The sequence below is a fragment of the Bicyclus anynana genome, chromosome 7, assembly GCF_947172395.1.
Source record: "Bicyclus anynana chromosome 7, ilBicAnyn1.1, whole genome shotgun sequence".
Classification (NCBI taxonomy): Eukaryota; Metazoa; Arthropoda; class Insecta; order Lepidoptera; family Nymphalidae; genus Bicyclus; species Bicyclus anynana.
In genome coordinates, this window is record NC_069089.1 from 14,463,008 (window position 1) to 14,726,061 (window position 263,054).

Genomic DNA, 263,054 nt, shown 5'->3' on the forward strand with positions numbered 1-263,054 from the left:
AATTCATGATTTCACATTGGCGTCAAAGGTGCTTCAGTTGTTTGACAGCTATATACAGTCTGCCTATTTTGTAAGTGTACCTATGCGTACCTACTATATATATATGTATAGTGAGTAAGGTACATATTAACTAAATAGGTAATATGTTAATTACGTGGTATCTGAATCCGATTGACATCATCAAAGATTGAACTTTAGATTAGTATGGCATGACAAGGGCATAGTCTGACTGGTCTGACAGATTGAAGTTGAGAAGGGGCAAATCAATTATTATCGGTAACGACCACCTTAATGCATATTTTAGGTAGGCAACGAAGTTGGCAATTAAGCTTTCAATAGGTTACGGTTAGGTTAGGTTAGGTTGTAGAAAGATACCTACCTGCCTCTAGACTCTACCTATTATATATCGCTAACTTTTAATATACCTATACGTTATAGATACAAACGCGATCTTGAGTATTAAAACTGAGCTAAGTAAGTAGGTAGATAGTTGTTTGTCTAGTCTCTACCTACTCGTAGATACCAACGCAGGACAGCTTCGAAAGTTATTAACTATAGGTACAAGAAAAGAGGCTCATCAAAGCGAACTGTAACAGAAGTGCTTATATAATATTTTTTGGGAATTATGAAATTACTCTGCCAGGCGTATGGGTGACCCAATTTTTTGGGAAGTTTCATAAAGTCCAAAAGGGTCGGTTTATTGTGTTCAAGACATTTGTGGGTCATTTAACTTTATTCGCAAGAAGGGTCTGTTGCAAAAATCGAAAGATTTTTTTATCGACTTGCGAATTTATGTATACTTACTAATGAAAACGGTAAACCATTCTTTATAATATCTGCTTGAAGGGTTTTTGCGAAGCTAACGTTTAGATACGTCTAACGGTGATCATGACTGGCGACTGAGGACATGACTTCTCACCAGTAGCGTAGCGTGTCTTGGAGGGGCCCTGTTTGAAAAGTAGTTGGGGGCCCAAATGAAGGGTAAACATTTCTCACAAAAGAAACATAAATTCTTGCAAATAAATATGTCAGTGACTTAACCTATGTACATAATGTTGTAAGTGGAAATGTGGATTCATCATCATCATTATCAGCCGATGGACGTTTACTGCTGGATATAGGCCTCTTGCATGGAAACTTCCAAACAAAACGGTCTCGAGCCGCAAGCATCCAGCGGCTCCCTGCAAACCCGCTTGATGTCTTCGGTCTACCTACTGGGGTTAGACCAACACTGCGTTTTCCGTTGCGGGGTCGCCATTCCAGCACCTTGGGACCCCAACGTCCATCGACTCTTCGAACTATGTGGCCTGCCCATTGCCACTTCAGCTTCGCGACTCGCTGAGCTATGTCAGTGACTTTGGTTCGTCTGCCGATCTCCTCATTTCTGATTCGATCACGCAGAGATACTCCATGCATAGCTCGCGCCATCGCCCGCTGAGTGACTTTGAGCCTTCTAATAAGGCCCATAGTTATCGACCAAGTCTCGGATCCGTAAGTCATCACTGGCTACACGCACTGTTCGAAGATTTTCGCCTTCAGGCACTGAGGAATTTCGGACGAAAAGATAACACGGAGTTTCCCAAATGCTGCCCAGCAGCTGCTGCTAGTGTATATACGATACGCTACGATTTCGAGCGAAGAGTCCTCAACAATAACTGGGTGAAGCGGTAGGTACATGAGCATTAGACATGATCTTCGCCTTACTCCTGTTCATTTTAAGGACCACACGTTGAGAAACTCTGCTAAGGTCGTTGAGCATGGTACTAAGGTCATCCAGTCTCTGCCATAATGGCCACATCGTCGGCAAACCGTAGTTGAGTGATGTACTCACCATTGATGTTGGTGCCAAATCCGTTCCAGTCCAGATGGTTAAAGAAGTCTTCCAAAGCGGAATTGTGGATTACATTTTACTAATTTTTGTTTACACATTTTCCCTGTAGTCTAGAGACCCCGTATCATTGATACGGCGGTAGTCACGCTTCTGCTTCTCACAACATGTAAAGAAAAATAAAAAAAAACGCTCTATCCTTACACAGTTTTTCTGGAAGAAACCTTTACCTTCCAAAGTCACCGCGCGGTCAAAAATCCATAATTGGCTACCGTACTTATCGTATAGATTGACGAACTCTCAGTCTTTATAAAATAAGGTATATCGGGCTATCGCAGGCCCATGATTATTATTTGTAGAAGATAGATTTCTTGACAGGGATTTAACAGAATTATAGGATTTTGTGGGATACTCTAAGTAAGACTTACAATAGAATTTAGAGAGTTGAGGTATCGTGGGACCCCTGAAAGAAAAGCTGTGCAAAATTAAATTCTAGTTAAACAATGGTGTAGCTGACAAGATTAAATTACTTAGTACATTAAAATATGGAGGTAAGGAAGTTAAAATATAAAATAGGTACCTACGTACCTACTCACCTTACCTACCAAATACGTTTGTATAATTAATGTACTTAGGTCAATGATATTATATTTATATAAAATTATCATTGGCTGACAAGATTAAATTAGTTCATTAGTTGCAGCGTTATAGAGTAGGTAATAAACATCCAAACATCTATATAAACTTTAGCATTTATAATATTAGTAGCATTTGTAATATTAGTATGATTTTTCGGAGGTGCCAGATGTATCTTAGTAGAATTTAATTTTGTTTATGAGTTAGTATTCCTGAATCTTCAGATTTTGACATTGAAATGGGGATGATGACTAGGTTGGAATATACATATTAATTTTTATGAGACATTCGGGTAAATAAGGTGAATGTTAACTAATTTATACGTAAAAAGCAAAGATTTTCTGGATTTTTGCAAAATAAATACGATTATAAAATTTCAAATTCTATTAAAAATGTTTAAGCGAAATTAAATGAAAATTCGTTCAGTTTTAGCTTCCTTACATTAAACGTAACATTTTTCAATATGTGAACTATAAACATAAACGCACAAATAACAAGGATATTAGTAATTTTGTTTGAACGCCCATACAAATCTAACAAACATTATGATCAACGACGTCATTAATTCGTGCCATTTTGTATTGGGCGTTTTTCAGGGATCCGTGGCAGCGCCGCAAATATGACCCTTTAAATCCCTGTAGCTCCAAAAGTAATGATCGCAGATACCCTGTTACTTTTATTAAATTGGATTACTATTCGCATACTCTTAATTTATGTTCAATTTAAAAAACTGTCATCATCCCTGTGTAGATAAGCTCACGAGTCAATTTCTGTTAGCTTATCCGGTCTTTCACTACAATAAAACAAATCCAACGCAACATCAAAGAAAAAAAATCCAAAATAACGAGTCTGAATCCGTATTATTGCCAGCCTAAGTAGACGTAGTACAGTGGGATTAGCCTAATACTTTTTGGCGACCGACATTATACGAAATTGGGGATTTGCAATCCATGATAAGGGTAGGTGTGGGCTTTATATGTATACATAATACTTCCATGTAACTTATTGGTCGCCAATATGAATATTAGAGCAGCATGGCGGGTTTAAGCTCTACATCAGAGATGACTGATGAGATCATCCTAAAGAAGCCTGGATCCTCAGAATGAAAAGAAGATAAGGCTGTGTACGGCTTAATTATAAACTAAGAACATACTTACACTTGTAAGTACATACTTACACTTAATATATGTGTATCTTTACTAATACTATAAAAGCTCATTATTCGCGAAGGATACGTTCTCTGAATGTGTCGCGAATACAGAAACCATGAATAGGGAACGGTATTTTTTATATGGGATTCTATGGGATACGTTCTTTGGTGACAATATAAAAAACAAATATATTAAGAAAAAACAATTAATTGAAGTTATTGATTATTAACTATTATATTCAGTGTTAGACAATGGTTTGAATTTTGATTTTTTTGCAAGTTTCTATTTAGAGTGATTTTAACCAGTAGCATTCTTAAACCATCCATCATCATTCGCAATTTCGGCAATAGGTATTTCAAAGTTAAAGTTTAAATTTGCAGATTTTATGTTAGTTTCGTCAGTCAGATCCGCGAATAACGAAATATTTAGCCGCGATTTAGGAATTGGGAATTGAAAACGTGATTAAAGGAAGCGTGAATAAGGAGCTTTTACTGTATAATAAAGAAGTAAGGTATGTGGTGTTGTAGACCGCCAACTTGGCTTGGAACAGCGTAGTGAGCCTGAGCTTTGAGGAAAGGTAGAGTCAGTGGCAGTGGGATAAAATTGTGAAGACGTTACTGCTTATAACATTCTCCAGTAAATGGACTATCTAACACTAAACAAATCAACACTGCAGTGTGCGTACTTGATATAAGCACGTTCACACAAACAAACAAACTCATCAGCTTTCTGATATTAGTCGTTATCAACCCATTCATTCGGCTCACTGCTGAGCTCGAGTATCCTCCCAGAATCAGATGGGTTAGGCCAATTAGTCCACCACGCTGTCCCAAAGCGGATTGGCAGACTTCACACACGCAGAGAACTAAGAAAATTCTCTGGTATGCAGGTTTCCTCACGATGTTTTCCTTCACCTTTTGAGACACGTGATATTTAATTTCTTACACACACAACTGAAAAGTTGGAGTTGAATGCCCCGGACGGGATTCGAACCCACCACCTTCTGGAATCGGAGGCAGGGGTCATATCCACTGGGCTATCACGTATCTAGATATTAGTATAGATAGGTAACACGTGTTCATCCTTCGACATGCAAGTCATTGAAATTCACCAGCAGCTCCTAGCGCATAACTGCGTTACGTATTCCGCTTGCACATTCTCTAATACAAGTCAATGAATGCCAACGATGCAATCTACTGAAATTTTCATATTAATTGCTTTTCCATCAAAACAAGTTGCTTTAGAATTATTCCTATACTAGTTCATTGAGGAATTATACTTATTCGGACCAGTGGCGTAGCGTGTCTTGGCCCTGTAACAAAATTGTGCCTTGGAGGGGAAAGACTCTCACAAAAGAAACAATAATGCTTGCATATAATAAAATTTATAGTGACAACCAATTAGGTTTGCCAACAATTCCTAAGAAAAATATAGTATTTTTCAGATTTAGCCATAAAAAATAGAGTTCGCTTAAGTAAAATATAGTATTTTACGAAATAAGCGAAAAGCACGTTTGTTTTTATAAAAACTATATTTTTCAATAATTTTTGTCATAACTAGAGATATTTTAAGCATTTTTGCTATATTTAGAAAACCTATAGTTAATTTTTTATCGTTAATTTTAAGATCGGATTCGATAATAATGTTCATAAAGTTACAAATAAAAGGATGTAGGTAGGTTTTTTCCATTGTTTGGCTACAGGTTTTACCTACATAATAAAAAAATATTGCTTTTTGACGTGACAACGTCTTATAATTCCATGGAGCTGCAAACTCGAAAAAAGATGACGTCATGCGTCGTTCCCTCGCTTTAGGGTTGCCAACTTTTTTTACTAGAAATAAAAATAAAATTTTATAAGACTTTAACTCCAAACATGAACGATTTGTATTATTAAAAACGTTTCAACCCCTTTTTAACCCTTTTAATTTTAAAAATCTTACATGACATTTTCAAGTAGTTTTCCGATAATACATATACCAATTTTTACAAATGTAATTTGAATAATGAAGGATACAAACAAACTTTCAACACTCGTTTCACTTATCCTATAACCTTGTACGTATTATGTTCTCAAATCGCGCCAAGTTTGATTTGAATCTATTCAGTAGTTTCAGCGTGATGCTCGGTCAACAAAAATATGGCCTGTTACAGTTTTAATACAAGTATAGATGTATAACAAAGATAGCATAGTACCTACTTACTGAGCTTGTAGTGTGTCTATGAAAGGAAAGACGTGACGTCGATAATAAAAGTGGCTGAAAATGAAATCTTGTGTTCATTCATAAACAACAGCGTATATTACCTCATTCACCCTTTGATATAAGTACTCCAGGTCCCAGCTACTAATAATTTAGATATAAGACACCGTTTCATGCAAATATAATGTTACCGAATTAGATCTTGCAAATTCGAGAGAAAAATATGAACGCTTTAACACCCAAGAGGCTATAAATTCTAACGTAACGGGCCCTAAAATAATACCACATTTACATACCACACGTAGTATTCTGAATCCTATATCACTAGACGGTTAGGTAACCTTATGACTAAATGCTTGTGAGGGCCACACCTTCCTTGTTTTTTATAAGGCGAAGTTTTCCAGCCAATTAACCTGATATAGGTAAATATGGTGTTCAGTCCTCTGTGCAGAGCCTGCATGGAGGAGGACGAGACACCGCTACACGTTATGCTCAGTTGCAGAGGCGTAACGGAACAACGAGCAACCTACATTGGCTCCTCAGCGACACTCCATGAGGCTATCGGCGACCTGGGCGGCCTGCTAAACTTCTGGAGAGAGCTCGGCTGGATGGAATAAATCCAGCGGGAACCTACGCCGAGGGACCCACGCACAACGGCCAATCACATGGCTAAGTGCGTAAACGGCCCAGAAGAAAGAAGAAGAAGAAGAAGCAGAAGATGGTGTCCAACTATGGAGTGTGGACCATAATGGCTTTAGCATGTAGCAGATATCAAGGGTCCAAGACCCTCAATCGTCTAACTAGAAAGCGTAGTATATATATTTTTTCCTGGATATCATAAAACGTCCTATCCCTCGCTTGAACGGTTACTATGAAGCTAAATGACTGGTGAGAAGGGATTTCATTTGACATCCACGAAGCTAAATGAGGCAAGTATGATATATTATGCGATTTCATTTGTCATATTATTATGCCGAGGAGGGTAATTTAACATTTTACTTGGATAGTTGACTGTCTGGACTCTTGAAATTTGGTATCTACCAAAGCCACCATAGTTGCCTAGCTTAGTTATCTACGGGAGTATCGGCTGACAAACTTGCAACTTTTATAAAATAAGGTAGGTCTGGTCATCACTGGCTCTTATTACTTTAAATAAATCGTCCTTCCCCTCAAAATGACACCTCATTTAGTTTTCGGCAAAAAAATCTCGAAAATAAATTAGATTTACCAAATCCTACTCCGATTGTCTGAACCTAAAATAATATTCTTGTAATTTCTCATTTTATTTCACTTTCCTTTTCTTTATTTAGCTTAGGTAAACTGTGGAATATCTGCGTGTGTTTATTCTGTGGAAACAAAATATTGTTCTTAAGACTTGAGACAGTTTCTGAAAATGAATTAATGGAATCAAAAATGCGACAATAACGGCCGCTATCTTTTGAATTTGTTGACTTATGAGATATGACTTTTTCTCAGCTCCAAGGGGCTACCAACATTATTAATTGATATTAATTTCATCTTGATTCTTGGGGGTAAAAAGGGCCTTCACTGACAGACACACAGATACGAGGATGGACGACTAATTGATTCCATAAAAATTCTGCTTTTTACTTTTCATCTAACGTAAGTCTACGCTGTTTCTAAAAAAAGTCAGGCATTTTTAGACAAGCCTAACCTAAAACTATCTGTCCAGTCGACATATCTTAGGGATGCTCTGGATGACGTCTTAGTGGAATTTCCTGTTTGATTCGTCAATTTTTATGGCAAAATAAACCATGCAGTTATTATTATTCTCTGACAAATTCATCATGAATAAACAACCAAAAATACGTTTAATCGTTTATACTTTTGCTTTCCGACAGACTTTGTTTTTAACAGTTCTAGTAACCCGAGTAACTCAATCTTTCAAGTAGGTGAGCATTTTTTATTCTAGCAAAATCTTAATCTTATTATTGAAAAGGTAAAAATAGTATTTTAAGGTTTGGAATAGTCTTCATTCATTCACATAATTTTACAAAAGGACGTTTAATGAATCTTTATTGTCGCTGTAACAAATTTAGTATCTCGTAATTTTTACATTGGAAAAGGGAACCTTGTGAAATACTATAAATTCGTTAAAACATAAGTTCTATCTAAATCTAAGATTTTCTTTTATTTTAGGTATTATCTTACACAATATGTTACTCGTAGGTATACTTACAAATATTTGTGATAAGTTTATGTTTACTTAATTAGGTATTATATAGCTTTTAAAAACTTTTCGGGTCTCATGGATTCCCCTAAAAATATTCTATATCTCTATCATAGCACTGTTGTGCCATGAGTTTACAGTCTTAAAATCTTTATTGTGTCATGGGAGACTAACATTCCGAAGGACCACAGTATAAAGTGAATAAATATTATGACCTAACAAATGAACTAACTAAAAATGGCTATGTAGTTAGTCTGTACGCCGTAGAAGTAGGTGCGAGAGGATTACCAGCAAAATCTCTCTATAACTTGCTTAAAGACCTTGGCCTCTCTAGAAGTGCAGCTAGTTCTATATTAGAACGAGTATCCAAAGCTGCTCTAATAGGATCTTACCAAATTTGGATAGGCAGGGAGAACAACACGAGCAGAGAAGGGGAGTGTTGATCGATCGTCAAGGAATTCCTTAACTCTACATCCAGTAGTCACAAGTCCTGGACTTTACTTGGTGTTTCTCTCTCTACCACGCGATGAACCCGGCACCTGCACGGTGAATCCATGGAATGCTAAGATATTCGTCTTCTTCAATAACGAATGAACGAAACCACACATTGTGGTTATTGTGTAGGATTTGTAGAGATCTTAAGGCTGCGGATTCTAGTTAAGCTAGTGTTCTACTAGGTTAAGATAGAGTTAAAGAATATTGTGTAAGGGCGTGTCTAGAATTGGCTTTCCATGAGATCTGGTAACTCTTTTTCAGACCAAAGTATGATTATACTTTACATGAAAATGTTTCTAGTGGTAGTTTATTTTATAAAAAAATATATAGCTACCAGTGAATGTATGCCTTTATCCACTTTGACAGTTACTGTTGGATTTCGTAAAAGTTATATTTGACAATGGTGCCAATATGGTTACTTTTCTGCAGAGAAACTAACTTGATATGGACCAAAACTTCGATCGTCTGTCCCCTGTGCCAACTTTATCATAGTTTATTTTAAACTGTAAAAAGTTGGCACTGGTTTCTGTCATGTCAATTTAGTTTTTCCCATTTTCGGACGAGTTGTGCTTGGGTATAAATAAAAAGTTTTTCGAAAACTAATTTTCTTTTCTGGTTAAAAATTGTTGATTATAATCCCTTAATAGTCAATTGCTCATATTTTTTAGTAGGAGCTTAAGGCCTGATCACAAAAATTTCGTCAGATACAATGAGATAAGAAATACGACGACCTCAAGACGGAGGTCCTAGGTTCGATCCCCGGCTGGAGCGATTGATGTTTTCGTAATTGGTCCAAGTCTGGCTGTTGCGAGGCTTCAGCCGTGGCTAGTTACCACCCTACCGACAAAGACGTACAGCCAAGCGATTTAGCGTTCCGGTACGATGTCGTGTAGAAACCGAAAGGAGTGTGGATTTTCATCCTCCTCCTAACAAGTTAGATTGTACCATCACTTACCATCAGGTGAGATTGTATTTCAAGGGCTAACTTGTAGAGAATAAAAAAAAAAAACACTTTCAGCATTCGAAGTCTGTCCATAGATAACAATAGGTACTAAAGTTACTGGGAATATGATATACTGCCCTTACTATGTCGTGTGGTGTAGAGTTCAAACACCTCGTTATACGTTTCCAAGCCAATGGAGGGGTGTGATGTTTCCCGTTCTAAGGTTTATAAATGGAATAAATGGTTATTCAGTTTTCGGTATCAATAACGGTTATTGCCAGAGTGCATATTCGATCTTCCCACGAGGGAGACGTTTATACTATGCTGTAACGAACTGACTTTTAAACATACTGTGGCAGTATAAAGTTACAGTAGATTATATAATTTCTATTTGAGTATCTCTGCGTGATCGAATCAGAAATGAGGAGATCCGCAGAAGGACCAAAGTCACCGACATTGCTCAACGAGTCGCGAAGCTGAAGTGGCAATGGACGGGGCACATAGTTCGAAGAGCCGATGGACGTTGGGGTCCCAAGGTGCTGGAATGGCGACCGCGCACTACAAAGCGCAGTGTTGGTCGACCCCCCACCAGGTGGACTGACGACATCAAGCGAGTCGCAGGTATTCGCTGGATGCAGATGGCTCAGTATCGTGATGTTTGGAAGTCCCTACTAAAGGCCTATGTCCTGCAGTGGCCATCGGCTGATATGATGATGATGATGATATAATTTCTATTAATTTTAGCTTTTACCGCGGCGTTGCTCTTTTTAATGTGTGTTTCTAAATCAATTTTGATTGACGGTCAGTAACCCAAGTTGTTATGAAGATATGGATCATTTCTTTAGTATCAAAACAGTTTATATTACGACAAGTATGTATAAACAGACTAGGTACTAACTAGTATAATAAATACGTATAGTGTTTGTATAATAAGTACTATACCTACAAATACATATCTTCGGTTTCTATGCTGCCCCTGTAGCCAAGCGGCATGTAAATTCTCTTTCTACGATCGCAAACGCTTCGAAAATTAGAAAAATGTATGGGAATGAAATTTCTAAGCAATGTAAGTTTTTTCCAAAAAACTGGACTAATTATTGTTTTTACGTTTAACGTTTTTTTTTGTATGTACTTTTAACGGTCACATTGAAAAAAAAAGTACTAGATCAAGTTGTACATCTAGCATAAAAACATGTTCATTTAATAAGGATTCCAAAAATGTACAACAATAGCTACACTATTTTCTAGAACTTCCTTACAATTGCTTTTATCGTTCCGAAAGGGGTTGATTATGTAAAAATCGTTGTTTATTACAATTTATTTCTGTCACACAAATAACAAAAAAAAATACATTGAATCATAAGATAAACAGTTGAAATAAACAGTTGGAAGGGTTGAATAGGGTATGGTAGGGTAGGTGGTGGGTGGGAGTATGGTAGGGTAGGTGTAGGAAAGGGGTATGCTGGGAGTAGAATACGATAGGGGTAGGGATAAGTCAAAACGAAGCTTGACCGGTTCCGCTAGTTAGTAATTAAATAATCATCTTTTAAATCGTAATCGTGTCGTGTACTAAAAAAATTATGCCCTTTATAGTTCGAAGCATTTGAGCACGGACCACGGTATTCATCGTATGACTCACAGGGATTGATCTTCAGGTTATCGATAACAAGCGTAACTCAGGATTTATACCTACGTGTAAAACAGTCATTCCCGAGATCCGTGTTTCAATGAATGGCTTTTGATTAATCCTGCCATTGAAATGATACTCTAATAGTTGAGGTCGTACTTGCGTTACTGTATTTATTGAGTCTATGTACGAATTTAATATGCAATTTTGAAAATGGAACCATCTGAAAATTTAAAATGTCCAGGAATTAAAAAAAAAGCTTATTATTTTCCAAACCAGTATAGAATTACTAAAAGTAAGTATTGTGTTACATTTTGGTGTTAATTAGCCTTCGAAAATTACTTACTAAAATTATTTATTTTATAAAATCACTATGTTGGCACCGCCTCCAAAGTGATCAGAAGGTAGCACATACGATGTTATTTTTCGTTTTTTAGTTTATTTTTGTGATTTTAAAAAGTTTTTTTTGTTGTTAAAAAGGTTTTATTCTTTTGTTTTTAGTGTGTCCTTGCATAGTGAATGAAAGCGCCACAATACGGGCAATTTCGTTATTTTCATATTAACACAAAATTACTGAATTTTCTTAAGAAGCGTGTGTGAAGAAGAAGAAGTATTGGCCTAACCCCTCTCATTATGAGAGGAGACTCGTGCTCAGCAGTGAACCGAATATGGGTTGATAATGATGCTGATGATGATTGTCCAATGGTGGCAGAGTCATCACATCTCTTTCGTCCCAACTCAATTAAAGAGATAGCGATATTTCCGGTTGCACCGCCATTGGTTGAATTTTGTCAATTTCTCTTAACGAGATTATCTCGTTGGTTAGATTAAGTTAAGGGCTAACTTGTCATTCAATAAAAAAAAGATATGCCATCTTAATCAACATACTATACCTATTTTTAATGGCCAAACACCCAAAAGAGGGGGAGGGGTTGATTAGTTTGCTCTCAAAGGCATGGGTTAATACCACCTCTGGATTGAAATGAGAATTCCATGTAAAGAAGAAAATGCGAATAATATTTTCATAGCCCCCTGTTGACTAAAACTACCTCCAGCATGACTTTCGACTCGAACTTAGGAGATCAAGGACCACAGAATACATCGACTACTTTGTTGTAGTAAAAGTTGGTTTTAAAAGTTAAAAAAAAATTAAACCTCATTTTCAACGTTAGGTGCATCATATTACCTAATCTCTTTTATTTTTATTTGATTTTAAAACATAAGTAGGTATTGTCAGTCTACTTGTTTAGAGGACCTAAACCTTAAAAGCCTTTTTTTATATTTGACAGCCAATATAAACGTGAAAGGGTAAAGACACGTAATGCGAAAAAGAATCGAATTCGTAAGAAAACTCTATTATTCTATAATAGTGAAAAATACGTTCGAATAAAAAGTCGTTCACACGAAGACAGGTGCACAGATTAGTAATCGTACAGTATTGAACAGAAGAATTAATTTGATGAATGAGTAGGTAAATTCGAGTAGTAGTTACTTACATAATTTAAGTACCTACTACTCGTAATTTATTTTTGCTAGTATGTCACTTTGGCTTTGCTGGTATGTATTCCAGTGGCTAATCAATTTAAGTAATTTCAGATGATAAGGTCCTGATATCCTAATTTTGAGTCTGGGCAACACCACTCAGATCTAACAAAAAAGGTGTGCGTCTCGGGACGCTTGACATAACTGATAACTTAACCTGCTGCTGAATGCGTGAGAGAAAGGGAAGCAAGAGTGGCGCCGTAACGCGTTATGATGTTATCATTTAAAAACCTCAGAGGAGATATTGATTCCACAATATTCAATTCACCTTGAAAATCAAAGCTTTCTTTTCGTCTCGTAGTATATATATATATATAGTCATAGTCACGCTCTTTTTCTAACGTAGGTAAGGTTGAAAGAATTAGCCGAGCTCTGAAGTGAATGGTTAATTTAAGCCATTGTTTATACTGCTTTACAGTTATCACAGCATGCGAGCAAGACGTCTTACAATACAATACTGTACTGGTTGTACTGTGTCCGTCAACATATCAGATTATATTAACCTGAGGTCAACAGAAAGTGCCAGTTAAGCCTCATAAACACTAATGAATAAAATGTATTTTCTTTCTTTATTTTTAATATTTTCTAGGGGCTAGTACTAGTACTAGTATTAAAAATAACTTAACTGTACGATTGCTAAAGACCAAGAATTTGAAAGGAACACCATTTGTTTTGTGTTCCCGGGACGGTGTTCTCACGGAAAGGGCGCCGGGGGACATGCGACGTGTTGTGGATGTACGCGAATTTGTAAACCAATTTCGGCTCAAAAAATAATGTGACTAAGCAAAAAATGTTATCTGTACCACTTAGCACTTGATGTTCTGTGGGTCACAAAAGTATTTTAAAACAAAATGTTATTTTTTCCATTTCATATGTGTAAGATTACGTAAAAGAATTTGCATGATAAAAAGTTATACGAAGTTAATAATACCTATTTGATTCGATAAGATATATTTCTGTGAGTGTGCTCAGTAGTTTTATCTCATAAAGCGAAATAGACAAATTTCAATCGATGGCAACCAGAACACCGCTATCTCTTTTATTGCGTTGGAACGAAAGACTGAGACAACTGTCGTCATTGGACGACATTTTGTCTACTTCTTCTCTTTACTCTGTCGCATGCTTTGTAGCCCACAGGTACTACTAACGGACTGCGGAATATTGAGTTTTACTTTCTACTTTGATATTTTCAGTAAAAATTCTGATCCCGGAATTCGGAACTGGGCTTACACTCTGTGCCTTAGATTGGTGTTGGTCATTATAATTAGCACCTAATATCATTATTAGATATCGCTCTAAGCCCACAACACCGCACTGCAACAGGGCGGTGGGTCTAGGCTACATATCCCGTCACCTATAAGATAGAATGGCCTGGTTTAATAATTAAAATAGGCTGTCAATTGTTTCATGAATGCACATTTTTTACGACTGAAAAATTTCGTGTGTAAAGGCTCTACATAACTCCGTATCAAGCAAGTAACATAATATGTATGAAACTTCGTTATCGCAGATAGTACCATATCAGTGAGTTACATTATTAAGTTTGCCAATCTAATTTATTATGTATGGAATTCGGAAGGAGTTCCCTGAAGCAAACAAAATTTTGGCATTGCTACAGTTCAAGCTATATATTAAATTGACATCCTTATCATGTGAGAAAATTAATCATATCTATTTCTGCTTCTCTCGAAAATACTAAAGTAGTTTGCTTTTAAGTCCAGAGTTTTAAATCCAAAATATAAAAATTTGTATCATGCACTATAATAACATAATACCGCTCTAGAAAGTGCAGTGTTGGTTGATCCCCCACCAGGTGGACTGACGAGGTCAAGCGAGTCGCAGGGGTTCGCTGGATGCAGGCGGCTCTGGATCGTGATGTTTGGAAGTCCCTACAAAAGGCCTATGTCCTGCAGTGGACGTCCATCGGCTGATATGATGATGATGATGACTAAAATATATTGCTTATTTTATTTCTTATTATAAAACTAGCGGACACCTGCGACTTCTTCCGCGTGGAATTCAGTTTTTCGCTAATCACGCAAAAACCATAGATTTTTCGGGATAAAGGAAGCCTTTAAGCTAATCCCGGATTTTTCTATCTTAGTTTTAAATTTCAGCCAAATCAGTTCAGTAGTTGCAGCGACTTCACACTCGCAGAGAATTAAGAAAATTCTGGTTTCCGCACGATGTTTTGACACGTGATATTTAATTTCTTAAAATGCACACTACTGAAAAGTTGGAGGTGCATGCCCCGGACCGGATTCGAACCCACGCCCTCCGAAATTGGAGGCAGAGGTCATATCCACAGGGCTAAGGTGCTCTTTAACGCTTTGCTTTTGAGGTTTCAAATTGACGTGTTTAATAAAACACGTGAAAGTCCATAAAATAACAGCAATATGAGAAAAGCATTCATTACATTTTCTCATAAATATCCAATAACCAGTTCGGTAAACTTATGTAATACCTACTCATACGTACAACAAAGGTAAGATAAAGGAAATATAAAAAACAAAAGTTTTCCAAAGTGGCTCGACCAAATGAATAAAAGTTTCAAAAGTTTTCCTTCCTCATTTCTTTGAAACACTCCTAATTAATCTCAAGGGACTCCTACGTCTCCGCGAATTGCGTGTAGCAAATTGCAGAACCTTTTTTACTTTCATGCAAGACTGATGACCCGCCCCGGTTTTATGTAAGTGCAATAATTATTTATTCGCATAATTGCACATAACTTTTTATAATATTATTTTTAGATAGAAAGAAAATAATTAGAATATTAGCCATTTAAATAATTTAATAGAATTTCTTTAATACAAAAGTAAGTAAAGAGTGACCTGACGATCTTTAAGCTTTACTAAAATGAGGTATATTAGCTATTAGGTTCTAGCTATTAATTTCTAGTGAGCCTTCTGAGCCGTGATAGCCCAGTGGATATGACCTCTGCCTCCGATTCCGGAGGGTGTGGGTTCGAATCCGGTCCGGGGCTTGCACCTCCAACTATTCAGTTGTGTGCAATTTATGAAATTAATCGTGGTGGACCATTGGCTTAACCCCTTTCATTCTGAGAGGAGACTCGAGCACAGCAGTGAGCCTAATATGGGTAGAACCTTCTAGATATTTACAAATACGTAGTACGTTGTGTTAATATCTACTTGTATGAGATACAGCCAAAATGTACATTTATCTCATATATGTAGGTAGGTACTATTACCTATTCAGTATCTATGTATGCGGTGACAGCATCTGAAGATGCTTTGTGTTCAGAATGGAACGTGTGTTGAATGTTTAGGATGTGTTTAAGATCTTGTAGCGTACCTAAGGCACAATGATATGGATATCGTAGAATACGTTTAAATGCTGGTGTTACCCTATGCCTTGGAAACACCGACAACAACATTGTCACCCTAAGCCTGGCAACCCGTATTAGAGCAGCGTGGTGGGTCTAAGCTCCATATCCCTCCTATAAGCAGTGGGGTGCACTTCATAAATGCTGAAATGCTATGCCTACCCTGAGAACCCATTACGAATCTGCTTTAGAAGAGAAGTTTTCCATTTTGTACAAATTGTACATATGGTGCATACCCTAGCCAAACACCTTGTGCACCTAAAAGGAGGGAGACTTGGCCCTGTGGGCCGTTAAAATAGGCTGATAATGTTGGCATACATAGAATGGAAAATGAAAAATACATATCACAATTTTCTCTATACAGAATTGACTTAACCGTCTTCCAGAAAGGAGGAGCTTGTGCTTTTTAGGATTTCAAACCGTAAAAGGAAACCAGTCTTACAAAATCACTCAATCACCATGTCTGTATGTACCACCCTAAGGGGAAAAGACGTACCGCCAAGTGACGTAGCTGATACGATGTCGGATAGAAACCGAAAGGGGTGTGGATTTTCATCCTACTCCTAACAAGTTAGCCCGCTTCCATCTTAGATCGCATCATCATTTATAATCAGGTGAGATTGTGTCTAGGGCTAACTTGTAAAGAATAAAAAGAAAAAAAAATGCGTAAGAATTTAGGTCAGCGAATTGTGAAGAATTAAACTTCTCTTCATGGACTGCCTGGGGATTTTGATTGATTTGTGAGACTAGATTTAGAATTGTAGATTCTTGATTTTATTTAACATACAAACCATTTAAGTATTTAATCATATAAGTAAAATCTTTAATTCCCTTCTAAATGTAACAGGAATTTGGATGAATAATTTGATTCCATTAATGAAAATTTGTCATTGATTCGGCGAAATGTTTGGCCATTATACAGAGGATAACCATATAGCGGGCCGTTTAATTTGTGTTCAATTGAGAATCTATTGCGTCAAACATGTCAAAGGACTGGTAACCATTATCTGGTGACTGGTATAATTGTCCTTTGTGTGTGCCAAAATTATTTTGGTTCGAAGCCATTAAATATTTGGTTTTTTAAAATATTACTTATATTATATATTTTTTTAAAATATTTAATCAAGTTTGTACACAGATTGTTCAGAAATAAAAAGTGGTTTATCTCTATAAAAGGGTGAAACTATACCATAAACCTGTATACACAAGAAAGTATATGGAACAAAAATATATGGATTGTTGCGATTTACCACAGTGTTTGTATTTTTTTCATTCTTTTTAAGTTAGCCCTTGACTACAGTGTCACCTGATGGTAAGTGATGCTGCATTCTAAGATGGAAGAGGGCTAACATGTTAGGAGTGGGATGAAATCGATATCCCTTTCGGTTTCTACACGGCATCGTACTGTAACGCTAAATCGCTTGGCGGTACGTCTTTCCCGGTCTGGGTGGGAGCCAGCCAGATCTAGACCAATTAAAAAAACCTCAATCGGCCTGGTCGGGAATCGAACCCAGGACCTCTGTCTTGTAAATCCACCGCGCATACCACTGCGCCACGAAGTAGCCACCGGCTAGATAATATAAGACCAGACCTGAGCCAATTTATAGATTTTTTTTTTTTTTTTTTTCTGTCTGAGTAGGTGCCGATAGCTCCCTGCGGAACCACTACGGCGTCACCGGGGGGGTTGGGCGAGCGCAGAAGCATCGCCTGATGTGACCCGAAGGCTGAAAGAAAGATAGAGGACGGAACGGCTCTCTAAGGGCGTCTCCTATGAGACTCGGACCTCGGCTTAGAAGGCCATTCTGGAGGAGGTAACCGTGACCTGAGTGAATCAGTCCGGACGCCCCCAAGATCGTGAGTTAGAAAACCCACGTCCGGGTGACGTTAGATATCGGGGACCTCGTCTTCGCCGGCGAAGACGCTGTGTAGCTTGTGATTGTGTTACCTGGGAAGCATTGTCGGTTGTTATGTCATCGTCTGGATCGTAAAGGACGTTCTTGGGACGCCTCTGCTTGCAGTTAGCGTTTAGGTTGGGAGTGTAATTGCAGGCCTCAACCACTAGTTGGTTGGGATGGATGGCAGCTCTGTCAAAATAGTTTTGAGAGAGCTGTTTCATGTACTTAGCTATTGTCGGTAATTCTAGATCTCTATGGAGGTCATTATTGCGTAAAAACCACGGCGCGCCCGTGATTTGACGCAGAAAACGATTCTGTAGGGTTTGAAGCGGCCTAAGGGTCGCTTTGGGACGGTGGGCAAACACTACACTAGCGTAGGTTAAGATCGGACGGATCGTAGTTTTATAAAGCGTTAGCTTTGAGCGGAGGGACAATTTACTTTTCTTATTTATCATAGCGTAAAGGCGGTGCATTACGTATGCGGCCTTTTTTCTCGCTTTGTTAACGTGCATGGAGAAGCTCATGCGGTTATCGAAGGTAACGCCTAGGTACTTGGCAGTACGTTGCCAGGGGATGGGTGCTCCGTAAAGGGAGACTTCTTTGAGTCCGGACTTGCCAATTTATAGAACATAATAAGTTACTAACCTTAATTGACCTGAGTTAGGTATCGAACCCAGAACTTGACTATTGGTACATTACCAACTGCACCAGCTGAGAGGTCGTTAAATACAGTAGGTTCTTAGCTATGGATCACACATGCGGAAAAAGATAAGTAAACACATTGGCGCCCGGCGGCTACGAGGCAGAAAATTGAGACCTTCACGCTAATAAAGTTGTGGGGAAAACGAGAAACACGCTCATATATCTTATATGTCACTGTAAGACGTGGGCAACGGGAGATTATTAAAATATGACTGCACAACACTGAACCCTTGTAATTACAATTAAGCCTCTTATATCTCGAGAACACTTGTAATTACAATTAAGCCTCTCATTTCTCGAAAGTTTATAAAAAGCCTCATAAAAGAGTATTTGCCGTGATAGCCCAGTGGATATGACCTCTGCCTCCGATTTCGGAGGGTGTGGGTTCGAATCCGGTCCGGGGCATGCACCTCCAACTTTTCAGTTGTGTGCATTTTAAGAAATTAAATATCACGTGTCTCAATTGGTGAAGGAAAACATCCTGAGGAAACCTGTATACCAGAGAATTTCTTAATTCTCTGCGTGTGTGAAGTCTGCCAATCCGCATTGGGCCAGCGTGGTGGACTATTGGCCTAACCCCTCTCATTCTGAGAGGTGACTCGAGCTCAGCAGTGAGCCGTATATGGGTTGATAACGACGATAAAAAAATAAAAATTCATTCAACGGGCGGTGGAGCGAGCAATGCTCGTAGTATCTCTGCGTGATCGAATCAGACAACAGTAGAAGAACCAAAGTCATCGAAAAAGCTCAACAAATTGCGAAGCTTAAGTGAGAATGGGTGAGGCACATAGCTAGAAGAATCGATGGTCATTGGGGTCCTAATGTGCTGGAATACGACCAGACCAAAGCGTCGGTCGACCTATCTACTAGTGGACAGATATCAATCGGGTAAAAGGGAGCCGTTGGGTGCTTGCGTTGCGTTGCAAAGGTCAGTGTTGACACGCGTAGTCAAGGATTATCTGGATTTTTTTATTCTCTACAATCTCACCTGATGGTAAGAGATGATGCAATTTAAGATGGAAGCGGACTAACAGTTAAGTACAAGTTCGGGATATGGAAGTCAAAAATAAAAAGTCAAAATTCATTTATTTCAATTAGGCTTAGTTTACAAGCACTTTTAAAAGGTCAAGATTATGTCATAATTTAATTCAATCTAATGGTGGTAATAATAGTCGAAAACTTAAAACTAAAGTTACGAGGGTTCCAAACGCGCTTTATGCTCCAAGTTTTATCTCTGCCACACGTTAGACTCACGTACGTATAATATTTTTATATTCGTTCGCTGGTACCGAAGCAGCATAGACCGTATTGTGTCCGAATTCCTCTCATTTTGCTTCATCAATGGCGATGCGTTGTCTAGCAAAATTCTATTACCGCAGAAAATTGAATGCCAGAATACGGTCAACCTAGTGCGAAGACTGCTGCCAAAGTAATATTCAAACTGTGTATTACATTAGCACGACTAACCTTAAATTGTGGGATGAATAATATCTTTAGACTCCAAGCAAAATGAATGACAAACTTTTAAAAGCCAACACCGAGTACTCACGTAATAAAGTTTTGAAAGCTAGTCACGTTCCTTCTGTCGAATAGACAGCTCTCTCAATGAAATATACGGGTTTGTCAGTACAGTGAATGGTTTCATTGTTTTTTTTTTTTTTTTTATTCTTGACAAGTAGCCCTTGACTACAGTATCACCTGATGGTAAGTGATGATGCAGTCTAAGGTGGAAGCGGGCTAACTTGTTAGGAGGAGGATGAAAATCCACACTCCTTTTGGTTTCTACACGACATCGTACCGGAACGCTAATTCGCTTGGCGGAACGTCTTTGCCGGTAGGGTGGTAACTAGCCACGGCCGAAGCCTCCCACCAGCCAGACCTGGACCAATTAAGAAAATCTCAATCTGCCCAGCTGGGGACCACCGCGCATACCACTGCGCCACGGAGGCCGTGAACGAAAGTGTCGCACTTCGCGCTTTCGGAGTTCATGTATGTAATTCATAACAACAACTAACAATATTTCTAACTATTAGCTCCAATTCTCCAAACTGTACATCTTGGTATACTTGGTATAATAGAGTATGGTTAAACTTTGTTCAGTACCGGGAAATAATGCAAGTTCATGCGTATTGCTTTGACAACTTGAAAAATGTTGTACAACGTGGAATTCGAAGTTTTTTTTTTCGAATATTTCTACATTTCGTCATTAGATACATATAAAGATGAAATATCTGTCTGTGATTTCAAAAGAACTGTGTTGTCTCAAGTGCTTACAGTTATTGAAACGATATGGAAACATATAACCTTTATAAAAATAGAAAGAAAAGAAAGAAAAAAAGAAAGAAAAGATCTTTATTTTTAAGTAATGCCACATAACACATTAAATTATAACATTATGGCTTATAGTCCACTCAAACAGTGGAACACTAAAGAATGCCCTGTAATATGTGGCACAACCTAGAAAAAGGCCCCAACTCAGCATTTTGCCGCATACTTTCAATAAAAAAAGTATGCAGCACTGATTTTCAGTTAGGACCCAGTTCAGGTGCCGCCACGCACACAGTTCAACACTTTACGTAAGCTATTAAATACTATTATTAAGAAATAGTGTCTGTGTCTATCTATTTGACCGGTCTAATCTTCAGAACGGCTGAATTGAGTTTAATGGCCCTTTCACTGAAAGATAGAGGGAGGTTATTGAGTAACAAACACTTTCTGTCCCAAAAAATACATCGTTTCCGCTGGATTTGTGAAAAATTTAATCTGAACGCAGACGAAGTCCGCCAGTTAGAGAATAATAAAAAAAAAATACTGACTAATTCAGAACCTCCTCCTTTTTGAAGTCGGTTAAAAATAATAAAGTTAGCAGTAGTAGGTACATAAAGTTTTGGAACAAAGTTCCTTATTGCACGTTGCGAAAGGGTAAACGGAAAAAATTGAGACCAAAAGTTGAACCGACACTTTTTACCTGACTGCGTAAGAAGGAGGATAATGTTTTTGCTATAGTTGTAATCCGTGACCTGATGACAGCTGATGAGCTTCAGCGATAGCGATTGCGATAGCGCTTGCGATAACGATTGCGATAATGATAGCCTTTGTGAGAAAACCTCAATCGGCCCAGCCGGGGATCGAACCCAGGTTCGCCGTCTTGTAAAACCACCGCGCACACTACTGCGCCACGGAGGCCGTCAAAATGCGATTGCGATAGAGATTACGTTTGCGCCAGCGATTGCGATAGCAAACTTCGTTCCATCCGGGTGTCCTTTGACACCTCTCAAGTTTTTTTTAAATCTTTTTCCGCTGCCATCTTAGGGATTGTGAACCTCCCAATGGCCAATGAAGGCATTTTAGTGGAAAAATTCCCCAAAACCCGTCTACTCCCCTAGTTAGTCGAGTTTCTTTAAAAGACATTTCCCAATGCAGTCAACATCCATGAACTGATGATCCACATTCAACTCGCTTGTTCGCTCGTGAAACACGTAGGATGGAAAATGCAATATTGCGTTTAGTGTGAAGTATATAAATTGCTGACATGGTACGAATTTCCGAGAACCTCTATTCAATTTTCATATAACAGTTACGTAGGTGTTTTATTTTTAGATATTCAAAACAGAACAATAGTTAGGGATGATGACAGTTTTTTAAATTGTAAAAAAAAAATTGCTTTACTATTAGCATACTCTTAATTTATAATTAAGAGTATGCTAATAGTAAAGCAATTTTTTAAAAGTAACAGGGTATCTGCGATCATTACTTTCGGAGCTACAGGGATTTAAAGTGTCAGATTTGCGGCGTTGCCGCGGATCCCTGAAAAATGCCCCATACAAAATGGTACGAATTAATGAAATCGTAGGTACATAATGATCGCTTGATTTGTATGGGCGTCCAAAAATAATTACTAATATCTTTGTTATTTGTGCGTTTATGTTTATAGTTCAAATATTAAAAAATGTCACATTTAATGTAAGGAAGCTAAAACTGTATGGACCTTCATCTAATTACGATATAAGATTGTTAATAGATTTTGAAATATTAATATCTTATTTATTTTGCAAATATCCAGACAATCTTTACTTTTTATGTATAAATTAGTTAACATTGACCTTATTTACCGAATGTATTATAAAAATCAATATATTCAAACCTAGTCATCATCCCCATTGCCGTAAAATAACCAGAGCTTAAGAATTTTTAAGCATTTTTTCAGAAATCAACGCAAGTCGAACTTGATGGATACAAATCCAATAAAACTAAAAGCTTGACAAGCTTTCAGTTCACGACATCGGTCTGGGCCTATAAAACAATATTTGTCGAAGTTTTCACAGCGTAATAAAATGCTACGTAATAAGTTAACCACCGAAACAGATTTTTCTTATTTACCTCAAGCAACTTTGACGTCGAATCAATTTTTGTCAGTAAACTTTGCTTTTAATCTTCGTCCACGTTTATGTCAAATACATGTGCGTTACGTAATTCTAATATCATACGGTGGTTATACGTAATTATTATATTTTGTTCTAAAGGAAACCCGCGTCTTCGTGTGAGTCCCGCGAGAGCTTTTATGTTGCTCAATGATCTCCTCTATCTTTCAGTGAAAGTCACATTAACATTAGTTCCGCTCAATACATTGGTTCAGGTATTGAGCACGAGTTTCTCAGAATGAAAGGAGTTTGGCCATAAGTCCACCACGCTGACTCACTGCCGATTGGCAGACTTCACACACGTAGAGAATTAAGAAAATTCGCAGGTATGCAGGTTTCCTTACGATGTTTTCCATCACCAATTGAGACGTGATATTTAAAATCTTAAAATGCACTTAACTGATAAGTTGGTCCGGGCATACACCTCATGCCCGGACCGGATCCGAACCTATGCCCTCTGAGTCGAAGGCAGAGGTCATATCCACTGGCCTGGCCCTATATTGGGTCGTTATTATATGATTATGATGAATTCCAGAATAAACGAGTCCCAGCTTCTGGCAAATAGTTTATAAATGAGCTGGTAGTATTATGTTTAAATTTAAATTTTCTTTGCTATGATCATTAGAATTATTTCTTGTTCACTGGGCAGTAAGCAGATTTCTCTTGTGAAACTTACAACAAATGAATATAAAGCAATATTATAATTTGAAACTACGTTAGTCTAAGTAGGTATTATTAGACTTTAAAATGACAGATCTACGTAAAAGAGCGAATTAAATTGGAGTGGATTTCGGTAGTTAGGTATATAAAAAATATAATATTATAAACAAAATTGTTTCATAGATTTTTATGAGTCGACATTAATTATCTGTGTATAACAGTCTCATAAGATTAATTACTTAATTCAGGGTTATTTTTCAAATCAGTAGCCTGGATTTAAGTAATTAAACATTTTGAAAAAGATTCTTTTATTTTTTAAAATCTTATAGGAACCTAAAATAAACATCTAGGTACATTAAATTATTTATAAGTTAAAATAATTAATTTAATTATAGGGGTAGGCAGAAATAACGTCCTTGGTGAAATTCTTGCGTTTCTCCCTTCCATTCTCATTAATGCTTTCATACAAGTTCTAAAGTTCAACTATAGTTAACTCTTAAGGGTTATTATAAATGACTACGGATCTCTAAAAATAAATCTAGCGATTTGCCTTAAATGGAGGTTGAAAATTTATTCATGGGTACGTAATTCTATTACGCGAATTTTGTCTGTCAAATATGAACTCTTCATTTGAAATGAAATGAGCTTATTCCAGGTTCGGGTTCTGACCATTATAATGCTGATTTATTATTTGTACACTTGGGTTATCTCTACGTAATTACATAGAATTGATGGAGTTCTCACAAAGATAAGGTATAGGTACTTTTAAAGCAATAAATTACAAATGCCGTGATAGCCCAGTAGATACGACCTCTGCCTTACGATTCCGGAAGGTGTGGGTTCGAATCCGTTTCAGGGCATACATCTCCAACTTTTCAATTAAATGTCACGTGTCTCAATTTTCAACCAGAGAATTTTCTTAATTCTCTGCGTGTGTGAAGTCTGCCAATCTAGCTAGAGGAGTTAGGCCATCGTGGTGGACTATTGGCCTAACCCCTCTTATTCTGAGAGGAGACTCGAGTTCAGCAGTGAGCCGAGTATGGATTGATAATGATAATGAAATTACAAAAGTAATGTTAAATTGGACAGAACATTAATGTTTTCTGTTAAGTACGTCGAGGTACTTATCGAGGCCTTAGTGGCTTAGTGGGATCATGGTCCAGGGTTCGAGTCTTGGGTTCATTTATAATATGAACTTTTTAACCTTGCAAAATTTTTTGGTAGTTGATAAGTTGGTGGTGTTAAGCCCTGTGGTTCGACAGTACTTACTATATGCAGTGGGTGGTGGGTTCAAATACATGCCCCTAATTTGATCATAACCTACCCTAACTGTCTCAGTAGCGCAGTGGTGTGTGTGCGGCGGATTTCCAACTCGGAGGTCCTGGGTTCGATCCCCGGCTGGGTCGATTGAGGTTTTTTTAATTGGTCCAGGTCTAGCTGGTGAGATGCTTCAGCCGTGGCTAGTTACCACACTACCGGCAAAGACGTACCGACAAGCGATTACGCTTTTCGATACGATGTCGTTTAGAAATCGAAAGGGATGTGGATTTTCATTCTAATCCAACAAGTTAGCTCGCTTTCATCTTATTTTGCATCATCACTTACCATCAGGTGAGATAGTAGTCAAGGGCTAACTTGTAGAGAATAAAAATCACATTGCCTGATAATAATGATCCGGACTGATGGGAGAGAGAGGTATAGTGTTAATTAACTACAACTGAAGCGTATAACCAAGCAAAACGTAATTGTAATATGATTTGAACGTAATAATATTTTAGCTTTACATACAATATGATGAGAATGCGGATAATTCGATTATATAAACACATTTTGTCGCACAAACTTTTGATTACAAATATGAAAATTAGATAAACAGTTTAAGCGGATTCAGGAACTGATGAAAATTTATCTCTAATTTATTCCTCGGGACGCGCAACCGACATTCGTTATGTGTTCGCAGTTTGTTTAAATATGCGAAATGAGTCTTTTATTAATGTTTGAAGATATGTGAGAAATATGTTCATTTAAAAAGGAAGATTATTTTGATAAAACTAGATAACACGAAACGATTAACTGCTTGTTAACTGCACGTCTATTAATGGCATACTACAGGACCAGACTTCCCTCCTTCCCTTTATAATCGCGAAAGTTTGTATGGATGTTTGTTACTCTTTATCATCACTAAACAACTACGAAACCGATTGGGCTGAAATTAGGAATAGAAATAGATTTTAGTTTTCAACCCGGAAAAATCTACGGTTCCCGAAGGATCTGTGAATAAACTAAGTTTCTCGCGGACGAAGTCGCGAGCGTCCGCCAGTTTAACTTATGATATCATCATCATTATCAGCCGACAGACGTCCACTGCTGAACATAGACATCCTCTATAGACTCCCAAAGATCACGGCCAGTAGACTCCCCGTAACCCACTTGATATCGTCGCTTCATCCAGTGGGGGCGCATCAATACTGCGCTTTCCAGTGCGGGGTTGCCATTCCAGCACCTTGGGACCCCAACATAAACATTATTACGTACTTATATGTAGTATATAAATATTTGATGAAACAACAATATTGGCACCCATAACACAAGCTACGCTTACTTTGGGGCTAGTAGTGATTTTTTATTTTTTATACTTTACAAGTTAGCCCTTGACCTCCCCTGATGGTAAGTGATGATGCAAATTAAGATGGAAGCGGGCTAACTTGTTAGGAGGAGGATGAAAATCCACACACCTTTCGGTTTTTACACGACATAGTACCGGAACGCTAAATCGCTTGGCGGTCTTTGCCGGTAGTAACTAGCCACGGCTGAAGCCTCTTACCAGCCAGACCTGGATCAATTAAGAAAACCTCAAGCGGCCCAGCCGGCGATCGAATCCAGGACTTCCGTCTTGTAAATCCACCACGCATACCACTGCGCCATGAAGGCCGTCAACACTTTCCAAGTGTAGCAGAGAGAGGTTTCAACTAAATACCCTACCCTATCCTTCGACAAACACTATAGGTAGTACTTAGTGATACTCCAAGTTCAGAGACGTCAGGAAAATTGTGAGACCTTTACCTACCCACTATGCTAATGAGAGGGCTTTAGTATGAAAATAATGGTAATTACGGGTTCGTTTTGAACTTTTGTCGTTATCTACTTTTTTTTGAAAGCAATGACGATTTTTCTCTTAAAACTTTTCTCATTGCCATTATAAAATAGTTCAATTATTTTTTATATTCTGGCAGATGTTGATAAAGTTTAATGAATTGTCTTACGTAAATATGCTAGGAAAGAGTTTTTCTACTGGGAGGGAAATAAAATAAATAAACTAAAATTGTTATTTCAGTTTCTAAAATGACGTATGTATTTACGTCATTTTAGAAACTGAAATAACAACGAGTTTCTAACCTTCTTTTAGGAGTATTTAATTCACTTGGCAATGATAAATTTTACAATTATTTACGCTAACTAAATACAATAATATTTAAATTACTAGTAGCTAACCTTTTTTTTTTAAGTGGGGTGGGAATCCTCATGGATACCTTCTCGCCACGGGGAGGCAAGAAGGTTATGTCGGACTTCAACCGACTAAAGCCCCACGGTGTTTCGACTCGCCGCCTGATGACTGAGCCACGGGAACATTTCGTAAACTACCGCAACCCTGCCAACGACACTCGTAAATCGAGCTCTCCTGTTGTTTTATTAAGATCGCTTAGGAAACACTTAAAGCGTTAATAACTCGAGGACTTATTTCCGGTGGGTGACAGATTCCCCGTATCTATCACCCGGAGTTCCTTGTCAAGGAGGCAAATGACGGCCCTGAACGAGCCGCCTGCGTGCGGCTCTCTTACAGCGGATAGGATGAGAACCATGTCGACCTCTCTCAAACTTTCCGCTGCATCTTTCTGTGATATCACAATCTCACAGAAGGAGACCACAGTTCCCAACTAGTAGCTAACCTAACCTTAACTTATTATAAAAATAAAATAAAAGGAGATATAAAATTATATCTACAGACTTAGGCGTCGTAGAATTTATCCATATATATATAACATAATTAGTGTGAAGATGGGATAAGTTACTATAAATAATTATTGATTACAGTATATTTATTTTGCTATTCTCTAATAATGAACTTCTACAAGTAATAGGTAGTGCATTTATTTATTAAGATTTATTTAAGTATATAATACCTAGTATAAATACAGCAAAATGTAGATATATCTTGATTCATACATATTAGCTTTAACATTGTAGTAAATTCGTATTTTAACTCGAATGTGGTAATTAAAGTTGCGGTTCCCAAGCCGCTCTGCCGCGTTAAGCTTTAATCTAGGATTTAGTTTGAGCAAAGTTATTAAGTAGGTTAAAATAAGTTTGGTTTCAATGCCGAAAATGGCCGATGTACTTACATAAGTTCAAATTATATGTCCTACATTTAAGGATTTCGTGATAACCCTCCTAGAGGAGGAGGAGGTGAGGATATGACCTCTCCCTCCGATTCCGAAGCTTGTAGGTCCGAATCCGGTCGGGACATGCACCTCTAACTTTTCAGTTATGTGCATTTTAAGAAATTAAATATCACATGTCTCAAACGGTGTAGGAAAACATCGTGAGGAAACTTGCATACCTGAGAGTTTTCTTAATTCTCTGCGTGTGTGAAGTCTGCCAATCCAGCCAGGCCAGCGTGGTGGACTATTTGGCCTAACACCTCTCATTCTGAGAGGAGACTCGAGCTCAGCAGTGAACCGATTAAGGGTTGATAATGATAATATTTAACGATTTAATATAACTTTTGTTGTAAAAGTTGAGAGACTACTTAAGAATAAGTACTTATCAACTAAAAGAAGCTTGGAGGCCATTGGATCAACTTCCATATTCACACAGGGAATAAATGTAAAAGAAATTGTAATGATTTTATATTATTGTTAACTGTAATAATGTGTGATTCAAACAGCAACTTTTGAGCTTATTGTCGGTTCTTCTTTGTAGATCCTGCCTACCGAACCGGTGGTAGAGTCACTACAATTGAACATACCTGACGTTTTAAAAGTGCTAGTAAACTTTGCCAACTTAAAATATAAGAATTTTTTATTTAATTTGTATTTTAAATAAATACATAATATTCCAGTAAGTTGGGTTTTCTCTTTAGGTGTTAATTAGTACAAAAAGCCACGACAACTCTACTACTACTAAGAAAGCATTTAAAATGCTATTTTACTGCCATCTAGCGAATATCCTAATTTCTCTTGTCTTACCAAAACAATTGAAAAGACAGAACTCCAAAGAAATCGTTGTTATCAACCCATATTCGGCTCACTGCTGAGCTCGAGTCTCCTCCCAGAATGAGAGGGATTAAGCCTTAGTCCATCACGCTGGCTCAATGCGGATTGGCAGACATCACACTCGGAGAGAATTAAGAAAATTCTCTGGTATGCAGGTTTCCTCACGATGTTTTCCTTCACCGTTTGAGACACGTGATATTAAATTTCTTAAAATGCACACAACTGAAAAGTTGGAGGTGCATGCCCGGGACCGGATTCGAACCCACACCCTCCGAATCGGAGGCAGAGGTCATATCCACTGGGCTATCACGGCTGTCCAAAGAAATAACAACCTTTAAATAAAACTTTATTAAAAAAATCGAATAGGGAAACGATTGCCGGGTCAAGTCGTTGTAAATAATATTTTATGCAATGTCAATTTAATATCATTGGTTTCTTAATTAAAAAATTACATTTTGTTAATTTTTAGTTACGACCGCAAGGTGAACGATAAAAAAATTAAACACCACCTTTATACTTTTAGCAAAATGACATTAAAAACTTAATAACAAGTGAACGGTGCTTAACTTTAATATGGTTCAACTTAACGGTCATGTTCTACAGCAATTACGTTTATTTTAAACCAGTCTTACCGCGAAATTTAAGAAAAAGTACCTACTTGTAATCGGCGCAGGTCTATTCAAAATTTCAAGGTGGCTCAATCTTGTTCTTGCCCCTTACATTAATTTATACAGTTATTTTGTTTGGGCCTTTTGATTTACGAGTGTTAACCGCATGTTTTGCTGCCAAACTTGTTTGAGGAGATAGCAAGCCTTCGTTTTTTAGGGTTCCGTAGTTAGTAAAAGTCTTTATCAACCGCAGTTAAATCAAGTTCTATTATTGTATCTACTAGATTTAGTATCTACTAGAAAAGTGTTAAAATAACACTAGATTTTTTTGTTTTTGTCTATCTTATGGTGTTGCATAAAATATTGTAGGAATATTAAAGTAAAATTACTTTCGATACAAGTTCTACTTTTTTTAAGCGTTGAAGTCTATAAAGAGTATTTTAAGTGCTCCTGTGCATTGCATATTAAATGATTGTTTTACTATATGTAAGGTCGCGATATATAGGCAGTAAAAAATAGTATAAAAGTATAAAGCAATAATACGAAAATCCATCACATTTCAGTAAGCTTTATTATTGTAAGATTTAAGTTCACATTACATTAATAATTTGAACTAATCGTGGGATTAACCCCTATTTCACCACTTTAGGGGTTTCATTTTAAAAAATCTTGAATATCATTGTATTAAGTGTTTTTTTAATAGTTCATAAATATAATTTTAAAACTGTAACTCTAAAAATGAATGACTTTCCATACAAACTTTCAACCTCTACTTCATCCCTTTCTATTTTTATTTTAGGGTCAAAAAATACCCTTTGTTTTGTTCCAAAGTCCCATTTACCATGATATCAAAATTTATTTTGATCGGTTTATCCGTGAAAAGGTAACAGACAGACAGACTTACTTTCGCATTTATAATATTAAGCTTAGATTAATATAAGTATATTTAAGAGATTTTTTGAAGAAGAGCAATTATAAGTAACCTTGAGTTTAATACCATCTGAACACAATTCCCTTTAATACATAACGAGTAGATAATTAAGTCGATCAAGTAACTAACAAGGCGGAACCTAAACTGAGTGACGCGACTCGCGCTTGTTAGTTTCTTGTTTACTATAAATCGGAAACAAAAATACGCCCAAATGTACGAGTACAAGTAGATATTCAAGGAGTAAGTCCAAAACTGAAGTACGACCACAAATAGATATCCGTTTAATCCGTACAAATAGGTACTTCGAAGCTATGTGAGACTGAAATACAATATTGACAATGAGGATAGAAGACCAAATAGTCAGCATTGCTTCCTGTATACTAACGTTTATTTAACCCAGTTCCGAGTGAATTCACATTGTGTGTTTTTACGCTTTGAAGATTTTTATTTGGTTAAGTAATAAGATGAGGGTATTACTTATACTAAAGGTACTATACTGCTCCGTCGATACTTAGTCAATGCGGTTTCGCAATACGAGTCTTGGGTTTGAGTCCATGTTCGGGCTATGAAATATTTAGTTTGAAGGGTTCCGTAGTCAAGGAACCCTTAGTTATGTATGTACGTCTGTCTGTCAGTCTTTCCATCTATCCGCAGTTTAGTTCAGAGGCTATTATTTCTAGAAAGCTGTAATTTAGCATGAGTACATTAAACATGTCGATAAAGTCGTAAAAGAATATCTTGAAAAATATTTTTTTAGGATACATGCAAAAATGGGGATAATCTCGAGCAAGTCAATCTATTTATTTAAAATATAAAAGATTTTTAATATTGATATGGTCACTTTACGAAGTTGTTAGGTTAGCTAATTACGTAATAACTTGAAACAGAAGATCCCTCAATTACTGTCAGAATAAAGTAATCAACTTGGTATTACATGGATCTCACAACTTTTTGCGGTAGAATAACTGATTGCGAGAATTGCTACATTACAAGTGTTGTTTTTTATGGCATTTTATTTTACTCCTCTATCTTATAGTGTGAGATACTCGTAAGCGAGAACGGAAAAATTTCTGTGAAAGACCTATATTTCTTTCATACAAAGTAACAGAGAAAGTTTAAATAAAAGCTTGTGAAATATTTCGTCGTAGCGCTGTTATTATTATTCTGATTTCGGTTTCTACCTTTCTGGCGAAATTTCGGCCATATTGTCAAAGGTCTGGTCATAATTTCAGAGCACCCATGTTCGACGCGATAAAATTGGGTGAGCTTGATTGAATGACGAACACACATGGAAGCAAGTGACTCCGCTTTTATCTCTTTGAATCAGATAAAAAAATATTATCTATATTGAAGAGGTTCGTGGAGGTTTTTTTGAGTGTATTTTTTGTTTTTAAAATAACTCACTCGCCGACAAGTTAATTCTATAAAATCAAAAACATATACACCACCAATCATTAAATGGGTTACTATAGATGAAATATAAACGTTTACGTAAGAATTATCAACAGATTTTTAAAGGCATAAATAAGATCCGGCTGTCCTCACAATTTAAACCGAAACTGAGCTGGCGCCGGAGATAAATCTTCAAAAGTCTGTCTTTTGTTGTCAGTATTTTTGCAATGCAGTTTCTGCCTTTGTATATTAATGTGTATGAAGCAACGCCTGAGTTAACATGACATATCTTTTTTTAACCCATTGCATAATGGACTGAGTGCCTGCGATAGTCAGACGTACCTCATTTTATTAAAGCCAAAATGTTTGGCAGCCATCATCATCATTATCAACCCACATTCGGCTCACTGTTGAGCTTGAGTCTCATTTCAGAATGAGAGGGGTTAGGTCAATAGTCTACCACGCTGGCCCAATGCGGATTAGCAGACTTCACACACGCAGAGAATTTAGAAAATTCTCTGGTATGCAGGTTTTCTCACGAAGTTTTTCTTCACCGTTTGAGACACGTGATACTGCAGCACCACTGTCAGCCTACTAATATTATAAACGCGAAAGTTTGTCAGGATTGTTGTTCCTCTTTAACGCCGCTACTACTGAAGCGATTTGGCTGAAATTTGGAATGGAAATAGATTTTACTCTGGATTAACACATAGGCTACTTTGATCCCATGAAATTTGAAAAATCTATAGTTTCCGCTGAATTTGTGAAAAACTGAATTCCACACGGACGAAATCGCGGGCATCCGCTAGTATACCTACTATACCATAGGTAAGTACAAAGCTTTGACCGTGGCAACTTTGTAAGGTAGCAGGTTTCAAACGCCCAGTTCCATAATTTGTCCAAGTATAAAACGTATTTTTTTAACTTTTGGCTATCGCACTTATGGGAGGAGAATTTTCATTTTTTTTACTTAATAAAATGTTAGCCCTTTTCTGATAGGAGTAAACTTACTTGTAAGGGGTACAATGCATGAGCTGATACTGACAAATTGAGGCATGTCTGGCTCTCGCACGTTCTCGTTCTATAAGGAAGACACGTTTATTCGTAAAAAGCTTTTATTCTGCGCTTCGTTGAGTATCGCGGTTTGCGACCAAAATAAACTCTGTTTAATACAAAATTTATTTTACCGTGAATCATTTCGAACCATGTGAACGGTGTTCAATAAAGCGTAGCTATTAGTACCGTAAAATGGAATTGTATTAAAATATGGATTTCCTGTTTCCTGTCATACCTTCCAGCATTGTCATCAGGTGGTTTAAGGTTGATTTGAATGAAGCTAGGTTTATTGGGACTATTATTTCATTGTGAACTGACTTGTTCTAAGTAGTAGTCTTTTAATTTTATTCTATATAAGGCGGGCTATTACCGATTACCTATACTATCTGCTTAAACTCGCAAAATTGTAAATATCATCTGTGGCATATTGAACACAGTGTCATTATCGGCTTAGTCATCTTGCCTAACATTTTGGTGCTAGGTAAAAATAGTCTTTTAATTCCAGGTTGCACTAAGTGAGCTATTAACTATATACCTACTACCTACTCATACTCGCAAATTGGAATTACATTTGCGACAATTATTGAACACAGATTTGGGCTTAGTTGTCATTCTGGTACTAGGTTAAAATAGTCTTTTAATTCCGGGCTATCTATAGTGTGTTTTTTCTCTACAGAGACAAAAATGACGTTTCATGTGTTGCCTGATTTTTATATGATGTAAATAGGGACGTCACAAAATCGATATTCAGGAATTGAATGATTGCATAATATCGATTTATCAGATATGGACCAAAAAATTTAATAAAATAATTTTCATTTAATTGAAATAATTATTATCGACGGAAATATTTAACTAATCACGATTTTATCAATGTATTCAACAAAATGTATTTGTAATTCAATTACAATGAACAGTATTTTTCGCAAAATATTAATCATTAGATAGTATAAAGTAAATTGTTAATTTATAATATTATATAAATAACGTATAATTCGATTTTTGTTATTGTACTTTTTAATTTCTTTTAGTGTCATTTGAGTTAAGTTTACATTTTTTGTAACAAATAGATGACCATGGGCAATGGGGCATTTGGGAAATTGGGCATTCAAGGTAATGAAAAAATTCAAATTTTAATATTATATTTATTCAGAGTCTGAACTTTCAATGTACGAACTGGTATCAGAGTCATTACCAACTTCAATTAAAAATCTAAATCCACTTCTTCTATTATAGAGCTCAGACGGTACATCTCATTTTCCATTTTGATAACGTGTGATAGGTATACAGCTAATCCATCGCTACGGGGATACCAGCCTAAGTCCTTCTTCAAATAGTTTTAAGACATCATTAATTTTTCAAGTTTTTTCCTTGGAGAAAGAACTTCTTCACGGCGCCTATGCGAAGAAGTAGATGGTTGATCATCAGTCATCTTATTGAGTATTAAATAATAAAAACAGGAAAAAAAACAAAACTCAACTAACAACAAAAAAAATAAACGTAACAGAAACTTAACGTAACAAATAACAAAAACAACACTTTAAAAAACTTCCGTACGCAGAACACATCCGATCACGAGAACACAAACGTATCGAAAGTCAACAGACACAAAATGACATCATGTCATTAGCTATCATAATGTAACAGAACTGTCATTATTTTAAGAAAGGAATAATTGAATCTCTTTGGTTAATTTTGTCTTAATTTTTAATAATGTTAATAAAATACAATACAAAATACTAAGTATTAATAATTTACAAAAAGAATATTATTATATGATTTATGCAACTTTTGATATCATAATTACACATTTTAAAAAAATATTTTACTTCTTATGTATCATTGTATATTTTTTATCGATTTCAATTGAATCAGAATCGTTAGGACAACCTTATCCTTTATATGCTGGTCACATTATTTTTATGTTTGACGTTTCTAATTGACATTTCAGTCTCTGCTTTAAAAAAATACACTATAAGGTGGGTTATTAACTGAGTACCTACTACCTATCCATACTCGCAAAATTGGAAATATCATTTGCGACAATTACCTATTGAACACAGATTTGGGCTTAGTTGTCTTGGCTAACATTCTGGTTCTAGGTTAAAATAGTCTTTTAATTCCGGGCTAAGGTGGGTAATTAGCTGAGTACCTACTACCTATTCATACTCGCAAAATCGAAAAATCATTTGCGGCAAATTTAACACAATGTTTGGGCTTAGTTGTCTTGGTTAACATTTCGATGCCAGGTTAAAATAGTCTTTTAATTCCAGGTTGTACTAAGTGGACTATTAACTGTATACCTACTCATGCAACATTGGCAACACGTGCAACATATGCGTTCGGAAACGTTCCAAAATCACATTACTGCGCCTCGATATCGTTGAATTACTGCAGATGTCTGTACCCACTCAATGTACCTAATCTTATAGTGCAGATTTACGTCTTGTTATCTGAGATAGATTGCACTGAGATGTTATTACCCTAGAGGGTACAAAATGTTAAAACGATTTGTTATCGCCGCGTTGCAACGACTTGCGGTACGGACGGCTTCAGCCTTCAGTGTGCTCGTGGCGTTCGAGCAGTCCACATCTCTTGGTCCACATTCTTTATGCGTTACTTGGGATAGGCGGGGAGAGTGACTTAGTGGAAAAGGGGAGTGTTTGTTAACAGTCAAAGGTACCTTTAACCCTACACACATTTCTCTGTCATTCTAGGGTCTTATTTTGGTTACAGTTTGCTTATTTTTGTAATCACTTGACATTTGTTTTCGTTGATTTTGTGTTAAACGTGGCTACAGCGTTTTTCTTTGGAAAATATTCCTGGAGTTGGAGATGAAATCGACAGTATAACACCTCGTACTTCGGGGGCTATGTGAAGCTGTCGGGAACAATCAATATCGCATTGTAGCAGCGTCCAAAAAGAAAAAAAATATATGCGGTCAAATTGAGAAACATCCACCTTTTGTGAAGCCGGTTAAAAAAGGGGTCACTCTATATTATAGTAAATCTTTTAACATATCCAGGAGATGATAATGGTTATTATAAACGTTAAACAAAGACGTCAGGGTCTATGCTAATACCGTATAATATTTACAAACTAGCGGACGCCCGCGACTTCGTCCGCGTGGAATTCAGTTTTCACAAATCCAGCGGGAAACGTGGATTTTTCCGAGATGAAAAGTATTGTGTTAATCAAGAGTAAAATCTAAATCTTTCCATTAAAAATTTCAGCCAAATCGCTTCGGTAGCCGCAGCGTAAAAGAGGAACAAACATACTTACACACTTACACACTTTCACACTTACACACAAACTTTCGCCTTTATAATATTAGTAGAATAGGATGTTGAAAGGATGAATGAATAAAATATGTTCAATATGGTGTGTGGAGAAATGTTACAGGAAATACAAACAAAAACACAACTAACATAATTTGGTGGTCTTATCGCTGCCAGGCATCAGAGGGCGTTTATATTTATGATCTCCTGACCGCATTTTGGCCACTGCGGTCATTTTTATCGGGATTAGTCAGCTTAGAATGGCCTAGTATAATGCACAATTGTAAGCACAACCACAGGTGCACTTCTTACCGCCTAACAATCGTTTGGTAATGGTTATTTAAAAATCAGTAACTGGAAACTCTAAACTTATAACATCTCGCTGGCTCGGGTAATAAAACGTGGTATTATAAACTCATATTTTACGGATATTAATTTACTGAAAGTGCGAAGCAAACAAAGCTTTGTATGGACTAAAGTGCTTATTATTTTTATTGGTATCAAAGCTAAGATGGAAACTTGAAACCTGAAATGGAGCTTCAGCTAAAAATCTGAGCGATATACATGACCTATGACTTTTGTATTTATGTAAAGTTCATCAGCCCTAATGCCGGATTAGGTAGGTAGGATAAGGTATCTTGATGTCCTAAGCAATGTCAACTAATAGTTTTTACTCAATACAATAACTTTAGTCAGTGAATAATCCATGGTGCCCGCGAGATTTATGAAAAAATGTACTTTACGCGGACGAAGTTGCGAGCGTCCGCTTGTCATTTACATGTAAGCGTAATAGTTTTGTTTATCCATACCAATATTATATCTACTGATTAGACTTTTATTATTTTTGTTCTCATAACAATTTTATTACAAACGAGGACTTTTTATTAGGTTCCCAAATAACCTGTACAGAAAAAATATCTATTTTCTATACGTTCATTTCTTCTGAAATAAAATGTTATTTATAGTCATCATCATCATCAACCCATACTCGGGTCACTGCTGAGCTCAAGTCTCCTCTCAGAATGAGAGGGGTTATTCCAAATAGTCCACCATGCTGGCCCAATGCGGATTGGCAGACTTCACACACGCAGAGAATAAAGAAAATTCTCTGGTATGCAGGTTTCCTCACGATGTTTTTCCATACATACCTACATGTGACATATTTAATAGCATAAAATTTTTGGCTTAAGCCCACCAACCTACCTAAACCACCATTAGAGTGATGGGTCTAAGCTCCAGCTCCCCACTACTTTTAGGAAGGAGGTCTGGCGTTATAGTGGTCTTCTTACTCAATTTAAATAAAAATGTGAACCACTAAACAACAACCATTAAAACTTTCTTTCCTGTTTTTACATTGAACTAGTTCGCATGTAGAACTAGGCAGGTTAAATGGGGTCTAGTACATTACGCAATAGGTTTTCATTTTTAGGGTTCCTTAGGCGATTGTATATGGAACTCAAGAATTACAAAATACAAATACAAAAGCTATAGATTCGGGACTAGAAACTTTGCGAGAATAATATAGGAAACTATCGCAGACAAAGTCAGCGGGCGATAGAGAGTTATGCCTGGAGTTTCTCTGCGTGATCGAATGAAATAAGGAGATCCGAAGCTGAAGTGGCAATGGGCAGGCCACATTGACGGCCTCCGTGGCGCAGTGGTGTGCGCGGTGGATTTACAAGACGGAGGTCCTGGATTCGATCCCCAGCTCGGATTGAGGTTTTCTTAATTGGTCCAGGTCTGGCTGGTGGGAGGCTTTGGCCGTGGCCAGTTACCACCCTACCGACAAAGACGTACCGCCAAGCGATTTAGCGTACAGTACGATGTCGTGTAGAAACCGAAAGGAGTGTGGATTTTCGTCCTCCTCCTAACAACTTAGCCCGCTTTCATCTTAGGTTGCATCATCACTTACCACCAGGTGAGATTGTGATCAAGGGCTAACTTGTAAAGAATAAAAAAAAAACATAGTTCGAAGAGCCGATGTACGTTGGAGGTCCCAAGGTGCTGGAATGGCGACCCCGCACTGGTGGACAAGTCCTACTTATACCTTGTTGGTCAAACGTTAGGATGTGGCTTTGGATCGTGAAGTCTTGGGTTTTCAAACTACGACTGCACATAATAATAGGTATGTATGTGGTAGTAGTTTTCGATATTAACCCGACAAAAACAACAAACAAACTCATATAATAAGTATTTGTATAGATTGAATTAATATCATTAACTAAAGGTTTTTATCGTCTGTCTCTTATTTTCTTCATAATATGTAGGGAGTGAATTCGGTTTAGCACTGGCTGGTACGGGAACATAAATGCTTGAAGGCTAAGGGTCTTTTTGTGAAACTGGTTTATTTAATTTCCTATTTCGTGTATAAATCATGGTAATGAATGGATCCTGGTGAAATTGAATTTATGTTTGTTTACCTGTTAAATGATTTATTGAATACTAGCGTACACACGCGAATTCACCTGCGTGGACCCTTTTAGAACTTTTCATCATTCATCATCATCATCATCATCATATCAGCCAATGGACGTCCACTGCAGGACATAGGCCTTTTGTATTGACTTCCAATCATCACGATATAGGAAACTACCTACCTACAGCCTATTTTTTTCATCATTATCAGCCTATTTTAAGGGCCCACAATAGGGCCTGGCCTCCCTCTAAATGAGAGGGGATATGGATATTAAACCCACCACGCTACTTCAATGTGGGTTGGCGGGCTTAGAGTGAATGTTCAATTTATTAACGACCACTCATGTTTGTGATAAAGACCAGGATTGACAGCTTAACGTGCTCTCCGTGGCACAAGGGGATAAAACTGCCAACTCCGGGCTGAGAATTTTGACTTATAAAAAAATATTAGATTAAAGAAACACTTCCGAATCCGAAATCCGAACCCAGGTCCTCGTCGTCTGAAACCACATAATTTAACCACTAGACCAACGAGACAGCTTAGAACTTATAAAAGGGAACAATTCCGTTATACAAAATAATTGCGTAACTAAAGCCGTTAACGAACAAAAGCTCTCAAAAGGATTTTTTCCTTGTTTTAGAACATTTTTATTGATGAATCTCACCTCTCTCTCTCTCTGTAGATCGTAGTGTGATATTATAGCCTAATAGCTTTTCTCATTAAACGGACTATTCAAAGAATTTTCCAATTTGAAACAGCTATTTCTGAGATTAGCGCATTAGACCAAACAAACTTTTCCGCTTTGTAATATTAGAAAAGATCTACTGTTTGCGGCCGGCCAATGGCCGCAAAGGCCTCCGTGGTATGTGCGGTGGGTTTTCAAGACGGAGGTCCTGGGTTCGACCCCGGCTGGTCCGATTGAGGTTTTCTTAATTGGTCCAGGTCTGGCTGGTGGGAGGCTTCGGCCGTGGGCAAAACAAAATATTTTTTAACATACTTTAGAAAAAAAAGAGGGGATTCTAAATTCGACGTATTAGTTTTTTTTATGTTTGTTACCGCTTAACTTCGTCATTTCTTCATCAATTTTAAGAATTCTTTTTTTGTTCGAAAGAGTATACTTCCAGATAGGTCGTATTTAATTTTCATGAAAATTCTTTTTCACGCCTTCAAAGTGATCAGAAGGTAGCACATACGATATTATTTTCACTTATTAGTTTATTTTTGTGATTTTGAAGTCGGTTAAATTTTTTTGTTAAAAGGTTTTTATTAGCGTGACTTGGATCAAACTCAGGACCTCATGTTATAGCTACATAGGCTACTCGATGAACGAGGCAGCACTAACCTCATCCTAAGAAAATTAGCAATTCAGGAGAGGTTGATATCATCGCCAATGTCATTTAGTTCGACTAGCTTACAGAAATGCGGGCGCTAAAGGCAGAGTTTCGGTTAATCCGGCCTGTGTCGGTATGTCTGAGTAATCGCTAGTCTTATCTTGAGGAAATTCTGCCGCAAAAACTTACTTTTTTACTAAAACTAGGGGTGCCAGAACGATTAATAACATATTACACTAAGCCCTTATTCGCACGAGAGTTTTTTAAACGGACGTTAAAAAAAACTAAGGACTAAGGAAGTTCTGTAGCTGTTCAACTCTGATCAAGTTAGCCTTTTTAACAATTATATGGATTGAATTAATGATTTAAACGTGGAAATATACTCGTAATATGAATATATACGACGCTTTTTTGTTCGACTTTGGTTTTTTTATTATTATTACCTTACAGTTCGTTTCATGTAGGATGGTGCGGGTGACAGTTCGTTTCACTCTTGAAAGTTTGTCGCGATTTACGATAATAGTACCTACTGAACATCATACAGGCGACTGTCACCCATTCTATCTGAAAAACACTTTAGCTGACCAAAACCTGTTCTACCATATAAGTTTCTTTTTTGTACAAAATACTTAAACTGCGAATAGAAATGGGTGTAGGAGAGTAAAAAAAACTTTACGATCTATTCACATACTTACCTACCGATGATTTACAAAATCATTAAAATCGGTCAAGCCGTTTCCGAGACGTGCGACGACAAACACCGTGACACAAAATTTTTAGATGAACCTTTTATTCATCTATAAATATAGGGGCCTACTAGTTAGGTGAAATTTTCGAAGCAAAATTTTGGCTATTCAAAGCAAAAAAAAAAATTATGTAGTTTAATTAAAGTACGCTTAGTCCTAATTTACAAGCACTTTGAACTTTGACTGTTGTCGTGACTCTAATTCTTAACGTAGATTAATATTCTAATTAGACCCACACCTAGCAAAAATAAAAATAAAAATTGATTAGAAAATTAGACACTATAGAGGATGTCAACAGAATTCGAAGACGTCGTGGATGATATTATAGTATAAGATTATTAAAGAATAGACAGACATTCACACCCACCTCTCCTCGTATACATTAATCAAGGTAAGTAATTAGTACACAGTTCGCTCGCATAGAATCCTTTTGTGAATACAAATAAACGGGTAGAAGATGATATAATTACTTTGTTTTAGTTTGCAATAAACCTACTATAATACATCATTTAATAATAGTTATAATACGTTTTACAATTAAAATTAGCTCTCATAATATTATGCATCGTAAATTTATCTATAACAAGAGAATAGAAGTTGATTACAGATTGCTATGTTCGATTTGTCGGTTCAGACTATACAAGCGGATGCCCGCGACTTCGCGTCAAAATCGATGTAAACTTTCAACCCCTATTTTACCTATATTACATTTACAATGTCGCATGTTTTCTGTATCAATTAATAGTCTACCTCAGACCAATTATATTATAGAAGGACCTCTATCGCACTTATAGTCACGAACGGAATTATCTGTCATTTTCTGAAGAAAACGAGCTTAGATTTGGTATATGTCTTATACTAAACTAGAAGATTTTGCCCGTTTTTTACACAATTCAATTACACAAAAAGGTATTTTTACGGAGCTCTTTAACCGTCGAACACGATTACAACTATTTAACACCGATAGTATAGAGACAGTTTCTATAATCGCATTAGATCGTTGATCATATACTTTGACAGAAAAGTAACGTCTAGCGAGGCAGGTCCTATACAATAATTGATCTGAGTAGTCTACATTTTAATAAATTTATCACAAAATATTAAGAAAAATCTTTAATATTTAACAAACGAAATATTTATCTTATCTTTAATATTTATCGAACTATATAAAACAAAGGTATGGTTCATCGTCATCATTATCAACCTATATTAGGCTCACTGCTGAGCTCGAGCCTCCTCTCAGATTATGAGGGGTTAGGTCAATAGTCCACCACGTCGGCCCAATGCGGATTGGCAGACTTCACACACCCATAGAATTAAGAAAATTCTCTGGTATGCAGGTTTCCTCACGATGTTTTTCCTTCACCTTTTGACACACGTGATAGTTAATAACTTAAAATACACTGAAACTAAAAATTTAGAGGTGCATATCACGGACCGGATTCGAACCCACACCCTTCGAAATCGGAGGCAGGGGTCATAGCCACTGGGCTGTCACGGTTCTTGGAAAAAAAAAGAAAAACGTTTCCTCATATAAAGTAGTATGGAATAGCTTTTTTGATTATAACTCGAGAATTTTATTTAATTGAAGTCAACATTTTTGTATGTCGGGTCCGCCAGTGCTATTTTAGAATAGTAATGCAATACGGCTTCCTGTATGCAATTGAGATTTTCCTGAATTTTCCTGCTTCTTTCATGTTCTTTATTTTTATTTTAGTATAGCCTGACAAAAGTTAAATTTATTTATTCTCTATTGCTCTTCTATATGCAACTGATATTATAAACGCGAAAGTTTGTATGGATGTTTTGATGTATGTTTGTTTGGATATTTGTTACTCATTAACGCCGCGACTACTTTTGGAATGGAAATTCTGGATTAACACATAGGCTACTTTTTATCTCCAAAAAATTCATGGTTCCCCGAGATTTGCGAAAACTGATGATTTTGATGATAAGAATGTTTGTTACTCTTTCACGCCTCGACTACTGAACCGAATTAGCTGAAAATGGGCATTAAGATATATTATAGCTTGGATTAACGCATAGGCTACTTTTCATCGCGGAAAAATCCATGGTTCCCAAGGGATTTGTGAAGATCCCTCGGGAACGTTCGCTAGTTAAAATTATAAAGAGATAAAGTTTGTGAGGTTGTCGGGGGTAATATCTGGATCTACTGAACCGACTTTGAAAATTCTTTTACAACTAGAATGCCACGTTATTTGTGAGTGTCACTGGAACTACGCGGGTGAATCGCGGGCGTCTGATAGTCTACAGTATTTAAAAACGAAAGTCTATTTTAAAAACGAATAAACTAAAAAACTACTGGACTTACTTTGTGTTATCGGAGAGTAACATGATAATGGGACCTACGTAGTGCATATGAAAATGAAAATCGCGAAGCTATTTCTACCTTTAGAACTGTAATTTGAACCAGGAATTGTAATGCCAAAACGAGTAGTGATATGTTAAGTTCTATTTTCATTACTAGTTTATCCTTACTGTCAATTCAACCGTCAAAAAAAAAAATAGATTTTTTTAAATTTAGCTGTTGAATGAACTATTTAAGTAAAATATTTAGATATGGACAGGAATTCATGTTTGTATTGTGGAAAATGATCTAACTGAAAATTAAACCTGGAACTTTCTGCGAGAGAAAGGTATTATCACTGAGCCAGAGAGGTCGCCATTTCGCCAATTTCGACTCTGACAACTCTAAATTGGCCAATGTTCAATTTCAGCATAATCTTCCCTAATTGACTGACACGGATCGCATTGTCGCAAAAACAAAACTGGATCGGGACGTTCAAATTGCGGGACGTGCGGGACATAATATGCGGGACCACGGAACATGCAAGACCGCTCCTTGCTCTTTTCACTTGCCGACTGAACTCGGATGCGGGCGCTCGCGTTCGCGCCATTTCTAGTCCCGCGAAAAGTTTGAAAATCGAACGCATCAATCGAGAAAAGTTACGATGTTTTTCGGGAGTGATGTGACTTAGGATTTTGATTAAAAAAAAAAATTTCGTTTGTAAATATTGAATATTTTTCTTAAAAATTTTTATATTAACTAGATAACTATTTATTTTTTTGCGCGTTTATTTTTTTTTTTGTTATGTGTATTCGAATGTGCCAATGACTGTATGAGCTGATAAGTGGATTGGCGGTCACCAAATTTTCAAGTCAAGGAGAATAGATCGAGTTGTAAGTAATTATCTGCATTTAATGGTAGTTAAGTGTCAACGCATAGTAATTCACCTAATTATTATGAATAATTTATGGCCTGTACTCCTTGGAACAAATTGCCGGTGTAAATAGTTTGCAGGTAAACTATGTTATAAAATGGTTTAATAGATTAACAATCATAGTAATAGCTTATGAATAGATAATTTTACTTATTTAATATGCAAATGGAGTTTAGCCCGAATAGTTTACATGATAATGTTATTAAAGAAATTGTTTTCATTTATAAGGGATTTATTATTTTTTTTTTCGTTAATATCTTTTATGTAAAATTTAACACAAATAATTTAAATTAATTCAATTTTGATCAATTAACTTAAGTGATTATAGCAGGTATGCAGAATACTTATAGCGTAGGCAATTTAAGATATATGAATGAATATTCATTAGTTCATAATTAGAACCAAAGGATTTAACTAGTAAAAGGAGAGACTGTATTCTGAAAGAGAGTGTACTTACTGCATTATGCACATTATGTAAACATAAATTTCCTCAAATTTAAGCAATGATATATATATATATATATATATATATCATTATTATATATATATATATATATTATATTGAAATGCACATTTTTCAGGGAAATACTCGTAGTTTGAAGGAAATTTATCATTGAAAAAAAAAATTTGCTTTATTGTTATTAAGTGAAATTAGTGCAAAATATGCTCCATTTTTTTGTATAAATAATAATAACTATTTTTGCACAAATGTGCAAAATGAGATATACTCGTATTACTACTATGCGATATACCTGTTTACAATTTACAAAAAGATATATTCCGACTCCCAAAAAATTATAAATTAGGATAAAAGAATGATAATTGCATTCTCTGATAAAATGTTTTATTCCAACCGGTAAAAACCAAAATAACTAGGTATTTCGCACATGGTGATTTAATAATTTTATCGCATCCTGAGATTTTTCTATCACATTTTTTATGTTTTTAAGTATGAAGCGATAACCTGCCGAAGTCAGACCTTCGTTCGTCGATTATATAAAAGCTTTGAGTTAATCAGTTCATCAATCAATCAATCAATCGACGACTACCATGGCGCAGTAGTATGCGCGGTGGATTTACAAGACGGAGGTCCTGGGTTCGATCCCCAGCTGGGCCGATTGAGGTTTTCTTAACTGGTCCAGGACTGGCTGCGGCTTCTTCCGTGGCTAGTTACCACCCTAACGGGAAAGACGTACCGCCAAGCGATTTAGCGTTCCGGTACGATGTCGTGTAGAAACCGAAAGTGTGTGGATTTTCATCCTCGTCTGAACAAGTTAGCCCGCTTCCATCTTAGATTGCATCATCACTTACCATCAGGTGAGCTTGTAGTCAAGGGCTAACTTGTAAAGAATCAATAAAAAATAATAACAAAACCTTTCAGTTTGCTTTTTGAGAAATTAATCGCATATACTATATGGACAAATTCATCTTCTATACCTAACAGAACATTACCACGCATACCTACGCATAGGCTTAGGTACCATCCCTTAGAACATGTCCTAATACGGTAAGGTGCATACCCCAGACCGGATTCGAACCCACATCCTTCGGAATCGGAAGCAGAAATGGGCTATTATGACTCTCTTTTTATTAAATCGAAACGAAAGTAAATCGAACGTAAATTTAAGGATTCCATTTTGCACAAAAAAGATTCCATGTTGAAACGAGACTACATTATCACAGCACGGTAAATATGTCTCTCAAGCGAAATAAACAAAGATGTACTCTTTGGATAAGCGAATCCGAAAACAATTCGCCACTCAATAAAACGTAGGTTTAATTTACATTCCACATCGACACTTTGCCGAAGCAAAAACGAAATGAGCAAAGCACACAACGTGTAAAGTTTACTCGATAAACTTTCGAGTAATTAAAAGTTCACTTAATTTGGTATGTAATTTTAAATAACACAAGGAACAAACAGTAGATAATGTATCTTCGTTTTATGTATCAACTAGCTGACGCCACGCGGTTTCACTCGCGTGGTTCCCGTTCCCGTAGGAATGCGGGGATATTATATAGCCTATAGCCTTCCTCGATAAATGACCCATCTAACACTGAAAGAATTTTTCAAATCGGACCAGTAGTTCCTGAGATTAGCGCTTTCAATCAAACAAACTATTTAGCTTTATAATATTAGTATAGATTGACATCTGATAGAGATCGTTTTTGTTTTGTTCTTTACAATTCCTTGCTTAGCCCTTGTTAGATGATGTGTGATGATGCAATCTAAGATGGCAGCGGGCTAACTTGTTAGGAGGATGAAAAAATCCACACCCTTTCGGTTTCTACACGACATCGTACCGGAACGCTTAATCGCATCGCATCGCAACGGTGGTAATTAGCCACGACCGAAGCCTCCCACCAGCCAGACCTTGACCAGTCCTAGCTGGGATCAAACCCAGGATCTCCGTCTTGTAAATCCACCGCGCATACCACGGCGCCGAGGAGGTCGTCAATCGATTGATTGAATGATGAACTGATTGATTTTTAGCTTTTATAAAACCACGAAGGTTATCGCTTCAAAAAACAAAAATGTGATAGAAAAAGCTCAGGATGTGCGATATATCTAGTAATTTTGGTTTATCCCACTTAGGGTAAAAAAAATATTAGAGAATGCTATTATATCATATAGGTACCGACTCAGTGTAATAGTTATTCATATTAATATTTTAAAGAATAAAGATTTGATTGTTGTTTGTTCATTTGTTTGCATTGTTTGGCTCTAAAACTACTGAACCAATTTGAAAAAATGCTATATTTTATCCTGGTATTCCTACCGGAACGGGAACCACGCGGGTAAACTGTGCGGCGTCTGCTAGTTTTTTAGAAGAAACCAACAACCAACCAAAATGGCTTGCTCCTCATAATTTTTCCGACTTTACTATATTGACTACACTGTCTGTCTTAAAATTACATTACCTTATCAGCCGATAGACGTCCACTGCTGGGCATAGGCCTCTTGCATGGACCTCCAAGCACAACGATCTCGAGCATCCAGCAACTCAAGATCGTTGTCGAAAATATCATTATTATCTGTAATAATGATGATGATGATGATGCCTCACAGCCGATTTCGGCTACACTGACGCTTCTGGCTCCTCAGGTCTGGGTAAGGAACTTGGATGGAAAGTTCTCTGGTGTGATTTCAAGTGACTAATGTACCCTATTTTGGCTTTAAGTGCGACTACATAGGGCACAAGTTAGCGCACCGACACAGTAATTGTATGTGTCTGTAATAATATATAATATCTATGTATATAAATATATGCCATACACATGTATAATTCGTAATTACCATATCCTTCCGTAGATCTTTAATTAAACGTTTCGGACGATCCAGTCTTTAATTAAATACCCCTATACAAAGACACATATACTCGCAGTCTATTAATTAGAGTTTGTGTCTTTCTGACATAATTATATGTTTAATATAATAATGGTTTGTCAATTAGATATATTCATTATTATCGCCCTATTTGAAAAGCCCACAACAAAAGCCATCCTCGTTATATATGAAAGTACCTATTAATTGGAGTTAATATCCATATAATAATTCCCCATGCTGCTCAAAAGCGAGTTTTACTGTTCAATGGTGTTACTCTCCATTAGCCGTGATTGCCCAGTGCATATGACCTCTGCCTCCGATTCCGGAGGGTGTGGGTTCGAATCCGGTCCCGGGCATGCACCTCCAACTTTTCAGTTGTGTGCATTTTAAGAAATTAAATATCACGTGTCTCAAACGGTGAAGGAAAACATCGTGAGGAAACCTGCATACCAGAGAATTTTCTTAATTCTCTGCGTGTGTGAAGTCTGCCATTGGGCCAGCGTGGTGGACTAAGGCCTAATCCCTCTCATTCTGAGAGGAGACTCGAGCTCAGCAGTGATCCGAATATGGGTTGATAACGATGAATAAGGAGCCCTGTAAGGAGACCCTAGGGCTGCGTGTGTAGTTTATCACTGCCTGTAATTAATTCATAATAACCATATGGAAACGGTGAAGGAGGAAACGCGAGGAAATCTCTATACGTAACAATTCTCTTAATTCTCTACGTGTGTGAAGTTAGCCAATCCGCCGTGGTGGACTATTAGCCCAAACCCTCTCATTCTGAGAGGAGACTCGTGCTCAACAGTGAGCCGAATAAGGATTATTAATGTTGATGATCTATGTCTGTAGGTGAAATTGCCGTTCCGTAGTCTTATAGTTTATCTCGAATAAACTTTTATAATATGTAGATACGATTATATTTATATATGCACAAACCCTGGTGCGCTAACTATTTTTGTTCACAGTCTAATGTAGGTACTTAAATCTCAAAGCTCTGTTACATTATAAAATCTGAAAAGTTAAAGGTGCGTGCCCCGGACCAGATTCGAACCTACGCCCCCTAAATCGAAGGCACAGGTCAGGTCCATTGGACTATCATGTAGCTTAGCTTAGTACAGTTATTAATATAAGTACAGTTCCGTAATCTATATATATAAAAGAAAGTCGGGTTTGTTACAACACTTATAACTCGAGATCTGCTGGACCGATTTTCATGGTTTTTGATTCGTTGCATTTGTCTCCGCCAAGAATAGCAGAATAAATCATAAAAACAATGAAAACTCGACGAATAAATAATTATAAAAGATGAATAATTTTCCATAAATGTTACTTTGTTTAGTATCTGTCAAACATTCGTTGTCGATCCTGTCAAATACTGTTTATGTAATGATTGACATATAAACGTGCGTTCAGAAATACTGACAAATGATTAACATTAACGCGTGCGTTTTTAAATTTATTTTGTGTAAATTAAAGTTTCTATTTCCGAAAACAATTTCTAAGATTTATGCTATAGGTTAACGAATGCGTAAATGTCTTTTTATGTTATCTATGATTTTTCCAAGATAAATAATTTACATAGGTATAAAAATCAATGCCAGGGTATCAATGTAGGGTAGGGGCAGGGTAGGAGTAGGGTAGGGGTAGAGTAGGGGTATGGAAGGGGTAGGGGTAAGAGTAGAGTAGTATAGGGTAGGGACAGGGACGAAGTGCACTTAAGTCAAAGCGAAGCTTGCCGGGTCCGCTAGTAGTATATATTATGCTTAAAATTTTAGCCACAAGGGAATACAGAAACTACACGAAAATGCGAGTAGATGCCAGTAATCATGGTAAAATGCTTTGATTCAAATTTATGATGCATGATCCTATAAGATCCAATACATGGTCTAAATAACCCCGTAAGTAATTCTCGTATATAGGTGTTAGTATTATTTCCATTTGGTTTGGTACTGAAAGGACTAATTATGCTATTAAGCCAAATGTGCTATTAAGCTAGTTGCATGGTACACCTATCTTAATACGTGGTCGTTTGACCTGATAGTCATCATCATCATCGTCATCACTATCAACACTTATTGAATGATAGGGGTAGGCCAATAGTCACCCACGCTGGCCCTATGGATTGGCAGACTTAACACACGCAGAGAATTATGAAAATTCTCTGGTATGCATTTTCCTTCACCGTTTGAGACACGTGATATTTAATTTTTTAAAATATATTTATAACTGCAAAGTTAGAGGTGCATGCCCCGGACCGGATTCGAACCCACACCCTCCGGAATCAGAGGCAGAGGTCACGGCTATTATCCACTGGGCTATTACGGCTATTATTTACTGGGCTATCATGGCTATCGATTATTATAGCCCAGTGGACCTGATAGTACACTGAAATAATAGTTTATTGGTAGTGTAAAAGGGACAAAAAGACCCCGTGTTGCAACAATAAAAATTGGTACAAAGCCTAAAACACCCTGTACCGCCTGAAAGGTCAATTAATCATCAATCAGTGTCCCTGTGAACGTGTTAAAATAGAGCAATGCAAATATTGTTTGGTAAATAAACTAACTGAACCGTGGAAAAATCACAAAATTAATTCAGTCGTAAAATCAACACAGCATAGTCTATGTTTTTACGTGAATTCAGTCGGTTACGTTTTGTCATATTTCCTCGTTTGTTTATACAATTATGTAGATTTCTACTAACGAATCAAGAAAAAGTTCATGAATTTTCATGTATTTTGCTTTACTGGATAAACTTTAAACGTGTGGCACAGGTAATAAAATTCTAAAAAAGTTTTTGAATTAAACCGTAAGCTGTTAAATGACAAAGTCACATAATCACCTGCTATGGAAATTTTCTCGTGTTTCAATATGCGAAAATTGCAATAGGAATTCGCTCTGGACTGCGTTGACTAAAAAGATTTATTTTTTCACAGTTTCAAAGGAGTGTAGAGTAATTTTGTCATTAATTTCAAACTTGCTTTTTTAAAGTAGGAGGAAATTCTATTTTTATTTTTATTTTTTACAAGTTAGCCCTTGACTACAATCTTACCTGACGGTAAGTGATGATGCAATCTAAGATGGAAGCGGGCTAACTTGTTAGGATGAAAATCCACACCCTTATCGGTTTCTACACGACATCGTACCGGAATGCTAAATTGCTTAGCGTTACGTCTTTGCCGGTAGGGTGATAACTAGCCACGGCCGAAGTCTCCCACCAGCCAATATCTTCATTAGTTTCGAACTCTCACTGGATAGAAACCTCTCCTGTTTGTAAAACGCTGTTGTAACCTTCTGACCTACCACTAGCGCTCATATCCGTATCTTTCTGTTTTACTCCTTTCGACCTTCTCTTTGCTCTTCTATATTACTTCTAAACATTTTCTTATATCTTCACATTACTTCTCAGTTTTATTTTAAACGCAATTTTCAACATATTTAAATACATTTTAACAGCCCACTACAGGGCCTCGCTTTCATCTTATAGGTGATATGGAGTATAGATCCATTAGGCTACTCCAATGTGGGCACAAGATCTCAGGAAACTTTTTTTTTCTCTTTTACGATCACTATCAGATGGTAATAATAATAATAAAATCCTTTATTCAGCTAAAAAAACAAATTAAAAAAATCAAGAAGAAATTACAAACTAATACTAACAGAGCTTACAAACTACTTAAAGATACCTACTTAAATTACAAAGTTCCTCTGTCTGTACTTAGTATAATAATAACGATAATGACTGAGACTGGGGCTAAATTTTCAATACTCCCAGCTGAGAATGTTTAACTTCAACTTCATATCTTGACTCGTTTTGCGTCTTCCCAAGAACAAGTACCTACAATAAAGTTTTAAAAAAAAAACACTAATTTCTGGTCCGTGTACTTTTCTGTTTGTTCAGTCTATTTTTCTCAATGACGTAGAGATACAAGGTTGAATAAAGGTTCGTTTTTTTCCTTTGAGCACAAAAAACTAACAGGACTTTTTTATCCTCCTTTTCTGACCTTAACAGTACGAATGGTTAGCTTTGTCCACTCATAATGCGTTATTGGAATCGAGCACACAACAAACCCATTGAACACATACAGGAAAATACGACTTGATCCTACTTTACGAACCATTGGGCGGGATAACGACATAACCTGAAACTTATTATAATCATTTATTACTAGCTTCCCGTAACTTTCTCTAATCTATATATAAAGAAAAAACAATTGCCAAAAGTTTTGAGGTAATTATCTAGAAATGTACGGTTTTTCTTTTTTCTTTTTCTTTACTTTTGTATGGACGTTTCTATAGAACAATAACTCCGATAAATGTGGGGACGGGATTCATTTAATGAGAGTTTATCCATTGTTGCGTTGTTTAAAAGATAACTTATTAAAAAAGGAACTTTGTTTTGAAAATATTAACTAAAATATTTAATAAGGAAAATTATTAGTGTGCTGTTTTCGTAATACATTTGTACTCTTATTTTCATTATTATATTTTTAACTGAAAGTAAGTGCCCTATAGGTTTTGGTTTTCCTTTGATGTGGATTGGCAGACTTCACAAACGTAGAGACTTAAGATAATTCTCTGGTATGCTGATTTACCTACTCACGATGTTGTTACTTCACCGTTTGAGACACGTGATATTTAACTTCTTAAAATGGACACAACTCTAAGTTGGAGGTGAATATTCTTTAACGATGTTTTGTATAACTCGCAAGTGCTAGTTTCGAATTCACCGCTATCTTTCTCATTCTATAGTATCGTGTTAAACAGAGAGAGATAGAAGTGAATTCGACTCGCACTTGCGAGTTATAAAAATATCCTTACAGAATAGCCTAGCTGATTCGGACCTACACCCTCCGAATCGAAGGCAGAGGTCATTTCACTCTACTGGTCCACTGGGTCTAAATTCAGGCTCTAATAAAGGGTATCACGGCTCTAAATTAAAGAATGTTGGGTGAGAAAGATTAGTTGAATTGTTCACACAAATAAAGTGATCCTACAACTGTCCACTGTTGCTATCGTTGGAATGATTTATACGTACCATCTGCTCCGGACATTTCCATTTGGATAATTGTCTTCCTCTGGCAACTTTCTAAATTAGCATTTGTATTACATCAGTGAAGGCTCCGGCCAGTGGCGGATTTACTAAGCTAAGTAGGCTGCAGCCCTTGAAGATTTTAGGGGATAGCATATTTGGTCTAAAAAACATTATTTTACAGAGATAAAGAAAACTAGTCTTGCTAAGGAGACCGACCATTTTGGGCCCAGCACGTTACAGAAAAAAGTAAATGACGGAAAAATTTTCATTTAATAATAAATCAAAATCGCCAAAAATAATTAGAATTGATAGTTGTTAATATTCATTGTTAGTTCAATAAAATTTAAATTAAATTAGTCTAAAACTGATTTTAAGACAGAGACATTTTAACGGTTCATTAATTTTTTGCCCATTAATGTATGAAAAATGGTCGATCTCCTTTAACGAAAATTTTAATATTGTAGTCCTACTCTGCTGAAGTGGCAAAAGGCAGGGCACATAGTTAGAAGAGTCGATGGACGTTGGGGTCCCAAGGTGCTGGAATGGCAACCCCGTACCAGAAAGCACAGTGCTAGTCAAACCCTCACTAGGTGGACCAAGGACATCTATAACAAGTGGGTTGCAGGGAGCCGCTGAATGCTGCGGCTCGAGACCGTTTGTTTTGTTTGGAAGTCCATGCAAGAGGACTATGTCCAAGAGTGGATGTCCATCGGCTGATAATGATAATGAGTCCTACACTATGTAATTTACAGTAACAAAATATATTAATGGCCATTAAATTGCTTTAAGTTCAGAAGTCAGTAGGGGCGCCAAACATTTAACAGCCTACTGGTGGCAGTTTGTTTTTTTGATTTGTAAATCCGCCACTGGCTCCAGCGCATATCGCCTTAAGGCGCTGCTGTTAAAAGCCGGGCGGCGTTTTGTTGGCACGTGATTTTCTTGTTAAATGATTGGACGTGACAACATCGCTGTTCTTTAGGGCTATTGATGGACGCCAAGCCGAGCTAATGGTCTAAGGGCCTGCATTAGCCAGACATACTTTATTTTATTTATGCTGTAGTTTATAGGTAGGTAGATAGGAACAGAAGGTACTGTAGTAATATATAGGTAGGTAGATACGGTAGGTACGGTTAATTTCATTTCATTTATGAAAGCTACATCTGGTACATCTTCTTTTCGAAAGAGGGTTTGAGAGGAAGAGGTGGTATTGTGTTTGATGCTATAGGACCATTAGCAAAGCAGACACCCTTCTGAGAGTGGTTGCTAAGCAACGGTTTTTGGTAAACGGGTTTCTATGTCACACGCTTTTTCTAGTATTACTTTAATTTTAACAAACTCGCGTGATACAACGTCGGAGTATGGATTGTGTTGCGTTGCAAGAACCAGCTCATGACTAAGGGTCCCTGGTAAAGGTTTGAAACTAGTCGGGCATACTTCGACATTATATTGCGTGAGTTTTAGCCGTGTTTCCGAATAAGTTAATATAAATAATACTCACGATAGTTTAATTTTTAAAATCTATATTATCTAGTAAGGAACCAGTTCTTTTACTAATCCATTGATGAAAAAAGAAACAGTAACTTTAGACGCAAAAAATGTTTTAAAAATAAGCTTTAAAAACATCTAGCTTCGTTGGTTCTACACACAACTTCAAAACACAAACAACCTTGATTTTTCGATAGATTTTTCCAACTAGAATGTTTACATGAAAATAGATCTGGTAAACTTTGATCTCAACGAATATGTCTGACTGAATTCCGATAAATTTATTTATACTCATTCACAGTATCGCAGAGTAGCGAATTAAAATAGGAAAATTTTACTACGGAATGAACTTGAGCCTAAAAATAACTGTTTTTTATATTTTTTGTGATTGAATATTTATATATCTCAAAACAAACTCCTGAATATTATGACGTGATACTTGCTGATTCGATAAACTTCGTAACACGAGTGCGATTCTGAGAAAATTGATTTTGAAAGTTATCCTTAAAAGATACAAGTAGATATCGCTAACTTTTTTGTAGATAATCCATATTTGGCTCACTATTGAGAAGGAGTCTCCTCTCAAAATAGTCCACCATGCTAGCCCAATGCGGCTTGGCTGACTTTACGCACGTAGATAATTAAGAATATTCTCAGATATGCTAATTTTACCTCACTTTGTTTTACCTTCACCGTTTGAGACACGTAATATTTAATTTCTTAAAATGCACATAGCTGAAAAGTTAGAGTTGCATGCCCTAGGCCGAATTCGAAGCTACGTCTAAGGAATCGAAGGCAGAGTCATATCCACTGGGCTATCACGGCTCCCTATCTTGGCTATCTCGGCTATATTTTGGCTATTTTGTAGATCAATAAAAGAAAAAAGTTTGCTATGAAAGTTTCCGACTCTTCCCACAATTATCTCCATATATTTAATATTTAATTACACAAAATTTTTACAAATATATGCCAAAAGCTTTCTCGTAAATCATTCTATCTATAAGTGAAAACTGTATGAAAATCCATTCAGTTGTCTTTGAGTTTATCGCTGTTTTGTAATATGTACGTATAGATTTTAAATATATTCATGGTTTATTATTGAAAGAAATATTTTCAACATTAAACGCCTTAAGACAATCCTTTCTTGTAAGACAATCTCCTCTTGCTTTTAGAAGTCGTTTAAAATAAATATTCTTCTTTGTACAATGAAATAGATATGATTTTGGGTTTATATTTAGTGATACACAAAATATGTTATTAGTAAAGATTTTTAATGTTCTGTTTACATTGAAGCATTTCCGCGAGTCTTTCAATATCTAAAGGCCAGTCCAGGTGATTTATCAACGTAACAATGTCAGTTAGTCTTGATCGATGCCTCGCCCATTCTCAAAGCATAAAGCTTTCTGAATTCAAAGCCTTTATTTCCCTATATTCAAACTTTGTTTGGTTTACCATTAAAAAAGGTCCTGAGAGATAGAGGTCCTCTATTGTTGATACACCACACCGGCTAAGGAAATCCTCTTTCTATCTCTTCTTTTTATAAAATTTCTTTCGATTTATCTTTTTCTATTGAATCGCCAAGTTATGTCACGAGGGTTCCAAACGGGCCTCGGACTAAGAAGAGCCCACAACAAATTCAGCTAAGGTTCTTTTTGTTTGTTTACAAACGTATCTAGAAATAATTACACAATCCTGTAGTATAGAGTGTCATATAGCCTGACATACAAATTTCCTAGACTATGCATCTTGTATAGTTCAGGAAAATATTGTTGTGATCATGAATACATATCAATGACAAGTAAATTCTGTCCTTAATTCAAATAACATGCATATCCCTTGTTATAAATATTGTTTCCCGATCCCAAGGCGTATGTATGGTACGATTTCGCATCGCCTATCATACAAATAGTATGTATCTGACAAGTCGAGAATTAATTTGATCGGTGTTGGATCCCAGCCATCTCTCTGGATTCAATTAACTGTATGTGCTCCTGTTAACTTGAACGAACACCTTAATCGTTAGTAAGTAAATATTAAATAAATAAAATCTTTTAATTTCTTAATCAAAAGAAATTAAAAAAAAAATGACCTGGAAAAAAGGAAACCTGCATACCAGAGAATTTTCTTAGTACCTATTATGCGTGTGTGAAGTCTGCCAATTCGCATTGGGCCAGCGTGGTGGACTATTGGCCTAACCCCTCTCATTCTGAGGGGAGACTCGAGCTCAGCAGTGAGCCGAATATGGGTTGATGACGTACGACAGTTGCACTTGTCATTTTACTGATTGAAATTAATGCCCCGACTATTCACTTATTTAAAACCACCCCAGACATTTCTGTTGTAGAAATTCTGTAATGCAGTTTATTCCATGCAAATAGAAGATAAATAACTATCGTTAGCTGCCAATAAATGAAAGTTTCTTGAAATAGAACAGCTAATTATAAACCTTTCTTGTTATACAGGGCTTTCTTCGACATTTTACGTGGAAATACAGAGAGTAAGGCCAAAGTGTTCATTCAAACACAACGATTAATTAAATTCTGGACTAGACGTAGTAATTTACGAAAAATTAAAAGTTAATTTTGTAATATTAAAAAAATAAAGCGTTCTACATCAGTTGTTATATTTTAAGCAACCTTAAAATATAATTAATAATTAACAAATCTACAATAGCGTCACGGAAATGTAGTACGAGATCCGGCACAAATATTAGATATTTTTTTGGGACACGAAATAAATTATAGAAAATATTTACATTGACACATTGCAAATAGGTTACCTAGTTAAAGTTAGTCACAGTATTTTTGACTTATTGGAGGGAAACGCAAATACTTGCGAATTAAAAAAATAATGCATATGTAACACTATATCTAATCTAAGAGCCAGTGTTCCGCAGACTTACAGTATAGTAGAAAACTCTAACTAGGTACAGTAAAAGCTCATTATTCGCGGGGGATACGTTCTCTAAATGTGTCGCTAATACAGAAACCGTGAATATGGAATGGTATTTTACATGGGATTTTATGGAATACGTTCTTGGATGACAAAATAAAAATATATAAAGAAAAAACAATTAATATTAAAGTTATTGATTAACTAAGAAAAATATAAATTCATTAAGAAAAATATAAGTTAAATGCGTATTGGCAAGAGATTTATAAGAGTCTATTTACTTAATTACTTGTCACTAATTAAAGAACAGACGCCGCTATATAAATATAATAGAAAGCACTCAAAGCTTAGGTCCGAAACAAATTGCAGAAATCATTTATTTGCATGATAAATGGAAACATTCGAGATTGCAAACAAATCTAAAGTTCAGGAACCTCAAGTTCAAGAAACGAATAAGTTATATTCGATGGTTTAAAATTGACGAGGTGGATGACATCTCCTTTTAAAATAACTCTGAAGGAGGAATAAATCTCAACTCATTCACTGTCCATACTATTTGGTTTTTTCAATAAACGAAAAAAATACTTTAGCTATTCGACTAAAGGACTGTGATGGCCAGATTGTCCTCATTTTATAATAATTTTTAAAAACATTTCTTGCCTCATGTTTCTAATATATGGTAAAGAAGTAAAAAGTATGGAAATAAATGAAGTCATTGGTTATTTATGAATGAACTTCGAATGATGAGACTTGGTCGCTAACTATGTGCCTCATAAGAAGGCTCAGAGTCTTACAGCGGGTGATGATCGAATCAGAAATTAGGAGTTTCGAAGAAGAACCTAAGGTCACCGACATAGCTCAACGAGTCGCGAAGCTGTGCGAAGTGGCAATGAGCAGGGCACATAGTTCAAAGAGTCGATAGACGCTTGGGTCTCAAGGTGCTGGAATGGCGACCCCGCACTAGAAAGCGTAAGGATAGTCAACCCCCACCTGGTGGACTGACAACAACAAGCGAGTCGCAAGTATTCCCTAGTTGCAGGCGGCTCAAGATCGTGATGTTTTTAAGTCCCTACAAAAGGCCTATGTCCTGCAGTGGACGTCCATTGGCTGATATGACGATGATGATGATGATGACGAACTTCAAATGAACGCCATAGAATGAGCTACTAATTGGAAAATCTAGTGAAAGGTGAAACAATAATGAGACATTCTAAAGCCTAACGTCTTCAAGGCACGTACAGAAGAGGGCCTAAAGTGATGACAAAATGGAGATTACAAGTAAAAAAATTAAAAGGAAGTCCTAAAAAATAGATGGCTAGATTTTGTGAATGAAGACTTGCAAAAAGTAAGAAAATTAGCAGTGTGGAAAAATTCGTGTATAACAAATTAATGGAGAAAAGTGCTAGAGGAGGCCAAGACTCACAAAAGGTTGTAGCGCCAAAGGAAATAATAAAAATAATTAATATTAGTCATTTAAGCGCCTTTAGAATCCAAATTTTAATTTGATAACAAGTAGCTTTGTAGTTTAATAATTTCTAATTTTAAGTTTCCGACTTCATTTCATCATAATCATCATTAACAGCTGATGGACGTCCACTGCTGGACATAGGCCTCTTGCATGGATTTCCAAACAAAAAGGTCTCAAGCCGCGAGCATCCAGCGACCCGCTTGATATCGTCGGCCCACCTAGTAGGGGGTCGACCAACACTGCGCTTTCCGGTGCGGGGTCGCCATTCGATTTTATTTACCACCAAAATAACATAACATAACCTGACGTTTCAAAAGTGCTCGTAAAGTAATTCGCGCTCCACACGGCAAAGATAAAACTGTACAAAAGGACTGTGCAGTCAGTTTGTGCAGTTTTTCGAATGCCACTTTATGTCCGAATCTGCGCCAATTTTCGAACACTCGTTCGATAAAACTGCGGTAACAGACTGCGCAGTCGATTTGTGTAGAATGTTGACTACTACTGTCAATAATAAGTCAATAATAGCTGAAAAGGCAAAACTATCAAAATACTTGCACTTTGTTCAGGAGATTACCGCCATATTGAATTCCGTCAGCTATTGTTCTGATAGTCGTTTCAGTCAATGGTGTAATAGCGAAAAGCTTCGACCAAAACATTATAAAGCTTTCGCTTAACTGCTTGATCAAGGGTCAGATACAGAAGGTATGTTATTCTTGAGACGGCGCGTATTGTTAGGGGGTTCCTTACCAACCCTGAGTACCAGTTGCTACGGCCATCAAATGTTCTGCAGCGGAAAGGTTGATTTTTTTTATAAATTTTGAATAGTGTATATTTTGTATTTAATTAATATTGTCAAATGAATAATTAAGAGATTTCTTAATAGTGGCAGCGCAAATCGATAGATACTTTGTGCCAGACAATAATGAGATGTGTTTTATGTATACTCAGAGGCACAATTATCTGCCCACTTTAATGACGTGAGTATAGTAAAGTGGGCGAATAATTGTGCCTCTGAGTGTATTTCATTATTAACTCAGTACACGGTTACTTCACAGTAATGTATAAGTCCAGGGTCGTAATGTGCGAGCACTTTTATGACACCTTTTATCGCTATAATTAAAAACTTTTGAACAGACGACTTTATGATGAATTTTATCTCGAAAATTTTCTTTCACTTTTTTGATAGATGCTTCGTAGTATTTCTGCTTTAAAAGGATAGTATAGTTACTTTTTCACAGTAAATTTTACCGATAGATACAACAAGTTATCTATTAAAAATATATAAATAACCGTGTTATCATCTGATAATAAAGACTTATGGTTTCATTTTTGTGAAAATAAGCTGTGTCAGATTGCTCTGGGATCTTCTGGGACCTTGGACTATTAATTGTGGACAAGCCGTGATATGACCTCTGCCTGCGGTTCAGGAGGGTGTAGGTTCGAATCCGGTCCGGGGCATGCACCTCCAACTTTTCAGTTGTGTGCACATTAAGACATTAAATATTACGTGTCTCAAACGGTGAAGGAAGAACATCGTGAGGAAACCTGTATACCAAAGATTTTTTTTTAATTCTCTGCGTGTGTGAAGTCTGCCAATTCGCCCCCTCTCGTTCTGAGAGGAGACTCGAGCTCAGCAGTGAGCCGAATATGGGTTGATAATGATGACAGGCTGTTTTTTTCAGCTCTCCCATAGGTCTCCCAGTTTCTACGTGGTATCATATTGCAAAACTAAATCGCTCGTTGGTTCGACCAGAGTCAAAAGAAACAAATATTATTTTCGACCCGATTGACCCGAACTTGAAATGACCAGTTGCCTCGACTTGTGACAGAAGGGCTGGCTCATTTTTTGCGCAAAGGATCAGTCTGGCTGTCCAGCGTGGAAATGCAGCCAGTATTCTTGCCACCATTCCACGTGGGCATGATTTGTATAGTTATTAGGATAAGTTAGCTTAAGTTCCTTATTGTTTATTTGAAACTGGTGGACCTGGTCAAGCTTTGCTTTGACTTATGTGCACTTCTTCCCTATCCCTACCCTACACTACGCTATTCCTACCCCTACTTTGCCCCTACCCTACCCCTACCCTACTCTACCCCTACTCTACGCTACCCATACCCTACCCCTACCCTACTTCTGAATCTATAGATTAACTCTTAGATTTTTTTGGAAATAGAAACTTTAACTTTATACAAAATAAATTTATGAACGCACGCGTAAATGTCAGTCATTATGAACTGTATTTGACAGGATGGACATTAGACAAAAAATGTTAGATAGGTACTAAACAAAGGAAACATTTATGGAAAATTATTCATCTTTCATAATTATTTATTGGTGGAGTTTTCATTGTTTTTAAGATGTATTCTGCTATTCTTGGCGGAAACAAATTCAACGAATCAAAAACCATGAAAATCGGTCCAGCAGATCTCGAGTTATAAGTGTTGTAACCAACCCGACTTTCTTTTATATAATATATAGATTAAATTGAACTTCATTTCTGACAACTAAAGTATCAGAATCTGTGAAATCACAAGATTTCGTGTTTCTAGAGAACATGAGTGCAATATAAAGGGTGGGGCTATTTGAAGAAAGGAAATATCCTTACAAATAAAACCATGTTATACGAGTATTAGAATTCCGCGAAACGTGCCTGGAGCCTCAACTACGATCCTCGCATATTAGAACCGCTAGATTAATGTTTGACATGTGCAGTTAGGTATAACTTATATTCTAGTTCAGAATAATATTATTGTATTAGAAATATAATATAATATTGAGTATGTAATGATGTTATGAGATTTGCTAAATTTTTAAACGACTTAAAAAAGGAGTATTTTGTCTTTTTTTTATAGTTAGTTACTTCATAACTTCATCATTTATTAACCAGTTTTTAAAATTCTTTATTTGTTTGAAAGATTATATTTCTAGATTGGTCCCATTTCATTTTCACGTAAATCGGTTGAGTAATCGGTTGAATAATTAAATTTTTGAATAAAAAAAAATTGTGTTCAAATCAAAATAACTGAAATTCGCCTTTCAAGTCGGTTTCATTTTTATGTTAAAAATATTATATTCAATAGAAACAGGAGTTATTTTGCGGAAGCTTGCTATGAACAAAGACTAATTGTTTTTTTTTAATTATTAAAGAGAAGCTTAGAGCTTTTTGATACTTCTATGAATACCCGTTCGCACCATGCTTATTTCTATAGTGAAAATTGTTCCGGCAAAAATACTGAAAGGGCTCATTTGGGACGGTAGGATGTTTTTCTTACACGTCCTGTGGTACTCATATAATTCTCTGTTGTTGTAATTCAATATGTAGTGTATAATTATATATCTTCGTATTACCTACGAAGTTATTGGTATTGCAGGGAGTAATCTCTGGATCTACTAAACCGATTTTGAAATTTCTTTTATCACTAGAAAGCCACGTTTTATATTTTATCCCCATATTCTCATGGGAACGGAATCTACGCGAGAGAAACCGCGGGGTGTCAGCTAGTTAGAAAATAAAAAGTTAACTAATGTCACATACATACATAATGCAAATACTAGAATTTACTTGTCTCTTATGCTTCCAACTGAGTCCCAATTCGATAATCCAGTTTCTTGTTTAACTCTCTTTTTATTTATTTTATTTATTACGAAATCTATTTTTTTTTAATTTTATTTTAATTACATCAGCCTCGTCACACGCCAACCCATCACAAACTCAATAAGCTGATCGCCTTCAACTGTCAGTAAAAGGAAATTAATTTACCAGATGTTTACCAGATATAGAGTTTGTTAAATAAAATTCCCATTTCCTACATAAAACGGTTACCTAATGCATATATTATAACTACTTGGATCGTTCGTTATCAACCCATATTCCTCTCACTGCTGAGCTTGAGTCTCCTCTCAGAATGAGAGGGGTAATAATAATCCTTCACGCTGGCCCAATGCGTATTAGCAGACTTCACACACACAGAGAGTTAAGAAAACTCTCAGGTATGCAGGTTTCCTCAAGACGTTTTTCTTCACCGTTTGAGACACGTGATAATTTCTTAAAATGCACACAATTGAAAAGTTCGAGATGCATGAACCGGACTGGATTCGAACCCACACTCAGATAAACACAAATCATCATATCACAGCTCTTGGTAAAATAACTGCTTGGTAAAATAAATAAATAAGTACATACATGCAACAGAAGAAGTTGATATTGAAATTGTACAAAGAAAATTCTTAGTATGACAATAAAGACTCGATATTTCAGGAATCGCTATATTTGTAAAAGTAAAGTATTTAAATTGAATCTAGACAAAACAAAGGTCTATATTGTAAACAAAATATTCTCTAAACACAGTTTCGTCGATCTGGCACAAGTTCTAATACTTCTTATCTTAATCCAGAATAATCATAACTTCAATATTTTTACTACAAAAAGGGCAAATTCAGCGTAACTTTCAGAAGCCTAGAATCTTAATTAAGCACATTAATTTAAGCCAAAGTTTTACTTTAACTTATTTTTAAGGATTAGAACAATTAGTTATACGTTTAATATACTCAGGGGCACAATTATCCGCCCACTTTAATATATTCGCGTCATATTAAAGTGGCCGGATAATTATGCCTTTGTGTATATTACGAGCAACTTATTGCAATTTACGTAATGCATGCGTGAAAAACGACATTGTAATAAGTGAGTTTTAACCGTGTTTTAGAATAAATTAATATGAATAACACGCACGATAGCTTGATTTCTAATATAACTAAGTGAAGATACTAAGTTGATATTGAATTTTACATGTTGCCGTTAGGTACAATCGGGCAAGTCGAAAGAGAAAGTTTTTTTTTTAATTTTGACGCCATTTGTTTTGTCAAGGGACTAAGGTAATTATTGTAGGTCTAACTAGTTAGGTAGTTCAACAGTTGAAGTAAGATAAATTGTATTTCCAGGGCCTAAAGTAAGGCAGTCAGTGAGCGACAAAATTAGCAAAATTAGGAAACTTTGACTAGTTATAATTTTTAAACTACTTGTTCAAATCTAATAAAATTTGAAATATACCGTGTCTATACAAAGCCTGCCTGGGTACTCAAAATTCAGGCTTTCGATTTCATCCACAACGAAGTTACAGGGGGTCGAAATAATGGCTTGAATGGCTTGATTTGTTTCGAGAAAAGTATAGTTTTTAGTTTTGCTCGACTTGCGAAGGCACTGCTGTGCCCCCAGATATATTAGATAGCTGAACTGCTAAAGTCTGGTAGACAGTAGTTATCTCTTGTGACAAGAAACTCACTAAGGAAGTATTTGGAAATTTCGTTAGTGAAATAGAAAATAGAAAAATCAAATTTAAATGTTGGAAGATGGAGTTTTGTATGAAATACTTTGATTACGGAATGTATGGAATATGGAACATCTTTCTGATATCTGTCAGGTAAACCTTTATTGTTTTAATACAGGTTTTATGTGCAAATCATTTAATTTACTTAATTAAGCAATTATGTTCTTAAGTACTTTGTATTCGCCATTACAGGTCATTCAGGTTGTGAACTTGACTGTACACTGTGTTGATTATGTAGCATTAACAGCCTGATATAACGATTTAAATTTAATCCATTACAACGATACAAACCAGAAACGACTAATACAAATCTAGATAAACAACGACGAATTAGTTACACTATGCATACAGCGTTTTGTAAAACGGATGAAATGATGAAAATTGGCACAGAAATAGATTAAAGATTGGGATAGCATATAGTTGCACTGTCTATTCTCTTATTTATTTTTTATTGATTCTAATAACCCACAAATTTTGAGATTATTTTGAGTAAATGTAAAGTTGCTAAAGGTCGATAAGTTACAAGATACATATTCTGTGGTTTCGGAGCCGATTCAATTCAAACAAACATACAAACAATAAAATCATACCTCTTTATAATATTAGTATAGACAAACTATTTACACTTTTATCATGAATCAATCACTCTATCTTTTGGTAAAAACTACATGAAAATCATGCCATTGACTTCGACTTTATTGCAAGCAAACCAACTGACGGATAGACAAGGTCTTTATTTCGTAATACGAATATGTACCTACATAATAATAATCTGAATAAAAATTGATACAGAAATACATTATAGAACTGGATTAGCATACAGGTGTATTCTCCATTCCCTCTCATTGTTCCTCAGAATACACTTCTGAGCATCGTTCTATGGACGGAAATAATCCGACACTAAAGGAGAGCCTAGCCTAGATTTATAGCTTGGCGTTGGTATTATCTGAAGCATGAGGGCGTAACATCTCAAGCTACCAAACACCAAGCTGATTTTCACAAGCTTTTGATTTTCTTGAAAGAGTAACCCAATATTTTCTTTTTGATTTTTTGGATATCTATCCCCATGTTACTGTATGTTAATAAAGCTCGTTGTAATAGAGAATAGCAGAATACAAACAACCAATTTGTTTAATTACTTATAGTCTGTTTGCCTGTCTGTCCGTTCGCGTTTTCGGGAACTATTTTTATATGCTTTTTCAAAGATAGTTAAAACCTTGATTGAGCCAAAGATTGGTAAATTCCACGGAAAGGAAGTTTGTAATATTTTAATTTTGATAACATTTTCTTGTAAAAAAAAAAATATTGCATTGACATTCGTACCTATTTCATTGAACATCAATAAAGATGATGTATTTGTTTTAGCCTTCTAAGCCGTAGTCCTCTGGACAAAAGGCAACTAACACAAAAGCCTAGCAGGACATAAAAGAGATAACCTGAAATGAACTCGTAATTTCAATCAAGGTATATCATTTGTTTCAGTTTGAAGGCAGACAGTCGTAGAGTTAGAATATTAAGTTTAACTTGTTAAAGTTTCTAAACTAACTTCAATCTGAGCCTTTGTAGAGCGACAGCGGCACTTAGTTAGGTATTCTTAACTTAAATACATAGTTTTAATACTTATCTCTCTGAGAGTAAAAATAATTTAATAGGTATAATGGTGTAATAATAGGGTAGACAGTGACCGTAAATGACCACTCTGGGCGTTGAGGATTTGTCATTCGTAGGACTCGATTTCCCCCTCATACACGCATATGCCGCTAACACCCATGTCTCTTAGCCAGTGGCGTGCACAAGGTGTTTTATTGGAGTAGGCACTATACGTACATGTTATTCAAAATAAAAAATTAATTGTTCAATATTGCATTTTTGCATGTATGAAATGCTGCAGAGCAGTAGACAGCATATATTTTGTAAATAGTAAAGACGAAAATCCATGTGAAATGTTTTTCGTCAAACAAATTAAAAATGAAGGTAGAAAACGCATTCAATTCGTTTCCACGTCGAGTTGGGTTTAGTATAGACAACTTTTTACTGCCAAAAATATTGCATACATTTCATAGTAGAGGAGTCCGGGATAGTAGAGGAAAGCGTCATGGGGACCGATTAGATTTGGTAGATTAGATGATAGGAAATGAATAAATGATTATATACTTCTTTTTCTTTCAGCGGTGGGAAAAAATAATGCATATTTCAAAGGCAATTTTGATTACTCCGGCTTACTGTAATTATCAGAAAATATTCGCGATTATTTTCGAGATTATTTCCTACAAAATAAGTAAAAAATTAACCGCTCTTGTGGCTCGGATACTGAAATATAAGGATTAAGGGTGTTATTTTTTAACTTTGGAACCCTCATATTCCATTACGTTACGGTCAAATCGTTAGATTTTTGAAATGTACATCTTTTAGCTTTCTAATCCACCTTAGGTATCTTTATTTGACTTGTTGGATGAGTATTTTTGAAGCTACTTTAGTAAATTAAGTAGCCAATGTTAAGAACTCATAAGGTGAAGGTACTCAACAACGTGCAAGGTATAGTCTCTTATGTTCAACTGCCGCGCTCGAGTAACTGCATAAATTCCCTCTTCGGCTCCTCTACTATTAGTTACAATATTCACTAGGCTTGTAGTTAACGATATAACAAAATTTTAGTAACGGCTAATTCACCGGCAGGAGGTAGTTAGAGTTATTTTAAAACATTCCGAAGTTCCCCAGCACGGACCCTTTTGATCAAATATCAATCAGATGGTATTCAAACTCACTGATAACCGCACAAACTTTGAGAACGCACTGAATAAATAGATCAAGTTCCAAAAGGTCGTGAATTAACAAGGTCTCTTACGCCTCGGAATCAGATAGAGATTCTTTCAGTGCTTACATTTTTAGCAAGCTCAAGCCAATTCTAAAAGATAATCTGGAGTTATATACTACGTAGATTCAAAAAAGTAAGAGTATGATACAGTAAATAAAGTTTTATTCACTAGGTTTTGATTAGTTTATATTAAACTTGTTCAGGAGAGTGCAAATGCTGATTCGCAAAAGTATGTTAACTTAAAAAAAATATTATGTTAGACTAATATAAACTAAACTAAACGTAATATTTTAAAATATCTTAAAAGACATTGAAAATAAACATTATAAAGCTTCAGTTTTTAAAGAACAAATTAAAATGCCAATTTATATTTTTGTATTGGCTTATCACGTTTTGGATTTTTGCTCGGCTTGAGCTTTTAAACTAAAAATACAATAGGTTACAATTTTTGTCACAAAGTTACTGTTTGTTTTTTGAATAAGTTACATAACTTACGAGAGATTAGTAATACCACGAAAGTTAAGAAACTCGCATTCAACGATGCCTCTCAAAATGGGTGGAAAGGAGATGGTCCAAAATTGTATGAAGCCCAGGATCAGTCATTGTACCGTAGCGGAAATAAAAGAAACTAACTTTTTTAACTATTCTTAAATTCTTTCAAAATAATATTCATTCTCTCCCAAGAAATGCAACACTAGTGTGGGTAATAATGGCGGATTGATGACGTTTTCAACGCAGTAGTCGCTATGACGTTTGCTGTCAACTGTCATGTCACAGTTATTCTAAGGGCGCCAACTTGATACAACTTAAAAACTTGGGTTTTAGTTTTATTTATTTCTCATTATTTAGTTTGACTTATTCACTTATTTAAATGTTAATAAAATCCTTGTATTTTGTAAATTTTAATGATACGGGGTACAAGAGTGGATTTGAAATGGACCATCTCTTTATTGTTGAAGTTTGCAATAGCATCCTTAACTACACAAAGTATTGACAAAATGTGTGGTAGATGCTGAGCCTTCATGTGGCACAACGATTTATGGCCTCGCGTGCCACGAGCGGTGGCGTGAGGTAGTGACAAATAATCCTACTGTATGATTATTTGCCCATGATTCATACAATATTTATAATATGTTACTAACGGACGACCATAACTTTGAACGCGTGAAATTTAGAAAATTTTCACAAATCCCGCAACAACCATTGAATTTTCCGGGATATAAGGTAGCCTATATCATTATTTTTTCACCATTAATATACTTAGCGATAGTCAGGTAGTACTAAAAGCACTGGCAAAACACTCGACCACGTCTAAACTACTGCTAGATTGCTACAAGGCCCTAACCAAACTTGCAACAAAAAACACGGTCACCTTAAGCTGGATAAAGGGACACAGCGGAATTTTAGCGTACAACGGCCAATCACATGGCCAATTGCGGCCCAGAAGAAAGAAGAAGATCATCATCATCATCATTATCAGCCGATGAATGTCCACTGGCCTCTTGCATGGATTTCCGAACACAACGATTTCGAGCCGGCAGCATCCAGCGGCTCCTTGCAATCCGCTTGATGTCCTCGGACCGCCGAGTGGGGGGGTCAAACATCACTGCGCTTTCCCAACGTCCATCGGATCTTCGAACTATGTGGACTGCCCATTTCCACTTCAGCTTCGCGACTTGCTGAGCTATGTCAGTGACTTTGGTTTGTCTGCAGATCTCCTCATTTGTGATTCGGCTGACTGACATTGGCTCTTTCTAATAAGGCTATAGTTAGCGACCAAGTCTCAGACGTGTCTATAGGTAGCACAATAACCTCCTCTGTCTTCCAATAAAAGTCCCATTAAAATCTGTGTAACCGTTCCAGATAGACAGAGTAAAATTATAAAAAGGTTTGATTGTGTTTTAGTACCGTACATTTTGAAATCAAAGACAGATACTACAATTTTTAACCGACTTCAATAAAGGAGGAGGTTCTTAATTGCAGTCTATGTTTTTTTTTGTGTGTGTTAGTTACTCCATTACTCGAAGACGCCTAGACCGATTTGAATAATTCTGTTTTGTTAGTGTGTCCAGTTTTGTGTTAATTTAAGTCGTTTCTGAAAGACCTGCATCAAAAGAACTGTCTGAAAAACCTTAATCTTTATGATATCCTTACATGGCTTGAATTAATACATCACCGGGTTAGCACCGCCTTCAAAATGATCAGCAGGTAGAACGTAATATGATGTTATTTTTCGCTTTTTAGTTTGGTTGTTACGTTTTATGTTTTGAAGTCGGTTGTATTTTTTTTATTAATTTTTTTTATATTTATATGTTTAAATGATCTAGAAGTTTCATTAAAATACTACGTACTACATGATACTACGAGTACGAGTAGTTCAGTATTTATGCCGTTACTCTGGCATAAATTTTGAACTACGCGACCAACTTTTGTGATATAAAGTCAAAGTGACATCGTATCAAATATTTTACAAGAGAGCATTTTTCACGCAGGTTTTACTAAAGCAAAAATTGCACGTATCCAATTTTTTTTCAGATCTGCAATATTCGTTTTGTCATGCCGTTATTTGACCTATGATAAATCAAACGATGTCCTATTTATTACTGCAACTGTCTACAAAGCGGGTGTACTCGTATTGTTTACTTTATTATGTGTCTGCATAATAAAAAAAAACAAAATTATTTTTTTTCAATTAGGCTAAATTTACAGTCACTTTTAAAACGTCTAGCCTTGGGCCGAGAAGAGCCCACAACAAACTCAGCCAAGGTTTATTTTTTTTTGTTTACCCCCATTTTACAAACTTATCTAGAACTAAGTACACACTTGTATAGTGCAGTTCAACAGCAAGCTTTTTTATCATTTATATAATCATAAACATTTATAACTTTCCTATAAGTTTGCGTTTAATAAACAATTTGAAGCTTTTGAGAGACATGCCAGTGGTTTCATATAGCTGTATATTATAAAAACGTATGCAATTACCCATAATATAATTACATTTGTTTTTGTAATCTAGTGTGGTGTGTAATCTATTTATTTTAATTTCTGACATTAAATTATAGCATAAAATTGTATATTTCTACCATATTTTCAAAATACCTGAACATTTACATCTGATTTTAACAAAAAATAGCAACCCTTCATATTTTAAAAACAGATCCATACAAACAGTAAAATGGTGTTGGTATACTCACAATATTTTTAAAGAGCTATTCAAAGACATCCCTACATTATGTAAACGAGTAAAAAAGCTTACGTGTTGGCACGCTTAATTTACAAACTACTGCTAAATTAAACTTTTCTAGTGCTAATTAGACAGAGAGACGGAATGATAGACAAACGGATAAGGCGAAACTATATATATAAATATATTTGTCTACTGTTTAATACTATCAACCAACTTCAAAAAAAGGAGGACGTTCTCATACTCATTCGACACATACTCGTATGTTTTTTTTATATACTTCATAACTTCATCATTTAAAAACCAATTTTGAAAATTGTTTTTTGTTTGAAAGAGACGGAAGAAGATACTTCCAGATTGGTCCCATTACATTTTCATAAAAATCGGTTTAGTAGCGCTACGTGCGTAATTCAAATGGTCACGTAGCACTGTGCTGAGCTGGGTCATTTTCTGGGTTATGCCAAACATCACAGGGTATTGTCCTGGATGTCCTGGTGTACTGGAGATATTGTCATGTGTGGCATAGTTTCTAAATAAACGCATTTTTCTTTCTTTCTAATTTTGTGTTAAAATCAAAACACCTGAAATATGTCTTTGAAGTCGGTTCCATTTTTGTGTTTAATAAAAGGTATTTTTTCTATTTATTCTTTGCCGAACCATCTGTTTCCCATAAAAGGATAAATAAATGAAAAATATCCTTCGCTTGCACACATAAAAGCTTTGGGAAAAAAAATAAAATATCCTATTTGCGCTTATTAAAATGACAAGCGCTTTAATAAAGTCTGTCTGTTCTGTCGGTTGTCGTGAGTAAACGTTTGTGAAATATTGTTTTCATTATGCGAGCATAAAATACCACTTTATCAGGCGGCTATTTTCCCTAATGAATTGCAAATTAAGTTATAGCCGATATTTTTGCTTAGTAATTTAAATTTATTATGCAGTAAAGAAAAGCATTTCTTAAGCCTCCACGCGGGGATTAATGTTTTTTTTTATTCTCTACAAGTTAGCACTTGACTACAATCTCACGTGATGGTAAGTGATGATGCAATCTAAGATGGAAGCGGGCTAACTTGTTAGGAGTAGGATGAAATCCACACCCCTTTCAGTTTCACCACGACTTCACCATCAACCACGGCCGAAGCCTCCCACCAGCCAGACCTGGACCAATTAAGAAATTCTCATACGGCCCAGCAGGGGGTCGAAAGTAGGACCTCCGTCTAGTAAATTATATTGTTTGATTATTGGAATTATACTCAGAATTCTTTTAATTTGATGATTATTAAAATTGAAATAGGATTTTAAAATTACTATATAACCTACACGGTATGTTCTAGCCACAATGAAAGCCTCATGTTCTAGCCACAACATCCAGATAGGATGGTGGGAGGCTTTGGCTGTTGCTATAGTTACCACCCTACCGGCAAAGCGATAAAAGAGGTACGCTGTCGTGTAGAAATCTAAAGATGTGTGGATTTTCATCCTACTCCTAACAAGTTAGTTCGATTCCATCTTAGATTGCATCACTTATCATCAGGTGAGATTGTAGTTCAGGATTATCTTGTAGAGAATAAAAAAAACTATGGGACAACTGAGCCGATTTTAATGGGATTTTCACTGGAAGATTTTTAGGAAGAAGGCTATTGAGTACTTATACATACACTTTACACATTACTTTTTATCCCAGAAAAATTCATGGTTCTCCCAGGATTCATAAAAAACTGAATTACAAAGCTCTATGTAATTAATTGCTGTCACTTAGTTTTGCTAAACCTATAAACATGATCATGATGAGTTTTAAAGTTGGCATTTAAGTTGATTGATTTATGTGCAGCAGAATTTGATTGATATAGTCATCGTAAACGATTGTAAATCGGCATTGAAAAGTCATAGATTTTTTTTTCCGTGTTGAGTAAGTGCCGATGGCTCCATGTGGGAACACTACGGCGTCACCGTACCTACCAATATGTAAAATTCAAAATTTATTTGCAGTCTGAAACCAAGCATCACCCGATGTCATCATAACATGTATAACACTGAAAAAAATTGAAAATTTTAAAAAGTTCCCGAATGTCATGAAATTGTTAATTACACGCGCTTTTATTTGAGACCGCACTCGAGTATATTAGCAGAAATTCGGTTCTTCTTCCTCACTTTCACTTCCCACAACTTTTAATCGGCTCAACCGATTTTCATCAAACATATCTAAGAACACTCGCCCGTAAATCACCTTTAATACAAAAAAAAAACTAAATCGAAATCGCTTCATCCGCTCGGGAGCTATGGAAACACAGACAGACAGACACTTATAACACTACTCTTTTTGCGTCGGGGGTTAAAAACAAGGAGGAATTTAAAGCAAATTGCATTTTAAGTGTATAAATCGTCCACGGTGTTCCTCCGAAGTATTTTCAGGGCTATCTACATTAACTCCACCATGAAATTATGGTGAAGGCATGCGAGACGTTACGTTGATGGTCCCACCGTGAGTGCGCCCATAAATGTGGTTATTATACGGAGAATAAAGGAAATGGGCCTTAGGAGGTTTCTTTTTAAGTGGGTTGAATCTCGATGGCAGGGAAAATATGCTCTTGTTGCTTTTCATATGGCTAATGGAAATCCGTAATTAAGTTGAGTTTTCATTGGGCGGTAGATTAGTTGAGTTGTAGAATAAAACTGCGTTATAGAGAAATATTGCATAAAAGCGGTAGTTTCTTTTTAATCGACTACGTCAGAAGGGGTAATGTTTTCGCGTATTTTATTATGTGAATAGACAAAGAACCATAAAAATGTTGTTATTGTGATATTCTTCAGATCTAAATCTAATTTAATTTTAACCGGACTATGCATGTTATGCTTGTTAAAGTTGAAGTTGACTTGTAAAAATACTTGTATAATAATCTTTCTGCTACCATCGTTGGCATATTTAATTTAATAAATAAATAAAAATATAGTATACGAATCGGATAAAATTATAAACGTAGCGAAGCATAGTGAGGCGTTGTTCTTCCAAGCCATTTTCCGGATTTTGGTGAGTCAGTCACAAATACTCGTATTCACTGAAAGGATTAGGTTGTATTTTTTATTAAAACTTTGGCGGACAATTTTCCGGGGATATACTCTTATGTATCTAATTTGGTTGAAATTTGTAACGAAGACATTAGCCTGAATACATAGGCTACTTTTTATCCCGAAATTCATGTTTTTTGTGAGAATCTAATTAGAGAAAATACAAATCCTAAATTGACCCGAACTGGGTGTCAAAGCTCATCTCTGTTGATAGACAGACCAGCATAATAAACTGCGCCACAGCAATCATCTTTTTGTATTATTAAAGAAAAAAAAGACGAATATATTCTCTTGTTTTATTGAAAACAATTAATCTGGAAGGAAAGGGAATAAATATTGTATCCAATAAAGTACGCCCAAGGACATTTCCTCGTTCCTATGAGGGTGCTAATAGAAAACTTTTGTTTGCTTCTGGACCAATATCTATCAAACAGATTCATTCCAATAAAACTTTGTGTGCTGTGATGAAGGTCCCATTCATAACGATGATTTTTTATTAAAAGTTCATTATACATATTTATTGCTTTTTTATTTATATCAGCCGTATGTACGTCCCTGGCTTCAAAGTACTGTTGTAATAAAAATAACTTACAATAAAGTTTTCGAATTAACCGCTCTAAATGATACACTAAATATCTGTAAAGCATCCGGAAGAAGACCACATTAAATAGTCCACGCCATTAACGCGAAGTTATTCTAAATGCTGAACAACAAACTCGAATTACATCCAATTCGTACAAATGGCGGCCCGTAGCATTAAGGTTATTATTATAACTGATAGTAAATCTTGATTTGTCATGCAACTATCTTAACTACTCAACTTTTAGTGCTTTAACTGCTAAACTTTTTATTAACTTCGATTTTATTGACACAAGGATGTTGATTAACAAAATTTTGATTACAAGCGTCAACACAATTTTGACGTTTCCTTTACCGTGGGAGTACGAGGACAAAATATAGCAGATAATTTAGTTTTCTATTAGTAAAAGAATTTTAAAAGTTGGTCTAGTAATTTCGGAGCCTATTCGCTACAGTAAAAAACAAAAAATCATTGTAGTAGATAATACTTTGTGATATTCTCTCTGTAATAGAACGAAAACCTATGAAGATCAGACAATTTTGATTTTTTATTTGTCTAGTAAGCTCATACTACTAATAAAGTAGGTATCTTAGATTTTAAGCTATCGTGAGTGTTATCCGACCAGTTTCGAACTCATGCGGGATCCTTAGCCATGAACTCGTTCCTGCAACGCGACGTGTACTATCAAAGTATAAAAAAATTGTGTAATTTAAATTATAATGTAATGTAAAAAGGTTTCTTTGATTAAAAATAATGTTTTCTATTGAAAAGTTTGTTCCTCAATGCATTCTGGTGAATCGAATAATTTCATGGGGTCATTCGTCAAAGTGTCAACGGTTGACTCACTTTTAATGGTGTTGGGTACGACGTTGAGGGAATTTCAACATGAGAATACAGTTTTTTTGCTTCGTCAATGTACCCTTCTAATTACTCCCAAAACTAAGCATCGTAACACGGATATAGAAAAATGAAAAGGGTTATGTAAAATAGGGTCTCATTTTGTAAACAATATAAACCTTACTTTTTTTCGTCATCATTTTTCATTATTAGCCTATTATACCTATTGCAAAGCTCCTACCACAGAGCGGATACATAGCTTAGACCCATCACGCTGCTCTAATGAGAGTTAGTGGTTGTTTTTTAAAGTATCCACATGAAATTTAAAACCAAGAAAACAAGGAAATAACAAATCCAACATAAGAGTCACAGAAAGGTATATAGGAACTCTAAAACTCCTCTTAAACTCCTCCTGATTTGCACATTAAAGTAATAACTCTAAATTAAATTCTATGAAACATAAAGTCCGATTACTATTACTAATTACTAACACTACTATTGCTTTAATACTACACAAACGTCTTTAGAATATCAAGATACCTTTTCAGTGTCAATTTTGAATCCTAAGTGTCGCCGCACACGGCCGACAGCCACGTATGCCGCCACAAGAAGCAAGAAGGGGCCACAAAAGTAGCTGAAGCGCGCAACAGCCACTTGTAACCGGTGATCGACACCTGTGGTCGGTGGCTGCTACTTTTTTAACCCATACATGCAGTATTATAATCGCGTGAGTGGCGTGTTGCGGCGTTGTGTCGGCGTTTAGTTGCGGGCCACAAGAAGCGAGCAGCGACGATTGTAGCGTGTGGCGGCTACCGGCGTCAACCGTGTGCGGCGAGTATTATATATAAAATGTATGAAAACTACAGGAAATATGCCGGTAGCGGCGTTTTGTGGTTGTGGCCCGTGGCCCGTGTGAGGGAGCCCTAAGACGCTTACGTGACAATATCCGGTCGGATTTAACGTTTTCAATTTGTGTCGCAAAGTCCGCACAATAAAACGCCACCTCTTTCTGAGTCCAATAAATTCGCTTGTATCTTTATTTTAGAGGAGATAATGCCTTTTGTCCGGAATTACCGTTCCTTCAATTTAAAGCTGTCTTTATCGAGACCAAATTAAGTTATGTACGTACATGTTATATAAAACGTCCACATCTAAATCTATAAATCTAATATAAATAAGAGAGAAGTGATAGCCCTGGATATGACTTCTGCCTCCAATTCCGGAGGGCGTAGGGTCGAATCCGGCCCGGGGCATGCACCTCCAACTTTTCAGTTGTGTGCATTTTAAGAAATTGAATATCACGTGTCTCAAATGGTGAAGGAAAACATCGTGAGGAAACCTGCACATCAGATAATTTTCTTAATTCTCTGCGTGTGTGTCTCTGAAGTCTGCCAATCCGCATTGGGCCAGCGTGGTGGACTATTGGCCTAACCCTTCTCATTCTGAGAGGAGACTCGAGCTCAGCAGTGAGCCGAATATGGGTTGATAATGATGATGATGATGAATATAAATAGGAAAGTAGTTTATATTTAGTAGACGTCATTTGCTAAAAACGGATTTTGGGAGAGGGCCGGATTAAGGAGGTAAGGATAAGGGCGGACGAAGTCACGGGCGCCTGCCTGTAACTATAAAGAACGAGTTTATCTTACAACGAAATTTGGACCATGGAGGCTTTAGAAGGTAGCACGTTTCAGGGGTCCATTATCATCATCATATCAGCCAATGGAAGTCCACTGCAGGACATAGGCCTTTTGTAGGGACTTCCAAATGTCATAATCCTGAGCATCCTGCATCCAGCAATCCCTGCGACTCGCTTGATGTCGTTAGTCCACCTGGTGGGGGGTCGACCAATGCTGCGCTTTCTAATGGTCTTTCAGGGGTCCTTAACTTAACCTAAATATCACCACAGAGCCACGTAGATAAATAAATTCTGTTTGAATCCAATATGTTAATTTGAAAAAATACTTGTTTTAAAAGAAAAACATTTTAATTTACTATTTTAGTTTCAGTAAATGACATTTTATTTTATATCAAACTATTTACTTACTATTTGAGTTAATAACTACATTAAAAGTTTTATCTTTAAGAGACACTCGACTAAGAAATTAATTCCCTTCTCTTATTGTCTCCACCAATTATAAAGCAATTCTATTAAATGTAACAATGTGTTTGTCTTCGTAACTAACACTCACTGCATTTTTGTCTTGGAAATTTTTAGTCAGGTAGTTATATAGTTCTCTTTGATGCTGAAAAATCTTTACGAAATATCTTCAATTTGTTGCGCTGAAAACTGAAAGAGATAAATTGATGCTAACTTGTATTGCTAGCTTCTTTGTATTGATAATAATTAACGATGCAAGTAATTTGTGCTTGGTGAACTTTCGTTCTAAACTTGTATAGCTGGATTTTTAACCAACTTTGAAGCCAGTTCACTTACATATTTGTCTTTTCAATTAGTCGCGCTGAAAACTCTGAAATGCAAAGGTGGGTGTAATGTTGAGACGTATAAATAGTTTAATAGTTTTAGTGACAATGATTTTCGTCTAGAGACTGTCTCTCCCGTTTGTAATCGTATAAAATTAAAAGACAGGTGTGTCGTTCAGGTCATTGAACTCGCCATTTGCGAACGCTATCATTGACTGCCACACGTGGCTGTGTTATTTTGGATCTAAATTGCAAATTTAGATTTGATTCCGCAAAATCAAATACGTAAATGTGATGGATTGAACAACGAGGGTTTATTAGGTACATTCATTCAAGTGGCTAACCTATAAGCTTCAAATTACGAGGATCAAGAGTTCAGACCGGAGCTGGAAAGCTGGTATTACACCCCCCTGCTTCAGAGAGTACGTTTAGCCATATCTAATTTCAATTACATCTAATCGTGGTCGTTAAAGAATTTAACATTATCACCTTTATATGTCTGCCAAACTGCATTGGAGTTGCGTGGTGGGCCTGGGCTCCATATTATCAATAGTTCATTTCATCAAAAGTGCCCTTTTACTCAGGTTATATTTATTCAGGCCACAACTCCACTTTTGGCTCACTATAATTTATAATATTACGAGTATGTGTGTAAAATCGCGAACATCACACGATCAGATATTGGATGTAGCACTTAGCTCGCTAAAGGTTACTCATTTGTCAAAAATATAATGATTATGATAAATAAATAAATAAATAAATAAATATACTTAAACAATACACATCACTATCTAGCCCCAAAGTAAGGATACAGAGTAGCTTGTGTTATGGGTACTAAGATAGTTGATATTATAATATTCATATACATTTATATACTACACATAAATACTTATATAATGTATAAATATGATCAAACGATATTAAAAATCAAATCGTGCTATCATTACTGTATAAGAGATAAAACTCTTTAACTCTTATACAGTATCGTCAGCTTTGTTAACATGCATTGCTTTGCATGCATTTTTTGACGTATGACGACGACGACGTACTTGACGTACCGCCAAGCGATTTAGCGTTCCGGTACGAGGTTGTGTAGAAACCAAAAGGGGTGTGGATTTTCATCCTCCTCCGAACATCATCTTACATCTTAGATTGCATCATCACTTACCAAGTGACATTGTAGTCAAGGGCTAACTTGTAAAGAATAAAAAAAAAAAATTTTTAATACACTCAAAAACTAAGTGACATGTTACTCTATAACACCTCATGAATAACGGGCGGAGGCCAGATGGCAATCGCTCTGTGTAAAAACTGGTAGCCTGTCAAATACGGGCTAGAATAATAAGCAGGCCCTTTTGAATCGCCCGGAAGATATACGGGGTCGATGTCTTTGTCAAATATGGAAAAGGGATTTTTTGTTACTTTGTTATTGATAGCATTTTCCAGGGACATTCTGTGTGATGCAAATGTTGGGAAAAATGAGACCTCTGTGGTTCAGTAGACCGTGAAGCTTGTGATGTATTTTACTTGTAACTTTAATTTTAAGTTTTCGACTTTACTCGCCACCATTAATTAAATCATGACATAACTTGACGTATCAAAAATCCTTGTAAATTAAGCCTAATTGAAATAAATTAATTTTGAATATATTCATATATTGGCAACATAATATAAACCTTATTATCACTATCAGCCTATTCTAGTATTTCTTTTTTATAGGAGAGCGAATATGGAGCGGAGACCCACCATACTGCTCCAACGTCAACAACTTCTAATTTAGTATATGTATGATATATATATCTAATCTACGTTTATTTTCCTCAAAAAATGACAGACAGAATCTTGAAGATACTGATCTTTAATTTCTTAAACGTTTAAGAAAAGCCGTGTTAGGAAACCTGCATATTTGAGAATTTTTTTAATTCTCTAGTAAAGTCTGCTAATCAGCGTTGGGCCAGTGTGGTGGAGTAAGGCCCAAACCCCTTTAATTCTGAGAAGAGACTCGTGCTCAACAATGAGCCGAATATGGGTTGTTAATGATGATGATGATAATGACTGGTCTTTATGTAATTAGTCTGAGATTCATAACAACGGACACCGGATGTTTAAGTAGCCTCTCAGAGAACGCTTACAATTTCTACTAAAAAAATTCTTAGAAGAATGAAAATCTCTGCGTCTCGACCTAAGACTTGATCCCAGGACTTTGTGACCCAAAGACACATACACTACTAGACCAACGAGCAAGAAAATTTATTTGACGTATGGCAGATTCAATAATGTAAAAAGACATATTACTAGCGGACCCTTTTAAGCTTCACTTTGACTTATGTGCACTTCTTTTCTATCCCTACCGTACCCCTACCTAGGGTTTAGGGGTTTGAAAAATAGATGTTGGCCTATTCTCATAGATACCGGAACACCGCACAAAAAATTTCATCAAAATCGGTCAAGCCGTTTCGGAGGAGTATGGCAACGAAAACTATGACACGAGAATTTTATATATTAGATTATATATAGGTCAAGGACTTCGTTCCATGGTACGTACTTAACTAGACTATGATTTAAACCACTGTCCCACAGCAATAAACGAACAGCTATGACATTAATTACGTTATTGATTCTTATTAATCGTTTTATCGTCGATAAATTCACGCGTCCGATTTCAATAAATTCAGATTTATCTGCAGATTTTATTTATTACGGATCCAGTGCCAAAACACCGCGCGCCAGTAAATCAGTTTAAACGGAAAAGACAGGCGCGTAAAGGCGCCAACCGAAGTACCTACAAATCAAGTGAACCAACAACACTTTAATACATTCCTAGACTTCTAGCTCAGATGCTATAATTATACTAACGCCAGCCACACACGGTCAAATTTATCGTCAAGTCAAGGATGTGGGAAGTGAAAAAAATATCAAAACCTATAACCAAAGATTTTATATTATAGCAAGTCGAAACTAAGGCGAATAAATTAAAGTTATTTAAACTAATAATGATAAACTAATAACGAGCTATGTTAGGAGTATCTCTACGTGAACGAATCAGAAATGAGGAGATCCGCAGAAGAACCAAAGTCACCGACATAGGCAATGAAGAGGCAATGGGCGGGGCACATAGTTCGAAGAGCCGATGGACGTTGGGGTCTCAAAGTGCTAGAATGGCGACCCTGCACTAGTAAGTGCAATGTTGGCCGACCCCCCACCAGGTGGACTGACGACATCAAGTGAGTCGCAGGGATTCGATGGATGCAGGCGGCTCAGTATCGTGATGTTTGGAAGTCCATACAAAAGGCCTATGTCCTGCATTGGACGTCCATCGGCTGATATGATAATGATGATGATGATGAAACTAATAATACCTGTCAATGTAATGTCGAGTTGTATATTCAGGAAGTGTAAAAACTACATGTATATGTTTATGTAAACTCAAAATTGTGCGTGTGTGCACGCAGTGGAGTAGCTATATTCGGATCGATTTTTGCGGTGATTTTGTAGGCACGTAGAACTTATAAGTAGTTTAAAATCGTTGCCTATAATCATATTTTGATATGTTTTACTGCCCAAATCTCTAAGCACGCTGCAGATTTAGTAGTAATATTGACCGTGTGTGGCTGACTTAAAATTTTTCTCTTTCGTTCAAGCAACACTGTTGTATTATAAAATAAATGGTTAATAAAAAAAAATAAGAACGTTAAGGCGATTCCGCTGTCACTCACAACGTAGTTGTCATGGAACCGAACGATGTCACAGAGGCTGTAAAATAGATTTTTATTTTTTTAATCATTACAAGTTAGTCCTTGACTACAATCTGACCTGATGGTTAGTGATGATGTAATCTAAGATGGAAGCGGGCTAACTTATTAGGAGGAGATATAACTCATAAAAATCCACACTCCTTTCGGTTTCTACACGGACCGGAACGCTAAATCGCTTGGCGGTACGTTTTTGTCGGTAGGGTGGTAACTAGCCACGGCTGAAGCCTTCCACCAGCTAAAAATATATCTATCCGTTGTCTTTATGGTGTCAAATTAAGCGTTAGGTATCAGTTTTCTATTAACAATTACCCATTAGCTCATCATTATACTACCCACCAGTGTGATCGATTCTCTTGTTGACAATTAAACATGAAAGCTTACCATAGTATGCTCGTTAATTGAAATTCAATTATCTATTGGAACGAACCTATTAAACGGAACGTTAAATTGTTTGATTCTCTAAAATTGTTTGATCTACATTAGTCTATCGAGTCGTAAACTGCTAAACTTAACAGAATATTAGTTTTTAAAGTAACCTTATTTTTTGTGTTACTACAAAAATGTGTGTGGATTTCATTAAGATAATCAACCGGCACGCTAACGCAGATTTATTCCGGACTTTATTTAATAGAGGTGAATTGAGACCATTTGACTCCTAAATGGAAGACCGGTCGTCCATCGTGTCCGTTACGTGACATGTAAAAAAATATAAAGTAAACACACTAAGGGCAATAGGCGAGCACAGTATCATGCTCCGCGCGATAGAGGAATATAAAGATTTTTTAAATGGCTCACAACGGTAGATTAACACCGCATTCCCTGACTGTCGGCTTCTTCAACGCAGACGGGCTCACCGATAAAATACTCATGTGCTGCGAATGGTTAAACCCACCACGCTGATCTAATGTAGGAGGACGGCCTTAGGGTGAAATTTATTGCTTCTGAATTAACTTTAACAAGAACACTCTTCGTAATTTCACAATTTCGAACTGGGAATTTTTCTTGGAAGAAAAGCTCACTGTTTCATAGCCGTCCAGAACTAGCATTCAGAATCTTGTGATCTGAAGGTCCAAACTGAAGCAACGAAACAAAACTATTTCAGTGAGTCAACAAATTATCAGTATTATTTTATGTAGATTCTTCGCCTGATTTTCCTTAAAGCTTCTTGCGAATCATCGGAAACATTAATGGAGTTTACTAATAAAATTACTCTAGTTCCAATAATATTCAGTTTTAAATCTACAAACAACAGTGCGCTTATTCATCTTGTTAGTTTTTAGTTTTTAATGTTCATATAAAAACTATTTTCGGAGAGCTCGCCCAAAGTGTTTTTCACGCATGTAATTTCTCTTCGTGTACGAATATGTATTATTTATTGCGGCAATACAAAACAACAGTTTCTAGAAGAAAAAAATAAATGCATTGATTTCAACAAAAAAAAAACTTTGTCGTTGGGTAATCAATGACAAGTGAATGAGGACAGGTTATTAGGTATCGTACTGGAACGCTGAATCGCTTGGAGGTACGTCTTTGCCGGTGGTTTGAAATGATATGTAGCTATTTAATAAGACGCCATGGTTTTCAGTTTCTCTTAATTTAATTATTGTATTTTCGCTTTGTGCTTATTTTAATTATTATCTATAATAAATCTATAATTCTATATTTTGATATTGTAAAGGGAAATCTACTAAACCGATTGTCGAAACTCTTTCGCCACGTTGTTTGTGAGTGTGATTGGCTATATTTTATCCCTGTATTCTTACGGAAAAAAAATCTACGCGGGTAAAACCACGGGGCATCGGCTTGTACTTAATAAGTTAAATAATTTACCTAATAAGACAGATTGTTATTTATATTATGTCATGTAATGTTGTGGTTTGTAGTTAAGATCAAGTGATAATTATCTAAGTAGGTATGTGTGTTCGTTTTGACGTGACAACGTCTTATAATTCGATGAAGCAGCACACTCGAAAAAAGATGACGTCATGCGTCGTTCCCTCGCTCTAGGGTTGCCAGCTTTTTTTACAAGAAATAAAGTATAGTCTGATCTATAAAGATTATTAAAGAGCATTTTAGAAAAACTAAATACTAACTAATATTCTTCTAAAAAATGCAACAATTCCATCAGTATTTCCTTATGATGTTGTCACGTTCAACTATCGTCAGTAAACCGATTTGATTGTATACATACGAATGTCTGAATATTTTCAATTTCCTATAATATTACCGAAAACATCGCCTAACAAACAACAACAAAACCATCCACGGTAATACAAATACATGTGGGTTTTTGTGTCAAAGTATTATTTACACAATATTTTCGTTACCATTGCCAGAAATTACTCTTCCCATGAATGGGCCCGTCAAGGCCGCTCGCCTGCAAATTACCAAGACCTGGTTCACACGCTATTGTACAGCGGCAATGTCACAGTTTTATCGTATTGTTTCATTTTAGCACTCTACTATCTTAATAATACTTTGTTTCCATTATTTTTTTATTCTTTGACGAGTTAACGCGTGACTTTGATCTCACTCAATGTTAAATGGTTCTGCAGTCTTAAATATTATTTAAGACTGCGCATTCCGCTTACTTTACGAAGATTAGCCCTCATTCACACGAGAGTTTTTTAACGGACGTTAAAAAAGGGTTAAAATACAACACATTTCCAAGTATATGTTCACAAGACAGCGTTTTCAAAACACATCGCTTTTTTTTGAGCATTGTTGCATTTTCAATTTTGGGCGTTGGAAATAGACCTATATATAACTTCATAACGTTAATTTTTAACGTTCGTTAAAGAAACTCTCGTGCTAAATGTCGTCAATCAAAAATGAAAATATTCGTTACGACTTGGTTAAAAAGCTCACAGTCATTCATTCATTAGTTAACGGCAGTTACGTAGAGAGATGGAATAAAAAATGAGGAGATTTGTATCTAAAACAACTAATTTACTAGTAGCACGACGAATAATTAAGTTGAAGCTCCAAATGGTTTTTATTATTTTAATAGGTGCCAATATATAATAATAAATAGGTTAAATAGCAATGCCTGATGACAATGACGATAATTTGTTCCTTATGTATTTTTGTTGAACTTAAACCCTCATTCGCACGAAAGTATTTTAAACGGACGTTAAAAAAGTGTTCAAACACAACAAATGCATTCCCAAGTATTTGTTCACACGACAACGTTTTTAAAATACGACGCTTTTTTTCGAGCAGTGTTCCATTTTCAAATTTGGGCGTTGGAAATAGAATTTTATTTAACTTCATGCTATATTTGAACACTTTTTTAACGTCTGTTTTTCAACTCTCGTGTGAATGAGGGTTAAAAGTCTATTGACGTCTGTTGCATAGTTGCAACTAAAATGAGCTTACTTTGCTCTCTACATAAAAAGGTACTATTAAAAATATAAAGTGCCACTAAACCTTTCACTTTATAAAGAGCTCCTTTAGAATCATTTAATTGATTGAGCATTTAGATGTCTCTTGCTGATAATATTCATTGCAACTCTGTATTTTATAAATGAATTGGATTGTTTTGTTTTGAGATATTTTTAAAACTAATCTATCTAATCTATACATATAATAAATCTGTAGAGATGTCAATTCTTTACATGAAATATATTTCCAAAATAACTATCATAGGGTTATTAGTGATCGATACTGATGCCAAAAATGTCATCAGTACAATTTTCGTCTGTCTGTCTGTATGTATGTTACAGAAACAAAAACTACTCGACGGATTTAAACGAAACTTGGTACAATTATTCATCATTCTCCTGGGCAGGTTATAATATACTTTTCATCGCGCTACGATCAATACGAGCAGAACAGTGAAAGGAAATGTTGGAAAAACGGGTGAAGTCACTCCATTTTTACAGCGATACTACTGTAAGGGCTGGATGTTAATGAGCAATATTTAGTCTACTTTTACCTCAAAAAAAATCATGGTTCCTGCGGGATATTAAAAAAACCGAATTTCACGCAGACAATGACGGTCGCGGGCGTTTACTAGTTTCATATAATACATAGTTATATTCTTGGAAAGTAAATTTTTTGCTTATACCACTTAGCAACCATTACACAGCTTTATTATTTAACTTCTAATTCTTCATAATGATTAGGCTAGTTTAAAACCATAAAATAAAAAAATGATGAGTGGGAGAGCCGTGGTAGCCCAGTGGATCTGACCTCTGCCTCCGATTCCGGAGGGTGTGGGTTCGAATCCGGTCCAGAGCATGCACCTCTAACTTTTCAGTTGTGAGTATTTTTAGAAATTAAATATCACGTGTCTCAAACTGTGAAGGAAAACATCGTGAGGAAACCTGCATACCAGAGAATTTGTTTAATTATCTGGTATGCAGAGTGTGTGAAGTCTGACAATCAGCATTGGGCCAGATTGCGGACTATTGGCCTAACCCCTCTCATTCTGAAAGGAGACTCGATCTCAGCAGTGAGCCGATGATGATGATATTCTTGGAAAGTTAATTTTTTGCTTAAACCACTTAGCAATCATTACATAGCTTTATTACGTTAGTAACTCCTAATTCTTTATAATGATTAGGATAGCTTATAAACCACAAAATAAAAAATAAAACTTTATTACGCCGATAATGACGATGGCAAACCGTGTACCCTATTATTTTTTATTGCGTAGGTACATTATTCTTACTCGAATATACAGCCTAGTTTTACTACCGTGCTAAAAAGAATCTAGCTCTTTCAAGACCTTTGTCCTAAAATAAAAAGCGTTAGGTGTCGTTTTTATTATTTTTCGCGACGTTTTGCCCTTTATAAAATATTTGTAGCAGGTGGGTTGCTGACCGATGGAAAATAATTGAGGAAATAATGTATGTTTTAATTTACGTGTGATAGCAATTTATGTTTAATTGACGACGACTATAAAATAGTAATAAAACATATTCATTTTTTACTATTGAATTTATATTGTTCGTTATTTATACGTAATCCGATACAACATAATATTACGGTCGTGTTACACCCCATTTCATGAAAATTCAATATTTTCTTGTTTGCAGCACAAATGGCTCAAGCATACATTGTTCCAGTCATTTATTCATCATCATCATCATCATTATCAACCCATATACGGCTCACTGCTGAGCTCGAGTCTCCTCTCAGAATGAGAGGGGTTACGCCAATAGTCCACCACGCTGGCCCAATGCGGATTGGTAGACTTAACACACGCAGAGAATTAAGAAATTATCTGGTGTGCAGGTTTCCTCACGATGTTTTCCTTCACCGATTGAGACACGTGATATTTAATTTCTTTAAATGCATACAACTGAAAAGTTGGAGGTGCATGACCGGATTTTACCCACACCCTCCGAAATCGGAGGCAGAGGTCATATCCACTGGGCTATCACGGCTCTCAGTCATCATTTATTATGATGTTTTAATTAATTTTCTTCATAATTGAACGAGCATTTAGAGGAAGTGGTTCAAAAGGTTATTATGGAATTTTAGCCATACTCGTATCTGGAAAAAGCAATAGAAACAATAATTTGATTTACTTTTTACTGGCAACATTCCATCTAAGCTATTCTGTTTTATCATACTCATATTTTGTAATTTTTGACGCGCTCATCGTAGTCCAGTAATTTTAGGCATTTTATACTCCAATCTGGGGAAAAATTCCTAGTGAGCTGAATTTTTGTATACACCTTTATTACGGCGTTATTATGAAGTTGTGAAAAATCGACATCGATATCGTGCCGGCTAAAAAAATTACAGAGGTCAAAAGGTCACGAAAATCAGTTTTTTGCAAATATTTCGCGACCTATTGCTCGGACGTCAATAGAGGTCATTATAAAAATTGTTCCTCATAAAATTGTCTACAAAAAATGTCTCTTATAGTTTTTCTGTAAAATTAACGGTTTTCCGATCATAGCGCTGAGAAAGCGGCAAGAATGCACTCACATACGGTATTGTATACCGTACACCAAGGCGTAAACTCTATTGCTTTTTAGTAATGTTTGTAAATGTCTCTAAATCTTTTATTTTACATTTAGATGTTTCCAGAAAGATATATTTATCGTATAGGGGTTTAGGTTTTTAGTAAGACGTACTATATCTCATTCTAATGACCTTCAATGGCAGATGTTTCGTATTTCATTGTTCCGAGACCCGTCCCTTTATACCTGCTACTGCCAGTTAGACTGAGTATACTCATAGCACGCACTTACAAATACTTGATCAATCTACATCATTTTTTTTCAAAAAACCAGGAAAAAACAATGCTGAAACAAAAATATACTCGACTGATAGCCTCAACAAGTATCCACATTGCAAAAAAAATATTCTGTTTCTGCATGCCATGACCGGATGCGATACAACTTCAGCACTTTTTGGGAAAGGAAAATTGAAAGTCATGAAGATGTTTGAAAAAAGACCCGATTTAAACAATTGTACAGAAATATTCCAACAAGAAAATTGCTCTCGAGATGTCATTGTCAATACTGGAATACATTTTCTACTAGCTGTATACGGTGCTCCAAAATCAGAAAATTCAATTGATAATTACAGATAAAAGCTACAGCTTTGCTAAATTAACAAGACAAAGTACAGCTGTAAAATTTCCTTCATTACCACCTACTTCTTCAGCTCAACAGAATATTTTTCGAGCATATTACCAAATACAAACCTGGCTAGGAAGAGACATCGATCCAGAACAGTGGGGTTGGGAGTTAAAAAATGATATGCTGCATCCAATAATGACTTTATTACCACCAGCACCCGATGAACTACTGAATACAATCTTTTGTAATTGTACAAAAGGTTGTGGCGGCAAATGTGGATGCAAAAAAATTGGATTGAGATGCTCAAAAGTTTGTGGGCCAGCGGTGCCGCGGCCAGTCATGCTTAAACGCCGAGTCAACGAATGATGAAAATGATGAAGATGTAGATTTAAATCAAGAAATAACTCCACTTGACATTTTGTCAGTAGCCAATAACGATAGTGAAGCTGAAAATATTGACAATGAATAAAAAAAAAATTATTCGCAAAAATTTATTTTTTTCGGTATTTTTCAAAATTTTGATAAAAAAATATTAATTGTTAATTAAAATAAACTTTCATTATATATCATGGATTATGCCTACGGGGGAAACCATGTAAAAAACGCGCCTTGCATTCTACCTCGAAGGTGGTGAGGAAACGAGTGCATCGTCACAATATAGTCGCTTTCTCAGCGCTATGATCGGAAAACCGTTAATTTTACAGAAAAACTATAAGAGACATTTTTTGTAGACAATTTTATGAGGAACAATTTTTATAATGACCTCTATTGACGTCCGAGCAATAGGTCGCGAAATATTTGCAAAAAACTGATTTTCGTGACCTTTTGACCTCTGTAATTTTTTTAGCCGGCACGATATCGATGTCGATTTTTCACAACTTCATAATAACGCCGTAATAAAGGTGTATACAAAAATTCAGCTCACTAGGAATTTTTCCCCAGATGAAACCTAAAATAACTGGACTATCGCTTTTATCCGACAAAAAGGTGGTGCCATACTATTATTAGCTTTTCTGAAAGATCTGCCTAAAAATAAATTTTATTAATGTTAGGTATAGAAACGGATTTCATTAATTACTATTATTAGCCCGTTGGGTCGTAAAAATCCACAACTAAAGCAGAGCAGTGAAAATTTAGAAAATATAATTTCCTAAAGTTACCCGAACTGGGAATCGAATCCAGGACCTTTCTGTTGAGAACCACAACACTGTCAACTGCGCCAGAGAGTCCGTTTATAATATGTCCTCCAAACAAGTTAGCCCGTTTCCATCTTAGATTGCATCATCACTTGCCATCAGGTGATAGTGTACACTTGTAAAAAATTAAAAAAAAATATATAAATATATAGGCTACTCGTATATCTTACATAGAGTACCCTGTGCCTCGGAGTGTAATGTAAAGCCGTCCTGCGCCTGATCTCTCACTGATCGTGTCGGTCTGCCGTCCCATCGAACTATGACAGTAATGGAGTAGACAGTGCACTTTTGCTTGCACACACACTTGTGCATTATAATATCTCCTGCATATATGGTTAATCTCAACATATGATTGACCTCGAAAAATTTGGTCGTCAGCAAATATCTAAGTTGACGTTCGATACACAGTTCACCAACTCGGAAAACTTTCCGTAAGCCGAGCTTTCAGCTTTCACGTTTATTTGCGTCCATCATTAAGCGAATTCGGTTATGGCGGGGGCAGTGGGGAGTACACGAGTGTTTGTTATCAGCAGCGTATCGTGTAAGCGGCGCTCGCGTGAGTGGCTATTGACCCTGATTCCGTTAAGAGCCGCTTTACCGGACGCGAATTTGCGCGAGAAAATGTGATACCAAGCTTTTCCTGCGCCGCGCTTTTATGAAAACTATTTTATAGCTGGTCATATACAAGGATTCACTAGTATTTGTTTGTATATGCCTTTAATATAAAGAGAACAACTGTCTTATATATTTTTTGGACCGATTTTGGTGAAAAGATGTATTATTTTTAGCAGACTTAAAGTGATTACAGAAATAAGAAAACATAATTACAACATTTGTCACTACAACTTAATTAACAAAATAACCAAAATAAGACCCTAGAATGGCAGAGAATGACCTTGAGTGAAGTCACGCACTTGTGAACATTGTGTGTAGGGTTAAATGATCCTTTGACGGTTACCCTTTTCCACTTAAGTCACTCTCCCCGCTTATCCCAATTCATTGTTAACGCGGGATTTGAGAAAAACGTTCATGAAGTTGCGGGCGTCCAGTAGTTTTTTATATTTCTAAATAAATTGTGATGTGTTAGATATAGTCAGTTATAGCGAGAGCGTAGGTTTGAATCTGGTCCGGGGCATGCACCTCCAACTTTTCAGTAGTGTGCATTTTAAGAAATTGAATATCGAGTGTCTCAAACGGTAAAGGAAAACACTGTGAGGAAATCTGCCTACCAGAGAATTTTATTAACTCTCTGCGTGTGTGTCTGCCAATTCGCATTGGGCCAGCGTGGTAGACTATTGGCTTAAACCCTCTCATTCTGCGAGACTCGAGCTCGAAGTGGTTGATAATGAATGAATGTTAGGTATATATTATTATATAAGTATAATATATGAACCGTTAAGAGCCGTTTACCGGACGCGAATTTATGACACGAGAAAATGTGATAAAATAACACACTTTTCCTGCACCCTTGCTTTTATGGAGAGTATTTTTTATAGCTGGGTAAAGATTTTCGTTTTATTTTCATAAAAGAATAGTGCGAAAACCCGCTACTCCGTACGCGTGAAAATCAGTTTTTACATATACTGAGGGGACCATGGATTTTTTATTTTAAAGATTTTTTTTTAAATAATATTTACCATATCTTGTTAAATATGATCAATATTCCCATTCCCCTCCAACTAGTCGGGAAAGACTGTGCTAGGAGTGGGTACGACAATAGACCAATCGGGCGGGGATGGAACAACCCCTCGGTGATGAGTCCGACCGCTCTAACCATTGAGCTATTGAGGCTAGACCGAACCATCCAACAGACAGACGAAAATTCACCTCGCGTCGGGACGCGTTAACGGCTCGTAGTCCGCGAGCTTACAGCTTGGTGAGGCGATACGATTACGATACCTTTCCGAGTTTATGTGTCCTATGACCCTTATAAATAGTAATGCAGTTTAAAGCGCGCACGCTTAGTACATGCATATTTACTATTTCCTTGAACGTGTTAAATTGTAGGTGACAGGGGAAATACGTAGGCGTCAGACGGGCATTGTACACTTTTGCTGTGCGAATTTAAAACGTGGATGCAAAGCTTTTATTTAATAGAACTCTACCTGACAGGTTCAGTGGTTTGCCAGGTTGCTACTGATCATAAGGTCCTGGATTAGACTCCTGTATTCGAGTCCTCGTCCGGGTACAAATCGATGACTTTTGATTTCTTCCAACAAATTTTCGGTAGTTGGGAAGATAGTGAATTCCCATCCCTTAGAAGGCATGTTAGGCCTACGATTACAGACATCTGATAGCGATCGTTACAGGTACACATAATATCGTCAATCTGAACCCACCAACTAGCTTTAGAGGAACCTGGTGGGTTGGCTGTGATTCACCAGTTTCCTCTAATACTAGTTGCGAGTCTAATGCCAGGGTTGACTTTGAGTGTAAATAAATAAGATAAATAATTCACAAACAATAACTATTACAATGATTGTAATGTTTTTAGTGGTCAAAATTGTATAAGTATGATTTTTTTCTCATTCTTTACAAGTTGAATATAATTTCACCTGATAACTTTGTCATTCATTCGTTTTGTAGACCTACAACAAAGAAAATCTATAGTGGCATTACAATAAAGTTTATAATGTAATAAAATGTAAGTAGGTCATAAAAGACCCATAAAAGTTGAAGGTTACCACAAAATATCTTCATCCACTATCTAATCGGTGTATTATGTAGAGTAGGGTTATGTTACGTACTCGTGCAAGAACTTTGTCGGCAGCAGATTAGCCTGTAATCACCGCATAAATTTTCCCGATCTTTTGAGGCTCCGGTATCGGAGGCAAAGGTCATATCCACTGGGCTATCATGGTTATTATTTATTCTGACTCAATGTAAGTATTATATAAAAATTTTAATAAAAAAAAGTCTACCGACTTCCAACTCAAAAAATAACTTTAACTAAAAAGCAAAAAATAACATCCTACCTATGTGCTACCTTCTGATCAGTTTGAAGGCGGTGCCAAACCAGTGATGTTTTAATTAAATACGTTTAAACTACAAAATTTCTGTGGTTATTGCCTTCAAACTGATCAGAAGGTAGCACATAGGTAGAATGTTATTTTTTGCTTTTTAGTTAAAGTTATTTTTTGAGTTGGAAGTCGGTTGAATTTTTTTTATTAAAATTTTTATTTTTTTATTTTTAGTGTTAGCATACCCACTGCGTGTGAACAGTCACAACCTATCTAAGTTCTTATCAATAAAAAATTATCAAGTCCAAACACAAGGTAGCTACTGTGAGTCGTCGAGGAGTTCTCTTCACTGTGCTTCGTCTTCATCACCAGACCCTTAATACAGTCGCAATCCATCTAGGTGGAAAGTTCTCATCAATACAAATTTATCAAGTCCAAACACAAGGTAGCTACTGTGAACCGTCGAGGAGTTCTCTTCACTGTCCCTCGTCTTCATCATCAGACCCTTAATACGGTCACAATCCATCTAGGTGGAAAGTTCTCATCAATACAAATTGATCAAGTCCAAACACAAGGTGGCTACTGTGAACCGTCGAGGAGTTCTCTTCACTGTCCCTCGTCTTCATCACCAGACCCTTAATACAGTCTCAACCCATATAGGTGGAAAGTACTCATTAATACAAATTAATCAAGCCCAAACAAAAGGTGACTGCTGTAAATCCTTGACGAGTTCCATCGTCTGTGTTTCGGCTCCATCATCAAACCAACTCCAAACCTTCATAAAATTGTAGTGGTCTAAAATACCTTATGGAAACACTAACAAACGTACTAGCCGTCTCTACAACTTTCGAAAGTTCCCCTCAATTTCTCCAGGATGCCATCATCAGATCCTGACATGAAAAAAATGGAACCACCCTGGAGGTAAACCCTACAAAACAAAAAAAGAATTTTCAAAATCGGTCCATAATTGACGGAATTATCGCTGGACATACATAAAAAAAAAAAAAAAAAACATACATACAGCCGAACGTAGAACCTCCTCCTTTTTGGAAGTCGGTTAACAAAAATAAACTTAAAGAAAGAAAGAAAGAAAGAAAGAAAAGATCTTTATTTTTAAGTAATGCCACATATCACATTAAATCTAAATTATAACATTATGGCTTAACGTCCACTCAAACAGTGGAGCACTAAAGAATGCCCTGTAATATGTGGCACAACCTAGAAAAAGGCCCCAACTCAGCATTTTGCCGCATACTTTCAATAAAAAAAAAAATAAAGCATATAAGAATAAGTGACGAAAGCCTTAATAATAACCGTACTACAAATAAATAAAAATTAAATAAAGAAACAAGCCTCTATAGCTAAAACCTCAATATAAACTATTCTAAAAACGTCAATAAAATGTGGATTTTATTGACGTTTACAGAATAGTTTATATTGAACTGTGTATGGAGCAGCTGAACATAAGAGCTTTTATACAAAATACATACAAACATACAGTATGCAGTGGGCACACTGTTGATGGGGAAATATTTTTATTTCTTTTTGTTGACTCTCCGCTACAGTCGAATAAGAAACGTAATCTCTCTCTTAGATGTCGATTTATCTTTCCGGCTACAACAGTTTTTTGGTGATTCATCTTTCTCGGTTTTCTTTTTAATGATGACAAAAAAAATTATTGCATGTTTGAGAAAAGGAATATTTTATTTAGATTGTTGTTACGTAACTGTTTCGTTGTGTATTTTGCATTTAGGTTTGCAATCAGTATAAATCACAGTAATTCATTTTTATCTGCCTATTTTTAACGACCTCCGTGATAGTCGCCGTGGCATAGTGGTATGGATACAGAGGTCCTGGATTCGATCCCCGGCTGGCCCGATGGAGGTTTTCTAAATTGGCCCAGGTCTGGCTGGTGGAAGACTTTGGCCGTGGCTTACCACCCTACCGACAAAGACGTACCGCCATGCGATTTAGCGTCCCAGTACGATATCGTGTAGAAACCGAAAGGGGTGTGGATTTCATCCTACTCCTAACAAATTAGCCCGCTTCCATCTTTGATTGCATCAACACTTACCATGAGGTGAAATTGTAGTCAAGGGCTAATAGAATAAAAAAAAAACGACCGTTACATGGCTTAGCATCCCTTAGGATTAGAGGGATATGGAGCTTAGACCCACCACGCACCCCCTGATAGTTAATCTTTTATTAACGACCACTCTCAGATTATAATGACAGCTAACAGACGCTTCGTAGATTCACCCGCGTGGTTCCCGTTCCCGTAGGAATACGGGAATAATATAGCCTGTAGCAGTCAGGGGATTCAATGCAAACAAACAATCCAATATTCAATCTAAAAATCAAACCAACTCTGGGAATTTAACTGAAAATTTCTTAGAAAAAATAATCAGGAATTGAAGTCAAGACCTCGTGACCGTGCCAACTGGACCATCGGTGCATTTATTTAATGCTAAATATTTTTATACTTTACGATGACCGACTTTATTTTTCGTTTAAAAAGAGAGACTTTAGTAAGTTTATTTCAGAACATATTCTGAGAGGCGGAATCCCCACAGGCTCTTTCATTTTCCACAGGCTCTTTCATTCCCCACAGCCTCTTTCATTCCCCACAGCCTCTTTCATTCATTCAAAATTGTATGACAAAATTAATGCAGCATTTAGCGATAACACTGTCTCAGTGCTATTACAAGAGCAGTAGCCATATTTTTGGCCACATATCGCGAGCTTTCGTCTAAATAATATTTGTGCTAGTAGAAGGTACAATAATAATATGGTACCGGCTTGAATTGTACTTAAGTAACACAATCTTCAGTATACTCGTTCACTTTTTTAAATGCAATCTATTTTAAAATTGCCAAATGTACGAAGTAAAGTATCGCAGGACGGTAGTACATACATACACTGGAATCAAGTGAGAACTGGGACCTAAAAGAAGTTTTCTGGAAAGCATAATGAAAATAAAGGAGAAAGATGAAAAGATACTAGGAAAGTGAGAAAAGACTGCGACGTTGGTGGTAGGCCGAATGGCAGGTACACCAGCGTTCTGAAGGTAGGAGGGGTTTTTAGCCGGTAGGAGTCCGGCACTACCCAAACGGGTGTCCATGAGGATTTTCCCCCCTACAGGAAAAAAAAAGGAAGGTAGTTCATAGTTAGTAGACATCCAATAGACTTTATTAAAAGGCTCAAAGTCACTCAGTAGGCGATAGAGCGAGTTGATGCTTGGAGTTTATCTGCGTGATCGAATCAGGAACGAGGAGGTCCGCAGACGAACCAAAGTCAGTGACATAGCTCAGTGGATCGCGAAGACGAAAAGTATAGATATACTTTACATGCATTTCCTTGGTGTCGCCTGGATCAAGGTCTTCAGTTGAAAATCAGCGCTGTGTGTCCTACATTTGCTTAGTAGATGCAGCACAATGCTGAGCTGAATCGTTTTTCAAGGTGGTGCCAAAGTTGTTAAGTTTGTCACTATTTTTGGAATACTATAATTAAATTTTTGGAATGGTTTTTTTTCTTACTTACTTTCTTTCTTTCTTTCTTTACATGTGAACTTATTATTACAGTACAATGAACTCATTCTACTGTATATTTTCACACATTGTCACCGGCTGCAGTGATCCGTGCGGTGTTATTTTTGATCTCGTATTAATAGGCCTGGCATTCGGATCTGCAAAGCGAATAATATTAATCGACGCAATTTAATTGTATTGCGCGTTCAACGTCGTGTATGTTATGCAAGGTCTTCTTAAATTTGGTATGTAATGTAATCCTAAGCTATTTTTTAAGATGAACGTAGTTGTGATTAATAGATCTTTAATTAGGTGAACCCGAAAGGAAGACTTTCTTATATACCAAACTCAGATTCATTCGTGAAGTTATACTTCTGAGGAATCATCACACATCGTGAGAAAACCATACCTGAGAATTTTCTTAATTCTCAACGTGTGGGCTAGGATTTAATGAATTTGTCTGTCTGTCTTTTATTTTTTTGATTGAGTCCCTTCTTCACCCTTTTACCCTTGAACTATTAGGCATTGTAGTAATCGGTATCCTCAAGTCACATCCTACGCCAGATTTTTAGTTTCTTTTCTATTCTTTGCTAGAGAGACTTTAGGATTGACCTTTGGTGTTTTTCGAAAGGTTGCCGTGAAACTTTGTCAATCCGATTGACGATTTGAGTTCTCACAATAATGCCGAGGAAAATATTTTTTATTTTAAAGATACGCTTTATACTTATGCGGTTGAGGTTCTGGACCCTTAAAGCCCAACTCCAACACTCAAAGCTAGGATTATACTTAGTAAGAACATCACATTAAATTATAAAAGCGAAAGCTTGTGTGTAAGTGTGTATGTTTGTTCTCCTTTACGCTGCGGCTACTGAAGCGAGTTGGCTAGAATTTGGAACGAAAATTGATTTTACTCTGGATTAATACATAGGCATATACATACTTTCATCCCGGAAAAATCCATGATTCCCGCGGAATTTGTGAAAAACTGAATTCGTCGCTAGTAAGAAGGTAAATCTTTAAAATTTCGTACAATGAGGTATGTGTGGCTTTTGCAGGCTTATGAACTTAGTTCAAATGTTTTTTCTGTTAATTAACTTATAAACAGAACTTATTCCTACAATTCCAACTACATAAAAGGCTGTCAAAGTCGGAGAAATATTAATGAGTACTTTTTAAGTGGTTCTTCACTGAACGATTTTCAAGAATGCTCTAGGAAAATGCATTAAATTGAAAATCTTTCAAGTCAAATCAATTTAAAAGGCAAGTAGTTCTATTATATCGATATCTTGTGCTTTAACAGTCAAATGGTATATTTTTAATCCCCGACACAAAATGAGGGGTGTTATAAGTTTGACGTGTCTGTCTGTCTGTCTGTTTGTCTGTCTGTCTCTCAGTCTGTCTGTGTCACCATAACCCCTGAACGAATGAAGCGATTTAATTTGGTTTGTTTTGTATGAACGAACCAAATTAAATCTGGCCTGGCCTTATAGTGGGTCTTTTGAATAGATTGATTGATAGTGATAACGAGGTCGCTAACTATAGGCCTTATTAGAAGGTACAAAATCACTCAGCAGACGATGGAGCGAGTTATGCTATGAGTTTTTCTGCGTGGTCGAATGAAAAATGGAGAGATCCGCAGACGAACCAAAGTCACTGACATAGCTCAGCAAGTCGCGAAGCTGAAGTGGCAATGGGCAGGACACATAGTTCGAAGAGCCCGATGGACATTGGGGTCCCAAGGTGCTGGAATGGCGATCCCGCACCGGAAAGCGTAGTGTTGGTTGACCCCCCAGTAGATGGACCGAAGACATCAAGTGGGTTGCAGGGAGCCGATGGATGCTGGCGGCTCGAGACCGTTGTGCTTGGAAGTCCAGCACTGGACATCCATCGGCTGATAATGTCAAGTGGGATGATGATGACAAGTGGGTTAAATTCGTAGATTTGAAGACTTCCAGCGAACTCACGAACACGGTGGTTTATTTCGAATAAGCTCTGTAGTCTTTTGCATAATCATTCATCTTGTTCGAGTATATCTGATTTAGTTTCGTAGGTATAGTTTTTTTAAATAACCTTATTGACACGTTCACGTGCGTAATGCAAGATGATATAATCGAAAACATACCTACTACGTCACTATATAGCTAAGTCCTTGATCATGGCAATGTATGCCGGCAGTAAATGTAGCACTACTCGAGGCGCCTACGAGGCGTAGGAATCTCAAGAATTTGCGCGCCAAAATGTTTTTATACATCTAGGCATCTAATATTAGTTCTGAATCTCTTCCGACCTGCCCAAACTTTATACATAATATTATATACCTACCTACGGTTTCATTGTTAGTTTGTTTGCATTTATTGAGTGAAACTACCTACTGAAACAATTTAAATAAATCACCAATGGAAGGCTACATTATCAGAGAGTAACATAGTTATAAACTACGTCCAGCTAGTCGTCATGGAGCATGGTCTGACGAAGGTCTGGCGGTAACAGGCTCTAGTTTTATCTGTACATAGAATAAAGTAGCATTTACATTATACAAAGGAATGCTCATTCTATTCACACTCTCTCGACAATTTTAGTGCACACATTCTCTCGGCGTTATTTTTGCTTTTGCAATGCTTGTATGTAAAAAAGAGACTACTTTTTATCTAGAATAAAATCATGGCTCTCGGATATGTACTAAATTTTGTTAGCTACAGTTTTGAAGCATTAGTGACATCCTACTAGTATTATAAATGCGAAAGTTTGTATGGATGTTTGGATGCATGTTTGTTTGGATGTTTGTTACTCTTTAAAGTCGCTATTACTGAAGCGATTTGGCTGGAATTTGGAATGGAAATAGATTTTACTCTGGATTAACACATAGGCTACTTTTTATCCCGGAAAATCCATGGTTTCCCGAAATTTGCCAAAATTGATGATTTTGATGATGATGATGATGATATGAATGTTTGTTACTCTTTCACGCCTAACTGCTAAACCGAATTTGCTGAAATTTGGTATTAAGATATATTATAGCCTGGATTAACACATAGGCTACTTTTTATCCCGGAAAAATCCATGGTTCCCGAGGGATTTGTGAAAAACTAAACTCCACGCGGACGAAGTTGCGGGCGTCCGCTGGTATCTAATAGTATAATATCTTTGCGTGGGTAGGTACTGATTGTCTCTATAAAATTATTATTCTAAGAAAATCAATATCATGCGTAAGTTTATTGAGAGCCCTTACTCAGATTTACCTCAGACCTGTGGTTTTCAATTTAATATGTAATTTCGGCCCTTGTTTGACCAGGTTTCCCTAATAAATTTTCTACGGATTTCGATTAACACCTAACCAGATATTTTAATGTACTTGTGGGCGTTATGTAGATGTTCTATTTACGGAAGACGGACTTTGGATGTAGTAGTAATTGGACATCACAAAGCGTTTGAGTAAACATAAGGAACAGTGGTAAGCCTATCTTGCTACGGATCTCGAGGTCTTGTCTACGAGGCATTTACGATAATTTAACGATTTTATACTACAAGATATGTCACGTGCCTACAAAATCACTGCAAAAAGTGATCCGCATTTAGCTACTCTACTGAGCACACACATGCACAAATTTGAGTTTACTTACAAATATATTTATGTATACATAGTTTTTACACTTCTTGAATACTTACACAACTCGACGTCGTTCTTTGTTTGACGGCCTCCGTGGCGCAGTGGTACTCGTAAGCGCGGTGGATTTACAAGACGGAGGTCCTGGGTTCGATCCCCAGCTGAGTCGACTGAAATTATCTTGAATCGTCCAGGTCTGGCTGGCTGAGGCTTCGGCCGTGGCTAGTTACCACCCTACCGCCAAAGAAGTAAAAGCGATTTGGCGGTCCGGTACGATGTCGTGTAGAAACCGAAACGGGTGTGGATTTTCATCGTCCTCCTAAATAGTTAGCCCGTTTCCATCTTAGATTGCATCATCAGGTGAGATTGCAGCTAAGGGCTAACTTGTACCTAAAGAATCAAAAAAAAATTCATTTGTTATTTACTAAATTAAATTAAGACAATTATCCACCTTTTTTGCCTCAGTTTCGACGCGTGACATATCTACCAAATAATATAAAAATCTTTGGATTTACCCTGTTATAAGTGAATAATTGTTACCTAAAAGAGAAACAATACATTTGGACACGAGGATATCAACAAGGTAGTTACTTAATAATACGAGTAGCTAAGTACATCAAAGTATTGTTTCTGAGAAGAACAAGAAACTTGCTTGTTTTACAAGAAAAATAATAATTAGCCAAGTTAGTTTGTCTGTTGTTATTCCTTAGTCTCTTTTATATAAGTCGTTTTATCTAATACAGCTATGAGTGATGTTGCAAAGATTTTTTTGTCTTCTATTGGAATTATTATGTAATTAAAATCCAATAGTAAAGATAATGTGTATGTGTAACTGTACAAACAACATAAAAGATTTTGAAAATCTTCAAAAATTTCCTTTATCCAAAGATTGTCTGGCAGATATTGCTATAAGCAATAAGACCGCCTTTGCACATATGTTGTATTAACACCAGTATATATCCCAAAAATGAAATAATACTAAAACACGCGCAATGGCAATTGACATTTTATTCTCCGGGAACGGCGACTTGTTTACTGTGTGTTCTTTGTTATAGTTTTTCTTTTGTGCAATAAAGTAAAGTATATAAATAAATAAATAAAGCGCAGTGTTGGTCGATCCCCCACCAGGTGGACTGGCGACATCAAGCGAGTTGCAGGGATTCGCTGAATGCGGTGGCTCAGTATCGTGATGTTTGGAAGTCCCAACAAAAGGCCAATGCCCTGCAGTGGACGTCCATCGGCTGATGATGATAATGAAATAAATAAATATTTTTTTTTTGTCTCAACCGTTAATGTGAATATTTTTCCTCTGTTTTTCTCATTTTCTAACATTTTTTTTTTATTCTGTCCAAGTTAGCCCTTGACTACAATCTCACCTGATGATAAGTGATGATGCAATCTAAGATGGAAGCGGGCTAACTTGTTAGGAGTAGGATGACAATCCACACCCCTTTCGGTTTCTACACGACATCGTACCGGAACGCTAAATCGCATGGCGGTACGTCTTTGTCGGTAGGGTGGTAACTAGCCACGGCCGAAGCCTCCCACCAGCCAACGTAACGTAACGTAACGTGTCTAGGCGTCTACCAACTCACTGTGCATGCCTAAAAGTTAAGCTAAGATTTAGTAGAGTGTGTTAAACTTTTATGTTTCGTTTAGGATATCCCGAGAATATTCGAATAAAGGTCAACTGCTTACTTCAAAAAAAAAATATACAATATAATTTACCTAACGATATAGCTTACCTTGGAACGAAGATAGGCAAGCTGTCTAAGTATTATATGTAAAATACTTAACAATATAGTTTATTAACAATGTAGCTTACCTTTGAAGGAAGATTCTCAACGTTTGAACTCCTCCACAAACTGTTTAAATATTTAAAGAATTTCTTCAAAGTTTGTTATTGTTAATAAAACAAAAAAAATCTTTAAAAACAAATTGTTGCTTATTAATCCAAGAAGTTAGGTAACCCTTGGCTCTATATTAGTTTAGGACTTTTTGGAAACTTTGTCTACGGAAAATTTCTATTGTCTACGGAAAATTTCTATTGTCGAAGTCATATTTCAACTCTGCCTAAGAAATAAAGGCATGTTGATTAAGAATTTTTTGTTAAATTGACAATAATAAACATATTTTCTACTAAAAATATTATCACGTAAATGTATAGATAGTTTGGTAAATATTATTTTTTATAGTATTACTAACCAACGCCTTGCGGTTTCACCCTCGTAGTTCCCGTTCCGGTGAGAATTCAGGGATCAAAAATTGCCTATAATTCTCATATATAACGTGGTTTACTGGTGAATCAATCAAATTAGGTTTTAGTAAATTCAGAGAAAAACCCCTACAATACGTCAAACTTTACCTCTTTATAATATTAAGTACCTATAAAAGTAATAAGTAAATTCGTAAACTTAAATTAAAACTACTTTAATCGTATTAGGATTTATGAGACTTTTAAATTAATCAATTATTCCCACGCGACGAGGTGTCCTACAACCATTAAAAAAATTAATTGAAAATTTAGAAAACTATCTTTTCTATCCTTGGGGGAAATTGATTTCGTACCAAAGCGATACCTTCAAAGTGACCTTCTACCCTCGGCCGATAAAACAGGACATTGGTCAGTAATAGAACATTAACGTGCCCATTAAATGAACGATTATTGTTATTTATGGGGCAAAGGTAATGGTTTGATTTATTTTGATGGGAATCAATTTCGGATTAGCAATTCTACGATAAAGGAAACCTATAATTTTTATCGTCACCTTGTTTTGATGAAAAATATTCTTTGCTGGGCTTCCTTATACATAAAAATTAAAAACCAGTGGCGTAGTGTGGGATTTTACGGCCCGGGGCGGGCTGTAAAATTGCCATCCGGGGTTGACTATAAGTTTACCGGCCCCCTATTTAATTAATATATATTATTTCATGTTTATATTTTATTCAATAGTCTTGACAGCAGTTGTACAGTTTATTGAAAATCAAGATAGGAAGGAACACACATTTATAAGAGGCCAACCCTACAATACTGAAGACTTTAAACAAGCATATTTTTGCCAGAGTTTTTCTAATGAGTTTTATGAGGTTTTTTTTTTTTATTTTTTACAAATTAGCCCTTGACTACAATCTCACCTGATGGTAAGTGATGATGCAATCTAAGATGGAAGCGGGCTAACTTGTTAGGAGGAGGATGAAAATCCACACTCCTTTCGGTTTCTACACGGCATCATACCGGAACGCTAAATCGCTTGGCGGTACGTCTTTGCCGCTAGGGTGGTAACTAGCCACGGCCGAAGCCTCCCACCAGTCAGACCTGGACCCAGGACCTCCGTCTTGTAAATCCACCGCGCATACCACTGCGCCACGGAGGCCGTTCAGGTGTGTACATTTAAATTTTTCTGATTCTTTATTAAAGAAAAAGTGGTGCTCGCAGCCGCCCCCTTTCGTTTGCTGTCCAGGGCAATTGCCCCCTAACCCCCTACATTGCTACGCCACTGTTGAACACATAATAAGGTAAACAATTCAAGGAAACATACGGAAAGGATCCGTCCTTTACAACCAGAACGGTTCTATTCAGAATTATTTCAACCCAATATAATATGGGAGCCATTAATCATGGTGAAGGAGTAAACGTCCACTAAACGTTTAGTGCAGCCATGGATAATAGCTTCGGAATGGGTTTCGGGTACGACGTGGGACATCTATCATAACATTACTTTTGTAGAACGTAGGTGTAATAATTTCATTTTATTTTTTTGTTACAGTTATGTAACGGAATTTTTCTGTTTCTATTCACTTTTATTTACCGACTTCAAAAAAAAAAGGATGTTATCAATTCGAGTCTACGTTTTTTTTATTGCCGTAGGTAGGCATTGTTACATCCACAACGTCCTAGTTTGACAAGCTTGGGTCTATTGAGGGCTTTTTTTCTGTGTGGGGACGAAATCCATGCATCCTTGTTTTTCGGATAACAATTAGGGGTTTGCAAGGTACCTAAACTAAAAATAATGTCCTCCTTGGTCCAGTGGTTAGCAACATGGCTTCTGTCTACGAGATCGTGGTGTCTCTTAAGGAGAGACACGGGGATGGGGTTTTAAACCTACCCACCCACTTATTATCATTAATATTTGATAATGATAAAATAATGTTTTTGACGTGACAACGTCTTATAATTCGATGGAGCCGGCTGCACACTCGAAAAAAGATGACGTCATGCGTCGTAATCTCACTCTAGGGTTGCCAACTTTTTGTACAAGAAATAAAGTATATTCTGGTCTATGAAGATTATTAAACAGTATTTTAGAAAAACGAACATTTTCATTTTGAAAAATGCAACCATCCCATCAGTATTTTCTTATGACGTTGTCACGTTCAACTATCGTCAGTAAACCGACTTTACAGACAACCGATTTATTTTTCTTGGTTTGATCTACTAGTGGGTATAGTCGACAGACTATAAGTATCCGCTTATAGGCTGTCGACTAACTATACTATACCTGCCACTAATCCTAGTGGTAGGCAAAAAAATGGCGGTGGCAGACCTGGGTACCACTAACCTCATCTGCATAGAGACGAGCACATCTGACCGTTGTAACCTTATGACTCAGCAGTCAGTTGTCTAAAAGCCAGTGGGTTTGGATGTTTCAGCAAACGTTCCGAATATTGCGTTTTGTACTTCTTTAACTCGATAAAATAACAGACTAAAATAATTAGACCATCAGTCAGTTTCCCTTTCGCTAGAATAAGATTTTTCTTTCATTGTCTCTTCAAGAAAAAAAAAAGTTAATATTAGAAGAAAAAATAAATAGACAAACTTCGAAATTGTAAGAGGTACGTACCGAAACTTTCTCATCTAAATGTTTCTCTCCAATTTAATAAAGTCCATTAATCTTTATTAATGAATTATAAAGGCATTTGTGTATTTAATTTAAAATACGACCCCTGGTTTTATCCGATAAATCATTTTCAAGTAGGAGTGCCTAGTCATGTTCGAGTAATCACTAGTATCAGCTAAATGACATAATAACTCAGGTGAAAAATTATACGTTATATTTAATATATTAATAGTAAATTATATTAAATATTTTTGTCTGCAATTTTCTAAAAAAAAAAACTTATTTGGTCAAAAGTCAAATCCATAGTATTTTTTTAGCGAACATTTTAAAATAAACAAACAAAAGGCGGATAGCTTTTTCTTAAAAAAATATTTTCATGTAGTTTCTCACTTGCTATTTCACTAAAAAATAAAGTTCTATGTGGTTTACGCTAATTGGTTGATGTATAAAAATATTTTTTTTAAAATTTTGCCATTTCGCTTCGGTCCAGTTGACCCTTTCGACTTGAGGGTCATTTTATGTATATTTATATTAGGCTATCAGCGTATGAGGGTTGGTAGGTAAGTGTCACAGAGTACTTTGGATGTAGGCAACGTTTTCACACGTTGTTAGGCAGAAGCGTGACCGGCCCTTTGATACCGGCCTCTAATGGGATTGAATTTAACCGTTTCTTTTCTGTCTTCATAACGTTTGGGATACTGCTGTGAATTTATTTATAAAGGTTTTATTCTATTTGTATTTACGACTCAGTAGCGTGCATCGGTTTATTGACAAAAGAGCCTGCGGAAGTCAGACATACCGCAGTTTCAGAAGGCTGTAAGTTGGTCAGTCTACACATCTATCACAAGTGAGTATTAAAGCCAATTATGGAGTTTGGTCTGTGGTGGTAGGTTACATAACATAAGTTTATGTCCCAAATCGCCGGTCACTCAACTTCATGGAAACCCTTCGAAAAACATCGTAATTTTTTTTTTAAATTAAACTTTAAGAGTCTCTAGCGAAGGATTGCCATCAATGACTAAGGTCCTCCAATCATTGATTTCTCATGATATCACGAAGAAAATATCTAAAAATTATGTTTTATACTTGGAAAATTCAGGATCCTAGGATGGACCTATTACTATACTACCGAACTTATCTAGAATCCGCAGCTCAAAAATGCGGTTTACATTAGGAAGGCTTTTCACCTGAAATGGTTCGAGGATCACACACGATTATGATGACTTATTTAGTAGGACCGTAGGCTGACAAACTATCAGCCATCCTAAAAGTATGTCTGGCTATTACAGGTCGATCCACACTATTGTCAACATAATTTTGATCAATACTAATATTATAAAGAGGTAAAGTTTGTGGTAATGTAGCGATTTTGAAAATTCTTTTACCAATAGGGGGCCACGTTATTTGTGAGTGGGGGCCGATTTTGAAAATTATTTGACCACTAGGTCACGTATATATGAGTGTCATAGGCTATATTTTATCTCCGCATTCTCATGGGAACGGGAACTACGCGGGTGAAACCGCAGTTCGTCGGCTAGTTTACAATATTATGATAAAACGTCTTTTTAGTTGGTTGTGTTTTCAACTCCAACAATGATTCTTAACATTATAATAAACTTCCCGCGTACATACATACCTAGGAAGAAATCCTCAGTATTTTATTGCTTTCTATTCAGCTGGGAGTCACTCGCAAACTTCTATTTGTTCCGTTCTTGGCAGTGTTTACTGCACACAATCTTTTACCTCAGACGCAGTGGTTCTTTCCATTTCAAAAAGCTTCCAACTTTAGCATTATCTAGTTATTTTTTTAAATAAAAAAGAGAAAATATAAAACGTTAAAGTTTTTTTAAGTATCTATTATCTAATCCGCTATTCAAAGGTCTGTTAAGTCAGCCACTGACCATCCAATAAATTCATGAGTTTGCAGCGCTAACGGCAGGACATGCAATAAAACTATTATTAAACAAACATTGGATGGTCAGTGGCTGACATTAGATGTTTTGTAAAAGTACGTGTTTTGAAAACAACACATAAAATTACCTAACTATTTCTAAATTTTAATTCGAATAAATAAAGTTTTTTTTTCAGTCATAATAATGTCCAAGCAAACTCTTGTCTTCATCTTCTAGTGTAAATCGCTTTTGAATCCGTTGTCAAGTTCGGGAGATTATCGTGATAAAACAGACAGGTAGGTTCTACTGTCTACTGTACTGTACTTTCTACAAACTAAGGAATTTGAAAAGTTGTTTTTATTGTGTCTTCTTTCAGGCATTTTTTCGAAATCGCTTATTAAGTACGTAAATCACTCGATTTCTATTATTTATCTATACTAATAAAAATACAGTATTGTATTTTATTACTTGCAATAAAATACAGTATTGTATTTTATTACTTGCAATAAAATACAGTAAAATACAGTATTGTATTTTATTACTTAGATCTCTCTCTCCAGTCTGTCCCTCATGACTGAGGATCGTGACCACCATGGCGAGTCATCTTTTGGTATACAATGCTCCTCCATCGAGTACGGTCGCTGGCCATTTGGACGACACTGTAAAAGGTGCGGGTTCCTGTTTCCTTGAGAAGATCCGACCATCGGGTTGGAGATCTAACTCTTGGCCGTTTGCCTTCCACATTTCCCAGCACAATAATTTTCTCCAAGTTATCATTACCACGACGGACGTGTGATATGCCCAAAATAACTGAGGATGCGCTGTAGACAGATGGTTAAGAGACGTGTTTTAATTTGAAGCTGTGAAAGAATTGACACATTTGTACGTTTGACAGTCCACGGTACACGTAACATTCGCCTCCATCACCTCATCTCGAACGCATCAATTCTTTGTCTTTCTCTGGCGTGAATAGTCCATGTCTCTACACCATAAAGGAAAATCGGAAAAATAAGTGCCTGGACCAGGCGTGTTTTAGTTCTGTTTGTGATGCTTCGGTTCTTCCAGATGTTTGTTAACTTCGTCATGGCATCCCTAGCTATTGCTATCCTTCGCTTAATTTCGGACACACAAATGTCATCATTAGAGATCAAAGATCCCAGGTATATATAATTCTCCACAGTTTCAATTACTTAGATAATAAAAGATATTAAAGTAAGCCCAAATACGAGAGGTATTAACATTATAATCATACATAGACTAAGTTGCACGGAATATTTGGTTCAGTAATAAATAAGAAAATTCTTTAGGAATCAAATCTCCAAAAGCAAGTGATTTTGTTATACAAATATAAAACCACAGAATAGAAAAGAAATGAATAAACCTTAGCCTTATTCATTCTATTCCTTGTACAAAACAAAATGTGAAAACAGAAATATCTACTAGGTTTAGAAATCTGGGTCTAGCATTACTAACCCTGTTTTATTGAATCGGGTGTTAGGTAGTCGTGCCCAATCGCCGGGAAAGGAAAGTCTACGATCTTATATTATTTCTCAAAGCTATTTTTTTTCCTTATTACTGTACGAATTTTTTTATATTCTTTACAAGCCCTTGATTACAATCTCACCTGATGGTAAGTGATATGCAATCTAAGATGGAAGCGGGCTAACTTGTTGGGAGGAGGATGAAAATCCACACTCCTATCGGTTTCTACACGACATCTTACCAGAACGCTAAATCGCTTGGCGGTACGTCTTTGTCGGTAGGGTGGTAACTAGCCACTGCCGAAGCCTCCCACCAGCCAGACCTGGACCAATTAAGTAAACCTTAATCGGCCCAGTCGGGGATCGATCCCAGGACCTCCGTCTTGTAAATCCACCGCGCCACGGAGGTCGTCAAAATGATGTTTGATCAACCATTTCAAATGTTTATTTCTCTGTGATGTGATATGTGAATGCCTTAAAATTAATGTTTTTGTTATAAAATAGTTAATGTTCCAAAGCACGGGGCATTACATCCCCGTGCCTGACTGCTCTAACCACCCGTCAATTTATTTATACCTAAAACAATCTTGATAATTTCTACTTTAACAATTAAGTCATTACTTGGCAAAAAAAAACATACATACAGCCGAACCTAGAACCTCTTTTTGGAAGTCGGTTAAAAAAAGGATTGCTATCATGTTTTACGACATTTTTAATTCATCTATAATTTGTTCCCAAAGGAAACAAGCAAACGTTATTGACCAAATAGCCTGAGTTTTACAACATTTTTTGAAGACCTAAGATTGATTTTTGTTTATTTTCTTCCTTGTTAAGCTGTATTATTTTTTTCTTTTACCAATAATATAAAAAAATAACACAACTTCTTTCTTCGCTTCTTCGCTTTGGTACACAGGCGAACTTTTGAACAAGAAGAGTGATAAAAAATGTTTTTTTTTTAAGAAACATACATTTATTAAGCCTATTATTTAACCAGATCCATATTTATGTGTGGACATTCCCCTTTCATTTCTAACCTTAGTACTAATTTATAAACTAGAACTAGATTCTAGTTGGCTTCTTTTTATAAATGTTCTAACTATAGAACTTCTATTAAAAAGAAGCCATCCAGAATCCCAGCACTCTTTTCTTATTTATTTATCACTTAAAAGTACAACTGGCGTAAGCATCGCAGTTTCAACGGCGTAGTTCCCGTTCCTGTAGGAATATGGGGATATAATATAACTTATGGTATTCTTTAAAGTATCAGCTATCTATTTGTGAAAGGCCCGTCAAAATAAGTTAAGTCGTTTTAGAGATTAGCTGGAACAAACAAACAGTCAGACAGTATACTGTACTATCATGTAGTTATTGCGTATGTACTTTCATGTACATTAAGTGAAAACCTATTAATTTAAAACAACAAACAAAGACTTCAATTTAATTTATTTGTATACAATTTGCAGTCATTTAGAATGGCCCTACCAAAGATTTTACAAGATCGTTATAAATTTCATGTTCATTGTCTATGTTTTATAGAACCTATTAATAGACTTATGGGATAGCATTATTTTATTTACACAATTTGAATTTAGCTTTAAATTTATTGACACAACTTTGGTTCAATCGTGCAAATGAGTAGAAAGTTGTTCCATAATTCTAAGCCACTAATGGGATTTGAGTCATTTAATAACTCACCGCTAATTTATACGCGCACTTTCTGAACAATAGGCATTATATTTGAATGTACTTCATTAGATTTGTAGTACTAGCTATGCCCTTCGGTTACACCTGTGTATCCCATTTCTGTATAAAACGTCGGTAGAAAAAACATACATACAGCAGAACATCGAACCTTGCAAGCATAGTAACTTGTGTGCTTCACCAAACTATTTTATTATTTATATTCAGAATAAATATTAAATACGCATACTGCCTTTACGGCTGATTTTAACCAACCAACATATTTACTAGACCATTTCTTTCACTCGTAAATTGTGTAACCAACACGTTAGGTAGGACCATAGGGTTATTGAAGGTTGATAAACAAATTAGAGAACATATTAATAGAGCTCGAGTCTCCTCTCAGAATGAGAGGGGTAAGGCCAATAGTCCACCACGCTGGCCCAATGCGGATTGGCAGACTTCACACACGCAGAGAATTAAGATAATTCTCTGGTATGCAGGTTTCCTCACGATGTTTTCCTTCACCGATTGTGACACGTGATATTTAATTTCTTAAAAGAAATTGCATTTTAAGAAAATTAATTTTTCGTCATGGAAGATGAAAAATAGTAATTGATTTTCCTCTACGTAAAATAGTTCAACGATCTTTAAAATATTCTTATTTTAAAACAACAACCCATACAGTAAATGTAATAAAGCAAAGATTTTAGTATAGTATGTATTAGCGCGTGACCTCCTATTTGCGAACTCTTTCAGTAATACGAGTAAAAATAGTAAATGAAAGCAGTAAACTGCGGATTTAACAAATTACTCTGTTTACTTACGAGTACGTAAAATAGAACATTTACATACTAAAGTGTGAAACTAGAGTGATGTATTTTTAATGGAAACTCGTTACTTGTTAATTTGGTAAGAAACATAATGGAAAAATACTAGTCACAATCACAAGTCAATGACAATGATCAAGTCAGATGTTAGTTTTTTTAATTACTTACAAGTTGACCACAATCTCACCTGATGGTAAGTGATGATGTAATCTAACTTGTTAGGAGTAGGAAGACAATCCACACCCCTTCCACAGTTTCTACACGGCATCGTATCGGGACGCTAAATCGCTTGGCGGTACGTCTTTGCCGGTAGGGTGGTAATTAGCCATGGCCGAAGCCTCCCACCAGCCAGACTTAGACCTATTTTACCTCTACCCAAACCTGATGACGGTTCAAAATCAAAATCAAAAATCATTTATTTCAAGTAGGCTCAGTTTACAAGCACTTTTGACACGTCAGTTGACTATTTGTAAAGATTCTACCACCGGTTCGGAAGGCAGGTTCTGCTGAGAAGATACCGGCAAGAAACTCAACAGTTGCTCTTTTGAAAAAGTCATACAGTATTATAATTTACAATTGATAACAATTACAATTTCTTATAGTTTTATTTCCTGTGTGAAGGTGGAAGCTGATCCAATGGCCTCCAAGCGCTTTTATCTTTAAGGAACTCATCAATGTTGTAGTAACCTCGACTAAGTAAATGTTTTTTAACACATTGCTTAAAGCTATGCATTGGCAGGTCCATCACAGTCTTGGGGATCTTGTTATAGAAGAGTACACCCAAACCTACAAAAGATTTTTTTACTCTTTGGAGACGATATGCAGAAATAACTAACTTATGCCCGTGTCTAGTAAGACGTGGGTTTAAATCTCCTTTTCGTTTGTACAAATTAATATTTTGTCTTACATAGACTATACTGTTATATATATATTGACAGGCTACTGTTAGTATACCTATTTCTTTAAACTTTTGACGAAGGGACTCGCGTGATTTTAATTGATATATTGCTCGAATTGCTCTTTTTTGAAGTACAAATATAGATTGTATATCGGCAGCCTTGCCCCACAATAAAATTCCGTAAGTCATTACGCTGTGAAAGTACGCAAAATAAACTAGCCTAGCTGTATCAACATCAGTGAACTGTCTTATTTTTCTCACTGCAAATGCCGCTGAGCTGAGTTTACCAGACAGTTTTTCTATATGAGCACCCCACTGAAGTTTACAATCCAAGGTCACTCCCAGGAAAACTGTGGAACTCTCCATTTCCAGTGTTTCACCATCGATCATTATAGACTTTTCTAATTTTATTACATTTGGCAATGAAAACTCAATACATTTAGTTTTCTTGGCATTTAACAGTAGATTATTTGCAGTGAACCAATGCGACACATGCGACATGGCACGGTTTACGTCGTCAGAGTTATCTTTATTTCTGTCCGTCTTAAAAATTAATCAGCAAACAGTACAATCTCACATATGCCGCTGACATGGAATGGTAAATCGTTTATGTACACTAGGAATAAAAAAGGACCCAGAATTGAACCCTGTGGGACGCCCATTTTGGTAGTGGAACCGTGCGACTTTATATCATTTATGCATACCTTTTGTGTTCTATCACTGAGATAAGAGGCAATGAGATCAAGCGCAACACTTTTGATGCCATAGTGGCTTAACTTGAGTAAAAGAGTGTTATGGTCAACACAATCGAACGCCTTGGACAGATCACAGAACACACCAATAGCATTCTTAGAACTTTCCCATGCTTCATAAATATGTTTTAAAAGTTTAGCCCCTGCATCAGTAGTATTGCGACCTTTTGTAAAACCATACTGTTCAGGATGAAACAAGTTATTTAAATTAAAATGACATAAAAGTTGATTTAATATGATTTTTTCAAAGACCTTGCTAAGTGTTGGCAATATTGTAATCGGTCTATAATTATTAAGATCTGATTTGTCTCCTGATTTAAAAAGTGGTATCAATTTGCCATGCTTCATTAGGTTCGGAAAAATACCTAAGTCCACACATTCATTAAAAATAATGGCTAAGTGGGGAGCAATGACATCAATTATATTAGATATTACTTTCACTGACATGCCCCACAGATCTCCAGTTCTTTTTAATTTTAACAAATTGAAAGATTTTTTAATGTCAGATACAGTGATATGGTGAAATTCAAAAAGATCGTTGCACTCTTTAACATTGCCTCTTAATAGTCTCTGAGCTTCCGTAGCAGACGAATCCAGTGAATCTGTTAACAAGATAGGAACATTCTGGAAAAAGTCTTCAAAGGCATTAACAACCTCGTTATCGGTGTTTATCTTTTTATCATTGACAATTAATTCAAAACTCATATCACGTGGTCTAATTTTGCCTGATTCTTTATTAATTATGTTCCAGGTTGTTTGTACCTTGTTTTCAGATTTTATTATTCTATCTTTGATGTGTAATGATTTTGCAAGAATACAAACACGTTTGAAAATTTTTGAATAGTTTTTTACATGTTCTAAATATGTTCGCGTTTGATTATACTGTTTCTCCTCGTACAACTCGTACAATCTGTCTCTACTTTTGTAAATGCCTACAGTAGCCCATTCGCTAAACTTTAATTTTTGAGTAACATTAATACGTTTAAAGTTAAAAATTTTACAAAACTCTTTGTCTATTGTCTTGAACAGCGTACCAAATAGCCTGTCTGGGTGACTATTTTCAAATGAAAGACTTGGAATTTTTGAAGAAATTATGCTTTTAAATCGCTCTAATTTACCTTCAGTTATCGGCCTATACTTGAACCATTGGTTGCTATTGGATTTATTGTTTAAAATAGTTATTATTTGACCACTGTGATCAGAGCCTAATTTATTTATTATCATCTTTTTTTCAATCACACAATTGTAAAATATATTATCCAGACATGTCCCTGAAGTAGCCGTTATCCTAGTAGGTTCATTAAAAGCATGAGTCAAATCAAAACATTTGAATAAGTTAAGAAATCTAACAGACTTTGAGTTTTCTGTTAGAATATCAACATTAAAATCGCCGCAAATCAGTATTTGTTTGGAAGATGTGCACAATCGCCTCATTACATCTTCCATTACCTCTTCAAATTGATCAAAGTCAGCCGGAGGGGGACTGTACACGCATACTATAACAATTTGTTCCAACTCCACACAGGATAGTTCAACAATGCATTCTACAGAAAGGCTAACTATATCTTTTCGATCCCTTACATTTTAAGTTATTATGTAAAATAATTAAAGAGCCACCATGACCAGCCCTTCTGAAGAACACACTTGACAATGAATAATTATTAATATTAAGTACTGACAGCTGTGAGTTAGTGAGCCAATGCTCCGTAATACATAAGATGTGTATATTGAATTTTTCTACCAATAGTTCAACTTCTAATTCCTTGCCGTTGATGCTCTGTATGTTTTGGTGTACAAGGTTAATGTTACAGGGCATCTCCGTTGTCGTATTTTCTAGTTTAAAATATTTTCAATTGTAACAGTACTAGGATTGGTACTGCAGTCAGGTATAGAAATATTTGTACTATTAGTACAGGTTGTAAACATGTCAAAAGACTGCGTTACAATACTTGTAACTGGATCGGTTAAATTACAATTAACGACTGAGACAGTACTATCATTCGTACTCTGGTCAATAGAAACATAACCACTATTATTACATGTCATATTAATGTCAATAGACTGAGTTACAACACTTGTAACTGACTCATTTAAGTTGTAAGCCAACAGAGAAGCTATATGGTGCTTAAATTTTTTAGGCAGATATAAATTATCTTTAGTCAACATATAACATGAGGTAAACTTATTCATGTCAAAATAAAAAAATGCATCGCTGTGATGGTATGTCAAGTTATATAACATAAGATTTAAATTATGAATATGCTTATTTTCTTTACCCATTGAACTATAGTAAGGAAATGCACATAATGTAAATTTACATTTAGTTTTACTATGTAATACTAATAGCTTTTCAACACATTAAAGGTTTAAAAGCATCATACAATAGACATGGTCTAAAACTTGATGGTACGTCTTTGCTGTTTTTTTTTTCTTTAAAAGTTAGCCCTTGACAAAAATCACACCTGATGGTAAGTGATGATGCATTCTAAGATGGAAGCGGGCTAACTTGTTAGGAGGAGGATGAAAATCTACACCCCTTTTCGGTTTCTACACGACATCGTACCGGAACGCTAAATCGCTTGGCGGTACGTCTTTGTCGGTAGGGTGGTAACTAGCCACGGCCGAAGCCTCCCACCAGCCAGACCTGGACCAATTAAGAAAACCTCAATCGGCCCAGCCGGGGATCGAACCCAGGGCCTCCGTCTTGTAAATCCACCGCGCATACCACTGCGCCACGGAGGCCGTGATGTTAGGTATAACTAGCAGCAGCGAAGAGTTCACGCAAGCTGATTACCGCCGGGTTACCTTTAAATCCATAATTGTTTTACTGTATCTACGAATAGATATATGAGAAACCGGACTTTGTAACACGCTGTATGATGGCTTACCTTCATCTAAATTCCATTGTTCGCGACTGGTCATTACCAATGACAACCACCAGACAATACTAAAATTTAAGACCTTCAATTGACACGAGCTCTCTTTTTCAAGCTCAAAATTGAATTTTTAATACTTTTAAAAAGAAAACTACTATTTTTTTGTCTATTGTTTAGTTACCCTAAACTGAAATATCCTTTTATTATACCCTAATATTATAGATATAAATGAATAATATATACTTTTCCCTTGTAGTTAAGCCAGTAGCATGTGCTATTCTGTATGCCAGAGTAATCCCCATTCCTGAAGTGGGGATTAGATTAATGATTTCCCTTAAGCGGCGTCCACACTATCCCGCGGTTGGCTGTTGGCACTGTCAATTTGGCAAAGCTAATACAATGTAGGCGTGGCCATTGGCATTTGACGCTGAGCGAATGGTTTGCCAACGAAAATCGCTCTAGTGTCGGTTTCCATCAAAGGAAGCCAGTGAGAACCGGTAGTGGGGACGAGCCAACTGTTGTATTCACGCGGCTCCTTCAGTTGATATTTTTCGACTGAATGCGACTGAACGAATGCCTAGGTGTAGACGTCAAGCCAATATCGGCTTTGCCGCGTTGGCTTTGCCAAGAACCAACCGCGGCATAGTGTGGACGCCGCTTAAGATAACGATTATTATGATTCCGTATGTGTGTGTGCTAATGAACGATATTATGCGTAGTGTTCGAGGCATAAAGGAATAGTTATCAGCAGCACTTGTTACAAGGGGAAAGATCATTGAAATATATTACAAAAGCAGTGTTTAGATTTAGGTACGTAGGTACAATGTTTTCTTTCGGGTATAAGTAAGTATGTACATAACTGCATTTTTGATAAGAAGTTGTGGGGTGGTAGGGGATGTTTTATTTCCTTTTTTTTACAAGTTACAAGTTAGTTCTTGACTACAATCTCACCTGATAGTAAGTGATTTGAGAGTGATGTAGCAGGCTAACTTATTAGGAGTAGGGTGAAAATCCACAACCCTTTCGGTTTCTACGTGACATCGTATCGGATTGCTAAATCGCTTGGCGGTACATCTTTGCCGGTAGGATGGTAACTAGCCACGGCCGAAGCCTTCCACCAGCCAGGCCTGGAGGTAGTCAAATTTAAACCCCCTGAAGATTTCGTATACATAGAGTAACGTTAAATCACTTTGCGGTAATAACTCGTAAACAAATCTTTAAGAAGACGAAAGTTTTCGAACAGAGCGTGTTGCCAGGACCTACGGATCCGAGATTTGGTCGCTAACTATGGGCCTTATTATAAGGCTCAAAGTAATTGTGCGGGCGATGGAGCGAGCTATGCTTGGAGTTTCTCTGCATGATCGAATCAGAAATGAGGCGATCCGCAAACGAACTAAAGTCACTGACATAGCTCAGCGACTCGCGAAGCTGAAGTAGAAATGGGCAGGCTACATACTTCGAAGAGCCGATGGACGTTGCGGTCTCAAGGTACTGGAATGGCGACCCCGCATCGGAAAGTGCAGTATAGGCCGACCCCACACTAGGTGGCCCGAGGATATCAAGCGGGTTGCAGGAAGCTGCTGCATGCTGGCGACTCGAGACCGTTGTGCTTGGAAGTCCATACAAGAGGTCTGTGTCCAGCAGTGGACGTCCATCGGCTTATAATGATGATGATGATGATGATGATGATGATGATGATGATGATGAAATCTTTAAGCTAAATATCCAGGAGGATTTAACGAATGGCCAAGCGAAATAGAAGCGGCGTGATAGCCCAGTGGATATGACCTCTGCCTCCAATTCCGGAGGGTGTGGGTTCGAATCCGGTCCGGGGCATGCACCTCCAACTTTTCAGTTGTGTGCATTTTAAGAAATCAAATATCACGTGTCTCAAACGGTGAAGGAAAAACATCGTGAGGAAACCTGCATACCAGAGGATGATGATGATTCTTAATTCTCTGCGTGTGTGAAGTCTGCCAATCCGCATTGGGCCAGCGTGGTGGACTATTGGCCTAACCCCTCCCATTCTGAGAGGAGACTCGAGCTCAGCAGTGAGCCGTATATGGGTTGATAACGACGAAGTGAAATATACTAAAATATAAGGTAAAGGTTATACGTATATTGTAAGTGACTGCAGCCTTATTCTATTTTCGGCAGTGCATACTTAGTTATTGAGTTAGTTAGGTTTCCCAATTTAATCAATAGAGTTAGTGCAAGATTTTCTTCGTACATTCTCGACTTAACTTTGGTTAACCTAACGGAATTTCCGAATTTCTGATAATATTTCGAAATATTTTAATTTGAAAGAAAAATATTATGGTTTCATTCACAGAACACATACAACGCTTTAACTAGCGCTTTATATATGTTACTTGTTTCACATAAAGCCATGATCGAAAACTACAAGAACAGACCTGAACCATTGAAAGCATTGTCTACAATCTACTTGTAAAGAATGAAAAAAAAAAACATATAGATGTGTAGAAATTTAACTTGTGATCTTCTAAATAAAGCTAGAAGCACTAGCTACTACTTCAACTATAAAAAAATACAAAGTTATGAAAGTCCGTTAGTTACAAATATAATATCAGGTAAGTTTTTTTTTTTTTTTTTATTCTTTACAAGTTAGCCCTTGACTACAATCTCACCTGATGGTAAGTGATGATGCAGTCTAAGATGGAAGCGGGCCAACTTCTTAGGAGGAGGATGAAAATCCACACCCCTTTCGGTTTCTACACGGCATCGTACCGGAACGCTAAATCGTATGGCGGTACGTCTTTACCGGTAGGGTGGTAACTAGCAACGGCCGAAGCCTCCCACCAGCCAGACCTGGACCAATTAAGAAAATCTCAATCGTCCCAGCCGGAGATCGAACCCAGGACCTCCGTCTTGTAAATCCACCGCGCCTACCACTGCGCCACGGAGGCCGTCCGTAAGTACGGCAGTATTTATTTATTTATTCCACTCCAATAAAATATAGTTACGAATGTCCGCTGTTAAAATAATATCAGGCATGATCTATCTTCGGACCGTTTTGGTTATAAGTCATAAAGTAACACGAAAATAGCATTAATTTATATCACGTTAAGCGTGAAAAGCCACAGGAAAACGCAATGTTATGGGTAATAAAAATAAATTGGGCGCCATGTAGTTTAATTAGTGCCGCAATGGTCCCACAGCATCCGCCATTTTTATGTTTATTCCGCCTTTAAATAGATAGATTAACACACATTGGATTATCGGACGTCAACTGACGGACTAAAAGCCTGTGATAGTCAGACATACTTCATTTTATTGAGGTTGAAAGTTTATAGTCTGGCAAGTTCGTTGATGACACTCCCATGATATGCAGGCGACGGGGGGAAAGACTGCGCGGGTGTGTGCGGGGAAGTGAGGTGCATCAGTAGTAGACTAGGCCGGACTAGTTTCGAATTCATACAAAGCCCTTAGACATGAGCTAGTGACGATGTTGACGATAAAACAAATTACCTAATAAACTTAATTGAAAAAAGAAATAGACATCATTACCCTAATATTTCACGCATTCATGCATCGAGGCGTGAAATATTCCAAACTAAATAATATTTAAATATTTGTAATGGATAGAATTTCTGATTTAATAGCCGTTATTCTCAAAAATTTTCATCGTTATCGATAATAATCTTTCGACTGTCAAGGATGTTTCAAAATTTTCAATTTTAACTTGCATTTGTCTGTTTTGACCCATAGAATTATCAAGATTATAAAAACGTAAGTAATCAAAACTCGATTACTATCAAAAGACCTCCAATTAATCGTGAACTCGTGAGTCTTCTCAGTTCTCACAGATGACGAGCCAATTAGCCCACATAAACGATGACCGTCCGGCGAAACTGCGTCGTCGTAATAGCCGCCGCTAACATACTGCGAATAACATCCAATATACAGAGTGTTCAAAAGTTTTAGAGCGTAACATTGTGTGAAAAACTCGAGCCAAAGGTTTTTTGTTTCACGTTGATAACAAAATAGTCACTACGATCTTATTACATATTAAGTGCTGATGATGTAGTCTAATATGGTAGTGGGGTAACCTAGACGAGTTATAAGATTTTTTTTATCTTTATCTCTGATACGGCATTATAACGCTGAAGAAGTAGCCACGGCTGAATGCTATCATCAGAAGCCAACGTAATTAACAAACAATTTCTATATATTGATATGTATTCATATAAAAAATCAAACTGCTAAAAATTGTAATCTAAATCAGAAAATTATAATTTTATTGTAAAACACATCCTGTATATAAAAGTTTATTTCGGAAGATCAATAAAAAGTGAAATGTTCCTCATATAAGACAGTTCTTATTTGCGTTATTATTGGATATGGGATGTTTCAGGTAATAATAATAATGTGTCGTTATTTTTGAGATTGGCAATAAAGAGTTTACACTAACATTTCGTTTGTTTGTTTGCTGTCAGAATGACTAGCTGAACATAAAAATCAAATACCTCTATTTATCACAACTTTTTGAGATTCTTGTTTATTCAATGAATTGTGTTAATTCTGTACGCGTTTTATCGGCGATTTGTATCTGTGTAAGATGTTTATTTTTTATTTAAATACTTGTACGTGGTCTGTTTGAAATTGAGTAATTTGCATACATACATCTTTACATTCAAACTAATGTTTTCTTTTAACACGGTAAACGAGTCATTATTGAGTTACTGCGCAGTAAACTATTAGCTCTGTATTGTGACTTCATCGTCATCGTCATCATCATCAGCAGATGGACATCCAAACATCACGAGCCTGAGGCGCCCGCGACCAGCGAATCCGCGCGACTCGCTTCATGTTGTCAGTCCACCTGGTGAGGGGTCGACCACATGTCATCGCTTTCTAGTGCTGGGTCGCCATTCCAGCAGCTTTGGGACTGCCTCGCCTACTATAACTTCGCGACACGTTGAGATATGTCAGTGATTTTCTTTCTTCTGCGGATTTCCTCATTTCCGATTTGATCACGCAGAGATACTCCTAATATAGCTCGTCCCATCGCACACTTTGTGAGACACCTCTTAAGAGGCATATAGAACAAGTCTGGGAACCATAGGCAGACAACACGCACTGTTCGATGATTTTTGTCGTCAGTTACTGATTAATTTCGTAAGAAAAGATATCGTGAAGTTTCCCGAATGCGGCCGATTGTGACTTGATCGATATTAATCAATTGTAATCGGTGATCATTATTAATTGCCACATGTACTATCATTATTATGTACAGCAAAAAGTTCTGTTATTATACCATTTATAGCATGAACAATGAATAGTGTAGGCGACTTACTACCCTGTAAAACACCAGCTTTGATAACAAGGAATTCAGTGGCCTAGCCAAGGTGGTATACGTATTTATATTTTCTTTGATATCAAGCACATTAAATATGAATAAAAAATCCTTTTCCCTTTACTTAAAGGTAAAATTAGATAGGTACTATAAAATTATAGGCTAACGAACTCATGACCTTTTAGATTTCGGGGTGTTCATTGGGACGTGAGCTATTTAATTTCACGCGCTTAAGTTTAAGGAACTCGTATATATAACGAAAAACAAGCGCTTGTGGTATCAGATCGCTTTACTAACATCTTGGGACTGTAAACTTTATCCGTAGTCATCTTGCATCTTGGGACTGTAAACCCTATCCGTTGTGTTGCTAATTATATCGGCCATTTATTGTTCTATTTATTTTTGGTCACATATGCCACACGTTCTTTTAATTTATGTATGTAATAATTTATTTCTGTATGTCATGTATAATTTCGTAGTGTTAAGTTTTGACAACATCATTTTATAACTGACTAGCTGACGACCGCGACTTCGTCCACGTGGAGTTTAGTTTTCACAAATGCCTCGGGAACCATGGATTTTTCCGGGATAAAAAGTAGCCTATGTGTTAATCCAGGCTATAATATATTTCCATACCAAATTTCAGCTAATTCGGTTCAGTAGTCGAGGCGTGAAAGAGTAACAAACATTCTTATCATCAAAATCATCAGTTTTCGCAAATCTCGGGAAACAATGGATTTTGTCGGGATAAAAATAGCCTATGTGTTAATCCAGAGTAAAATCTATTTCCATTCCAAATGTCAGCCAAATCGCTTCAGTAGTAGCGGCGTTAATGAGTAACAAACATCCAAACAAACATACATCCAAACATACATACAAACTTTTGCGTTTATAAATATTCGTAGGATGTTCAAAAAGAACTTTTTTAATTAGGCTATCCTATATTTGTTACTTAAAGTTATCAATAACAATGATAAGTAAAAGTTCATTTAGACATTAATAGTAAGTCGTAGTAATAGATTTTTAGTAAGGTAACATTGTAAAGTATTTATGTTTTAACTAAATACACTGATTTTCGAGGTTCGTGAATGTATATAACATTTGACTCAATAAAGGCTTTTGCGAAAATTGCCCCGGAAATTTTTCTACGTGACGCAGTCCCAAAAACTACCTGCGATTGGAAAACGTCTCAAGCTATATTTTTTGCTTACATCAGAAAGATTTTTGTGGCGACAGCAAATAGGTAAGTATAATATATTTTTGCTACGTGATCGAAATGGTTCACCTTTACCCTAAACGAGGTGTCACGGCCGCGGTTAAGCGTGTAAGGTGATCGTAAAATAAATTCACATTTTCAACGTAAAATATAAATGTGTTCAGGATACGATACGGGTAAACTGGCACTACTAGATCACGATACAAAATACAAAATGTGGTGAAATTAAATGACTTTCACAATCATTTCACAATTTTTTCACTAAATTTAGTATTTGGAACTCTTCGCCTTCTATGTCAGAAATTATATGCCATCAAATAGAAAAACGAAAATCTTTAGTTTAGTTTTACATAATTATGAACTATTGCTGTTTTATTTTAAACCTCATACAAATTGATGATAGATCTTGTGAACAACTTGTAGTAAATAAATATCTGATTATCTGGGCATAGTTAAAATATTGACGAACGTATATACAATGACAGAAGTATTGACGAATTGGGCCAGCGAGGTGGACTGTTAGCCGTACCCCCCTCATTCTGAGAGGAGATTCGTGCTCAACAGTGAACCGGATATGAACTGTTAATGATTAATGAATGATGAATAAAAATAACACATATTAGCTCGGAAGTTCACAAAAACGTAAGATATTTATGGGACGTGGAGTGATCGTAGATCTCGCAGTTCGATGTGGGAATCGAGGGTTCCCCCAAGTTATACATATTATATTTCAATATATAGGCGAACAACAACAGAACAAGCCGTGGAAACGACCTCTACTTTCGATTCGGTAGATACATGTTCGAATTAGGTCCGGGGCATGCACCTCCAACTTTTCAGTTATGTGCATTTTAAGAAAATAAATATCACGTGTTTGAAACGGCGAAGGAAAAACCTGCATACCTGAGAACTTTTTTAATTCTCTACGTGTGTCAAAACTGCCAATCCACATTGGGCTAGCTTTTAGCCGACCCCTCTCATTATGAGAGGTGATTCGTGTTCAACAGTGTGCCAAAAATGGGTTAATGATGATAATAATATGGGCGAAATGCCTCATTACTAATTTCCAGTAAAAAATCCTAGCCTGAAGTTGGGAAGCCAGTGGCGTTACCCGTGCCTTGGAGAGCACGTTAAACCGTCGATCCCGGTCAATTCAACATTATCAACTAAATCCCACCAACCCGAATTGGAGCAGCGTGGTGGGTCTATGCTCCAAATCCTCTCTCCTATAAGGCTTATTCTTATAGGGGATCCCTATCCTGTTGAGGAGTAGACCGTTAAATATATTGATATTGATGATAATAATATTATGCGCGATCGAATTCCATCAATTTGTTTTGTAGAAATATTGTAATTGCAACTTAGACACGATTTTTATATATGCATCATTATTAAAAGTCAAATAAAAAATATCAGTACTTTTCACTTAAGTCATACCTACTAATCTTCAAGAACAAAAAAACAAAATCCTACAAATTCTGTTTAACAAACAGTTGAAGGTTTATGTCTACAGGACTAAAAATGTTTTATAATTTTAAACCCACAATTTATTCTCGTCCCAATATCTTGTATTCGTTGAATTATGGCCGGATTATTAAAATTCTTTATTCAAATACTTTAGCAAACCCTTTCGAATGGTCAAAGGTCTGTCAGTTGGTAATAAATTTCACGAAATCGGAACTTTGTTGTTCTGCGAAGAAATGTTTCAGCTTTTTCATGCAAATGAGTGGCTATTCTAATATTTTTTTTTTTGTTTAACAGAATTTCTAATCATTATAACTTTATTTTTACGGGCCTGCATAGTTCTCTTTTCTTCTATAAATAGCTTCCTTAATGATAACGTGGTTTTTATTTATAAACTTAGAAAGGTTACGTCAAACGGGTTAATATAAGTATTAATCTTTACACCCATATCTACCCTCATTTCAATTTTATTACTACGAGTACTACAAAAATTCTGTATTTTTCGTAAAATAAAAGAATAATTTGATCGTAATTAATTCATCTAGTAGTGTTGACTAGATTGCCTTGATGTTAACCTAATGACGGAGCTTCGGAGAATTTTTTGTATTTCTGTTTTATGTACAATCGTGTATATTTACTTTGCTGCATCTCTGTATACCTCTGTAGCTGACGTCCCGCGTTTTCATCCGCGTAACTTACGTCCTAGTGGAAATAAAACATAGCCTATGCCACTCTCACTGTCACCAGCTGGCCTATTTCCTATTATGGTTTTTATTATCAACCCATCAAAATTAAAAACAAATCAATTGACAAAATGTCATCCGGTATTTACGGTGTATATCATATAGTATGTAGATGACACTTTGTTGTCCACTTCAATAAGTTGATAATAAAGACCAAAATAGTGAATTAGGAAACGGTTTTCTATTAGCAAAAGATTTTTTACATCCTTAGAGATTACAACCTTAAAAATTCAAAAACTGTACATCTGTGAATGTGAATATGTTGACGTGCCAGGTACAATTTAGTTGTTAACACTTGAAGCAGAAATTAATTTCAATCATGAATCAACAATACACTCATTCATAAAAGCATTTTCACATTAAATTCTGTTTTTACACATCCCAATTTACGAGATGTCGTTAATTTTTCATTAACAATATTTGGGTTATGACTGTTACAGCAGATTATTACACGCAAGTGTACACGAGTTGATGTTAATTTTCATTATTTACGACGCAATGAAGAAAATGCGAAAATATTTATGTTTTGTGACGTTATTCCACTGCTTTATTAAAATAAAGGTCAATTTACACTCGTATGTCTTAAGATAATTAAACAATTCGGATCATTCCAAAAATGTTTTTTTTTTCTATTCTCTATACGCCTACAATATCCCTTGATTAGAATTTCACCTGATGGTAAGTGATGATGCGATCTAGGATTGAAGCGGAATAACTTGTAAGGAGTTAGGATGAAAATCCACACTCGTTTCGGTTTCTACTTATAATATTTTTAGCTTTAATACCAATCCTTAAAATATTACCTATTAAGTGCTGCTTAAAAAGGAAAAAATATTACTTTGCAAAGTTATTATATTACAAGTTTATTTTGCTCTAGATAATATTATTGTATTCGGAAAATTATATAATATTGTACCATTATTACGCTTTTGGATATTGCATTATGCTTCTATTATTGTATAGATACTGTAGACTTACAAAAAGCCGACTTACATCTGCCGATATACAATCTATATTTGTTCTTCAAAAAAGAGCAATTCGAGCAATATATCAATTAAAATCACGCGAGTCCCTTCGTCAAAAGTTTAAAGAAATAGGTATACTAACAGTAGCCTGTCAATATATATATAACAGTATAGTATATGTAAGACAAAATATTAATTTGTACAAACGAAAAGGAGATTTAAACCCACGTCTTACTAGACACGGGCATAAGTTAGTTATTTCTGCATATCGTCTCCAAAGAGTAAAAAAATCTTTTGTAGGATTGGGTGTACTCTTCTATAATAAGATCCCCAAGACTGTGATGGACCTGCCAATGCATAGCTTTAAGCAATGTGTTAAAAAACATCTACTTAGTCGAGGGTACTACAACATTGATGAGTTCCTTAATGATAAAGATGCTTGGAGGTCGTTGGATCAGCTTCCACCTTCACACAGAAAGTAAAACTATAAAAAATGTAAACAGTAATTGTTATTAATTGTAAATTATAATACTGTATGACTTTTTCAAAAGAGCAACTGTTGAGTTTCTTGCCGGTATCTTCTCAGCAGAACCTGCCTTCCGAACCGGTGGTAGAATCTTTACAAATAGTCAACTGACGTGTCAAAAGTGCTTGTAAACTGAGCCTACTTGAAATAAATGATTTTTGATTTTGATTTTTGAAAGATAGAAAGGTAATATTCTATTAGAAAGGCTTTTTAAACCCGATTTATCATCATTATTACTAGCAGCTATTATAACAGTCTACTAAAGGGCCAGACCTACCTCTTTTTATTAGTAGGATATAGAGTTTAGATTCACCACGCTGCTATAATGCGATTTGACTGGCTTAGGGGATGTTAAATTCTTTAACGACAACTGTACAATATTATTAACCAGACGACGCTCTACGGTTTCAATCGCTTGATTCCCGTTCCCGTGAGAATGCGGAAATAAAAAATAGCCTATGACAGTCACTAATAACGTGGCTTTTAAATACTAAAACAATTTTTAAAATTGGTTTAGTAGATCCAGAGATTACCTCCTACCACACACCTCTATAGACAATTACCGGAACCGACTTTCAAATAAAACACGAAAAACATCAAAACAATGCAAAACTTTTCAAAAATTAAAACAATACCCATGCAGCATAAACGATACATCTTAATTTGCGCAACAAACAATGACAATGAAAATTATTTATACGTTTAAAAATCACATGTGATACATCTCCCGCCGCGGTTGGCGCCGACCTTTTTAACTGAATCATTTATTAAGTGAAATGAAACGTTGAAATCTTATGAAGGTTTGAAAACGTAACTTTACATTACTAACATGGATGATGCGGGCGTGTTTTTGGTGTTTACTCCTTAAGAACTGATGTTTCATATATAGCCCCCGGTTTGAAAAAAAAGTAGGCAGTAAAATTCAATGAACAAATGACAGCTTTACGTTTTTGTGCACAACCTATTCTGCGCACCTTTCACCGCTGCCGCCAACAGCGTGCACGCCGCGGCCTGCTGTTCCTCGGTTGCGCACCTTTCACTTTTCAGGTGTGAGTATTGAGACGTACATAGTGTATGCTGCAACATACACTTAAGACAGTCGATCTGAAAGAGTAAACTCCATATGTGCGTTGGAGCTGACAGACACTTTTTTTATATTTTCTTGTAATATTTTCCTCAGTTTCATATGACAAACTTTAAGGATCGCTAGTAAAAGTTTGCCATAAAGCGAAGTGTGTGCAAATGTGTAATGATTGGGCACATCTTAATTTTTCATGATCTACAGGATTGTAGATAACATAAAATAAAAAAGTGTGAAAGGTGCACAACCAAGGAGCAGCTGCGCGGCGCACACACGGTGAAAGGTGCGCAGAATAGGTTCCGAATAAAAACATAAACGCTGTCATTCGTTCATCGAATTTTACTGCCCATATTTTTTTCATACCGGGGGTTTTATATGAAAAGTAAACTCCAAAAACGTTTTATAATGCAACTGAACGTTTGGGCTCTTGAAAATCGCCATGATCCAAGGATCCATAGTTTCCTACAGTCTTTAGGTAGGTACGTATGTTAGTATATTTGAGCAATTCTGGAAACTTTTAGGAAAAAGTCTCCAATATAAGACGGTTCTGCTTACTTATATTTTCTTAGAAGTTTACTAATCTATTATTTTTCATACTCACGTGCTGGTATACATATCAAATTACTTAAGTAACTTATCTTCAAAGTCAGCAAGGATAAATTTTGAATGATCGCCTTTGTTATATAGAACGCAAACTGTGTCTACAAGACATCATATTCTAGTGTCTAGTGTCTACACAACACGATCCATTAGACACTTGATTAGGGTGCTAGCTTTCTAACCTACTTATGACATAATGTGTTTAGTTTAGGGTGAGACTTTGATCGTTCGGCCAAAGGTTTCATCTTTTACAATGATTAATAGCTTCTATCAGCTTAGCTCGAATGTCTGAGACGCTGAGTTTGTAATAACATATGTTATACTTTACTTTATATTATATTTTTGACGTCCTCTGTGGCGCACTGGTGTGCGCGGTGGATTAACAAGACGGAGGTCCTGGGTTCGATCCCGCTGGGCAGATTGAGGTTTCTTAATTGGTCCAGGTCTGGCTGGTGAGAGGCTTTGGCCGTGGCTAGTTACCACCCTACCGACAAAGACTTACCGCTAAGTGATTTAGCGTTCCGGTACGATGACGTGTAGAAACCGAAAGGGGTGTGGATTTTCATCTTCCTCCTAACAAGGCAGCCCACTTCTATCTTAAATTGCAGCATCACTTACCATCAGGTGAGATTGTAATCAAAAGGTTACTTGTAAAGAATAAAAAAAATCCTTTTATTAGAAGATAACTTTCTGACACTATTTTTAACAATTTGAAGTTAATGTAAATTCTTATTAATAAAAAGGAATAAAATATTTATTCATGACTCTTCACACTTTGTGTAGGTATTCATGGCGAGTCGGAAAATTACGAACGTAGAGAACCATGGAGTTTTCCTTCCAAGCCATCTTCCACACTTCAGTGCGTTCGATAACAAAAAAAAATCGGTGCCGATTTTCCGACAAGCTTTAAATATTTTTTTTTAATTTAAAGATTTCAACTATCTTTCTTTATCTGCTCTGCAAAAGTCGACGCTCAAGGTGCATTTTTTTTATTAAAAACTTGATTTTTTTAAATCTTTCTCAATCATTTCTGTAAAAATCGGCTCTAAAGTTGTACATTTTCTACTAATATTTTAAATTCGAAAATTTTGCATCCAGAGACTAGAATGATGGTAGTTCTTCCCCAAACGAGCTTTGTGAAGCCTGAAGCTCGTTCCGTCGCCCTTCAACTGGACTTCTGTAGCAAAACGAAGGTCGAGAAGATGCGAACAAAATTTTAGACATTCTTTAGCAATATAATATATTTTGATATTAAATTATAATATCAAAAGCAAAGTAACAAATTAATATTAACAGAAAACATCGTCACAAAACAATAACAAACAATCAACAGAAAATAACCTAAAATAACGTTTCCTGATTAAAATGTAAATAAATCAATTATTATTCTTTTGAAACCACGGAAATACGTTTACGAACAGTACAAAGACATAATGAATGGAAGGAAAACTCGCAATTTTTGCAATGCTAATACAAAGTACTACAATCATTAAAATATTAATTTAGAGACCGATTTCTAATAAAAAGGCGACGCTAATACGACGTTCGACGTAAGTAAACATTTTCTAAAGGAATTCTTCAGTGGAAAGCAAGACGTAGATTTTTATGCGCTTTACAAAATCACTCTAGGGGTAGAGCAGATAAGACTGCGTAAACTTCATACTACATTATAGCGAAGAATACTTCGTTATCAACCCTTATTCGGCTCACTGCTGAGCTCGAGTCTTCTATTAGAATAAGAGGGGTTAGGCCATAGTCCACTACGCTTGCCCAATGCGGATTGGCAGACTTTACACACGCAAAGAATTAAGAAAATTCTTTAGTATGCAGGTTTCCTCACGGTGTTTTCCTTCATCGTTTGAAACACATAATATTTAATTTCTTAAAATGCACACAACTGAAAAGTTGGAGGTGCATGCCCAGGACCGGATTCGAATCCACACCCTCCAGAATCGGAGGCAGAGGTCATATCCACTGGGATATCACAGCTCGAAGAATACGGAATTACTATGTGTGCGTGAGTTATCTCTCTTCTCTCTTATAAAGAATACTTAGGTAATGTTTGTAATGTATAATCATATTCATAATATTTCATAGATTACCAGAACGTACCTACCCAGTATTCTATACATTACCTAGCACAATTCAATGTTGAAACCATACAAATAATGTATGTATTGCGATGCATTTGCACGCGTCTGTGGTTTCGGATTTCGTGGGAAATAGCGTTATGAGCTACGGTTCCAGGATTATAAGATCACATCACGTGCTAATACTAGAGAATGCCCGCGGTTTCAGTCGCATATTTCCGTTCCTGTTGGTTATCATTAACAACCCACATTCGGCTCACTGTCGAGCATGAGTTTCCTCTCAGAATAGGGGTTAGTCCATTACGCTAGCCCAATACGAATTGACTGATTTACACACGTAGATAAAGTCGGTTAAAATTAAGAAAATTCTCAGGTGAAAAACATGCAGGTTTCCTCCTTCACCGCTTGGAGCATGTTTGATTTCGTAAAATGCAAATAACTGAAAAGTTGGAGTTTTCTGCCCCGGACCGGATTCGAATCAGCTATCACGGCTCTGTAGGTATGCAAATGAAAATATAGTTACACGCCAATAATGTAGCTTTCAAAATTGATTCAGTGGTTTAGGTGTGAAGGTAAATAACAAACAAACTCACTTTCGCATTAATTATAATTAGATCAACGAAGTAGATAGAGGCACCAGGTATAAGCATTTTCACATAAAAATGAACAATTTTTACCTTAATTATTGAAATATTGGTTTACCGTCAAAATGTTTCTTTGAACGTTTATTTGAAAGAACCAGACCATGTACGCTGGTATGCAATAATGGCTGATAAGGGTACAATTCTCGGGGATTTTTCTCTGTTGAAAATCTAAAGGGGCAAACATTCAATTGCCTTTAGGCAACAAGATTCTGAAAATGTTTTTCTCGAAATTTCAATGAGGGAATTCAAAAAGTACTAAAGTTTTTTTATTTTGTATTATGCTTTTTGTGATATAATCTGTAGGGGGTAATATAGTATGGGGGCCCGGGTCGCAAAATTTGCAGTTAAAGCGTCATGGGTTTCTATTACATTCGGTAGATTATACAATATACGGTTATATAATTTTTTCACTTTCAGTGGTGGGGAAAAACTACAGACTTTATAGACAATTTTTGTTACTGCTTCTTATAGAAATCGTCTGAAAATATAAGCGATTATTTGGTGGATTATTTCAAATAATCTTGGTATCTTTCAAAATAATGAAAAAAAAAATAACCGTGCTCGTTGCTTGAAATACAAGGGTTTTATAATGTAACTTTGGAACCCTCCCATTTCCTTACATTCCGTTCAAATCGTTATATTTGTGAAATGCACACCTTTCAGTTATTAACTAACCTACCCAATCATTATCTGACGTGCCGGTTGAGTATATCCGAAGTTAGATTTTTTGGCAGGTTGGCTTTGACTTGGTGGAGGTACTCAACAACGTGCAAAGTATAGTCCCTTATTTTCGTCTGCTGCGCTTGAGTAACTGCAAAAATCCCGCCTCCGGCTTTTCTAGTATGATTTGATTTCGGTAAATCAAAACAGTGTAAAAGCGATTTTTTTTCGAAAAAAACGCAGATAATGTCGGGGGTTCCCGCTAGCTAGGTGTAGATAATGAAAAAAAAAATATCCAGAACTTCCGCTTCCATCTAAGATTGCATCATCACTTAGCATCAGGTGAGATTGTAGTCAAGGGCTAACTTGCAAAAAATAAAAAATACTTAAGCTACAGTTGTCAATTTATTTCAATGATGACAATATTAAAGGGCCCTAAAATAATAAGCTCACATAAAACATTTTCTGAAGTAGACAAAATGAGAAAAAGAAGGTTTTCCTCCTAGAAATGTGTCATCTTAAAATCTCACCGTTTTTTTGTAGGTACGTGTCACGATGAAGATTTATTAAAAATAAAAATGAAATGTGTTACATTTCTCTTCGTTGGGGAAAGTTTTCGCTTGAAGAAATTTACTTTTAAGATGAAAAGATATTTCGCTGAGCGTTTCAAGAATGCACTGAATGTATGCCAAAATAGCAAACAGCTTTATCCTTATTCCATGTATTTGTTTCAATAAAAATATTATTTAAGCAAATGAAAGAATATAAATTTTAAGAACTACATTACTTAATAACAACATTACTTTGGAGCTATCAAATCTGTTTTGGATGATATTTGGATCTAAGTGATACCTACTCGTATCTATAAATAAAGAATTATAAAAAAAATAAAATGATAAATTTTGAATTTGCCCGACACTCATGGTTAAATTAGAAGAACATTTACGTCAAAAATTCTAACCTACATATGAAAACTCCAATATCTTCGGATTGCCTTATCGGTTCTTCATACTATAGTTGTGAACTATCTTAATCAGCGTATAGATAAGAAAACGTTAATAGATGCTACATACAGAGTCGTAAAAATTACATTTTTTACGTCACTTTTTTAGGTCAATCCATCTATTTTTTTGGTAATTATTTTTTCACTTTCGTTAAGGTAGTATCTTCAAAGTAATGTATATTAATATAATACAGAAGTTAAAATAAATAAAAAGTAAAAAAATACCTCTTTCTCCTCGTATTCCTACAGGAACGAGAACTACGGCCGGTAGTGAAATCGTGAGGCGTTTGCTAGTATTAAATATGGTTTTTTTTAAACTGTCTTATAAAGTTAATTACACGTGTAGATATTTCTGTAGGTTGTGAAAACATTAATCCAAAAAAAAGGAATTCTTAAAGTAATTAAGAGCGTCTGTTAGTCGGTAATATAAAAGTCTACAAAAAAAGAAATTGGAAATTGGAAATACCGTCTACAAAAAAGATAAATGTATAGGAAAAGTTAAACGAGATTATGCCTTTGGTTCTCCCAAGCCAAATAGAGTAGGTCCCTAGTTTCTTGAAATGGGTTTAGATAAAACTTTAGAGTTACGAACATTAATGGCGACCGCAAAGTATAAACTTTTTTCTCCCCAGACTATTTGGTATTACGTGGCAATTGGAGGGCTTAATACGGCCAAGTTTTATACTTTCGAAATAGTACGTTAGCTGTTATACAGAGGACTCGGTACACAAACTAGAAACCTTTTAGCATCTGATACGATAATGTTCTTTTGGAAGGAAAATACCAAATAAATTGTTTTTCCCATTAAAAGAGATTTTTTTATTCAATGATATGTTAGCCTTTAACAGCAATCTCACTGTTAAGTTAATCACGCTTTAAGTGACAATGCAGGCTAAAATGAAAGCGGGCTAACTTTTTTTTTCGTAGGGGGATAATCCTCATGGACACCCATGTTGGGTAGTGCCGGACCCTTACGGGCTAAAAAGTCCTCCTTCTAGACGCTGGTGTCCCTGCCATAAAGCCTACCACCAACGTCGCGAGTTTTATTTACCTCCCATTCTCTCTTTCATCCTTCTCCTTGATCTTCAAAAAATTATCCAGATAATTCCTAACTCAGATCACTACTGGAATGCAGTGAGAAATGGAATATACCATTTCTCACTGCATTCCAGCATTATATTTATTAAATTGTCTGCTATCAGCTCTTGTCCCAAGTCCTTCGTTACTTCCTCTGTTTCAGCTCGGAACCGAGGTCAGGAAAAGATTGTATGCTCTGCATCATCATTAGGGTCTTTGCAGTACATGCATTTGGGCTATCTTGGGAGAGATATAATTTCATACTTACATGAAAAATACAATATTTTTAGTACATCACTTGATTGAGCTTGTCCGGGGAAGTGCCTATTGCTATTTCAATCTGAAGGTTGCGGGGCAACAGGCAAATGAGGCACAAATGTCACAGTTGGCGAGCCTTTAACTAGGGCTTAGATTGAACGAACCAATTATACAACACTAGCTGACGCTGCGTGGTTTTACCGCGTGGTTCCCTTTCCCGTAGCAATACGGGACATCAAACAAACAAACTCTTCAGCTCTATAATATTAGTATGATTGAAAATTCCTTCCCCAATACAGTTTTATAACGAGCCAGGGTACGCAATGCATGTTTGTATCAATGAAGTGCACACTGCTGCCTTAGGTTGACGCTAAGCACGAAGGACGTACTAGTAGGTATTTTTGGCAATGAAGGCTGTGAAATTTAGTCTTGCATTCCGATGGGTTCTGTTTGTTCCACCATTACCTACCCTTTTCGTATTAGCAGACACATGCGAAAAGATACGTGCTAGAAGGCTCATTGGCAATAACAAACTCTAAACTTCAAAGCTTCAAAGCATCGCCGAAAGGTTGCCTGTCTATCGGTGTTCTACAAGATATATTTCGAGGAGTGCGCTCAGGAACTGTTTGATCTTGTGCCACCTTCGCCGTTCTACCACAGGACTGCTAGGCATCGCAGAGATCTACACCGCTACGTCGTCGATATTCCTCGGTCGCGTAGTAGGCGGTTTAGTTCCTCTTCTCATATACGCACTGCAAAGATGTGGAATGCTCTTCTAGCTTCCGTTTCCCCACCATCTACAACATGGGTATCTTCAAGTCAAGAGTGAATAGGCATCTTCTAGGCAAGCGCGTTCCACCATAGGCTGCATCATCGCTTACCGTCAGACGTGATTGCAGCTAAGCGCTTGCTTATACAAAAAAAAAAAAAAAATCAACCTTTCATTAAGAAAATATCATAACATGAATCAAAATAACCTCCTGGCTCATGCAAACCGACAAGCGAGTTTCAGAAACTGCGACACTCAAATACAATAAATTAAAATGTAAAAGGAACGCTTCTTTAATGTCTCCATTTTGTTCGCGCTGCGGGAATAACTGGTAATAACGGGTAATAAATGGTAATAACGGGCAATATCCGGTAATCCTTTGAATTGGTAAGTGATGTCGGGATTACGGCGTTGACGGATAAACTGAGTGTCGCGTATTGCTCACTGCAATTTAAAGTGTTTGTAAGCGAGTGATCGATGCATTAGCTTACTGACCTGAATACGTGAACATTTTGTTGTGTTTTGAGGGATATTTAAAGATTTTGATGATCAAAATGGAAGGAAAATGTGATCAACTTGAAGCAACGTTATTTTTAGGATTCCGTTCCTCAAAAGTTATAAATGGAAACCCTCTAAGATCACTTAGTTACCCACCTGTCTGATCTCTCAGTCAAAAGTGAGTGTCTGTATATTACGCTGAGGTTAGGTAAAACCATACACTTGCAAAATTTTCCAACGAAAAAAAACGAACGCTTTGCCGCTAAAAACGTACCTATATTTTTACAATCTCTAGGAAATCATATTGATAGGGTACATTCCGTCGACAAAACCTATGAAGTTTAGAAAGTATTTCAGGAAAAATCTGTACATTTGTGATTAAATTATAATAATACAGTACTTTTTTAAAGCTCTGTTTTATGATTCATATACTGACAAGTCGATCGTGTTATAGATTTTGAATAGATATAAGTAGGATTAAATATTGTACTAACACCTAAATTATGTTTAATGGTTACTAACACTACTATGATCCTCTTTGTGAGTCGAAATAAAAGATTTTTATTTATTATTTATTATAGCAAGTAATTATGTACGGAATCGTCGGTAAGCTAATCCAACTCGAACTCAATTTTAAAATTGTCCGGTTTTTAGTTTATTCCGAGAAGTATTTGCTTAAGCGTTATTAGCCATTTATAATGGCAAACTGCAGAGCCAGGACTTTCCCAAGAAAGCCTTCAGAGTTAAGTCTAACCACGCTACCCAATTAGGGTGATAAAGTTCGTAAAAAATGGCTAGTTGGTTATGTTCCGAATAATTCTAATCATAATTATGCATTATGTAAATTGTGTGGTACTATTATAGATTTTGTTAAGTTTCTTATTATGTATACAAAGAAACTTCTTATAATATTTTTCATGTATCTACTATAAATAGATCTTAACATCCGTTTAACGCTGGCTGGCGGCCCATTTCCAACGGGATTACAGCTTTGATGGATAAACGAGTGCCGCCCCAATCGCACGTCGCTTATGGAGCGCAAACTGTTTTATAAAAAGCGCACTGTTTTGTTGCAGAAAGATTAAGCCATATTTATAGTAATAAAAACATTTATATACTGTATTTATTGTTTTATACATATTAGGAAACGCTTGACTGCAATCACGCCTAATGGTAAGCGATGATGAAGTCTATGATGAAAGAATAAGCCTTTCACTCTTCGATTCACTCTCGACTTGAAGATTTAGGACACGTCATATTGAAGGTAGAGTTTTTACCCCAGGATCTCCGTCTTGTAAATCCACCATGTACGCCTACGCCATGGAGGATGGTATTTTAAGATACCATGCATCGTATTTCGTACCATACGTTTGTACGGTTGAAATTTAAAGTAAAATCTTCAGTATAAAGTAAAATCTACAAATATATTTTTGGACTTCAATTTATAATCATCATTATCAACCCATATTCAGCTCACTGCTGAGCTCGAGTCTCCTCTCAGAATGAGAGGAGTTAGGCCAATAGTCCACCACGCTGGCCCAACGCGGATTGCCAATCCGCATAGGCAGAGAATGAAGAAAATTCTCTGGTATGTAGGTTTCCTCACGATGTTTTTCCTTCACCGTTTGAGACACGAGATGTTTAATTTCTCAAACTGCACACAACTGAAAACTGGTAATAAATGCACCGGACCTAATTCGAACCCATACCCTCCGGAATCGGAGGCAGAGGTCATTTCGACTGGGCTATCACGGCTCTTAAAACTCGCTCGAAAAACATATTGTAGCAATATCATCCCCTGCCATTCGTTTCTAGTAACTTTCTAGCCGATAAGTGGCTTACTGCACTATTGTAGTCCATGTAGTCACTGTCCAACATATCTGTTATCAAAAGAGAATCTCGCATTGTGACGGGAATAGAAATATAAAATTACTAGAGAATATGCTATTTTCGTCTCATCTATCAGTGTAGAGTAAAGGAAACTAAAATAGTGCTGCACACAATTGGATTAGTCTTGTGTATCGCGTGTAAAGAAATAATGACATAGTAACATCACTAGTAACAAATAAACCTGTATTATACTAGTCGACATCCTACGGTTTCACCCCGTTTCCGTGAGAATACGGGGATAAAATATAGCTTATGACACTCACAAATAATGTGGCTTTCTAGATGTAAGTGAATTTTCTAAATCGGTTTAGTAGACTACACTGTATTACACCACAAACTTTACATCTGTATAGTATTAGTATATAAATAGCTTACATGGACCTTGTAGCACCTAAAACATTACGTACAAAACAGCAAACTAATAAAAACATTCAAATTCGAAATAAATTCAATATTAAGCGTTACTACCGAGCAGCAAATATCAAAGCAGCCTATTTGTTAGCATTAATCATGTAATCTCCTAACATCAGGTAGAATACAATTCCTATATTTGAATACAACTCAATTTATTATACATATAAAAAAAGCCTCCATGAAAAAAAAAATTGTATGTTGGATACTTGCTCGACATCCTACTAATATTATAAACGCGAAAGTTTGAATGGATGTTTAGATAGATGTTTGGATGTTTGTTACTCTTTCACACCTCGACTTCAGAACCGAATTAGCTGACATTTGGCATTGAGATATATTATAGCATGAATAAACACATAGGCTACTTTTTACCCCGGAAAATCCGTGGTTCCCGAGGGATTTGTAAAAAGTAAATACCACGCGGGTGAAGTCACGGGCGTCCGCTAGTAAATATATAATTCGCATTCAATATCTCAAAAGTACATTTGAGAATCTCAATATAAGAGTCCGTGAAAAGTAAAAGCTAGATGTAGAACGCTAAATCTACGTTTTCATTAGCTTTAAAAACGTCCCTAAATGAGATTAGATTACCTTTGATGAGAGGTCCGCTAAAATGGACGTGATTCGACAATAAAGCACTGAGTTGTCCACCGTTCCAGAGAATGTTTCATCACATTAATTAGGTAATTATACGAAATAGAGAGAACAAGAAATACTGCCGTAGATAAATACACAGATAAAAAATGTCTCCTGTGCCTCCATAATAAATGACGCACTTACACTGATTACTGGAAATGTAGAACTTATATTTGTTTTTTGTAAAGCCTAAGTAGCAATTGAAACAGATGGAATAGGGGATGATGTCTAAATGTTAATTCCCTGTCTACGTTTATGTATTTAATGTTGATCCAAGTAAGATATCGGCTTCCTTAGGGACAATGTTTTTAAGCTTTGTAGGTTTTTGTTATTTTAACAGTTTGAATCGCTAACATAGAGAAAAATGGCTTTAATGGTGCAGCTTTATGTGCTGTTTAGAAGCAACACCATGCTATATAAGGCGCTTCTATACTTACATACTAGTGCCGGAACTTCAAGTTAATGGTGTCTTATTTGCTACGCGGTCCATGTTTTTTTTGTCAAAGTATCTGCTGCTAAGTCTCAGTGTATCTGCTGGCTGAGTTTGCTGTGGTCTCTTCTCGGACCAAGGCGCTTTGGAACAGTTGCAACTTTAATTTTGAGTTTTCGGCATGTTAATATCATCATTATCATACACTAGCTGACGTCGCGCGGTTTCACCCGCGTGGTTTGTTCCCGTAGAATTACGGGGATAATATATAGTCTATAGCCTTCGTCGATGAATGGGCTATCTAACACTGAAAGAATTTTTCAAATCGGACCAGTAGTTTCTGAGATTAGCGCGTTCAATCAAACAAACAAACAAACTCTTCAGTTCCCGTAGAATTACGGGGATAATATATAGTCTATAGACTTCGTCGATGAATGGGCTATCTAACACTGAAAGAATTTTTCAAATCGGACCAGTAGTTCCTGAGATTAGCGCGTTCAATCAAACAAACAAACAAACGCTTCAGTTTCATAATTTAGTATAGAATATTATTACCTGACGTTTCGAGAATGCTTGCTAACTAAGCCTAATTGAAATAAATGAATATTGACTATTGACTAAGCTTAACTTAGCTGCGATCTCATCAATCCGATTTAAGCAATGCAGTGTATATTAATAATTACAAAAAATACAAAATTTGTTCGGAACCCCAGTGCATCAGTCAATTTGCAAGGGTTTTTAACTATCCCACTTCTGAACGCAAGTGTGTGCAACTGCTTTCAAAGAATAGTGAGAAATTATACTTTAAAAGTACTTAAATTCAACATTAGTCAATGTCTATTCTCAGACTTTAATATACAATAAAATATTCTGAATAGCGTCGCAGGATTTCTCTAAATCGCCGCGGCGGTACTTTGAAGCAATACTAAGAGCCTCGAAGATCGAAAGATAAAAAAAACGTATTAACTCCGGATACCGGTTCACTTGAAAACAAATTTAATTTCTGACTTCGGTTGCCCCAAATTTTATTTCCTTTGTCTCCCTTTTAAAAAGTTTATTTCGGATTTCTTAACCGTAATTTTTGATAATCATTATAGGAACATAATACTGTTTATTTTATAGATCTCTTTTACAATTTGTGATTGTCTTTTGAGTCTCATTTTCACTCAACCCATATTCGGCTCAATGCTTAGCTCGAGTCTCCTCTTAGATTGAAAAGGGTTAAGCCAATAGAGAATTCAGTAAATTCTTTGGTAGACAGGTTTCCTCACGATATTTTCATTTACTGCCTTCAGACACGTGATATTTATTTTCTTAAAATGCACACAACTGAAAAGTCGAGTCTCAAATATAAAAATACTAGAGGCCCGCGTAAAATTCAGTTTTTACAAATCGCACAAGATCCAGTGAAAGGCCAATTAAAATCGGTTCAGCCGCTCCAGAGATAATCCCGAACAAACAGATAGACAGACAGGTGAAAAAAATTGTTAATCTAAAGTTTATTCTACCTTCATTTCATATTTCGTCCAAATCGGTATAGTAGTTATACGTGATGGAGTAACACACACACTTACACACGAACTTTCGCTTATAATATTCATATAATAATATAAATATAATATATACATATCTACGATCGAGTAAGTGAATGCATTGTGTGCATGTAAATCCATGGTATCAAAAGGATTTATTTGACGAAGGTCTGACAAATTGTTATATCTCTGCTTACAGCCTCTATTGAGCAATTCCCTATAGAATACCACATGGTAAATCCGTTAAATTGATTTAGTGATTATAGACAAGTTGATGACCGCGAATTTGTGCGTGTAGTATACATTTTTCTAATTATTCTTATCCATTTTATTGCATTCGTTGTCCTTAGAACTTACTTAATTCCTTGAAAACGCCAGTAATCTTTCAATTAGATTTTGATATCGAAAATCTCTGAGCCTTAGTTAGTTAACCTAAGTTAAACCACAAAATGTCTTATTTTGTTTTTCGATCATGTAGGTATCGATACTCTTTATGGTCTCCACAAATCTTTATTAAATCCCATGAGAACTCATGATTTAATAAAGACTGAATTATGACGTCCTTATAAAGTTTGTAATATAAGAACACCTCATCTATGAACTTATCTTTTAAAATGCCAATCGAAGAAAACTAAAGGAAATCTTTCGAAATTATTCGTCGATAACTGAGGGTAGGTAACAACTTCTTTGAAAGTTCTGAATAAACTTCACCTCTTTTAAATATTACTGTAAAATCATACTTAGATCTACTTCACTAAAGTTTGCAGTAAGTTACTCGCCAGAGTAATATTTAACTTGCAATATAAAGATAGGTTAAACTTTACTGTGCGGTACGAGTATTAAAGTATGTACCAAAGATTTGATACTATTAGACATGTCACAGGTGATTTTGTGGACCCGTAACATATTACGTAATATAATATCGTTGTTATCTACCACCTACGAGTACCTACATGTAAACAAGTTTCATTTCAGCAGTTACTAGATTTAGAATAATTAAGAGGTGAGACTAAGTTAAGACTTAGGTACCTATCAAAATCATTAGCTAACTTTACTTAGGTATCGAAATCTTTAGTTTCCTTGTTAACATGATTATCGATCCTCATATATGGATTAATACATTCAGAGAGATATTATAAGTACTTATAGTTACCAGAAGAACCAGATGGAATGAGATCAATTTAGGTGAATGACATGGCCCTTTTATATTAAATGTATTGTATTCAAGCCCTTGAAAAATTCATTGGATGAGGAAAATCGTTGCATTTTTTTGTTACAACAAAGCTCTGTCTGCTCTCCTCTTGGATCTCTTGGGTAAATGACAATGACCCGTCATACCGCCACCATATTATAGAGATTTCACTGGCAATACTTGACATGGCATTCATAAAAAGCGTTCTAAAATGCACTAGAATCATGCCACACACGATCAAGCACACATCAAATCTGCAGCGCGCCTATGGATGTGAAAGTGAGAATAATTATCGAAAATTGGTTATGATTTCAATATTTTTTGTGTCTTTCATATCCATGCATAAGCGCGCTGCAGACTTAACGGTAAACTGGATCGGGCGTGGCTGCCGTTAGACCATACGCAGTATAATGGTAGGCGTCCACTGATCCTGATTTTCTATTTTACGGTAGATAAAATCAGTTCGATGCGATCCGCACGATGCGGATCAGTGGACGCACTTGTACGACTTTCTATACAAAGAATACTAAATTCAGTTGGATGCAATGCGATGCGTCTAATGCGTACGATGTGGATCAGTGGACGCCTGCCGTAAGTCAAGTGAATTCAAAGATAAACCTACCATTCCACATTGTTACGATCTTTTAAACAGACATTGAGTTTGTATAATTCTACATTCAGTATGCCCGCACCAGACGTTTTTTAGTGCCTGTATGCAGAGCTTGCAGTTGAAGCAAAATCCGCGTGAGCTTTTTATTGTTTTATTAAAAATCTCGGAAAACAGGCGTGCTGTTTCAGACATACAGTGGTTATTTTTAAACTAATGCTAGACTAGTCGGCATCATCAGCCTAGGTATTCTAATAGCCTTTAGGGCAAAGCAACTTCTCCTGATAGCGATATTGACAAAGATTTTATAATAGAGATATTTCACTAGCGCATCAAAACTGAGGCGAACAAAAGCGGCTAATTGACCACATTTCATTTAGTCGCACAGTAAACAACGAAAGTTATTTATAAAAATATTACCTAAATATCGAGTTGTGTGTTTAAGAACTTTATATGCATACATAAATAATGGAATCAAATACAAAATTGTGCATGTGTGCGCTCGGTGGAGTAGCTAAATTCGGCTCCCTTTTTGCGGTGATTTTGTAGGCACGTAAGACGTCTATAGTATAAAATGTCGTTGGATATGGAGCCTAAACACACCACACTGCTCTTTACTGCGATAATAAAAACTATTCGTCCTAGATAAAAATTGTGTTTTTTTTACTGACACACTGACTTCATAAATAAGGATTTTCCTTCGTAGTTTGAACTACCGCTCACTCTAAGATGTTTAAATTATAATTATTAGTAAAATATGTCCAAAGTTTCTAATCAAATTTCCTATTTTATGTAAACGAAGGGCTTGTAGATATCCCTTTTAATAGATTGTCTATAGAATAGATTAAGATGTCAAGATAGTTAGGAACCCACAAGAGCTCTTCTATAAACGAAATCAAGGTAGGCGTAACGGAACATCGAAATCACGACGTTGTAATATCAACCCAATTACATGAGGAATACATTTGCAAATTGCTTGTATCACTACTGAGCCCTTTGCATAATTTTGATAAAAGATAGTTAACTAAGATTGAATGACGGGTAATAAGGGCCTATGCTAACAAAATCCTGGATAACGTTTATCTGCTATAGAATTATACTTAGACGCTGGATTTCCTAATGTTTCCACAATTTCAATCGTTTTCAATTTAAAGTGTTTTTCAGATAGCATGGGTACGGTAACAGTTGCCTTATGTTTTTATTAAACGTAAGCTTATAGAAAAGTCATATTATAGTGTCAATGATTACGTAAATGTCAAAATTGCTTGGAAATGAAATGTATTACATGACAGGCTACTTATATACCTGTTGTTAAATGGTGATAAACTAAAAAAGGATAAACCTGGCCGAGTTTGTTGTGGGCTGTTCTCGGACCAAGGCGCGTTTGGAACCCTCGTAACTTTAATTTTAAGTTTTCGAATAATTATTGTCACCATTATCTTAAGTTTAATATTATTACCTGACGTTTCGAAAGAGCTTGTAAACTAAGCCTATTTGAAATAAATGAATTTTGACTTTGACTTTGACTTTATTTCGTTCATAATACGTACTATTATCGAGAATCGCGGCAAACTTTCAATAGTGAAACGAACTGTCACCGCATCCATGATATCTGAAAAACACTATAAGCCGTTACACTCTAATATCGAGATATTTCTGTGTACATTTTGTTATGTAAACAGCAAAATCCTTTCTACTTATTTTTAGGCAAATCCCACTTGTACGTGAATTAAGTAAAGCCTTTATAACTTTAAGATAATGGAAAAATAGTGAAATTCATAAAATATTGCTAATAATTCTTTATGGGTCGCCATTTCATAAATTAATTTACTCGTAAGATCTTAGATACATAAGGTGTCAAAGCGTAAGATCCTGAATTTATGAATAATTTATATATCAAATTAAATAAATCAATAAATATTGCCAGTGGGTGGCCTAAAAAAATTCAGTCCATAAAATTGTTAATTTAATTTTTTATTTGTTTAAAAACTGTGTGTTTATGTGTTAACTCTTCAGTAGTTTTTCCCCAATTTCAAACCAATAGAGTGAACGATAGAAATCAAAAAATCTATTATTTCCGTATCACAAATTCTCAATTTTTACCAATATGACGCTTTCGTACAAAACACCATTGAAATGTTAACTAACCCATCGAATCAAAATGAGACATTCGATTTCAGATTTTTGACAGCCTCCGTGACGCAGTGGTATGCGCAGTGGACCAGGGTTCGATCCCCGGCTGGGCCGATTGAGGTTTTCTTAATTGGTCCAGGTTTGACTATTGGGAGGCTTCGGCCGTGGCTAGTTACCACCCTACCAACAAAGACGTACCACCAAGCGATTTAGCGTTCCGGTATGATGTCGTGTAGAAACCGAAAGGGGTGTGGATTTTCATCCTCCTAACAAGTTAGCCCGCTTCTTTATCTAAGATTGCATCATCGCTAACCATCAGGTCAGATTGTAGTCAAGAGCTAACTTGTTGTTTATAAAAAAAAGAAAATAAGAACCGCATCAGGAAAACAGTTTAACATTTATTATCACTGTTTTTTATTATTGTTTTATTCATTTTCACAGTGATTTGTGCACGAGCAACAAAAATTGCTGTATCAATAGGGTTTGGGTTGTTGTTACGGGTTGTGGTACTATAAAGAGTAGCCTATGTGTTAATCCATACTATAATCTATCTCTACTGCAAATTTCAGGTATTTCGATTCTGTAGCCAAGGCGTGAAAGAGTAACAAACATTATCATCATCATCATCATCATCATATCAGCCGATGGACGTCCACTGCAGGACATACGCCTTTTGTAGGGACTTCCAAACATCACGATACTGAGCCATCTGCATCCAGCGAATTCCTGCGACTCGCTTGATGTCGTCAGTCCACCTGGTGGGGGGTCGGCCAACACTGCGCTTACTAGTGCGGGGTCGCCATTCCAGCACTTTGGGACCCCAACGTCCATCGGCTCTTCGAACTATGTGCCCCGCCCATTGCCACTTCAGCTTCGCAACTCGTTGAGCTATGTCTGTGACTTTGGTTCTTCTGCGGATCTCCTCATTTCTGATTCGATCACGCAGAGATACTCCTAACATAGCTCGTTCCATCGCCCGCTGTGTGACTCTGAGCCTTCTTATCAGGCCCATAGTTAGCGACCAAGTCTCGGAACCATAGGTAATCACATAACAAACATTAATACCATTAAAATCATCAGGTGTTCGCAAATCTCGGGAATCCGTGGATTTTTTGGGGATAAAAAGAGCCTTGTGTGTGTGTTATTCCAGAGTAAAACCTATTTCCATTCCAAATTTCAGGCGTTAAAGAGTAACAAACATCCAAACATCCATACAAACATTCGCGTCTATAATATTAGTAGGATGGATCAAATAATTATCGAGACTTGCCATTATAGTTATTTCCTCACTAAACCCAGCTCTGTAAAGTTGATATTATTTCAGCTATACAATTGCGTATAGAAGCTCGTTTGAAGAGCCCAAACTATACGTATACTATAGTTAAGCCAATACTTATTATACTCGTAGCTAAGGGTGGTGAATGCCTTATTTCTTGTCTTTTGCCTTGTGACCCATAATTTCGGCTGCAATTTCCCGATTCTTATTAGAATCGGGTCACCCCTATAACTGCTATTGAAGATGTGAAGAGATAGTAAGATTGATATTTTCATCTGTGTTCTCTTATTACGTAGCGTACCTATATGATTTCGGGTGAAAACTATTTTTATTTTTATAGACTTGTTTTTCCAAGCTTGATTAGAAGATACTACATATAGGTAAACGGATGTCCTATTTAGTATAGAAGAATGTATTTTATTCTGAAAGTCAACTAAAATGAAGTAAATTTATTTATTTCAAAGCACAAAAATTAATATTGACATAAAATTATGAAACATGGCTGAAAGTAATGAGCTACAACGTCAGAATAGGTATACCCGACTAGTTTCGATCCACGAACGTAACGTTAGTTACGTGAATTTTTGCGGTATTTCTTATATATCTACTCAAAATAGTTTAAGTTCTAAAATATCATTGACATCTGACGTCATAACTCAAAATCTATTATTTTTTAATTAACGAATATTTTGTTTTCTTTGGCTGACAACATTAAAGTAGGTACCCAACTAATGAAAGTTTATAAACTAAGGTAGTATATTTAGGAGGCATGCAAACCAGACAGTATTTAGGTAAATTCCCACATAATTAGATGTCCTTGTTACTACTATCCCAACTATAATGATCCAATAAATCTTGTCTCCTAACATCAACAAGACATAAGCATATCGATCGTAGGTAACAGGACGTCGCGTCGAGTAAAATGATTTTCTCAAAGTACCCTCTTAACCCACTTTTAAATCGCTTGTCAAAAACCGACTCTTGTAAAGCCAAGTTAGATTATTACGGCAAAATGCTTCTACATAATTTCCTGCGATCTGTGAGTGGTTTTCTTAGCGGAATTTCAAGAAAATTTTACGATGGAGGCGTATTTTTATAGCGTTTAACCAACTTTGGAATATAGGTAATGAATTCTTGATTATTTTTTTATTGTTTTATGCAAAGTTTTATGTTTACCGACGAGAGCATTTTGTAGGATATGCCCATTTTGTTAAGAGTAGTGTCAAAAGTGTTTGGGTTGCCACTAATATCACCAGGGTCATTTTTCTATTTGTAACTAGATACTAAATCGTCTAAAGACTACATAACCTTCATATGAGTCAACTTTGTTAAAACAATATCGATGTGTCTTATTAAAGTATGTACACAAATATAGCTTTGTTTTAGTAATGCAGATAAGTTTGTTGAGAGTTTAAACTTAATTTGTTTCATTATTTATTTTTCTCATGTATATTATATTTATGTACCTATATACAATGTTATCGATTTTATCTGTTGTATAACTAATATCGTCGTCGTCGTCATCAATCCATATTCGGCTCACTGCTGAGCTCGAGTCTCTCAGAATGAGAGGGGTAAGGCCAATAGTCCACCACGCTGGCCCAATGCGGATTGGCAGACTTCACACACGCAGAGAATTAAGATAATTCTCTGGTATGCAGGTTTCCTCACGATGTTTTCCTTCACTGATTGTGACACGTGATATTTAATTTCATGAAATGCACACAACTCAAAAGTTGGAGGTGCATGCTCCGGACCGTATTCGAACCCACACCCTTCGGAATCGGAGGCAGAGGTCATATCCATTGGGCTATCACGGCTATAACTAATATCTACCTATATAATAACGACAAGTTGCAGTCAAATGATTGATTTATATACCTATGCACACGATACTTTATACGATTTATTTTGACGGCCTCCGCGGCGCAGTGTTATGCACGGTGGATTTCCAAGACGGAGGTCCTGGGTTCGATCCCGGCTGGGCACGTTGAGACTTTCTTAATTTGTCCAGGTCTGGCTGGTGAAAGGCTTCGGCCGTGGCTAGTTACCACCCTACCGGCAAAGACGTACCGCCAAGCAATTTAACGTTCCGGTACGATGCCGTGTAGAAACCGAAAGGGGTGTGGATTTTCATCCTCCTCCTAACAAGTTAGTCCGCTTCCATCTTAGACTGCATCATCACTTACCATCAGGTGAGATTGTAGTCAAGGGCTAACTTGTAAAGAATAAAAAAAAATACGTTTGTAAGAGGCGGCGGGAAATGTAACTCTAGGTTTACTAACACAGCACTTTAATATTATAACTCTTGGAACATCAGACAAGTCGTGAAACTTCAATCGTCCAATCTACTGATCGGTTAAAATGCGGTGTTTCTACTTTACTATCAAATGAATAACAAAAACCTCGTACTGCGTAATACTTTCTCACAAAATTTTCCATATTAACAAAAACTGTATAAGATAAGATTAAAGCAATATCATAACATATAAAGTTCAAACAGCAACATAACAGATACTTATAAAAATATAAACTCTTTGGAGCAGTTTTTGAAATATTTCACACCAAAGTTCCGGGCTCGTAAAAATTTATTTTACGACCTGACAAGAATGCAATGTAAATCTTTCGTTGTTTATACTAAAACACGCGTTTATACATAAAATGTTTAGCCGCTGGTGAGTTAAAATAAGCTGAATTTGCACTTATGGGCTTAGAGTCTGCGATTGTCAGACTTACCTCATTCTATGAACATAGAATGTTTAATAATAAAAATAAAGAGATGGAAGGAGACCTTAAGAAGCTTTCGCTTAACTGTTGGATCAACAATCGGATACAGAAGGCGCGTGTGAAGTGATTCTTGAGATGGCTACTAGGCTATCACGACTCGTTAGGCATTATTATGCTTAATTAACTTTTGTTGTTTACTACGCGACCAAATAAAATTAAGACAATTGGGTTTGATCGCTTCGACTTCGACGCACTAGTATCATATCTAATAGTAAGAAATCACTGTACCTGTATACTGTAATATTATGTTGTTCTCTAATAGAATTTATCTACAAATGTTCGGACTTTTATTACTATATTTTTATTGTATGTAATAAAAATGTAGGAAATGATGTAACACTATAGGGTCTATAGACCTTCATAAGTTTATTTATATAGATATCAATAAAAATATTATTTATAGTTTTTACTATGATAAATAAAGATAAGACCACTTACGTTACGGTATACCCGTATGAGGTTGAAAAATTAAATTTTTTTAGGATATATTTCATAGAATTGCCTTTAATGGAACTATGTACTCGCTCTGTCGGTCTGGTTTGGTGGTAGGCATCGGCCGTTGCTAGATATCACCCCACCGGCAAAGACGTATCGCCAAGCGATTTGGCGTTCCGGTACGATCCGCTGAAAAACCGTCACAGGTGGGTTCCAGTTAAAATCGGTCTAGCCTTTTTAAAGATTTGCCCAGACAAACTGAAAATAAAACGATAATAATACATAATCAAAAGTTTGATTATGTATTATTATCGTGTCATTAAGCAAAACATTTGTTTTGAAATCGCAGAGAAACTCTTAAATTTTAATTACAATAGCAGATGCCACGTGGTTTGACACACGTAGTTCCCGTGCCCGTAAGAATACGGAGATAAAATATAGCCTATAGAATTCGGGGATAGTGCAGCTTCCCAACAGTGAAAGAATTTTGCAAATCGATTCAGTAGTTTTGGAGCCTAATCAATACAAACAAACAAATATTTCCTCTTTATAATATTGGTATAGAAGTATTTATATGTAGCTATTGATATTCTATTCTTCTGGTGACAGAAGGGTTGACTTATTTTTTGCGCAAAGCATCAGCCTGGCTGTCCAGCGCGGAAATGCAGCCAGTATTCTTGCCACCATTCCACGTGGGCATGATTTGTATAATTATTAGGATAAGTTAGCTTAAGTTCCTTATTGTATTCTTTCTCACTATTGATTTATATTGATTATCAAATTGTGTTTCTTTTACAGAACCATGGACCCCGAGCTGACAGTGGAGGAGTTTGGAGAAATGACAACAACTACCTCACCTTTTCTAATGAACGGAACTGAGAACCTCAATGTTTACTACTTTTACGATGTAAGTATTGAAGTCGATATTATGAATATTATTAAAGCAATTTAAGAAAGAATTAGGAACATATCCTAATAGCTATACCTACTAAATCATGCCCACGTGGGAATGGTGGGAAGAATACTTCTCTTCTCGGCGGCAGCCAATGGAAGTCGACTGCAGTGGGTGACCGCCGCCGACAGCCTCCGGGATTCGTCTGCAGTCGGCGACGCCGTCTGCAGTTGAGTACCGTTGGCTGCCTCCAAGACGTCGCTAACTGCAGTCAGCCACGCCGTCGCCTGCCGCCGAGACGTCGCCGACTGCAGTTGACTGCGGTCGTCGGTAAAGTTGCCGCTCGTGTAAATGAACCCTAACACATCATTTTCAAAGTCCAGACTGGACTAAAAATAAAAAAAAATTATAAATAAAAATGATTTTCTTATACACCTTCTGTGAAACAGCTTTTATGATGATAATATCTCGAAAACTTTTATGCATAATATCTTCCCAACTTCGGGCTGAGAATTTTATTGAAAATTTCGTATAAGAAAGAAAACCTCTTTAAGCATCTAATACAGCCTGACACAGGATTCGAACCCTGGACCTCGACATCTGAAACCACTAACTATTGAACCAACGAGGCAGTCCACTACCATCTAAATCAACCGCCTACGCGGTTATTAGCTTCCATAATACCCACTGAAAGGTTTCAATCCAGTAATGGATGCGGAGCTATCGTGTAAATGACGGACGCACGATAACTTATCGCACGCCCACTATCTGGCAAAAGCAGGCTTTTAATACTGTGGTATACTACTGTATACTGTACAGATAAGGATTATTTTAATTAGTGAAATGTAAAAGCTTAGATTCCATGACGTCGCACTTTTTGACAGTCGACCGGGGACGTTATTAATTTTTTTATGACCCAATTTTGCAACGTCAGTCTGTTAATGTGTCATTTTTCTGCCGTATTGGTCCCGTGAGTGGCTGGTATGTACAATAAGGTACTGGTTTCGAATCCATTTGACAGCATTCGTAGTGCAGTGGTATGCGCGGTGGATTTACAAGATGGAGGTCCTTGGTTCGATCCCTGGCTGGGTCAAAATTATTAATTACTAAAGAACTTACTTTATGACCACTCCTCTAGTTTTATTAGCGAAGTAAAAAGATAAAGAAATCAACAACTGATTGGCGATAAGTCAAAATATATTCGTTTAGGACAATTTAAATTTTTTCACGAATATATTTACCTAGGTACTTACTTTTTGCAACAAACTTGTCTCGTTTAATTACAGAGTGCAGGCAATAAGTTGCTCCCTTTTTTGAGGGAAAGATCCAACCGTCTATTTACTTTTCTATTCTACGTTAGTTAGAGTATTAGTTTGATGAATTAATACAGATAAAATATAATAAATAACTTCAGCGTGTAATATCATCAGTATTTTATGTAGGATATAAATACATACAATATAGAGTTAAAGATAACAAAACAATACAGATAATACTCGTACAAAACGAGATACATTATTGCCAACAGTTGCGAGAACATTAAGCCATTAATTCTGTACTGACACAGAATCTTACGAAGGATGGAGTTTAAAACAATCAACGCGTGCGTAAAATTAAAACGGTAACAATTAAGAACATGACACACTTACTTTCATAAACGCCGCTTTTTGTGTTGTAGTTATTAAAAAAAAAGAGCTTTTTGTGACTAAGTTCGTCGTTCTTGAGGTATAAATAACACACTAACTCTACAATTGATGGCACATGGCAGCACATTGTACGACCTGTTTCTTGCATGTCCATGTCGATCTATGTTAACCCTTAACTGTTTTCATGTTGAATTTATCAACCCGTGTAAAAAACACGGCGTGTGCCTCAAGGCCTTTCGATCCTAGGTACCTGTCGAAAATACGCCAAATCTGGCGTTTGGCGTTTGGTATTTGGCGTTTGGCAGCAATACAGCATTGGAACATTATCGACTATTTTCATACATTAATGGGCCCAAATTTAATGAATGAACCTATAAAATGTCCAAAGTAGTATCATTTAATAAATAATAATATCAGTTTTAGACTAGTTTAATTTCAGTTATAATGATAGTTGCATAATCAAGATATGGGCAATGATGTACATTACAGCACAATGTCAAAAACACAGTACATTTCCAAAAAATATTAGCAAATGTTTAAATATTTTGATTTAAGATTCTAAGAAGAATTTTCCGTCATTTAGTTTTTTTTGTTACGTGCTGGGCCCAAAATGGTCGGTCTCCATTGACTTACAATGGAAATATATGGCCGTAGGTAGTGTGTAGTATGCCAGTAGGTTAGTGCTACGCTCTTATTTGACCCACACATCGTTCGACATGGAACCGAATGGTGTGTTGTTTATGTCTCCAGCCTAACAATATTTGGCACGCGCTGGTCGTTTATCAAGTCAATTCGTATTCGATTTGGACCGACAAAGCGTGAGCTGCTGTCAATATTGTTGGATTTATGTGACCGCGTCCTATGCGTGAAAACATATCAATTATTATGGCTTATTGGTACTACTTGGGTTGTTTGAAATAAACAGCTATATAAAACAAAGATTTTCCTACAAAGGATATTATTAAAATTTGCCCCAGGCTATCCAAACATTATAATAAATTATGTATTTATTTATATCCTTTATTTGTACACCACAACATAAAACAAAAGAGTACAAACAAAACAAGGAAGGAACAGTATACAAAAGGCGAAATTAATTAAAATACCAAAATATTTTATTTTTCAGATGTATACTGTGCTATTTCTGTTTCATACTCGTAGCAGATTGTTTTGAATTTAAATTTCAATCGATTTTTCATGTTCTTATCAAATGATTGTTGTCGTTGTCCAATTAACGTCAGACGACAGTGGCGGCGTTTGAGTCATAGCGTAGCTCTTAGCCCTCATTCGCACGAGAGCTTTTTTAACGAACGTTAAAAAAGCGTTTAAATACAACAAATGCATTCCTAAGTAGGTATAAATGTTCACATGGTAGCGTTTTTAAACGCAACGTTTTTTTTCGAGCAGTATTGCATTTTCAATGTTGGGCATTGGAAATAGATCTTCATTTACTATATTTAAACGTACATTTTTATACCATATTTTTTAAAATATGACCAATTCACATTCCCCTTCAACTAGTCAGGAAAGGAGTGGGTACGTCAATAGATTAACGGGGCGGGGATCGAACTACCACCCTTCGGTGATGAGTCCGACCGCTCTTACCGTTGAGCTGCTGAGGCTCTAAACGAGTGTGTGAACAATTATGCTGGTCACAGTATCGTCGTATATCAACACTGTTTTCGATTGGACGCCGGGACAAGCGTGCCTGTCAATACGATTGAATTTATGAAGAATGAAATTTCCACTTCTCTGTGAATTTATGCCGCCGCATACATTGTGTGACGGGGCAGAGTGAAAATGTTTTTGGTTTTCAGTTTTCAAAATAGGGCATGTTTTCATTAATGTTACTTTTTAACCGACATCCACCCGAGTAGTTCCTGTTTCCATAAAAAAAAACGGAAATCAGGGGATAAAATATGACACTCACAAATGGGGCTTTCTTTGTACCTATTGGTAAAAAAGTTAAAATCAGCCTAGAGATCACAAACTGTGCCTTTATACAGGGTGCTCGGGAGTATTTCCCATAACTTCAAGGTGTTGACGAGTCCACTTATAGGAGCCGAACTGCATGTTTAACATTTTTTTAACTAAAAAATAAAAACTTTTTTGTTTTCATACAAAGTAATTTAAATAATTCCAACTATCCATGTAACACACGCCTTTATCTATCCTTGCATTTTAAAATACGTAAAACTTGACTACGTCATAATTATTAAATTTTTAAGATATTTTTAGTATTTACCACGAAAATATTATTTTTAGAACTTATGTTCCTTTTAAGGGACACATTTTTTAGGATCTATTTACAAAAGAAACCATTGACACATTCAAATGACACATTTTTAAGATCTTTTTACTATTTACCCCGAAAATAATAATTTTAGAACTTATGTTACTTCAAAATTTTTAATTCATTTTAAGTACTGAATATGAACCCAGCGTTATGGTAAATACTCCCGAGCATCCTGTATATTAATATTATAATGTTTTCAAAACCATTAACTAACTGAAATACTACTATGTGATACTAACCGCTGAAAGCTGCTATAAATTGTCATCGGTTTAAAAGCACAATGACTTTATGTTACCCTACTCGTCTGAAGGTAAGTGTTTGCATGGATTTTAGCCAAATTGGTTTCCGACTGTTCGAGCACTTAGTGATGTAGATAATTTAATTAATTACCTTATATTTATGAGGGCAGTTATGTTATACTGCTTTTGATTGCAACGTTGTTCGTTTTAATTTAGATTTTGTAACGCCTCATTCGCACGAGAGTTTTTTTAACGGACGTTAAAAAAGCGCTCAAATACAATGTATTTCCAAGTAAATGTTCACACGACAGCGCTTATAAAACACGACGCTTTTTTATCGAGTAGTGAGCATTTCCAATTTTAGTCGTTGGAAATACGAGTAGACTATATATATCCAAATTCATACGCTACCCCCGCCAACGCTGGTTTTAACGCATCGCTTTATAACTCTCGTGCGAATGAGGTCTAAATCATCAAAAATGTCGTAAAACGTTTTAGCAAACTTTTTTTGATAAAGTAATGATTTCATTATTAAAGAAGAATTATCAAGATTTCTTTACATATAAGTAATTACCTAATTGCCGGGTGGTTAGGGTAGGCCTGGGCCGGGGATGAACCTTTACGTATGACTAAATATAAAAAGCTTTTCCCTTTTAGGGGAAGGATATAATAAAATAAGATCGCCAAGTATATACTTCCATACGCATACCTATACATACCTTTTTTTTTTTCTTTACAAGTTAGCCCTTGACTACAATCTCACCTGATAGTAAGTGACCTTTATTGGAATATAAAACTAGTGGTTGTCTGTGAAACGTTGATAGGTACATAATAATAATAACAGTATGCCATTTATTCCCAAATAACACGTACAAAATAATATAATACAAACAGTTATAAAGAACTTAAAACTATCTTAAATTAACAAAACTTAATTCTAAAATAATAAATATTTATTGTAGGTTGATATTATTCATTATTGTAGTGGTTTTATTTGGGTACCCATTTTCGGGTACCTAAATGCCTCTTCCATCATGACCCAATGCTCTTTATCTGCAGCAAGCCTTGTCCATGATAAGTATAGCTAAATATGCTACGAGCTAGCTACGAGATTCAAAAGCGCTGGTTTGAAAAGGAGCTTACAAAAGGATGTTCTAAAAAGATTCTCATAACAAACACAGCGAAGGATTCTTTTTGTTATACTCGTCTCAACTCACAGTACTATTAAGTCTAAAACACATATAGGGCATTCAATTCTCGAGCTACTTTGTCGTTTTATATTTAAACGTTTCACTAAAACAGTTTCTAAAAAACCTTTCGTGACAGTTTTTATCCCAGAAAATAGTTTGCCATGCTTATTGAACAACCACTTTATTACACGATGGAGGTCCTGGGTTCGATCCCCGCCGGGGCAGATTGAGGTTTTCTTAATTGGTCTAGGTCTGGCTGATGAGACGCTTCGGCCGTGTCTAGTTACCACACTACCGACAAAGACGTAGCGCCAGGCGATTAAGCGTTCCGGTACGATGTCGTGTCGTGTCGTGTTTGTTTATCAGGGAGATCGAATCAGAAATGAAGAGATTTGCAGACAAATCAAAGTCACATGGCTCAGTGAGTCGCGAAGCAGGGAACCGCTAGAAGCTGGCGGCAAGAGGCTTATGTCTAGCAGTGGACGTCCATCGGTTGATATTGATGAATGATGATTGGGAAGTAGCTGAATGAGAAAGGAGTAGGATCGTGTATGGTGAAGCGCTCTCAGAAAGACAATCAATCAATCAATTTATTTATTTGCAGATACATGCATTATATATATACAGGTGGTCGGTAGATGTAGATGGTAAATGTATCTTGCCATGCAAATTATTTATTAAGTATTTAATGATTCAAATGACAATTTTACCATTTATTTTCAATTTATGACGGCCGTGTGGTGCAGTGGGTAGTGACCCTGCTTTCTGCATCCACGGCCGTGGGTTCGATTCCCACAACTGGAAAATATTTGTGTGATGAGCATGGGTGTTTTCCAGTGTCTGTGTGTATTTATACATTATATAAGTATTTATATGTAGTATATAATTGTATATTAATATTATAATATCAACTATCTTAGCACCCATAACACAAGCTACTCTGTATGCTTACTTTGGGGCTAGATATTGATGTGTATTGTTTAAGTATATTTTATTTATTTTATTTATTTAATTTACACAATCGACCGGCGATAATGTTGATTACAGTTATAATGACGATGACTCGGTGATAACTTCAAGGTTGTTCGTTTGTCCACAGTCCATCCAGTTCACAGTGATGTGGGTGCTCTTCGTCCTCATCGTGGTACTAAACGCGTCCGTCATAGCAGCACTGCTTTGCACCAACGCCAGGAAGAGCAGGATGAACTTCTTCATTATGCATTTGGCAATAGCAGGTAAACTATTTCATTGATAAATCAAAGTAATTACTATTGCCAGCTTTTAATCTATTTGACATTGATGACGTGCGTGTTGGACCACGCACAGTGTAGGATTCCGTAGATTAAGTTAGCACTTAAATCACTTATGTAATACACAAAAATACCGATAAAGACAGACGGTCGGATGCACGGACAAACAGACGGACGTGGCGAAACTATAATAATATCATTGTGGACTACGGAACCCTAAAAAGCCAAACAAGAATAACCTTATGAAAATTAAAGTGACCCGACAGGTTTTAAAAAATTAAATATAATTTTTTTGAAAAAACATTCAAAAACAAAAAACTTCAGAAAGTGTAAGTAATTAAATCCGTATCACTTAATCATTAATTGAAGTCAACAATTGTTTTTTTTTTAACAGCTTTCCTAAAGGTGCTGATAGACTTGAGCATTAATTTGTAATGAGCATTCGTGCGAACAGACAAATACGAGAACATTTTAACGAGCTATCGAGCAGATTTGCTTGAAATGAATACATCGAATAGCGCTACAATTATCAAGATGTTCGTAGCAATATTTGGCCCTATGCTTGACTCGGTTCGTTATTCAGTTCGACAAATATACTTTGTATTAGAAATATACCTTTATGTTCTTAATTACAGGAAAATGTTAACTAAAATGTTATCTATGTAAAGTATTACATTTTCCTTTGAGTAAGGTTTCTATAGTATAATTAACAGGCAAGGTCAAAGGAAGGGTCAGCCTTGTTTCATCCCCATTGAAAGGGATGACAAACGGTGGGCTATCGACGGTGTCAATGTCATGTTCCCATTTGACCGCTGAGGGGATACGTGATAAATGGTCTAACTTTTTTGTTTGTGTTGATTCAACCATTTTCAAGGGATGGTTTAGGATATTTTAAACAAAAACAAATAGTTATGTTTAAAAGCACTAATATTATTATTATAAATATAAATATAAATAAATAAATATATAACCTACTTGCTATTTTTATACGGCAAGACAACGTTTGTGGGGTCAGCTAGTAAAGCGATAGAGTTTGTCCCGCCATAAAGCACATTCTATATAAACCGCATTTCATACAAACACATATAAATAAAATCGAAGTGTTTGTCTGTTTAAAAAAAAAGTGTTCTAATATATAAAATTCTCGTGTCAGAGTTTTCGTTGCCATACTATATTATACTATTCTATAAAAAGAAATTTATCAGAACAATCTCTAACTACACAACCATACAAGGTAATGTTCATTAAGCGAAAATTATAATTAATGCGTTGCACAAAGTTTCTAAGAACACGCTTCCACGCTTTTAAGGCTGCATATGTATGGAAATTATTCATTCAAGCGTATCCGGTTCATACGTCGCTGCGCGTTAATGCAGCGGTTGGAAAATAATAGAACCTTAGTTGGGATAGAAATGGAGAGTACACACAGGTCAAATGAACAAACCGCAGAAAGTATGCAGTTCATACTGCAACAGTGGTTTATATAACTGTTAATTGTGTAATTAGTTACGGGGTTAGATAGTTTGGATAATGACGTTTCTATTATGCTTCCACTAATTCAAACTTCGCGCCATTGACAACAGACGTTGCACAGGATTTTAGGCAATGGCAACACAGCTTACGTTCACTGCTTCGTCCGCGTACCCCAACCCTACCCCTACCTACCCCTACCCTAACCCTACCCTACCGCTACCTACCCCTACTCTACCCCTAACCTACCCCTACCCGACCCCTACCCTACCCTACCCCTACCCTAAGAAGAAAGGCTATATATTATCCCCGTTTTCATACGGGAACGGGAACCACGCGGGTAAAACTGCGCGGCGTCAGCTAGTTGTTAAATAAGTTAACTAGCAGACGAATGGGGTTATTGTTTAGGCTCGGGGGCTTAGTAACGTTCGTACATTTTAATTCCCTCTATAATGCCTACTCAGCTTTACGAGACGAAATAAAAACAATATTACCAACCATTTAGATAAAAGAACAGCGCGATTATTTGTCCTTTTATGTAAACATTAAACAACAATCCCCATGGAACACGGCGTGGTCGGCTGCGACACTAATAATTTAGTCATGAGATTTGAGAATACCCTAATTAACGAGATAAAGTCATAATTTATATGTAGGCCTTTTTGTTTGCCAACATTGCTTTTTAAAAATATACTTTTAAACTAAACATTTTAAACAGCAAAATTAAACATTACAATCCATGTTTACCGTACAAAAACTTGTTGTTACATTATAAATAACACAGATTACGTGATTCACTATCGATGTTTGTCTGCAAAGGTTATTTTTGGTATGCAATGAGTTGTTACTACCTCTGCAGTAGACAAAGGTGCAAAAATAATTCAGCTTCACCGATCCATAGATAGATCTTTGATCTTTATTCGACTCTCATACAATGTACAGTTTTTAAGCTTTCAGATACAATAATTAGCACTTTATTTTTCCTCACGTTAGTAAACGTTATCAAAATAACGAAATATCAAATTATTTTGGATTTAAGCAGTAATCTTCATATTGTTCACAGCTTCGTGACCTAAATATTGACCTAACAGTAGTCAATTGTCTGCCTAAACCTTGCCGCATCGATCAGGTTTCAGTGAAACCTTGAATGATAAGTACTTCTAGAAATTACTTTCATAACATCTCACTGCCCATACTCGTACGTAATAAAATAACCGATGATTTCTATTCTTAGCGTCCAATAAAAATATAACCTTAGTTTTTGTTGTGTATGATGTTTTGTGAGGAAATCCGGAAAACACAATATGGAAAAACAAGTCAAGGCCTCATGGCTCCGACAGGCTCGGTAGAATAAACTCTACACTTAGGTATATCAAGCGGCTTGCAAGTTGAACAATGGACAGTAGCACATATTTTTTGGGTTTTAACGACGTACGCTAAGAGTTGCTACGAGTTCCCATAGCAACACGTAGACGCCATTACAATCGTGTACGAATTTTTTGATTATTTGAAATTTTTAATGTATCCAGTAATCACGGAAAATGCGTCTAGCTCTTTTGTTTATAAATTATACCATTATTGTATAATGAAAATAGGTTGAGCCGTTTAAAAGTTGTGTGGTTGCAAACATTCACGAGTGCGATCTCAAATGTTCTTAGCTTCGTCTTGTACATATTTGTTTGTTTTCTGTGGCTTCGTTTGATGAAAAAATTGGTTTTCCGGAAAAAAAGTCGTATTTCCATTTCCTAAAATAAGGTCATGGATTTCTTTTTTCGGAAAACCTGACCTTCGGGGATTATTTCAAAATTTTAATTTTATGTTATGGTTCAACTTACTTGCCGGGGTATATACTTTTACATTTAATTTGTTTGGAAGAAAGGAATGTAATATCCGGTCTTGATTTCAAAATAACCCCAACACGAATATAAAATCCATATAGTTTTTCTGTATTCAACTTTATAGTAAACTTTTACACAATTTTTAAAGTGCGAATAATGTAAAATGGCCACCAACCGGACAGTAATGGTACGACATAGATTGTAAATATTTCGCTGTCTAGAATAATATTTCTGTAATTTCTTTACATTATGTTTCATGTCAATTGACAATTTTCCAGAACTGGGTCAAAATGAAAACATTTTCGCTCATGATAGATAGTATGACATTCGTAAATAATAATTTCTATTTTTGTGATACACCAAATATAATGCAGAAATAGAAATGGAACAGTATGTATGTTTTCAGGTTTTCTTTGGTCTAGTGGGTTAGTCAATTTGACTGCACAGTCAATCATGACCCGTGTTCGAATCCTGGGATGGACTATTAAATATTGGAATTTTCAATTTGATAATGATCATCGAGTTAAATATTACCATTCTAAGGGTGCCATAGGCTTCTTGCAAGGACTTCCAAACAAAAAGGTCTATTTCCAACGCCCAGAAATACGACGCTTATAAGAAAAATACGCAGAAAGGCTTAAACTAAAATTATGTAATTTTTGTTCCAGATTTGTTCGTGGGTCTAATATACGTGTTCGTCGATATAGTTCAGAAGATCACCATAGCCTGGCTGGCGGGGGAGTTTCTATGCAAAGTCATTAAGTTCCTACAGGTAGGTGTGACTAAGACGGATGACGTCATACATCATCATTGCCGCGCCATAAATTGAATAGAGATTTTTCGCGACGAAATTCCTGCTGGTATTTTGATAGGTAATAATTCAGTGGAGGTAAAAGAAAAATAGATTTTTTATTACTTCGGTTCGCGGTAAAAGTTATCGGGTTTTTTGTTAACACATTTTTCAGTACCAGCCGGGATTTAAAAGGATAGTGTTTTATACAGTATACACGGAATTAAAAATGTTTAAAAACGTTTTACGTTCTGTGGTTTTAAAGAAGTTTTAGTGAATTTTCATAACTTTTGAATATACCTCGTGTATAAATTTGCCTCGTTGGTTCAGTGGTAAAAGGGAATGCCTATTTGAAGACTTAATATGATTGGTGTGTTTGTTTGTTTTCTTGTTTGTTAAGCTTGTTGTTAACAGAAAAAGTAATACAAAAAAAATAATTCAGCTTCAACGTTACTTCGCCGCTTAAGTAAACCGGCGAACTTATTTAACAAGAAGAGTGATAAAAAAATGGTTTTTTTTCTTGAAAAACATAGGTACTTTTATTATTTAACCAGATCTTTGTAAGAAATGTACATAATAATATGATATATAAATACATCGTATTATTATGTACTTTTATACACACACACACACACACAACCTATACATAGCCAATAGTCTATTACGATAGCCTAATGCGGATTTGCAGACTTCACATACGCAGAGATAAGAAAATTCTCTGGTATGCAGCCTCACGATGTTTTTCCTTCACCGTTTGAGACACGTGTTATTTAATTTCTTAAAATGCACAACTGAAATGTTGAACAAGCATGCTTCGGACCAGATTCGAACCCACACCCTCCGGAATCGGCTTGTGGCGAAAAAGCAGTGACATGTAAGACTTTATAGATACAAAAATGTACTGCTTATCCCGAGTCAATACGAACCTGTGTTGAATAGGGAATTTTCCATTTTGTAAAATTTGTACCTACCAATAGTGCTTACCCTAGTGAAACTATTGTGCACGCCACTGGATGAGAGGTAAAAGAATGAAAAATGCGTTTTTTTCCAAATTATGCCATACGTCACAATATCTCCACCATGTACACCAGGACATCCAGGACAATACCCTGCGATGTGTGGCATAACCCAGAAAATGGCCCCAGCTCAGCACAATGCTACGTGACCATTTGAATTAGGACAGGTAGCGCTGATTTTCAGTTAGAACCACAGATTGGGTAACGCCACGAACACAGCCAATACAACCTTATAATCTAAACTAATACCTACACTGACATTAAACTGAAAAATAAATTTAATAATAAATAACCAAAAGGAAATAAAACCTAATAAAAATATTGTACTATTATTTTAATACATAATTACATATATTATATTATTATAATAAATACATATTATGTGCATACATTCTCAATGGATATATGGGTATTTTACATATATTTTATATTGCATAGGTAGATGGAGGAGTATTCTAATGGTGAAACTCTCGTCCCCAGGCAGTAGTAATGTACGCGTCGACATACGTGCTGGTGGCGCTGAGCATTGACCGCTGCGACGCTATAACGAACCCTATGAACTTTTCCAGAAGCTGTAAGTATCATAAACATTTATACTACAGTTGAACCCGCTTAAGACGATCACGCTTAAAACGATTTCTCGCATAATACGTAATTTTGCGCAAATCACATGCGTGTAATTCCAAATGCGACAAATAAATTACAACAGACAGATCAGGACATCATAAAGGTCTTTATACAAGGTTGCAGGACAAGACAAGAGATGATATCTTAAAGAACAGAAGGACCCTGACAGCAAATGACCCTTGACATGATGCGATTCTAAACCGAAAATTTTGAAGACGCACTGCAAAAGTAAAATTTATTTGAAAATTTCGTAAATGCTAATGCATCAAAATCTTTTTGTCATACCAGAATAAATGTGATTACTTAAAGTAGCATAATTAGGTTGTCTTTACACCATGTTTGTTCATTAGTCGTTATATTTTCACTATCCCCCACCCATATCCCGTATAATACGCTTTCCCGTCTAAGACGCGTTTTTAGTTGGGTCCCTGCGAAATCGTATTAAACGGGTTCTACTGTATTTTCATTAATTAGCATTATTTTTGTAATAACTTCTTATGGGAGGGTAAGCCGCTTAGTGACGTAACGCGTTACGGTGCCAATCTGACTGGCTTCCTTTTCTTACGCATACGGCAGCAGGTATATGTTATCACTTCCGTTGAGCGTCCCGAGACACCACGTTTTTTAACCTTGCCAAAGGGGTGCCATGGTAACTAAATGAACTTTTAGAGCCTATTTGGCATAGCACCGCCTTTAAACTGATCAATAGAAAGGACATAGGAACGATGTTATTTTTCGCTTTTTAGAGTCTTTTTAGCATCTTTGAAGTCGGTTCGATTGTTTTGTTAAGAAGATTTGTTGTAATTTGTTGTATATTAGTGGACGTTGTGGTTTTACCCACATACTTACTTCCTGTTCTCGTGGAATGTTGATATAAAGTATAGCTTATATTATCTGTGTTAAAAGTGCTAATAACGTAGCTGTTCACTGGTGAAAGAATTTTTGAATTTGTTTTTCCAAAAAAACCAACTCACGTTCACATTAATATTACTTAAAACCTTAACTTAGTTTGCTTGAAATTCAGTTCAATGTTAGTACAGAGTCTAAGTAATCCATCTCCATAGGTCAACCAAATAGTTTCAGTAGTTTCCGTGGAAAGGAGTAACAAACATACACACACTAGAGTGATTAATCGTGTATTTATATTTCTTCTTATTAAGGTACTTACAATATCTATATTCAAAGATGAATGATGAAATTCTATATACAAAGTCACTGACATAGCTCAACGAGTTGCGAAGCTGAAGTGGCAATGGGCGGGGCACATAGTTCGAAGAGCTGATGGACGTTGGGGTCCCAACGTGGAATGGCGACCCCGCACTAGTAAGCGCAGTGTTGGTCGACCCTCCACCAGGTGGACTGACGACATCAAGCGAGTCGCAGGGATTCGCTGGATGCAGGTGGCTCAGTATCTTGATGTTTGGAAGTCCCTACAAAAGGCCTATGTCCTGCAGTGGACGTCCATCGGCTGATATGATGATGATGATGATGATGATGATGATGAATATCTATATTAATGTTCATGATATTTTTACCAATCCTGAAAAGGATTTCAGCAAGGCATTTTATTATAGTAATTTATTAAGACACAAAGACCTGAAAATTAGCTTACATTGCGAAGACAAAGTTTCTGGGAATAACATTTAACAAGACTTTTAGAAAATAGACAGTGGCGGAGCTATGTGAGGGCAACGGGGGAAATTGCCCCAAGTGGTATAAAAAAGGGGGCGTCATATAACTCATTACACAAAACAAAATTTAGTAGAAAAATATTCCTCAAAAGTCTGCAGTAATGTTACGCTCGCTCGGTTAGCCATTTCTTTATATAACGCAGCCCACACAATGCTCCTTCACCGCAATGTTGCTCTGTTTGTCCACACACTGCTCTATTCGCGCAAATACGTTATATCACGACGCCACATACTAGTCCTTAGACTCGCGCTCGCGCCGACTTATTAGAATGCAGTAGGCAGGACAAGTAATGTTGCTGAACAACTTTAACCAGAATCGTCGTGTGGCCACATTACTTATTACTTGGGAACTAGCGAGGTGAGTTAGAACACTTCCCTCGATTTCCCACACCATTCGTGTAGTTTATGGTGGGCTGTGGTTATATATTTATCGTCCTTTCAAAGAGGTGTGAAAAATCTTGATTTTTAATCGACTTAAAAAAAAAGAGAAGGTTATCAATTCGTCGGAATTGATAACTTTCGGGATAGTCGGGATCTTTGAAAAATGAAATTTTTAATATGTAATAAAATAAAATTGTTTATTTCAGTAACATCTATCGGTAACAAATAATTAAAGGCTTCTTTTAAGTAATAATTATATAGGGGGGAGGGGGGTATATCCAGTCAGCCCCGAACGGCGATAACTCACGCTACGCCCCTGGTATTAAGTATGTAGCACACGAGTAGCAACGAAGTTAGGACGACAGGCAAATGGAAGTAGGCACCTACATCTTCCTACAAGTTGTAGAAGCTAACTTCGCAATAAGCTACACATAAGTTACTCAAGAAGTTGTAATGTAAGAGTATTAACACGGACGCACACATACACAAATACACGCACTCACACTTGTGTACCAGTACACAGTTGTATTCATTTGTCTAATATTTCACGCTAGTTTCGTTGAATTAACCATGTTATCTGTCTTGTTTCTACATTGGTTATGGATTCCGATGACGAGATCCATGATAAAAATTTCATTTTCTTAATAGATATTTTCAGTGCGAACTTTCAATTCAGAGTTGGGACGTTGGTGGTGTTACAACCGCGTGCCTTGGATAACATGTCTAGCTGTTAATCCTTGTACTAGTACTTGTTACTTGTTGTACTTGTACTTGTTACTGTGTTGTTGTTGTTAGTACTTGTTGTTGCCCTAAGAGCGGTTACTTTCGTTCTTTGTCGAATCATTGGAGACTCTCACTGATCACTGGCTCACAGAGATCACTGACTGTGTGGTCCTATAGTGAGCCCTTAAAATACACAATCATGTAGAAAATTTCACTTAATAACTGGCTAATTTTGCTTTGACAGTTTTCGAATTATTGGTAAAGAAAATTATACCTTTAAATATAGTCCAATATTCAATAAAATCCGAAATTCAGAGCAAATTCAATCTTAAAAATTGAGTTTAAGGTTGAATTTGCAACTGCGACTACTTGAATTGAGTGCCAAAAATTTGTGTTTGGCACTCATTGAGTGGGGACGTTTTTTGGTCGCTGATTGTGGATCCACTTTTTAATAGGAGATCGATCGCCAATTTCTTGTTTAAATATACCTTTAACATCAGACGAAATAGTAAAGGCTTTAATTATAATTCAAGAACAATATACAACTGAAACTATTTGTCAGTGAAAGCTGTACTAAGCCACCGCATACATTCTACCCACACAAAACCTCATCACACGTAGAATAAATCCCAAATAGACAGAGAACGGCTTTTATCTCGAATTCGAGGTGTACAAAGCCATTGCAAAATCCTTGTGGACATGTGACTGATGATATAAGCCTCTTATCTATAAGCTGGTAATTATCTGTATTTGAGTTCCTTTTTGAAATTCCTCTTTGGTTTAGAGGTTAGCAGAGGCATGCACAAGGTTTTGGTTTTTAACAAGGATAGACTTTGTACATAGAAACTGTACCTACAAGATGGAAAATTCCTTTTCCAATATAGGTTCGTAAAGATTTCTAAGGGTACCAAGTGCATGTTTGTGTCTATGACGTGCCTCTGGAATAGCCTTTGTGCCTTTATCGATGATGATGATGATTATCGGTGTTTGGTTCGATTCCTGGCTCGGTCTCGAAATTTTTTTTTCTTTTCAGTAGTATTCCGCGCAGTTGGTGATGTTACCATCGTGAATCTGATACGAGTACCATGTTAAGTAATCCGATAATTAATATTAATGTCTGACTAAACTGTATCGTAGGGCTCATAATATGCTGATCTTATTTTCGTGGGATACTACCCGACGCACGCGATTTCGTCCGCCTTTATACATCCTTAATCCAGCCCAGCTGCAAAATCCGTTCTTAGCGGACGTCTACAATCTGTAAACTACCTCTCTGCCAAGTTTTTAACCGACTTTAAAAAGGAGGAGATTCTTAAATTGAGCGGCATGTTTTTTTTTTTGTACGTCGGTTTCCGAGATTTCATTATGAGTGACTTTTCGCTATCTTATAGGATATTTCTAGAGAAACTCTTACTCAAGTTGTATTAACAACTATACTACTCTATATTTTTTTTTATTGATAGTGTTTAAACAATTTGTTAAATTATTTATTTTATTGTTTTAAGGGAACCGAGCGAGAGCCCTCATCGTATCAGCTTGGATTATCAGCACCGTTTTCTCTATTCCAATCCTCATTCTATATGAAATCAAGGAAGTGCAAGGTAAGTTTACTAACTCTTGAAGTAACTACTCGTAGTAGTAGTACCTACTCGTAAGTATACTTGGTTTTAAAAATTGAAAGTAAATAAATAACACAGGGTTATCTTGGTTATCTTTACTTATTACGGTCACACAATAGTACCTACACATACTTTCTATCATTAAATTGAGCAAAATAATATATTATGATAACTTTACTGAAAAAAAGTTTTATCGATTTGTACACGACAATAGTCCAATGGGGCGGGGATCGAACCACCTCTTCTCGGTGATGACGCCTTTACCATGGAACTTTGAGGCTTGACTTGGAATTAAAAGAAAGATAGATATTAGGAAATTTTAGCAGACTCAGAAGTGATTACAAAAATAAGAAAAAAGAAAACTAATGTCGAACAAAGGTTATGATTCACAAGATTTGTCAGGACAACTTAATTAACAAATCAAACTGTAACCAAAATAAAACCCTAGAATGGCAGAGAATGACCTTGAGTGAAGTCATACACTTGTGAACGTTGTGTGTAGGGTTATAGGATCCTTCGACTTTTAACAAACAATCCCCTTTTCCACTCAAGTCACTCTCCCCGCCTATCCCAAGTAACCCATAAAGAATTACACAACAAGAGAATCAAGAGATGTGGACGGTTCGAACGCCACGAGCACACTGAAGCCGTCCGTACCGCAAGTCGTTACAACGCGGCGATAACAGAAAGATGACACACTAATCTTTCGAGTTTTATAAGAAACTCTTGAACGTTGAGTTCAGATTTAACCAAATTTTTCTACCTTTCTTTATATATTTCGTGTGTAATTTCAGGGCAACTTCAATGTTGGATAGAGTTGGGAACAGCGCGCAGGTGGCAGATCTGGATGACGTTGGTTTCCATCATGATATTCGTGTTACCAGCGTTGGCCATCGCTGCGTGCTACGCCGTCATCGTGCTGACCATATGGACCAAGAGCAAGGCGGTGGTCATGAGCCCGCCTCTGAACAACAAGAGAGGGAAAATGAGAACCGGTAAGATTTCAATCGCTTTTTAAGCTAGTTTAACTATAATCTAAGAGCCTAAGGTATTCAGATCTTCGTTAATTTATAAAAGCTGTAGAGGTTTTGAAGATTACTGCACTGTGGGTTGATGTATTGATTTTGCGAACCTTTGATTTTTTACCCGACTACGGCGAAGCCAGAAGGGTAATGTTTTGGCAGTTTATGTATTTCGAATATGGTGTTGTGCGTATGTTCAGTTCAGAACAGTATAGTACGTTAAAAGTTATCTACATGATAAAAAAATATTGAGGTATATATTTTAGTGTCTAACTTCGCAAGCTCCGAGATTCTTGACATCAAAAATTATTATCAAAAATGTTAAACCGAAATAAAGTTTACTAGCGGACGCCTGCGACATTCTTTAGTTATTTATGTACATATGTATACAGTAGCTTAAAAACAAGTTCTTTCATAAAAAGTAGACTCAGTCAAAGATGTACGTTTTCAATTCTGATTCTAAGTTTTTCGTAAACAAAAGAAATGTAAAGTACGCTCGGGAGGGCTAAAAGATTTATACAACGTCTGGATTTTTTTTTAAATAAATTCACAAAGTTATAACAGTCGGTGAGACTTATAAAGTAAAACTTTCTTGGCAGTTAAAAAGGTAACGGAGTTTTAGTCAGCAGATGAGAGAGAATACTCGTAGCGCAGTGACTTTGTTAATGTAGGTAATACGAAACAGCTTGTATTATAACTTTTATTGCTTGTATAGTGATTATATTGTAATTTGTTTATCTGTTATATTGTAAGTCTGTACTTTGTATGCGCTTTGGCATAGCTGTAAGCATACTAAGGATATATAATAAATAAATAACGTGACTATCGTTAGCCGTTCACCGTTATTAGCCGTGATAGTCCAGTGGACATGACCTCTGCCTCTGTTTCCAGAAGGTGTAGGTTGAATCCGGTCCGGGGCATGCACCTCCAACTTTTCAGTTATGTGCATTTTAAGAAATTAAATATTACGTGTCTCAAACGGTGAAAGATAAACGTGAGAGAAGACTCGTGCTGGACAGTGAGCCGAATATGGGTTTTTAATGATCCAATAAACATATAGGTGAAGGTCGTTTCTAATCTTAGGCTAATACATTAAACCACAACCAGAACCGGTATTGGTAAGTTGTCAAAAAATTCCGCAAATATGGCAGGAATCCCGGGAATCACATTAAAAACGTTTAAAATTAACTTTTTCTCTTTCCAGGGCAGGTGGAATGCGACCCAGATTCAAGGCGCGCCAGCTCTAGAGGATTGATACCGCGCGCCAAAATCAAAAGCGTCAAAATGACTTTTGTTATTGTTTTCGGTGAGTTGTGTTATTGTGTTATTCTATTCTGAAATACTTGTTTACGTATCCTTTATTGTTAAGATTATTGCTTCTTGCATTCTGCTCAACCATCCGGATTTATTGTGGGGTTTGTTTGGATTTGGGCTTTAACATTTTTTGTAGATTTCGCGAAAATGCCGTTATTTTAGAAAAAATATAATATGACTGGTACATTTTTTCGAAGATTCACTTTTAGTCTTCCATTATTTCAAAAAAACACTTTGTTATCCAAAAAAATAACTAAAAATTTATTTGTAAGCAATTATCTCACACGGTGGTTACCTACGTCTATATGTTGTCTGATACATTTTACATACGTATACATTTTAATTCAGGCAAAAAGGTGATGTATTTTATTCCATTCCTCGGAATTCTACAAAAATCGATAGGCACGGGCTAAATTAGATTATCGGGTAGTTGATAAATATTGCTTAATTTATAATGTTTTTTACTTTTATTTATTTATTACTAGCGGACGCCCGCGACTTCGTCCGCGTATTTAAAAGTAGTCTATGTGTTAATCTAGGCTATAATATATTAATACCAAATACCAAATTTCAGCTAATTCGGTTCAGTAGTTGAGGCGTGAAAGAGTAACAAACATTCATATCATCAAAATCATCAAATTTCTGGAAACCATGGATTTTTTCGGGATAAAAATTATAAATATAAATAATCCAGAGTAAAATCTATTTCCATTCCAAATTTCAGCTAAATCGCTTCAGTAGTAGCGGCGTTATAGAGTAACAAACATTCAAACATCCATACAAACTTTCGCGTTTATAATATTAGTAGGATAGTAGGATAATAAAAACACTTTTTGGTCCTTTGACGTCCTGAAACTCATTGTTCTTAATAAACGCTCCAGCAAAAAAGTTAAGTGTGTCTGCGAAATAACCATTAAACTCTACAAACAAAACATCCAGCATATTGTAGCAGAATGAAATAACAGATTAAAAATAAAAGTAGTTTATCTGTTGCTATCAAACAAACTGATGTTACGAATTTGGCAGACAACATTCTGGCGGCGCGTTTTATAAAACGATCGGCCTCAATCCGGTTCAAGATCAAACATATTTATCTCGATATTTATAGTTTTTTCAGACGCTAACCTCAACTTCCTGAATGGTTTAACAGTTTAGTTATAATACAGTTAAGAAACGTCTGTCTTAATGCGACAGGGAAATCAATGTTTTAATTTTTAGACGATGTCAAATTATATTAAATTGATAGCAAAGTCGTGATAGCCCAGTGGATATGACCTCTGCCTCCAATTTCAGAGGGTGGGTGGGTTCGAATCCGATCCCGGGCATGCACCTCCAACTTTTCAGTTGTATGCATTTTAAGAAATTAAATATCACGTGAAGGAAAACATCGTGAGGATACCTGCATACCAGGGAATTATTTTAATTCTCTGTGTGTGTGAAGTTTGCCGATCCGCATTAAGCCAGCGTGGTGGACTATTTGGCCTAACTCCTCTAATTGTGAGATGAGACTCAAACTCAGCAGTGAACGAATATGGGTTGATAACGATAGCAAAGGCTAGGTTCAAATATTATTAACAATGATAAAACTAACAATGACAGAACTATCGTCTACACTCTACAGTACGGTAATGAGTCTGGTAGGAAATAAAATGAAACTAAAAATAAACGATTAATAAGATCAAGTAATTCTATGTAGTATGTTTACCACACCATAAACTTAACCTGCAAATTTTGAAAATATAGAGCTGGAAATCGAATCCTGGTTCTCTCTTTTATTAGTATTGACAACTGCACCAATGTAGTGGCTACCTTGCCCACTGTACGATTGTTAATCTGCTGCGGTCCATTACACACATCTGCTATTTTGACAGGGTGTTTATTACGCTTCATTTCATTGGTGTCAACGCCTACGTTGTAAAAAAGAAATAGTAAAACATAAGCGATGCGGTAATTATTATCGTGTACAGTTAATTAAAAATCTATTTTCACCTCAGCTTTTTATGTTTCGCAATAATTAAATGAAATAGTTTATTGATCGTTAATTAATTAAATATTCTGACACCAAACGAAGTGCCTCTTTGGTTTAGTGTTTAACATATGTGACTTCATAGCAGATCGTGAGCGGTTTCAGTCCTATAGCAACTTGATTATAGCGCCTACATTTATGTATAAATAATGGTGCTCCTCCAAAAAATATGTGTCCAGATTATTTACACAGTAACACAGTATTTACACATCTAGAGAGTCAGATACACACAGAGATCGACTTAAACGATTTCTTTCCAGTGTTCGTGCTGTGCTGGTCACCGTACATCGTGTTCGACCTGCTGCAGGTGTACCACCAAATCCCAATGACGCAGATGAACATCGCCGTGGCCACGCTCATCCAGAGCCTGGCGCCGCTCAACTCGGCCGCCAACCCGCTCATTTGCTGCATGTTCTCTCCGCACATATACGCCAGCCTCAAGTAAGAGTCACTGCAGGGGTGCAACCAGATCCCCATGACGCAGATGAAAATCGCTGTGATTCTTTCACTTTTTAGGGTTCCGTACCCAAAGGCTAAAAGCAGTCTATCTACTAAGTCGCTCTCCGTCTGTCCGACTGTCACCAGGGCAGTAAAAATTAGATAATTAATTATGTTAAAGAGGGCTCCCTAAAAACGGACATTTACTGTTTTTTAAGTAATTATCATTAACATCCAATAGTAGTCGTTATACAATCAAATATTATAATCCAACAACTACAAGTAAGTATTAAAGTAGCGTGGTGGATCTAAGCACCATATTTCTTCTCGTATAAAGTGGGAGGCACTGCTTCTGGGCTGTTATAATACGCTTAATGACTTAATGAGTTTCTAGCCTCCTTCATTTGTAGCTGCATTATCATGGTTCAGTGAAAATAACACAGCTAATAACTATTTCAGACGCGTGCCACCGTACCGCTGGTTCTGGTGCGGCACGCAGCGTAGACGGCACGTGCGCGGCACGGCACGCTCTCGGTCCGACTCCACCGGACACTCGGACCTCCTCAGCTCCACACACGCCAGAAGATCACATTCTGTTGCTATGGTAATTTATTTTGAGCTAAGTTTTTTTTATGACACGCTTTATATTAGCTTCCTTTGTAACAATGTATGTAAGAAAATCTTGGAATCTTAATTTGACCCACAACCTGGTTTTCGATTAAGATGAAATTTTGCACACGCTCTGAGTTCGGATGACAATACATGACTAGCTTAGAAACGTATTACAAATACAATATGGCGGCCTCCCCAATCAATTTAACTATGTAGGAAAGACAAATCTTGGAATCTTAATTTGACCCACTTCCCGGTCTTCGTAGGATAATATTTTGCACACGCTCTGAGTTCTCATGACAATAGATCAAGCTAAGAAACGTCATTACAAATCCAATATGGCAGCCTCCCCAAGATGGCAGACTGGCTTTTTGAAATACACCCCATGATATGGATATGAAATGAATTTTCTGTCAGAATTACGAAAAAAAATTATCACGTGACTTAAATCCAATATTTGTGAACACGTTTGTGAAGATAACCTACCTACCTACCTACCTAGCACTACTACTAGTCTTTCCTGACTAGTTGGAGGGGAATGGGAATATTGTTCATATTATAAAAAATATGGCAAATATTCTTTTTTTTTAAATATATGAATCGAGGCTTATTTTTTTTTGTGTTTGCAGATATTAAACCGAACTCGCGGCAACAGCATATCCCGCTCTGGAGATCGGCGCACCCACCTCGTCACGCTGCCACTGCGCGACTGACGGCAGTCGGAGCTGACGTCCGACGTCATGCTGTAGACAGAGACACGCTACACTACTACTCTTCCAATTATACTAAAAAAAATATTAGTCATATCTTTTAAATATGACTAATATTCCTGTTCCCCTCCAATTCGTCTGAAAAGACTGTGTTAGGGCGTATTCACGTAGAAAGCAGGGATGTGATTCCTATTTTATACTCGTCGATGTTATGTTCGCCTATAACAAGTTGTATTACAATTTAAACTTTACTTCTATGGGATGACAAAAATAAAATGTCACAACTACGAAGTTGCCGTGGAAATGAGCGATGTCACATCGCTGTAACTTTACAGAATGCAGGGGCAGGTTGCCTACGCCTGTCAACCAGCGCTTAACAGCACTGGTTCGTGCAGATAACCTCTACTTATAGCAAGCGGATATGAGCAAGTGGCGATGGCGGTTTGATATTGAACGTTAGTTGACATATACGTATTAACTATACATTTTATTAACTATACTAAAAGCATACTTAAGGAATATTGTTTACCAACAAACAAATTAAAAATGAGGGTATAGATCGCTAGTCATTTCACACCTAATAATAATTATAATTAACTTGTTATTAAAATAATGAAAATAAATTTGATTATTAAGCCTAAAACAATTAGACATAGTTGATATATTTTGGATAATATTTTATAAAACAACAATAGATAATAAAATAAAAAAGTAATAAAATGACATGCGTTTTCTACCCTCATTTCTAATTTGTTTGTTTGTAAACAGAATTCCACGGGTATAGCTTTAGTATAGCTACTGTTAGACATTCTTAAGACAGGTAATTTCGTATTCACTATTTATCTAATGGTGACTGTATTTGAGATTACACGTAAAAAAAGTCTGAGATTACAGTGCTTAATGACAACTCTTTGTGGATATCGCAGAGTAGTTAGATGACATTTCCCAGCTGGCATTGTGATTTTTGTTAACAATAGGCTACCTATATGAAATTCAAAATACAGGTATTTGATGTTTATTTTAATAGGTTGTTAATAAAGAGAAGATTAGTGAATAAGAAGGTTGGAACTTGTCGGTCACTTTTGGCGCTGATTTGACACAAGTATAGAGACTCTGTACTGGATAAGTCATAAGCGCTGATAGATCGGCACAGGCAACCTGCCTTCTACGTGAATACACCCTTAGGAGTGGGTGCGAATACTTGCATAGACATAATCAAGTAGCCAAGATAATCCACCAAGAGCTTGCTCTTCAGTATGGCCTTATAGATTCTGCGATGCCTTACTATAGTACGACTCAGCGTCAGTTCTTGAAAAAAAAGTGCATTGCTCTACTGGGACCGAATGATTATCACTGACAGGTATATTGTAGCCAATAGACCTGATATAATGCTAGTCGATCGGTCGGTACGCCGTGCAATAGTTGTTGATATTACTGTTCCACATGACGATAATCTGGTTAAAGCCGAAAAGGAAAAAGTATTAAAATACTTGGACCTCGCTCACGAGATTACGGCCAAGTTGGTATTGAATCAACTATTATTGTTCCGATAGTTGTTTCAGTCAATGGTCTTATAGCGAAAAGCTTCGACCAACATCTTAAGAAGCTTTCAAACTGCTGGATCAAAAGTCTGCTACAGAAGGCAGTGATTCTTGAGACTGCGCGTATTGTGAGAAGGTTCCTAACTCTGGAACCCTGACCACCGCTTGCTTGGGCACTCAAATGTCCCGCAGCGAAAGGGTACTTTATTTTTATATCAACAATGTTAAAATTTTTAAAAAAGAACTCTTAAATAAATGAGCGAAAAAAAGTCAGGTTATAACAAGTCTTTTAAAACGTATATTGAAACTAAGCGATTGATCGCTATTTTTGAGGAAGCAGCAATGGTACTTAAGCAAATTAGGTACCTAAATATAGTTATAAAATAAAGCCCAGCAATGAAAAATATATTAATATTATATTATGCAGGTTTTATATTTAGAAACGTCATAGTGAGAAATTAAACGAATAAAAAATAGGTAGGTAATTGATAAATCTTGCCATTCTTAAAAACGGCAAAGCCACCTTTGATAAAAACTGTCTGTGAAGGAGCTTATATTTCATTTCGGAACTTTATTGATTTATTTTGTTATTATATGAGAAAAATAGTCAAACATCCCCTAATGCGGAATAAAATAACCTTCAGTTTTATCTGAACAGTCGAACTGTTCAGTTCAAACGTACGTGTGTAGACAAAAATGCACAGTGCTCAGTTGAACTGACAATGTAATCGAAATGTTATTAGATAACTGTTCAGTTAATTTGCGGAGTTAAAACTGAACTGTCTGTCGTTTCACTCCAAAATTTAAACATCCAAGAACTCATGTGAAAAAAATTGTTATTTATAGAATAAAAAAATAGGCAAACCAATACAATAATCTTAAACTTCTAATTTAGAATATATTTTTGGTGAATATCAGATGATTACCATATTTAAGTCCGCGTAATGCCATTTGTGACGTTTAAAAACAATTATGATTTTATTATTGTCTGTCCATGTCGATGCAGACAAAGATGTTGAGAATTGTTATACTGTAGTAAGTGTGGCGTGAATCTCAGAAAAAATATATACCAATCTATGTGTAAAGAACTGTTAGTGTATTGTAATATTATTATGTATTTAAATTGTAATAATTAATGTTAATTCCTAATTATACAATTTATATAAGGTTGATAGTTTTAGGGTTATGGATCTCTTGCCAAAAATATTTCGTATGCATTGTAAATCTGCACAATTTTACATATACCTAAGCTTTGTATTATATTAAATAATATAATATTTTTTAATCAAGAGAGAATATATTTTGTAAAAACGAACGTGTCACAAACTTTGTACAAAAGATGTAATTTAACAATGAGAACAATTTAGAATATATTTAAATCTGGTAAATACATATAAATATAGATTAATACAAAATAATAATAATTTTAAAAGGAACAGAATTAGTTATAAATTAAGATTTATCGTATTACGTCCTTCTAAGTAAGAAAGAAATACTTAAAAATGCTTATTTTTAAATGTCATAATTTCACCTTTATCTTGTTAAAAATACTATAAAATTTAGAAAATTTTGAGTACTATTCAATAAAATGTTTTTTATATTTTTTTATTATCGCTGTCGTGCGTGAAATATTTGCTAGCAATTTATTTTAGAATTATGTTCGGAAAAGAACATACGAATAATTATAACAGAATACCTAGTACGCGACGCTAGCATCCGAAAATGTTTTTTTACAGACAGATCATATTAAATGTGGGTCGGTTATATTGTAACTCAGTGAATACATACCTAATTAGTAATTTTTCAATAACAAAATACAAACGAAAAAATTTGTACGAGCGAGAATAGAGCTATTTAATGTAAAAATTGTAAATAATTAATTATTTTTAATAATCGAATTATTATTGCCAAAGAACAATTATTATTTAGTAACGATTTTATTATAATAAATGAATGATTATTATTGATTATCTTATTGTTTTATTTTATCTTTAAGATTGGACAGCATGAAGATGCATGAAACATTAAATTCTGGTGGTTGTCTACTACTGAATATTTAGGTATACTAAATAAAATAATTCATCATCATCATTATCAACCCATATCCAGCTCACTGCTGAGCTCGAGTCCCCTCTGAGAATGAGAGGGGTTAGGTTAAATAGTCCACCAAACTGGCCCAATGCGGATTGGCAGACTTCACACACGCAGGTTTCCTGACGATGTCAGCAGGTCTTCTAAATCTTCTTTAGTTTGTGCAAAAAGCGTAGTATCGTCTGCATACCGTAGGTTAAAATATATCGTCCTCCCACAGATATTCCCATGTCCCGGTTTTCCAGAACAATCCGCATTATGTATTCCGTATAGGTGTTGAAGAGGAGTGGAGACATAATACATCCTTGTCAAAAGCCAGCTTTGGTCTTCAAGCTTGTCCAATCCACTTTGTCCACTCTAACTGCAGCTCTACCATCTACGTTCAAATGTTGTACTAGATATAATGTAAGGCCCAGAGGTACTCCCATTTCAAGAAACTCCTGGCCAAAATCATCAATGATAGTTAATAACACCATTAAGGTACACTTTATTCTTTTAGAGTTTTACCATAGTCCGATTTTATGTATCTAAGTAAAAGGTTTTTTTTTTCCACCAAATTCACTTGCTAGGTAAGTGCGTTCTAACATGGACGGCTGACTGGTCTAATGTAGTGAGTTAGTGACCCTGCTTTATATATCCAAGGCCGTGGGTTCTATTCCTTTTTAACCGATTTCAAAAAAAGGAGGAGGTTCTCAATTCGTCTCAATGTTTTTTTTTTAATTTATTTTTTCTTCAAGCTTCGCCCAGCCTTCCTGGTATCGCAGCATATGTGCATTAGTTTAGGAAGGTGATCTATCACGCTTCTGGCGATCCCATTAATATCTCAAGCGTCGTCGTATTATGGAGAATGTTTGCACCCATAGCCCAGGCTTCCTTGCTCTCTTGTATGGGACTAAGTTGTGTTTTGTGAAGAATACGATTTTTACAATTGGAAAAATGTTAGTGCAATGAGCATGGATGTTTTCTAGCGATTGAAAACGAAAACTATAGATCTTAAAACAGTTCAAGACAAGCTGCTTCCCGCCACATATACGCTTAGATTTTATAAACTTTTCAATTCTTCTCAATTATACGTAGTCAGAGGAAGTCGCAGGCATTAACTGGTATTTTATAATAGCAAAACATAAACTAGTTAATTAGGTAGTTAATTAAATATCAAAGGCCATTTTATAATTTCCCTAGCGGCCTGTTTATGTTTGCGTTGACAGTTGTAACTCCTGGCACCTTTACACACGGAAGGTGTCGTGATTAAAAACCATTTATATTATCACGAAAATAACACTTGCATGCTCTTTCGTGTTTAAAATTAAAAAAAAAACATTATTAGCTGAGGAGTTAAAGGAAAAACATCGTGAGGAAACTTGAATACCTGAGATTTTTTTTAATCTCTACTGAAGTCTGCCAATCCGCATTGGGCCAGCGTGGTGGACCACTGGCCTAACCCACATTTGGCTCACTGTTGAGCACGAGTCTTCTCTCAGAATGAGAGGGGTTAGTTAGGTTAGGTTAGATTGGCAGACTTCATACACGTAGAGAATTGCGAAAATTCTCAGGTATGCAGGTTTCCTCACGATGTTTTTCCTTAACTGTTAGACACAAGTGATATTTAATTTCTTAAAATGTACATAACTAATTAAATAATTAATTCATACGTAACGTAGGTATGTAACATAATTTTACGTAGTGCCTACTTGTTTTGCTTCAGGCATTTTATCTATGATTTGTACCGTTCCATCGTTGCTTAGAACATAAAATCACGGCACACTTCAGAAAAGCTCTCAACTATTCTCAATTAAACTTCCAAGTTAGCGAGTGAGTTCTTCCTTCAACACTTCCAGTGAATCAGCGTCTAACTTTTTAAAACTTTAATCGTGAATTGTGATGCAATAATATTGACTTTTAAAATGCTATGAGGAAATGCACAGTGTTGTTTGAGATATTTCAGGAAAGACGTAATGTATGAATATAGAATTTAATTCTTGTCTGTTATTTAGTTTTTGTAATTCTTCTCATAATGGTAAGTGATGATGCAATCTAAGATGGAAGCGGGCTAACTTGTTAGGAGTAGGATGAAATTCACACTCCTTTCGGTTGTGTCGGAGAGCTGTGATAGCCCAGTGGATATGACCTCTGCTTCCGATTCCGGAGGGTGTGGGTTCGAATCCGATCCGGGGCATGCACCTCCAACTTTTCAGTTGTGTGCATTTTAAGAAATTAAATATCACGTGTCTCAATCGGTGAAGGAAAACATCGTGAGGAAACCTGCATACGAGAGAATTATCTCAATTCTCTGCGTGTGTGAAGTCTGCCAATCCGCATTGGGCGAGCGTGGTGGACTATTGGCCTAACCCCTCTCATTCTGAGAGGAGACTCGAGCTCAGCAGTGAGCCGAATATGGGTTGATGACGTAAAGCCTCCCACTAGCCAGACCTGGACCAATTAACAAAACCTCAAACGGCCCAGCCGGGGATCGAACCCAGGACCTCCGAAATCCACAGCGCACAGAGGACGTCGAAAAAGGCTGAAAGTCAGCCTATGCTTCTAACATAGGGGTGGGGGTAGGAGGGTAAAAATCACTCATTAAAATTATTCGGATGAGTGCGACCATCCACCGTAACACGAAATTTTTATTTATAAGAAGAAAAGAAAAAATATTTGTCATCTGTATTCATATTTTGAAAGAGTACCAGTATCAGATTACAGCACTGGAAAAATATAAAATGTTATTCTAGTATTCAAAAACTATAAAACCTTTTACAGCTTCTTTCGAGAAGTCGTCAAAACCAGTAAAAACGACAATCGTCGTGTTGGTTTGATTTTAACGTGTCAACAAATAAAATCAATACAGAAAAAATCTAGGACGAAAAGGAATCAAAGTTTACTGCCAATTGGGATTCAAATCTTTTCTTTCCATGTAATAAAATGTGCGAAAGGGTTTTCAGTACAAAAGATAAAACTGTTAAATCTTTTATTTTTACGTTAACTTTGTGTTCAAACCCTATTAGAGCCTCAATAGCTCAACGGTAAGAGCGGTCGGACTCATCATCCAGGGGTGGTGGTTCGAACCCTGCCACGATGGTATATTGTCGTACCCACCCCTAATACAATATTTTCCGACTAGTTGGAGGGGAATGGGAATATTGGTCATATTTAAAAGATATGGCAAATATTCTTTTTAAAAAAAGAAAAAAAAAACCAGCAAATCCTAATAACATGAGGTGCTGATGATAAGATGTAGAGAACTTGAAATTAAGTAATCATTAATTAATTTGAACAACTTCTGGATTCAAGTGGTTCAAAACCATGAGATTTTGAAGTTACAAGGAGCTTGGAAGTCCTTACTCTTCTAAGAACTTCAAAACAACATGTTTTTCCAATTCCAAAGACCAATAATTTTGAGTCGGTTTAGTTCCGATGATATTTTTAGTCAATATAAGTGAAAAGCTTTTACCAAGCTTTCGCTTGGTTTTTGGAACAAAGATTGAATATAAGATGTAATCCTTTAGACGACGCGTGTTGTAAGGATGTTTTTAACTCTAGAGAGTGTAGATAACATTTTAAAATGTTTTCATTTATATTTAAAAATCCAATTAGAAGTTGTAAATATTTTATTATGAGCTTATTAGATAAAATTAGATGTTCCTAGAAGATATACTCATAATATACTTAGATTATACCAATAATAAGTACTAAGTAGATATTCTTTACAAACAATAACTGTATTTTAGTAGCCAAGTTGTACAGAACTTGTACAAATGCAATTTTCAAAGTAAAAGGACGAAATGTAGGACAACGGTTTGAAGTTCTCTTTCCACTAGAGAAAAGGATTAAGGTCACATCTTTATCTAGAAAATACAAAGATGTAACAATCATTTTAGTGACAGATAGGACATAGCAATAATATTAATCCAAAGTAGTCAAAATACGCACGCACTAGCCAAACTTACTTATTTTTTTAGCCCATGGTCCTGTGAAGGTACGAGTACCAAACCAGTTAGACTGTGCTGGCCTTGGAAGATTGCAGGTTTTAAGGGTCCAGATCCTCAATTGTTCGAGTTTAAAGTGTAAAGAATTTAAAGCTTTGATTTATTAAAAAATCGGTCGTCTGTCGGTTTACCGACGTTAGTTGAACGTGACAACGTCATAAGAAAATACTGATGGAATGGTTGTATTTTTCAAATAAAAATGTTCGTTTTTTTAAATACTGTTTTATAATCTTCATAGATCAGAATATACTTTATTTCTTGTAAAAAAATTGGTAACCCTAGAGCGAGGGAACGACGCATGACTTCATCTTTTTTCGAGTGTGCAGCCGGCCCCATCGAATTATAAGACGTTGTCACGTCAAAAAATTCAAAGTATACTGTCATTCGTTCTGTTGTTATATTAATATTCAACACGAACAATTTATTTATCAAAAATTTTTCGATAGCCGCTCTGCTTTTTTGGCAATGTCTTCAAATAATGTACGGAGATAAGAGTCAAAGAAAGTGCAGTAGTTTTATTGTCAAAGCTGTGCAGCGGAGCGTTTATGTGTAGAACAAAGGTTCGATGACCAGCTAAACTGTGTTTTGTATTCAACATTGCATCGTTTTGCTACAACTCTTAGTTGACCGTTCAAAACAACTTTATTCCGATACATTGACACATATATTAAAAAATATCATTGCATATTGCAAAGGAAAGTTAAAATAAAATGATTGAACTAGAAAAATATCAAACGATATCTAAATAAGTTTAAATAGTGTTCATTTGGTAGTACAACTACCTTGGGTACATATCTATAAAATATATAAATTATTGTTTTTCACAATACAGCAAAGCACAACGCAATTTTGAATACGTCCGTCTCACACGTAATTTACTACCTAACCTTAGGTAACGTAGAGGAATCCTAATGGATCGTATCTATTTCTATTCTTAACTAAATCGTTACAGTAGCCGCAGCGTAAAGAATATTTATATATGTTACCGTTAAATTGTAAAATACGTTAGTTTATAATCTCACTCGTGATATTATAATCTACCGTCATATTGTTAACTGAAAATACTGATTACAATTTAACGTGTTATTTTTCGGTATATTAATCTATCGGAAGGTCAACTATCCGAACTTACCCCTAATTGGTCGGCCTTACAGCAGACCGTTCTGTGTCCATAGAGTTAGGAATGAAACACATATGTCAGTGAAATAAAATACTTCAAGAATTGCGACATCACATATTAATTCATTATTTATTATACCTAAAGAGTATAAGAGTAATAATTGCCCAGCCGGAGGCTCGAATTGTCATGTACTATTCTAACCTAACCTAACCTAACTTTAGATTTACTAAATTATACTTATAATTAACAATAACAACATTTTACTAATGGAAGAACAGTGTTTAAAATTAAGTGGATAAAAAAAAGGAAACGCACTGGCTACCCCTCCTATTTTCTTTCTTTTTCTTTTTTCTTTGATTTGTCCATTGTAGTTTTTACTATTTTATATTTTTATACCCGCTGTAATATTTTTGTAACTCTATGGTAAATTTATCCTGATTATAATACACCGAAAAATAACACGTTGAATTGTAATCAGTATTTTCAGTTCACATAATATTATGACGGTAGATCATAATACCACGAGTGAGATTTTAAACTAACTTATTTTACACGTAACGTATCTAACGGTGACATATACAAACTTTCGCCTTTGAAATATTAGTGTTATTAATTTATATTAGCTTATATTGTAGCAAATATTTTGTTTTATTAAGATTTATTTGATTAGATTGCTTAATAAATAATTCCCAGTGTTCGAAAGCGTGGTCATAGACAAAAGCTTGTAAATCTTAATTAGTGAAGTACAACTTTAACAAAAAAGGTGTAGAAAAAAAATCATCCCTTTTATAATAATTTGAAGGGGTTGAACATTTTCTTGTCTGGAAAATTATAATAATTTTGAGTTAATTAGCGTCACGTAGTAACGAAATGCGTTTCCATTGTTCGCGTTAAACGATCCGATAACGGTTGGCGTCATAAATTTCAAAGCGGCACCGTAGATATACCAAAGAACTAAATCCATAGATGTATATCTGGTTTTTTTTTTTTTTATTCTTTACAAGTAAGTCCTTGAATACAATCTCACTTGATGGTAAGTGATGATGCAGTCTACGATGGAAGCGGGCTAACTTGTTAGGAAGAGGATGAAAATCCACACCCCTTTCGGTTTCTACACGGCGTCATACCGGAATGCTAAATCGCTTGGCGGTACGTCATTGCCGGTAGGGTGGTAACTAGCCACGGCCGAAGCCTCCCACCAGCCAGACCTGGACAAATTAAGAAAATCTCAATCTGCCCAGCCGGGGATCGAACCCAGGACCTCCGTCTTGTAAATCCACCGCGCATACCACTGCGCCACGGAGGCCGTCATAATACTACCTATATCCGCCGTGGTAGGTGGATATAGGTAGTATTATGTAGTCTATACCTATATCATCTTACCTACAAATAAATTGAAAAACAAAGCGTAGGATATAAAGGGGCCAACGAGTTGTTGTTGGTCTACTACCGGCTCAGAAGGCAAATTCAAAAACCTCCGCAGTCGCTCTTTTGAAACAACTGTAATAAAATCATACAAAATTACGCAGCAATATTTATTTCTACTAAAAAAGTTGTGGATGTATAATTCAGCTTGGTATACTTACTCGCTGTGAGATTCCGTGTAGTATTAAAAATGTATTAATTTATTGCATTTTTTTCAGATGTGGTTTAAGAATATAATTGTATTCTTTACAGTTTAAACGTATTAAACTTAGATATTGTTTCTTAAAAAACAAAAAAGGTAGTTTTATTTTACTCTCACCTAATGAAAGAAAATTGCAATTATGTACGTAATTAAATTTTTTTACAAGGACAAGTTAGTCCTTGTCTATATTTTTCATATCATAGTCGGTGCCATTCATTAATTTGTTTTACTTAGCGCTCGACAGTGCATTGAGATCAAAGCAAGTCAAGCTACCTACTACACAGAAAAGTAATCATACACTCTGATCAACAAAGAGACTAACCCTTACTTAAATTGTAGAAAGTTAATAATTATCATGGACACTATTATAAGTACATAATAGTAGATTATGAAATGATTGCATAATGACGGTCATTAAAGTGCGAGTTGCATTTTATAAAACGAACGAAGTAAGTTTTACAATAGAGACACGAGTGTTTTAATACCAAGTTATGCACGTCTCATACTCTTCTTTGTCTAATCTCATGAAATAGGAACGTAACAAAATTAATTGCATGTTTTTTTGGCTATATCAATGTTATTGTAAATACTTTACGTACTTTCAATCATAGAGTACTTCGTCCACAAAGATGAACACGTAAATTTTTCTAAAAAGTCCTCGAAAAAAGCTAATGAAACGTTTTACGAAAACGATGTGACCTTTTTATTTATTTTCCATATCAAGAAATCTTGGAAACTTTTGTCTTACATTAGAACTGTTAATATAAATATCTATCTAATCTCGTGTGATTCCAAATAAGAAATTAAAAAATATATTATAATGGCATAGATTATTCACACGTTATAATTTAAAAAGTTAAAGTAACACTGCTCTTTGTATGTGTGAAAGAATAAAACTTTTTTACTACTTAAGTCCAGTTAGAGCTCTGGGTTCTTGATATTTTTACAGCTATGGGTTCTTCATTTTTATAGAAGTTAATAGAATGGCTTACAACATTTTTAAATTAAAGGCGCACTACAGGGCAACACCCTTTTTTTACAGGAGGGGTGGTCTGAAGCTTAGACCCACTACGCTGTTTCAATGCGAGTTGGCGGGCAAAGTAAATTTCAAGCAGATATTTTAAAATATAATTTAAAGATATTTAAAAACATCTTTAGGTGGTCTAGTGATATATGAACTTTGACTTCGATTCGGAGGGCGTAAATTCGAATCTGGCCCAGGGCATGGACTTCCAATTTTTCTGTTATGTGCATTTTAAGAAATAAAATATCACGTGTCTCAAACGATGAAAAACATCGTAAGAAAATCTGCATTCCAGAGAATTTTCTTTCTCTACGTGTGTCAATCTGCCAATCTGGCGAGGTACGAGTATACTCGTACTATTATCCAGTCGCATTCTGAAAGGAGACTCGTTCTCAACAGTGAGCCGTATGTTGTGATGATGATGATTTTAAATCATGTAGGTACTCGTAATTTAATTCAATATACCTAATAGCAAAATGGAATATTTCAGCGAAACGATTTATGTACGCATTACACCAAGAACCCCTTTGAAGTTTAAATTCGTGTTAATTGGACCGAAGAAACTACATTAGGTAAATTTTAGTTACATTAGATACATAATAATATCAGATATTCTATGTAATACACACGTAAGAGGGGTGATTATTCTGTCCCTAGTATCCGTTTAGGTAATTCAATTTTGTTACTCGAAATTGGGATCATTACATTTTTGAGTATCTTATACTAGAAATATGTCTAAAATTTCGAGGACCTAAATTACTTAAACTTAAATAATATAGTCATGATTTACATGACTGAAATCTGCGCGGATGTGAAATCGTGCGTGCGGGGAAGTGAGGTGCATCAGTTTTGGATTTTTCATTCATCGCTACACGCCCCCCGGCCCGCGAGGACCATCGGGAGTGTTACGAATGAAGTTGCCAAGCTATTGTGCTTCAACATATTATTTAGATATAGTGCTCTGTGTTTTTTGAAGTCGGTTAATTTTTCAAATGGATTTTGTAATAATTCATTCTTTTTCTAAAAACCATTACATTCGGATTCAAGTTACTAAGTTCGCGCAATAACTTATTAAAGTATTAAAACTTCCATAAATCTTAAAACTAGTATGAAATGGATTTATAGCATGCCTTTCAAATTTAACACACTAAATTCTGCTGAATTGAAACTCAGACCAATGTAAAATTCTTTAAACTCTCATAAATTTATAGACTAGTATAAAAGATACACGATTTATGTTACATTTTAAAATTACAAAACAATCTTTTAGAAAGAAAGTTCTAGCAGAGTAAGCATAAATAAGCGGTCAAAATTATGATTAGTCATCATACTCTGATAACCAAACAGTCTAAGCCCTCATTCGCACGAGAGTTTTTTAACGGACGCGACGACGCAACAAATGCATTTCCATGTACCTACTGTGAGGGCAAACCTCCGGCTGCAACGCGAATGGATTAGGGGCCCATCATTTGATCAGAGTGGGAAAACGGACGTTCGTATTACGGCGATACACCGCGAAACGAAAGCCTTCAAAAAATTGGTTAGATAGGCAATGGATACTTACGGTCGAAGTGTCGCAAGATGACCTGGGTTGGTTGGCCCCAGCTGGCGGGCGAGCAAGTGTGTAATGTGTCTAGAGTAGGTCGAGAATTGTGTATTTCAATGTGTTCACCCGTCTGCAGGCCACCGCGATCCTCTGCCAACGACTATCACAACCACAATTTTATCGTCCACTACCGCGGCTAGGTTAGTTGTTTATCTAAATTCACCGAAAATTCACTGTTCATGCGTTGAGACATGTAGTTGTAGCCTACACGACGAAGTGAGCACGGGTCATACGGAAACCAAAAAAAACACTTATTCTTTTTTTTTTTTTTTTATTCTTTACAAGTTAGCCCTTGACTACAATCTCATCTGATGGTAAGTGATGATGCAGTCTAAGATGGAAGCGGGCTAACTTGTTAGGAGGAGGATGAAAATCCACACCCCTTTCGGTTTCTACACGGCATCGTACCGGAACGCTAAATCGCTTGGCGGTACGTCTTTGCCGGTAGGGTGGTAACTAGCCACGGCCGAAGCCTCCCACCAGCCAACATTCTCCGTTAAAAACACGCGTTTTGCTCCAGCTGACAGGAGTAGACGATAGTAAAAAAAATGCCTGCCGGTGACACGGCGCGCGCGCCGACACAATGTTGCCAGCTCATATTTCAAAGTTCGCGGCGTCAACAATTATATGTTCAACGACAGCGTTTTTAAAGCACGACGCTTTTTTTCGAGCAGTGTTGTATTTTTTTAAAGGACTTTAAAAAAGCGTTCAAATATAGTCTGAAGTTAAATGAAGCTCTATTTCCAACGCCCAAAATTGAAAATGCAACACTGCTGCAAATGAAAAAAAGCGCCGTGTTTTAAAAACGTTATCGTGTGAACATATACTTGGGAATGCATTTTGTTATAATATTTGATATCTTGCGAATGAGGACTAAAGGACAGGAAATTTGGAGCTTAGACAAAGCTGCTCCAATACACCCCACCGAAGATATTATTTCTATGTAACTCGCAGATAATGTAGCTTTTTATTAATGTAAGAAATTTTAAGGTCTTGCTGGACTCAGCTAGGATAGTCCGCCGGTTTCTTCACGCTGACCCCGGTCCGTTTGGTCTCCCTGCCGGGGTGAATCCTCCGCCCGGTGCATATATAATATATATATTTATGTAGCGTATTTTGCATATTTATGTAAGTTTATTTATTTTCCTTTTGGCCTTGTATATATATTTATTTTGTACCGGGCGTGAAAGTAAAATACATCACACTGATATTATAAAGGTAAGTAAGAAAGTGTGTAAGTATGTTTGTTCCTCTTTTACGCTGCGGCTACTGAAGCGATTTGGCTGATATTTGGAATGGAAATAGATTTTACTCTGTATTAACACATACGCTACTTTTCCTAACGGAAAAATTCGTGGTTCTCGCGGGATTTGTGAAAAACTGAATTCCACGCGGACGAAGTCGCGGGCGTCCGCTAGTGTATAAAAATAAGAATGAACGCACAGACACTTGGCCTTTTATTTCTCTTTATATTATGAGCTAGACTCTCTAAAATGTTTACGAAGTATGAGGACAAGTGAGTAAGTCCCAACGGCCCTCTGAGAGTGTTTCAGTGTAGAGCCTACGTGACTACGATGCCTCTTAGCTGTACCCATAATGACCTACACTTGACCACAGCGCGCATGTGCATGTGCTGCCAAAGGTTTTTGGTTCGACTCCCGGGTCGGGAATAGCTACATTTATTTTATTCATGTGTACTTACGGAGTACCGCCGCCTTCAAACTGATCAGAAAGTAGCGTATAGGAAAAGCGATTATAGTCTTTATATCTTTAACTGGTGGGAGGCTTCAGCCGTGGCTAGTTACTGACAAAGACGTACCGCCAAGCGATTTACCGTTCCAGTACGATGTCGTGTAGAAACCGAAAGGGGTGTGGATTTTCATCCTCCTCCTAACAAGTTAGCCCGTTTCCATCTTAGATTGCACCATCAGTCAAGGGCTAACTTGTAAAGAATAAAATAAATAATCATCCTGGTTAAAGAAGTTACTTCGCATTATAAATTACGCAGTCGTTTTTAATCGTTTATTTTTGTAATATATATTATATAAATAACTTATATTCATAAATAAAACTATATTGCTAAGCGCCGACATAAAATAATTCACTTAAACCGGAAATCGAATTTGGATCCTTTGATGTGATTTCTCGTTGGAACCATAATTGGAACGTTCGCCAATACAATAACAAAATCCAGTTAATTAAAGAACGAAATTACAGAGAGCTGGATATAAACGACCCGTGTTTTAATAACAGTGGTTGCGTGGTAGTGACTTTGATTGAACGGGGTCTATTAGTCCGTAAAGACCCTGTTTAACCCTTCATTGATCACAGTTTAATACTTCCGAATTATTAAACTTTAACGCCTTTAAAATTTTCCGATTTTCACATGCCTACGATAACTTTGACGGCCGCGTGGCGCAATGGGCAGTGACCCTTTCTGCATCCACGGCCGTGGGTTCGATTCCCACAACTGGAAAATATTTGTGTGATGAGCATGGGTGTTTTCCAGTGTCTCTGTGTACATTATATAAGTATTTATATGTAGTATATAATTTTATATTAATATTATAATATCAACTATCTTAGCACCCATAACACAAGCTACTCTGTATGCTTACTTTGGGGCTAGATAGTGATGTGTATTGTTTAAGTATATTTATTTATTTATTAAACTAAATGGATGGAAAGTAAAATGAAGCTTTAATATAACAGTTATTTTTGGACTTTATTTTTAAAAATTAATTTTCACATTAATAGATCATGTTAAATTAATAGAATGGTCAGTAAAATTAGGGCTCCGTGGCGCAGTGGTATGCGCGGTGGATATACAAGATGGAGGTCCTGGGTTCGATCCCCGTCTGGGCAGACTGAGATTTTCTTAATTTGTCCAGGTCTGGCTGGTGGGAGGCTTCGGCCGGGGCTATAGTTATCGGCAAAGACGTACCGCCAAGCGATTTAGCGTTCCGGTACGATGCCGTGTAGAAACTGAAAGGGGTGTGAATTTTCATCCTCCTCCTAACAAGTTAGCCCGCTTCCACCTTAGACTGCATCATTACTTACCATCAGGTGAGATTGTAGTCAAGGGATAACTTGTAAAGAATAAAAAAAAACAATTGTTATTTTCGTTCCAAAGGGGTTAATTATGTAAACCGATAACGCCTATTTCACAACATAGTGCCAATTTCTAAATTCTAACAGATACTGAATGAAACAGTATCTGTACCAAAAATTGCAACGAATGAGCAAGTTTCTCAGCTAACTCTGCCAATTTAGTTGCTCACAGTTAGTAGGTATTCGTTACGAACTCTTGTAGCGTGATATAAAATTATAAAGCGCCATCTGTTAGTGGCTTGGATTCGTTAGCACAGTATTGTTTACTAGCGTACGTTATTTTCAAAAACTTCGGTAAAATTGTTATTTTCGTTCCGAAAGGGGTTAATTAATTAAAAAACGTCTATTTCACCTATATATTTTTTTCTTATCACTTAAATAACAAACTTACTTTGAATCATAGTATACATATGACAAATAGTTAAAAATGACAAAAACAAAATAGAAAGTGTAATAAAAAGAAAAGTAGGTTTATTGAAAATTTTAAGAGTGCTTAAGTCGACTAGAAACCTTTTTATTTTCCCACCCGTCAGTCCGTCTGCGGCTTAGCTCAGAAACTATTAGTACTAGAAATTGTAAATTGGGCGAGCGCAGAAGCATCGCCTGATGACACCCGAGGGCTGACAGAAAGACAGAGGACGGAACGACTCTCTAAGGGCGTCTCCTATGAGACTCGTACCTCGGCTTAGAGGGCCTTTCGGGAGGGGGTAACCGTGACCTGAGTGAATTAGTCCGGACGCCCCCGAGATCGTGAGTTAGAAAACCCACGTCCGGGTGACGTTAGATATCGGGGACCTCGTCTTTAATTTCTAGTTTTCGACTAATTATTATTATAACCATTAGGTATCTAATAATATTATTATCTAATGTTTTGAAAGTGCTTGTTTATTATTTAATTGAAATAAATGAATTTTGACATTTTGACTTCTTTGACATCATTCACTTATGCGATAAAAATATATTTTGGTATGCAAACTATATAGTAGGAGAGCTGGCAAGAATTTTTGGGTAGGTATTTGAGGCAAGCTGAAAACTTGTCCTGTACCTCTCCTATTATATCCCAATACGAAACTGCAGACCTGGCTGGTGAGTAGCGGGGCTAAATCAACCCCCAAATTTTTAAAAATATTTTTTTTTTTTTATCCAAAAATATACTTGAGGCAATTTGCAATTTTTATATGTTGTAGTTTAATATTTATAGAATATAAAAAAAAATAAGCCAGACGATTCAGTCGGGGTTTTAACATTGCCAGGCGCGTTCAAAAATATTTTGCAAAAAAATATAAAAAATGTATTTGAGGCAACTTGAAATTTTAATAGAGTATTATTTATAACTAAAAAATAAGACTCTCAAAAAGACAGATCATTTCGGTGGGACTTTTTACCTGCCAGGTGATCTAACAAATTTTGTATGGGTGCGAGTGCGAACCGCTATAGACAAACTGTAGAGTGATACTAAGATAATCCACCATGTGTGTAAGCTCGATACATATAGAAAGACGAACGTTCTTCTTAAAAGTTCGGATACAGACGTACTGATAATCATGCTAGGAAATATGGATCATCTTCAAAGCGATGACCTTAACATTTTTATGGAGTATGGCACTGGGAACTCTAAAAGGTACATCAATGTAACAAAATTATACATGGAATTAGGGACATCTTTATGTGCAAGTTTACCTGGTTTTCATGCATTAACAGGATGCGATTATAATCCATCATTTTTCCAAAAAGGAAAAATAAGGCCATATAAAATATTGATAAAAAATCAAAATTATCAAAAAGCTTTAACAGATCTTGGAGTTGCACATATTACCGGATCACGTGAAGAAATTTTGCCAATTTTGGAAGCATTTATTTGTGAAATTTATGGATATAAAAATATATCAAATATAAATGCAGCACGGTTTCAAAAATTTTGTGTAACTTACAAAGCTAACACTGAAGATGAACCTTTCAAAAAAACTTTAAAAAATTGTGATCCCTCTACTTTACCTCCGTGCAAAGCTGAATTGCAACAACATCTTTGAAGAACGCAATATATAACGAGTATTTGGAGAAATGCATATTTGCGATTCCCCAGCAGTTTGACACCGAATAGAAACGGATGGACACTTCATGAGGATACGCTACATTTCCACTGGTTCGACGGAGATTGTATGCCGCAATCAGTATTCGACGCTATTGTTCATGAAAACAATAAACAAAATAATATTGGAAATGATACTACAGGTGCGTATACATAGTTTTTTTTTTAACTGCTGTATTTTAATTACTATGATTTATTTAATCAATCCATATATATTACTTTTCGCAGATAATGCAGGGGTATCCGAATTAGACACAGATGAATCTGAAGTTGATTCTGATAGCTCTGATGAAGGAGCATCTACAGAAGAAGAATGACAATTTCTTTCTGATATGACAGGGAATTAATTACATTGATATTTGTATACTCATAATAATTCTGCAGCTGTATTATTAGTATATAATTTTTCTATTTCAATAAATCTGATTTTGTAATTTTATATTTTTGTAATCATTACTTTATAAGATCACCTGGCAGGTAAAAAGTCCCACCGAAATGATCTGTCTTTTTGAGAGTCTTATTTTTTAGTTATAAATAATACTCTATTAAAATTTCAAGTTGCCTCAAATACATTTTTTATATTTTTTTGCAAAATATTTTTGAACGCGCCTGGCAATGTTAAAACCCCGACTGAATCGTCTGGCTTAATTTTTTTTATATTCTATAAATATTAAACTACAACATATAAAAATTGCAAATTGCCTCAAGTATATTTTTGGATAAAAAAAAAAAAATATTTTTAAAAATTTGGGGGTTGATTTAGCCCCGCTACTCACCAGCCAGGTCTGCAGTTTCGTATTGGGATATAATAGGAGAGGTACAGGACAAGTTTTCAGCTTGCCTCAAATACCTACCCAAAAATTCTTACCAGCTCTTGGACTAATACCTCGACATTGTTACTACAGTTCTATGAAACTTATTCTAATCTAGTAGGTATGTACGAAAAAAGAAAAGATTTCTTCCTTACATTCAGAAATTTCTTTACCCAGTGACAATAGCAATCGGTCGCCATTACTCAGTTAAGGTTCGATTTCAAGAGCCATTATTAAATTTGGGACATCGCAGCAAAAATATCGCCCCATTAGATCGTCGTTCGAACGTTGTTGAATTATATTATTTAGGGTGTCACGGTCAGCAATTTAGCGTCGTACTTCAGAGTGTAAGTCGTACCCCGACAATAAGACAGTAGTATTATTAGTTGCCGCAAAGGATAGGGGCAACTTTATTGATTGGATGAATCAATATTATTAACAATCCTAAATATTGGCAATACTTAATATTGATTGAGTCTTATTAGTCTGATATTTGACTCGAACAAATACCAAAAGCTATAGCTAGCTAAATAATAATATGTCTGATTTATATCCTTATTATAGACTCACCTCACTCACAACACTTGTCAGGACAACTTAATTAACAAATCAAACTGTAACCAAAATAAGACCCTAGAATGGCAGAGAATGACCTTGAGTGAAGTCACGTACTTGTGAACGATGGGAGTAGGGTTAAAGGTGCCTTTGACAGATATCTAACACTCCCCTTTTCCACTCAAGTCACTCTCCCCGCCTATCCCAAATAACCCATAAAGAATTACACAACAAGAGATGTGGACGGCTTGAACGCCACGAGCACACTGAAGCCGTCCGCATCGCAAGTCGTTGCAACGCGGCGATAACATTTACGAAAAAAACCAAATTAAAATCGCTTCATCCGTTCGGGAGCTACTAGAACTACACTGACAGACAGACAAACAGACACACGGACAGCCACGTCAAACTTATAACACCTCTCTTTTTGCGTCGGACGTTAAAACGATATAACGTGATATAATAACGTAAGTTACGACTAGTATTGTTAGTCAAAACGACCCTTACTACTCGTCGTGTATTTTATTGCTTAACTTTGAGAATTGATGCCGATAGCAAACCCAGAGTTTTGGGTCGATTCCAATATAAATGTCCAATATACATAATATTAAAACATTCGATAAGGTTTGCAGCACTTTGCAGTGTTAAATCGAAATTTTTGTAAACGGCTTTTTAGCAGACTCAGAAATGATTACAAAATTAAGAAAAATAATGTAGAACAAAGGTTATGATTCACAACACTTGTCAGGACAACTTAATTAACAAATCAAACTGTAACCAAAATAAGACCCTAGGATGGCAGTGAATGACCTTGAGTGAAGTCACGCAATTGTGAGCGTTGTATGTAAGGTTAAAAGCGCCTTTGATTGTTAACAAACACTCTCCTTTTCCACTCAAGTCACTCTCCCCGCCTATCCCAAGTAACCCATAAAGAATTACACAACAAGAGATGTGGACGGCTCGAACGCCACACTGAAGCCGTCCGCACCGCAAGTCGTTGCAACGCGGTGATAACAGGCTGAAATCTTATTGAGATCAATTAAAATTAGTAATTAGGTACGAATACTTATTGTAACTATCGTATTTTTATTTTTTTAATATAACTTGGTTAACAATGTTTATTTTTTAATAACAAAGTTCAATTTCATTATTAATGAAAGTAATGAGATCTTACATGATGTTGTAACAACGATATGAGACTAGTGACTGTAACTTACTAGGCATACCTATAACTTTGATTCTATGCATTTTTTTATATTACTATGTATGTACTTAACAATGAATTTTATTTCTAAAAACTTGTTCGCAATTATCCCTATTCCAATTATTTCTTCTCGACAGTTCCTTAATCTGGGTATGTAGATTAGTCATAAATTCGAGGGTAGTTTTGAAAAAGCTACTTTCCACTTTCCACCGCTCAGATGCGAACGACCTGGCGGCCATTTTAAAACACGGAAACTCGAAAAACGCGGGCTGAGGAGTTCTTACGCAGTATTTTAGTTGTAGATATTCAACGACACCTCGCGTTGCTACGTGCAATTAGGCACTTTCCAGACTTCTCGTATTCATTTAACTTAATCTTGGTGTGCAGAAGACAAAAACTTGACAATTCTTGAGGCCGCGGCTCAGAGCAAGTGTCTGTGAAGCCATTGTCAAGATGACCTGCTGAGGAAGGTAAGTATCTCCGGGGGGCTAGATGGATCTGCGGCATCAAAAGATTGGTTTGCTCATGATTGCCTTCGTGGTGAAAACCTAACCTAGATAAAGAAAGAAACTATCGAATTTCGTAACTAGCTAAGGTCTTTACAGTCCATAGTTCTATTCTCACGGAACATTCCACACAAAGAAGATTGCAAAACTTACATTCGAATTCAAGTTATTAAGTCTGTTAAAGTATTAAATATTATTAAGTATAAGCAAGTTAAAAAAATTAAAACAAAACTAAGTATTTCGTAACACAAGAAAGGTCGTGGAAAACTGTAAGGCATAGAGGGTAGTAGTACATTTTTGCAAGAGAGTGTTTAATCATTGCTAGAGCTTTGATAGACAAAAGTGGAAGGAAATATTAGAGATTATAAGGACCCCTAAAACCACAAATCACAAGTCATTGGCTAAGCCGAATAGTGGAAGTATTAAATTCCATGACAAAAAAACGCTCTTTATGAGGTGTCTCGCAATAAATCCCATTGAACACACTGTTACGTTGGACCGCCGCCAGGAGGCGCTACTGTGAAATTTATGATACAATACAAACGAAATCTATCTCTCCTTGAAAGCCTTAGATACTAGAATGAGAACATTTTGTCGGCCTATTGTGACCGTAGAACTAGATTTCAGTGGTTTTGGCACAAAGGTAAAGTTTTATATTAACCAAACAAACTTGTATGTACAAGATATGTTCAAGGGCTTTATTAATGTGCCATAAATATCAGCCTATTTTAACTAATCACTAAAGTGTCAGTGCTCCCTCCTTATAGGAAACGGTATACGGATATAATATACCTTATATACGGATATAATCATTTACCTTACCTTATCAGCCGATTGACGTTCACTGGTGGACAAAGGCCTCTTGCATAGACCTCCAAGCACCGCGGTCTCGAGCCGCCAGCATCCAGCGGCTCCCTGCAACCCGCTTGATATCCTCGGTCCACCTAGTGGGGGGTCGACCAACACTGCGTTTTCCGGTGCAGGGTCACCATTCCAGCACCTTGGGACCCCAACGTCCTATGTAGTGGCTACGTGGCAACTATGTAGCCTGCCCATTGCCATTTCACCGACATAGCTCAACGAGTTGCGAAGCTGAAGTGGCAATGGGCGGGGCACATAGTGCGAAGAGCCGATGGACGTTGGGGTCCCAAAGTGCTGGAATGGCGACCCCGCACTAGTAAGCGCAGTGTTGGCCGACCCCCCACCAGGTGGACTGACGACATCAAGCGAGTCGCAGGGATTCGCTGGATGCAGCCGGCTCAGTATCGTGATGTTTGGAAGTCCCTACAAAAGGCCTATGTCCTGCAGTGGACGTCCATCGGCTGATATGATGATGATGATGACTCATTGTTGTACTGTATCTAGATCTATGATAAATCGGAGTTAGTATCACGCTGTATGAATTTTTATAAGCCGTGATAGCCCAGTGGATATGACCTCTACCTCCAATTCCGGAGGGTGTGGATTCAAAGCCAGTCCGGGGCATGCACCTCCAACTTTTCAGTTGTGTGCATTTTAAGAAATTAAATATCACGTGTCTCAAACGGTGAAGAAAACCTGCTAACCTGTATACCAGAGAATTTTCTTAATTCGTGCGTGTGTGAAGTCTGCCAATCCGCATTGGGCCAGCGTGGTGGACAATTGGCCTAACCCCTCTCATTCTGAGCGGAGACTCGAGCTCAGCAGTGACCCGAATACGGGTTGCTAATGATGTATGTATTTCCTTTTTTTAGGACGGCTTACTTTCATCTAAATTCCATCCATCGCCACTGGTACCTACCTAAGTGTATACAGTGACAAACCTGCCCATTGACCGAAAATTGGAAATCATATTATCTAGAGTTGCCCCAATTACGTGTGAAGTGACCGAACGGTTTTGATCAATTCAGTTCAGTTAGTTTAATAATTTATTTTCTTAGTATCTTATCGAGTTTATTAATAACGAATTTTAACGACCTCGGTATAGTTGATAATGTTGTGATATTCAACAGATAGGTCGTGGGTTCGTTTTCCAGCTTGGGTCAATTTAATTAATCCTATATTCAAGTCAGGTCTATGCATAGCTTGGCAAGTTTGTTGATGATACTCCCATGATATGCGGGCGACGGGAGGGGCAAGACGTGCGCGCGGGTCAGAGGGAAGGACTGCGCGGGTATGAAGTAGTGCACACAGGGCATTGTTACCCTCCTGGCCCGCGCGGACCATCGGGAGTGTTACGAACGAATTTGCCAAGCTATAGCTCGCTTGTGCGCAGCTTAACTGTTCTATGTTTTGAGGGTCTAGTGGACCCTAGTTACCAGCTAGTACCACCCTACCAACAAAAATGTACCTACTGTCAACATGTCCGTTTTAGCTTTCCGGTACGATGCCGCGTAGACTCCGTCTAAGGTCTACAACAAACTTGCACCTTCTTCTACCAACTATAACTCGTGAGCATTAACTTGACATCTGGTACCAAACACAGTACAAACATCATTCGAGCTGTCAAGGTAATCCGCATAGGCTGTAAGCGAACCGGATGAACAGAAAATAATTTTAAAAAATTTTCCACTCTTTTTTTATATGACTAGCTGACGCCGCGAGATTTCACCCGCGTGGTTCCCGTTCCCGTAGGAATACGGAGATAAAATATAGCCTTTAGCTTTCCTCGGTAAATGGGCTATGTAACACTGAAATAATTTTTCAAATCGGAGTAGTTCCTGAGATTAGCGCGTTCAATCAAACAAACGAATAAACTCTTCAGCTTTATAATCTACTATATAAAAATTAGTCGGGTTTTCCTTCCTGACGCTATAACTCCAGAACGCACGAACCGATTTTCACGGTTTTGCATTCGTTGGAAAGGTCTAGGGCTCAGTCAGGTTTATAGCAAAGAAAAATCAGGAAAAGGTAGGGGTAGGGCAGGGGTAGGGTAGGGGTAGGGTAGGGGTAGGGGTAGGATAGGTATAGGGTAGGGGTAGGGTAGGGGTAGGATAGGGTTAGGGCAGGGGTAGGGTAGGGTAGGGTAGGGTAGGGGAAGGTTAGGATAGGGTAGGGGGTAGGGTAGGGGTAGGATAGGGGTAAGGTTGGGGTAGAGTTGGGTGGGGGTAATTGAAAGTTTACATCGAGTTTCACGTGGACGAAGTCGTGGGCGTCCGCTAGTATTAGTATAGATTTGATACTAAGTAAGTTTTACTTCAATAAACGTAGGTAGGTATTTTCCTAACGGTGCAAAAACTTATTTTCTACCTAAACCGATAAAACGCCTAAATAAGTTTCTCTTCACAAAGAAACCCCAAGCGCTTCCTTCTTACACAATATAATATCACTACTGAGGAATATTAATCTAAGGGCTTGTTTGTACAATACCAATACACCCACGCTTTTAAGGGCGTGAGTACATTGAAGTCCTTTTATTTTGCAATATATTATCGTGTATCTCTGATTACTGCTTTCCTCTTTCACTGATATCTAACAATTAAAATGTAACAGAGCATCACTAGATTTTAATTTTTTTGTGATTTCATAATAAAGACAGTCGTGAAAAATCATTTTCATTATGGTTTTTAACATTCTCAATAAAACATATCCATAAAATCAATCTTTTTTATATTTTTCTACTGGGTTAAGTTCAGGTGTTTACCTAGGTCTAACAATTGTTTTGCACGCAAATCCACAGCGTAAATATTACAGGTTTGTTTTATTTTGTCCTGACTAGTCACAAAAGAGCTAGCTAATTTTTTTTGGGAAAACTATTGGCCTGGATGACCAATGCGAAAATGCAGCTATTCCTGCCACCATTCCACATAGGCATAATTTGTATAGCTATTAGGAATACGATTTACTAGAAGGCCCCCAGCCCGCGCGAACCATCGGGTGTGTTACGAAAGAAGTTTCTTTTTGTATTATTTTTTGTCTGTAAAGTCGGTATACTGACGATAGTTGAACGTGACAACGTCATAAGAAAATACTGATGGAATGGTTGCATTTTTCAAGAGAAAATGTTCGCTTTTCTAAAATACTGTATAATAATCTTCATAGACCAGAATATAGTTTATTTTTTGTAAAAAAAAGTTAGCAACCCTACAGCGAGGGAACGACGCATGATGTCATCTTTTTTCGAGCGTGCAGCTGACTTCATCGAATTATAAGACGTTGTCACGTCAAAAAATATATATGTATAGATGTTATTGTCGTCAGTGTGCTCCAAGACTAGTTCGGCGTTGTTTGTTGAACTATCAATTATTGTGTTTGTGGCCTACATGTATGTAGCAATAGATCTTCTTAATACGCACGTATGAACGGCCCGTAATGGGTTCCGTGAAATATGGCTTGCGGGGGAACCTACTCAATTATATGCTAATGCTGCGGCTCGGAGGTTGGAGATAGCTGATATTGTAACAATAAACATAGTTTTCGGTCGGCAGATTTGTTATTGTAATTCCGTTAATTTGGAAACAGCATTAGTCAAAGTCGAAAGTTAAAATTATTCAGACAGGCTCTCGTAAGTTATTGTACAAATGGCGAAGTTATAAATAATGAATTGTTATACGGCTTATATTAACATTCCGTAGGAACATGGTTAATGGTTATACAGAAGAGTTTATAATATGTATATCAACTTTTACGTTTTAAAAGAAAAACCTCTAAAGTTTGCAATTATAATTATAAAATACTAATCACGAGATCCGGCATGAAATATATATTATTTTCTAATGTTAGATCTTAGACTAGGTATAAGCTTTAATTTTTTTTTGTTTAAAATATTATTTCATTCAAGAGAAATAAATTTAAAAATATTAAGTAGGTAAGTATCTCATCTATTTTAACTGTAAATTATCTAGAGTTAATTAGGATGAATTAAAAAGAAAAAGTTTTAAGTGAGAGATGTCTTATATACAACGCCTTTTGTAAATCCTATGGTTAGGACCGTGGTGTTTGTAATCACCTCTGTCCTTGCAAGAGGTCTATGTCCATCGGCTGATAATGATATGATTTAATTAATATTATACATATAATAGATATTTCATATTTTTGATTTATAGCACTCCAAAAGTTTTATTTGAAAACTAGTGGCCGCGTGCGGCTTCATTCGTCCAAAATCCGTCGTTAGCGACCGCCTACTAATAAACTACCTCCCTGCCAAATTTCATCTTTGTAAAACAAGTGGTTTTTGATATTTCGTAATGAGTGTCCATTCGCTTTTATATATTTCGGTTAATTAAATTCGGTAGCTATTTAAATTTTGTAGTTTTACAAAAAACAATCTGATGAAGTAAGTACTACCATTCTTTTAGGTCACATGGTCGAGAATTTACTGCTGTAATATGTCACTCTGCGATAAGCCAATAATCCTAAAGCCTAAACATATAATTGCTACGATCCAATTTCTCCACCCTAATTTCGCATTTAAGTTAGCCAGTTAATTCTACGCAATATTTCAACATGTTATTTAGCCAAATATTTACTTGAAACTACACAAATATTATCTTTAAGTTCGTATAAGTTCAAATTCTAGTACAAAAACCATCTTAGTTCCGAAAAATTCTACCTTAGGTACTAGTTTAAAGCAGAAGAGTTTGTTTGTTTGCTTGAACGAGCTAATGTCAGGCATTACTGGTCCGATTTGAAAAATTCTTACAGTGCTATATAGCCCATTTACCGAGGAAAGCTAGCTAGGCTATAGGCTATATATTATCAACTAATTCCTACGTAAACGGGAACCACGTGAGTGAAACCGCGTGGCGTCAGCTAGTAATATTTACATGACCATTGACCATCATATATAATATTGAGTTTTAGACCAAAACACAATGTACTCTTTCAATTTGTGTGCGAATATATTAAAACCGTCTAGATGTCTTTCTTACAGAAATTGAATCTGGTTTTTGTGTAAAGCGCAAGGTACCTACTTTCAATATGTGAAAATTGGCTTTGGTCAAATCAAATGTATCGAATCTCTTGGTATCGAATGTAATCCCATCTTGCGCATTCTGTGTTTGAAAAAGTGACGTGTCCGAGACAAGACACCGATTTCTGAAAATTTTATCAATCTAATGATCAACGAACCTTTTAACTTTGAGTACAGAAGGAACGATTAAAAAACTCACCCGAAACCAGAATTAAGCATTTACAATTTATAAATGCATAATAATTTAAGTGATAATAGTCATTATTATCAGCGTTTTTCAACGGCTCACGGCAAAACTAGCCTCCTTATTGTTCATATATCTTTCAATTAGGATTTTTAAAACAATTTTAAAATGTCGAAAACTTAAAATTAAAGTTACGCTTCCAAACGCCTTGGTCCGAGAAAAACCGACAACTCTTCAAAAACTGTAATCTTCGGGGTAAAAAAATAACGATAAAATCAATAACTAACCAAGCAAAAATAGCAAGCAGAGCAATAGAAGATTAGAAAAATTATTTAGCTTGAATCCTTTATTATGCCCCTGATAACATTTGTTGGTCAAATTCAAGAAAGGAAACGGATATTTCAACTGTGCCCCGTTAAACTTCCTTCATATTCGGAAAGTTTATCTTGGGTCTGAGCCAAATCTGAAGTCTGATAACTTTGCGTTGCCATAGCAAAGATTAGTTAGCATATATCATACTTTTTAGAGTCCTTTTATAATAAAGTCTATGAGTAAATAGCATAATTATTGTGCATAAATTCAATTTAATGGAGACTTTCCTGAAGAACCTCCTTAGCTTTCGACCACCGCACGGCAAGACAGCATGTGGGTTATGTTTTTAATGTTCCAAGGATTCGCAAAAAATATTTAGTGTCTTTGTTTCTCATACTAACATGGACCTTCCGAAGTTTTTAGATTCTTATAACTTGGGTATCTTAAATACATAGTAAAGAGGCTTCATTTTGGCAAGAGTGTCTCATCCAAGATCAATATGGATAAATGTCGCACTGTTGTTCTAAAATTATTCTAAAACCCTAATGCTCATGAGGTTGTCCATGATGCTAAAAGTGTACTGACTCTAGCGTGCCGGGGACCTATTGAGTTTGGTAGATTAGATGGTAGGAAGTTAAAGTGGTTAGAAAACTTAGTGGGAAAAAACTTTTAAGATCATTTTTATTATTTCCACCAATATTGAGGAGCCCAAGTTAAATACCTACCAATGTTTACCTACTTAACATCATGAAAGGTTCCTTAAATATGACGCGCTTCAGTAAATGCCAAAATCTTACATTCGCCTCCTCATCTATAAACTGAGCCTTGAAATAAACGAATTTGTTTTTTTTTTTTATTTTCAAAGTAAAAGCTTTTAGCATTTGACAAATACTAAATACATAAAAGTTTGTTTAGCACAAAAGTGTAATCGATTTTTAAATACACAGATGTTGACCGAATGCGATCGGATGCAGAAAGCTTTTACCGTTGACGTCAGAAAGAGTGATTGTTATAAAGAATGTAATTGATGACTTGTATTACCTACACGGTTCGTTCGGTGCCAGTAAATGGAAAATATAAAAAGTCTTACTTCTTACTAATGCCTCGAAGTCACAGATTTATAAATCGAAACAGCAGGAGTATATACTCTACTCAGAGTCAGAGTCAGTCGAGTCGTTCCCCGTCCTTTGGATCACTGTGAAGAACATCGTGAGGAAACCTGCATACCTGAGAATTTTCTTAATTCTCTGCGTGTCTGAAGTCTGCCAATCCGCATTGAGACAGCGTGGTGGAGCCTAACCCCTCTCATTAAGGATCTATCTAAAATATAGATCTAAGATTTCCCCTCTAAGAAAAGAGAAAAGACATGAAAGAAAAAATAAATTCAAAAAGGAATAAGAGGCAGTTATCATTAAAAAAATGCTATGCGTTTTCGTTGTTTCGGAAGTTAAGACAGAGTGTAGTTTTTATCCGACTATAGCGAAACCAAAAGTAGGAATTTAGCAGTCTATGTATGTATGTTTTTATTTACGTTTGTTCCTCCTTATCGTATTAACTATTCATCCAATTTTTAAGGAACTTAAGGTGTGAAACGTTTTTATTAAGGCACGGGTAATATCGACTTAATTTTAATCGACTTCAACAATTTTTTTTTCTTAGTAAAGTTACAGTTTTACGTTCAACTTCTTTTGATTGTATTATTTATTGAGTATAATAATAAAATATAAAAGCCTATAAGAAAGACATTAGGATAATTGCCTGTTGGAAATGTATGTATATTCCGTTAAGCTGAGACATCATATAAGAAAAGGTAGATGTCGAATATTGTGGAAAAATTGGCACATATTCAAGCTCTTAAAGCCAAATATAAAGGAAGCAAATCCGACATGAAATTGCTGGAAAATTTGCTTCTTGCGATTTGTTGGCACGTCAACTATATTGGGGTAATTTTCGACGTCTTTAAAGCGTTAGCTTTTAGCGTTGTCTGTATGTTGTCTTTGCCCACATTCGCACGAGAGTTTATTTTACAATATTTATTATTGTCTGTAGTCCTAAGAAACATGACATTTAACCATCGATGTACACTGTCGAAAAAAGCCGTGATATGATTCGAATCCGGTATGGGGCATGACCCTCCAACTTTGCAGTTGTGTGCATTTTAAGAAATTAAATATAACGTGTTTCAAACGGTGAAGGAAAACATCGTGAGGAAACCTGCATACCAGAGAATTTACTTAATTCTCTGCGTGTGTGAAGTCTGCCAATCCGCATTAGTCCAGCGTGGTAGACTATTGGCCTAACCCCTCTCATTCTATGAGGAGACTCGAGCTCAACAGTGAGCAGAAGATGGATGGATGATGACAGTATACTGTTGCTACCAAAGTCGTTGAATTTATCTCTATAATTTAAACCCTAAGCTCAGAATGGTTAAATGTTTGTTTACTCATAAAATCGGCAAAGTGAAATGCCACTACGTGCTAAGAGCTAAGCCTACTGACTGCCTACAAATTCTCGTCGGTTAATTTTCGCCTAATTTCAAGGAAATAAAGTATAAATTTTTATTGAGTCGTAAAAGTTCCCTCGTAAATAAATTGTCGAAGTTCATCGCACTGAGTGTAATTTGTACGATTTTATGGACTTTACATCTCGTTTTTGACTTTATTAGTGTTAAGGCGCCTTTCCTATTAAAACTGCGGTAGGATATGTGCTAGCAATGTTTTTTTGAAAGTAACTTGTTTTAAAACTAAAAGATTTTATAGTTTATCAATATTTTATTCCCATACTTGTATAACTGATCAATAACGTAAAAATGTATTTTTTACGGAGTTTAACAACTAAATATTTTTTTTTATTTTGAGACAAAATAAAGTATTAAATAACTAAAACTAAACTTTATTCTAAACTTTGAAAGAATTATAAGAAATTTAGATAATTTTTATTTGTTTTATAATCTAATCAAACCACTATTTAATTATTGTTTAAACGAACAAGGACTCTCGGTATAACCTCAATGTGCTAGTAAGTATGTGCATACTTAGCTTACTGGCACGTGAATACTAATAATATTGTGTGTAATTATTTAAATTCATTGTATATTGTAGTATTTGTACAATTATTATTACATGAACATGTTTAATTAATATTTAAAAAATGATTAAATGCCCTGCCTTCCGGCAGAAGTCCGAAGGGATTTTTTCCTCCCAAAAAAAAAAAAAGGTATACAACATGATAGAGCCGTAGCCCAATGGATATGACCTCTGCCTCCGATTCCGGAGGGCGTAAGTTTGAATTCTGTCCGAGGCATGCACTTCCAACTTTTCAGTTGTGTGAATTCTAAGAAATTAAATATCACGTGTCTCAAAGGTGAATGAAAAACATCGTGAGGAAACCTGCATAACTGAGAATTTTCTTAATCTCTGCGTGTGTGAAGTTTGACAATCTTTGGACCAGCGTGGTGGACTTTTTGCCTAATCCCTCTCATTCTGAAAAGAGACTCATGCTTAGCAGCGAGCCATAACAAATTGTTCGTAAGTACAACATAATAAATTGTTCATTCCTATAGACTCTCATAACAACAACGTAGCACAAAAGCTCCAGTGGGAAGACGGCCTTATACCCTAAATGCGTAACGGTTTCAGTAGTAATTTTCATTGCAATTAAGAAAACATTGTTGAAAATTTTAAACTAAGGGTGTGATTTATTAATTAAACGAAATTTAGAAGGTCTCCTATAGAAGTTTATAGCCAGCATAGCTAGCATAGTTTTATAATTTTAATGAATTCGTCAATGGCGTGTTGACTTCCAGAAAAAAAAATAGCTTGTCGACAGCTGTCTAGAATAATCATGTATTGAGCACAGGCTCGATACAATATAATTAATTCATATATACCTTTATCAATGGACGTTCATGACCAAGTTCATAAACAAGCCCATGAGAAGAAAGATTGAAAATTAAATGAATGATAACGATATCATTTAATTTTGTGAATTGTGATCTGATCTCATACAGCTTTTTTCTTAGTGATTTTTATTTATTTATTGCACAAAACAAAGACAACAACGAAGAAAACACAGTAAACAAGTGTGTGCAAAGGCGGTCTTCTTATAGCAACATGTGCCGGACAACCTTTGGATAAAGGAATTAATGCAAGTAATTAAATGCGGGATAGGGCAACAAAAGAAAAAAAAACAAAAGAAAAAAGGTATATTTATTTATACTACATGTATAAATATAAAATATACATAATAAATATATGTTTATACTTTATTGGAAATCTATTTTTACCAGTAGATGTCATTACATCAAAATTATCGAATATACAAACAAATATAAGAGTTGTAAGAGATTTTACTTCTAGCCTTTATTATTTTACGACCACATTTTATAGTCAAAGTTATGCACTTTATTTTGTAGCAACAAATTCACCACTACTTAAAGTTTGACCTCTTAAATTATTTATTTGAATAATACAATAATGATCCATATCCCCATCCAAGTGAAATGAGCATTTGACATTTCTTTATTGTAAAAGAATAAAATATTAAAAGTATGATTATATTAAATCAATTTTATAAAAGTAAAAGTGTATTTGCAATCTGTGGATCGCTTAAAAACGTTTCATACTAAATATAGTAAAGTTATGACGTCATTCTATTTAAGGAAGCTAAAAATATACCTGTAATATTTCGTCTAATTACGTTATTAAAATATCTTTTTTTTTAATTTTAGAACCTTTTTGATTTTGCGAACATTCCGACAATCTTTATATTCAATATAGATATTTTTTATTCAATATATATATAGTTAACCTAATTGACTACATTTTCCCGAAAGTCTCATAAATATCCATAGATTCAAAGGTAGTAAAATACCCAATTCCAAAGTTACACATTGTGATGATAGGTGATTTGAAATTATTACTAATGACAAATTGTAATGCAACTAAAATGTAAATGCAACTAAAATGCAAATGTAGCTACCAAATTTCCACCTCTAGTGAGCAACAGAGTGAAAATACACATCAATTCTGTTTATTGCCGCCGCTAAACCATATTATAGTTGTCAGCAAAAACAGTTTTATAGCCCTTTTACGAGGCAGTTAAGCCCTATTTAGAAGCACCGTTGCGGATCGTAGCAAACGGATCTGTGAAGAAATCTCTTTTTTTTTTACAAGTTAGCCCTTGACTACAATCTCACCTGATGGTAAGTGATGATGCAGTCTAAGATGGAAGCGGGCTAACTTCTAAAATCTACACGCCTTTTGGTTTCTACACGGCATCGTACCGGAACGCTAAATCGCTTGGCGGTACGTCTTTGTCGGTAGGGTGGTAACTAGCCACGGCCGAAGCCTCCCACCAGCCAGACCTGGACAAGTTAAGAAAATCTCAATCTGCCCAGCCGGGGATCGAACCCAGGACCTCCGTTTTGTAGAACCACCGCGCATACCACTGCGCCACGGAGGCCGTCATTTGACGACCTCTCTGTCTCAGTTGGTACAGCTGTGGTTCTCAGAAAAAGAAGTCTTGGATTCGATTCCCAGTACGTGTCAATTTAGCATTATATTTTCTAAATTGGCTCAGGCCTCGGCGGTTAGTTACGACCTACCGGCAAAGACGTACCGCCACATTATTTAGCATTCCGATACGCGTGTAGAAACCGTAGAAAAATCAAGACCTGAAAAGGATGTAAACTAGTGCAGCTATTAGATTACATAGATTTTCTTTTGCATGAAAACTTAGCAATAAGTACTGTTAATAAATTTTACTGTCTTGTATATTGTTTTTCCTTTTTGAAAATAAAAAAAAGAAAAGATACCCGTCAAAACGTTTTCTCTCTACGAATAGGGAAACATCTTTCCGAGGACGAAGCCGTGACCTTGTCCGACCTTGACTGGACAAGCCCTTGCAACGCCGAGCTTTTTACGGGCGATTTTATTTGCGCCTTCCGGGATCCCTCCCTTCGTCAAAACAACGTTTCCGATAACAATATTATTATGTATCCTTCCAACATTTGAAGACGAAACTGTGAATGAATCTTCAAATACAAAGAAGAATAGTATTTTGTAACTAACTGGCTGCACTCTACTTCCTGAAAAGCTGCTTCTGTGCTTGTAATTTTTTTTCTTGTTCCCTTTTAACGGATTAATAAAGGTTTCTATATTTCACACCTCTGAAATGAAATCATAATTATTGTGAAAGTAGTTAAGGTGTAACAGCGTTAAAAGCTAACACTAACAGTGTAAAAATTTAATGATAAATGATATTTATTTATGAAATAATATATATGAATAACAGACTGAATGACTGACACGTCCTACTCGTAGCAGAAACTATTGATGCTAGTAGATAAAGTAAATAATTTAGAAAAAAAAAACATTTAAATCATAGGAGAACTTTGTATGAAATTAATGTTCTTTACAATTAGAATGGTCATATAATAAACTGTGATCCATATTTCTTTCGACGGATATTAAATTTAATTAAAATGTATACAAGATACATTTTGATTATTCTTAATCAGCTTTGACAACTTATATTTGAATAGTATATGACCATAACATGGTGAAAGTTAATTTTGACCTTACTTATGAGAACAATTTAAACCATCATCGGTTTAGACAATTATAACAAACTTATAGTTTCTCCAATCAATATTCCTGAGTTGATAACTTTATAATTGTATGGTAGCCACAAATTTTCCAGTCATCTTAACTAGTAGTTATGTATTAACTATCTTGTTTTAAGCCCATCTATTAAACTTAACTAATAAGGGCCCTAAACTAACAAACTAGTGACACATTGTTTAACCGTTGTTAGAGGATCTGACACATTTGTATTCGATGGATATTATTAGATACTGTTTTGTGATATAATAGCCCTTAGAGGCAAAAAGTAAAACTCAGTAAAACTTGCCTTATCAAAATATCTTTATTGTTAAATTCAGCATAATTCAGTAGTTATTCTGTCAAAGAGTAGCAAAAATTTAAAAACTTTAACGTTTATATGATTGATTGGACATTTCACATATTGCGCATGTATTAAATGTTTGAAGACGCCGTATTTATTTTATATACCTATTTAAAAAAGACCTTTATCGAAAATTTTGAACAAAAGACAAATTTCTTTTTACAATAAAATAATATATTCTACATCTCATTGTGACATGAAAAGAAATATGCATACGGTTCGTAATATAAATCATTGCACAATGCACGAGTTATCAAATTACTTGACAAATGAAGGCGTTTTATGAGGTGTCTCGCAGTAAATCCTCTGTGAGCAAACAGTTCACTTGGATCTCCGCCAAAATATGTCGCAGTAAATTTACACGAAGAAACCGACAAAATTAATCATCTAGCAATGTCGTGTTTTGATTTTCTTGTAAAGAACAACAAATTTTGCCGGTTTGTGTTTAGATAATGTCTTTTGTTATTTGAATGTTTCTAGATAATTGGATAAACGAATTCAATTTTCTGCTTGTACGATTCTTGATAGTTGACATGGGTATATAATATTATTCTAAGAACTCTACGCTTTAGTAGAAATTTTATTAGGTGTATCTTTTACTTTACCTGATATAGTCATTATTAAAATTTTACTTTCTTTAATTTAATCCAAAATGTTTTACATGTTTTCTCTAATTACACTACTTAATTTCAATTTTATAAGTAGTTAGTTCTTTTTCAGTAGCTATTAAAGATTAATAGCCAGATAATCAGGTTTCAGGTATAAGTAATAACTAGAAATGATGTTCGACGTGTATTTCTAATATCGCAGAAAGGGTAAAAGCCAAATTACGAATGTGCCTTACCTAATTGCGAACATAAAGAATAAAATTTTGTCGCCCAATCAGGCCTTCACACACATTGGTAATATGATTCAATATAACATACACGTACCTCCAAAATATCACCATTCCTCATTCCCTCAGGAGTAGGCCAATATCACGTCCTTCCATACATGCTATGATCCTTTCTTAATTATCTTCCTTGTTTTTTCCGTTTTCATCAATCTTTTCATTAGAATTCGTAGGTTTAGGGTACCCTTGATCTGGCCTTCATTACTGGATTTGGTCCTGGAAAGTTTGCCTTAGCCTTTCCCTTCCAACATAAATAGTTTGAACAATATTGGTGACTCAACACATCCCTGGTGAATACCTCTTTCGACTATTTACATATATGTCTCATTTATTTGAACATAAGCTCTAGAATCCTGCAAGCTTATAGAGATTTTAGCGTTTGGATCAGAATATTGTTCACGCCGTGCATAGACAATGCTAACCAGAAATCTATCAGTATCACTTTGAGAGTTCAGAAAACCGCGCAGAAAACATTCAAACAAAGCAGATGGAATGACCTTGCCATATTTGTTAAGGTTTCATTACATCTCATTTATGGTATAAACTTATTGAATAGAAATGATTTAGTAATAATAAATCAGTTAGGCAGTTTAAAACCAAGGTCAACATAAAACGTAACAAAATACTTCTTAATTTCCTTTTTAATTAAGAAATAAATGAGACCTTTTATAAAATAACTGAATAGCGTCAAACTCACTTAACCTGAAATAAAAAATGGAAATATTACTTTTTTAATGATGAATCAACGATAAGTCACGCGGTCCTAAAGATTTTTCTTTTGAAAATATTTTAATGATTCAAGTGTAAAACATTAGATTTCATTTTTAATTAACGTTTTGTTTTTACATAAGTTTAGAAATTCATTGCTGTAATAAACTCGAGAGTGTTTAACACGATTTTTTTTATGTTTACGCATAGAATATTATTATTAAGTCCACGAGGTCTATTCTACATCAATGTACTTACGCCAAAAATGTTTAAGCATTAAACATACTTACTCAAGAGGGATACGCGTTAACTTGATGGTCGCAGAATGATGAACCTGTGATTGTCAGACTTTCGTAATTTTTGAAAGGTTGAATGTATGTTAAATGCTCTGACCAAGTATATTTAAAAAAAAGAAATTGCTGTCCGTTAGTCTCGTCAAAACTCAAGAACGGCTGAACGGATTTATCTTATCTTGGTCTTGAAATGTTCGGGTAGATATATCGAAAGTTCAAAAGGTGAGAAAAATCAGAATAATCGCCGGGAAAGCCATAAAAACAACTCTTTTATATTTCCCATACAAACGTTCAAGAGTCAAGGGGTAGGGGTAAGGTAGGGTAAAATACAATATTATAATTTATTATCAGAAACGTCTCCCGAAAATCAGGTTTGATTGCCAATATCAGTCAAAAAGTAATGTATACGTTGTTAAACTACAAAGTTGTAGAATATCCTCCCCTTTTCTTAAGTAACTCTCATGAAATACAAATGTAATATGAGTATAGAGTAAGCCTGAGAGATGTCTCCTTTGATCTTTTCCTTTTAAGTGTAAAGAGCCAATATACGTAGATACATTCAATAAGTCCTTTTACGTGGGTGGCTATCATGACATTTTAGCGATGGCAACTAAGCTCCCGCCAACGAATAATAAATTCACCTTTCCAACAAAATATGTTTATTACGTCATTCACGTGAAAATCAAAATATTAAACTACTTTGTACATTATGTAATGATTATTCCAAAGATCAGACTAATTACTTAAGGACTAGTATCGCACTCAAATTCACGAACAAAATTGTCTTATTTTTCGTGGAAAACTAGTTTTTGTCTAGAAGAGTATTTGGTCTAGAAGTTGTTGACCGTTTCTTACACCATTGAAATTTTTTTTTTTTAAACGGCGACACTTACTAATTTCTTTTTTTAATAGGATTCCAAAGATGTAACATGTTAGTACATTATTTTCAAACATAGCAGCAGTTTAATGATTGTAACTGTACAGAAAGGTTTTTTACAGAGCTCTTTAACCGACGAACGCAATAACAACTATGAATCATCGATTCAATAGGGATAGTTTTTGTAATCACATTAGATCGTTGATTATATACTTTGACGACGTAACGTTTAGTGAGGCAGGTTCTTATGTAATTAGTCTAAGTTCCAAAGTGATACGTACATTATCATTAACAACCCAAATTCAGCTCACTGTTAAACACTTCTCCTCTCAGAACGAGAGGGGTTAGTAGGCTTTAGTCCACCAGCTGCTAGAGAATTAAGAAAATTCTCAGGTATGCAGGTTTCCTCACGATGTTTTTCTTTCACCGTTTGAGGCACGTGATATTTAGGTAATTTCTTAAAATGCACATAACTGAAAAGTTGGAGGTACATGCCCCGGGCCGGAATCGGAGGCGGAGATTATATTCACTAGGCTATCAGTAAAATATATAGATTTTCTAAATAAAAAGAAAATATCTCCTTTAGCCAGAGATAAAAATTAACGCCATGAAAAATCCAGGCCACGCAAAGCCAAGACGGCAATCTCCACTAATTCTAAGCTTATTAAAAAGGACCGTTACAGCCAAATAACCGGCCACGATAAACCCCACAGGGACTATCCAGAATTACTCTCCCCGTAATAACAAGTGCGTTCACTCCGGTATTTGTAACATGTACCTACTCATGCTCTAATGAACCTTGTGCTCAATCCAAGGGGAAGTTTTGCTCAGAACTTGCTAGTTAGTACAGAATACCGGGGATTCAAATATCACGCATCTCAAAGAAAAAACATCGTGAGGAAACCTGCATACCTGAGAATTTTATTAATTCTCTACGTGTGTGAAATCTGCCAATCTGCATTGGAAGCGTGGTAGACTATTGGCCTAACCTCTCTTATACTGAAAGGAGACTCGAGCTCAACAGTGAGCCGAATGGGTTGATAACGATGACGACAACGACTCGTGCTCTAATGAACCTTGTGCTCAATCCGAGGGAAAGTTTTGCTCAGAACTTTGGTTCTTCCGTGCTAGTTAGTATTAGTACAGAATACCGGGAATAATATATTTAAATATCACGCGTCTCAAACGGTGAATGAAAAACATCGCCAGGAAACTTCTATACCTGATTTTTTTTTTAATTTTCTACGTGTGTGTAGTCTGCCAATCCGCATTGAGCCAGCGTGGTGGACTATTAGCCTAACCCCTCTCATACTGAGAGCAGACTCGTGCTAAACAGTTTGCCGCAAATAAGTTGCTAATGATAATGATGACCGGGGATTTTGGATACTCAAGTGCGGTAGACGAATATATCGAAGGATACCTTGCATGTTGTTGAGTATTTCCAAGAAAATTAAAGCATGAATAATCAAAGACTCCACGATAAAGGAGCCAGACTCACACCAAAAGGTCATGCGTTCGTTTCCCGCCCGCTGGACTGTTGCCATAGGTACCTTACATAGTATTTCCGAACTACTTGAAAGCCACGTTATTTGCGAGTGTCATAGGCTATATTTTATCCCTTTATTCCCACGAAAACGGGTGAAACAACCCTAAAACCGCGATATTTCCGCTAGTAATTAATATTTCGAGAATCGATTCCAAATGTTACACGCACGAGGCATTAAAGTAGGTGCCGGAAAAAAATATCTCAGACCCCAATTTCCTTTGTAACTTGCCGACAGGACATGCTATGTGGAAACATTACGAAGGTCAGCCAAGGGCAAGGGCAGACATTATCCGTAGATAAAAGTTCCTACGAAACCATAAAGAGGGCACATAAGTATAAAAAGGCCTGGCTAGTGGGCATATTATAAACCGTCGCAGTGGCTGGCTTTATTATGATAACTTGATTCTCTTCGTTTGTACCGCTCTTTGTCGACCGTAGATTCAATGGACGCATTATTTTTTTTTTAATTTCATGTCAAGTTAACCCTTAACTGCGATCTTAACCCGGAAAAATCACTGGTCTCGGGAACCAGTGATTTTTAAACAGAAACTGAATTCCACGTGGACGATATCGCGGACATACGCCGAGTAAATAATAAACAAGTAATAATACCTGAACCAATTTAGAAAATATTAAATCCTAAGCTTAGAATCTTATCTTAAGAAATCTTAAGAATCGAACCCAGGACCTCTCTGTTGAGAACCACAGCACTAGCAACTGCGCCAGAGTTTTGTAATTAATCTACTCAAATTTATAAAATTGTTTCATTATTCCTTAAAGACGTGATAGCCCAGTGGATATGTCCTCTGCCTCCGATTCCGGAGGGCGTAGGTTCGAATCCGGTCCGGGGTATGCGCCTCCAACTTTTCAGTAACATGTATATTGTATGTATTACCTGAAAGTCATGAAGAGGGCTCAAAGCCAAGCGGTAACTTGTTGAATAAAAAATAATGAAATGCTTTCAAAGAAGTAGTAATAAAGTAAAATAAGCCATTAACTAATTTTCTTACACTCGGAAAATCAGTGAATGTCTTCTATTTTCCGATAGAGTTATTTTTCTGTCAAAGACAAATTGGTTAATTTGGCAAAACGGCTGGTGCGTAATTTGTCGGTCCAATCTCTTTACTGAACTTGTGGTCCTATTACAATCAATGTAGCTGTACACAAAATATATCAAATGTATTTATTATTATGATTTTTTTTTAATTATAAATTATTTATTTACCTAACTATTTATAAACATTTATTTAAAACAATAATCTCGGATTTGCTAACATTATTTCGTCGGTGCAATAACACAGTATTTTTATGTTTCTCTTGTGTAATTTCCGTTCCCGTGAGGATACGGGATTAAAATGTAGCTTATATTACTCGCTGATATTGTAGCTTTCCATTAGTAAAAAAACTTTTAAAATCGTCTTACTTCTTTATGCATGAAACAAACGCACTTTCGCATTTATAATGAAAAATTACAACCAAATACTATGTTATTAATTTTGCTAATTACCTCTATAATATCTGCGGTTGGTTTTCAGAGAATACGCTTAATAATTTATCCACCCAATAGTAGAGAAACCATAATTTTACATTCGAATAAATCAACGTAAGATAGGTGAATAATCACAAAACGTAAATGATTCTGAATTCTAGTAACAGATAATGTTATGATTAATATCATATCGCACAAAGGCGATTCTTTGAAATCATCGGCGTAAGAAACAAGACTAAAGCTACTGTTACACATGCTCATTTCAAGCACGAAAGCATGCTAATATTGAGCAGTTGCAACATGGCATGTCTATCACAACATTGCTAATAATGAGCATACTTATTTTGAGCTTGCTCAAGAGTCGTGCGATTTATGAGCATGCTACTTGCTGCGCGGTACGAAGGGGACGTGCTTTTAGCGCGTCTGAACAGGTTTGCTTATTGAGTATGCTAGTCGATCAGCATTGCTATTCTATATTCTCTTCACCTTCATCTCTCCTTCTCTAAAACGATACGATAGCAATTGATACAAATTAGCATGTGTAATTGGAATGTTTGCTTTGAGCATGCTTATTCAGGAGCATACTTAAAAATAGCATGCTTAATGCTTATTGCTAGCAAATGTAAATTAATGATAAGCATGCTCGTATGGAGCATACTTAATAGCACGTTTTCAGCGTGCCATTTTAGAGCATGTGTAACAGTACCTTAAGCAACAAATGGGTAGATCTATACAAAGTTATTTGACTAGAATGGTCTCGCTTGGTTAGCGAGGCCTGATTTTGAGACATAATATTGCTAGGATATTTTTCATTGAACGAAAAAATATTGTGGTTATGCTATTTACTAAGAAAATACAATGGATTGAATCATATTATTTAAATTGGACAGATGCCCATAATATTTGTTGTCATCGGACCTCTTTGTAGGTTTGTAGGACCCTATACCAACACTACGCTTTTTGGTATAGGGTCGCTGGCCATATCTTAGATGGTAGAGATACGATTTTATAAAAAAAAAAAAAAAATAACAGGAAGCAGACTTCTCATATATATATTGGATAGAAGCAGGCATTACTTTGCGGAAGTTCATCATGAATATATAATAATTCATTTATTTTGCTATTATTTACTCTACAATGCAATTGCACGTTGTAGAGTCAACATCTCCTGAGGATGCTTTGGTTTCGGGGTGAAACGGGGTGACGTTGTCGCATAAGTTCGTCGGCTTTTCGCGGATATATAATAGCAAAATAAATAAATTATTATATTCTCATATATACCTACCCTGATATTAATTAATTATTATCAAAAACAACCCTTTCCATGATGGTTTGAAACTGCGTCGTATCCCATTTCAACTTACTTGATAAAATGGCGACCCGAACTCTACCCCGAGTAATTCCAACTTACGTAGGACCTACTTTCTCGAATTTGTTGAAGCGTCCCATTGTTCTCCTTTGCGATCGAATCTCTGTCTTATGAACCTAGTGGCTTCAGAACAAAAGCTCTATAATATATTCTATACATGAAACATATATTAATCAAATCACTTGCTTCGTAAGTTCTAGGAATATTCTAATAACCACATGTAGAATGATATAATAACATCCTAGCGAAACACTAACGGAATAATAATGCATATTTATTATGTTCATTTGATAACCTCCTGAGTGTTAATAATATCACAAAAATAATAATGTTATCTTTACTTTATTAGAAACTAGCGGACGCCCGCGACTTCGTCCGCGTGGAATTTAGTTTTTCACAAATCCCTCGGAAACCATGGATTTTTCCGTTATAAAAAGTAGCCTATGTGTTAATCCATGCTATAATATATCTCAATGTCAAATTTCAGCAGTCGGTTCAGTAGTCGAGGTGTGAAAAAGTAACAAATATTCATATTATCAAAATCATCGGTGTCTTCACTTTAAGGTGTAAGGTAATGTCAGCCACTGACGATCAAGTGACATGCCTGCAGCGCTAACGGCTTGACGTCCGATAAAACTGATCGTGTGTTGGTCTGCACATCGCGACCAACACACGATCAGTTTTAACGGCTTTTATTACTTGACCGTCTGTGGCTGACATAAGGTATCAAAGGTAAGGTTTCAAAGTATGAATGAAAGAAAATTCAGTTGCGAGTGCTGTGTTTGTACTCCAAGCAAGCGAAAAATTCTTTTAGTTAATTGTATAGTGAACGTAGAGAGAAATTCAAAGACACGAGAATCAAATTAATGTACCTGCTCGTTACATGAAACTTTGTACTTCTGTAGTTTTTTGATTTTTTTTTTGACTTTTGTCTTTCACCTTTATATAAACTGAGAAAACTTTTGTGTGATTGTACAATTGAAACTATTATGAGACAGAGTCATTATTTTTATATTTACATGACATTATACTGTATCTTCAGATACTGTAAGTATTTTATGGGAACACTCTAAAATATTCTACTAGATATGTTACGTGTATATAGGCTACATTTTATTTCGAAAAAATCCAAGGATCCTACGGAATTTGTGAATCTCACGTGGACGAAGTCGCAGTCGTCCGCTAACATTTCTATAAAATAATAAGGTTTTATGTTGCCTAAAAACAGAATAGCAATTTTTCTCAAAATAACGTTCTTTAGATACAGTGCAGTTATGGCAAAGCAGTGTGCCTTTTCGAAACAAAAAAACAAAGACACCTTCTTGAATATAGAAAAATTAATTTCGTCCACCTTCACCTTCACCTTTTAAAAATTAAGTTGTAAATAAAAATTAACCTATAAGTCGACAAATTGGATATTAAAACTGAAAATACTCGTTTAGCAAACCTTCACCGCAATAGGCGTAAGACAAGAAACTTTGTAAGTGTGTTGACACTTAATATTACTTAGGTAATTGTTATGACAGTGGAACCTTTTTCGTAATAGCATAGTTTAGTAAGTTAAAGCCTCAATAGCTGTACGGTAAAGAGTTCGGACTCATCCAGTGGCGTAGCTTGGATAAGTCTGAACCAGAGCCTGAATAGTTCAACGGTAAAAGTGGTCGGACTCATCACCAAAGGGTGGTGGTTCGATCCCCGTCCCGTTAGTATATTGTCGTACCCACTCGGAAGTGATTTATACAAAACCCTTTCATATCATTCGTTTAACTTCAGTTATAACCATTCAAAAATAATTATCGCCAAAAGAAATAAATTTTCCACCAGAAAATATTTCAGGACTTGCACAAAGATTTTTCTAATGGAAAACAAAAGATAGTTCTAGCACATAATGCGTAATAACCTACTTACAAACTATTATTCAAACGCACGGACACCCTGTATATTAGTACTTAGGTACTCGTACTGTATTTATTTAATTTGTGAAGCGATTTACGAGTATATAAAACCCTGCCACACCTATCATTCCTTTGACTTCAGTGATCACCATCCAATAACAATAATAATCAAAAGAAAATAATTTTCAACCAGAAAATATTTCAGGACTTGCACAAAGATTTTTCTAATGGAAAACAAAAGAAAGTTCTAGCACATAAAGCGTAATAACCTACTTACAAACTATTATTCAAACGCCGGCCATGCGAGGCACGTTCGCGTAGAATAATAAAATGGCGCTAAAATGAACTTTCATTTGCGTTGACCATTATGGGACGCAGCTGTGAAATTAAACATCGCTCACACAATGCGTTGTGAGATATTTTAATCGTCGTCCTAGAATGTGCGAGATTGCTGGATGCATTAGTAATGTACTAAGAGCCTGATTTTTTTGTCTTTTTAACCCGAATTAACCCCTTATGCCCATCACCAGGCCTAATCTGAGAAAATTTAAAATGCTAAAGTAAGAGTAAGAAACAGATCAAAACACAATACAACCCCTAATAAGCAACCGTAATATTAATGAATTACAGAACCGATTTTGAAAATCCTTTTACCAATACCACGATACCAGATACCAGAGGTACCACAATATTTGCACGAGTAAATGTCATAGGGTGTTTTATACCAGTTTTCCCACAGGAACGGAAACTACCGCGGGACTTCTGCTAGTACATCATAATAGTTAATAAAAAAAATATTATGATTTAAAATGTAATAAATTGTTAGTAATATACGCTCTTTTCAGTGCACCCTCAAATGACGCTTAAGAACTACTGGGTTTTAAAAGTGTAAACCACTGTAACTTTCGAGATGGTCATAAAACAAAGTTGATCTTGTTCTGACAAGATGAACTCCGTTTTATGGTCACCTCCATAACTCCACGACATTATAGACTATTGTCTGTAATAGAAACTTTTACTAGTAGCGTCTTGGCATTTTATTGGCGCATTGACCGATCTTGGTTTCATGGTGTATTCCCACACCTACTTCCCTTTTTTATGGTATTGACTTAGACGAATTACATAGGGACCTGCCTTGCTACAAGTTACCCCTCTGTCAAAGTATAAGATCAACGATCTAACGTTTATAAAAAATGTTTCTATAGAATCGAAGTTTCATTGTTAATCGGTCTCGACGTATAAAGAACTCCCTAAAAATGACAATTTGTGTAGTTGAACAGCATAAAAATGGTTAACAACTTCTAGTTTATTAAAAGATAAATTTACGTTTCATTTGTAAGTATTTCTAACTTAATTATTAATTATTAAGTAAAATTAGAATTTTTAAAATTTAGACTCATGAAATGAACTACTAACGAAAGACATACCCAACATAATATTTGGATGACCTCAGTTTTTATTATGACGGTTGACGTTTAATAATGACGATGCCACAGACAAACACACAGACACAGGTACACAGACAAACACGTCAAACTTATAACACCCTTCATTTTCACGTCAAAGGTTAAAAATAAGCATAAAAATCAAATAAAAATATAGAGGTTCCTATTAAAATATTCTGCTTAAACAGCAATTTGTTCAAGCAAAACTAAATAAGAAATTCACGTGAAGTAATGAAGTTCCTTTTGTAAAAGAATGAATTTTTAAGATCAAAATTGCTAGATACTAGATATTCAAGTATTTAAATGTTTTAATGCCTCAAAGTGCCCCTAACGCTTTTTTAATGTGCCCTTTTGCTTAGTAAACTTGATGGTTATTGTTATTGTTATGTTCCAAGTCATTACGTCTTACCTCAAAGTATCTAAGTATCTAATTTAGCGTACAAGACAAGATTTTAAAATCCACTTTAATACTGAATTTACATTTATTTTATTGCCTCTCGAGTTTAACTGAATCCTAAATAATTCTACGTTATATGGACCTGATTCAACGAAAGGTCGTCAGTTCATACTCTTTCCACTGGACTATTCTTGTGCCCCGTGCTATTATACAAAGCGCAGTGTTGGTAGACCCCCACCAGGTGGACTGACGACATTAAGCGAAACGCAGAGATTCGCTGGTTGCAGGGCGGCTCAGTATCGTGATGTTTGGAAGTCCCTAAAGGCCTATGTCCTGCAGTGGACGTCCATAGGCTGATATGATGATGATGATGATGATGATGAGCTATTATAGTTTTTGCAATTAATTGGTGGAAAATGGGAATATTAGTTATATTTTTGAAATATGGCAAACATTTTTTTATTCTTAGGGTGTAAGGGTAGGCTAGTTCCAGTCAACCTCCACTGCCAACCTCACCTGCTCGTGAAGCACCCTGCAGATGGACCGACGAGGATCTGGCGACCGACGAATGACAGTATATACATTCCCACAAAGCTGGTCTTAGGCAGCAAAGACACCGGCGCGAGAAGTCTAGCTCTGCGCTGACCAACTCGCATGCCCAGTGTGGTCAAAACTGGCCAAGTCTTTGTTATGGACAGTAAAAATAGAACACAGCACCTAGTCTCCGGCAGCCCCGCAGTATCATATTCCTAGCTCTAGCAGTAGTAACGGTACCGGCGAAGCAAGGGGTTGTCACAATATCAGGTCGACGCCCTCTAGGTGGACTGATGACATCAAGCGAGTCGCAGGGATTTGCTGGATGCAAATGGCTCAGGATTGTAATGTTTAGAAGCCCTACAAAAGGCCTAGGTCCTGCAGTGGACGTCCATCGGTTGATATGATGATGATGATGATGATAGTGTTCTAGAGCTAGCTTGTTCAGTGGTTAATGTATACGGCTAAGGATGAGTTCTTGGTTTGGCTATGAAAATATTTAGTTTTCTTTCTTGTATGAAATTTTTAGCAGCGCCTTGGAGTTGGAAACTTGATGGTGATACTCCAGTGCTTCAAAAGGCCAATCTAGTTCCCGCTCGCGCAGTCGTTGATCAGGATGAGTAAATGCATTATCCAGTAACAAAAAGGTGCCTTGAAAGCATATGTCGATTACGATCATTATTTTTAGCATTATTACTGCTTGATACAAGGAAAAAAATTAAACCCTACTACGGCCTCCGTGGCGCAGTGGTGTGCGCGGTAGATTTACAAGACGGAGGTCCTGGGTTCAATCCCCGGCTGGGCCGATTGAGGTTTTCTCAATTGGTCCAGGTCTGGCTAGTGGGAGGCTTCGGCCGTGGCTAGTTACCGGCAAAGATGTACCGCCAAGCGATTGAGCATTCCGGTACGATGCCGTGTAGAAACCGAAAGGGGTGTGGATTGTCTTCCTACCCCTAACAAGTTAACCCGCTACCATCTTAGACTGCATCATCACTTAACAGCTGAGATTGTGGTCAAGGGCTAACTTGTAAAGAATAAAAAAAATAAAAAAAAAACCCGAAACTTTATAACCCGCTTAACAACTAATCAATTGTCTATGGTTGTACTATTGTATAGAAACGGAAAAACATGGGGCGAGAGAACGCCATAGAAGTGTCACATCGTCCACGCCACATAAAGCAAACAAATTATGGTTAGTACTGTGGTTATGTGAGCTTGGTAACAAATACGATTGTAAATTCGGAAGTGTCCGATTTTTGTTTGTTTGTCCCAGATCCAGGACTTCTTAGTAGCTTCACAGTCCATATCTGGATGATAGAGAGCCAATCGACGTATTTTGTTGTTTCGTTACTTAAAAAGAAGAATTTTGGTAAATAATGAGTAAGTAGAGGCCGCTAAGAATTTAGCGACAAGGCCGGATTAAGGAGGTCCAAAAGCGAACGCAGTCGCGGTTGTCTGTAATTGATGTCATATCGTTATTCAACGAAACTCCATCTAAATTGAAGTCATTTTCACGATTATATAAACACACATACAAAATCATGCAAAGCGGGTAAAATTGTAATGCAAATATTAGCTCAATGGTTTTTTCACCAGTATTATAAAGATGTCTCGTAAAAACACACTCACTCACACATACAATCAAACTAACTTACTTACAGCTTGCTAACTTTGTTTTCCGAGTTGACACTTGTTTGAAAAACAGGACACTTACAACTTTATAACTTAAACTAACTTAGCAAGTTACCTTTAAGTCGCCTTACTAGTATTCCGTGAGGCAATCAGCTGCTTGGCCTGTCAAGATTCTGGAAGGTCAGAAGCATACACCAACCGATTTATAACAACCAATCGATGTACAATGTACCTATAGCAAACCAAGTGACCAATGTCCAAGTAGGAGACATAGATACGGCTAGTTGTGACAGGTTTCGTCTGGGGAAGTACTACGCCATTGCGGTCTAAAGAGTATATTTTTCAGCCATTTAAGGCATAACAATATCCTAATTCCTAAGGATTTATTTGCCGATTATAGCCATATAAGGCTTAACACTTATACCTATTGAGCAAAGCTTCGTAGGTAGTGTTACCAGCATGCCGTACAAAGTGTAGATACTCTATACGCACAGCCCCTAAAGCCAAGTTGCACGACGATTCTCTTTCTACAATCGCAAACGCTATGAAAACTAGAATAATGTATGGGAATGACATATGCTATCGACAGGTCACGTAATCAAGATATGTCATTCCATTTTTCTAGTTTTCGAAGCGTTTGCGATCGTAGAAAGAGAATGGTCGTGCCACTTGGCTAAGGGGCAGAATATAAAGCACGTGAGCTTCACTTAATTCGCTTATGCCGATAAAAATGGTCGTGTGTTGGTTGCGATGTGCATGACATCATCATCGCAACCACAACACGATCAGTTTTATCGGCTGTCAAGCCGATAGCGCTGCAGGCATGTGAGATTACTTGATCGTCAGTGGCTCACTTGCCTGCTAAAGTATTGGTGTTTGCTAAAGTGATCGAAATCGCTACCAAAGGATGTAGGTAAAACGGCTAGTCCACTAAGTGTGGAAATGGCCTAGAACGGTGCCTTTATCGCGTATTATGGACGTTCACAGTGATCTTTATTAAAGTCGTACCAGCCGCTTGAAGTTTGGTCGCATTCGATTTTTATGGACGCAACCCACGGAAGTTCAACTTTATCATGTTAGCCGTACAATACAATTATAAACCTTATCTACCAGTTATAAAAACGATATCAGTTATTTACAAGAAGCTGTGCGGAGACTTCGATAATTTCGGCTAGGGTTGTCACCTCACTTAATTAAAGTGTTTAGGTGCTGATATTTCAAATTTCAATATTTTTCATTTCAAATGCGTCAAACTGATATTTTAAATTGAAATATTAATATTTGGAGCCAGGATAGTCAGTGGATATGACCTCTGCCTCCGATTCCAGAGGGTGTGGGTTCGTATCTAGTCCGGGGCATGCACCTCCAACTTTTCAGTTAAAATGCAGACAATTTTAAGAATTTAAATATCACGTGTGTCAAACGGTGATAGAAAACATCGTGAGGAAACTTGCATACCGGAGAATCTTAATTCTCTGCGTGTGTGAAGTCTGCCAATCCGCATTGGGCCAGCGTGGTGGACTACTTATTGGCCTAACCCCTCTAATTCTGAGAGGAGAGCTCAGCAGTGAGCCGAATATGGGTTGATAATGATAATGATGATGATCATTAAGTATCTGATATTTTTTATCTTTTTGGCAATCTCCCATCATTCTTCTTAGTATTTTATAGTAGTTCCTATAAGCTCCCTGTAATATTTTATTTCAGAGTGATGCAGTTTTGCTTTTGTTTTAAGTATTTATAGGTTCTAAGAACAATCTATTAAATCTCTATATTTTATTTATAATTTAAAATCTACAATAGAATAAAGAATCTATGGTTTAAAGTGTACAAAGTTCATTATATGATATAATATTTTTATTTAAAATAAAAACTGTTATTATTTTGAAACGTACCTATCAATAATTATTATTTTATTAATTTATGTAAACCAAATATACATTATCTCTAGTCTCCGTAATAAATTAATCAACGACTGCGTTTATAAAAAAAGTTTAGAAATATATTATTTTAATGGTGATGATTATGATAATTCCAAGATTAAAAGGAATACATATTTTATTAAATTCTTACATTTTATGAACAATATTTGTACTTAAAATGAAAATAAATCTGCTCCTCTGATTGTATAGCTTGAGGTAGTCAGGGCAGTAAGGAAACTCACTATTATATTAATCTTCGTTACTTTGGTTTTTTCCACAAGCGGCAACCCTAACGCTTTCAGTTTTCAGCATGAAGCGATTCTAAATACAGCTTTCGTACGCGACGCACGCCTGTACCGTAGCAGAGCGCCCGCGAATTTAAGTTTTACGTAGTTGTATTTACAGAATAGTTTTGTTTAAACTTTTAATTACATTTACAGTGCATTGTTTTGATGCTATTTATGTACACAGTTAATTTGTGTTAATTGAATCTTTTTGTAAATTAAACATTTTTAGTAGTTTTTAAAATACAAAATAGCTATAGTGCGTCGTTATTAGTATGTGGGATTTTATATAGATTATGAGTTTATTAATTGTTTTGTGATAAGATTGACTATGTAATTTAGTCACTGAATAAAGTTATTGACTTTAGTTTAAATGTGCAACGCAGTGGATATATTCATATAGGTAAGTTTTATATAAAACACCTTTATTTTTTCTATTGGTTGTGGCATAGGTTTATGTGGCATTATAAAAATACATAATATATAAACTTCAGTTTCTGAAAAAAAATTTACTAACTAGCGTTTTTCCGTTTTATATTTCTATGAAATTAAATTATTTCTTTTTGAATATTAATTAAATAAAAATGTGAAGTTTTTCACTCGAATAAACGGTTTATCTTATCTTATAATTAAAACATACAAAGGCCCTTAGGAATCCTCCTAAGTTTAATTTGAAATTTTCGACGTTTATCACTATTATCTCATAACATAACCAGAATTTTAACTTTTGACTTTGACATAGAAACTTGCACTTAAAACAGGTCACTATTTTTGCACCAATGTTACGAAGTTGGTTTTGAATAAGTTAAACAATTTACGAAATATTTAAAAAAACTTGAAAAATAGAGAGATTTGTCTGTCAAAATGCATGGAAATGATTGTTCAAGATCGTTGGCGTTAGAAGCAGCCTTAATCCGCCGGAGACCTTTTACATGCATTTGCTTCTTACGTGAAATTCCCTTATGATACGAGCTCTGAGTACAAAGTTCCAAGTATCGAAGCTACTCGAACAAACATCAAATATAAACTTTATACCTTATATTATGTTAAATTCTTTTCTCTTTTATATGTAAGAATATTTCCAGATTTTCAAAGAACAAAATGAAATGACGAGAGTCGAGAGACACACAACTCGTTTACTTATTTAAGGTAACTTAAAACGAACCGCCTAAAGTACCCATACCATACCCTGTTACTACCCATAATAAATAAAATCATCCCTAAAAGTAGTCAACTATTCAAATAACTTAAAATCAAATGCAAAAATCCAAAATTGCATTAGCGCTAGTTAGTAACAATGTTTTTAAAATACTACTGCGTGTCTCGAAATGGTTTCTCTCTGTCTAACAAGATATTATTGATAGAGAGAAATAGAGACGAATCCGAAACTCACATTCTATGTTGCACTACTATCGAACTTATTCCAAGCAAAAGCTTTTTTAATGCTAGGAAAATTGTTGAAAAGCTTTTTAATTACAAATCAGCTGGTTTCCACTATTACACCTACCCGCTTTTGCCTTGAACTGCGATATTTAGACTGTCGGTATTACGTTAGAAGCACACCGCCAAAGACATTCTCATCGTAGTAACTTTAGAACTATCTGTTCAAATTACTTAGTGTAAAAGACGAAGTTTAGCTACTTTGCATACCAAAAGCGGTTAAAATATTTATTTATATTGATAAGAATCAGTGGAAGACTATTAAATGTGTGATTTATCTACTCGACGGCGTCTATAAGAATTCATACCGGCGCAACATTTTCGATTTCAAAAAATAGTCCTCCTATTTTTTGAAATCGAAAATGTTGCGCCGGTTCTCAATTCGATGCGTATTTTTTTATAAAGAAACGGATTCCACAAAATTTAAGTTTGATTTGGTTTAAGTTTGGCGAAATTCTAGGGTTTCACGTACATACTAATAACTGGTTTGATATACATAATATTGTCAATATATTATTGTTAATAACGTAGGGTAAGTATCGTCGTCATCAACCCATATTCGGCTCACTGCTGAGCTCGAGTCTCCTCTCAGAATGAGAGGGGTTAGGCCAATAGTCCACCACGCTGGCCCAATGCGGATTGGCAGGCTTCACACACGCAGAGAATTGAGATAATTCTTTGGTATGCAGGTTTCCTCCGATATTTTCCTTCACCGATTGAGACACGTGATATTTAATTTCTTAAAATGCACACAACTGAAAAGTTGGAGGTGCATGACCCGGACCGGATTCGAACCCACACCCTCCGGAATTGGAGGCAGAGGTCATATCCACTGGGCTATCACAGCTCTCAGGGTAAGTATGAATGTCGTTAAATTCATAATAGTAGGCTACCGAAAAGGGCAAATTATCCAAAAGAAGAGATATCACAGAAAAAAGGGTCAAAGTAAATTTTTCGAATAAACGTAATCTTTTTAATCAGAAACCCTCAAACATTCGGTTTGTGAAAAAATGTAGAGACACGTGGCCAAAGGTCAAAGAAACCAATTTGTTACATTCCAATCAAGCCGAGTGCGTAAACTTTTGGTTTTTGCTTTTACCCCACGGCTACAATATATCTTTAGAAATCGTTAGGATTCTGGATTTATTTAATTAATTATTGCTTTTTACCCAATACCAGAATAAAAATAAATATATTTACTAATATTGCAAAGAGATAAAGTTTGTGGTATAGTAGGGGATTGATTTTAAAAAGTATTTTATCACTAGAAAGTCACGTTATTTGTTAGTGTCGTAGGCTATATTTAATCGCCATATTCTCAGGGGATCGGGAATACGCGGGTAAAACCGCGGGGCATCAGCTACTATAATATACAACTAGCGGACAGCATGAAAAAAACAACTATATTTCGTTTTTTTTTTATTAAATAACTTTTTTGTGTCTGATCTTGATGAAACAAAATGCCTACCTACATGTTTGCTTCTTTAGCACAATCTACTTGTAAAGATCTTATAAAACCCTTCAGTAGATTCAGAAAATAACATCAACATACAGACAGACAAGCAGACAAGAAATTTTAAAATTGTAATACCTATAGATTCTGTTATCTTTGATCGCACTAACCCTGGAATTCATAGTCGTGAAGTGAACAATCCCCCACAAACCAATATTCAGTATTCACCCAGGGGCTGACTATTGAATCATCCTTCATTGCATTTCATAAACAAACTACTGGAGAGCCCCTAGGTGACTGGAGTTTCAAGCAAATGTTGTCTATGATTTTACATTAGATCTTTGAAAATTCTGTGACACAACCACAGAGAGACGTATTTTGTTAATTCTTTGACATTTTACAAAATAATTGAGTTTCTAATATTTTCATTTACTTTTTGTTTTTATTTATCATAGTAAAATTTAATTTGTTCAAGTGTACAATAGATCAATTTTATCAAAAAGTTTCTTTCTCACAAGAAGGAGTTAGAAAAATATTGAAGTTATGTGGACGAACATGATCATATACAAAATTATCAGCCGATGGACGTCCACTGCTGGACATAGCCTTCTTGCATGGACTTTCAAACACAACGGTCTCGAGCCGCCAGCGTCCAGCGGCTCCCTGCAACCCGCTTGATGCCCTCGGTCCACCTAGTGGGGGTCGACCAACACTGCGATTTCATCGGCTCTTCGAACTATGTGGCCTGCCCATTGCCACTTCAGCTTCACGACTCGCTGTGCTACCTATGTCAGTGACTTTAGTTTGTCTGCGGATCTCCTCATTTGTGATACGATCACGCAGAGAAATCCCAAGCATACTATTTACTATATAAGTAGTTTGATATTTCATACTTTTGTAATGTGGAATCCTACTTGAAATAAAAAAATTATTGTAAGAGGAAATTTGTTTATTTTACTCAAAACCACCTATAATTACCTGAAATAATTACATGTAGGTACTATTATGCTGTATTTTCTTACAATTTATAGTAAGTGCAGTAAATAAATATAAGTGTAGCTTATCCTTAGGAATAGTGGTAAAATTGCATTTCACAAAGCTTTAGATCACATAATATTATATATTTAGGAGGTAGGCTTGGCCCGGTAATGGGCTGATAATAATGAACCACACAGAACTTATTGCAATTCTAAAATCAAACCTATATCCTTTTGATACAAAGTTTAATTAATAACAACAATAAATACATAATTTACATATAAGTTATTGTTATTATTGTATATTTTTATAGGGCCAGACTTAAATGAAAAATGCAGAAGTAAACATTTAATAATTATCTTTATTAAAGATGTGAATCAATAAATTTTTATTTTCCATCATTCATTCAATTAAGATTTGTATATATTTTCTATTGTTATGGACTTCAGAGTGAGTGACCACCTTACAATACACTGCACTCACTCCTACTACTTCGATATTAAATGCTGCTGACTTTCAAGGTATGAGGGTCTTCCAATTACTGTGATCTGAAAACTGAGATTTTCAAGGACCAAAGTATTCTCAGTATTCTTGGTAAAACAGTATTCTCAGAGCTCATCACTGCTATTCCCTGCTATGATAGCCGGTTTCTTTAAATCTGTGTATAGGGTCCTCCGGGGTTGTTTGGCATTTATGTTATTTCATAGAATGCTTGATGGACTGCACCTACAGTCTGAAAATAAACATTATGTTAGTTACATTTATGTAGGTTATATATTTCCTAAATCAAAACTAGATAGGTATACCTAACATTTATATAGGTTTAATTACAAACAAACAAACTAATTAAATTCTTCATCATGAGTATGTTAAGCATGAGTCTCCTCTCAGAATGAGAGGGATAAGGTCCACCATGCTGGCCCAATGTGAATTGGCAGACTTCACACATGTGGAGACAATGTTTTTCCTTCACCGTATGAGACATGTAATATACATTTAAATTCATAAAATGCACATAACTGAAATGATTTGGAGGTGCATGTTTCAGACAACAAAAATTTGTTTGTTTGTAAACAGGAAAAAATTGTTTGTTTGTTTTGAATAGGATCTGTAACTACTGAACTGATTTGAAAGATTCTATCACTGTTGGGAACCTACACCATCATAATAAAAGGCAGAGGTCATACCCACTGGGCTAATTGGTTTTATATCTACTCCTAATTTATCTTTACTAATAATAGAAACAGGAAAGATTTGTTTGTTTGTATGTTTTGAATAGGCTCTGGAACTACTGAACCAATTTAAAAAATTCTTTCACTGTTGGGAAGCTACACTATCCCCGAGCTCTATAGGCTATATTTTATCCCCATATTCTTACGGAAATGGGAACCACACAGGGTGAAACCGCGCGGCGTCTTCATGAACAAAAAATTATTGATAATGAACAAAGGTACGTACCTGATAACATCCCGTTTCATAGAATCGAAGTGCTGCTAGAATGTATAATACTAGCGGTATTGGTATTCCTCTCTTGGTCTTCTGTGTTCATTCTTCATCAAACAGAGGCATATTATGCCTAATATGAGAATCTTTCGTACATTCCATATCGCCATAGTATTATACTGGGTTTATGCAATTGCGAATATATATCTTGGGCACTGATATAACTCGCTGTTTATAACTTCACTTATAACGATCCGAACGTCCACTTTCTAATAAATAAATCACGAATAACAACAAAAAAAAATGCCAGGGGATGGTTTGGCTGACAAATATCGGTAATTCAGCAGTCAGCCGCCAGCTCCTGTCAAATGAGGGGTTTCTTTTGTCTATGAAACGCGTAGGGGTTGAATTCGACACATAGCGGCTGAATAATCCCCTTAGGGGCCCCCTACTACGACTATGAATTCCACCATATCTCGGTTATTGTTATACATATGTAAATATGTATAACTGGTGATCAATTCGATTAATTTAAATAAAAAATAATACAAATAGACAAAGTAATTAACTTCAATAGTAAGTCAATAACAAACCACTTTGAGTCCCAGGCAATTGCTAGTCATTTAATAAACGCTATTCTGAACCTATTTCTCTTCTTCTATTGTAAGAACCTAGCAGTTCATTCCTAAATTGAAAAATTGTACCGAACAATAAAGGCTAACCTCCGTAATAGTCTGCAAGGATATCCCAATTTAATATACCAGGAGCACTGAACGATTACCTAATATTAAGAGCGAGGTCAAAGTATTGCAGATTAAAGTTTCATCATTATCATCCCATATTCGGCTCACTGCTGAGCTCGAGTCTCCTCTCAGAATGGGTGAGGTCAGGCCAATAGTCCACCACGCTGGCCCAATGCGGTTTGGCAGACTTCACACACGCAGAGAATTGAGAAAATTCTCTGGTGTACAGGTTTCCTCACGATGTTTTCCTTCACTGTTGGAGACACGTGATATTTAATTTCTTAAAATGCACACAACTGAAAAGTTGGAGGTGCATGCTCCGGGCAGGATTCGAACCTACGCCCTCCAGAATCGGAGGCAGAGGTCATATCCACTGGACTATCACGGCTCATAGATTACAGTTAAGTTAAGTAAATTGTGTGATGATGATAATATATTTGTTTTTAATATCACCAATATTCTTTTTGTTTTGCTCCAATATAATGATAAGACAATACAACCCTTGCCCTTAGTTAGTTAGCCCTTGACTACAATCTCACCTGATGGTAAGTGACAATGCAATCTAAGATGGAAGCGGGCTAACTTGTTAGGAGTTGGATGAAAATCCACATCCCTTTTGGTTTCTACACGACATCTTACTGGAACGCTTATTCACATGGCGGTACGTCTTTGCCGGTAGGTTACTAGCCACGGCCGAAGCCTCCCACCAGCCGTATCGTACCGGCCTCCTGGTGTAAGTCCAAAGACCTAAAGTCTCATGGCTTGCCAAGGTCTTCGCTGGCTTTCAATTTGATTTTAAAGACACCCTCCCAAGTAAAGGCGCTATAGCTTGGCAACTTCGTTCTTAAAACTCCCGATAGTCCGGAGGGCGTGTAGCGATGAATGAAAAACCCACGACTGATGCACCTTCCCCGCACGCACGATTTCACACCCGCGCAGTCATTCCCCCGTCGCCCGCATATCATGGGGGTGTCATCAACGATCTTGCCAGACTATTGATATAGTCGGGAGTTTTAAGAAGTTGCCAAACTAAAGCGCGCTTACTTGGGAGGGTGTTTTTGAAATCGGTATGAAAGCCAGCTAAGACCTTGTTCACACCATGACAAGCCATGAAACTTTAAGTCTTTGGATTGACACCACAAGACCGGCTCGATTCGGCTGGTGGGAGGTTTTGGCCATGGCTAGTTACCTACCGACAAAGACGTACCGCCCTGTGAATAAGTGTTCCAGTAAGATGTCGTGTAGAAACCGAAATGGATGTGGATTTTCATCCAACTCCTAACAAGTTAGCCCGCTTCCATATTAGATTGCATCGTTACTTACCATCAGGTGAGATTGTAGTCAAGGGCTAACTAACTAAGGGCAAGGGTTGTATTGTCTTATCAACTCCAGTTTGTGGTTTGTAATAAATCGTTCACTTACTATGCGGTTACTATCAGGTGAGTCAATGGTTAACATGCAATTGAATACAAAACTCATCGCTCATTAATAGACGTCGAGTTCAGTCAGTCGATTTGTGTCCGTAATCAACTGAACTCTACGATCCGCAGTGAATGCCCAGGCCGAAGCTAAGAGTCTCATTATGAGATTCCGCCCGCTTCGGCCTTACAAATGTCTGAGACTACGTAATGGGACAATTATTTTGACAATACTTAGCCTATATTGGCTGTTGTCGCTTGATAGTTCTTTGAACTTTATGTAGTTGAAGAATGAACTGAGTGTGAGCTTTGTTGTGGGCTCTTTTTTATTCTTTACAAGTTGCTGCAATCTCACCCGATGGTAAGTGATGATGCAATCTAAGATGTAAGCGGGCTAACTTGTTAGAGGGAGGATGAAAATACACACTCCTTTTGGTTTCTACACGATATCGTACCGGAACGGTAAATCGCTTGGCGGTACGTCTTTGTCGGTAGAGTGGTAACTAGCCACGGCCGAAGCCTTCCACCAGCCAGACCTGGACCTTTGCACGTCAAGCGGTTTTTAAGATTTCGTGACTTTCCGCATTTATATATTAAGACTAACGGACGCCCGCGACTTCGTCCGCCCTTAGACCTCCTTAATTCGGCCGTATCGCAAAATCCGTTCTTATTGGATACCTAATAACTTTAAACTACCTCCCTGCCAAATTTCAGTTTTGTATATTAAGCGGTTTTCGAGATTTCGTAATGATGACCTTTCGCATTTATATATTAAGATTCTCGGGGAAAGTGGAAGAAAAACATTTCATTATCTTTCGCCTAATCCCTTGTATGTACTGTGGCGTATGCTTCTATTTTATCTAAATAAGCGACAAATAGGCGAAGTAAGCGGAACAGACGTAAAAGCAAGATTATAATCTGGAATCAGCGAACTGAACGAACTACGTTCTTGGCATGGTGTTATCTGGGAGCAAAATGCGATAGAAAAAACGTAACACAAAAGAAATGTAAGAAGATACAAAATAATTATCTTTTTATATAAAGAATGGTAATGTGTAAGATTTCAAGTCACTGTTTCTCATACTCTGTCTAATATACTCTGTCTAATAAAAAGTGAGTAGAATTTTAATCGGGATCATGGATGGTTGCTGCCAACAGCGTAGAAACCGCTATTTCTTTCATTGTCACATAAAACAAACTTGGAACAAGATAGCGTTAGTTCGGTTTGCTTACAAGAAGACGATTCTAATGAAGATGATTATTACTGGGACGGGCAGCGTGACGTCAGGAATGTGTATTCAGCAATGAAAATCTTCGTATAGTTTCAACAAAGTGTATTATCACCAACAAAGATCGCGCTCGACTAACTACCAGACGACAAAAATAATTACCGACTATGACTCAAACAGTTTTACCACAGTATAACCAGTAGGTTGACTTCATACTAAAGGTCGAAACGCGAGCTATACCTACGCACCTCGTACGTGGGGTGAAGACCGTTGCGACTGTGCCGCGGTGACGAACGCAGTGTATTGGATTTTTTAATTATGACGACTAGGAAAAAAGTTATGATTTTTATAAAGTTTGATTAATATTTTGTATTCTAAAGGCATAATTTAAAATATATATATATAAATAAATGCTTAAATGATAAAATTGTGTAAATAGGTAAATGACGTAAACGGTAATAAATATTAAATAATTATTTATTAACTTCTTCATTTAGGTTGTTTTCTTTGATTATTATGTAATACATAGATTTAAATCTTATGACATGTATGTTTTGTATACCTGTATTTTAATGTAATAAAGAAGTTAAGTAAAGAAGTTGTTTGAATTTAACAACATTATTGTGTTGCTCATACTTTAATGTATTTGAATAAAAAGAATAAAGAGCCAGCTGATATTAATATACCTATCCAGATTTTTTTTTTATTAAACTACTAGCAAACCCGGTCAATCTCAATTTGTTTTTTGTAGTTCCTTCCCTACATGCCAAGTCAGGTTCAATTTTTTATCGTCTATTCTATAGTGTGGGGGTATCGTTATCGGTATTTTTGTGCATTACATAAGGGATTAAAGTGCTAACATAATCTGCGGAACCCTACACTGCGCGTGGCCCGACACGCACATGACCGATTTTTTATTATTTGGTCACCTAGTGTGGTGGTAATACCTAGATGGCATCACCAAAATAAATATATGAAGGTCCTTCAAGATCATTGATTAGTATCAGCCTTATTTAAATCTACCAATCAAAAAACAACATGCATTTTATTGATCACTTCGTATTTTACTACAATTTACTAAGTATTTTATTTGTTTATTTTAAAAAAAGTATATTTTTAATCACATAACTAAATGGATACACAAAGTTGGCAAATGTAATTAAAATGCTGGAGGCGGGTAGCCCTATCACATGTTTACGGAGCGCGCGGCTGTAGGTATTTATTTCAAAAATACGGCCGAGTTATTATACTGCTTGTTATATCTACTGTGGTTTTACAATTCAAAATGGTTTCTGTATCTTACAACTACTTTTTAATTATACAGTTTTACGGCTTAGTCTAACATTATGAAATTAATATCATTATAATATTTAAATTAATTATAAAATGTAAATAGTTTACTTTAATCTGAGTTTAAATAATAAAGCTAAAGATAGAATCTTTAGGTTTAGTCAAATCAGTATCTTATAAACGAAAAACTGTAATCATGTCATTGAAGAATTATTATCAGCAAATAACAGACAATGTTTATAATAACATATAGATAGTTTAGTATATTTATAGTTTGTTAGATGGAACTCGTAGGCCCTCGTAACATGATATTAATGAACCGTCGAAGAGTGTAACGGAGCCTTCACTCCCCACCACTCAATGTCCTGGGTTCGACCCCCGGCTGGGCCGATTGAGGATTTCTTAATTGGTTTTAGTCTGGCTGATGGAAGGCTTTGGCCGTTGCTATAGTTATCACCCTACAGGTAAAGGCGTATCACCAAGCAATTTAGCGTTCCGGTACAATGTCGTGTAGAAATCGAAGGTGGTGTGGATTTTCATCACCTTCTAACAAGTTAACCCGCTCCTATCTTAGATTGCATCATCACTTACCATCAGGTGAGATTGGAGTCAAGGGCTAACTTGTAAAGAATAAAAAAAATGACTTCAAAATGGCTGTGGCAAAATGACTTCAAATTTTCAGCGCTTCCATCTCCACTGCATATGACTTATCATAGTTTTCACTTAGCCTATAAAATTCTTTGATTTTTCAGCTATTTATTGGTGTAATTACGTTTTGAATAAATGTGATAGTTACGTAGCTGCATCACTGTATCACCCGATACATTCGTTTTTTTTATGACACCCCACTATGGAAGCAATTTGACGTATTCAATTCGTCAAAAAATATAAAAACCTATATTAGGTTGACAAGCTATTCCTAAAACAAGGTACATCTATCTACCGCAGGCTGTGTCGCTCCGGTGCTTTTAAGAACCGCTTGATATAAAACAATCCACAATAACAAAAAATATCAAATAAATTAAAATTATTTAGTAACATACATCGCAAATAAACTCGAAATATAACACATCAAGTACAGAATATGATCATTACAACGGCTTCCTTTGGAAAATTGGATTCAATTTAGTGAGAGATAAAATACGTAACAATTTCTACAGAGCACCTACCTCGTACTTGAAAGCGCTTCACATAATTATCAGCTATGTTTCACTTGAAACATATGTATCTGTAATTAAATTAAAAATGAAGTTAATAATAAACATGTTATACGAAGTTTCCATTTCGTTTGTCTGTCTAGAAACAAAAAATCTGCTGAGCGGATTTTCATATGGCTTTTAACTGAAATGGTTTTTGAAATCCTGAGGGACTTTTTATGGATTCTATGTAAAGTTTGGTTTAGTTGCTGTGATAACAATGAAGAAATAGTAGAGTCACAAATAATGTTTTATTTTTTACCCAACATTTCTTGACTGCTCTGCTCCTATTGATCGTAGCGTGATGAAAAGTATACCTACTATAACCTGACCAGGAGTATAAAGAATAGTTGTACCAAGTTTCATTAAAATCCGTCAAGTCGTCAAGTAGTTTTTTTTTCTATAACAAACATACAGACAGACAGACGAAAATTTTGCTGATTGCATTGATCACTAATCAATAGTTATTTTGGAAATATATTTCATGTACAGAATAGACCTCTCTACAAATTTATTATAAGTATAGATTTTAGTAGGTATATTTTAGCTAGAGGGCTTTTCACTCAAGTAAGATCCCACATACCTACACTGAAATTTCCATATTTCTCTGATCTTCGATATAATTTACGTTAAATTGATTGAACTAGGAACTGTACCCAGTATCCCTCTGTTTCAAAGTAAGAAATGCTCAGGCAAAAGGTCGTCAAAACTTCTCAGAAGCTCTCTAATTTAATTAAGTTGCATATTTGGCGGAAATCCTTGGCAAGCTGAGCTGCATTATTTTTTGGTGTTCCTGAGAAATTCCTTCGCTAAACGTAAAATGCACACTGAGCCCGACGGTGCACGAGATAGGTAACATGCGGGAGAAAATTATCCAAATTCCTTAATAAACATAATAATATCCTTCAGTGGCGAAGAGTTCATACAGCCCGATTCCCGCCGGGTTACCTTTTAAAAATCCATACATACATTTTCATTATTGTAATGAATATCTATACTAATATTATAAAGCTGAAGAGTTTGTTTGTTTGTTTGTTTGATTGAAGGCTATAGGCTATATTTTATCCCTGTATTCTTACAGGAACGGGAACGACGCGGGTGAAACCGCGCGGCGTCTACTAGTACGAATATATGTGTGGATATATGAGAAACCGAAGTATGTGTTAGCGGTATGAATTTCCTTTTCTTTGGGACGGCTTGTCTTTGTCAAAATTCCATCCTTCGCCACTGATACCCTTACTGTTGAAGATTGTTTTAGTATATAAGCCTGATTGTTTAGTATATAAGTTTGATTGTTACGTAATAATGTAGCACTAAAGATATTTCCTTTAAGATAAGTATATAATAAGTATAGTATATACCAATTTGTTAGCCTTCGTATAACTGAAATAGTTTACCTTAGATATAAGCGACAAATAAACATATTATATAACAGGCTTTTATTATCCACTAGAATAAGTTATAATATCTGTTAGCTGTTAACTATGCAGCGACCTTGTAGGGACTGGTATATAGCTATCTTTGTCTAGCATACCTCTCTTTCGTTCATATATATCCATCCCACTCTAACATATAAGTTTGTCTCGTTTGTACAATGTATTTTAGTTAAAATAAACAATAAAGATTGCGCACGCTTTATAGCTAATAAAACTCGGCTACACCGAGCATTTGCACGCATTTCTCTCTCGAAGCGACAAGCGAACGCAACTCTACTAATCAAGAAATTACGTGTTTTATTTCTACGTACTCCCTGTGGTTTGGACCATCCAAAATCCACCACAGTGCATGGTCCTTCGAGCCGGATCCAACGAGCCGGCAAACATCCGTTGAAGAAAAGCTCACGCAAGAGAGTGTCTCCGCGGGCAAGAACCGAAGAGGAATCGACCTATCGCCGCTGAACAGGGTTCCGCGGGCTGGGAAGATCGTTCGGTTGGGCCACGGAACAGAAGTGACGTCAAGAAGTCTGCCTTAGTACGACGAAAAGGCATCGACCCTTCGCTGCGGGTGCATTGAGGCGAAGCTCAGTAGTAGCTGCCGAAGACCGCGAGGCTTGTGGGGAAGATCGTTTCGCCGCACTACAGACTAAAGAAGAGTCAAGACCACAAGAACGAAGAGGCACCAATCGTCACTGCGGGTGCATTGAGGCGAAGCTCAGAAGAAGCTGCTGACGACCGCAAGGCCTTTTGGGAAGGCCACTTCGTCGCGTGGAGAAGACACTAAGCGGTTCGCCGCGACTCATCTGTTCACCACCTAACGGTGTCAAACGGTGAACAGTGAGCTAACGCCTTAACGGCGGGAGCAGTATACCAGACGATACTGCCAGCTTGCCTTAACCGGCTATAAGTCTGTACCAGTCTGATCGCGCCAATACGGTGCACGTGAGATAGGGGTCCTCCTAGTAGGCACAGCCGAGGGTGTCGGGCGTTCCTCCCGATACCTGAGCACTCTAACCCTCACGTGTTACCCTCTGTTGGGCGATTCCCACCTCACCTAATCCTCATTCCATCCCTGGGAGAGTGTGTCCTTCGGGACCCTCAAGCAGGACTGTTAGGGCTGATAGGGCAGTAGGGAAATAGGGACTTAGGGACGAGAAAACTCAAGACGAGTACTATGGAGACTCGAAGCAAGAAGTCCAAAGAAAACACGAGCGATGAGTCAGGCGGCTCATCAAGAACAGAAGACTCATCAAGAAAAGAACGTACAACTAGTACTGAAATATCGTCCGGTAATGAGAGAACAACCAGTTCCGAAGGGACAGATAAAACGATGTGCGAAAAATCAAAAAATAAACCAAGTGGAAGTCACACTTCGCAAACTAGACGCGCCGAATTGCAAGCCCGTATAGAACTGCAACAACGAGTAAAAGAACGAGCAATCGCCGACGAAGAAATAGCGCGTGCCAAGCTAGAATTAATACAACTCGATTCAGAGCAAGAAATCGACCAAGACATTGACAATCAAGCAACAATAGTAAATGAATGGATGGATAAAGCACCACCTACCTCAACCGCAAACAATACCGACTTAAATCAAGGTATCAATGCTTCACTGTTATCACTGTTATCAAAAGCAGTACTAAAACAAGAAAAGAATGAAGACGCACCGAAAAAACCACCAACATATATGAGCGAATTGTGCTTTTTTGACGGAGACCCAATTAATTGGATACCATTCATTAGCCACTACAAAGATACCGCCTCATTCTTTAGTGGCATAGAAAATGTTGCACGCATTCGAAAAGCGCTAAAAGGACTAGCAAAAGATACAGTCAAGTCACTACTATATACTAGCACTTCACCAGATATAATTTTAAAAGAATTAGAAAGAAGATTTGGCCAACCTACATACATTATAAAAAGCGAAATAGCTACGCTCGATCGACTACCACGAATGTCGGAAGACATCAAAGGAATAGGCGCCTTCGCAAGCGCTGTATTCAACAGTGTAAACACAATCAAACAACTGAATCGAAAAGAGTATCTATACTCTACCGATATATCTGACAGAATAATAGATAAAATGAATACAATAGTCAGATTCAGATGGCAAGAGTACAAATGTACTAGAACAGACGAACCAATACTCAGTGTACTCTCTGAGTTTCTAAACATGATCTCAGACCAGTTTGATGAACCAAGCTTATGTTTCAAATCCAAATTCGAAAACAATAAAGCACGATCCACTGGAAAAGGAAGAGTCAACACGACTAACCACGAAATTGATTATGAAAGTGACGAAGACTCCAATTACGATAGCGAGTTCGAAGAAGAGATGCGAATCGTCTTAGCCGCATCCACAGTCGATGAAAGAAAATGTTTCTTATGTGATCAAACTCACGAAATAGCAAAATGTCAACAGTTCACAAAAGAAAACTTTAAGAAACGTTGGGAAATAGTAAAGAAATACAAGATGTGTTTTAAGTGTCTCAAGATTAACCACCGGCACATACAATGCAAATCAAAACCGTGCGGCAAGGATGGCTGTATAAGAACACATCACGAGCTGTTGCATCAAGATAAATCAACCCCAGAACCAAACAAAATAGTTTCAGTAAACCACGTCGGAACTTCCAAGACCTTTTTGAAAATAGTGCCTGTTGAGCTCAGCGGACCAAATGGCACAGAAACCGTGATGGCATTGCTGGATGAAGGATCAACTGTAACTTTATTAACAGACGAAGTAGCCGATATTATAGGAGCTAAAGGACCCGAAAAAAGCCTATCAATCGAAGGTATAAGTGGTCAAATGATAACGGAACGATCAAGACATATCAAGATTCGAATTAAAGGATTATTTTCAAGGCATTATGATAGCCTTCAAGCTCACACCATCAGCCAACTCAACCTCATGCCACAGTCAGTAAAACAGGAAGATCTGGAAGACTGTCCGCATTTAGACAACATATCAGACCAATTGATATACGACGAGACACCACCCTCGCTACTCATAGGACAAGACAACTGGCACCTTATCGTTACCAGAGAAATAAAAACCGGTCATTCATCAAAGCCTGTGGCATCACTCACTCGCCTAGGCTGGATATTACACGGTTGCAAAACAGAAATCCCAAAACCCGTATTGTTTGTCAACCACGTAAAGCAAAAAGGGACAGAAGACATCAATAAACTAATAAAAAACAATTATGACCTGAACTCATTAGTCATAACACAAAGAAAGCCGATTAACGACCGAGAACAAAGAACGCTAACCAATTTGGAGAAAACAATACACAGCTTATGTGAAGGAAGATTTAATAGCCTTTTACGAAAAGCAGATGACAAAACAAAGAGGATTAACATAGCTAATTACCTGCGACAAGTTAAATTACACAATTACAAAGAACTCATGACGAAAGGCACCATTCAGATGTCCAGTAGGTACATTCACTTACCTGCTATACAAAATAACCCGACACTAACTCAGTATCTAACTCATTTACTGAATATACATACATTGAATGAAAAACAAAGAATTGTATATATTGCCGCTGAAAACTTAAACGTCAAAAGTTTAAATGTTGTACTCTCTAATCCTAACCTGCAAAAACAACTCTTCAGAGCATCAAATGAACCCATCATCATAAATAAATTCAGTTCAAATCGCCCCGATAACATAGGGTACCAAGAAAAATATGGCAAGACACTAGAAATAATAAAGCCAACAAACGACGACGCCTTACGATTTACCGTAAATCTACGTCACACTTCTGATGATTTTATCAATGAAAAACAACTACCTACAAAACGCGAAGTCGCCAGCGCCGTAACGTCTGTCTTTGACCCTTTGGGCCTAGCGACTCTGGACCTAATACAAAGAAAGACTGTAATACAAGAACTGTTGCGCACCGATGTAGACTGGGACGAGCACGTGCCTTCAACCTTGAAAGAGCATTGGAACTACTGGTTAAAATATCTAAATCGCTTGAGTGAACTCAATGTATCACAATGCACAAACTCCCATAACGAGGGGGAGCTACGCAATTTCATCAACGCGAGCGAAACCGTTTACACTGCTACTGCCTATTGGAGAACTTCCTGCAACAACGAAGTTAAACTAATGACTGCGAAAGGAAAAATAGCATCGTTAAAACCTACATTAATTCCACGATTGGAACTACAAGCCGCATTACTGGGCTCAAGACTCGCGTCAAACATAGCCAATGAAATATACACCACCATCCAACAAAATCATGAATGGTCAGACTCCAAAACCGTACTAGCATGGATCAAATCTGACCCACGCATTGTCAATTCTTTCGTCGCCCACAGATTGGTTAAAATACAGAAATTCAACCAACCCTCAGAATGGCGATATGTACCTACCGCTCTAATCGCCATAAGACTTCCTCAAGAAGACACACTGCATGCCCTACTATTTGAAGCAGAACATTTAACCCAGTTATTACGGATATACCTTTTGTGGCTAGATCATTGTAATTTTTCGTACACAGTTTATTTATGATCCCAAAGGACCTAAAAAAATATGAAAAAAATTTTCATTCCTTTGGAAATTGCGGAAAATGGTGTTTGATAAAAGGAACGCTAGTAAAATGCATTACCATAAGCTGATTTGTATGTACTACGTATTATTTGAGCTAATTTGATAAATAAAAAGAAAAAAATAGTGTAACCAAGATAAGTTTTATTTTATATCACACGAGTATAGCATACAGCTGCATATTATTCAATTATTTGGCGTATGATAAGCTTCAAAACAGCTTTTTGGATGAAAAGTTACAGAACATTTTTTACAAAACAAATTGGCATTTTTATGACAAAATATACATTGAAGCTGTTCATTTTGATATCGGATTATATGGCCTATGTTGTCATAGCGAGAACTCTCATGATAATCTTATGACAATCGACCATGCTTTCGGGGAATGCATTTATTGTATGTTTCTAAGAAAAAAGTGGAAACACTCCTTCGAAATTTTAAATGGTCGTAATCTCCTCTGTTTATTTTATATAACTGCCATTTTATATATGGACAGTCATATCCAAGCAGTGGAAGAGCAACGAAAAATACCATTTTATCCCAATTGTAGAATATTTTCAGTACAGTCCAATATTTTGATCTGAGCGATCTACTTCATCCATCTTTTCATTATATGTTTTTATCAAAGCTGACTGATTAATATGAATGTATTTTTTCTGTTTCTGTGGAAATCTTTTAATTTATTTAGTCAGTTGGACTGTTGCTGCACTGGAAACCACAGTAACTACATACCATTTGCACACGACAATTTCTTCGGCTCTGGTAGATTTATACCTTATTCTGCCAGGTTCTGTTTTCTGCAAGTATTTATTTTTTCCTATTCTGTCGGATTGTTCCTGTAGCCTTCAGAACCCAACGTTAGTAACTTCGTCATCTTCGTCGCTCATATCCGAATCTGGCGACGATATGCTGACGTTTATTTCAGCTGGAGCTCTCAATTGTGGCCCAAGTCAATTTGGAAGAGATATTTTCATTCCCAGAATCTTCATCGGTGATTTCAATGTTATTATTTTCAGGGGGAAATATAGTTAGGAGTCTGGAACAGATTGTTCTTCATTACATTCCAGATCCTCAATAATTTCATTCAAGCTCAAAGCTTTGGTTTGACGCCTAAAAAAAATAAATTATAGTAGTTGATATTACTACTGTTTGATATAAGGAACGCCAACTTTCATACAAATATAACTTTAGTAAATCTAATGCAATTGCAAATGTTTTTATACTTGCAAATAAAAGAAGTTTACTACTTTCATGATTTCACAAAACATATATAAATGTACGGATTAAACATGTTTTAACTTACATTGACAAATCCATAACGAAAAACCACTAAGTTACAACTCGCATAAGTAAATCACGGAACACAATAACAACCTCAAACCACTTCTAATATCTTCACACAGTGAACAACTAACTGCAAATCCATAAATATTTTTTTAAAACTACCTACTTTTTTGTTTAGAATTTAATTTCTCACTTGATCTTTTTATCAAACGATAGTAACAAGTGGGTTAATAAACTCAAAACCGATAACAGAATTATCTCCAGACCCAGACGACCAAAAGAGCTTAACACCCAACGACTTCGTAACCGAAAGATCATGGGGTACCTACCATATGGGAGACTTCACGGTCCATGAATTGATTGGGCCAGCTGCATGGAAAAACGTACAACGCTTCGCCAATCATTTCTCGAATCGAAGGCTTGTCGAATACCCATCTACGATAACGCCTCGATATAACACAACAAAACGTGTTCTTCAATTCAACCGTCGGGGTCATCTTCATTATTGTCGACCACTCATTTCCCCGAGATATCGTCGTGACCTGCCCTGGACAAGATGGAAAAACCCGCATCGTAGACGTTCGGACGACCGCGGGAATCCTGATGAGACTCGCTACCCGCTTGGTTAAGATATCACAATCTTCTTCCCTGAATTGAGTGCTTCGGGCTACCGCTTCGCACGAGGGGGAGACTGTTGAAGATTGTTTTAGTATATAAGCCTGATTGTTTAGTATATAAGTTTGATTGTTACGTAATAATGTAGCACTAAAGATATTTCCTTTAAGATAAGTATATAATAAGTATAGTATATACCAATTTGTTAGCCTTCGTATAACTGAAATAGTTTACCTTAGATATAAGCGACAAATAAACATATTATATAACAGGCTTTTATTATCCACTAGAATAAGTTATAATATCTGTTAGCTGTTAACTATGCAGCGACCTTGTAGGGACTGGTATATAGCTATCTTTGTCTAGCATACCTCTCTTTCGTTCATATATATCCATCCCACTCTAACATATAAGTTTGTCTCGTTTGTACAATGTATTTTAGTTAAAATAAACAATAAAGATTGCGCACGCTTTATAGCTAATAAAACTCGGCTACACCGAGCATTTGCACGCATTTCTCTCTCGAAGCGACAAGCGAACGCAACTCTACTAATCAAGAAATTACGTGTTTTATTTCTACGTACTCCCTGTGGTTTGGACCATCCAAAATCCACCACACTTACCCATATTATTATTAAACTAACGAACGCCTGTTACTTAGTCCGCGTGTAATATGGTTTTTAATATATTATTCGCGAAAACCATGGATTTTTCCGGGATGAAAAGATGTGTTAATACAGAGTTTATAGATAATTAGTGTGATTTTATAGACTACATACTTATAGTATATTAACTTGACACCTGACTTTCAAACACAGTACAAACATCATTCGAGGCATGGAGCTGTAAATGGCGGCTGAAAATAATAACAATTACAAAACATACAAACAATTATGTATCTAATATAAACTTATCATATGTTTTCTGTGCTATAGATAAAAAGAGGGAACGTTTATGTAGGGGGAATCTCTGGGTTTACTGAACCGATTTTGAAAACTCTTTTACCCCCAGAAAGCTACGTTATTTGCGAGTGTCAGAAGTTATATTTTATCTCCGTATTTTCATTGAAACGCAAAAAACTACGCATGTGAAACCGCGGGCGTCCGCTTGTTTTGAATAATTCTACATCCTTAAATTGAGTGCTTGAAACAAACTAAAATCAAATGTTTTTACTCGGTAGCTGACGTTCATGTATAATTTGTAATTTATCGCTTTGTTTGAAAAGTTTTAGTTTACCGAAGACAATTCATTAAGCTGACGATAAATAAGAAATAATTGAGAAAGTTTAGTGAGCCGTGATAGCCCAGTGGATATGACCTCTGCCTCCGATTCCAGAGGGTGTGGGTTCGAATCCGGTCCGGGGTATGCACCTCCAACTTTTCAGTTGTGTGCATTTTAAGAAATTAAATATCACGTGTCTCAATCGGTGAAGGGAAACATCGTGAGGAAACCTGCATACCAGAGAATTATCTTAATTCTCTGCGTGTGTGAAGTCTGCCAATCCGCATTGGGCCAGCGTGGTGGACTATTGGCCTAACCCCTCTCATTCTGAGAGGAGACTCGAGCTCAGCAGTGAGCCGAATATGGGTTGATGACGACGATCTGAATTATTTGGGGTTATCTATTGGCTTTGAAAGCTCTTAATGAAATTGATTTGAGATAATTGAAAAACTTTGTTCTAACTTTTTTTCGATCGAAAACAAACTGCCAAGTTCATTCATCAGTGTCTAATAAAAATACCATAACATTTTTTTTTTATAATTTTTATAATGTTTATCGAGGAATGCTATAGACTACGAGTATATTATCCTCATATGGATTTTACATATTACGGGAATGGGAACCACGCGGGTGAAACCGCGCGGCGTAGCTAGTATAAAATAAGTAAACTTATTTTGCTTATGTTTCAAATAATATTTTTAATAATGAAGCGACATTGCCACCCTATGATAAAGCTCCTAAATAAATATAAAAAAAACATTAAAAAATCTAAGAAGTTGTTGGTTTTAACCCTGTGTAGAGAGCACGTTAAGATGTCAGTCTCGATCATTATTAACATCTGATAGTGGACGCAAACCGCATGGGACCAGCGTGGTGGGTCTAAGCTCCATATCCCCTCTCCTATAAGAAGGGAGGCCTCGCTTAGTAGTGCTGTTAACAAAAAGCCAATAATGATGATGATCCTAGATCTAGGTTTCAGATGACTCAGTATTCTTAGATTATTAATTCCAGTCAGTAAAATGATATTTCAGTGACAGTTGCACTTGTCATTTTATTGACTGGAATTAATACAATAGTTACAGCTGAAAAATGCCGGAAAAAAACTCTGTGCTAATTGCTATGTACTTTACAAACTACGATGTCACTTAAAAATTAAAACTTTCTTTCGCTGTTTTCGATTGTGCTCGCACTTAAAATACTTTTCGATATTAGCACGTCTAGCAACTTAACAAAAAGAAAATTTTTAATTAAGAAAAAGTTTAAAAAATAATAACAAATAGAAGTATAGTATAAAGTAGGTAGATGACATTTTTCAGTTGGTTTGATATTTATTTTAAAAGGTTGTGAAATTAGTGAATAGGCGAGCTGTTCTGAGTTAATTTAAAAACAATTGTCCTTCGAAGTTCAAAGCACTGATTGATTTAAAACCCGTCAAGAACACGCACAGTATACAGTTCTATGTAATCGTAAACAAAGTGATTATCTTTCGTTTATTTTACGCGCAGCGTTATCAATCACCGACAAGTTATTTGAGAGTTTATTCTAAATTCTGATAGCGGGAGCCTGCGACTTCGTCCGAGTGTAATTTATTTTTTACAAATCCCTCGGGATCCATGGATTTTTTCGAGATAAAAAGTAGCCTATGTGTTAATCCAGGCTATAATCTATCTCTACTTTTAATTTCAGGCGATTCGGTTCAGTAGCGTGAAAGAGTAACAAACACTCATACCTTAAAAATCATAAGGTTTTCCAAGGATTTTTTCGGGAAATAAAGAATAAGTAGCCTATGTGTTAATCCAGAGTAAAATCTATTTCCATTCCTAATTTCAGCCAAATCGGTTCTGTAGTTGCAGCCTTAAAGAGTAACAAACATCCAAGCATACATCCAAACATCCATACAAATTTTTGCGTTTATAATATTAGTAGGATTAAGACAGCTATCTCAATGGAAATGCGGTAGATGAACTTGATCGTCTTACTATTTTTAACCCCCGATGCAAACAGAGTGGTGTTATAAGTTTGACGTGTCTGTCTATCTGTCAGTCTGTCTGTGGTACCAGAGTTGATGACTTGATCGAGAGTGTAATAAATAATTTAATTACATTCGGGGTTTTTAAAAAATTCCAGTTTTATATTATTGGAACGAACACGAATTTATTTTATACTTTTTTACGGTGATGAATTTAACTGGCAGAAATGGTCATTAACACATAATATCGTTTAACAAAGTACCAGGGTAACAGAGGAGTCTAGGAGGTCCAATTATATACACACATACAATGTTTTTTTTCATTTTACAATAAAGCCTTAGGTTAGGTAAGGTCAGTGTTTGAAGCCAATCCTTTATATAGCTGTAAACCTCTGTTCTGTTCAAAACTGTTTGAATTAAAAACGTGAACGTTTACCTACTGGGCAGACCGCTAGGACATGAAGTAGGTATGTAGGAAAGCCACTGTTCACATTGTTGAAAATACCAAAAAATCATTAGGTGTTTATCTCAAAAGTAGAATATATTAATCGCTGGAAGTGACACAGTGCAGAGTAAGAGCCGAGTTGATTAAAAATGAGTTGTGTATGACCTATAAACGTCATCAAGGCGACGTAGAAGAAAACTAAATTAGCAGCTGTAGAAATTAACTTTCTACCTGTTATTGTCCTTATTTATATAGGTATAGGTTTGCCCCGCAATTTAATCTTGTCCCCCTAGAAATATCGGAATTTAATGTGTCTTGTCTGTGAGATTTCTAGGCACCCTTTTCCTACTTACATAAATAGGTATCAATTTATATTCTAAGATAAAAGATTTACTATTTTCTCGAGTTATTTTCGGTATTAAACAACGCGGTCTGTTTATTATTCTGGGCTAAATTTCACAGGCTGCCAGTTTTGATACGGAGAGGGTGATGATTACCGAACCCTTTGAGGGCATAAACCACGTTACGGTTGCGAAATTATTGTTCCTTGTACTACGAAGTCACCATGAAAATTTAATCTTTGTTTAACCTAGCCGTTAACGTACAGAAGAGAGAAAGTTTGGCACGATTGTGTTTGAAATACATACTCATTTTATTTATTGTTATCAGAAAAAATTGTTTGTATTATTACTTTTTATTACTGTTTATTTGTTTTGGAAATATGGTTTCATCATCATCATCATTATCAACCCATATTCGGCTCACTGTTCAGCTCGAGTTTCCTCTCAGAATGAGAGGGGTTAGGCCAATAGTCCACCACGCTGGCCCAATGCGGATTGGCAGACTTCACACACGCAGAGAATTGAGAAAATTTTCTGGTATGCAGGTTTCCTTACGATGTTCTTACTTCACCGTTTGAGACACGTGATATTTAATTTTTTAAAATGCACACAACTGTAAAGTTGGAGGTGCATGCCCCGGACGGGATTTGATGATTTGGATTTGACTCTCCGGAATCGGAGGCAGAGGTCATATCCACTGGGCTATCACGGCTAAATATGGTTTATATCACTGTTAATCTGTAGATATCTAGTGTTGTGTGTTAACTTTCTTTTGGAAGTGCATTTTCATTTTTATTACAATTTTCCATGAATTGTCAGTTGCTAGATTTGTTCACTCAGTCAATAAGCTTTAATCTACGTCTGATGAAGGTTTAACAAATATTTGTAAACAAATAAGATTGACTTATCATAAATTATTTAATGCTAAGTCTATAAGATTTAGAAATCAAAGTTCTTTATTAATAATTTATTACAAGATGCAGATGGAATTGCAAACTTTGTAGCAGTTTTTAGTTTGTGTTAATGTTTTTTTTGGTATTTGGTATATGGTTCAACAATGTAAACAGTGGCTTTCCTACATAGTTCATGTCCTAGCGGTCTGCGCAGTAGGTCAACGTCCGCGTTAAAGTAACGGGGCAAAATCTGCAAGGAATCCGGAGTTGTGGAAAAGTTTGGAGGAGACCTTTGTCTCCTAGAGGACAAACAGAATGTATATATGAACTCTGAATAAAGGCTTTTATTATTATTATTATCTAATAAAAGATTGCGTAAAATATATAGAAAAAAACAAATTCTATTTCAAACAAGTCGTTCGGAAGCCGGTGAAACGATGTCAAACACTTCAACAAAATAAACGGCAAAGATCCTCATCTAAACAAACGTCAAACCTTCAAACGCGTGTAAAATAAAACAGAAAAAGACGTGGGATCTCAACAAAGAATCTTTTATTTTGAATTCTTAACCTCTTATCCAATGTCCAGTTGTCGTTGATTAATTATGTTATCTTTGCCCTTATTTTGTTAATTAAAACCAGATTCATTAGGGACTTGTCAGTTACACGTAGACTAGACGTATCGTTGGGGTTCAATCGGGTTTGATCTCTGAACATTTGAAGCAATAGAGCCTTTTGTGACGGAGCTTATCCATGTAACTACTATCACTATGCCTTTCGAAGTATTATATTGTTTATAGGCGATGATTATGAGCCACGAGAACCTTTGATCGTCAGATACAGCTAACCCCTAAATGAATTTTTGTCCGCTCATGTCTCTACCACAGCTAAGTTCGCTAAGCTTAAGTTCTCCATAAGCCATTTTGGAGTAATGTACCTACCTTATAATGGCTTTGAAAGGTAAGGCTTTTAAGTGCCCAGATCATAAGTTTATAGATCATAAGAATAAAACTTGATTTTAGGTAGGTCAGTAGTTAAGGCAGAAGTACGAAATTGCCTATAACGGGCGAGCAAATGTTGTTTGATGACGTCATGGCGTTAAATTCGAGCTGATCACCGCGCGCTCACTTTGAAATTCTATATCTCGGGAATTAATTAATGTATCGAAATAATTCTTTCACTAGTATTTTTTGTTTTCAACGGAAAACACAAAAAGCTAACACATAAAAATATTGAACATAATCCATTGTCTACCGTAATTACTTATGGTTTATCAACCTATTAAAATAAACATCAAAACGATTGACAAAGTGTCATCTACCTACTATAAGATATCCACTAGTAGGCACAGGATGTCATTTGTTACATAGATTCTCAATTACGTATATGTCAACTAGCATACGTCAAAGATATTGAATTAGCCTGCTGAGCTACATAAAATTATGCCAGCCTATCCAAGCTCTAAGCCATGGTGACAAGCGTATTCGTTAGAACAAGAGGAACAAAAATAAATATCATTCACGGGTATACAAGTTCTCCAACAAAATAAACTCATCCCCATTATTACGAAGCTAAATAAAACAGAAGAGGACGTGATTATCCAAAAAAATGTTTCTCTGTGTTTGTATTGGACCCTTCTTTTGAAGACCGGCAGTTGTCATTGATAAATGAGGTTTTGGAACAAATTTTCATTAATTTGCGGGCTCTGTTTTATTTTTAACTTGTGTAATGAAAATAAACAAGGATGTAGATATAACCCATACAAATGTAAATTAAATTAATACCCGCATTGGACTAACATGGTGTATCTATGTTCCAAATCTCCTCTCCCATATTAGGTACCAGGGAACCTAGGTAATAGGGAAGGGTGTCTTTCTGTAGCATCTTAGCTTCCAAGCCAGGCTTTTAGTTTTCAGTTATTTACAGATTTTTAGTTTTAACTGTACAGTTTATCTTATCGAAATTGCAATTGAAATTTTTAGAAAAAACTATAAATTTAAAACTGATACTACACACCGCACACGCACGAATTAATTGAACATTTCGACAGTTCAGTTAAACTGAACAACTGCACGTCAACCTATTATTAAGCAGTTTTTTTTTTAAAGCTGACGTAATCGAGTTAGTTCTAAGTTAAATACGATAAAAATCCGATGAGCTAATCTGAAGTTATTGGCATTTTTCTATAATAATATAAATAATCGTTTTTACTTTTATTAGGCGTAGTAAGTTAGTAGACGCAGCGCGGTTTTACCCGCGTGGTTCTCGTTACCGTAGGAAGACGGAGATAAAATATAGCTATAGCCTTCCTCTATATTTAGACTGTCTAACACTGTAATAATTTTTCAAATCGGACCAGTAGTTCCTAAGATTAGCTCGTTCAAGCCAACAAACAAACTCGTCAGCTTTATAATATTAGTATAGCTTAGCAGACGCTCCGCCGTATTACACGCATAGATCTAGTTCCCATAGGAATACGCGAATAAAATATAGTCTTACAACCTCACAAACACAGAAACTTTACCTCTTTATAATATTAGCTTCTGGCTGGTGGGAGGCTTCGGCCGTGGCTAGTTACCACCCTACCGGCAAACACGTACCGCCAAGCGATTTAGTGTTCCGGTATGACGTCGTGTAGAAACCGAAAGGAGTGTGGATTTTCATCCTCCTCCTAACAAGTTAGCCCGTTTCCATCTTAGACTGCATCATCACTTACCATCAGGTGAGATTGTAGTCAAGGGCTAACTTGTAAAGAATAAAAAAAAGCATAGACAAACGAAGGGTTTAATAGCTCAACGGTAAGAGCGGTTGGACTCATCACCGAGGGGTGGTGGTTCGATCCCCGCCCGTTGGTCTGTTGTCGTACCCACTCCTAGCACAGTCTTTCCTGACTAGTTGGAGTGGTATGGGAATATTGGTCATATTATATATGGCAAATATTCTTTAAAAAAAAAACTAAAACTGTTAAAATTTTTGTATTTGGAATCCAACGTCAAATAACAAGACGAATCACTCATCAAACCCAACTTATCTCTGCTAATACGAGCTGTGACTGTAAGTTGACTGAAACAGGAATAAAAGGAATGTGTTTTCTTAACAAACAATCTTCTTTGTTTGCGTCCCTTCGCCGAAACTCCAGCAGTTGTCATTCATTCATTATGTTCTTGGATTACTTTGTTAATTTCAAGGCTTCGCTATACTACGTCATATTTTTAATCTAACTTATCAAGAGCAAAGTTTTACAGAATAATTGCGTCTTTCACGTACATTATTGTATTCCTGGCTTTGAATACTTCTGAGTTACAAAATCATATTTTACCCACTGGCCTATTTCCTATTTTGGTATTAAATATAAATCTATTTCTAATAAACAACAAATCAATTTGACAAAATATCTCCTACTGGTGCTTACTGGTGGATATCATATAGTATACACGTAATAGGTTGATAATAAATACCAAAATAGGAAATAGGCCAACTGATTCTTACAATTTGGGTATCATGAAAATAAGAGCGAATAACTACATCATCATTATCAACCCATATTAGGCTCACTGCTGAGCTCGATTCTCCTTTCAGAATGAGAGGGGTTAGGCCAATAGTCCATATTATATATAATTGTACATAGAGGTAAAATAAACTAAGTTGTCGTGTTTTATCATTGAAGGTTTTCACTTGACGATATGAAATAAGAACCCAGTTTACTTGAATGGGTAAAAATTTAGTATTCCGAAGCTGACAAACGGCACAAAATAACAAAGGAATTCATCAAAATAAACTTATCTCCTTTAATAAGAGCCGACGCCGAAATAAAAACAAGAAGGCGTGTGTTTTCCCAACAGTGAATCCCCTCATTTTGTTCAGAGCACTTTCAGTTGCTCATTAATTATTGTTTGGGTATATTGCTTTAAATTTGAATATTCTATACTTTGAATACAGCCATTTGAAACTGACTTTATAATAAACACACGTAATATTTACTTAAGATCGTTGTAACATACGTTACCTCGTTTGTTCAGTAGTTGCTTCGGATTTCGAGGTCCTGGGTTCGAGCTCTAGGTCAAACTTTATTTTCTTTTAAGAAATTTTCTGTTAATCTCAGTCCGGATTTGGAACATTGGTGGTTTTACACCCCCGTACTTCGAGCACGTTCAGCTGTCGGACCCGATCATTATCATATTAAGCCCGCCAATTCTCATTGGGGCAGCCTGGCTGGTTTTAGCTGCATATCCCGTCTCATATAAAGAGAGAGGTCTGGCCTTATAGTGGGACTTTAAAATAGACTGATTATGATGATGATGGCGAATCTAGTAGTCATCATCATCATTACCAACTCATAATCGGCTTACTGTTGAGCACGAGTGTCCTCTTAGAATGAGAGAGGTTGGACCTTAGTCCACCACGTAGAGAATTAAGAAAATTATCAGATATGCATAGGTTTCCTCAGGATGTTTTTCCTTCACCATTTGAGACACGTGGTATTTAATTTCTTAAAATGCACATGACCGGAACGCAGAGAACATATCTACGGGGTTATCTCGTATAGTATCAGTAATTTGTAGTATACCTTTTTAGTGATACGATTAGATTTGTATTCAAAAAATTGAATTTTATATTCAAAAGAAGGCTCACTTCGCAAATATTTTCGAGCCGTGCAATGTGTGTAGGTAGTGACTCTTAAAACAATCGACAAAATTCGTATAAATGTATACCAGTCATAATACAAATCATCTTTCTAGATGAGAATGCTAACGTCTCTCCAGAGCGCAGAACATTTCAAACATTTTGTGAATATCTTCATAATTGAGCTGTAACTTGACTTTCTCGTTATAATAATACAGAGCTACCATCCAAATTAAACATAGCATTCAGACAAGTTGTTGACGTAGACGAAATGTTGTAGATATGTATGTAGATATACCCAACAATAGCCTTGAATAGGAGCGGAATCAAGGATTTTAATTAACTTAGACCTTTTTTTTCTTATTCCGTAATTTCCGAAATTTTTTCCGTAGAAAATCCTCATGAACGCCCATGTTGGGTAGTGCCGGACTATTACCGGCTAAAAACCCCTCTTAATTCTAAACGCTAGTGTCCCTGCCATAAAGCCTACCACCAACGCCGCGAGTCTTCTTCCTTCCCCTTCTCTTTATTACTAACTAACTGACGCCGCGCGGTTTCACCCGCGTGGTTCCCGTTCCTGTAAGAATGGGGATAAAATATAGCCTATAGCCTTCCTCGATAAATGGGCTATTTATCACTGAAAGAATTTTTCAAATCGAACCAGTAGTTCCTGAGATTAGCGCGTTCAATCAAACAAACAAACTCTTCAGCTTTATAATGTTAGTATAGATTATTGTAGACTTGGTCTGGAGATAGGCTTTAGTCGTAGCTAGCTGCCATCATACCTACTTGTTTTAAACGTCTTCGGTGACAATGTCCAATACAATACTGGTGCTTACTCTTCGCGTAAAACCATAAATATATACATTACTTTATATGTAAAAGGACGTTTAGCGTAACGTAACGATTTTTGGGAAAGATTAAATGTTACGACATTTGGTAAAACTTGAACGTAACGAACTTTTAATCCTTATAAAATTGTATAACATTTAGTTTATACATAATATAGATACATTTTATAAACATCTTTAAACTTTTCGAGTTGCGAATTCTTCGCAAAGTTAGTAAAAGTTTTAATCAACTTCACCAGCTAGATTGAAGAAACTCTAACTGAGTGTTCAGGAAGAAAAAGCGTACGTTTCTGGCAAACATAATATATTAACTTCGATAATCTTTTCCATATTACGAGTACTTCAGATACAACCCAATGGGGATGATGATTAGGTTTGAATATTTTGATTTTTATGATACAATCGGGTAAATAAGGTCAATGTTAACAAATTTATACATTAAAAGCAAAGATTGTCTGGATATTTGCAAAATAAATAAGATTTTAAATTTTAAAGAAATTTCAAAATCTTTTATTGTAATTAGATGAAAATTCATACAGCCTCCTTACATTAGATGTGACATTTTTCAATATAAGAAATATAAACATAAACGCAAAAATAATTATTATTTGAACGCGCAAACAAATCTAACGATCATTATGACCTACGACATCATTAAATCGTACTATTTTGTATGGGGCGTTTTTCAGGGATCCGCGGCAGCGCCGCAAATCTGACCCTTTAAATCCCTGTAGCTACGAAAGTAATGATCGCAGATACCCTGTTACCATTACAAAATTGCTTTACATATATTGCTTAGCATACTCCTAACTTATATACAATTTAAAAAAAAAACTGTCATCGTCCCTATTTTGATTTGAGCTTGGGAATTTATATCATCAATAGGTATCACCAATAAATAAAATAGAAATGTCTTTCAGTGATTTCAAAGCAACTGTGTTTTTTCAAGTGTTTATATTTATTTACTCGACCCCGAAACACACAAGCTTTTTGGAAACTTTTGTCTGTCTGTCCTTTATCTGATTTGTCTGGGCTAATTTTTGGAACGACTTTAATGGGACTTTCGTCTTTCACTGAAAGTATCACAAGGACCCACTGTGTTTGTGATTCTGTCTCTCCCTTTCTTTCTAAACTCTCAGTGTGTTAAAAAAAACCTATTCACCACGTTGTGTATGTTTTGTATTTCAAGGCGAGGGTAGTAGTAATAATTCTTAATTACGCCCCAGACTGGGCCTGTTTGCCGCAGAGCCATCGTAAAAGGTATTGAATTTTCAAATTGAATTAATACACAAGAACTGAGTAGGAAGCTTCCATGACTTCATAGTTTTAGCAACCTCAATGAACAAGGTACATAATATCACGTTGTTTTAGATAGTAAATTATAATTTTTAAAACTTAAGTGTATTTTATAGCTAGAGAGGCTTAAAGTTCATTTTTAACGGTGTTTTTCGAAGTTTGCTATGAAGCTAAGACGTCTGGCGACGTGATATGCCATAATATGCCAAAGAAAATATAAAAAAATACGCAAAATACTTAGATGGTTAAGAAGGAGGACTTTTGGTACCTGCAATCATAATGTTAGCTCCATGTCTGGTACCTGTGTGATGGTTTGTACGTACGTATCTTAGGACAATTTTTCAGGATCATAATTTTTTCATAAAACCTAAAAAAATTCGCAATCAATTGGTAAGTTATCGTAGTAAAATATAATACCTATATTTTACTACGATAATTTACCAATTGATTGCGAAAAAGGTTGCATAAACCTTGGGAAAGCATTTGATATTCTTCGTAATAAGTCTCCGTGGCGCAGTGATATGCGCGGTGGATTTACAAAACGGAGATCCTGGGTTTGATTGAGGTTTTCTTAATTGGTCCAAGTCTGGCTGGTGAGAGGCTTCGGCCGTGGCTAGTTATCACCCGGTACCGGCAAAGACGTACCGCCAGCAATCTAGCGTTCCGGTACGATGTCGTGTAGAAACCGAAAGGGGTGTGAATTTTTATCCTCCTCCTAACAAGTTAGCACGCTTTCATCTTAGATTGCATCATCAGGTGAGATAGTCAAGGGCTAACTTGTAAAGAATGAAAAAAGCCTATTTTTAATGGCCCATATTTTTCGATTTCACTGGTTCAGTTAGGAAAGCCTGGTTTCTGAACGAACAGTCTTGGGTTATTATTATATAAAAAATGGTTATAATACCTAGTTATATTACAGGTTATGTATATTCCGTATTTTACCGCCAAATTAAGAAAAAAGCCGCGTCTAAGATCCGCACGAAGGCCATAATTCCCAACTTTGGCCCCAACTCATCACTGATCTAATTCAATTTGGAGACCTCATTTCTTTTATGCGTCAGCTTTGCACAAACCATTTTTGTACGAACATTAAGTGAGTAACTATATGATAATGTATTGTATATTTGACGTGACAAAATCTAATAATTCGATAGAGCCGGCTGCACACTCGAAAAATGATGACGTCATGCGTCGTTCCCTCGCTCTAGGGTTGCCAACTTTTTTTACAAGAAATAAAGTTTATTCTGGTCTATGAAGATTATTATACAGTATTTTAGAAAAACGAACATTTTACATTTTCTTTTGAAAAATGCAACCATTCCATCAGTATTTTCTTATGACGTTGTCACGTTTAACTATCGTCAGTAAACCGACTTTACAGACAACCGATTTTTTTCAATACAATAGCAATTTTCGGTAAAGTAAGGCTCGAGGAATGCAACGTGCATGTATTTACAAACTTTTGGTATTTTTGCCGTGTTTGTATGTATTGTATGGGTTGAATCTCGGAAGCAATAATATTAGAACCGTTTCCTGACATACTATTGGTCTGACGATGGACTAGCTAGGTGGCCATAGAACTCCTCAACTGACCAAGATAAACTAATCGAGTTCAGGCACAAATTAAACACTGATACTGAAATAAAAATATTTGTATAAGTGCTTTTTTAAATAATTCTTGTATAATTTATTATAACACAATACTCTCTTCTATACAATCGACACAAATAACTGAAAGTAAATGTTTTTTAGAATTCTATTGAAGATATAAATACAGCTATTTCTATGTATCGTTTGATTCTGGTCTGTTTAAAAATAAAATATATGTTTTTTTTGCACTTTAGTTACACTCAACTAAATATTATTGAGATTTGAGAAAGTTTAGGCGTTTTTTCTGTAACCATGGCAGCCTCATTTTTGGCAGCAACACACACAATAGTTATATTACCAACAGTAAAATAATTATAGTAAAATTATAATTATCAACCAACAGATAAAGTTATCTATTAAATGTCATTCGAAACAACAGTAAATGAAGTGTCAGTACATACGTAAATATAATTCAGTAAGTACAAGATTTTTGCAAAACAAATAAAACCCTGCAAACACTTTCCAAGGTCCAAACTAACGACAGATAAGAGCAAAGGGCTTAGATCCTGTGCAAATAGGGAAATTCCCGCCACCATGCTATCTACATCTATAGTCTATTAGTTCATACTATCACAAAACTGTTATAGAGGAGTCTGTCTGTACGTTTGAAATATTTTTGATAAACTAGTTGATATCAAACAAGCTAGTGTTCGGGAACTCCCAGACTATAGTTGCAGCCTGCAGGATGCATCTAGATCGATATACGAGTTCATATTTTTCTTTTTTTTTTTTTTATTCTTTACAAGTTAGCCCTTGACTACAATCTCACCTGATGGTAAGTGATGATGCAGTCTAAGATGGAAGCGGGCTAACTAGTTAGGAGGAGGATGAAAATCCACACCCCTTTCGGTTTCTACACGGCATCGTACCGGAACGCTAAATCGCTTGGCGGGACGTCTTTGCCGGTAGGGTGGTAACTAGCCACGGCTGAAGCCTCCCACCAGCCAGACCTGGACAAATTAAGAAAATCTCAGTCTGCCCAGCCGGGGATCGAACCCAGGACCTCCGTCTTGTAAATCCATTGCGCATACCACTGCGCCACGGAGGCCGTCAAAAATCTGTCTGTATAGCATTGTGACATTTAATAATGACAGTTCGTTTCACTCTTGAAAGTTTTCCGCGATTCACGATAATTGTACGTATTATGAACGTTATAAGATAACTGTCACCGTACCCATGCTATCTGAAAAACACTTTAATCTACTCGGGGACAAACAGAAACTTTAGCCGTTTATAATTAGATGGGTCAGTTACATGTTACGTTATTAATAACTATTAAAAAAATATGCATTTGCACATGTATACGAAAGCAAAATGTCATTGCCTTTTAACCCTATCTAACAATCTGAAGAAGACGAAATGCAGATCAGCTAGTTCCTTGATTATTATTATAGAAATATTATTAGGTGGTATTCATATTCTTTATTGTTATTGTGAAGGGGTTATCAGTGTTGGTATAAATAAGTGGGTATTTGATGACTTGAACTCAGTTGTTTGTGATGCAGCGTAGACACCGTCACGCTGCCAGTCGCGTTAAAGATTTTGTGCAATAACGTTTCGTGTTGTAATTATTGAAAATGTTTGTGTTGTAATTATTGTCTATCATAAATTGGTTACTGTGGCGAAGGTGAGTGTTGATGCATTCTAATGGGATCCCTTAAACCTACTCCCAAGATCACAAGTCCTGGGACCTGCTCGAAGTGTTTTCTCTACCACAAAATGATGACACAATCACTGTCGTAATATACCTACTGAAATATACACGGGAGTAGCCATGGATATAAGCTAGCAACTTAGATTATATTTATTCGTCCGATTTCCGCAATTGGGTCATTAAAAGCGGACACGCGTCGTATTAATTGAATCACTAATTACTTAGCAATTTCACGACCTTATCCATATGCGCTATTTTCATGCTTTGCATGATATCAAACTATGGGTTCGGTGTCTATAACCCTCAATCAGGATATAATATATGGTTAAAAGTTATCCGTGATTGCTTATTAATCCAAAACGTAGGCCCTATGTAATAAACTACCTATTTGATAAAGTAAGTTTTGGAAACAAGGATGGAGGTTGCTAAATAGGAGTTTGATAAAACGCTAAGAAATTATTTAAGTAGGATTATTAACTGAAAACTTATAAAACACATACTTAATGTTGCTAAGAATAATTTGCGAGTTGAAAGAATTTGTTTACACCCGGGCCCTTGGTTATCTAGCTACCGCTACTACTACTACTACCATAAGCTACTAAGGAATATCTCATCATTATATCGATCGCTCTTTCGGTTGAGCTGTCCAGGCTCTTAGAATTCTTTCAACTCGCAAATGATTCTTACCAACATTAAGTATGTGTTTTATAAGTTTTCAGTTAATAATCCTACTTAATCTAACCTTAAGGTTAAGGTTATATCCAGTAAAAATATTAATTATAATACAAATACATAAAAATGCTAACCTACTTTATTATCAGCTCTGTTTCGTTTTGGAGATTTTCTAAGTTCAGTTCTATTGCGATTTTCTGATAAAGATTTGACGGCCCACCTAGCCCCTGGGCAACTATGCCATTGATAATCCTGATAAGAATTTATAAGAAATAAGAACTGAATTCATCCATTTATAATTTATTCGAAGTTCCAATAAATCATAGGCAATGTGAGCACCTGTTCCCAAACTTAAGGGCTTCGAGGACGAAATTTGATAACGTCGCTTTGTAAATTGCCGATTGAATAGCTGTCAAATTGATTGATCACATCAGTCGCGATTATTTGAATAGAGCACTGGAAAATGGAACGAACAACCTAGACGATAAGGTTGAAATTTAATTCGTCACAGAAAATATCTCGATTTTTTATTATTCGTACGGAGCTTAAGTATTTAAATATCAATAAAAAATATTTTGTTTGTGAGCTGTGGCCTAATTCATATGCTGTATATTGATGAACAAATCAATATTCAATGATGTCTGAATATTTATAAAATAATAGCTATTTATTTTTGGCCCTGAAGTTCTATTTTTGTGTGACTACAATTTATTCGGCGGATTAAATCACACTAATATAAATGCGAACGTTTGTGTGTGTGTAAGTATGTTTGTTACTCTATTAAGTTGCGGCTTGCTAACCGAATTGGCTGAAATTTGTAATAATACATTTTATCTTGGACAAAATCTTGGTTCCCGTGGGACTTGCGATAAACAGTATTTCACGCGAGTCGTTGCTGTCCGTTAGTAAATAATAATACACGGCATGTCTGTCACTGAAAATATAGATGTTATAGTACCACTAACCCGATTTTTTTTTATACTACCTGGCGTCGCGCGGTTTAACCCGCGTGGTTCCCGTTCCCGTAAAAATACGGGAATAATATGTAGCCTATATAGCCTTTCTCGATAAATGGGACTAGTAGTTCTTGAGAATCGCGCGTTCAACCAAACAAACAAACTCTTCAGCTTTATAATATTAGTATAGATAACACTAGCATACGCTCCGCGGTTTCACCCGCGTAGCTCCCATAGAGCCAAGCAAGTAGGAACCATCCATACATGGGTAAAATTGCCCATAATACTCACAAATAAGGTTTTCTATTGGTATAAGAATTTGCACAAAATCAGTTCAATTAATCCAGAGATCCCTACAACCTTACAAACTTTTGACGGCCTCCGTGGCGCAGTGGTATGCGCGGTGGACTTACAAGACGGAGGTCCTGGGTTCGATCCCCGGCTGGGCAGATTGAGATTTTCTTAATTTGTCCAGGTCTCGCAGGTGGGAGGCTTCGGCCGTGGCTAGTTACCATCCTACCAGCAAAGACGTACCGCCAAGCGATTTAACGTTCCGGTACGAGGCCGTAAAGAAACCGACAGGGGTGTGGATTTTCATTCTCCTCCTAACAAGTTAGCCCGCTTCCATCTTAGACTGCATCATCACTTACCATCAGGTGAGATTGTAGTCAAGGGATAAAAAAAAACTTTATTTCTTTATAATATTAGCACCTATAGAAGTATATCCACATAAAGTAGATATCTTTGGACACAAGATGTTGGAGGAAAACCCCTAACCGTTAAGTGCTTAAAACATAATACAGTAGCGGAAGGAAACTTTGGATTGTCTATTACTCTTAACGTTTTCCCTGAAATGGAACCTCGCCCTTGACCTTGGTGAGGAAATTCGTACGGTTAACCCCTTGAGCCCAAAGGTTAAATATATGGACAGAAATTTGTAAATTCAGTAAAATTTTTTATGCTGGGGTATGATTCACTAGAGGTGAGACGTAGCGTAGCTCAGCGGATTACTTCTTCCACCTGATTAGGGGAGAATTGTCTAACCCTTCAGTACTAGAGTTAGTTTCATTCCATATACCCAATATACAAAAAAGGGCACTAAAAACTAAAACTGTTTACTATTTACTAAAAATAAAACTGTTTACTATTCCAACATGTAGGTTGGTGCAAACCCGCGTGTCACCTCTTGTTCGCGCGTTGGCATTGCTAAGCGGGGTATTGGAGTGGGACCCGGGTTTAGATTTGTTTTTTTCCTCGCCTGCTGAATTTCACAGAACTTTTAGCAGATACGTTCAAGTAATTCAGGAATTATAGATAGTTTATATAAACACATTAGGTTAAGCCTGTAATGTTTATGTATATATGTGTATAAAATAAATAAATAATCGTGTGGCTCTAGGACTCAGATTGGGTACACCATTGTGCTTAGAGCACAAATGTCCATGTGGGAAAGAGGTGAGTAAATTTGGAATCCACGGGCTTTCATGCCAAAGGAGTGGCGGCAGGCTATTTCGGCATGGCTCTCTTAATGATGTAATAATAAGGGCTCTTGCCACCATAAATATTCCTGCGCTAATCGAGCCGTTAGGAATCAGTCGGTATGATGGTAAGAGACCTGATGGATTGACGCTGGTTCCCTGGGAAATGGGGCGGGCCCTAAAGTGGGACGCTACATGCGTCGACACATTAGCACCGTGTCATATCAGGGAGACAGAATCGAGACCGGGAGCTGCAGCAGAAAAAGCTGAAACCGGAAGCGGTAAATAATCTCTGACCGATAGGTATATATTATGTGGTTCTTTTTCCCTGGAAAACCTATGGGGCTATTTGTAGTGCCAAACAAATTCGGCTTAGTTGCCTCGACTGGTGACAGGAGGGCAGGCTAATTTCTGTGTGTCTAGCTGCCCAAAGCGGAAATGCAATCTTTTCAAATTCTTCCCGGAATTGAATTTCACGGGCATGATATGTATACTTAGTTATTGGGATAAGTTAGCTTAAGTTTTTTATTATATTCTTTCACAAAAACACTTGTTAATAAAGTCCAGCTCCTTGAAAGTAGAACATATAGGTACTCGAGGTTCATCGAACCTGTTATTTGTTACCTATCTGTTGTGAGAGACACATCCAGGTTTTATGTCTATTGAGACATAAAATTAATGGATATTGGCCTCTCCTATTCATTGACAACTTTGAGCTTAGGTCACGAGTAAAAAATACGATGTTTTGGAATAAATATATTTAAGAAAAAAATGCCATTAGTTTTACCCAAAAATATGTGCTTTTTCGTATTATTAAAATAAACTATGAGTATTATTGGATGACTTCTGCCTTCGATTCGGAAGGCATAGGTACGAAGTCAGGCCGGGGCATGCACCTTTAACTATTCAGTTGTATATACCTTTAACTATTCAGTATAATATGTACTTCATCATTATCATCATCATATCAGCCAAAGGACGTCCACTGCAGGATAAAAGCCTTTTGTAGGGACTTCCAAACATCACGATACTGCCACCGGCATCCAGCGAATCCCTGCGACTCGCTTGATGTCGTCAGTCGACCTGGTGAGGGGTCGGCCAACACTGCACTTACTAGTGCGGGGTCGCCATTCCAGCACCTTGGGACCCCAACGTCCATCGGCTCTTCGAACTATGTGCCCCGCCCATTGCCACTTCAGCTTCGCAACTCGTTGAGCTATGTCGGTGACTTTGGTTTTTCTGCGGATCTAATATGTACTTAATGAATCTAAATATCACGTGTCTCAAACGGTCAAAGTGAGGAAACCTGCATACATGCAAATTTTCTTAATTCTCTACGCGTATGAAGTATACCAGTATAAAGCCTCTCATTCTTAGAGGAGACTCGTGCTCTACAGTGAGCCGAATAGGAGTTGTTAATAATGACTGTTGAATATCGTGAATTGGTGTACTATAGGATATTATAACTATAGATTTAACAACATGGGATAATTATTTTCTAGTCTTAACAAGTTAGCTTTTTATAGCTAGCTAGCTAGCTATTTTATATATTAGCCTTATTCGCCCGAGAGTTTTATTAGCGGACGTTTAAAAAGCGTTCAAATACAACAAACGCATTTCCAAGTATATGGTTACACGATAGCGTTTTTAAAACACGACGTTTTTTTTTTAATAAAATACTTAACTTAGACAAAATGTCTACCGATGGCGGCGGAGTTGTCTCAGTCACATCTCTTTCTTCCTAATGCAATGAATGTGATGCTATTCGTTGTAATTTGTCTATTTCTCGTCACGAGATGTTGATTGTCGCACTACAGGTTAGGGTAGAACATTTTTGCATTTAAGAAGAGCACGCCACTGATGTGAATATCTTAAGAAATAGCACAGTGTTACAGATTCTGCAAAATGTGATACATTATTAAATCTTTCAACGTTGCATTTTCATATACTGCATTCGCTAATAATTCCCGAAAATGGTGAAATACCCGCGCGTTAACAAAGAGTGACAGGTGTGATTTAATCAGAAGCAAGAAACTGCTTTGAACACAACTTCGAGCTATTTTAGCTTTTATTATAAGCACGCAAGAACTGTTTTCGCTTGCGTCGCAACCTGACTGTATCACTTGTCACGAACATTTTCGGAGCACTCTGTATAACGTGCTTAAATCGTAGCGTTTCACCGCGTGTGTTTAATTTTAAGCTAGAAATGCAGATTAGTTAATTCCGACGGTTGTGTTTTCATTATTGTTCGCGAGGACTGCATCAAAGTAAATTATACCAACACATTATCAAAACAAATAACTTGCGATAAATATAGCCAAATACTTTAATACTTTGAGTACCTTTCTAGCGCAGGTCCTGGGTTCATTCCTGGGAATGAATTTAGGATTTCATAATATAATTTTCATAGGAAGTCCAAACTACTGTTGCCTTACATAATGAAAGGAAGAAGGTGATTGAAGAAAGAAAGTGGTTTTAGGACAAGGAACAAAAACAAGTAGAAAAATCTGGGAAAGGCCTATCTATACCCGTTCAGGGACCCTTCTTACAACAATCTATGTATATAAAGGAAATTCGTGTAAGTGACACTATTTTGTAACTTAAAAACGGCTGGACCGATTTGGCTGAGAATTTGTGGAGAAGTAGCTTAGAACCAGGAGACGGACAAAAGATACTTAGACTAAGGGTTTCACGCGGACGAAGTCGCGGGCGTCCATTAGTTTTTACTAAAAAATGAAGTATATTTTTTAAACATCCTTGCCACAGATCAGACCGGCAGGACTGGTCGACAAAGTTACGTGAAGTTATTATATAGCAAATGACCTTTCAATTGACAAATCGATCAAACTGTAGAAGGGTAGTGAAAAAGCATCGCATATAAAAAAAAACATACATACATCCGAACGTAGACCCTCCTCCTTTTAGGAAGTAGGTTAATAACACATAAAACAACACAAAACAAAAAAACGAACAACAACAACAAACAACCAACAAGAAAAGCTCACGAAAGCTCTATTACTTCTAAAAGTCAACTCAAGTCAAAGACAAGCTATATTACTAACTGTAAGATAATTTTTCAAAACATCTGATTTTAAGTACCTATAAGCCAAGTTAATTAGTAGACGGCTGAAATTAACAAGCTGTTTCCACCGTTAACGTTTCTTCTATTGTGTTTGGTGAGATTAATTCGCTACATATAAATCTGTACCGCATTGTACCACACAACACTTTGTATCCGGATTACAATTGTACTTGCTATACAATATACGTATTGTATCTGTAATGTGCCATCTGAAACTAAGTAGGGATTTTACTAAGCAGGTATAATGATGACATGATTATATGTGAACAATATACTAGCAGACGCCCTATGGTTTCACACGCGTAGTTCCAGTTTCTGTAAAAACACGGTAATAAAATATAGCCTGCTAGCGGTCGCCCGCGACTTCGTCCGCGTGGAATTCAGTTTTTCACAAATCCCGCATGAACCATGGATTTTGTCGGCATAAAAGTAGCCTATGTGTTAATCCAGAGTAAAATCTATTTCCATTCAAAATTTTAGCCAAATCGCTTCGGTAGGCGCAGCGTAAAGGAAGAACAAACATACTTACACAGTAACACACACACTTTCGCCTTTATAATATTAGTGTGATGACACTAATATTATAAACTTGGCTTTTTATTGGTAAAAGAATTTTCAAAATCGGTTTAGTAGATTCAGAGATTACCCCCCACAACTTTTATTTCTTTAGAATATTGGTATAGATCTAAGTTATTCTTAAGCCATCAACATCATGATCAGCCTTTACTCGGCCACGTCCCTCCGTATAAGGGAGAGGATATGGAGCTTTGACTCACCACGCAAAGCGAGTGGGTAAGCTTTTGGTGATATCTTTTATTAAATTATCTCCCAGAGTCCCAACTCCACCGAACTTCGATTTTAACTGTTTTCTAATATTAAAAAGCACTTTATAACCTAACCTGCTTTGCATCAGAAAATTTATTTTGATGATAATTTTTCTTCCCTTTGTATATTGAGAAATTATCCTTATAACTACGAGTACAAATACAAATCATGCCTAGGAATGGAATCATGGAATGGTGGCAAGAATACTGGCTGCATTTTCGCGCTGGACAGCCAGGCTAATCCTTTGTGCAAAAAAATGCGCCAACTCTTCTGTCACCAGTCGAGGCAACTAGCCGCGGTGAAATGATTCAGTGAATTTTTTTGGCACTGCGACTCCATGGCCCAAGGGTCTCCACAGCAAATGGTGCAAATATGTAACTTTCAGTCAGAGAGGCATACTTTTGACAGTCTCCCTGATATGACACGGTGCTGATAATTAACAATATATTATATCACAGAAAGAATGTTGGTGTCAAAAATCTTTCTATAATTATAAAATGCTGTCTGTCTGAACGTGGTAACTTGATATCGCCTTGATGGATTCTAATGTGTTTTTCACAATCATGTAGGACGTTTATTCTGGAATATTATTTTCGTGAACAAAACATGTTTACTCGACCTTAGGTTACGTAATTAAAAATGTTTATGACTGTAATATTCGTGAAGCTTGAAACTCGCATGATTTTGGTACAATATACGAGTATGGTTTGAACCCATTTCAAATTCTTGTTATCTAATTGGATGTTTAGTTATTTTACTATTTCAAATTCTTGTTTTCTAATTTGATGTGTATTTATTTTACTAATAGCAGACGTCTGCGACTTCGTCCGCCAGGAATACGGTGTAAACTTTCAACCCCTATTTTACCCCCTTCTATTTATATTTTCGCATGTTATATGTATCATAAATACTTTAATAATCATTTTACAAAATTTATAACTTAAAACACGAACGATTTATATAAAAAAAAAAACTTGAAACCCTTTAGTGGTAGAAGATTGAAAAATCTTGAATGAAATTACATTTCGTATTTTTTTCATAATTTATTTTTATTTTTTTAGACTTTTATTATTTCGACATTATGTCGTCATTCATGATTTACGTACAATTTTTATAGCCCCTATTTTATCCCTTTATACTTTTTAACGCGAAAGCAAAATTAAATTTGCTTTCGCGTTAAAAAGTATTCTTTGACCTTCTCCGTATTATGGTCTAAATCTATGCCAAGTTTCATTTGAACCCATTCAGTAGTTTCAGCGTGATGTTCGGTCAACATAAAATACAGACAGGCTAAAAAAATAAAAAATCGAAAAATGTATTTTTGGCTTCATTGTCGATTGTACAAGTATAATGCCCCCCAGCAAACATTTTCAAAATATCTTCAGTGTACAGAATTTGACCTGTTACAGTTTTATTATAGAAGATATGCCTTTAAACTAACTGTATTGTTGCTCACCTTTTACAACTGGACATTAAAAAATACGCTAAAGATAATAATTTAGAAACGCATGAGTTATAGATTTTAATAATTAAGTACAAGATTTTCAGACAATATTAGATTAATTGGTAACGTTCAATCTATCTCCTTGTCTGACTCACCAAAACTAATGGTATTACGGTTCATTACTCGAGATTTATTACAAAATTTAACTATTTCTCTTCCAATACTCTCCATCTATCAGCGAATAAAAATTAATAACCACACTTCATATTTCTGACGTAAAAACGTTTATGTCTTTGTTTTTCTTGTTGTGCCATACTTTTCTATACATAGTGTATTGCAGTAACTCGGGAAGGTTATAAAAATTAGTGGGAAAGGCGGTTAGGAGTGGGTACAAATATAATCTACCGGATATTATGACGTTGGTATCAAGTATTGAGTCCTTTTACCATAGATCTACTGAGGCACGTTAGTCTAAGCTAGAATAGCAATGAAAGTATTTACAGATAGCATGGGTACGATGACAGTCACCTGTGTTACGTTCATAATACGTACTGTTATCGTGATGGGAAACTTTCAACAGTAAACCGAACTGTCACCCACACCATCCTACATGAATCGGAATGTAGGTGGTAATGTCGCCGGATTAGATCGGAAAATATAAATAAACAATTGATACATCAACATTCAGGAGAATTCAGTACGCAAATAATCATGATATGTTTATAGGTATGGTTTGGTTTTGGTCTTTTGGTACAGTGGTTAGAGTAAGCGGCTTCGAATTGTTGGACCAGGGTTTGATGATTGAGCCAAAAAAAATACGAAATAAACCCTAAATAATCTATTTGGCTTGAATAAAAACAAAATGAAACTTAATTAACCGATTTAGTTTGGTACCGTAAACCGATCTATAAAAAAAAACAAAGGTAATCTATGTTAGCGTTTTAGTTAGTGTCTTTAGAGTCGGTACAATTTTCTTTTTAAAAAGATTTATCTTTTATTTATCTTTAGTTAGAAAATTGGCGGTGTTACATATACCATGTTATGCCGTCGTCCAAACACACAGAATATAAAGAAGCTAAATGCTAATTCATAATTCCAAGCCTTAACCTTAACTTTAAGCCCACGAACCTACGTTAGAGCGGATTTTTTAAAGAGCTCTTCAGCTCTCCTTTTATAGAACCAGCTCCAATGCTTGGCGTTGTTGTGAGACGAATATCTTAGCATTCCATGAATTCACCGTGCAGGTGCCGGATCCATCGCGTGGTAGAGAGAAAAGAGTCCTGGACTTGTGACTACAGGACGTAGGGTTAAGGATTTCCTTGACGATCGATCAACACTCCCCTCCTCCGCTCGTGTTATTCTCCCTGCCTAGCCAGCGATTCCGAAGGGTGTGGGTTCGAATCCCGTCCGGGGCATGCACCTCCAACTTTTCAGTTGTGTGCATTTTAAGAAAT

The 263,054-nt window shown here is 36.2% G+C and overlaps 1 protein-coding gene and 1 long non-coding RNA gene across 2 annotated transcripts; both read left to right on the top strand.

The window, feature by feature from the left end:
• Nucleotides 1-43,531: 43,531 nt before the first annotated feature.
• LOC112045230 (cardioacceleratory peptide receptor) lies at nt 43,532-172,719 on the top strand. The gene is made up of 11 exons (XM_024081334.2): nt 43,532-43,865; nt 146,217-146,325; nt 152,781-152,916; nt 156,908-157,011; nt 158,526-158,619; nt 162,973-163,068; nt 163,881-164,081; nt 165,313-165,414; nt 167,709-167,889; nt 168,346-168,490; nt 169,128-172,719. Exons 2-11 carry the CDS (start codon nt 146,221-146,223, stop codon nt 169,209-169,211), a joined length of 1,248 nt encoding a protein of 415 aa, XP_023937102.1. The 5' UTR covers nt 43,532-43,865; nt 146,217-146,220; the 3' UTR covers nt 169,212-172,719.
• Nucleotides 172,720-187,327: 14,608 nt separating this feature from the next.
• On the top strand, nt 187,328-187,842 carry LOC112058146 (uncharacterized). Its single transcript, XR_008250950.1, has 2 exons — nt 187,328-187,546; nt 187,632-187,842. It is a non-coding gene; the product is annotated as an uncharacterized LOC112058146 (long non-coding RNA).
• The last annotated feature ends 75,212 nt before the right edge of the window (nt 187,843-263,054 follow it).

Bases quoted from the DNA above. Each gene is read 5' to 3' on its own strand.
- LOC112045230 (XM_024081334.2), top strand. From the start codon at position 146,221: ATGGACCCCGAGCTGACAGTGGAGGAGTTTGGAGAAATGACAACAACT. The intron at 146,326-152,780 runs GTAAGTATTGAA...GTTTGTCCACAG, and splicing joins ATGTTTACTACTTTTACGAT to TCCATCCAGTTCACAGTGAT. The intron at 163,069-163,880 runs GTAAGTTTACTA...GTGTAATTTCAG, and splicing joins TGAAATCAAGGAAGTGCAAG to GGCAACTTCAATGTTGGATA.